The sequence below is a fragment of the Ruditapes philippinarum genome, unplaced genomic scaffold (genome assembly GCF_026571515.1).
Source record: "Ruditapes philippinarum isolate M1 unplaced genomic scaffold, ASM2657151v2 ctg3097_1_1_1_1, whole genome shotgun sequence".
In the NCBI taxonomy this organism is placed as follows: Eukaryota; Metazoa; Mollusca; class Bivalvia; order Venerida; family Veneridae; genus Ruditapes; species Ruditapes philippinarum.
In genome coordinates this window covers 1-250,625 of record NW_026866212.1, presented here as the reverse complement: position 1 = coordinate 250,625, position 250,625 = coordinate 1, and the positions used below count along the sequence as shown (strand labels likewise).

General features: G+C 33.0%; 13 protein-coding genes and 1 long non-coding RNA gene across 21 annotated transcripts; 6 read left to right on the top strand and 8 right to left on the bottom strand.

Annotated features, from left to right (window-relative positions):
* Positions 1-19,231: 19,231 nt before the first annotated feature.
* Positions 19,232-27,650, bottom strand: LOC132731722 (DCN1-like protein 3). 2 transcript variants are annotated; one of them, XM_060717947.1, is made up of 3 exons: positions 27,492-27,647; positions 23,926-24,084; positions 19,232-20,566 (listed from the first exon to the last, which is right to left on the bottom strand). In XM_060717947.1, exon 3 carries the CDS (start codon positions 20,528-20,530, stop codon positions 19,640-19,642), a length of 891 nt encoding a protein of 296 aa, XP_060573930.1. In that variant the 5' UTR covers positions 20,531-20,566; positions 23,926-24,084; positions 27,492-27,647; the 3' UTR covers positions 19,232-19,639. The 2 variants fall into 2 exon arrangements, with proteins under 2 accessions (XP_060573930.1, XP_060573929.1); XM_060717946.1 differs by lacking the exon at positions 23,926-24,084 and having other exon boundaries at positions 27,492-27,650.
* Positions 27,651-32,733: 5,083 nt separating this feature from the next.
* On the top strand, positions 32,734-42,716 carry LOC132731721 (chromobox protein homolog 2-like). The gene is made up of 5 exons (XM_060717945.1): positions 32,734-32,893; positions 38,625-38,668; positions 39,003-39,068; positions 39,613-39,670; positions 40,704-42,716. Exons 1-5 carry the CDS (start codon positions 32,825-32,827, stop codon positions 41,763-41,765), a joined length of 1,299 nt encoding a protein of 432 aa, XP_060573928.1. The 5' UTR covers positions 32,734-32,824; the 3' UTR covers positions 41,766-42,716.
* A 9,212-nt stretch (positions 42,717-51,928) lies between these two features.
* LOC132731714 (uncharacterized) lies at positions 51,929-59,523 on the bottom strand. Its single transcript, XM_060717934.1, has 4 exons — positions 59,368-59,523; positions 58,551-58,650; positions 57,717-57,915; positions 51,929-54,220 (listed from the first exon to the last, which is right to left on the bottom strand). The coding sequence occupies exons 2-4, from the start codon at positions 58,596-58,598 to the stop codon at positions 52,302-52,304; spliced, it is 2,166 nt and encodes a 721-aa protein (XP_060573917.1). The 5' UTR covers positions 58,599-58,650; positions 59,368-59,523; the 3' UTR covers positions 51,929-52,301.
* Positions 59,524-63,630: 4,107 nt separating this feature from the next.
* Positions 63,631-89,264, top strand: LOC132731712 (COP9 signalosome complex subunit 3-like). The gene is made up of 15 exons (XM_060717933.1): positions 63,631-63,777; positions 73,898-74,027; positions 74,413-74,525; positions 75,334-75,383; positions 78,235-78,327; positions 79,898-79,972; positions 80,381-80,485; positions 82,168-82,257; positions 83,015-83,065; positions 83,641-83,742; positions 84,266-84,337; positions 85,462-85,548; positions 86,205-86,318; positions 87,167-87,247; positions 87,892-89,264. The coding sequence occupies exons 1-15, from the start codon at positions 63,723-63,725 to the stop codon at positions 87,946-87,948; spliced, it is 1,275 nt and encodes a 424-aa protein (XP_060573916.1). The 5' UTR covers positions 63,631-63,722; the 3' UTR covers positions 87,949-89,264.
* LOC132731720 (uncharacterized) lies at positions 65,656-66,828 on the top strand. Its single transcript, XM_060717944.1, has one exon. The coding sequence runs from the start codon at positions 65,837-65,839 to the stop codon at positions 66,812-66,814; it is 978 nt and encodes a 325-aa protein (XP_060573927.1). The 5' UTR covers positions 65,656-65,836; the 3' UTR covers positions 66,815-66,828.
* Positions 89,265-92,805: 3,541 nt separating the features above from the next.
* LOC132731725 (5'(3')-deoxyribonucleotidase, cytosolic type-like) lies at positions 92,806-102,420 on the bottom strand. 2 transcript variants are annotated; one of them, XM_060717949.1, is made up of 6 exons: positions 102,344-102,420; positions 100,346-100,606; positions 99,650-99,750; positions 99,218-99,278; positions 98,707-98,821; positions 92,806-98,384 (listed from the first exon to the last, which is right to left on the bottom strand). In XM_060717949.1, exons 1-6 carry the CDS (start codon positions 102,350-102,352, stop codon positions 98,236-98,238), a joined length of 696 nt encoding a protein of 231 aa, XP_060573932.1. In that variant the 5' UTR covers positions 102,353-102,420; the 3' UTR covers positions 92,806-98,235. The 2 variants fall into 2 exon arrangements, with proteins under 2 accessions (XP_060573932.1, XP_060573933.1); XM_060717950.1 differs by having other exon boundaries at positions 102,351-102,397.
* A 222-nt stretch (positions 102,421-102,642) lies between these two features.
* Positions 102,643-134,278, top strand: LOC132731719 (uncharacterized). 5 transcript variants are annotated; one of them, XM_060717941.1, is made up of 12 exons: positions 102,643-102,758; positions 103,620-106,289; positions 113,523-113,618; positions 115,482-115,632; positions 117,990-118,138; positions 118,430-118,530; positions 120,730-120,870; positions 121,559-125,033; positions 125,407-126,098; positions 126,763-126,873; positions 128,235-130,964; positions 131,457-134,278. In XM_060717941.1, exons 3-12 carry the CDS (start codon positions 113,558-113,560, stop codon positions 131,481-131,483), a joined length of 7,638 nt encoding a protein of 2,545 aa, XP_060573924.1. In that variant the 5' UTR covers positions 102,643-102,758; positions 103,620-106,289; positions 113,523-113,557; the 3' UTR covers positions 131,484-134,278. The 5 variants fall into 5 exon arrangements, 4 of the variants coding, with proteins under 4 accessions (XP_060573924.1, XP_060573923.1, XP_060573925.1 ...); XR_009625920.1 differs by lacking the exon at positions 103,620-106,289 and having other exon boundaries at positions 102,651-102,758; positions 131,457-133,176; positions 133,546-134,278; XM_060717942.1 differs by having other exon boundaries at positions 102,658-102,758; positions 106,050-106,289.
* A 1,990-nt stretch (positions 134,279-136,268) lies between these two features.
* Positions 136,269-157,690, bottom strand: LOC132731715 (meiosis-specific with OB domain-containing protein-like). Its single transcript, XM_060717935.1, has 14 exons — positions 157,547-157,690; positions 154,563-154,771; positions 153,927-153,984; positions 153,361-153,492; positions 152,783-152,858; positions 150,779-150,971; positions 150,110-150,210; positions 149,662-149,714; positions 147,272-147,367; positions 146,576-146,668; positions 145,624-145,765; positions 143,434-143,644; positions 137,038-137,124; positions 136,269-136,576 (listed from the first exon to the last, which is right to left on the bottom strand). Exons 2-14 carry the CDS (start codon positions 154,767-154,769, stop codon positions 136,442-136,444), a joined length of 1,584 nt encoding a protein of 527 aa, XP_060573918.1. The 5' UTR covers positions 154,770-154,771; positions 157,547-157,690; the 3' UTR covers positions 136,269-136,441.
* A 3,523-nt stretch (positions 157,691-161,213) lies between these two features.
* LOC132731717 (eukaryotic translation initiation factor 4E-like) lies at positions 161,214-178,424 on the bottom strand. Its single transcript, XM_060717938.1, has 7 exons — positions 178,274-178,424; positions 173,265-173,434; positions 172,623-172,686; positions 168,526-168,639; positions 167,898-168,037; positions 165,052-165,106; positions 161,214-164,722 (listed from the first exon to the last, which is right to left on the bottom strand). Exons 1-7 carry the CDS (start codon positions 178,301-178,303, stop codon positions 164,663-164,665), a joined length of 633 nt encoding a protein of 210 aa, XP_060573921.1. The 5' UTR covers positions 178,304-178,424; the 3' UTR covers positions 161,214-164,662.
* A 1,901-nt stretch (positions 178,425-180,325) lies between these two features.
* Positions 180,326-204,604, top strand: LOC132731711 (large ribosomal subunit protein bL12m-like). Its single transcript, XM_060717932.1, has 6 exons — positions 180,326-180,332; positions 183,543-183,591; positions 192,272-192,458; positions 196,185-196,259; positions 197,168-197,302; positions 203,511-204,604. The coding sequence occupies exons 1-6, from the start codon at positions 180,326-180,328 to the stop codon at positions 203,625-203,627; spliced, it is 570 nt and encodes a 189-aa protein (XP_060573915.1). The 3' UTR covers positions 203,628-204,604.
* LOC132731718 (uncharacterized) lies at positions 185,388-187,625 on the bottom strand. Its single transcript, XM_060717939.1, has 5 exons — positions 187,575-187,625; positions 187,166-187,420; positions 186,663-186,848; positions 186,120-186,441; positions 185,388-185,882 (listed from the first exon to the last, which is right to left on the bottom strand). The coding sequence occupies exons 1-5, from the start codon at positions 187,623-187,625 to the stop codon at positions 185,698-185,700; spliced, it is 999 nt and encodes a 332-aa protein (XP_060573922.1). The 3' UTR covers positions 185,388-185,697.
* LOC132731716 (zinc finger protein 862-like) lies at positions 187,283-190,393 on the bottom strand. 2 transcript variants are annotated; one of them, XM_060717936.1, is made up of 5 exons: positions 189,634-190,393; positions 188,905-189,219; positions 188,365-188,578; positions 187,663-188,038; positions 187,283-187,420 (listed from the first exon to the last, which is right to left on the bottom strand). In XM_060717936.1, the coding sequence occupies exons 1-4, from the start codon at positions 189,839-189,841 to the stop codon at positions 187,705-187,707; spliced, it is 1,071 nt and encodes a 356-aa protein (XP_060573919.1). In that variant the 5' UTR covers positions 189,842-190,393; the 3' UTR covers positions 187,283-187,420; positions 187,663-187,704. The 2 variants fall into 2 exon arrangements, with proteins under 2 accessions (XP_060573919.1, XP_060573920.1); XM_060717937.1 differs by having other exon boundaries at positions 190,030-190,393.
* A 3,309-nt stretch (positions 204,605-207,913) lies between the features above and the next one.
* Positions 207,914-215,864, bottom strand: LOC132731723 (serine hydroxymethyltransferase, cytosolic-like). Its single transcript, XM_060717948.1, is given in 7 exon segments — positions 207,914-208,662; positions 211,261-211,488; positions 212,463-212,699; positions 212,926-213,138; positions 213,794-214,152; positions 215,651-215,776; positions 215,778-215,864. Coding segments are annotated over 7 exon segments (1,401 nt in total). The 5' UTR covers positions 215,849-215,864; the 3' UTR covers positions 207,914-208,495.
* A 3,083-nt stretch (positions 215,865-218,947) lies between these two features.
* LOC132731724 (uncharacterized) lies at positions 218,948-250,460 on the top strand. Its single transcript, XR_009625921.1, has 3 exons — positions 218,948-219,140; positions 244,853-244,963; positions 250,408-250,460. It is a non-coding gene; the product is annotated as an uncharacterized LOC132731724 (long non-coding RNA).
* The last annotated feature ends 165 nt before the right edge of the window (positions 250,461-250,625 follow it).

Sequence of the window (250,625 nt, the reverse complement as noted above, 5' to 3'; positions counted from 1 at the left end):
CTGTCAGTTCAAACATACAAAACTGATAGCTGATGTTTTTAAAAAATTTCTTTTTGATTTTTCCCCAAAAATTTGAAAAGGACTGTTCCAAAAAGGAAGCTTCCCGGGCCCCAAATTTAAAAAATACGGGTAGGTTCCCAGGTTAGATTTGAACCAAAAATATTTAGGTTATTTGTCCTTTTTGCCATAAGTACACACAACAAGTTGAAATGGCATTGTCCAACTGGCCATCACTTTGTCTCGATCCATATCTTAGAATTGTTTTGTCCAATTTTCTTGAAACTTTGCAGGAATGTTTGCATAAATGGAAATTAGGCTGACCAAAATCCATTCATTTGGTTTTTGAATTATGGCCCTTTTTTACTTGTGAAAAGCATTTTGTAAGAAAAATATCCATTTTTAAGTCATAATTTACAAATGAAAGCCAACATGAATGTATATAATAATACAGAAATGATGCTCATAAAACGCTTCAAAGCTGAATATTGAGTTATGGTCCTTTGTGTCTTGAAAATGGGCATTTTGTACTGGAGCATTGACCTTTTGATGCTTTACTTTTTAATAGCTCTTGCCATAAAATCTGATGATAATACTCAAAGTTTGCTAAGCACCAAGAGTATTTTTGTACCTATCTTATGGTGTATCTCAAATATTAGATTTATTTCTGTTCTTATATATAACATAGTGATTTATAAACATCATAAAGGAATTTGTTACCAATTGTAATGTGTGTTCATGTTGCTTTTTTTATTTTAATGAAGTTGTGTTTAAGACGGATGTGGTGAAATTTGTGAAAAATTCATTTTTTTTGCGCCAAAAAAGCTTTGCAAATAAATGATTTTGTTTAAATAGCGAGTATGTGACCCAATGTTGTCAATGACAGCTGGGCACCGTCATTGCATACTCCTTATCAGGTGTCTTACTCTGGACAGCTTGTGGGATAGTATTCCACTTGTCAACAAGGGCGGCACCAAGCTCCTGGGTGCTTCTTGGCTGGACCTGACAGGCTAAAATACGGGCCTGTAGCTTATTCCATACATGCCTAATGGGATTAAGATCTGGGGATTGGGCTAGCCAGTCCAAATGAGTAATACCCTGTTTTCCAAGAAATCTTGGAGGGACTTTAGCTGTTTTAAATCACCCCATTAAAATGAACCCTTTAAACCAAAAATTGCACCAGCATAAAACCCTTTTACCGGGGGTGTTGGGATCTCATCTCGTTTCCCCGCTGGGCAGTCAATGTCCCTCTTTTTGAGGACAAAAAAGTCAGTACGTCCCCTCCCAGCTGATTCCAATTTCCCGAACCCTTATTGATTCCCCTGCCCCTTAAACGGTCGTGTTCCACAATGTTTTCCCGGGATGAAGTTTGGTTTCCCCTGACCTTCGCCATAAACCCAAAACATGCCTATTTTTATAGTCCCAAAGGGAGTACCTTGACTCCCTTGGTGAAGAGGACAGGCCCCCCAGTCAATACTGGGCCCCAAACCCAAAATGGGTCCATTGCCCATCATATCAGTGCCGGCAAGTGGGGCCCCCTAACAGGGAGGATTGGTTAAAACATGGTCCCTTTTTCAATCGCAGACCAAAATTTTTAATTTCAAACAGTACCCTATGCTGAAGTACATTTTGGTCCCGCCACCACCATTTTTCGTCTAACAGGTGACCCTGCTGTTGGAACCTCGCCCAAAGGCTCGGGGAAAAACCGTATGTCCACACCAAAAAAACCTTGCCAAAACCCCACAAAAGTCGAGGCCCCCTTTTCTCCACCATACCAACTGCCCCCCCCAACCCAAATCTGTTCCTGATAAAATGCCTTTTAAAAATTGCATTTGCAAAATTTTTCAATCTTAAAAGTTTAATATTATTTCAATGGAAAATGAAGAATGAACACCCTACACATTATGGTACTTGTATTCTGTGTCTAATAAAGAATATCAAAATAGAGGGTCACCTTGCTTGTACTACTTGCACATGAAAGTGGCCTCTCATTCTAAAGGGATATGTATACACAGAGTACACTCTCGAAACTTACTACACACAACTTTACAATGTAAATATCATAACATTAATGATGTAGAATTTCATGATGCATCTGTGGGTTGCTTAGCAAACTTTGAGTAGTATAATTTTTCTAAATAGCCCATTTTTAAATAAAAAGAGAAAGGTAAAAAAAAAAAAAAAAATTCTACCAAGACTACATTTTTAATATCAATTGTATTGTTAAGTTTTTAATCAAAACCAAACATGAATTTATATATAATAATCAGTGGATAATTCTGAAATGCCATCATAATCCACAGGTGTGTCTAGTCATGTCTATTATTTTAAGATGGTCTTGGTTAAAAACTAAAGCCAATAATCTTAGTACAGTTATTTCCCTTCTTATAAAACTAATCAAGATAAACTTACTTTATAAGTACACACAAAAATCTGGTAATACTAATGATGTATTTGAAGAGAATCTGGTTTGATTAAAGTGATTCTATGTACATTTTGTTTAGAGCTTTGAATAATTATATATACATGGTTAGTTAACAATGTCAAATAAATTCAGAATTAAACATTTGATAACTATCTTTGATTCCTGGTCTAAATTTGATAATGTTGAACAAAAAAATGTGCATACTTCAGCTATGCCCTTGAATGCTAAAGTTGTAATACTAAAATAACATAGCCATTGAATGAATGGCCAAAATGACATTAAATAATGAAACTTTAATGTCATTATAATTCGCTAAAAGGAATGTCCTAATAAGGGGGCCAATATTAGAGCTATTATAACTTGACATTGCTCAGTTTTGTGGGCTTGTTGACAATTAATGACATTAATATAAAGTAAAGACAACTAAATTCATTTGTTAACTTGAAAAAAGTAGTAAAAAGCTTTATGTTATAAACTTTTTTTAAAAGTTGCCAACATTAACATTATATTGTTTCCATTAACTTTATGGTGAATTCTGGAAAGAGTTGTGATATAGAATGTCTCTATTATTTAACACACGTAAAACAGAATAATTAAATTGTTCCTAAAAAAAAATACTATGTGCAGTTTTATTCCTTTAGCAATAATTTCATGCATCCACCATTCATTTTTAAGAACAATTTTACACTCTAAATTTCTTTCATACAAGCACTTTTTCAAAATTCAAACCTTTAATATTTGCAGCGTATACATGTATTAAACTTTATACGCATTTAATACTAAGAAGCTAAGTGATTTGATCATAGGGCAGGGATATAAGTGTGACAAAATTTCCCCTTGTTTAGTATTTATTTTTTTGAGGACTGCAGATTACATTTAAAAACACTTTTGTGTTGCGTTAGAAAGACAATACTGTTCTCAAATGTCTATTTTTATTGTTTCAAATAAATACCAGTGTATAATTGCAGAATATTGGTTGTTTTAATACTGTTTGAATTGATAGCGGTCAAAAATTATCCCCAGTAGGGTAGTTATTTTTAATCTTTTTACTCAGAACTAAGTGGTTTGTTTAACATTAAACTTTTCCCTTATTTATAAGTGTCCTAGAGTCATTGAAATTATATTAATAAAAAAGGCTGACTTTGCAAAATTGAGGCTGGGTTTTTATGAATAAGATCAAACCCAAGAAGGAAATGTCACTAAAATGTCCTATCATCTAGATAATATTTACATGAAAATGTAGTACGTACATGTAATACAGTATCGTAATAGGACAATAGATGTTGCCATTCCATTATATGAGAATGTATGTACAGTACTATGTTTAGGACACAAGATGCTGCCACCCAATATTAATATTTTTTTGACTGGATGTACAGTACGTATAGTATGGACACAGAATGCTGGCACCATATATTATATTTGACTGTATGTACAGTACTATGTAGGACACAGATGCTGGCACCATATATTATATTTGACTGTATGTACAGTACTATGTAGGACACAGATGCTGCCACCATGTATTACATAAGAATGTATGTACAGTATTATGTAGGACACAGATGCTGCCACCATGTATTATATAAGACATGTATGTACAGTAATTATGTAGGACACAGATGCTGCCACTATATATCATATAAGAATGTATGTACACGTACTATGTAGGGACACAGATGCTACCACTATATATGATATATGAGAATGTATGTACAGTACTATGTAGGGACACAGATGCTGCCACTCATGTATTATATAAGAATTGTATGTACAGTCATTAATGTAGGACAACAGATGCTGCCACTATATATCATATAAGAATGTATGTACAGTAACTATGTAGGACACAGATGCTGCCACTGTATATCATATAAGAATGTATGTACAGTACTATGTAGGATACAGATGCTGCCACTATATATGAGAATGTATGTACAGTACTGTGTAGGATCACAGATGCTGCCTCACCATATATTATATAAGAATGTATGAACAGTACTATGTAGGACACAGATGCTCTGCCACTGTATAGTCTATAAGAATCTACTATGTAGGACACAAATGCTGCCACTATATATGAGAATGTATGTACAGTACTGTGTAGGACACAGATATCCAACTATACTACATGAGAATGTATGTACATACTGTCTAGAATACATGCCCCCACTATATTACATGAGAATGTATGTACATACTGTCTAGGATACATGTCCCACTATATTACATGAGAATGTATGTATATACTGTCTAGGATACATGTCCCCACTATATTACATGAGAATGTATGTACATAGTGTCTAGGATACATGTCCCACTATATAACATGAGAATGTATGTACATACTGTCTAGGATACATGTCCCCACTATATAACATAAGAATATAAGACTTGCCGTCTAGGATACATATGAATACAGTGAGAATGTATGTACATGCTGTCTAGGATACATGTCCCACTATACTACATGAGAATGTATGTACATGGTCTATCTAGGATACATGTCCCCCACTATATACATAAGACATGAGAATGTATATACTAACATACTGTCTAGTCTAGGATACATGTCCCACTATAGATACAGTAAGAATATAAATACATGAATACTAACATGAGGAATGTATTTCATAATGTCTAGGATACATGTCCCACTACTACTACATGAGAATGTAATGTACATACTGTCTAGGATACATGTCCCCACTATATCACATGAGAATATATTGTACAATACTGTCTAGGATACATGTCCCCACTATAACTACATTAGAATAAATGATATAAGTTCACTTTAAAGAATATACTGTCTAGGATACATGTCCCCACTATAATACATGAGAATGTATGTACATACTGTCTAGGATACATGTCCCACTAAACCAACTAGGGAATTAAAAAAAAAACCCCCCAAATTTTGTAATACATTAAGATACATGTACATACTGTCACATACATGCTCTCCACTGTACTACATTGGAGGAAACGTACATAGACTAGGTACATGTCCCCACTATAATACAAAGAATATGTAACATTACGCGTCTAGGATACATGTCCCCACTATACTTACATGAGAATGTATGTTCATACTGTCTAGGAATAGCATGTCCCCACTTATAATACATGAGAATACATGTACATACTGTCTAGGATACATGTCCCACTATACTACATGAGAATGTATGTACATACCTGTCTAGGATACATGTCCCCACTATACTTACATGAGAATACATGTACATACTGTCTAGGATACATGTCCCCACTATATTACATAAGAATATATGTACATACTGTCTAGGATACATGTCTCCACTATACTACATGAGAATACATGTACATACTGTCTAGGATACATGTCCCCACTATACTACATGAGAATGTATGTACATACTGTCTAGGATACATGTCCCCACTATATTACATGAGAATACATGTACATACTGTCTAGGATACATGTCCCCACTATACTACATGAGAATGTATGTACATACTGTCTAGGATACATGTCCCCACAATATTACATGAAAATACATGTACATACTGTCTAGGATACATGTCCCCACTATAATACATGAGAATATAAGAACATACTGTCTAGGATACATGTCCCCACTATAATACATGAGAATGTATGTACATGCTATCTAGGATACATGTCCCCACTATACTACATGAGAATGTATATACATACTGTCTAGCTAGGAGACATGTCCCCACTATAATACATAAGAATATAAGAACATGCCGTCTAGGATACATGTCCCCACTATAATACATGAGAATGTATGTACATGCTATCTAGGATACATGTCTCCACTATACTACATGAGAATGTATATACATACTGTCTAGCTAGGATACATGTCCCCACTATAATACATAAGAATATAAGAACATGCCATCTAGGATACATGTCCCCACTATACTACATGAGAATGTATGTTCATAATGTCTAGGATACATGTCCTCACTATAATACATGAAAATATATGTACATACTGTCTAGGATACATGTCCCCACTATACTACATGAGAATGTATGTTCATAATGTCTAGGATACATGTCCCCACTATACTACATGAGAATGTATGTACATACTGTCTAGGATACATGTCCCCACTATAATACATGAAAATATATGTACATACTGTCTAGGATACATGTCCCCACTATACTACATGAGAATGTATGTACATACTGTCTAGGATACATGTCCCCACTATACTACATGAGAATACATGTACATACTGTCTAGGATACATGTCCCCACTATACTACATGAGAATACATGTACATACTGTCTAGGATACATGTCCCCACTATATTACATGAGAATACATGTACATACTGTCTAGGATACATGTCCCCACTATATTACATGAGAATGTAAGAACATGCTGCCAGAGAATGTATGTACTATACTGTATAGGACACAGATGTCCCCGCTATACTACATGAGAATCAGGAGGGGGATATTGTTTTGACGTTGTCCGTTCTTCAGTCAGTTCATCCGTCTGCCTTGTTCAGGTTAGACCCTTTAACTCAGAGTTATGGCCCTTGATTAGTTATGCTACTTCTCTGCAACTACATGCTGGAATTCAATAAAACTTTATGGGAACCTTCAATACCAATACGAGATGCGCATATAGTTGCCTTGTTCTGGTCAAACCCTTTATCTAAGAGTTATGGCCCTTGATTAGTTATGCAATATGCATATAGAGCAATAATTGTTTCTGTGCTACTTCTCTGCAACTACTGGCTGGAATTCAACAAAACTTTATGGAAACCTTCAATACTAAGTGGAGATGTGCATATCTTTGCTTTATTCCAGTCAGACCCTTAACTCAGAGTTACTGCCCTTGATTTGTTATGCAGTATATGCATATCATCACCTTGTTCCAATCAGACCTTTCAAGATAGAGTTATGGCCTTTGATTAGTTGTGCAGTATGCATATAGAGGAATATTGCTATTTTTTTTCAACTTCTGGATTGTTTTCAAGAATATTTTATTGGAATCATCAATATGAAATTTATGTAAAAAAAGCCTTATGTTTCCAGTTGTTATGTTAGTAAAGCTGGAACGTCGCCAAATGACCTATACTGTGTCGGTGTGACATAAAACCCAAACAAACAAACATGTTAGTCATAACCAGTACTCGGCAGTGGATATAAATTCAACGAATTTGCTTGTTTGAATGACTTTCAAGTCTGCTTCGTGGATCTAGCCAGTGATGATACTATATATGGTGACATATGGCTTGTGTAACCATGATCCCTGGCTTGAGAGACAGACACAGACTATTACCATGGCTGCCATGTATAACCTAGCTAGCTGTCATAGTGTTAAGCATGACTTTGTCACTTCATATTTTCCAAAAAAGAACACAAGCTTTTATAATTGCACTTATCAATTAAAAATGCATTATCTCAAGTGAACCACTTAAAAATGATTTTCACAACAGTGTAGAATGAACCATATAAGTGTGTCTTCATGAAAACATTAAGTACCAACTTGTAGTATTAAAGCTTTCTGCCCCCAGAATGATGGTAAGTTGAACATTTCTGAATGTCTAAATATCTTAAAACCACTAGTCCATCTTTTAATCTGCTAAATATCTTACATTAGCTTGTTCATTTTTTAATGTACACAAAATTGTTGTTAGGGAAAATTTAAAAACATGACTGTACTGTCTGAAAAAGCATACAGTGCACTGATGTGCTGACTGATCTAAGCTTGCATTGGTTGCATGGGTAAATTTAGTTTGCTGCCAGCAGGTTAGGATTAATCGTAAATTTTACAATGTAGTTTGCACATAAAATCTATCTGTAATATTATCAGAATTATTCATAGCAAAATTGAATATGATTAAGAATCATATAAGAACTTTATTTGATTATATGATATTTGAGGAATTGTTAAAATTATTAACTAGCCTTTTTATTATTGAAATCAACATATGTAAGTATTTTCTAATTTTTGGGGAAAATTAATCATTTATCTACATGCATGCCACTCTAAATCATGTTTATTTCACATAATAACAGCAAAGAGGAAATGGTCATTAAGTTAAAAACCACAATCACTTCAAGCTAAACAATAACCAGGATATAAATTTAACATCTTGCATGTGATTAAAGTTCCCACAATTGTATGGCATTATATTATGATTGCCATAGGAAACTTTTAAAAATCAAGACTCAGACATTCTAAGCAGAAGGTTCATTATGAATTTAAACAAGAGGGCCATGATGGCCCTGAGGTCGCTCACCTGTATATAGGCCCCCGGAGCGGGGCCAGTTTAAACCCCAGGGCTTTTATTTGAACATCTTGGAAGACACTCATTAGAAGATGTTTCACAATGATAAGTTTTTACTACTCACATATAATGAAAAACCTTGACCCCCTCCCCCCCCCCCCCCCCCCCCCCCAATTTTCACCCGAGGGCTTTTATTTGAACAAACTTCCATAAGACATCCATAAGAAGATATTTCATGCTAAACATCTAAGCTCTAGCTCATTGGGTTTTTTAGAATAAGATTTTTAAGTTTTTACTATACACATATAGTTAAAAACAATAACACCACTTTGTAGACACTTACTAGAAGATGTTTCATGCTTAATATCTAAACTCTAGCTATTTGGGTTTTTTCAAAGAAGATTTTTTAAGTTTTTACTATATGCATATAGGGAAAATTAATGACCCCCTGGGGCAGGGCCAATTTTGACCCCAGGGCTTTTATTTGAACAAACTTTGTAGACACTCACTAGAAGGTGTTTCATGCTTAATATCTAAACTCTAGCTATTTGGGTTTTTTTCAAAGAAGATTTTTTAAGTTTTTGCTATAAACATATAAAGAAAATCAATGACCCCCGGGGCGGGGCCAATTTTGATCCCAGGACTTTTATTTGAACAAACTTGGTAGACACTCACTAGAAGATGTTTCATGCCAAATATCTAAGCTCTAGCTCTTAGGGTTTTTTAAAAGAAGATATTTAAAGTTTTTTCTTTCAGTTGCCATGGCAACCAGAGTTCTGCATGGAATGGAATTCTTTGAACGACTTTGTAAAGGCTTCATACAAGGAACATCCCTGTGAAGTTTCATTATGATCTGCCTTATGGTTTGAGAGGAGATGTCGTTTTAAAAGTGTGAACGGACGACGGACGACGTACGAAGAATGATCCTAATAGCTCACCCTGAGCATATGCTCAGGTGAGCTAAAAATATATGGTAAATAGAATGTTTGATTGATCCCATGGCACAAATAATCTAATGGTTGATTCCATGGCACAAATAATCTAATGGTTAAATATAATGTTAAAGATATCATTAAGACAAATATATTCAGATAAAGTTTCAAAACGGTCAGACTCTACTGTATTTCCTGGTGACTTGGTTAAGACTACAGATCATGTGGCTTGCTGACCCCAGATGACCCATGTTCAAACTACAAAATTTTGTTGAGTTCCATAAACATTCAATCAAACTTGTGACCTCTAGAGTGTAAATGTAGATAATATACCCAAAGTGTGAACAATGGGTTATCAAGTGACTGATCCTTATACTTTATAGGTCACCCTGATACTGAAAATAGTCTTTTAAGTAATTATGTAAAATTAATATTTAAATACACAGTTTAGGCCATATGGCACCAAACAGGTGAGATGTAAGAGGTGAATTTAGAAATGAATGGACTCCAGTTATTTCAACCATTTAGTTGCCTCATTCCAGACAGTTGCTGCAATTCTTATGCCTTAACCCCTTAAAGGCAACCCCTCAGCCACAATTGGCTAATTTAACTTTAAAACATGAAGTTAAAACAAAACATGAAGTTAAAACAAAACATGCAGTTAAAACCTCAGTCCCTTATATCTATGAATTATACATAAGACTAGGTAGCCTACGTGCCTTCAGTGTACAGGTCAGTACTCACATGTATGTCATTTGACAAGACTCTAGCTTAACTGGCAAATATCAAAATACCTTCAACAATGGACAGTTCCAAATTAATTCCAATTCATTAAACCCTTGCCATTCTAAATATCTTAATTGGACTTGTCCATTATTCAGTCGGGACAAAACTATTCCTTTTTTTTTAGGGAAAATTTCAAAATAGCAACTGACTTAAGAGTGTACACTGCAGACCAATATCAGACAATGCAGATGTTGCTACTGATCATGATTTTTTCACTGGTTGTATGGGAAGATTCTATTGCCACCAGAAGGCTTAAGGTTAATTATAACTTTTTTTAATTTAGCATGGTAAGGGTTAAGAAACAATATCGAGGTCTTTAGGAGTTTAATTCTTCTTTCTTCAGAATAATTTCAGAATCTTGTAGCAAGAAGAATTTAAATGCAGACTTAGACAAACATAAACAATTGTGCCACAAGTAAAGACAAAAAGCTTTTAGCTAATTACATCATAAATTGCTTCTTTCAAACTTAATTTCTCTTCTACAATGGAAACCTTAAAGCTGCTCACTGTCAGATAAATGACAGGAAAAGTCAAAATATCATTTCAAAGAAAAAATTATGAAATGTTCCAGTATCAAATTCCCATGTAAAACTTAGCAATCTTATAAAATGTAAGTATGACAGAATTTACTTTTTTCACTATATCTCTACCTCATTAATTATAAAGTAAATTAAAGCTATACATGTTGTATTTGCATAATTGACACATAAACAAATTTTGTGGATAGTATATATTTCAGGTTATTAAAATCACATTATTTATTAATGAATGATAATACAATGTAAACCTGAACTACTTAAAAAAATTTATATAAGTTAATATGAATCTGGTGGCGAGCTGCTGTAAATTGTGTATTATATGATGAAAAACAACAACTTTAAGCAGATGTTTGGATGCATTTCATTATCAAACAGCTGTTATATTGTGGACCAAACAAAGAATGTGGTAACTTTACTAAGTACCTGACAATACATTATTGATGGAGAAAACCATACTTGATCATGATAAAAATTAACAAATAGTGTATTGTGTCAATACTATGACACCCTCAACAATCATGAATCAATGGTCCTGATGAATTATAGATATATACATGTATGTAAGGTTTTTCTTCAATACTTTATCAAGATAAATTGACTTGTTTGATCAAGCCATTTTTTCTCATTGTTAACCTATGTATTGTGCTCAATATTAGGGATATCAAGATGATAAGAGCAAACAGTATACAACCTGGTCAGACTGCAACTATGGTATGTGGTTAGTCTGCACCTGTGTGATCAGACTGCACCTATGTGGTCAGTCAGCACCTATGTGGTCAGACTACAACTATGGTATGTGGTTAGTCTGCACCTGTGTGATCAGACTGCACCTATGTGGTCAGTCAGCACCTATGTGGTCAGACTACAACTATGGTATGTGATCAGTCTGCACCCATGTGGTCAGACTACAACTATGGTATGTGATCAGACTGCACCTATGTGGTCAGTCAGCACCCATGTGGTCAGACTACAACTATGGTATGTGGTTAGTCTGCACCTGTGTGATCAGACTGCACCTATGTGGTCAGTCAGCGTCTATGTGGTCAGACTACAACTATGGTATGTGATCAGTCTGCACCCATGTGGTCAGTCAGCACCCATGTGGTCAGACTACAACTATGGTATGTGATCAGACTGCACCTATGTGGTCAGTCAGCACCCATGTGGTCAGACTACAACTATGGTATGTGATCAGTCTGCACCCATGTGGTCAGACTACAACTATGGTATGTGATCAGACTGCACCTATGTGGTCAGTCAGCACCCATGTGGTCAGACTACAACTATGGTATGTGATCAGTCTGTACCCATGTGGTCAGTCAGCACCCATGTGGTCAGACTACAAATATGGTATGTGATCAGTATGCCCCCATGTGGTCAGACTGCACCTATGTGGTCAGTCAGCACCCATGTGGTCAGACTAAAACTATGGTATGTGATCAGTCTGCACCCATGTGGTCAGTCAGCACCCATGTGGTCAGACTACAACTATGGTATGTGACCAGACTGCACATATGTGGTCAGTCAGCACCCATGTGGTCAGACTACAACTATGGTATGTGATCAGTCTGCACCCATGTGGTCAATCAGCACCCATGTGGTCTGACTACAAATATGGTATGTGAATGGGGCGATTACTTGACAATTGTAATCGATTAAATTATGATTATTTGTCAAAATGCTTGATTAAATTAAATTACTGATTACTCCATTTTTACAACTACTTTGCGTTGATTATTTCCATCAAAATTGATTTCAAAGTGCTGCAACTTCTCAATGGATTCAGATAAAGTCAAAGGCTTTTCAGCATTGGTTACACATTACCTTATGAACGACCTGGGGTCATTTTTAGCCTCTCAAAAGTCCAAAATTTTCTTGGCATTGAGGGGGATTACCGCTCTGGCAACACCCTGATGTACCTTTTTGATGGGGGGCGGCGCCGAAAAAGCCATAACTTTTTTATTGTTTGGGGCCCAAACAGGACATTTTTTCACTATTTGAGGCCTAAAAGATGGGGGGGGGGGGGGGGCCGAAAGTTCATTGTTTCGCGTATATATGAGGTAAAGGGTTATATATAACTATTTAGTCTACATGATATCATTTATATATAACTGTCAGAGCAATGATTCAAAAAAGGATGTAAAATAACATTGTACATGTCATTAAAACACGAGTTTCATGTCATGGCTTATTAAGTAATTAACAATGATAAAGTATGGTAAAAATTGCTTGCCATAGTTCTCATGTTTCTGGGGTTTTTTTGTTTTGTTTTGCACAAAGAAGAGTTTTGTAAACCATATAAAAAAATATTCTTTCATTTTTTTTACCATACATTAAATATAAATGTAAAAGTATGTTTTAATTTATTAAACTAAAATGTATATAAAATCATAATTTTGGGACACTAATGCTACCAACAGATTTTAAAAAATTCTCTTTTTTTTCTAATTGGATTTTTCGTCACATATTCTAAAACAGTTGAAGTAACACGTATAAAATTTTAAAAACAGTTTTGTTAATTTAAAGATGTATTTTAGAGAAACAAATGAAAAGCTAAAGCAAACATTAGTGTATAAACCAGTATACTGTGATAAAAAATCACAGACCTCACTAACATAGAGGCCCTTCTAAAGAGGTGTATGTATCACTGCTTTAATTTAGACAGAAATTATTTTCTTAAGTTTGAGGTTAAGCACACAACAACATTCTAACACAACTGGTGGAGAAAGATCCTTGGATGAAAAAATAATGGTCACCCCTAACTGCATGGATACATGTAGTTTCCTCAACTTCAAAGTTCATGATGTGCTCAAATCCACAATTTTGTTGGGCTAATCATTGAAAACCAATGATCTTATGATTTATCTTTTGCCAATGTACAGACTTGGAAGGTTAAAAAAAACAACCACAAAAAAAAAAACGCAACAATTCTCATTTTTAAAAATGTCATTTTTTAATTGTCAGCATTTCTACTACATTAGTATACATGTAACATCATAGCAAGATAAAATATCATTTTTTTGTCTTTTAAAAAGTATAATATTAAACACTGGGGTATAGACAACTTGTACACAAAACATAATAAAAACAGTTTTAGTTACAGAAAGAGATAGATGTTAGTGTATTATTTTTCTCCTTCTACAACACAAGACATTATGCAAGCATTTTATGCTTGAAATTATTAAATATTCATTGAAAGACACTAGAACTTTTGAGATTCAGTACACATTAAGTAATTCACAATTCCATGTACACATATACCAAATATGTCTTTACTGTTGCAAACAGTACATGTGTGTTTTCATAATCTTTACAGGCTGAATATAAGTAAGTTTTTCTTAATCTCAGACTAATTTTCACAGTTTTGCATTTATGGTCAGACTTTGCACCTCTTTCTTTTTATATCTTGTAATTTTGAAAAGTTGTAAAAACAGCACTCTGGAAATTCTCTGAAGTGCTTTTTATGCATCACAAACTGTTACATGTAATGAATAAAAATTTCAGCTTTTTGCTGATTTCTTTACAAGGTTTAAAGTTAAACTTTCATTTTTTGTTTTTCCTGGCTCTGGAGTTTTTTTCCTCAAAAACACAGCCTGTGAATGAAACATAGAGCATTAATAAGGACATATACGGTATTCAAGATCATTTATAACAATGGCGTCTTAGAAAAAAAATGTCAATTTTTTCCCAACAGACTATTCAAACAATGCCTCAACCAAAGTAAAAATATTAAATGTTAACACCCAGTTTAATTTACTTTATACAAAAGATAAAGTTCCTCTTTTCAACATACAGTCAACATATTGTTAGTTTTCTTCAACAGACAAAAAATAAAATAAATGTCTATAAAAAGCAAGCTTCTGAGCTCTGCAATGTATTATTGAGACTGTCCTTTTAAAATAATTTAAAAAAAAAGAGAGCTATAATGTCCCTGCATTGCTCACCAGAATAATTATTGCATCAATTAGAAATCTGGATATAGTTCAAATTTGTTTCTATTTCTAGCCCCTATCATTCAAATTGAAGTTACAATGTCACAAAGGTGCTACACAGCTTTTTCAGAAAATCTGACCAACAGTTTATGAGAACAATATTATTGTTAAAGAAGGATTCCAGATTCTAATAGCTCACCCTGACCTTTCAGTTCTGGAGAGCTTATAAAAAGAAAAGCAGTAAAAATTTTTTTTGCAAAATACCTGTTATGCAATGTGAGAGAAAAGAAAATAGCATCTTTACAGAAATGTGGGAAAAGCATTAAAGGGTGTTTGTCAACATTATATAATATGAGTCATGTGACAGGTATTTTAAGAACTGAGAGAAATCATCACCATGTCAACCACCTAATACCTCCATCTTTTTTCCGATTTCTCTTAAACAGGTATCAATAGGTCAATACATACAGGAGAAAAAAAACGCTAACAATGTTAATAATACATATTCAATACTACATTTGTATAGCAGACCTATAAATATTTAAAGGTGAGCTTTGGGGATCCTGAAAGGGAAATTTTTACAGTACAACACCTCTATCAAATGCCCAATTTATTTTGGGTTTTTCTTTTCTAGTTATCAGACTAAATAACTGTAATTTTAAACCTTTCTAAAAAATTTGTTTTTTTAACAAGTTCTGGTAAACCAGGTAAAATAAGTTTTAAAAGAAAACATGATTTTGGATTGTTAATGGGAAAAAGGTTAAAAAACTGCACAAAAAGAACATTAAAAACATAAAATTGGGAAAAAAAAGCCTAAGGTTTTTATTAAAAAATTTTTTATTTTTAAAAAAAAACTTTTTATCAAATTTCATATATTTTTGGTTTCATTTAAGGAAAGTCTGTTTTTTTAAATTATTGCACAGCTTTAAACTTTCACAGCTTTTTAAAATTTTTTTTGGTTTTTTAAAAACTAAGTTTCTTTTTTCCTGGCAATATTAAAGTAGTCAATTTACACATCAGTAGTCAATTCAAAATGTGTCTGGCATTTAAGGAACAAATAAAGGTAATTTTTCATAAAGAGTACAATTTTGGACAGACAACAATAGAAAACTATTATAAACCTAAAATACACATCCATTTTAATTGCAAATGTTTCCCTACATGTGACCTGTTATGAAAATAGAAAATTACAATTGGTATATGCCCTAGCTGTGTATGAATGTATTCAAGTTTGAATGCTTCATCAAATAATTAACTTGTAAAATTAATATTCTTGATTGAAATCAAAAACTGTCCATGAATAAGTGTGTTCCAAACTAGTTTAAGAAATGAAAATTTTCCAAGCTGAAAAAAAAACCAAAACAAAACTTGACAGTTGAAGAAAGAATATAACTACACCTTAATGAATTCTAGGTTTACTTCCACTTATTGGCCTTAAACAGTCAATATGTTTGCCCACAACCAACACTGATGCTAAGTAACCAGCCAAGATATAACATCCACTGTTCTTAACAAAATGTAAATTACAGGTACTAAATAACAATCTGGCACTCTTTTTTTTTCTCAGACCCATATTTGAAAGATTTGGACAGACAAAATTTGTGTCGTTCTTAAGGAAGCTTTTGTATCTTGAAAACAAAGTACATGTTAGTGCCAAACTGATGCTGTGCTTTCTCAGATTTTATAACACAAAAAATTTCAAACATACAACACTAATAGTTATAGAGACTGATTTCTTTATTGCAGAGACCTGAAAAATCATATACATTCCTAATTTATGAAAGACAAAACGGAAACAAGGAATTCATAAGTATCCCTGGATATTGCAATCTTGCTGATAATTACAATGATAAAACCATCAATTCCTATATAACAATACATAAACAATTTGACCTGAACTAAAAAAATTCCTGGCAAACAAAGTCAAAATGATTTCACCAGATTGCACATTTTGACCTTACCAAGAAAATTCTATCCAAGAAATATGAAATCATTTTTGAGCACTACAGTTTTACTCTTAACCAAAAAAATTCCATGCCAACTTAATTTCATGATTTAACAATATTGTTAAAACTATACTGCAGCTATAAATATTATATAAGATACCCAATGCAGTCAATAGAAAGCCAGATGAGTTGATATATTATCTAGAAATAAAAGATAATGTGCACGATGTTGTACAGTTGCCATGATTGTTTATCTGTGTTTGTGGTTTCTTCCACTGAAAACTTCATTCATGTTAATGTAAACAAACATTACTGTTAAGCTGCTGAAATACCCCACTTTGAGTCTGGAACAGTATAGAGTCTTCACTGATGTGCATGCTGGCCTGGCTCTAATCTAGGGGCAAAAGCTAATTACTTTCAGTTTCTGACATCACAAGTCCTTAAACACATGAATTATGTTACATCAATATATAAAATTAATAGTTCCACTTGTATAATAATGTACTGAAACAGGACAAAAAACCTTGAGGATAGACCAGGTGTAAACATGTTATTTCTATAGATAAATACACCTGCCACAAATTCTAAAACCACTTTCAACCTAATGAAGTGCATTCCATGCAGTATGTTAAACTTTTCAGATATGTTTCCCTGCACATTACTTCTTGTCCTTAGGAAAACACATACCTGACATTTGCAGAAAATGAATTCTTGAACAAAAATAAGTGTTATGGTAGCAAACACATGTAGATTGTTTCTTGGGGTTCTATAATCCCTTCCCTTTGCAGAATGGTTTCAAAAAAAAATTTAAAAGTATTGTCCCTTTTAAAAAAAATTCCCAATGTCTGGGAAAAAAATCATAAAAAGATTTTTTTTAAAACTTTTGGGAAATTTCAATTTTTGGTCTTTGGGGATGAGTAAAAAATTTCCAAAAAACAAGTCTTTGCATTCACAATTATTGGCAAATTAACAACAATGAAAGAAAAAGAAAACAACAAATAACTGAACTAGAATTCTGTAACATTATGCAGCGTGTACAATAATAAAAGAAAGAATAAAAAAATGAAATACATTGATTGTCATTAAAAATAATTTCACTTTGTCAGGAAAAGCACAGAAATATATAAACATCTTCATGAAACAATTAATTCCAAAATTGCATTAAAGACTCACCATGACTTAACAGTATTCTCAATGACTACTTTCAAAAAAAATTAAAGGATCTATAAAACTAGTATGTAAATATCATGTCAAACATTGAATATGAATTAAAATTGAAGAAAAAAATAGCTTATTATTCTGAAATTTTGCATACAGCATGATAGAATAACTCAACGAATAAGAAAAAAAAGCAAATCATGATGAGTCTTTAATAAGAGACATAAAGTACCACACATCCAGGCTGTTCATATATACAATCAAACTGGATTACACAATGAATCTATTATAAAGTACATCCTATTTTGGCCCTAATTTGAATAACAGAACCTCCTTTTTTAACCAGGTCTATTTATTTATTTATCAATATTGGCTTTGTTTAACCCTTTATCTGCTGAATTACTAAAATGAACTTGTCAAACTTATAATTTTAAAACTGGTTATTATCAATTTTGGGGATATCAAGATAAGCTTACAGTATAGAGCCTGGTCAGACTGCACAGGCTGGCATGATTCTATAGTCTATACTAGTGGCAAAGGTTATCACTTTTGGTTTCAGCAGGACAAGTGTCAGCTACAAAATTAAATTGTCACTATAACACAGAAAATACTCTTAACTATTTTTTGTTGAAGTGCTTTGTCTACTTACATTGTACATGTATAAGTAAATAAAAGACAATAAAATTAAAGGTCAGTCATAAAACTTTAAACAGACTTCTTTTCTGGACTTAACTTCTTAATTTTCTTTCTTGTTGATTTATTATTTCCACATATAAACTTGATGACATTTGGTCATACAATGTAGCTTAAATAGTGAAATTCTTGAGTTTGTGAGAAATTATCGTTTTCATGTGACTTTTTAGTTAGTACATGTATCAAAAATAAAAATGACTCACTGCTGATATAAGTGAACATATCTTATTTAATATGTTGCCACATAAAGTTACTAAATATAAAAGTGAACTCATTTAATAATCAATATTTCACAGACTGGCAAATATGTCTGTCTTATTTATCTAACCATTAAGGCGTCAACTGTGTTTGTAACTTAAAATAACACTTTATTTTGCTAAGGAATCCAGCTTTCTTTCACATACAGTCAATTTAAATAACATCCAAAGCAGCCGCTGGAAAAAACATTCTCATCCTTTCAAAATAAAAAAAAAACAAAAAACATTTGTCATACTAATCACTGAGTATCAATTGATTTCTAGTGTTTTTGTTTTTTTATTTTTCTCACTTACAACACAAATACTTGATGACCAATGCAGTATGGTGTTATCGTGCAAAATAATCACTGTGTGTAATTGTGAACTTCATGATAGAACAATAATAATGTAAAAGAGATCACTGTGCGTAAACTGCAACTCTGTCACACAATGACACATATTAGTTAGGTAATCAAAAGATGATTCAACACCTTGGTGACTATTCAAGGGCTTATATCAATCAATATTTAGATCTAAAATCCCATTTAAAAAATGCTGAAAAAAGGATTAAACTTATTTCTAAAGGTTTCGTTTCTAGAAGTATGAATTTCCTTAATCTTATTACTTTTTAACTTTTATAAAGTGGCAAACTATTAATGTAGAGCTATTAACAAATCAACTTTGTTTAAAAATGGGCCCTTACATGCTGATTTGTAAAAAACTATCTTCAGTTAAAATGCATGTCACTCTCAACATTCTGATTCTGACAGTCATTCTCGTATTCAACAAAGTCATCGAGCAGGCTAGGCCATGCTTCTGTGTCATCATAACTAGTTAAATCCTCCCCAACTTGCTCTATAAAGTTCAAAAACATATCCCATGTGTCTTTAGACACACCGCGTATATTCTGATGTTTCTGAAGAAAGTTCAGCCAGCGCGGTAAAATTCTGGGTTCTCTTTGAGAAAACACAAGTTTCCATAAGCTCATGGCCATATCCACCGGTAAAGTTCTCTGACCTGAATCATGATCCAAGCCAAACTTGTATGTCCATTTATAAAATTCCTTAAAGTTTTGTTTATTTTGCACCTCTGAAATCAGATCTGAAAATTTTGACTGGAATCCTTTGATGGAGTCCACACGTAGACTCTGACATCCAGTAACAAACTGCTCTCTTGTAAAAACACACATAGTTTCTGCGTTTAACTTCCATGCTAAAACCAAAACTATAAACTCATCTGGTCTCACTTGTAAATCATCACAGAATTTTTCCACGCCTTCAGCTAGAATACAGTCACAATCAGGATCTTTGTACATATCAAATAAAGCATTAGCTTTGTTTTCTGAGAAATCACGTGAAATCAAAGACATTCTTTTACTATCACCGTTGGATTGCTTTTTGATAGGAGGCAATTTATTATAAGGATTAAACATCTTTTTATCAGTAATAACGATATTTCTTGCTGTAAGAACAGCCTGTTCTGGAGCTCTTTGTTCTTCAATATGTAGTGGTTCAGTCTGTTCTTGTCGTGTACTTAAGGGGATTGAGTTGTTTTCACCAGCATAGCGCGTTGTTCGAGCAACGTCCTTGGCCTTACAGCAAGTCAAACAATTCCCCATTTATACTTGAACACATTCCATGCAAATAGACACACCCTGCAAGCATACATAATCTATATTATAACTTGTAAACATACAAATTGCCAAGTAGCTAAAAGTAGATTTATACATGGCCATATAAACTATCAAAAATAATTATAACTTCTTGGAAGTAGCTAGCTCCAATGGCCAGTACTACAGACAGCCTATAAAACTAGATAGGGTAGCTGTATCACATTTTTTCCGTAATAATTAGAGGCAATAATGAATATGTTACTTTGCAAAAGATCTTTGAATACTGTTTTACAAAATATGCACATGTTATCTTTCAAAATTTACTTTCCTGGACAATATTTGGCCAGTTTGAATGATAGGACAAGATATACAGATAACAAACATCACCTTTTACAGAGTTTTCACAATTACAGGTTAAAATTCTCCGTAAAGAAAAAGAGAGTTAAATTTATCAAAATTTTCATGTTTCAATAACCACTAGGAATTGACTAAAGAGCCTTAAGATTACACATTAAATTGAATTCACAGAAAATGCAAACTTTGTATATGAGAAGCAAAAATGACTTTAAATAATAAATTAATAATAAGATTTTCGTATCTATTATTTTTGGTGCCCTCTTATTACTTTTAAAGTATATTAGATGAAATTTCTTTTGTCAATATCCTTAAGACATTAATATAATAAGAAAAGCAACTACAGTAAACTTCACTTATAGCAAACACATTTATAGTGAACTTCTGGTATTTTTGGCCCGAATTTTGCCCTCTTTTTACTAATTTGAAAAAATATGGTTACAGCAAACACGGTTATAATGAATTATTGCTTAAAAGGAACTCATTTTTCATTCCCAATTTAGTTAGACTTTTATAATGAACTCTATCTGTAAATAGATCCCGCATTTTCTACTTTCGTTTTCATCGACACAGATTAAAACTCGGCAGAATGTACCGTTTATTGTTATACCGTAAAATTCCTAATAAACACCCCTCCCCTAATAAAGGCCCCCCAGGCCTTTTGATAAGAAAAACAATCTACTTATCAGTGCTGAACTCATGAGTAAATCCATAATTTCATTCAAATCATTCAGAATCTATTTTATTTTATAGTATGAACTTTAAAATCTTAACACTTTTTAATGTTATTACCAACACTTGCTAACACTAAATGTATTTACAATGATTTTTGGATTTAGGAAAAACTGTGTTGTAATAATAGCCCCCCCACCCACTTTTGTAAAATGTTAAGCCCCCGGGGGCGTTTAATAGGAATTTTACGGTATGTACTTGAATACAGATATGAAAATTAATTTGTATAGCAGTACCTATAGTCTGTCCCATCAAATTTGAATATTCTATTTTTTATTAAATATAATAGTAAAATTAGTTAAATTAATGTCATGTTAACCCTGACGTCAATATCTCTAGGCATGTTTTTCATTTTTTCCATAAAGTCAGTAATATGGTCATAATGTTAAAATTATATTTTTTACCGTTGACTTACGTTGTAACCTGACGTGACGTCCATTTCAAAATGGCGGCGCCCATACAGACGTCATTTAGGGTTCGGCTCACAATTAGCGTGAAATGTATTCGGTAATTATAAAAATTTGATTATTCTTATTAACTTGCTCATCAATAGCTAAATGTTATCATTAAAATGAAAAATGAGAACAAAGTTGGTATCAAAAAGGCAATTTTAATAGCAAACTATTTTTTTTGTAGTGTTACATACAATGTTAACATGAAGATGAGATCGAGTCAAAGAGAACCACAGATTGATGTCCTCAATTATTTTAGCCTTCCTAAAATTTGAAAATATTCAGTGAAAAAAACAATATTAGAACCAGTTACATGTATATTTTTCGCGGGAGAAAAAAATACCGCATATGGTATATTTTGTAGCTAAAAGAGTAGGATTTACAGAAGTCTTGAATAACGAGATAATATGTAGGGAAATCATTTCTGAGAAATATATATTATGTAATAGTTTAAAAACATAAAATCAAAACGAAGGTTATATGTGAATTAATGGAAGAAGTATTGTAACGTTACTGTCATAGATTCATGTCATTTTATGTGTGTTTAAAATTATTCAAATGTTATCAAAAGTTTTATTGTTAATATATGAAATGAAGGTGTAATTTTAAGAATTACTGCAAAATCTGGGTATACAAAATTCATTTTAAATGCCATCAAGACAAATTTATCTAAAATTATCTGTATGAGGTTGCATATGCCTTACCGCCCTCTGTCAATGCCGCAACTGGAATTATCCATAAATAGCGCGAGGCATTTTTGTTACGTCATATATTTCGTAAATTGTTGTTGACGTAATAATGTTTTTTTTCGTCAGGAATCCCTATATATATGAACATTGTGATGTTGACAACTAAAATTGATAGGCCGTTCTTGAATTATGGATTTGGAACATACTGAATTATGATGTGTTTCATTTACATATTTCATTTGCTAACCCAGATAACTGCACAAATGGAACAATGTTTAAATAATGAGACGGATTATAAAAAAAAATCTGTAGGCCTATCATCATAAGTGTGGCCTGTGGGAGTCATGCCATTCAGGAGTTTCAAAGTAAAATTGGGATCTACGGAACTGGATAGAAATTGGCATTGAAGGAATCTTCAAAATGCGAATTTGTCGTGACGTTTATAAAGATCTACAGTATTTCGAAATTCATAGGGATTCTATTCAGCTTAAAAGTAAGTGCAATTTCTAGATCTACTCCATGTGACTCGATGTTCTTGTTGCTTATTATTCATTCTTTAAAGTTTTCCATCATGCATGGCAACGAAACTGTTACATCTTATAGATCCAGCTTTGTAAAATAATCATGAAACGACCCCGAGAACATCATGTACATTTTGGAAACATGACACGTGCTTTCTCCCGTTCATCTTCAAATGAAGAGTACTTCCGCAATGGCTACGGAAAATAAACAACAGAGACTTGCCGTAGAGAAATGAAAATTTGTTTTTACAAGAAAAGTAGACTTTTTAGAGAAAAATCCTGAAAAATCTCGAGGGTGACTTTTTTTTAGTTTACAAAAAAGCTTTAATTTTTATTCAACGTCGTTTTGTTCATTCAGACTAGGCAAAGGTTCATTTCCATTTTTAATGGGACAGACTATAATAGCTTTTTTTTTAAGATACTTTTAGCATGAGTTCTTGTCACCAAGATAAAACGATAATTCCTTTTATTCCATTATTTCTTTAAAAGTTTTGCTAAAGGAAAATAATTATGATCATTTGTAATCGGATATAAGGAATAGATTTTGAGTTCATTATAAGTGGAGTTTACTGTACATTCTAAAGCTGTCTTAAAGTGGCGTCAGTTGATAATTTCCATAAACAAGAGGGCCATGATGGCCCTAGATCGCTCACCTGACCCATCGAACTCATCCGAATTACCTGACAAGCATTCTGACCAAGTTTCATGACAGGTGAGTCAAAAATGTGACCACTAGAGTGTTAACTAGGATTGTCCATATTTGAGCAGTGTAACCTAGTTTTTTACCCAGGTGACCCATATTCGAACTTGACCTAAAAATCATCAAAAAAAACTTTCAGACCAATTTCCAGGATACTTGGATCAAAACTGTAGCCACTAGAGTGTTAACAAGACTTTTCTATTTTAAGCTCTGGTGACCTAGATTTTCATGCGAGATGACCCATGTTCGAACTCATCTGAACAATTACCTAGACAAGCATCCTGACAAAGTTTGATGATAATTAATTCAAATATGTGACCAATGGAGTGTTAACAAGGTTTTTCCATATTTGGGCGGTGTGACCTAGTTTTTCATCCGAGATGACCCATGTTCAAACTTGACCTAGAAATCATCAAAACAAACTTTCAGACCAATTTACAGGATATTTGGATCAAAACTGTAGCCTCTAGAGTGTTAACAAGGTTTTTCTATTTTTAGCTCCGGTGACTTAGGTTTTCATCCGAGATGACCCATGTTTGAACTCATCCGAGCTATCACCTAGACAAGTTTCATGACAAAGTTTGATGATGATGGAGGCAAAAATGTGACCCCTAGAGTGTTAACAAGGTTTTTCTATTTTTATTATCATTTATTGACATTTATTTCCTTTATTTAATTCCATGTCATTAAATTCATTACAAAAGATTAAAAGTTATTTGCATTATATCAAAATATCTATTGAAGGTGACAAAAAACAATCAATTAAGCAATAATTGTAGTTATCAAGGCAAGCTAAGCGTAATTTTCACATCTTCGCAGATTATATGTTTCACCCATTAACCCTTTCCCCCATGAGCATATTGTGAAAAATGGCCATTTTCACTGAAAAGCCTCCTCTTACAAGTTCAAACTGCTATGAAACTATGAAAAATGCTTCCATACTAATTAAACTTGGCACAAATGTTGACTGGACCATTGCCTTTGTAACAACATGCTCAGTCTTAAATTTCCTGTTACCATGGCAACGAGGGGACATCTCAAAATTGCCAAAAATCACTATTTTGCCTAGATTTTTTCCATCAAAATTTATTTCAAAGTGATGCAACTTCTCAAGGGATTGAGATAGAGTCAAAGGCTTTTCAGCGTTGGTTACACGTTACCTTATGATCGACCTGGGGTCATTTTAAGCTTCTCACAAGTCCAAAATTTTCTTGGCGATGAGGGGGACTCCGCCCCCCTTCAAACCCCCCAAACGAAATTACTCTTATCAGTTTGGTGTATAAGATGTGTGAAAATGTAATAAGACATGCAAATTACTGACTTCATCAATGCATTTATTCATTATTGAAAAAATGCCATAAATGGCTAGGCTCAACCATGCATATAGGCTAAACGTACGGCTTGAACTTTTGGCTAGCAGTACTATGGACCCGTACAGCTAGCCACTTCCCCAGACAACATGCCTGCTTTAGTGTAATTTATCAATAATTTTGCAGTGTGCTATATTAATGTAGATCTTTTAAATTTAATAAATGTATTCCATTTTTGTTGTTAATTTCAACAAGAGATTTTCCTCCACAGATTTACACAATATTGATGAATAACTTGTTGGCTGAATATAAACATCATATAAAATCATGAATCAGGGTCAGCTCGGCCCTAAAACGTATTCGGCCCCCGAGTTAGCTTGGCCCTATTTTAACTCGGTACGGGTCAACTCGGCCCATAATTATACATTACTGGTATTGATCACTTTTTTTATGTTTTCATCATAACTTTCTTTGTTTAACATTTTCACGCTTATATACCCCTACTCAAGGATAATGAAAAGTTTTATTGACGAAAGTACCAATTTATACGTGATTTTGTAAAGAAAGGAAGAATTTACAATTTATTTGCATGATTTGTCTACTTCAGATGTTTTCAGTTAAAAATATCGTTAAAACAGCATTGGTCGTATTAAAGAACAAACAGTGTTAAATACAATAACATTAATTGTCTTAAAAATTCAATGTGGTTTGCCCCCAAAAACTTTATTTATGGATCAATATTTAACATATATTGTACTGTTTTGATATCTCTTCTTAACAAAGATAATTTCAAACAATACGTACATGTACACTGCCAACTTTTTCAATTTCTGTTTGTAATTGATGGTACTTCTGAATACGTCCCGAGTTGGTATAGGGCCGAGTTGACCCTTTACCAGGCTGGTGAAAATGCCCGATCGGGCTTATGACATAAAAATCATATTTCTAGAAAAATAATAAAGTTATTTCTTTTAAACTTTGTTTGTTTATTGAGTTTGACAAAACAGAAAGGAAAATATTTGGCTACTGTCACTTTTGTGAGATTTATTTCCCTTTTTTCATGTTTTTATAATACATAATTTTTGAAGTCCTTAAAAAGAAAGTTACATATGCAAAGTGTAAAACAAAATAGGTTAAATTACTTCTTAATACTCTAATTCAATGCGCCAACACCTGTCAGCATACACTTCATTCAGTTTTCAGAGAAAACTTCAAAGTATAATGTTCAGTGTCAAAGAATTGTCAAAATATAAATGCCAGAAACAGAATATTTAATCCAAATATATAGAATAAAGGTATTGGCGCAATAATCTAGAGCAAAATGAAGTTGTTGGACACATTTCTATTTAGAATTTTACATTACAATATAATTTTTATGAACTTCAAATATTTTGTTTCTAGAAAATGGGAAAAAGGGAAATAATTCTAAGAAAATAAAAGATAACCAAAATATTTTTATTTTGATTTGTATCATATATCAATGCTTAATAAACAAAACAAGTGAGAAAGAAACATATTAATTATTTTTCTAGAAATATGATAGCGAGCTCGACGAGCTGGCCCGAAGTGCCTGCTCGCAAAGCAAGCTTAACGGTAACGCGAGTACCTGCTAGGTGATGGTTTTGAAAACTTTCGTCCGAAGTACCGAATTGACACATCGCGACTTTTCGAATTACAAGATAACGATAAAAGCCGATGTACTCTGATTGAAAAGGGAAGCGTAGACTGGTGTCCTGCGCACTTAATAATAGAAAGGAGGAACCAGAATAAAAGGAAGCAGTGTATAAAATACCGAATGAGAATTTTAAAACGGAAACTGTAAAATAAAAATGAACGATTATTTTAAACTATTTTATGGTAAAAGAAAATCGAGCTCGCTTTGAGGCTTTGCCTTTTTCATATTATTTTATGGCTAAGCCCGATCGGGCATTTTCACCAGCCTGTTTACCTAATATTGTGATAGGATAATTTCATTTATTCACAGTAATCAAAGCTAACAAATAATTTAAATCGAAGCATCTATGAATAATTCTCTACTTCGTTCTAAAAATATATATTCTAAATTAACAGATTAATCTCTTAGATGAAAACAACAACAACAACAACAAAAAATCGGTCGAAAATTATAACGTACGAATGTGTTGCAAGTGTACAAAATTTTAACAACGTTCAAACCCTTATGCTTCAGAAAAGACTAAATTATTTTTACCTTCCGGTATATTCCCCTTTTAAATAATCTTTCATGCCTTTCAACTCCTTCAAATGTATCAATTCATTTCCTTAAGACAAAGAAAACAACTTGGCGTAGAACTGTCAAATATCAATGGAAGTTTATTCACTTCCTGTAGTTGATGACGTCACAAAGATCTTTGTGTTTGAGAAGGAGGCCCGTCTCTAGATTCGCAATCTACATGAAATACAAGTAAAATGGTTTCCTGCGGGGAATATTTTTGATGATATAAAGATATTTCATTTAACTATCTTCAACATTGTTTGGGTGGGTGGATAAATAAACTTTTGTATCAGGAATATAGTTGACAATAATCGATCAATATAGAAGAAGGTCTTTGGAAACTGCATGGTGACCGTTAATGACCGGAGAAGGTCGAACATAAAACAATTATTTCTTTTTAAGAAAATGATTAAATAGGCCTACCATTTTATGAATAATTCCGAGCAAAAAAAAAACAACACAAGTTTTCGAAAAAAACATCTCTATTTATTATGGCAGATGCCACTACGAATATTTTAATTTTGTAGATTTTCAGTATAAACAATTTATTGTTTGTAACATTTTGAGATACATATTAAAGAAACATTGATAATTTTCAAACACATCATTCAAGTTTTTCCACCTTAAACGGTATTATAATTATAGAAAATTAAAAAGATCACGTAATAGTTTTTTTGTTCTTAATTAGGTGTAATTCTGACTTATTCCCTAGAGGATTATCCGTAACGTACCGACAAACGGTATTTAGCCAGGTTTTCGAAAAGGTCAATTAACCAATCATGTACGGTTTACAGATCACATGCTCCTCCATGTACCGAAAACAGGTCACGTACGTGCTCCTCCATGCCTCAAAAGTTAAACGCGTACCAATACCTCCAGACCGCAGGGAATGGAGACCGCAGGAATAATCCTTCGGAAGCACTAAAAACAGCAAAATAACATGAAAATTGGCGACTCGGCTTGATTGAGTCTGTACATGAGGGATAATGATAAGGTTCAACATCCCTCAAGCCCACTAGCACCGGCTTGAGCGTATATACTCAATTCTCAACACTTAAAAGTGCTAGGACTCAATGATATCGAAGGACAAGAAAAAATATAACAACACTAAAGTGAAGTACGGGGCAACTTTTTACGGCTGCCACTCTGCATTTGACACCTGCCATAATAGCACTTCTCTTCAAATAATAACTTGCACGTGCTCATTAGCACAATGGAACAAAATCGTCATATTATGATTCCAATGAAAGACGGTCCTGGGTAAGAATAGTCTGTAGTTGTTAAATTATGTTTGAAAGCAATGTGGTGGGAATTTCTAGTTGGTCTTGTAACTGGTTTGAAGTAGTCAGGATTTTTTTTGCAGGATGTTTTGAAGCTTTGAAGCATAATAAGTTGCTAATCTTAGCATCTATGCTCTATATAGATTGCTTCACTCTGTAGAGAATCAATCACAGCTGGAATACTCGTGTACTTTTTGACCCCACGGCACTGTACGCACTCATTCTGGTCAATGCGCACTCCAGTGTGTGGTGACAAAACACTGGAACTGTACTCAAGTCAACAAAATTTATGTCATGCGAGATGTAGTTAAAGACGTTGCATCTGCGATTAAAAATTGTTCTTTCTCCTCATTAGAAGGAAGAACTATGTTTGATGGAATTCACTGAGACGTGACGAAATTAAACTTCACATCGAAGTCCGAAGCATTCATAATGTATGGGCGTTGCCATTTTGATATTAGAAAGTTTAACTTTTAGCTTAGATGTGCACAATGTAACAAGTAGCAGACGACAGAAAACGGTATATGTGTGATCATTTAACAATCGAAGCAGTTTAGTAACCAATTTGCAAACGTTATATTCCTTATCATAGACATGTATGAACGTTAGATATCAACCATGGGTTTTTCACAAATTGGTTTTGAGTGCTCATTTAACACAATACATTTATTGGTCACACAGTCATCGAATTTAGCACTGGCCCGGTGGCTGGTCCGCCTGGGCTCCTTGCCACTGGTTCTTGTTGCTGGGTCATATAGGGGTTTGCGTTCATTGAACGCCGCCTTTCCTTGTTGATCTTGTTTATCGTATTTTGTTCTTAAGCATATAGAGAAATGAATGATCTGTTTTGTTTTGTTACGTTGAATATCTTCAGGCACGAACCTCCACCCCCAGACACCCTGGTCTGTATATTTCCCCTATAAAAAGGCACATAAAGAATAATATATCAGCAAAAAGATAAAATGGTCACTAAATCCTTATTTATTAGAGCCTGGACCCCTGCTGAGCTACATGTCACAAAATTCTTTCAGTCATTAAAAATCTGGAAACAAAGTGACCACTCGAAAGCATTAATCACAACAAAATTACAAGAGAATTGCAGACTCGGTTTGATTGAGCCTATACATGAGCGATAATGAATAAGTGCAACATCCCTCACGCCCCCTAGCACCGGCTTGAGCGGTATTCAACTCTCAACACTCAGTTGTGCTGGCAGTCAACCCGGCCCCAAGTTAACCCGGCTCCAAGTCAACCCGACCTCAAAATTGGTCAACCCGGCCCCAAAATTGGTCAATCCGGCCTCACAGTATTTTTATTTGGTCAATGCGGCCCCAAAATTGGTCAGTGCGGCCCAAAATTGGTCATTCCGGTCCCAATATATATATTTTTCAAAGAAAAACTATTTAAGTAATTTTGTTGTATGATGGAATAAAAATGATTTATTATTGATGGAAGATTATTAACTATAGAACAATAAAAAACATGAACTGGCATAAAAGTGTCGGTAAATTTAATTGCGCCAATTAAGACTTTAATTATACGCAATAGTGATAATGAATAATTATATCACATCAACAATTATATGTACATCAACATTAATTCAGATGTGATAATCACACAGTTTAAAGCAATCAATTAACAAAGAAAACAAATCCTTTAAATAAGTTGGTAGTATCTTTCATGTCTTTATTCGATGTAAATTTAAGATGGTTTCGTGAGTGTTAACCCGATAATTAGGAAGAAATGCATAGAATTTCGAGTCAAAAGGTCTCCTGTCCCCTTCCCCTTTGTGGGCCTATTATTATTTTCTTTGAATTCCTAATCAGTTACAAATTATTTATCATTTAATGATTAACCTGTCCGTGCTCTGTCTTTGCCCTGTCCTGTTTTTGTTTGGGGTCCGCCTGGGCTCCTTGCCATTGGTTCTTGTTGCTGGGTCATATGGGGGTTGCGTTCATTGAACGCCGCCTTTCCTTGTTGATCTTGTTTATCATATTGTATCAGTTCATTTGAATGTTTAACTTATTTTCAAAGAATATTTACTGAGTAAAAAAGTATTGGAATTTTACTAAGTGTTTGAAAAATTGATAGTGTTTTGTGTTTAATCACTTTATGTCATTATGATTGATAACTGTATTGATTGTGTTAATATTTCAGATACCGTCCATTGTTTTGCGAGAATATTATCAAGTAGAAATGAAATTACTCTTTCTGATTTAAGTAAATTTACCAGCATTATTATGTCTAAACCGCCCTATTTCAGATTGTGTCTACCATGTATAGACCCATACTAGGTAGAAGAGAGGCAGAACGTTGTAGGGTTGTGCGACGAACATTGTAGAACTATACATTGAACATTGTAGAACTATGCATTGAAAATTGTATAACTATGCATTGGACATTGTAAAAACAGTAAATTATGCATGTGTTGCTTGTTTGTTACTATTGAAAGTTTTTATATAAAATAAATAATAAAAGATATCATCGTTAAACATTTGTTGTTGTTTTTATTGTTAATTTTTATTTTATTTCTTGAAAAGTGTTTACATTTTAAAGCAAAATAAATAATAAAAATTGGGCCGGGTTGACCAAAAATAATATTGGTTTGGGGCCGGGTTGACCAATTTCGGGCCGGGCTGACTTGGGGTCGGGTTGACTTGGGGCCGGGTTGACTTGTACCGGGCATCAATGATCTATGAATTTAGCACTGGCCCGGTGGCTTTTTATTAAGCATATAGAGAAATGAATTATCTGTTTTGTTTTGTTACGTTGAATATCTTCATCAATGATCCCGAAGGACCAGAAAAATATATCAACACTGAAGTGAAGTACGGGGCAACTTTTTACGGCTGCCACACAGCAGTCTTGACACCTGCTTCCGATGGATCACTTTGTTTCCAGATGTTTATACATCACAAGCGCAGGTGTTAAGTGCCGCGTGGCAGCTATAAAAAGTTGCCCCGTAATTCACTTCAGTGTTGTTACATTTTTTCTGGTCCTTCGGGATCATTGATGCCAGCACTATTAAGTGTTGAGAATTGAGTACCGCTGTTCATTAATTTCATAACGAAGATTTTTAGTTTCCTTCTCAATAAGTTAAATTTATTTGTATGTAATTTATTACTGTATGTAAATGAAAAGATTAGTAAACAGGTATTGTGTAAACTAGATCTAATTATATCTATAAATATATTCGTATATATAAACAATGTAGTTTCTATTAAAATTATTATTGTTGAATATCTTCATCAATGATCCCGAAGGACCAGAAAAATATATCAACACTGAAGTGAAGTACGGGGCAACTTTTTACGGCTGCCACACAGCAGTCTTGACACCTGCTTCCGATGGATCACTTTGTTTCCAGATGTTTATACATCACAAGCGCAGGTGTTAAGTGCCGCGTGGCAGCTATAAAAAGTTGCCCCGTAATTCACTTCAGTGTTGTTACATTTTTCTGGTCCTTCGGGATCATTGATGCCAGCACTATTAAGTGTTGAGAATTGAGTACCGCTGTTCATTAATTTCATAACGAAGATTTTTAGTTTCCTTCTCAATAAGTTAAATTTATTTGTATGTAATTTATTACTGTATGTAAATGAAAAGATTAGTAAACAGGTATTGTGTAAACTAGATCTAATTATATCTATAAATATATTCGTATATATAAACAATGTAGTTTCTATTAAAATTATTATTTTTGAGGGGGCGGGTTAAATCATTTTTGGTTTGTTTGACTTATAAAATTGTCGATATGTCATTTAATTAATGATATTTAATGATTTAGGGTCCGATTTTTTATTTATTTTATTTATTTATTTATTTTAGCAACAACATAGATTCGAGTGGCCCAAAACCATTTTGCGCATTTATTTATCTTTCTGTAACTTCAAATCATTACCTTTTTGTAGATTGAACCATGTAAGCGCTCAGCTAATCTGATCATTCTTGACGTCACATCCGTTGTAATTACAAATTAATTTTGGCCTGAAAATGGTCAAATAGTGTTTTTCTCTGCGGAAGAAAGCAATGGAATTGCAGAGTATGGGTGAAAGAGTATTTGCCGCTGAATGTATACAAAAGAAAAGAATTCGTAGAGTATGTCCAGCCTGCAACATTCAGAATCATTTAGAAATGTTTAGTTTAGTTAACAAAAAAACAACAACAAAATTATAGGGTATAGCTAACATCATGAACATGGCAATCAGGCAATTGTTGATATAAGTTTTTTTTCAGGAGATATGATAGAATGAACAACATCTCTTGTGCTCTCTCAGTCAGAAAGGGCTGCAGGCACTGACTTGGGGTTATGATTTCATGTCATCTCTTTATGGAAAAGAGTCAACTCGGCCCTATACCAACTCGGCACGGGTCAACTCGGCACAAGTCAACTCGGCCCACTTTACAAAAATATATATAACGTATTAACTTTGCTTTGCATGTTGTTAAGGTAAATGAAATATATCTTATTATTATATAATTATACATTGTACTTCTGTCGAAATAAAGTATATTTAGAAAATGTTATTTATTTGTCTTGAAGATTCGATAAGATTAATATAGATCTAATAAAAATGTGTTTCCTTAGATGCATTATGTTTGTAAAGTAATATTAAAAAAAATGAAACAAAACGTGTTCACTTAATATCATAAGCGGCTAATTAATTGCAGGTGGCCACTAATCAAATTTGAATGAATGAGTCAATCATAATTATCACCTAATTAATAATTGATTGATAATAAAAGCCTGTGACAATAGGAGTCCTTTAATGTCTTTTACCAATTTCATTTAATTTGTTTGTAATTGTCAAAAGCTTTAAATTAAGATTATCATAAAAAAATTTGTTACTGTCAATCCGTGTTTTATAAATAATTACAATAATAACAATAAATAGTGATAACACAAACCTAAATATTAATAATTGAAAAGTGGGCCTAGTTGACCCGTGCTGAGTTGGTATAGGGCCGAGCTGACTCGGGGGCCGAGTACGTTTAAGGGCCGAGCTGACCCGGATTCCTCTGTATACTGCAACACTCTCTTGAAATCAAGTATCCTGGCTTCTTATATTTTCGACGGTGTAAGGACATTTCGTGTCGGCAAAAATGTAAAAAGGAAATAAATGCATATTTCATATTTCCATCAACTAAAATTACCTTTTTCCTTTATAATTTGAAAATTTCAATACAAAACATAACAATTTACCTTTTTACACTAGTTTTAAGGAGGCAGCCATTTTGGTTTCTGAGAAAAATGACGTCTTATATTTTCGACGATTTTCATTGGTCGAGGAAATTAAGGTACAGGGTGGTCAAAAAAGTTTTTCACACTGTGTATAAGTAAAATACAATCAGTCCAAGAAGAAAGCAACTTATTCCAAACAATGTAGAACAATTTTTGAAAATAATGGTAGTGTCCAACAACATAATAAAACGTTAACTGTTGAAGTTTTTTTTTTCTTTTCATTTTTTTCTTTTTTTTATATAAAATAACTTAACAGATAAGTCTTTTGTTCATTAGAGCAAGAAGGGCACAGAAAAGTGTCATTCCTTCTTAGCACTCTAACTGGACTGCAAAACCTCAGGTGAACCCACTGCCACACACCTGCCACAACATCCCCAGTTAACGATAGTTAAATATGGCAATTTGTCAATGTCTTTTACATTGTGAACGCCTGCAAACAATTACACTTGTCAGAATCTAGAATGTCATTTTCCTCAACATCCGAGTCAGTATTAGCAACAACATAATCTTTTGACTTTTTTTTTGTTTGGAATACCAGATGTACTAGCAACATAGGTGTTGATACGCTTGGACTTATTTGACTTTGGTCTGAAATATGTGTTTTAAACTGCTTCAAACACTTGGTCTTCAGTTACCGCTTTCCCTCCAACAACCTTAATTAAAGTCTTTCTTGTCTTAGCAAGTGGAACATTTTGCAAAACTTTACTACCTCTATTTTCTAGAAATGACCTAGCATCTGATGCAATTGATACCTCATCTTAGCCTTTTTTACTACCATCAACAATTTCAGATGAATTAGTGATTTCAGTTTGAAAACTCAAAGAATGTGCAATAGAAGTATCACTTACAACATCAGAGTTAAATGGGTAAAAACCACAGCGTTTGAAGGCAGACTGTATATTGACAGTGTGAGGGTTGCTGTGTATACTTTGCTTGCTATTTTACCAACTTCATAGCGCGTAACCACCAGATTCTCTCAGGTATTGTGATGACACGCTGAATTCCATCCTACCTCAAAAGGTGCAAAACATGAAACATCCATAGGTTGTAATAGATGTGAACAATGTGTTGTGATCTTGCCCACTCAATAAGACCTAGAGAAACATGACTTTTATGACCATCGTACAACACCAGAACTTGGTTTTCTTTAGTGCGACTTGGCAGTAATGGCTCGAAATGCTGAATCATGTAATTAGTAAATATTTCTGTATTCGACCACCCTGACTCTGAGACATCACCTTGAGACCCTGCTGTAGCGCCTTCCAATAAAGCTGGCAACATTCTTGCTCAGGAAAAACAAAAAATATGCGGAATCTGGTGTTTTTTAAACCAATTTCTGCCATAGTTTTCAAATGTTAAGAAAAAGCTTCCTGCTCTTGACTAAATATAGTTTGGGGACCTGATTTTTACAGTGTCAATATCAACTCTCCCCTTAACTCTATCTTTAAGGGTTGTGACAGGCACATTAAACCTTTTGGCAACTCTCTCTACAGGCAATCCTTCTTCTATTACTGTCCTGTAAGCTTCATTCTGGTCACTTGCTGTGTAGGACCTATACTTGCCCCGGATGTGGGTCTTAATCTGAAAAAAAAATGAAGAAGAAATTAATTTAGTAGTCTGAACCCTAAGCATACATTGTGTAATCAATGAACTTTTGGGAACACCCTGTACATAAAATTTGACATATCACGTGACTTTTGGGAGAATTGATGATCATAGCAGACGTATGGAAACACGTTTAATTTTTTAGGCAATAATATTTATATTATTGTGTTTCTTAGCAACAGGTTTTTAGGAAATAAGAAAATACACGTGTTTGACCATTAGAAACATTGTGATAAAAGGTTTACCTGTCTAATTTCCATGTTATGTTACTTTGACATTTTAGCGGCATCCAGCATCATTTTGTTTACATCCGGAAGGGGTGGAGTTAAAAAATTCTCGCGAGATCATAACATATTCGGATAGAAATGGCTACCGTCGAAAATATAAGAACGTCGAAAATATAATACGCTACGATATAATTTATGTGCCGGACTTATGATGTTATTTAGTCAAGTGTAGCACTCAAGCCCTCTCAGACAAAAGCCCTCCAGTCCAAAAATGACAAGGCAGACAAAAGCCCTCCCATGAAAATGAAAGCGTGGACAAAAGCCCTCCCATAAAAATGACTGGGCAGACCGCAGACAAAAGCCATACATGCCATTATATTTGGACTCATTTCCAGAAAAAAAAAAAAAAAAAAAAAAAAAAAAAAATTAAAAAAAGGTTTAAATGAAGCCAAAGCCCGGGCCCGCCCTTTTACTTCCCCGCATTACCGGTATTTACAACATGCAAATTAAATTTAACTGGCCAGTTGTTAATTACAGTGTATGACACCTTCGCTCAGGAAGCTTCAGAGGGTAAACAATTAACCTTTTAATTAATCAAAATTATTGCTGATAATTGTTTGTTGGAAGAGGCACATAGATATACCAATCAAAGAATTAGTGTCACAGTTGCAATGCTGTAAGGGGATAATCGTTTGTTATTAGTGTTCTGTTAAAATTTTAAAAAACCCCAAAAAAAACTGTTTCCCACATACATTGTTTATTTCGGTGGCATACATTTTTACTCAAGGGGGTTTGGGGGCATGTCCCCTCGTCGTTTTCGTAGCAATCGGGTTTTAACTCTAGCAGTCAAAATTTTGATTGGATCTTTGTCAAACTTTGTCAGAATGTTTGTCTCAATGAAATACAGATCAAGTTTGAAGATGGGTCATCTCCGGTAAAAAACTAGGTCACAGGAGCTAAAAATAGAAAAAGCTTGTTAACACTCTAGTGGCTGCAGTTTTGATCCAAATATTCTGGAAATTTGTCAGTAAGGTTGTTTTGATGATTTTTAGGTCAAGTTTGAAGATGGGTCATATCCGGTCAAAAACTAGGTCACAGGAGCTAAAAATAGAAAAAGCTTGTTAACACTCTAGTGGCTGCAGTTTTGATACAAATATTCTGGAAATTTGACAGGAAGGTTGTTTTGATGATTTCTAGGTCAAGTTCGAAGATGGATCATCTCCGGTTAAAAACTAGGTCACAGGAGCTAAAAATAGAAAAAGCTTGTTAACGCTAGTGGCTGCAGTTTTGATCCAAATATTCTGGAAATTTGTCAGAAAGGTTGTTTTGATGATTTCTAGGTCAAGTTCAAAGATGGGTCATCTACGGTCAAAAACTAGGTCACAGGAGCTAAAAATAGAAAAAGCATGTTAACACTCTACTGGCTGCAGTTTTGATCCAAATAGTCTGGAAATTTGTCAGGAAAGTTGTTTTGATGATTTCTAGGTCAAGTTCGAAGATGGGTCATCTCCGGTCAAAAACTAGGTCACATAAGCTAAAAATAGAAAAATCTTTATAACACTGTAGTGGCTCCAGTTTTGATCCAAATATTCTGGAAATTTGTCAGAAAGGTTGTTTTGATGATTTCTAGGTCAAGTTTGAATATGGGTCTTCACCAGTCAAAAATTAGGTCACATCGCCCAAATATGGAAAACCTTTTTAAACACTAGAGGTCACATTTTTGACTCAATTGTCATCAAACTTGGCCAGGATGCTTGTCTAAGACATTGCTTGGATGTGGTTGATGGGTCAGAGGAGCGATCCAGGGCCATCGTGGCCCTCTTGTTCTCAAATGCAATCTTGTTTCTTTCAAAATCACTAAATCCATGTCATCATTAATTTATTTTAATGGTAATAGTGCATTTCCATGTGACAGATGTTCATGTTGGTAAAAATTTGCCTATTTTAGTCAGTAGTCTGACAATTCTCCCCCTTACCAGATTCTCCCCTGACGTTCAATCATTGCCTGTTCTCCTATTTTGGGGGAGAACTGTCTGCATATGTGCAGACTGCTCCACCACATTTTTATTCTTGTTAATATTGATTAATATACATGTAGTTATTAATTAATATAAATTAGAAAAAGATAATATTTTAAGCAAATAACTACTTATGACTTAATCATTGAATGATTCTGAATATTTTATTTATTTACATGTAATACTGTTTCAATTTCACTTGCATAAACCGCACTGATATGTACATGCATGTTTGTATCAAAACACAATATTTGGTGACATACCAGACCATATCTTTTACCACTTGTGATTTTGATTTTAGATGTTTTTATTTCCTTGCATTATATATCTGATGACAATTATTCGTACAGTAAGATCAGTGTTTGATTTTCTTCTTGTTTCAAAGCGTTGAGTACCGTGAACTAAGAGGAATACAGTATAGTCGATATATGATCAGCTAGAAAATTCACAAACTTTATACATGTACTTATCTGACTGAGATACTTAATATACTTATACCTCCATGCTTTTATTTCTTTATTTCAGTAAAGTTTCTTAACCTTAACATCAACAGTGAATTGCTGAATTTTTTTAGAATGAAAATATCAATGCAATATTTCATTTATTTAATAGTAACTGAAGAGAATGGATATTATCAAAACCAATTTTTGGTCATATTGTTGAGAAAAATAGTCTAAGTGAATTAGTAATAAAATTGGATTAATATAACTAACATTCTTGTTTGTTTATTTGTTTAGGGTAAAGCAGAGTACTATGTCAAATGGAAAGGATGGTCCACAAAGTAAGTAGTTAGATCAACAAGTTTCTGTTTTATAAATCTTTATCCTTCTAAACTCATGATTTTAAAGAGCATGTCTTGCTTATATTTATAAACTGTTCATTTATTTTAATCAGATTGGACAAGCTCTATTAAACTTTTTAGTATAAAGTTGTGAAATCTGTCATCACTTGTCTTCTAGAAATTATTATTATTATTGGTGTTAATCAGCACTTATTTGTACCAAATACTAATTTGTGAGCAATTTATTTATTTAATCTTTAATAAAGTGTACAGTACTATAAATGTGTTAATGATTCTTGTATTGATTTATATAAAGTGTAACTATTGTTTTCAGAAATAACACATGGGAGCCAGAAAGTAATATTCTTGATAAAAGACTTATTGATGCTTTTAACAGAAGGTAAAGTTCAAACATTATGCTGCTGAAATCTGTACATAGGCAGTCATTGAATTTAAGATTTTGAATTTACTGGCCCAAATTCCCGTTTTGAATTTATTCTACTATACATTTAACTAAATTTTCTTAAAATTTACACTGGCCCGAAACTAATTTTCACTGGCCAATGGTCCACCGGGCCAGTGCTAAATTCGATGACTGTATCTGATGTTTACAGAGGGAATGTTTTGTTTTTACTCAGTTTCTGTTTACAGGAAAAATGTGTTATGTTACTGCTTTTTGTACATTTCTGCAAAATCTTGTTTGGTGAATTAATTTTGTTTGGTGAATTAATTTGTATTTCTTTCTTGTAATTGTACAGTACTGTGATAGTAGATAGTCTCAGGGTTTAAATGTAAACACTTGCTTTTATGCATAAGTTTTTTATGTAAATGTTTTGAGGTAATACTAAAAAAAGAAACTTCTAAATGACTAAAAATAAGTGTTTGATAATTTATTTTCTTTGTGTGTATTATTGTGTAATTGTTATTTGTGTAATCGTTTTTAGAAATCCAGAGGTAGGTCACAAGAAGAGGGGACCAAAACCAAAGAAGCATAGTAAACAGGTACATTATTTCATCAGTGAATAACATGTTATCATTAAAAATTTCTTGTAATCAATTTCTGACTCTTTTATGGCCATGTTTGTAGGGATTTGATCGAGATGTAGATTTCTTTTATGCATACCTTTGTATGTTGCATCTCCCAAACATAAAAAAGATAGATATACACAAAACTTTACACAGACATTCATTGGGGTGAGATATTGGGTTTTTGTACCACACCATTCAATACAATATATCGGTAACAACAAAGTCCATGGGAGGTAATGCATGTTATGTAAAAAGCATAATTTAGAATAGAATGCCTTTTAACAATGTCTGGACTGATTTTATTACATCAAAGAGCACTGTGCTATATTACTGTTTATCAATGAAAGAAATATTTGTTCTTGTTTAATTGTTTGTGAATGAGATATATATTGAACTATTTGTTTGTTTAAAGTCGCATAATGCCTTAGAAACAATAAATCTTTCTTCTTCAGAAAGGGCAGACATGAGTTTAATTACATTAAGTATAATGTAACATCCTTGTCACCTGAAGAAAGTAGCACTGAATGTCAAAGTATTTATAATAAAAGTAATAAAGTGTAATATTTTGACTTCCGTACAATATAACTATAACTGTACTAAAGGCAACAGAAAGAAAAGATGGTTCAATTAATAGACTTAATCCGGATTTAAGAATATTTCGGGGTTTTCCCAGCTAATCTGGGGGTACAGACAAACTTTTACAATACAGCTTCAAAAATACTCACAACAGGTTGACTTGACTAATCTGTTTTAAACTGTTGTGTAACTTGAAGCTGTAACAGTAAAAGTTTGTACCAGGGGATTAGCTTGAAAAAACCCACATTTGCCGAGTTCCAGATAACAACTATTGGCCAATCAGTAACTTTTTGGAAACTGTATCAGGAAACCAATAATAAAAAGTTTTTGAGAATTTAAAAAGAAAAGCATTTTTGGGACATAATGGGCATTTAACTATGAAAATTTCTTGTCAGAATGAAAGTTAATGTTACTGTTCTATTTCTTTCAGTCTTCAGCATCAAATGACCTCAGTGACCAGTCAGATGAAGATTCGGACAAACCACATAAAAGTAGTTCACAATCAAGGGGCGCCGTTTCTGATTCTGACAGTGACGATTCAGATAATCAATCCAAAAGTGACGATGACTCAATGTCAGACACATCGCAGGAGTCAAAGTCAGCTGTTAATGATAAATCTAGTGTGAATAGTGACTCCTCAGATGAGGAAAACAAGAAAGATATGGATAGAATCAATAATGATTCTAGTGGTTCAGTGACTCCACCCCCTCCTAAGTTGACACCAGTCAGAAAACGTGGCCGACCACCTGGATCACTGAATAAACCCAAGCATTTATTATTACCCCATTTACAGAGCATGAAACAGAGAGGCAGAGGGGCTGTTGGTAGGCCAAGAGGTATTGGAAGAGGCAGAAATATAAAAAGGGGCTATGGGAGAGGCCTTAGCCAAGGTAGAGGGAGCTCTAAAGCTGCCTGTTTGCTTAAAACTATTGGAAGAGGTCTGAATCGCTCACCTGGAAAAATACTGAAAGCTAGAGGAGGTGTAAGAGGTAGAGGAATGAGAGGGTCGGCTCTGAACAAAATCAAAATGAAATCAGGGAGACCTCCTGGAAGACCCAGAAAGGTTGACAAGACAAACACATCCACTGACAAAAATACTCCAAAATCCATCAATTCGCCAAAAGACATTAAATCCATGAAGTTTTTCTCCCATTTGAAAGCAGAAAAATCCAGTCCTGAGAATGACAGAAAGTGGAATAATATGGGGTCTTTAGAAGGTGTTAGTATATTGGAACATGAACCAGACTCGATGGATGATGATTATGGTGATGATGATGATGATGACGAGGAGGACTATGACAATGGTGACAGTGACAGTTTAATGGACCGGCCCATAGATTATCGTAATTACTGGATTCCTCCATCTAACGTGAAATCATTACTGGATCAAGTGTGTATAACGGATGTGACAACTAATTCGGGAACGATAACTTTCAGGGAATGCACATCAGAATCTGGTTTCTTTAATAAAGAGGCTGAATCGCAGAGCTGATGACTATCGTTGTCATATCATGTATATTTATATCATACTTTCATAATTTACATTTCTCACTCTCTCTCTCTCAGCCAAAAATAATCTTTATTGGTTTGCCACTAGTTTTTTCTTTTCTATTTTGATCACTAACATGAATTTGAATTTTTGTTATTATTTTAGATATAAATTAGATATGAATCTTTGTTCAATATGTAGATGTTTTATGAACGTGTAAGGTGCTAGCACCAATAATGTCTTATCAGACTATACTATGCTATAGGGCCTGCCTGAGCATCTACGCATTTTAATTAGACTTTATACTGTTTTGTGCTCATTATTTTGATATTTAAATTCCTTACAGTAGACAGTTCAAAGGTCAACTAATCCATCTGACAAATGGGATGAGAGATAGTAAGTTACTATTATTATTGTTGTGATCATGTTGTTGTGAAATATCATCAACTCATAAAGCCGTGTATTGTGTTCAATCATGAAATAATGCATTTATTTATTTCATACTCAAAAACCATCATCCCTACATATTACTCATGTATCTGTGTTATACTCTAACGTCCCTGAACAATGTATGTTTATCAAAATGGCTCAAGATTTAGGTGTGTATGATGGTGTTAAATGGTTTATAAATGTGAAAATGTTTGTGCCACACTAAATGAATTCTAGAGACATAACCGATACTAAAAGTTCTGTTGTAAAAACTTTAAACTTGCTTTGTTTACAATGTAACAACCTGGGATGGTTACAAATACATCATTCCTATGATTTTAGTTCAGTCAGCTTGTATTGAGCCTGACACCGCTGTCACAATGATAGCACCACAAATCCGGGTGTGTTGTACTTGAATGCCTCCTGTTTGTCTCACTGTGATGGTAATGTATTTATCAGCTAAAATTTAGCTGTGTATATCGTGTTTGTAACTTGTTCATGCATTAAGGTTATTCTGCTCTATTATAAAAATAGTTTAAATATATGTCCCAAAGTGTTAGGAAATGCGCATTTTAAAAACATTTTTTGACAAATGGGAAAAATTAAATTTTCTTGGTTAAAGGATTAAAGATTTTTTTAAATGATTCTTTATATACAAAAAAATAGTGTTTGGGTTTTACATAAGTAGCTAAAGGTAAGGTCATCTTGCGGTAAGATAAAAGTGGTTTAGAAAATCAAAAGTTTCATGGAGATGTTATTAATCTATGAATCAATAGATCTTCAGGTAAAATGTAACAGGTGTGTGCCTCTTTTTTAGAACATGCATTTTATTTTAATATATTAAGCATTTATCATTTTTCAACAATTTTTGATCTTCTGCTCCTCCTGAGCAGCAATACTCTTGTATTTTTGATAATTATTAACAGAAAGAAAATTGTATGTAAATGTATGCTTGCTGTAGTTTATATTACATGTTTTTTTGTGTGATTTATTTTGTAAGATTTGTATAGAATTGGAAAAATTGGAAGATTTTTTGTCTGTTATTCATAATTGTATATATTTGGTTTGCATGTTATAAGAGACAGTAAAGTCTTTCCTATTGGAAACATTTCTTGTTCATTTAACAAAGTGACAGGGTGAGCTTTTGTGATCCCTTTTCGTCCCGCGTCAGTCCGTCGTCTGTCCGTCCGTAAACTTTTGCTTCAAATGACATCTGCTCATAAACCACTAAGCCAATTTCATCCAAACTTCACAGGAATGTTCCTTTATGGTCACCTTTAAAAATTGTTCAAAGAATTTAATTCCATGCAGAACTCTGGTTGTCATGGCAACCGAAAGAAAAAACTTTAAATATCTTCTTTTAAAGAACCCAAAGAGCTATAGCTTAGATATTTGGCATGAAACATCTTCTAATGAGTGTCTACCAAGTTTGTTCAAATAAAAGCCCTGGGGTCAAAATTGGCCCCGCCCCAGGGGTCATTGATTTTCCCTATATGCATATAGTAAAAACTTAAAAAATCTTCTTTTAAAGAACCCAAAGAGCTAGAGCTTAGATATTTGGCATGAAACATTTTCTAATGAGTGTCTACCAAGTTTGTTCAAATAAAAGCCCTGGGGTCAAAATTGGCCCCGCCCCAGGGGGTCATTGATTTTCCCTATATGCATATAGTAAAAACTTAAAAAATCTTCTTTTAAAGAACCCAAAGAGCTAGAGCTAAGATATTTAGCATGAAACATCTTCTAGTGAGTGTCTACCAAGTTTGTTCAAATAAAAGCCCTGGGGTCAAAATTGGCCCTGCCCCGGGGGTCATTGATTTTCCTTATATGTGTATAGCAAAAACTTAAAAAATCTTCTTTCAAAAAATCCCAAATAGCTAGAGTTTAGATATTAAGCATGAAACATCTTCTAGTGAGTGTCTACAAAGTTTGTTCAAATTAAAGCCCTGGGGTCAAAATTGGCCCCGTCCGGGGTGTCATTGATTTCCTTATATGTGTATAGCAAAAACTTAAAAAATCTTCTTTGAAAAAATCCAAATAGCTAGAGGTAGATATTAAGCATGAAACATCTTCTAATAAGTGTCTACAAAGTTTGTTCAAATAAAAGCCCTGGGGTCAAAACTGGCCCCGCCCCAGGGGTGTCATTGTTTTTAACTATATGTGTATAGTAAAAACTTAAAAAATCTTCTTTTAAAAAACCCAATGAGCTAGAGCTTAGATGTTTAGCATGAAACATCTTCTTATGGGTGTCTACCAAGTTTGTTCAAATAAAAGCCCTTGGGTTAAAATTAACTCTGCCGGGGGGGGGGGGGAGAAGGTCATTGTTTTTCCTTATATGTGTATAGCAAAAACTTAACATCATGAAACATCTTCTAATGGGTGTCTTAATTCCAAGTTTGTTCAAATAAAAGCCCTGGGGGTTAAACTGGCCCCGCTTTGGGGGCCTATATACAGGTGAGCGACCTCAGGGCCATCATGGCCCTCTTGTTTAGCTCACCTGAGCATATGCTCGGGGTGAGCTATTAGGATCACTCTTCGTCCGTCGTCCGTTGTCCGTTCACACTTCTAAAACGACATCTCCTCTGAAACAATAAGGCAGATCAAAATGAAACTTCACAGGGATGTTCCTTGTGTGAAGCCTTAACAAAGTTGTTCAAAGAATTTAATTCCATGCAGAACTCTGGTTGCCATGGCAACCGAAAGAAAAAACTTTAAATATCTTCTTTTAAAAAACCCTAAGAGCTAGAGCTTAGATATTTGACATGAAACATCTTCTAGTGAGTGTCTACCAAGTTTGTTCAAATAAAAGCCCTGGGGTCAAAATTGGCCCCGCCCCAGGGGGTCATTGATTTTCCTTATATGCATATAGTAAAAACTTAAAAAATCTTCTTTTAAAGAACTCAAAGAGCTAGAGCTAAGATATTTAGCGTGAAACATGTTCTAATGGGTGTCTACCAAGTTTGTTCAAATAAAAGCCCTGGGGTCAAAATTGACCCCGCCCCAGGGGGTCATTGGTTTTCCCTATATGCATATAGTAAAAACTTAAAAAATCTTCTTTTTAAGAACTCAAAGAGCTAGAGCTAAGATATTTAGTATGAATTATGTTCTAATGGGTGTCTACCAAGTTTGTTTAAATAAAAGCCCTTGGGTCAAAATTGGCCCCGCCCCAGGTGTCATTGATTTTCCTTATATGTGTATAGTAAAAACTTAAAAAATCTTCTTTGAAAAAACCCAAATAGCTAGAGTTTAGATATTAAGCATGAAACATTTTCTTTTGGGTGTCTACCAGGTTTGTTCAAATAAAAGCCCTTTGGTAAAAATTGGCCATGCCGATGGGGGGGGGGGGGGGAAAGATCGTTGTTTTTCATTATATGTGTGTAGTAAAAACTTAACATTGTGAAACATTATGGGTGGCTCTTCCGAGTCTGTTCAAATAAAAGCCATGGGGTTTTAACTGGCCCAGCTCCGGGGGCCTATATACAGGTGAGCGACCTCAGGGCCATCGTGGCCCTCTTGTTTTATTTAGAAGTAATATTTCGTTTAACATACTGAATTTCACATTGCCAAATTTTCCCAATTTTTTTTTTATTGTTGATTATATTGGAAAAATGTTATTTTAATTTTTAATAATTTGATACAAGCATATTGTAAACATTTTGACACTTACTGTAGATCTGGTAAATGTTATTTAAATAACTGGATATATAGTAAATGTTATTATTCTTGACAGGGCACTGTGTGGCTTTTATAAATGAACTGTGTGTAAAATGTTGTTTTAATTATTTGATATGACTAGATGATCGAACAATATGTCATAAATGATTATTCTTATGATTTGTTACTAATGAAATATTGGTTATTATCTTATATTATCTTGATGATTATCAATTTATGATTTGTCAAGATTGATTTACCCTAACCATGGTAGCAGTGAAGATCAAAGTTAGCTGGTACCTCTGATCTGATCATGGTCTGTGCTCTTCAGTCAGTACATTTTTTAAAACATTTTCTAAATATGATGAATGATTTGTCCAGATGGAGGATGAGTCTTTTTAAGATATTTTGTGTGTTAAGGGTTTATTGTTATGATATGTATTACAAAGATGTAGTGTAGACCATATTTGTTGTGTTGTAGGCAATAGGAACAAATTACATCTAAGCAGGAGCTCTTACAATGTAAATAGATTGATCTTTGTTTTAATTTTGAAAAATAATCATGTCTGGAACAGATGTATTTTAGAATTTTGAAATTCTCTAGTTTTCATGAGTAACAATTTGCACAGTGACACTATAAAAAAATTACGATGTCATTGTTGTTGTTGTTGTTGTGAGGCCTGATATAAAACACTGTTTGATTATTGTCCTGCCTATCTAGTAAGTTTCTCATTCCAGAGTTGAATATTGTATTTTCTTATTCTAAACACGGTACATTCCAAAGTAGGAAAATTGTATGTCATTTTTTTTCTTTTTGAGATTTACAAAAATGGATCATTGTAATAGAATATCTTGACATAGGTCTGTAATATTACTTGTATTTTCACTAGAATATGAGGGATCATCCAAACTAATGATAATTTTTGCAATAACTGTTATATTACTCAAGCTATCATTTACAATCAATATGTATGAGACTTATGTCCAGCATATTCTTGCAAAAGATAACAAAAATGCAGTAATCCTTTGGCAAAAATTGGCCCCCGTGACCATTAATCAAGAACACATTGTGCTGATTTTGTAACATTGTCAAGTTATAACTTATTTACTGGAAAGCATGTATCAGAAAAGTCTATAGTATTTTGGATTATCCCTCGTATGTATATCTAAAATGCTTCAGTAAACTTAAATTGTTTAAGAATTTCTGATGTTAGAATAAATAAAAGACACCTGATAATTGATTAGATAACCTGATTAGAATGTCATGAAATGCTTATGTTAAATTGTTTTACAAGTTGTATATTTGTAGTAAACTTGCTCAAAGTTATCATTTTAATTCTTGTATGAATCAACCCATCTCAATTAAGACTAGAAAACTACTAAAAAAACCCTCATTTTGCCACAGTTGTGCTCTGATAATATGAAAAATATTTTCTGCTTTAATTAAGGACGTGTTGGTTTTACAAGTATAAGTTGAGGTCCTTGTCTCAAAAATTTAATAAAGGACTAGTGTGATGGAAACTAGTAAACATAGATGAAATATTGTTAAACCTGTCCAGGTATACCACTTGTACATTTTATACTGATATAATTATTTCATACAATTTGAAATTCTTACTTAGATGAAGATTGAAAAAGTATGAAAATATACTAGGAATTTAATTATCAATTTTTTTAGCCAATCATAGTCAAAGTTAAGTGAAAGCATTGCAAAGCTTTTCAACTTTGGGTCATTTTCCACAATAAAAAAGGTTATTATGGAAAAACAGTGTGAGTGAATGATCTGAAAGTTTTCACTAAAGTTACTGGTCCAGACGTTCATCAAATAGTATGAAAATATTTCCAGTCCTATCATAAAATCTCAGTGGAGTTCCTTATTTTATGTTTTCTAATTAGAAATATCAGAAAACAATTCTGTAAATAATGATATATATCATTATCAAATGTTATTTTGCATTACTATCTAGTAGTTTTTCAGTTTTTGCATTACTATCTAGTAGTTTTTCAGTTTTTGCATTACTATCAAGTAGTTTTTCAGTTTTTTCCCTTTGTATAAGAAGTGGGTCATACTTAGTGAGGACAGGTTATTAATTCTGTTTTTTTTTCCTAACAACATGTCAGTTGGAAAGAAATAAAACCAGTTCTTAAATGAGGTAGCTTACTTTGAAAAACAAACTTGGAAGTATAAAATGAGGTGCATTGTATGTTATAGATTTCAGCTCTGATGACAGTAATTTCATAGCTGTGCTACCATTTCTGCTGTGCAGATAAATTATGTTGAAACATAAAGATATATATACATGTTGTATTATATTTCCAAATCTTAATTAAAACTTAGATCTCAATCACTTGTTTGGTTTTATTGATTAAACTTGTGTTACATATCAGTAACCCAGATTAAAACAGGAGCATGGATGATATAAACTATACTTATGCCTTGCAGGAAAGTGTAAAATTTGTTACTGTCGATTAGTCTTAAATTTTTTGTTCCATATGTAGAAAATACTATTTTTCACTACACCCTCATAATTAAACAAGGGTGCCATAGTCACAAAATACGCCCGTTTACGAAAGCTTTAGGTGGAGATGGGGGCATTATGGATAAGTGTTATCTAGCAAGCAAGTTTTTATTCTTGGCACTGTGTTGTTAAATGAACCTTAAAACAAATCAGTAGGGAAGATATGCACAGGATGTGTGACCTTGACCTTGGTCGCAGGGACCTGAATTTTATGCACGGCACTCAGCCTCACAATGATGAACATTTGTGCCAAATTATATTGAAATCCCTCTATGCATGTAGAAGTTTTGCTCCAGACAAGCGTTTTTCTATGAGCTCTAACTGTGACCTTCACCTTTGACCTAGAGACTTGGTTCATGTGCAGGGCACTACGTCTCATGGTGGTGAACAATTCTATAAAGTAACATTAAAATTCCTCCATGCATGTAGAAAATATGCTCCGGACAGCATCTGGATATTTAATCATCTCCAGTGACCTTGACCTTGCAAATATTAACCTAAATTAAATGTGTCACACCTGTAGTCATGATAGTTACCATTTGTTCTACAATCCATCAATCTTCAAATTTTTATCTGAACTCTGACCTCTATATGTAACCTTGACTTTGGTCGCAGGGATCTGAATTTTGCGTGCGACACTCCGCCTCACAATGGTGAACATTTGTGCCAAGTAATATTGAAATCCCTCTATACATGTGGAAGTTTTGCTCCGGACAAGCGTTTTTCAATGAGCTCTAAGTGTGACCTTGACCTGGAGACCTGGATCATGCATGGAGCAATACATATCATGGTGGTGAACATTTCCATAAAGTATTATAAAAATTCTTCCATACATGTAGGAGATATGCTCCAGACAAAATCTGGATATTTCACCATCTTTAGTGACCTTGACCTTGCATATATTGACCTAAAGTACATGTGTCACAGCCGTAGTCCTGATAATGACCATTTGTGTTACAATCCCTCAATAAATGATGATTAAATCGTCCCTATACACATCTTCATATTTTTATCTAAACTTTGACCTCTCTGTGTGACCTTGACCTTGGCTGCAGGGACCTGAATTTTGTGCGCGACACTCCGCCTCACAATGGTGAACATTTGTGCCAAGTTATATTGAAATCGCTCTATGCATGTGGAAGTTTTGCTCCGGACGAGCGTTTTTCAATGAGCTCTAAGTGTGACCTTGACCTTTGACCTAGAGCCCTAGTTCATGTGCGTGACATGGCGTCTCATAATGGTGAACATTTCTATGAAATTTCATTAAAATCCCTCCATGCGTGTAGGAGATATGCTCCGGACAAAATCTGGATATTTCATCATCTTAAGTGACCTTGACCTTGTATATATTGACCTAAATTATATGTATCACAGCCATAGTCTTGATAATGACCATTTGTGTTACAATCCCTCAATAAATGATGACTAAATGGTCCATATACACATCTTCATATTTTTATCTGAACTTTGACCTCTATGTGTGACCTTGACCTTGGCCGCAAGGACCTGAATCTTGCGCGCGACACTCCGCCTCACAATGGTGAACATTTGTGCCAAGTAATATTGAAATCCCTCTATACATGTGGAAGTTTTGCTCCGGACAAGCATTTTTCAATGAGCTCTAAGTGTGACCTTGACCTTTGACCTAGAGACTCGGTTCATGTGCGCGACACTGCTCCTCATAGTGGTGAACATTTCTATGAAGTTTCATTAAAATCCCTCCATACATGTAGGAGATATGCTCCGGACAAAATTGGACGCCGCTCGCCCGACCGCCCGCCCGCCAGGGGCGTTCCCATAATACGTCCCGTTTTTCAAACGGGCGTATAAAAAGGAATCAATTTATTGGATCATTATCAATGATAATAAAGTATATGTACATTGTACATTTGGTTAACTTAAAGTTGTCAACTCCAAAACACTTGCTCCTCATTTCTGTTGGTTGAAATCCCTTCAGGGCCTTTAGATTCTTTCATGTGAGGAAACTATATGGCTAGCCTACCAAAGGCCACTGGTTCTACTAAGGTGTCCGGTTGTGTCTAAAAGTATTTTACTAAGGGGCATCTAATGTCTTCATTCATCAGTATAGCTGCCTTTTCATTTAAATCATAAAATGTACCACTTGTGCATGAAACATTCTTTAGATCTATATGCATTTTGTTGTTCATCATTGGTTATCATTAAGTAATAGAAAGAGCATCGAAACACGAGGCTATCTGATTTGTACGAGGGGGGCGTAGTGCTTTGATGTTCTTTCTCTTGTGTATCATAATCAAACATAAAAAACACGTTCCCTGTTGTCACAATATGAAACCCCAGAAAAAGGTAACCAATGAACGAGCATCTGAATATGATATTTTTATCGCTTTCCCTTTCTCTGCCGTCACAATAAGTAAACCCCAGCAAAAATGAGCCAATCAATGGGCATGCTCAGGAGTGCTGGTATCTAATACCTGCACTACAGTTAACGCACTGTGCATGTATATGTATACGATTTAACTCTGGCACATGTTCAACAGAAAGGTACCCAAACTATGAATCAATTCTATTTCTTTGGTAACATAAAGGTTATGACCATTTATGTATTACGAATACAGTCAACATAATAATGCAAAATTCCACTTTTAGTTTATAGAATACTAATTTAGTAGGATATCATGCAGCTTTCGTTTTCTCAAGGTACAGAATGAATATGCATGTAGTCATAGTGTATTAATTAACGTTGTCTTTTAATATGGGAAAATCACGTGCCTAATTTTATAAAAAGATATTCAGCTAATAAAGAAATATTCAAATAATTATAATGAACTGTGAATCGCATCATTAGAGCCATTGCAAGGACCAAAATAGCTTGAACAAAATGTGCGAACTCCTTGACTGTTTTTTTGGAAGTCAAGCTGAGTAGAAGTGGTTTAAATGACTGTCAAAAGTCATAAGGTCCTCCCGAGTCTTACGCTTAGCAACATCGTTTGAGCACAATGGTACATTTTTTTAATGCGTTTATTTAAGGTCGCCGCCGGAAAGCCCATATGGGCGACCGTACACTCAAGTCGGGCCATCCTAGAGCGTCCCGCCGAGATTTTTCGTCGATTTTTTTTAGCTTTATTGGTGGAGGAAGACCCCCAGGTGCCCCTCCGGGCATTATTTCAGGCACGAGCGGGCACCTGGGTAGAACCACCGACTTTCCGTAAGCCAGCTGGATGGCTTCCTCACATGGAAGATTTCGACCCGAGTGAGGATCGAACCTACAGCGGTGAGGGACCTGTGATATCAAGTCAACGACCTTAACCACTCGGCCACGGAGGCCCCTTAACAATGGTACAAGTAGTACCAGCTCTATTTAAATAACTTGATTCAGCTGTGCCACCTATGCATTGATTGAAAGTCTTTCTTGTGAAGTAACGGAAGCGCATTTATTTAGCTGCTAAAGGTACAGTCATTCTTTCTTATACGCATCGTTGATGGACTCAATTTATACATTAGTTATTGAACTGATTACAGTGCAGTAATTACAAAGTTTCATCTTAAATTCAGGGAAACAAATCGGAACAACGAAGGTTTTCTTGTTCTAACATATTTTTTATGAATACATTTTGTATAAGAAACAGTTCACAAAGAATTAAATGTACAAAAGTATAAAAATGTGTTATATGAATTGAAAAAACAATGCCAGTGTATGCATAGAGTATAGATAATCAAATCATGTTGCCAAGTAAAAAATATATAAAAAAAATAGATACATGTACAAAAGTATAAAAATGTTTTATATGAATTGAAAAAACAATGCCAGTGTATGCATAGAGTATAGATAATCAAATCATGTTGCCAAGTAAAAATTATATAAAAAATAGATACATGTGTACACATATTTTATAACAATTGATCAGAAAATGGTACAGAAAGTAAATCAAGCAGCTGACTTGCTATTTATACGCGTCTCTTAAGTTGTAAAATCACTGAATGCCATCGTATCACTCAAATCTCCAGCCCTTAGATCCGTATCCGACTTATTCTGTAGTGCTCTAGAAGAAGTTGCATAGAGCTGTGCCATCTGCCAATAACGCTTTGCTTGATTGTGATCCCAATTCGGCGACAACTTTGGTTGCGTAAAGTCCTTGCCCCATAAAGGGTTGAATGGTTTCTTTAAACCTTTGTCTTCTTGTCCAGAGGGACTTGTGACACTGATTTGAATTTCGTTTTCATATTCTTTACTCTGAGACCGTAGCCGGCGTATTTCTCGCTTAATGCTTTGTTTACTTTTTCTAGATTCCTGTGCTCTTACGCCAATATTGGACATTGCCTGGTCTGATTTTGGACGTGGGCTTGTGATCAGTGTTATATCTCCGTGGGGAACACTTTTTTGTCTTGCGAACCGTTTCCGTTGGTACCTACGCTGTCTTGCACGATCTATGTATGACGATGAGTTTTGATATTGATCTTCCTCGTCATCGGCGACGCCGGTTTCACTAGACGACCTTTGCCTTCTGCGCCTGTAAGCTTTTTGTCGCAGGAATAGAGGACTTTCGGCGTCACTCTCTTTTTCTGTTTCTTTTGTTGATTCGTTTCCGTTATCGTAAGGAAACTCTACATTTTGCGTTTGAATTTGATTTCCGTCAGGACTTGCACAATCTGTTGACAAAGATGAACGTTTATTTTGATTTTCATCAGTTAGCAGTTGGAGACCACGATCTACCTCCCCTGATCCTGTAGAACGAGTACCACAGATAGTCACATTGCTGTGTATACTTGTACTATGCATCAGTTCAGGTCGCTCTTTGTCTCCGTCTGCATAAACTTTCTGTGTGTTTACAGGCGGTTCTGAAAACAACGGAAGACTGCGGTTATGTTCATCATAATCTGCTATGTCAAAACTTTGATCACGTGGAACAAAATGACCTGATGAATGCCTGTTACGATCTCTTACATTATTGTTAGTGTCATCCGTAGTACTTGATACTGTTGGATTTTGTATTTCTAAGTTTTGTGAAAACACATCAGAACCACTACCTATACTTTCGTATCTTTCTAAATAATCAAATGAGATTCCCCTAAATGAACCGCTTTGCACTTCCTGGGAACTACAAACAGATCCACTTTCCTCTGAAGAATATTCTCCTGCCATAAAAACCGTTTTTGGTAGTTTAATTTTCCGTACTTCAGATGTAGTGCTTAAATCTGTAAGACTGCCAATATCAGAGCAAGTTGCCCTTGAACGTACTTTCCGTCTCTTACAACACGAGCAATTCAATGTCGGCCTTTCCGGTGTTTCCCTCAAATATTCAACAATGTGTTTATATTTTGATTCTAACGCGTGGACAAGAATATCTAAAGAGCGATTAGGTTCTTCCGAGTTATTTATAGAGTTTATTATATTATCCCAGAGAATGTTTCTATTTTCATGTATACTTTCGCAATCAAGAATATCGCCATAAACGTCATCTGATATGATTTCCGCTGACCAGAGGTCATCTACGACATCTTTTAAATCTACGGTAAGCCTCATAACACAAATTACACAGACTGGTTTTTGCTTACTTTCATTGACAATAGCTTCCAGAGTTTTATGTACTTCTTGCGATAGATCGGGATGGTCTTTTCCCACAATTTCAAGGAATTTTTCAATAACCTGCGGACCACGAGATTTTATTTTACGAACCAGCAGCCGAACCTGTTCTTTATAAGTTGTTTTAGAAGTGATGTGACTACATTCGTCCTCACTTAAACATTCGGAAGCTATAAGTTCGTCAGGAATATTTGTAGTTTTGAACAAAACATTATCAGTAAATTTATTGATGTTCTTTTGCAAAGCCTGTGGTAGATGCAATAATGTTGATACGTCGCTCGGCCATGTAGATTTCCCTGAAGTAAACAAGTGGATGTACATCTGTATTTTCTCATTACATGTAGCAGTGTCATCCTAATTTAACAAGATATGTTTGTAATACATGTATGCCCCCTATCAGCAGCCAATTAGCCATGTGATCAGGTTATTATGCATGACTTCTGACCCAGTGAACAAACAATTAATAAGGGTTATCTAGTATCTTCTGGTCATGTCTAGTCACAAGGTAATAATTATTGTGACCCCATAGGTTGTGTGCAGCAATTTAAGTTATTACAAATCTTACCAAATAATATATGCATAAATTTTATGAATCATGTAGGCCTCATTAATAACAGCCAATTTGTTATATTACATAAGACCTTCAAATGTGTTTACCAAAAGCATTTTTAGTTCAATATAAAAATATCAACCAAGGCAACTTGAGTTGTTGAGTTATTGGTCAGAAACCTTCATTAAGTACAGGGTCAATATGAGATTGACCCCTTGACCCCAAAATCAATAGGGGTCTTCTACTGGTCATGACCAATCATCATACCAAGTTTGAAGTTCCTAGGCCTAAGCGTTCTTTAGTTATTGATCGGAAACCGTTTTTACCTACAAGGTCAATGTGACATTGACCTTGGACCCCTTGACCCCAAAATCAATAGGGGTCATCTGCTGGCCATGACCAATTTTCATGCCAAGTTTGAAGTTTCTAGGCCTAAGCGTTCTTTAGTTATTGATTGGAAACCGTTTTTACCAACAAGGTCAATGTGACCTTGACCTTTGACCCAAAATCAATAGGGGTCATCTGCTGGTCATGACCAATCACTATACCAAGTTTGAAGTTGCTAGGTCTAAGCGTTCTTCAGTTATTGATCAGAAACCGTTTTTACTAACAAGGTCAATGTGACCTTGACCTTTGACCCCTTGACCCAAAATTCAAAAGGGGTCATCTGCGTGTCACGACCAACCATCATACAAAGTTTGAAGTTCCTAGGCCTAAGCATTCTTTAGTTAATTGATCGGAAACACTTTTTACCTACAAGGTCAATGTGACCTTGACCTTTGACCCCTTGACCCAAAAATCAATAGGGGTCATCTGCTGGTCATGACCAATCCCCATACCAAATTTGAAGTTCCTAGGCCTAAGGATTCTTAAGTTATTGATCGGAAACTGTTTTTTACCTACAAGGTCAATGTGACCTTGACCTTTGAGCCCTTAACCCCAAAATCAATAGGGGTCATCTGCTGGTCATGACCAATCACCATACCAAGTTTGAAGTTCCTAGGCCTAAGGGTTCTTTAGTTATCACTCGGAAACCGTTTTTACCTAAGAGGTCAATGTGACCTTGACCTTTGACCCCTTGACCCCTTAATCAATAGGGGTCATCTACTGATCATGACCAATCACCATATCAAGTTTGAAGTCCCTAGGCCTAATGGTTCTTTAGTTATTGATCAGAAACCGTTTTTAACCAGGTTTTCGAAGGAAAAACTGGTTATTAGATTGAGGTATGTCGGCGGGCGGGCGGTCGGGCGGGCGGGCGGACGGGCGGCGGGCGGGCGGGCGTAAACAATTTCTTCTGTGCGCAACTCCTCCTACATTTCTCAACGGATTTTGACCAAACTTTCACAGAAGCTTTGTTATCAAGTGCCCTGGCGCATATTGTCGGGGTTTTGCGATTAGATAATATTTGACCTAATTATGGCCCTTTGTTTTTTTTTTCCTTATATAAAATATATAGTGAACAATTTCTTCTGTGCGCAACTCCTCCTACATTTCTCAACGGATTTTGACCAAACTTTCTCAGAAGCTTTGTCATCAAGTGCCCTGACATATATTGCCAGGGTTTTGCAATTGGTATATATTTGACCTAATTATGGCCCTTTGTTTTTTTTCCTTATATAGAATATATAGTGAACAATTTCTTCTGTGCGCAACTCCTCCTACATTTCTCAACGGATTTTGACCAAACTTTCTTAGAAGCTTTGTTATCAAGTGCCTGGCACATATTGTCGGGGTTTTGTGATTGGATATATTTGACCGAATTATGGCCCTTTGTATATTTTTTCCTTATACAGAATATATAGAGAACAATTTCTTCTGTGCTCAACATCCTCCTACATTTCTCAACGGATTTTGACCAAACTTTCTTAGAAGCTTTTTTTTCAAGTGCCTGGCACATATTGTCGGGGTTTTGTGATTGGATAATATTTGACCGAATTATGGCCCTTTGTATATTTTTTTCCTTATACAGAATATATAGTGAACAATTTCTACAGTGCGCAACTTCTCCTACATTTCTCAATGGATTTTGACCAAACTTTCACAGAAGCTTTATCATCAAGTGCCCTGGCGCTCATAAATTCCCATGTTTCTTCCAAGACATCATTCAAGTATTTTTTTTAAAATTGTGAACATACTTTTCTTGATATCGCACAAAACACCACACGCCAATATTGTTGACAAAAGAAAATGACAAGAGACGCAAAAATGCAAAATTAAGCAAAAATTAAAGTACTGTTTACCTTTCTAAAACATTTGGGAAAAAAAGGCGAATAGACAACATAAAATTTCTCAATCATTTTTGTTTGAGGAATATTAAAAAAGCCATAATTCCTCCTAAAAGTTCAATTAAAAACAAATGCCCCTTCATGACAAAGCTTCTGTGAAATATTTTGCTGAAAACCTGGTTGCATCGCATTGCGATGTTCCTTGTTACCTACAAGGTCAATGTGACCTTGACCTTTGACCCCTTAACCCCAAAATCAATAGGGGTCATCTGCTGGTCATGACCAATCACCATACCAAGTTTGAAGTTGCTAGGTCTATGGATTTTTTAGTTATTGATCGGAAACCGTTTTTACCTAAGAGGTCAATGTGACCTTGACCTTTGACCCCTTGACCCCAAAATCAATAGGGGTCATCTACTGATCATGACCAATCACCATACCAAGTTTGAAGTTCCTAGGCCTAAGGGTTCTTTAGTTATTGATCGGAAACCGTTTTTGCTTACAAGGTCAATGTGACCTTGACCTTTGACCCCTTGACCCCAAAATCAATAGGGGTCATCTACTGGTCATGACCAATCACCATACCTAAGGGTTCTTTAGTTATCACTCGGAAACCATTTGGTCTACGGACCGACGGACCAACGGACCGACGGACCGACAAGTGCAAAGCAATATACCCCCTCTTCTTCGAAGTGGGGGCATAATAATTCTGCACGTGTAACAATTTTTGACCAGCAGTAATTTAGTAAAATTAAAATGCCGATGATGCTTATTGCAAAGCTGTATCCATATACATGTTGTATTAAATATACATTATGCTGAAGTCGTATATAGTAAAGACATAATCTATTTATGTTGGAGCTTAAATGATTACATGCAACATAGTTACCCTACATGGTATACGCTTCAATGAAAAGGCTTAACATATAGAACTTTTTTTTAAACATTATAGACTACAATCTAAATAATAAAAGTAAAAACTCTTATCACATATTTTGCAATATAATGGCTTACGTTTTGAAGGTAAAGGTTTTTGGGCCGGTGGTTTCTTATTTCTTTTCTCCGCAGTTAGTTTTTTCATCACCTGGTTCAATGTTCGGACGATGTATTCCTGACCTTTCATCAATGTTTGTTGTCCATTCTCAAGAGCTTCCAGTCGTTGTGACAACATCGTAACTTCACTCATCAACTCTAACTGATTCTGGATCATTCGCTGTTGGGAAAGTTTATAGTATTTCAACCAGAATATCAGTAGTTATAAATTTGTAAACTAGAATTTTAAAATAGTAGTTATAAGTTTGTCAACTAGAATCTTAAAGTAGTAGTTATAAGTTTGTCAACTAGAATTTTAAAGTAGTAAGGAGAGAGAGAAAAAAACAGAACAAAACAGACAAAGAACAAAACAGACAAACTCAGATTTCAAGTGAATATTGATAAAAATCAGTTTGTCATATCGACATATACAAGTCGTGTAAAAAAATAACATATATAGCGTCTTCTAGAAAATGACCATCCTTGAATAACGCATGCTCAGATATTTATAGCTCCGTCTATGATCGGGTACATAAAAGTAAACAGAGTTGACCAATATTGTGTGCAAATATATGTTCATCACTTTCTAACACGTGATAAACGTGCATTGACTGATGTGTTTCGCCAATCATAGATAAAAAGGGCGGAAAAGAATTGTCAAATATATTATACATGAGTTTATCTTTATAATTATTTAAATAATTCGACCTTGATCAGTTAATTTTAAAACTAAAAACTAACTCCATGTTTTACCATTATAACAAACTTAAACTGATCAATGACATTATCATAGATATACATGTAACTATAACTTACACCTTCCCCAGTCAGATCAGTCGTTGTCGTCACGTCGACTTGTGTCATCGTTCTTCATACAGTTAAGAATAAGTACAGAATATAAATTGGGAGTGTATATCTGTGAAATAAAGAAGAAAAAAAGTTGTTAAGAAACTGCCCTTCCACCTAGTCAGTAGACATGAACAGAAACAACAACTTAAAATATTAAAATGCTTGCATGTATGTTTTATTTCAAATCTAATTTTATTAACTTCAGTTTGTAACAAAACCGATTCATACATTACTAAAAAAGTATAAGATAAATCTGTACAAGTGCTTTAAGATAAAGCTGAATTCTTTTGCTGTATTGAATTGAACATTATTACACTGCTGTATATTTTAGGAATAATATATTATTTTTCTTCTCAGTCGATGCAGGCTATTATATTTGTTTCCATGGTCTGTCAGCATATCAGCGCACTTGCTTAAATGTATACCTTGTAAATGAAAATCTATTGTTTCATTCAACATGTCTATCTAGACCTCCAAGCGAGTAACTGTAGTCTACCTACATGTATGTAAGCTTTAGTTACAATTAAATTATGCGAAACAAAAGGTAAACGAAGTAAAATTCCAGTCAATTAAATCCTCGTCTTAATGATTTGATACATTTCCAAAAAATAAAATAAAAATAATAATGTTGTATTATGTGATACATATATAGATAGGACAGTAAACTTTCAAACTGGGAAATATGTATGACCTACTTAATCATTATATACTGACACATGTCTTATAACTTGTTTAAAACATTTTGAACAAAGGGATATTATAAACGTGTTAATATACTTCTTACCTAGCTTGTGTCTTTACTGCAGATCCCTTTTTATTAATCCCCTTTTCTCTGTTTAGCTCAGATTTAGTAACTTTAATGTTAAATTTAATGTAATTTCAGTGCGGAAGTTCACAATCTATTTTTAAGTAGTATGCGTCAATGTCACCATGCATGGTTGGTTAATCTCTGCTACTACTTGCACTACTGATATACAAAATAGTTTATACAAAGGTCATGCCTCAAATGAGCTCTTTCATTTTCTTTTCCTTTTAAAAATAACATCTAGATTTACTAATTTGTTTATTTATTAATTTTACAATTTCTTTTGATATAACATGCGCTTTTCCCAGTTGAAGTCATCTGGTTAATCTACATGTATATCATGTGTAGTGGTGAGATATATTTAATTATGTCACCCATAACAATGACACCATATTAAAAGAAATCACCGTTAACATTATAAAATAAGAGACTTCATCTATCATACATGTACCTTATTTGCACATGTTAACATATGAGAAAAGAAAATGCAGACATATTGTGAATTTAAGTAATATATATAGTCAATATCATCTTTCATCTCTTCCCGTCACTATATTTACGAATATTTTTAAATTTTTCGATGCTATTTTATATATAATTATATAACCATTAAATTTGAGAAGGAAAAAAGATTTGCTCCGACATCGAAACAAACCTGGGATATAAGATAGTTATCTTATGTCCCAGTTTCAATATATAGAGGATATTGAATGAGTGTAAGTTCAATACTGAATTTATTGCACGAGTTGAATTAAATTATATTATGCGAGCCTCTGGCGAGCATAATATTATTTTATTCAACGAGTGCTATAAATTCAGTAATGAACTTACACGAATTTATTATTCTATTTATCACATACCCAAAATAAAAACCGTTTAAGTGAATATAGAGCCTTTTTTCACTGTCGCGCTAACATTTAGCGCGTCTTTACACTATGTTTGTATAACACTAATGACGTCACGTCAAAATGTATGCACGGCCGTGCAATACCATATTTACGGAGTCGCAAAATCGGCACGGGTGTGTGATAAATAGAGGATATTCAAGTTTTTTCTATAAATACATGATTTATTTTCATCGAGTGGTATGAAAATAAATATTTCATGAGTGGCGGTAGCCACGGGTGAAATATGGTAATTTTCATGCCACAAGATGAAAATAAATCATGTATTTATAGAAAAAACTTGAATTTTCTGTTTATTATATACATTTTTCTCTTTTTTGCGATAAAATTTAAAAGACTTTCCCTTAAATTTTGTGTACTGGCAGAATTTAAAAGAAAGTAGTCCGGCAAGACACCAGTGAAAATACGGAAAATATGTTTCACTGCAGTGAAAAATAAATTTTTACAGTGAAAATACGGAAAATGAAAATACGCATTTTATTTCATCAATATTTCTCAATATTTCATTTAGAAGTATATAATAAATAGAGGATATTGAATGAGTGTAAGTTCAATACTGAATTTATTGCACGAGTTGAATGAAATAATATTATGCGAGCCTCTGGCGAGCATAATATTATTTCATTCAACTCGTGCAATAAATTCAGCAATGAACTTACACGAATTTAATATTCTATTGATCACAAGCCCAAAATAATGACCGTTTAAAGTGAAATAAGAGTTATATTTCATTAACGCGCCTATAGTATATAACGCTTGCATTTAGCGCGTCAATCAAACCGAGACTGCAATTCTTATGTTCTTTTGTTGTGATTAATGCTTCCGAAGGATCACTTTGTTTCCAGAATTTTTTACACTATGTTTGTATAACGCTAATGACGTCACGTCAAAATATATGCACGGCCGTGCAATACCATATTTACGGAGTCGCAAAATCGGCACGGGTGTGTGATAAAGAGTTGTAATCTATGTCTATGGTTTCAAATAACTTGAAGCATATTTTCATTCCATGTGTTATGTAAATGTGAATTTAAAAATTAGGAAAAGGACTATATAACTCCTACGTACGTGGGACGTTTTAAATAACTCCTTTGTAGGAGAAAAAAGCCTGATGAGGATATGTATAATTAGTGAGTAACGTTGTAAACTGATCCCCATAGAATAATGACCCCCGGTCATTTTATATGTTTATATATTTTATTTGTCTGTACCGACAGCCAATGTTTGATTCTTTTTCTTGCATATTAAATATCAAATATTTTCGGAACAGAAATTACGAAAACTGATATTCTCATTACGCACTTTTTTCTTATAGTAGCGTATGAACATACAAACTTCATTCATAACGGAAAAATGACCGGGGAGTCATAATAGTATGACTCCCCAACACGTAGAAACATGACCCTCACATTGAATAGTGACCCCCTGTAGAATAACGACCTCCTTCCAAACCAAACTATAAAGACCTAACTGGACTCTTTCAAAGAAACACTGTCAATATAATTATCCTCAGATGAGAATATAGTAATGTCACTTGTCCGTGCGTGTGTCCGAGCGACCGTGCAACGATTAGACCGAATCTTTTCACAACTATTGGACGGAATTGTTTAAAACTCTCGGGGATAGCGAGTATAATCGAAGCCTAGCCTCAGTCTGCATTTTCTACAAATGACAACGACTAGGGATATGTCATTCGACTGCCTACCTACATGTAGCTCGACTATACAAAGGATATGGAGAGTTGTTCTACTCGCTCCAACGTCGGCGTCCTCGTCAAGATTTAAGATTAAAATTTTGGTTGCAGTAAAATATTTTTCACTATTACTTTTTTATTTCTTATGGTTTCAAATTCAAACTTCAAATATATGTTCCTTATCATCAACCACATCTTATATGTGACACGGTTCATAACTCTAGTACCAATATTTTCAGATTTATCTCCCCTTGAACTTTCCTTAAAGAATATTATTTTTTTACTGTTACTTTTTTATTTCTCAAGGGATCAACTTCATATTTCAAATATATGTTCCTTATCAATAACAACATCTTATGTGACAAGTTTCATAACTCTAGCACCAATATTTTCAGGTTTATCTCCCTTTGAACCTAGAATTTTCCTTAAAAATTATTATTTTTATGGTTACTTCTTAATAAATTAATTAAGGGATCAACTTCCTAGCTACTTCAAATATATGTTCCTTATCATTAACCACATCAAATGTAACAAGGGTCATATCTCTAGCACCAAAATTGCAAGAATTATCTCCCCATGAACTTAGACATTTTACTTGAAATATGTTATTTTTTACTATAACTTCTTTAGTTTTAAAGGGTATCTACTTCAGACTTCAAATTAATATTCTTTATCATCAGCCACATTTATGTGACTCTTGAAGCGATATTTTCAGATTTATCCCCCCTTAAACTTAAAATTTTCTTTAAGAAATATTATATCTTCTTTAGTTTTAAGGTATTTACTTCAAACTTAGAATATGTATTTCCCATGAGCCGGGTGATGCTCCCCGAATAGGTTTTGGACACAGGAAAGTACACCTCTTGTAGTTTCAGAGTTATGTCCCTGGAAAAAGTTCAAAGTGCAATTATTCCAAAATTAGGCAAAGCAGAGTTACTGTCCTTTGCAATGCACTTCTAATCAATGTGATCTATCAAACCTAAAAGTTTCTTGATGATATCTCTTATCATCAAGACTTATGATTTCCGAGTTATGTCCCGGACAATTTCAAAAAGTAAAAATAAACAAAGGGCAATAACTTCAGATTAGGCAAGGCAGAGTTATGATTCTTGTGCACTGCACATCTACCCATAGTCAAAATATTTTAACCTACGGGATTTTTAGATAATTTTTGACATGGTCAAAATCCCAAAGGCGTAGCTCTGATCGCGTTGATATTTCGACTAATCTACCCATTGATATATATCTACCTACAAAGTTTCATGTTGATATCTCTTATAGTTTTACAGCTATGTCCTGGACAAGATTATTCTAAAAGGGGAGATAATTCAAAAATGAGGCTTAACAGAGTTATGATTCTTTTGCATTGCACCTCTACTCAATGCGATCTATCTACCTACAATGTTTCATCGTGGTATCTCTTATAGTTTTAGAGTTTTGTTCCGGACAAAGTTCAAAAAGTTAAAATTAACAAAGGGCATCGTCTTTTAAATTATTTCACTTTGGGTTTATATAAAGAAAACTTTATCGCTTAAAACATTGAAATTGCTAAAATGAAATATGAAATATTTAAATAGATTTAAAACTGAATGTATTTTAACATAAATAAAATACTTCATTCATTCTTATCTTATGTTACATAATTGAATAATAACTTTTGTATTAAAATAATCATGTTCCAAATAATTCAGTGATGTAAGCTGCATATTGAAAAATTCTTAAAAACACTGTTAAACATGGCAAGTGCTTTAGAACAGTATGTAAATACTGTACAGACGCTGTCTACGCAAGGTACTTTATACAAATCAGAAAAATGTTTTAATCAGATTTAATATTGAAAGTTTTGGTTGCGCTTAATTTTTGCTTCTTTCTTCTTAGAGAATTGTTGTGGATCTGTAAACTTGCAGTTGCATATTCTGACATTTGCATTCTTAAAAATCAAAGACCTGTGAATTATGTAAACACGGTTAATTGAGAATGGTACCCTTTCTTTCACAACATGTGTAAAACTTTGACAGGTGATTAGTTGGAATTTTAATGTGGGTTTTTTTCCTGGACCGCTTTTTCCTAACCTGGCTGTCAATGAATTTCGCAAAATGATCCATCAATGAAAGCCCTACTTTTCCCCCCATATAAAAATTCTGCACTGAAAAAAGGTAAAGACATATGGTAAAGCCTGCAAAATACTATATACACATTGACAGGTCAGTCTAATTACCCAAAGACGCTCCAAGCCTACTCCAAAATCACCCCAAGACAAGTAAATTATTGTGTGAATTGGTTTAAAAGTTGTTAAAAGTTGCTTAAGTCGTTTATGTGCATTTGTTGAACCATCAACAGTCCTTATGCAAACACTGCACAAGTATGGATGGTCACGTCTAGGTAGCAAAAATCCTATGTTGAAATCTGTTCACATGTCAGAAAGTTGAACCAAATTGTCACGTCAAATAATGTCAACTCAACAGCGGTGTGGAATTTTGGATTTTTTTCACTTGCCGACGTGCAAGTTGGACTAAAATTTATACTTGTGCGCAGCTCAAGTTCAGTTGTTTAAATAAACACTAAAAAGTTTTTTACAATGGCTTTATTTAACCAATGGGTCCTTGTTTACTGGGGTTTTGCTAAAACTTGGACTGAGTGTCCATTCTTATAAATGATGATGTATTCGCTGTTTCCAGGAACATTCTGCAAACATGACAATAAAATGTGTCCAAATTATCGTCTTTTCGGAGCCAAATAAAAGTGGTTAACCAGCTTTCTTTAAACACGTTTGTAGTCATATACGATAAAGGTGTCAATTTTGTATCAAATAATTTACAACACAACAACATATATATGTTATTATTTACTCAGGCATAGATCGGTTTCCTCCATACGACCAATTGCTAAGCGAGATTGCCAATAGAAGTGAGAGGCCTCATACGGGGTGAAATAGTATCAATTAATTTGTGCTTTTTGGAGATGGTATACTAATAAAATTTACACATTGTAAACACGGATTAAACAACATTGGGAAAATTTAACGTTCACAGTCAAGTACAGTTAGAATTTTGGCATTTTCCTTTTTTTTCTGACTCAGAATTCACTTGTCCGCAGACAACTGCTATGTAAAAATGTACTTGTCCGTCAGCAATAAGTTGGGCAAGTTAGGCAGCTTAAGCATATTGTCAGTTAAAATGACTGCCTAGAGACAGGGAAGCGATTACTTGGTTACGCATTAGCGCATCGTTAATCAGCCTTTTGACTTGAAGTAATTAAATGTATTTTGAAAGAATGCTACTTTTACAATGTTTACATTACTTTTTTATACAGGGTATATATAGTTTTTAATGACATGCTAATTAATTCAGTTGTCGTTAAGTGACAACTGCACCAGCAACCTTGATTAAGTCTTGTGAAACATTTAATGATTTTGTGACAATTTAATTATAACATTTACTGGTTCTTTACTTTAAAGTTTTATTGCTGATAATTGCAGGGCTCACACTGGCTCAAATTAAATAATAGCCAATATTTTTAACTTAAAAAAATAATAGCCAAACGTTCAGCGGACTATTGACAAGCTAGCGATTAACAACATAAGCAGTTGATTAAATAAACATTACATATAAAACTTTTTCAGTTTTATAAGGATTCTCAAATAAACTGATACATTTGTGTATATGGAAAAAAATGATGAGGAGATTAATTATGGAATTATCTTTGATAATCGTGATTGTTTGATAGTTGAAATTATTTTTTTCTTTGATAATCAGGACTAAGTGATTTTTGTTAACATATTTTGGTACTTTTCGTAGCATCACTGCAGTAGTGTATTGAATTTCAAGGCCTTCTTATCGGAACATGAACCATGCCGAAATCGGACAAGAAAACCAATTCAAATTCGACTGAAAATTCGCAACAGTCTGCAAATTCTTCTAGTAAAAGGACATCTAGAGCCAAAAAACATATTGAAAATTCAGATGATAGTGACATTGAGGTAGATTTATGTAAAGATTGTAACTCAGAAATAGGAAATCAGGATAAGGCCCTCCAATGTGATCTATGTGAAAACTGGTTCTGCTATGACTGTACACAAATTAATAGCAAAATTTATAGTGCACTGAATAACAGTAAAAATAATGGAGTTCTCTGGATCTGTAAGCACTGTAGAATAAGTATGCCAGGATTCCACAAATTAAGTAAGAGATTATCTGTTCTTGAAGAAACGTCGCTCAAAGTTGAAAAAAAACATAAGGATTTTGAATTAAAAATCAAGTCTTTAGAAGACAAACTGTCACAAGTCCTTGAGAAAAGACCTAATGAAGTCATAAATATTCAAGAAAATGTAAATGGTGGTTCTACTGGTTCAATTTCTGATGTTGTTAACCAGGTTTTAAATGAACAAAAGGACCGTGAATCAAGGAGGTTGAATGTCATTTGTTATGGTCTTCCAGAAAGTGTCAAAGAATCTCAAGAAGAACGAAAAAATGATGACAATACCAGAATAAGTAGTATTTTATCAGAAATCATGAATCTGTCGGAGGTATCTTTTTCAGAAACCGTGCGCTTGGGAAGGTATGATGGGGAGAAGACAAGGCCCACAAGATTTTCTGTGAATTCTATTGAAACGAAACAAAAAATTTTAGAAAGGGCTAGAGTAAACGTGAGGAATTCTTCAGTTGATTTATGTAAGAATCTATATTTTCAAAGTGATCTCACTCTAAAGCAAAGGGAAGAAGCATATAAACTTAGATGTGAACGTAGAATGAAGAAAAATGTAAATGCTTCACAGTTAGCAGGTAACTCGGGAGGTACTTCTAGTACATCTGGGTTTCCTTTTCGTTAGGAACTTTGAAAAACATAAAACTCCTGTATATAATTTAAATGTTCCAGTTCGTAACAGTTTTGTTCCAGTTACAGACGTTCCAGTTACAGACGTTCCAGTTATCGATGTTCCTGTTATTAATACCAGTTATTCAAATTATGAACATGAAGATACTTTGTCTTCATGTTTTGATATTCATAATGTAACATTAGAATCGGGTGATTCAATTATAAGTTACTCGGCTACAGATGAATCTAATTCAGACATTAGTGATTATGAAACTGAAAGCTCTTTTGTACTTAGTGAGGATACTATTTCTTGTGAAGATGCCCGTAATATTGAAGCATCTATTGATATTTTTAATATATATTACACAAATGCTGACAGTTTACTCAACAAGCGTGATGAACTTGAAGTTGAGATTGAATTAACTAAACCAAATATCATCATTATTACTGAGGTCTTCCCTAAACTTGGACTTTCTACTGATATTGACAATGCTGAATTAAAAATTACAGGTTATGACATTATTAAAAGTGTAATCAAGGAAAAATCAAGAGGTGTATGTATTTACTACAAGAACAACATGTCTGTACAGGATATTTCCGTTTTAAATGATTATCCTTATGAGGAATCATGCTGGTGCTCTGTGATGCTGAATTCTAATGTTAATTTGTTACTGGGTGCTGTTTATAGAAGCCCTACGAGTACAGATCTTAATAATAGCAAAATATGTGACTTAATAGACTATGCATGTAATTTATCACATGATTATTTACTTGTTGTTGGTGATTTTAATCTACCATCTATCTCTTGGGAGGACTGGAGTACTCCACACAATGTTCATCATATAGATTTTAAATTTATAGAATGTCTTCGTGATAATTTCCTTTCACAATTGGTAGAGGATCCAACTCGATATCGGCATGGACAGGCCTCCAATATTCTTGACTTGGTTTTGGTTGACAAACCGTGAGTGTGTGACTGAAATACAATTTAAAAACAATTTGGGGGCAAGTGATCATGTTGCTTTAAAATATAGTTTTGAATTTGAATCCTGTTGAAAACAAAAACTTGGTTCCCAGAAGAAACTTCTTTAAAGGAGACTACTCTGCTATTTCTTCTGACCTTGAACTAGTTCAGTGGGATGATATTAATAATTTGTCTGTAAACGACAGTTATGAATTTTTCACCAAGAATATTAATATGGCTATTGATAATCATATTCCTCTAAAAAAGAATAATAGTTCCAGAAAAAAGAAGAAATGGTTGAACAATGACTGTAATTCTGAAAGTTAAAATTAAAACACAAGGCTTGGATGAGATATCTTCATGTTAGATCATATGAAAATTATAAGAATTACTGTAAAGCAAGGAATATTTGCACTAAAACTATTAGAAATGCTAGGCGGAAATTTGAAAAGTGATATTATATTCGATATGAAGGTCAACCCGAAAGGTTTTTGGGCGTATGTAAGAAATCAAATTAAGTGTAAGACTGGAATTTATGACTTGAAAGATGAAAATAATGATTTTGTGAAAAATAACCTAGGTAAAGCTGAACTTTTGAATGATTTCTTTATGTCTGTATTCATTAATGAGCCAGGAGGTAACTTACCAAATTTTGACTTGAAGTATCATGGTAGTCCTATTTCTGAACTTGTAGTTGATAAAGACACTGTTTTTCAAAGACTTCGTCATCTTAATGTCTCCAAATCCATGGCAATGACGGTCTTCATCCTTATTTATTACGAGAATCTGCAGCTGTTTTATGTGATCCTTTATGTAGGATAATGAATAAAAACCTTTAGAATGGTGATTTACCAGATGCTTGGAAAGAAGCTAATGTTAAAGCTTTGTACAAAAACAAGGTGATAAATGTGATCCTTCAAATTATCGCCCTATCTCTTTAACTTCAATAACATGTAAAATGTGTGAAAAAACTGTTCGTGACACCCTAATGCAACACATGAATATAATAACCTTTTCTCGGATGACCAATTTGGCTTCAGAAACAAAAGGAATTGTATTCTTCAACTTCCTGACTGTTTTAGAAGATTGACTAAAGCTTTTGATGACAGTTGTCAAGTAGACTCAATTTATTTGGACATTAAAAAAGCTTTTGATACTATACCTCACAATCGTTTACTTTTGAAGTTAAAGAACTATGGTATTGACAATCCCATACTGAATTGGATACAAAATTTTCTCACTAATAGGAGACAAAGGGTTTGTGTTGAAGATAGTTTTTCTACTTGGTCTAATATCACGTCAGGAGTTCCGCAAGGTTTTCAGTCCTTGGTCCAGTTTTATTTATCATTTAACATAAATGATTTGCCTGAAGTTGTTTCAGTCTACATGTAATTATTTGCTGATGATAGCAAATTATACAGGAAGATTTATTCTCAAAACGATCAGTTGTTACTTCAACAAGACTTACTACGTTTATGTGACTGGTCAGAGGACTGGCTGCTTCAATTTTCCATTCCCTAAATGTAAATCAATGCAGATTGGTAAACGTCAAGCTTCCATATATCTACGAAATGAAAGACTCTAATAGTCAAAATATCTCTTTACCTAAAGTTGATAGTGAGAAGGATCTCGGCATCACATTCCAAGATAATCTTAAATTTGATCAACATGTCTTAAATACTGTAAACCGTACGAAGAAATTAACGGGGTTTAATAAAAGAGAAGTTTTTCCTGCATGACAATACCTATGTTCTTGACTGTCTACAAAAAGTCTGATAAGATCAATTGTTGACTATGGATCTTCTGTTTATTTTCCATCTACAAAGAAAAACATTCAATTGATTGAAAATATTCAAAGAAGAGCAACTAGAATTATTCCATCATTGAAGGTTTGTCCTATGAACAAAGACTTGTTAGGCTTAATTGCCAACACTTTTATATCGTAGACAACGATTTGACCTCATTCAAATTTATAAAATAATTAATGGGTTTGATAATGTTGACCCGGATAAATTTTTTGTGTTCAATGATAAACTGTACACGTGGACATATATTCCAACTATTTAAAACCAAGTGTGAATAAAACACTAAGGAAAAATTCATTTTCCTATTAGATGCATTGACCAGTGGAATAAACCTAGATAAAACATTGTTCTCAGTGAAAGTGTTTTGACATTTAAAACTTTACTCGACCGGAGCTGGCAAAGTCAAAGATTTAATACAAGTGACATTTACTGAAGTTAACTTGATAATACTGTATAGGAGGAGCTTACAAGCCATCTTGGCTTAAATGCTCAGAAGAAGGAGAAGGTAAAGGTAAAGGTAAAGATAACTACATTGTACCTTTTTTACATAGAACCACAACTTGAATTGTTATTGTAGAACAGAATAAAAATGTAATATAGTATAATTACTGTATGACAATAATATCAAAAATTCATTATAACTTTACATAATGATGTTATCAGATAATTTCTTTTGTTTGTTCTTATCAAATTTTGTCAGCTATAACCACTGTCAATTTCCCACATTTCACACAGAACTGGAGTAGATCTATATGTCATATTAGCCTATAGAAATAACTCTTGCAAACTCATTCACAGAGTGCAGCCTTTTTCTGAATAACTTACTGAAAAATGTCATCATCACCAATGTAATACAAATTTCTGCCATAATAGTAAAGATTTTTAAACAGAAACATAGCTTATTTCACCTTTAGAAAAAATGTCAAAATTATCGGTGTCGCGAAAATATGTGACAATCGGATTTTTTCCACTGTTTTTCTGAAGAAATATTCACAATTTAAGTTGTGTGCAAAATAGTTGTTTGGAAGTTAATACTTTTTAAATATTTTACCATTGTTTTTCACTAGCGATTTTGTCAAGCAGCTTAAAATAAAAAAAATCAAAATTTGCAATTACTGCAATTTACGGTAAATTTTGGGTTGGTCAATATCCAATTTATCAATTTTAAAACAATTTTTGTGGCTAATTGACGTATATTTGATGGCTATTATAATGCTGGACAATATCTTTAGAGTACTTATACAATTTTACATCTCACATGTATTTTTATCACCTCGGGCAGAATGTAGGACAAAACCCCACCAGTTAAAACCCCACCACTCAAAATTTTATAGAGTGGACAAAACCCCACCACTAAATTTTATAGAGTGGACAAAACCCCACCACTTAATTTTACAGAGTGGACAAAACCCCACCACTTCAGTTTTATAGAGTGGACAAAACTTTCTTGTAAACATGTTAAAAAACAAAACAATTGTGCATCAGTAGGAACTCAAAAGAATGTGTGAACAACTCATCAATAAGGAGAAGACTGTACCCGAGTTTCTTCAGGCTATCAGCCACAGTATCCACTTAAACTAAGTACAATGAAGTACAATGAAGGAAAATTGACTGAACTGAATAAAACTAGAAATGTGCTATAAAAAATGTGCTATTTTTTAATCATTAATTGATGAAAATGTGCTACATTCTTGATTAATAGTAAGTAGTTTATTTTTTATATAAATTAATTGAAGAAATGAATTTGAAGAAACTAAAAATAATGGATAATTCAAGGTCATAAATGTGACACAGTCTCAAATAAATGACTACTCTTTTGATGTTGATTTAACAGTTTGTAAATTATTTGTATGATCTCTTATATTACACAAATGTTATATTGAAATTAAAAAATAAAATGTGAAAATGTGTACTGTATATTATATATATTTTAATTCATCAAATCTTGCCCAATAATTGGTAAGTGGTGGGGTTTTGTCCACTCTATAAAATTTAGTGGTGGGGTTTTGTCCACTCTATAAAATTTTGAGTGGTGGGGTTTTAACTGGTGGGGTTTTGTCCGTCTTCCCCTCGGGCAATATAGTAAGCAGCACGTGACCGATAAAAAGTTGACACTCAATTAAATCCACCCCGCTGGTGTTAATTGGGTTTACTGCATTCTTTATCGATTTTTACACCTTATATAAACACTGTTGAAAGTAAAAATCGCCAGAATTTGTAGCCAAAATGCAAAAATAATCGCCAATCTTATAAAATAATCGCAAATGGCGACTATGGCGACTGACAGCGTGAGCCCTGTAATTGAATTGTAAACAAATTGAAATATACATGTATATGTAATTTGGGTTTAAACAAATACAATTTATAGTAATCTTTTATAATTAAATAAACAATACATAATTAAGAATTGATTACATTTTACAATTCATTTAAGTTGACACTTGATTAAATGCACCCCGCTGGTGTTAATTGGTTCTACTGCATTCATTATCGATTTTTACACCTTATATAAACACTGTTGGAAGTAAAAAATAATCGCCAAATTTTGTAGCCAAAATGCAAAAATAATCGCCAATCTTATAAAATAATCGCAAATGGCGACTATGGCGACTGACAGCGACAGCTCATAATTGCATTCAGTCAGTCTCTTCTCTCTTCCCCTCGGTATGTGTATGTCAAAGTCGTTGAGAAGACACAGGGCATAGGCAGATCATTGAATAACCAATACTATGTGTAAGACTGGAAGTTCACATGTTTTCTACAGCCCAGAGTTACGTTTAAGGCACAAATTGCATGAAGTTAACTGCCGGTGTCCTGACTAAAGCCGAGGGGAGTAGCAGACCCTACAAATAAGGCAGAGTCAAGGAGGATGGGGTACTAGGGTGTGTGTGCCACTTATACGAATGACAGATTGTGAGGCACCAACAGCCCTTTTAAGGGCTTTACCCTCTTTCATTATTGTCTCAGGTTTCTGTACATTTAGGTTCTCATTGACTGCCTTACATTGACCTACTTTTGGCTCAAAATTCATATCTTGGCTAATACTCTGTGGAAATTGCATGGAGGTAAATTATTGCCACTTTGTGCATCAAAAATAAAGCTCAAAAAGTATTTCACCTAGAGTCATAAAACTTTACAAGAATGTTGATCAGCATGTGTAGTTGTGCACCTGGGTGTTTGCGTTTGGATTTAATCAGTATTTGTTGCGTTATTGCACTTGACTTATTAAAAGTTTGCAATTTCAAATTGTGTTGTGTATATCTCAAAAATTATTTGACCATGAATATGAAACTTTACAGAAATGTTGATCAGCACTTGAAGTTATGCACCTGGTGTTTTGCTTGTGGATTAATTCTACTTTGTCAGAGTTATTGCCCTTGTCATGAAACTTTACAGAAATGGTGGTCAGCATATGTAGTTGTGCACCTGGGGGTTTGATTGTGGATTTGTTCAGCATTTGTAGTGTAATTGCCCTTGACTTAGTAAAAAACATTCTTAAATGTTTTGTTATGTGTACCTTGAGTGCCTGAGTAAGAATCAACCAATTTTACAGGAATGATGATCAATCACTGTGAAGCTGTGCACCTGGGGTTTTGCATGTGGATGTTTTATAACAGCTTGGATAGATTTATTGCCCTTCACTTAGTATAAATTTTAGTATTTAATTTTCAACTTGTTCATGCATAGCTCAAAAAGTATATGACCTGAATTTCTGAAAGTTTACAAGAATGTTGGTCAGCATGTGTAGCTCTGCACCTTGGGGTTTGCTTGTGGATTTATGCAGATTTTGAAGAATTTTGCACTTGACTTAGTAAAAGAGATTTTCAGTTTTCAACTTGTGTCGTGTGAAGCCCAAAAAATGTTTGGCCTAGAGTCAGTAGACTGTCAAAACAGTGGAGTTTGGGGGCACCCGTGTCCTATAGACACATAAATTTCTAGTTTTAGAAATCCAATAAAATGCAAAATGCTTGGTTTACTTTTACTGATAAATATGGAACAAATTCAACAATATGAAATATTGCGTGACTTAGTAATTTTATTCAAAATAGTGATGCCCATAAATGGTAAATGACACTGGAATATTTTTAATGGTATATAGAATAAGATCTATGTATTTGATGTATAGTTTATTTTGACTTCTGTTCCTTTTAAATATACACTTGTATTCACATACAATCTTATTATCTAGCTGGGCAAGCCAATCCCATGCCCCATCTGTGACTCCACTAATATTATTTTGCTGGATGACTATATGTTTATATTTGTAATATTGCATTCTGTGTTAGAGTATATAATAAGAGATATTATCTAATGACTTTGATTACAGGAAATTTCTCACAACTATGTGATTTCATCAGCAAAAGTGCAGAAACATTAAGTAAGAATGTCAGCCACCTAGACAATGTACTCGCCACTCTAGATATTCAACAACATTCATTAGGTGTGCTTGGCATATTGTAAGTTATTAGTTTTGTCTTATTTATATTTAATGTCTTTGGATGAAAGAATATAATGTATTTTACATGTTTTAATTGAAAGGATGTGTGGTATTTAATGGAGGAGCTGTGATTCTTACTTGTTCTTCCCTAATGAAGATAATAGACAGTGAAAATTATATACATGCATTATTGCATATAACATGAGAAAATTTCCTAATTTTTTTAGCAGCTTATGATACTTTGTCTCATTGATTTATTCCATTTATCTGATATAATGTGATGTGATGTCATAAATATTTCAAACCAATCCCATGTTAAGTTGTATAGCAAATCAGATTTTACTTTTACACAAAAGAATTATCAAGTTTCCTTGTAATTAAGTGTATAATAATTTATGTTTCAGGTGTGTAAAATACAGCATGCCAAATGTTCCTGATTTTGAGACATTATTTGTACAAACACAAGAGTTTATATTGTCATGTAATGGAGAACATGTTCGCTATGCCACAGACAGTTGTAAGTGTGACCCTTTCTTATTCATAATGGCAATAACAAGTTACACTTAAAATGAAATTATAACATTTTGCATTGGATAATGGATCTAAAATTTTGTTCCAGGTTTGCAGTTGTAAGTGCATTTTAGACAACTAAATGATAACATCACTTTCTTAACTATTTTAGTGAAATTTTAAAAGTCTCAAAATAAAGACAGCGATCTTTTTCCATTTTGATTGATACACAGTCAGTTGACATATTTGTATAAAGATAATGTCACTCAGTTATCATGGCTTGGATATGTGTACAAACTGTCTATTTTTATGAGGACAAGTTAATCATTTTGAAAATGTGGCTAGATAAGATCCTATTCTGATAAAAAAAAAGTTTAGGCACTGGGATTTAATAGCTAAATTCTTGTTCTTTATAATGAAAACATTGCTATACATGTTTTTCACATATATAGCAATTATTACCTCCCCTGGTGCCATTTTGTGGGTCATTCCCAATTTATCATAACCTTAAGATAAAAATGTCTCATAATTCTATTGTCTTCATAAAATTTTACATATTGATGCTATAATAATATTTGCTGTGTATATATAAAAGAATTGACAATTTAGGTCAATTATTGAGTTTTGTTTGTATGATTGTTTTCATATTTTGTCAATTATCAAAATATTGACCCCCAAAATGACTGCCACTTTTGGCAAGGAAGGTAAATATTATAAAAATTGGGAACTAGTATTTATATATTACAAGTTCTTTTTATAGTTCCTGCTATGCCCCAAATTATAATCCATATAGTAATAATGTATGTAAATTACAGATGCAGATTTGTGCCACAAGTTTACACATAACCTTGTGGAAAGGAAGCAGGTATTATTTTATTTTTGTTTGAAAGTGTTAATGGCTAACATAAGGCTAATTATTGCTTATATAGAAACTGAAATAAGGTGGTTATACCTAAGTTGGCATTTGATACCGTACAAGTACTTTTTTCTGCGGGAACTTTATTTCTGCGGTTCATAACGACACCCCAGATTTAAAAACAGCAGAAAATTTAGCTTTTCCCTATGTCTATGTCGGAATATGTCAACTACCAGTATTGTATTGTATAATTACATTACCATGTACCATTATCGGCTTTTGTAGATGAGAATTTTTCTTTATGTATCCGTCATGAATAAAATATTAGAAAAAAAGTTCCTTTACTTGTTCTTTTTGTTTGAATAAATATCATGTTTGTACATGTATGATTTTCGCTCACCCTTAGCTTGATTTTTTTGTTAAATAAAACTATTATAGTTTGATGGGTGCAATAAACATACCCTTTTGTATTTGTACAATATCTTGTGTCTACATGCATTTTTACAATTGTTTATTTTTCACACTTAATATTTATACACATGCAGTATTACAATTAATTTTTGTCATTGCACATTGTTGATTTTTAGCTCGACTATTCGCAGAATAATCAAGCTAATGCAGTCACCCATTTGTCGGCGTCCCTGTGGTTAAGTTTTTGCATGCAAGCTGGTATCTCCATACCTACTGAAGGGAATGGATTGAAACTTTACACACTTGTTCTCTGTGATTATCTAACATGATTTGCACAAGTCCCATAACTCTGATTTGCTTTTTTGCATAATTATGCCCCTTTTTCAACTTAGAAATTCTTGGTTAAGTTTTTGCATGCAAGCTGGTATCTCCATAACTACTGAAGGGAATGGCTTGAAACTTCACACACTTGTTCTCTGTGATTATCTAACATGCACAAGTCCAATAACTCTGATTTGCTTTTTTACATAATTATGCCCCTTTTTTCGACTTAGACATTCTTGGTTAAGTTTTTGCGAGCAAGCTGGTATCTCCATAACTACTGAAGGGAATGGATTGAAACTTCACACACTTGATCTCTGTGATTATCTTACATGATTGGCATAAGTCCAATAACTCTGATGTGCTTTTTTACATAATTATGCCCCTTTTTCTACTTAAAAATTCTTGGTTAAGTTTTTGGGTGCAAGCTGGTATCTCCATAACTACTGAAGGGAATGGCTTGAAACTTCACACACTTGTTCTCTGTGATTATCTAACATGATTGGCACAAGTCCAATAACTCTGATTTGCTTTTTTACATAATTATGCCCCTTTTTCGACTTAGACATTCTTGGTTAAGTTTTTGCGTGCAAGCTGGTATCTCCATAACTACTGAAGGGAATGTATTGAAACTTCACACACTTGATCTCTGTGATTATCTAACATGATTGGCACAAGTCTAATAACTCTGATGTGCTTTTTTACATAATTATGCCCCTTTTTCGACTTAAAATTCTTGGTTAAGTTTTTGCGTGCAAGCTGGTATCTCCATAACTACTGATAGGAATGGATTGAAACTTCACACACTTGTTCTCTGTGATTATGTAACATGATTGGCGTAAGTCCAATAACTCGGTTTTGCTTTTTTACATGATTATGCCCCTTTTTCTACTTAGAAATTCTTGGTTAAGCAAATATCTCCATAACTACTGAAGGGTTTGTGCCTTTTTATACCCTCGCACAAGGAAGTTGTAAGGGGGTTATACTGGAATCAGCTTGTCTGTCCGTCCGTGAGGATGTCTCCCCGTCTGGACGTCACCCCGTCCGGCGGTTTTTCCTTGTCCGCCCAATAACTTAAGATTCCTTTGACCCACAGTCTTTATATTTGGCATGCAGGTTAGTCATGACTAGTAGATGATCCCTATTGATTTTGAGGTCAATGGGTCAAAGGTCAAGGTCACAGGGCCCTTGACTAAAAAAAGCTTGTCCGCCCAGTAACTTAAGATTTCTTTGACCCATAGTCTTCATATTTGGAATGGAGGTTAGTCATGACTAGTAGATGACCCCTATTGATTTTGAGGTCATTGGTTCAAAGGTCAAGGTCACAAAGGCCTTGACTAAAATAAAGCTTGTCCACCCAATAACTTAACATTTCTTTGACCCACAGTCTTCATAATTGGCATGCAGGTTGGTCATGACTATAAGATGATCCCTAATGATTTTCAGGTCACTGGGATTTGTTGATTTTTTTCCTTCTTTCTCTATGTAAAATTTTTCCCCTGCCTCTAAAAAAATGGGGGGGAATTCTCAAAATATGGGTGAATCCCCCCATCCCCCAATCCCCCTCCTAGAATAGACACTGCAACAAGTCTTGAAATGTTGTCTGTTTGTATCGGTTAATTTTGTAAAAATATCTATATTAAAACGCAGAAATAAAAAACATCAATGCGTGAATGATGACACCGCAGAAATAAGATACGCAGAAATTTAAAACCCCTTATTTTAACAAAAATCGCAGAGTATTAAGCCCGCAGAAATAAGTACTTATACGGTATCACTTTATAAAATTGCTTGTCAAGTTGCCATAAAGTGAAGCAACCCTACTCATTTCAGCACAGGCTTTACAGTTATTTAAGGTTTTTCTTTAAACTTCATATCTCAATAAACCATGTGAGTGGTATTTTATAATGTGGAATATTCCTCTGACTGGTACTAATAACTTGTGTCATTTCAACTAGCAGGTGAATGACTAATGTGGTTAGTTGTAAAAATTCCTTATTAGAAGTTTTATAGTTTGAGTCTTTTATTGGGATGTTTCCTTTATGTCTGAGGATAATTTCAATATTAAATGCTAATGGAGTCAAATACAGATATCGTTAAATTAGACAATTATTTAATGATTTTTCAGCCAAGTCGTGGTATCCAGGTGCTCGTGACGGCAATTAACAAGATACAGTTGTATCCAGCACAGCTCACCTCTATACATGCTGATCTTTGTCAGGTCAGTGCTTGTTTCAAACGTTTTAATGCCTAGAATTTTTTATACAAGTTATAATTAAGACAGTGAAAAATCATTTGAAATTTGGATCTGTCCAGTGGTTTGGGTGGGTTTCTCTTGGGAGTTTTTTTCGCGTTTACGCCAAAAAAAAATAAACCCCTTTTCTCACTTAAAAATTTCCAGGGGCGAAAAAACTTTTTTTCCCCAAATTTTTTCTCGATAAGGGTTTTTTTCTCTGATTTAAAAAAGTAATTTCCATTGCAATTTAAAAAAAAATTTATATTTTTTTTTAAGAAAAATTTTTTTTTTGTTCCCTTCTCATAAAATTTAAAACTGATTAAATTTTTCCCAAAACTAAAATGGAGCAAGTGCCCCCGCCTCGTTTTTGGGCCCAAAACCCATCAACAGTCTAAAGCGAAACATCAAATTTTTTCATTCGTCAAATTTTTTGCTATCCCTAAAACTGTTTTAAGGGGCCCTTGTTTATAAATATAAAACCCTTTTAAAAAAGGGTTTTTAAAAAACACATAAAAAATGTACAAAAAAAATTTTAATATTTAAAAATTTAATTTTTTATTTTAAAAGCTTATATCAAGTAAAAATATGAAGTCAAAATTAAAAATAATTTTATCCAGGGCTCTTTTTTAAAATTTTTTTCGAACTGAAACCTTTGAAGACTTTGAAATGTCCCCATTTGTAAAGGGTCTTTAAAGTGAAAATTTTTTTTTTTTGTTTTAAATTTTCTGTTAAATGTTTTTCCCTTAAATTTTCCCTCAAACACTTTTTAAAAATTATTTTAAAAACACAAAAAGCTGTCAAATTTAAGATTTAAAACACCCCCAAATTTTATTGTTTTAAAGGAAATTATGCAAACAATGCCAAACATTGACATTTCCCTTTAAAATTTAGGACCCTTTTCTGATTTTGGAAATTTGGGGCGGGAATAGAATCTATTTTGGGATTTAGTCCCAGGGACTCGGTTTTAAAGTTAAGACAAATCGCTTACACTGCTCATGTGAAGTGAATTTTCTATGTGACATTGATGTGGGACATTGAGTCTAATAGACATTTGTCTCTCAACACTGATTCAGAAGTCATGTGGGATAAGTAGTAAGTTGCTTGCAGTGATTTTCTTGCTTATATAACAGACTCCGATAAAAGGCCTCTTCCCAATTGAAATTTTCTTTAAAATCATGCAGTTTTCCCAAAAATCTGAAATTAAACCTGCTTTTTTACTTCCCAAATTAGCGATATTTTTTCCCAAAATCAAGAGACTAATGCCTCTTCCCAATTAAGTGAAAAAAATCACTGGCTTGCTTATAAATTAGTATTTTCTGGTTAGTTATCCAAGAAAGCTGCTTAGGTGGACCTACTGCAGAGATATGTCAAAAAATGTGTTGAAGTAGATGTAGTAATCATTTCTACATTAAAATATGTTTACAGTATTTCCCACAAAAAAGTCCCACAAAATGAAGGATACTTGTATATATGTGTGTATGTTAGTCCTTATAAAAACCAAAATTGTTAAAACTTTACTTTGAGATAACTAGTTAATATATTTTCTATTTATCAGCTATGTTTACTAGCCAAGAATCTAAAGCCAGCGTTACAGTTTATGGATGTAGATATTACAGATATCAGCAAAGAGGTATATATATAATTTATAACTATGTTTTTAAAACCATAAGTTACGCTTTTTTCACAATTTTGGGCTTGACTACTCAAAGAAAAGGGGGAATCATGCTAGTCACCCTGGCATTACTGATGACATAATACTTTGTTAAGGGTTCGCATGTAACTATATTTCTTATTAATACTAAGTATTTACTTGATACTACATACATGTCTTTAGGTCTTAGTTTAGCTCTTTATCTAGAAAAGAAAACTAAAACATGGGTTGTTACATATTATCATAGCCACTCACTATAAACCAGTTGATTCAGTTAACTCTCAACCTTTGCATCAATTCTGAACTTTGAATGAATCTTTCCTGAATATTTTGCTGACAAATTTATATTATAAATCAGACAAATGTATATTGGTGTATTATTTTCAGGGTGGACATTATGATTCTAAAGATTTTTTATGTTACTATTACTATGGAGGCATGATCTATACAGCATTGAAAAAATATGAGAGAGCTCTATATTTCCTAGAAATTGTAAGTACCAACTGCTGTATACTTGCCTATTTATTGAAATTATCTAGACTTTAATTTATTTGTAAATGTATCTATGAGATTTGACAGAGAGTTTGTACACAAAGGGTAAGGATCATTGATTACCTGTTTGGGTTCATTGATACTGAAGTTCTTGCCCAGGGTCACAGACATCTTATTAGAAATTGCATCATTTACAAGGGTAGTAATTCTACATAAAATTATGACTAATTTTATAAAGTGTGATTATTTTCAATTTGATATAAGGATCTAATTTTATGTTTTTGCAAAGTTATATTTCGGTAGGTTACTTTCCTCTTTTGAAACCAGTCATTAGATACAGACTGTTAAAATGTTTGTGTTTTATCAGTTTTGTTGATTTAGACATTGATTTTATTTAAATAATATTGTTAAATAAGAGGTGTCTGCAGTTGAGCTACATCTGGACATACAATGTACTAGTGTAAGCAACTACTACTTCAGTTGTTATGAAATTAAGAGCAGATCAATTGATAGGTGTAGAGTTTTTATCATAAATTTATTTTGTTATAGTAAATACCACATTGATAGATTTTTTTATAAAACCATTAAGATACTAAAAGACTATAAAAATCTTACGCCAGTTGGCTTATATTTCTCTTATTTATATTGGTTACTTCAGACAAGAAATATACTCTTTCACAACAATCAGGAAGACAAATGGTGGTGCATGCCACTGATTGGTTGAAAAGATAACCACTAAACTCAATATATTATGTCCCAAGTCATATTAATAGTCACACGCGTTTTCTATCAAAACATGCAATTTGTACTGATATACAGTCAAACGTGTATTAAGCGACCGGGCAAGGGAAACACCAAAAACGGTCGCTTAATGAAACGGTCTCTTAAGACAGTCAGCATGATATAAAAGTCAAAATTTATAAATGACATCTTTTTTATTCGATGGGATTGTTTTTCAAATTTATTTTTATATAAATGTTGAATAATAAGTACGCTCCGATAATCTAAACGGATGCAAATGTAAAAATAACGTTCTGATATTTATTGACAAAACAGTTTTGATCCATTACGTACATGTTTGACATTTTTTCCAGAATTTTTTAACTTCTCCGTTGTTTTTCCTTGTCTCCAACACGAAAACCCTATTATGGAAGATGTTTACTGCTGTGCATTTTTTCATTTGAAATAAACAAACTACATCTATTTGTTACGATTAATTTAATTGCTGATCAAGTTCAAGGTCAATTCAATGCATGTCAACAAGCGAAGCGTATACACCATCTCAGTATGGGCGGAGCGTTGCATTGTTTATCCGATATTATTGGATAATACACGTCACGCGTATACTTAACTTCATTTGCATACGCTAAAACGGTATGGGAAATAGAGTTTTTCACACGTTTATTGTTGTGTTTTGATTGCTGACACTTGTGACATAACGAGGTGGCGTTGTCTAAAAACACAATTACTTAACAGGTAAAAGTGGTCGTTTAATGAAAAGATTGATGTCAATTAGGTGACTAATTAGCGGTAGCTGGTCGCGTTGAGCAAAAGTCGCTTAATACATTAAAGATATAGAGAGAAAATGATTGGGGGGAATTTAAAGTGGTCGTTTAAGACAAAAGTCGCTTAATACACGTGGTCGCATGGGCAAGTTAGACTGTATTTATTTCTGTTGCTAGGTGATAACATGTCCAAGTATGGCAGTAAGTCATGTGATGTTGGAAGCATACAAGAAATATATCCTTGTTGCTCTTATTTTACAGGGAAAAGTAAGTTCAACATTATTATATACTGTCATTTCAACATTTTTTTTCTAGTTTTTTGAAAGCTCTGAAAGTGAGAACTATTTTTTGTAATGCATTTTGTATGAATACTTTATAATGCTTTGTTCAATATATATAATGTTTTAAAAATTTAAAAATGTTGATGATACTCTTTGTAAATTAATTTGTAAAAAAAGATACCAAAGAAACAAAACAGAAAAAAGAAAGAAAAAGTAAAAGATATCCTAAATATCCAGCTTAAAGTCTTAAGTTAAACAATGCTGTATATTCTAGTTATCTGTGTCAAACATTTTTACAATAGCAGACCAGCATTATTTTTTCTTTTGTTCATTCAGAGACATAGATAACATGTTATCTATGTCTCTGGTTCATCTGAGTACAGAGTACTCAAAGGTGAGCTATGATCATCTGAAAACTTACCACTGATTTTCTTTTAAAGTACCTAAAAAATCATATCCCAGTAGCATAATGAGGTGAACACTGACAATATTGTCAAGAGTTATTGTCAGGTTTTGGTTCTGATCAATTCAATATGTAAGTTTATTTCGTTATATTTGTGATCCTACACTACATTGCCTGTTGATATCTTGAAGATAAGAGGGAATGTTCTGAAAATGCTTCTGTTTTATCTTTGTTAATTTGTGGCTCCCATAAATTTATGGGAAAAAAATCTTTATACAGCATTTTCTGATTTATGTGTAATTTGCATTTTCATTTATTTTGTTTTATTTTTTTGTTCCAGCTACCTACATTACCAAAATACACATCTCAAGTTGTAGCCAGATATATAAAGGTAAGACACTTAGAAAGTTAGAAGACTTCTGTAGAAATAAATATGGTAGCTGTATTAGGCAAGAAATATTGTTGTGTTGTTTAGAACATTTTTGTATTGAGTCTATGTATTTTAATATCAGTGTTTTTCACTTGTATAGACAGGTCCAATATAGGGACTCGTTATGAATTGCTAAAAAATCTGGTTTTTTTCACAACATGTTGCCAACAATAACATGTTGTTTTTTTGTAGAGACATATTTCTCTTAAAAATAGATTCTTGATTTAAAGATCCCAGTTGTACTCACTTCTTATGAAAAAGGTTGGGAAAAAAGCTGTATAGAAAATTTGAGACATAAAATGTTAAGTTTTATTCCACCCAATACAATTGGCTAGCTTTTGAGTTGTTGTTTTTGAGTTATAAAAAGGGACAACATCCAGTTTATGAATATTTTAGTCATTGGGAATTTTTAGTCATATTTTTTTTTATAAAAAAAAAACATTTATTTTGTCTGTTTATCAGACTTGTAAAGAATCAACTGATATTTTATGGATTTATTATAAAATCATAAGTTTTTCATTATTTTTAATTCTCAGCCTGTGTGTCAACCATACCATGATTTAGTAAACTCCTACGCCTCAAATAACCCAGAAGAACTCCAGAGGAATGTGGAAAAACATCAAGATACCTTTAGTAGGGTATGTTACTTTGGTTTAGGAAAAATGTTCCTTGTAGTATGATTTATAATGTTCTTGTAATATCTACTAATAATAGATAAGAGAAAGTGTTACGTTTTGTGAAAAAATATCATGCAATTTAATACTGGTTTCTGTACTCTATTGGTATTGGATTTGATATAAATTAAATCTATTTCAAGCAATTAGCAATATAAAGTTATAAATCTAAAAGTTTTAAGTTTAGTTGAAACATGATTTCTAAAGATAAAGGCTATGTGGACCAAACATTTTTAAAAGGAATATATTAAGAAAAATAACTATACATTGAGAATTTTCACTGTTTTGTTATTCTGTTTAGGTATATGTACATTCACAGGGTTCCCGCTGTCGCTCGCCAATGGCGCCAAATGCGACAAAATATTAATTCTTGGCTCCACTTTGGAGCCATTGGCTCCAACTTTTTCTGATTGGCGAATTTGGTGGCGCAAACTAATTTTGACCCAGAGGGAACCCTGCATTCATATGTCTGTCTTCTTATTTACAGGAAAACAACTTGGGTCTTGTGAAACAGTGTTTAACGTCAATATTCAAGAAAAATATTCAAAGATTAACAAAGGTATGGTTATATTGGGAGTTTTGTTATATACCCACTTCATAGTGGGTACATGGAGGAGCCTACATTTGTCTATATGTGTGAACCTTACTAAATAGTTCATTATGGTGAGATATTGCTCACATGGGTTTTTATTTTTTTAACAGACCAGTAAGTCTTGCCCTTGCCTAAATTAAGGTATTCTATACACTGCTCCTTCAGTAAATGACTATATCTGAACAGTAACTTCAGAGCTATTGCCAATATAATATTTTAATTTTAGGCATTTTATTTGAAAATTGTGTGCATCTACAAAATTTACCTAAAATATACTGTTGAACCAGCTTCACCTGAGTGATGGGCCTTAACTTAGCCAAAATCTTGAAAAATCTGTAAAAAAATCTATAATTTAACTATTGGATAGAGATCAATTCTTTTTGCTGTAATGGAAAGCTGATGTGACTAAAGTGAGTTTGAAGTTATTAAGATATGATATGGCCAGATATTAGTTGATAGTTACTGACTCAGTAGGAAATTAATAATAAAAGATGCTCTCTTAAAGAGAATGAGGCTATTATGTTTTGGAATGTTAGTTTATGTATAAACTCAATAGCGTAAAAAAACATAAATTAAATTATTTTTCAGAATTCTATTCTTAATGCTAAATTGCAGTTAAATAAAATGAAGGTTATTTACAAAATGGCTTTTGTGGGCATGTGTGCTTAATTCTAATTAGGGAAATGGCATGAATATTATCATATGAATAGGACGACATTAATGTCCCTACAGGATCAAAACCTAGATCTATGAGTGGCAAGTAAATATCTTATTCTTATAAGTCAGACATTTAAACCACTCATCTTAACCAAAGCAGTCTAAAATGAAATTCAAAGACCTTTCATTTGTTACATAAATGATGCCATGTGACCTTAGTAGTTTGACCATTATATTCCTGATTAAAACCTTATATTTTTAAGATTAGTAGAATTATATGATAAAAACAGTATACATACTTGATGTTGGTAGTATGTTTCACCAAAACTTCTCATTTATTAAATAGTTTGACTGTAAAATTTAACATTTGCATTATTATATATGAATTATATTTGATATGAAAATTGTACAAATGTCTGTTGTTTATATTTCAGACATTTTTGACGCTGTCACTCACTGACATGGCAAACAGAGTGAAGTTATCAGGGCCAAAAGAAGCAGAAAAATATGTTCTCCACATGGTAACTTCACCTTACATTCTTGCTTACACAGTTTTTAAAAAAAAATAAAACAAAATACTTAGGATACAATAGTGTAAGATAAGTTGTAGTTAAAAAAATTCTATTATGTTATCATTTTTACATGGAATTTATTACAATAGTGGATGGGTCTACACAAGTATTGATGAAAATAATATTTTGTCGTAGAACAATTTATATCATGTGCTACATGAATATATGCAATACCAGATCATGTATCTCACACTTGCCAACAACATCCATAGATAATGCTTTCTTGTTTTGTTGTTATGTTTGATACTTAATGTTATCAACATAATTATTGAAATAAAGACCTTCCATTATAGACCAATTCACTTTAAGAAAACATCTGCTTCAATACTTAATAAATATATTATTTATTTTACACACATTTCACCGAATACTGACAGTCAATTTAAAATTTATGCCAAGTTAAAGTTATTTCAGTCAACTTGTCAATATTAAAATGAAAGTTTGCTTATATACATATATAATGTACATTTAAGTTTGTTGTTGATCATTGTGAAAGAATTCATACTTCATGTTGAAATTTTGTAAATAAACTGTGTCTTAGAATATTACAAGTTTTGTTTATAGATGTGCATATACTCATTCTTCATCATTGGTATAATGTATAGATTGAAGATGGAGAAATATTTGCTACAATAAATCAAAAAGATGGTATGGTACGGTTTCATGATAACCCGGAGAAATACAACAGTAGTCGTATGTTGTTACAGCTAGATCAAGAGGTATCATCATCTTGAGTTACTTTTCTGTTGTGCTATTTTCTCTCTCATTCAAGGAGGTTTTAAAACAAACTTGCGAATGTATTACATGTATTTCAAAAAGTATTAAAATGGTGATTTGTATAACATGTTGTATTAAAATGGTGATTTGTATAACATGTTGGTTTTCTGCACCACCTTAAGATCTGATTACTTTTAATGTTTGTTTGTATTAAGAAATTGCAAAATGCATACAGGACTTGGTGTTAAACGGTTAAAACTTGTACAACATGAAAGAGTTACAAAGTTTTTGTACCAACCTCTCCAAATTGCTGTCAGAACTTGCTCTATCTTCAGCATAAATGCGTGGCCAAGTTTCCTCACCTTGTGGACAATAAAACTTCTTGTTTTATTGTTGACTTTAATATAGGAGTGAAAACATAATATTAGGATATGCCTGTTGGTGTAACTGAGTATAAAGGAACAGAACATTATAATCTTGTGAAGACTGTTCATGATAAAATCTGGTACATGCTCTGTTGTGGTCTCGTAATGCCTGTAAATGATTACTGAATTGTTTAACACTCAAAATCAGTACATCATGTATATGCTTAGAACTTATTATATTGGTTTATTGATTTATCCTGTAAAATGTATTGTTTACTCGAACTTGCTGAATTATATATTTTGATAAAGGAATGGTAATCATGGCAATGTCAAAGTTTGATTATAAACTTATAGGCTAACTTCTAGTATTTTGTGCTTATCTATGACCGAATTTGTTTTTCTCAGACTAATAAAGGTTTTTTTTTTAAATATTTGAAGACAATAATTATTTTACTATGATAAAATTTGTCTTCATATTAATACAGATGCAGAAATGTATACAGTTAGATGCGAAGTTGAAGGAAATGGACAACGAAATAGCTGTGAATCCTCAATATGTTCAGAAGGTGAGTAAACTATTCACTACTGTCAGATCTGCTAGTGATACAAAAAGTAGTGAAGCCCTTTTTGTAAAAATAACTTAGTTATAGACAAAAGCTTAATGTTATCAAATCATTTTCTGTAAAAATTAGTTTATTAATTAATAACTTGGAAACTATGTTCTGAAAGTTCTTAGCTTGTGTGCTCTTAATTAATGTACTAATGTGAGAAATATAAAAAGCTGCCTACATTAATGATTGTTTTAATTTGATTGATTCATTATCTGTAATAATTTAAAATTGCATTGTTCTGCTATCATTACAAAAATTATATCCCTTAATTTTCATTTTAAAATTTTACTGATACATTATCATCAGTTGAAAAGAAAAGATGCTTATTGTTAGAAAAATAAAATAAAGGCTTCCACACAACTGAAATACATGTACATGTAATAAAATATAATAAAAATAAAAGTAATAAAATTTTAAAAAATTGACTGCTGGCATGAGGAAACAATCCTCAATGTTTTTGTTTTTTTCAAAATGATGTCATTGAAAGTATAACAGTGAATTACCCCTGAAATTTAAAAGATAAGGACAAGGGATTTCTGTGATTTTTTCATTATTCCAAGTGCTACAGAACTGAATTTCCTTATAACTATTTGTTTCAGAGCTCTGGAATGCATGAAGATGATATTCCAGGTAGTTCAAAAATGCAGACATACTGAATACAGTGTGAAGGTCACTAAGAGAAGATCAGATATTGAGTGTATATTACAAGTGCTAAACAAAATATTGCCATGAACAAACATCATGCTGTTAATTCCAATGTTTTCTAGCATTATACATAAACAAGGACTGAGTTGATAATGTTATATTTTTATTTTCTGGCTATATCATGATACTGCTAGTAAGTTATATATGAATGAAGGAGAATTGAATTATAAATGTGCTTAATGTTTCAATTATTGCTATATTTTCTTGAAGAGAAAAGAGTCACAATTGGTTTATTTGAATATTTTCATATTTCACTTTTTTTTTTAACAATAGTTATGATAAATAGACCAGCAATTTATTTGATAACAAAAGCTAAATTTCTTTGTTAATGCTATATTTTCATAAAATGAAAGATTTTTTTTTTAACAACATTTTATAGATGAATAAGGCTGGCATTTTTTTATCATCAGTTTTGTGGAAGATATTGTAAAACAAGTTTGCAAGGGATGGAAACGAAGGTGATAGAAATGATATTTCAAATTTTGAATATTTCTCAATAAATGTCTGACGAGTTGTGACATTTTTGTATTATTTTGTATCATTTACAATTGAGAAATGTTCTTATTTTATTTAAATTAGTTTGAATTTATTGACAGTGACACTGTTGTTAAGCATTATAATTTGCCTTTCATGTGCAGAAGGGAAAGTATTGAAAACTGAAAGCATAACTTTTCTTTATTAAAACATGTATATATTTGGTTAGACACTTTCTGTTGTTTGGTAAAAAAAATCTGGAGAGGACTATATTGTTATTAAAATGTTGAAGTCCTAATTTGTCATTGTATAATGTTAGAAATGAAGTCTACAGATACTTCTACATATATTACCTAATTTGTCAATGATTCTGTTCATTGGAATTGTCTCTCTTGCAATTATGCTAGGTTTTATTATCTCTACATGTTCAACACAGATTGTGCTATTACATTTGAAAATGCCTTGATAACATATGTTATGCTTACATAATTAAAATTCCTTTGAAGATACAATATTTCTGCTGTCATCAGGGTTTAGATTGCACTCCCTTAAAACTAAAATATGAATTTGTAGCTGTAATGATATAGCGTGTAAAGTTTGTAAAACAGTTGTCATACATTAACATCAATCATTTCTGAATTGAAATTACAATATATTTTTGACATCTATGTATCACATTTACTTTCATCTTCTGCTATAATCCTTTACAAAGTTGTAGGGACAAGTAAGAAAATTAGTTTATTTATTACAAAATGCTTCAATCAGTGATATAATAAAAATTGTGACAATTTTATTGCTGTGTTGTTTTGTTTTCTTTTATTTCTTGCTTTCCAGACCCAAGAGTTTTTACATGATGGTACAACGTCTTGCAAGCTTTTACATATCATTATGCACCATGTCTGGTTATTACAAGAATCTGCCACTTAAGTGGACAGTACCTATCTTATACTGTATACTTGTACTCTTCTTGCGAAAACAGGAAGAAGAGTTGTTTATCCACAATGTTTTAGAATAGATGTATGTGATGACAAAACATTGTGTTACTCTTCTAAAACTGCTGGTCAAAATTACTTCTTAAAACTGCCTTTAAATATGCTGAAATGTGCTAAAAATCGTGTCATTTTTCTGTCATTTTAACCTTGGCACCATCAAATTGTACAACCACTTGATTTAAGCTTTGTAGTACAATGTACTTCAGACCTAAGAGCATTATTATAATACAGAGCACATTGCTAAGCAAAAGGACATCCTTTTAAAACATAGCAACAGTGAGTTATGTCACATAGAAAAATCAAGTATGAACAATTTTAAAGGGCAGTAACTTTTATCTTAAAGCTGCACACCTCAAGATGAGCCAAAATATTTCAAGAAAATCAATATTGAGAAAAATGTTCTAAAATTTTAAGAAAGGTAAAAGATCCAAGTGATATTTTACCTGTTATATTCAGTTTAAGACTGCTTTTGCAGTATTTTATTACCATATTTCTACTGCGTTACTAATGCAGTGAGTGCTGTTTTTGCATATGTTGACCACTTTTTGGTGTTTTTCTTGGATTGTAAGTGCCGATTGAAAAATGCAAATTGCTTTATTTGTTCATTTCGCAATATTTTGCTTTTAAAAACATTTCCCAAATTTTCATGAAAATTAACCTTAATCTGGAGGTGTGCTGCAGGTCTTCTCAGTGAGATGTTACCACATATGAAAGATGTTGGTTCCTGTTATAGTTGAAGTTAATGCTCCATTTAATTTAGATGGACAGACACCAAACAGACAAACATATGAGGAAAGTACCAAATTTTCCAGGTATGCATCTCCAAGACATTTGTCTTAACATAAGTCTGTAGCACTTATTCTTGCAAGGAATTTAAACTTGAACTGTGGGGGATACTCACCTTTGGCCCCAACTCAACACTTGGCTGAGGCTTATGCATGCAACTACAGGTTTCAAAGGCCACTGAATATATTCAAACTTTAGGGTCATCTAGACTCATCTTTAATTCAAGACCCATAACTCGAGCAATAAGCATCAAGTTTTACTGAATAAGATCTCTTTGTAAACTAAGAGAATATACTCATTGTCCTGGCTGTACCTTATTTCACTATCAAGCACAGGGTATAACTGGGCAAGCTGGCTGGTTGGTAGCTATTGCTGTAGATTTTTTTCTCCTTTAACTAAAAAGCAACCAATCTAGACTTTCCAGGACTGGAAATGAATAAATAAAATTCAAATATATTTCTCTAATTTTATGCAAAAGTTATATAAGAAAATAACAAAACATACAGTACATGTAATTTAAAACAATCATAATTGTGATTGTGGGGCTGTTTCAAGAGACAGTTCTTCAAGAGCTAATAATCCCGGGACCCCCCAAACTAAGCCCCAAGTTAGCATGTAAAAATATAGAACTTAATAGTTCACATTTAGAAACAAGTTGCATATAAAATCAAACACATCTATACATTATTATAGGTACAAAACTTTAAAACATTAATTTCATATATTCCTTATTGATTGACTGTCTAAATAACATTAAAACATAATAGCATAATAATTATAAACATAATAATTATCACAGAAGCTACATAGCATTAATCAATAACTCTTGCCATAAAAAATGCAATATAAATAAGTTTGTCAGAGCAATAAAGCAGAAATTCATATTCTGATTCCTTTGTATTTAGTGTGCAATATAAATATATATATATATTTCAATTTTGCTTCACTATTTGGAGAATAAGGAAACTATCCTACTCCACTGGGATGGGAATCCATTTACACAAAACTTTAATCACATCAAAAAAGAAATCTTTCATTGATTTTAACAAAATTATGCTCCTTTTTCGTTTGAAAATTTCATTTCAGGTGCTCTTTCTCAAGTCATGGAGAGGTTCAACCCAACACCAGATAAATTGGAAAAGGGATACATTTCTGTGGACCTTGAACCCAATATCAACCAAATACTAAAATTTCTTTTAAAGACTTAAGTTTCAGTACTTTAAATACTGCTAGACCAGCAACAAGATGTTTTATTCTCATCAAAACAATGACTAGACATGTTACTGAGCATGCGCAATATGTATATATTTATAAACTAGCTAAATGATGATATAACTATAACACAAGATTACCTACATACATGTGTACTTGGAATGTTAGTATTGTCCTGACATATTTGAGATCATCTGAAGCAGTGTCATTAATACAGTTATCCTAGAAATTATGTAAGATGTCCAACTTAACATTTACTTGGAAAGTATTAACAAGATATAACATTTGGTTTGAATGACAATTACCTGTAAATATTTTTGGGCTAGATACATCATGTTAGTGAAACTGTATGAGATTAGTTCACTGTGTCACAAAGTGTGTTTGTTTGTCCTATGCCAGATGTGGCCAGGCCATGTTCCATGTTCACTGTTTGACGTTCTATATTTAAACATGTGACATAAACATACATGTGGCGTAACCACTAAAAATGTGACGCGCTGAAAATAAGTATGGAAACAAATCCGGTGCAATTTAGCTTAATATCAGGTACGGCAGCATTTGTTTTTTGATGTCGTGTTAGAATAGAAATAATATAATCATCCAAATTGATGATTTTATCGCTTGATAAAATCACTGTTTGTCATTTGAACGCACATCATTATTTAATTCCTTCCATCCGAACTCCAAATAGTGATTTTATTGAGCGATAAAATCACTGTTTTGGATATATTATTTCTTAAACAAAACATGGGTACATGCCTGAATGAAATTCTTATCAGTCGGTTTAGTTTTCAATGAATACTTCCATAAAGATACACCATAGTCACAGGTGACATCAAAGATCTATGGAACTGCGAATCACATCGCACATCTTTTTATGGTTCTGTTTACTGATTGAGCATACTTTATATTATCTTGGTAACAATTTGTTCATCGGGACATAATTTCGTGGTTGACCTGATGCACAAATACCCCCAATAAATAAGAAATGATTTTCCAGTACCTTAAGCTAAGGATATCTATTGAAGCTTTTATGTGAAAAAGGAAATAAAATCTAGCAAGTTGTAAGACAACTTCATGGAACTACATGATCTTAAGAATGGTAGTCAGTAACATATACAGTGTCCACTCGACATCAACATTACTGTGGCCACCATAACCATGGCCAATGAACACTTCTTACCAGCAACCACTTATCACAAATATGCTGCAATGAAACTAAAGGGTGATCCCAACAACAAATTGATCATCATTGACCTAGTTGTATTAATTCACATATAACTTCTTATTTCTTACCAGTTCAGCTGGTATCAAACTTGACTTGAAAGAAAGGAAAATCCTGGATTTTAGCTATTCTCCATGTTTATTCATTACTTGCATATATAAAATGGTACATTTAAAAAGTATCATAAATTTCTTTTTTAAGTTAGCTTTTAATAAGTGGGAAGTAATCCTGTAAATGGCAATTCTATTAACAATATAGAAGTAAGAGAAATCGCTTAGGATCAAAGGTAACACTTCCACTTGAAGTCAAGGAATGAAAAGAAAAGCAAACAAAGAGGACAAGCTGACTTTTAGTGAACAAATGACAAAGAACACTCATTTTAATTAGATTCCCAGCTATCAATTTTTGAACTCATCAAAGTAAAAAATTAAAATTATTCTGCTTATAGATTACAACCTGGTTTGACTCCATGAATGTGGAGACTGGCCTAGCTGTATACTTGTACCAAATGCTGTGTTGTTTTTATTTGTTTATAATTGTTAAAACTTACATTATATATGATATGTAGGTAACATGGCAAAATTCAAAAGGCATATTATCATATTATCATACATGGATATTCCTAAATTGTTTTACCACCACATGATGGATGTACATCGTTATAATGTATATCACATTTTCTATTTAAATTTAGAAAATTGAGACATTAAAAAATCATTTCTTGATGGGTTAGCTTTTATGCTTAAATTGAAATGGATTGTTAGACTTTTAACGTATTAAGTTAGAAATATAACATACAAAATTTTTCATAAGCCTTCATCAACCAGAAAAATTGTCAGGGGGCATTTTATCTTACAGACAAACTTGGCAGAGTGCCAGAAATAGTTTCAATTAAGAACAAGAGAAAAACTGAAAGTAGGAATGGCGAAACTTCATCGAAACGCATTGAACTGATGGAGGCAGAAAGTCCCGCATCCTGTTCTGAAGATTCAGACAGTGATGACACAATAGCCTCATTCTTATGCAAACAGAACCAGGAATCCCAAGGGAGCAATAAAGACAGCGAATAGGCAGAAAAAATTGATTTTTTTTAAGACTAGAAATGTGTCGTAATGCCACGAATGCCCCCGCATGCAGCCAAAATTCAAAAGTTATAATAATATTTAGTTTCAAATTTGTTTGCAACAACCATTCTAAGTTCAAGGCCCTTAAAGTATTTGATTCAAACTTAACACAAACCATTTTTATACAAAATTCAAGGCCCTAAAACTATTCAGTGTTAACTTTTTACAAATTGCATATTTGTAGCCAAGATAATGATCAGAATTAGAATTCTAAATCTTTTCCAAGTTCAAGGGAGATAACTGTCAAAAACATCTGACAATGACCAAATTAGAACTTGACTTGTATTTTCTGGTAAAATACCAGCACATGCAATGTCAACCTTGGACATACATTCCAACTAAAGCTGAAACTGAACATTTCTTATTACTGGGAAATTAAACTGCTTAGAACTACTTAATGCTGAACAAAGGTGGTAATTACATACAGTCCCTTCAACCCTCACGTTTCATTAATACCCATCTTAGTTTACTCATGAACAACAATTCTACGGGTTTCATAAACAATTCAACAATTTTAACAGTACATCCAAGAGCAAAATCTTATCAAATTGGATTTAATTCTCAAATTGCAAACAAATGGGACATTTCCATGTAACAAAAATTGTCTATTATGTAAGTTTATGTTTAGTACTTAACAATTTACCAGCATGGTTACAGGAGAAACATTTCAAATTGGCAGTAACTTTACATACTTATCTTCAATTTATCTTATCAAATGTATATATTGCAAGTTAAAGTATGTTGGCCAGACAGGCAATACATTAAGGGAACGATTCTACACACATTCAACAGACATCAAAAACGAAAACAGCACCAAACCAGCTGCGTAGCATTTCGCAAAAATACACGACGTTAGCAACATGTACGTCATATTAATCCAAACAACACAACGGAATTTAAATGAATGTTTAAGAACAGAAGAAGTTTACATTAGAAAATTGAAAACTAGGACACCCAATGGAATGAATTTACAATAATGCTAAAAGGTGCAACATTTAATGCGTATAAACTCAAAGATTACACTCAAGATGAACTAAATGCATTTAACTTCATACACACTACACAATTCAGCTGCAGAACCTGCAAGAAGAAATTTAACACAAGGGGAAAAAGAGATAGACATAGAGAAACACATGAAGAAACAATAAAAAATTATTCTTTGTTCATGGTGCCAAAAGGAATGTAAAAGAAGAGACACACTCAAAGACCATTCTTTAAAAATACATGGGTTCCAAGAAACCAACTACAACTCCAAAACAATTTAGAAGACTAACAACTAAATTCCAAGAAAGTAACATAAAGGTTCTATGCAAAACACCAAAAATGAGACAAATACTCGGCAAATCCAGACAGCCATAACTAACAAGAGCAGGGCTAGGCGGAGCATTATATGCCTGAAAGTGTTGTTTTTTTAGTAAGGATGAGGCATTTGTAAGACATGGGAATTAGCTGTTCATCCTATAAAATTTTACAGCTGTAGGTTGATTAATACTTAAGTTATTAATAATGACCTTAACCTTTGACCTTGTGACCCCAAAATCAATAGGAGTCTTCTACCTTATATGGACAATCATCCTAAGAAGTTTGAATATTGTGGGCCAATTGGAACTTTAATTATGCTCTAGAAGCTGTTTTCAGTATTAAGGTAAAAGTGACTGACCTTGTGACCCCAAAATCAATAGGGGTCTTCTACCTAATATGGACAATCATCCTATGAAGTTTGAATATTGTGGGCCAAATGGAACTTAAGTTATGCTCTGGAAACTGTTTTCAGTTTTAAGGATTTAGTGACCTTGACCCTTGACCTTTTGACCCCAAAATCAATAGGGGTCTTCTACCCAATATGGACAATCATCCTATGAAGTTTGAACATTGTGGGCCAAATGGAACTTAAGTAATGCTCCGGAAACCAAATTGCTAACGGATGGACAGACGGAAGTTCTAACAGGAGAGTAATTATGTGGCTACTCTATTGTTCTCTCTATTGTTCTTTTTAGCCACACAAAAGAAAATAGCCACATAAAAGCATTACAGAATGAATGACATCAAAGAGAAAGAACAGTCTAGCCACATAATTACTCTCCTGTGAGTGCGGACATACGTACGGACGGACAGACGCCAGGGGGTATAACATAATATGCCCTTTCGGGCATATAGAAATGACCAACACTACAAAGAAATACGACATTGACAAAATTGGCTTTAATTTTCCTGAACCAACCTCTCCTCTGCATATCAAGCCAACCTACTGAAACTATATGCCAAGATGAAACTGCCATGTTTAATAGTGAAAATGAACAAATTATATAGAGGATATTGTTTAGTTCCATCTATTCTACATATGGAATCTTTAAAACTACAGAATATTCGTAACAACCAGGATGATTTTTTAATGCTCAATTCTTTCCAAAATAACATTTAAAACGTTGATTGGCACAATGCCAGTATTTTCTATTTTTTTTTAGCAACAATTAAAGACATCCATGTAAGACATCTATGTTTTGTATACTTATGTTCAAAAATTTTGTAAAATGTTATCTTGGTGAAGTTTCGTTAGAACCGAAACTGGTAGATTATTTAATTACTCAACCTGCACTGGTGTTGACGTGTTGTATTTCTTCATTTTTATCTTACCAGTACTTTGATTTCTTATTTTTTCTAAGTTCAAAATGGATTACTCTGTAAAAATTCATCTGACCAAAACCAAATTTGAACTCGACTTGTATTTTCTGGTTAAATACCAGCACAGGCTTATACATACATTTCTACACAAGTATGAGTGCTGAAACTGAAAATTTCAAAAACATTTCCACCGTTCAAGAGGGATAACTTTGTCAAAAATTATTAAACCTTGACAAAATTTGAACTTGACCTGCTCATTCCTATGATGTATCTATATATCAAATTTGAGATAAATGTGTACAACTGTTATGAGATAATGAACAGAAACTGAAAATTTCTTATTTTTTCAAAGTTCAAGAGGGATAACTCTGTCAAAAATTATCGAACATTGAACGAATTCTAACTTGACCTGCGTATTCCTATCACATATCCATATATATTTAAGTTGAATGTGTACAACTGCTGGGGAGGTAATGAACGGAAAAAGAATAATTCTCTTTTCTTTTCAAAGTTTTTCTGTCAAAAATCACCGAACCCTGACCAAATTCGAACTTGACCTGCATATTCCTATGACATATCCATCTTGTTAATTTGAGTTGAATGTGTACAACTGTTAGAGAGATAATGAATGGAAACTAAAAATTTCTTCTTTTTTTCAAAGTTAAAGGAGCATAGCACTGCCAAAAATCATCAAACCATGACCATAGTTAACTTGGCTGGACATTCTTTTTATGTACACACAAATTTGAGTTGAATGTGTACAACTGTTGGGAAGATTATGAACAGAAACTGAAAATTTCTTCAAGGGGTCAAAAATCATCAAAGCATGACCAAAAACTTGACATGCATTTTCCTATGATAAATCCATATGTCAAATTTGAGTTGAATGTGTGCAACTGTTGCCAAGATAATGAATGGAAACTGATGATGATGATGATGGAATGAAAGAATGATGGAACATGGTAACACTAAATGCCCCAGCCATTTTATGGCAGGGGCATAAAAATCTTGGAACAGGTGAGGAAATACTGCCAGCTTTTGTAACATTGGCAAACTCAGCTTTAAGAGCGAAATAATTAATGTAAGTATGACTATAAATATTAGTGTTCAAAACACAACAGAAAATTTTCCTGCAGGTAAGACAGCTAATGGGAAACCATTTCAACTAATGAGAGGACATTAAAAATCATTTGAGGTTGTTCAGTTGAATTAAATGAAATTCCAAAGCAAACAATTATTCCTAAACCTATTAACTTCACTACAGAGGAAAAAAGAAACTAGAACATAAACCAAATCAAAAGCACCCTCTGAAAAAGATGAGACTTGCTGTTTTCAATATATCAGGTCTAATACTAAATACATCTTTATCAAATGTCTATTTTACCCACCCATGTTTGTACACTCAGTTATGTTGAAATGTTTAAACCTACAGCACAAGACACTTAATTAATGAGATATGAAAACCATGATCTTAATTAAAAACATTTACATTCATTGTGAAACAAGTTTTTTCTTTATGTACTTATGTTAATCTTTTTCAAGTCAGGTCCCTGGAACAAACCATTACAGATGTCATATCAGAAAACATGGTTGTAACCTAAGTAGAGCTCAAACACTGAGAGACAGATATGTTAACTTATCTAAAATAGAGTGCCAAATTGGCAGTAAAATACTACTGAAATTCATATTTGAAACAAAATTGTTTTTAGGTTTAAACTGATCTTATATCTCAATATATCACTTTTCACACACCCTATCTTTATCACAGAAAATGCTCAGGTAATATAGATCAAACACTGGGAGTTATCCTATACGTTTCTTAAAGTCGTCTATCAGATCTCTCCATGAGCCATCAGTCCAGTTGTCAAGTCTTCTTTTACCTCGTATATCTGTTGTACGATTGTGACAAGACGTAAACACAACATGCTCCCATGAAGGACTCACATTTGCACCTGCAAAGGAATTTGCTACATTATGTAATTGAAACTTGTTTTTAGAATTATCATTTCAAATTTTTTACAAAATCTAACAATAAGCATATTAAGTTACTGAAATATTAGAGAAAGACCATTTTCAAATAACTAATGCATAATGACAAGAAGGGCATTTCAGACCCTAGGCTTGCTGCAGGGATTTTCTAACAGTATTTAAGCATAAAGCATGTAAGCCTTTGTTGTTTTTTCTTCACATTTGACAAATCAAAAGTTAGCCCAGGATACTATACATAGACTAAACTCAACACCTTGTACTTTAATAAACTGTTACCATAGTTACCAGATATATTTGGTCTGTCATCTATGAGAAGGTGACCATTTGCCATTGTTTTATCTTTTGTCAGGATTATTTTTTCACACCAATTTCTTCCTAGATGTTTCTCTACCCAATGAAACTGAAAAATACCACACAGATACTGTTACCAACGTTATAATTAAATAGTTAGAAGCATTGACAACAAAAATCTAACCCAGTTTTAAAAATCACTTTTTTATTTCTTAAACTCATAAAATTATAAATGTGACCAGTTGTTGAAAATCCCTACATATCAAACTGAAAATTCACCATTTATATTGCCTGGGCATTTCTTGTATGAAAGTATAATTGGAAAGCTTTATTTGAATAAGATATAAAGATTAACTTGGGATTTTCTTTCTACTTTCAACTAGATACATTTCTTTCATAGAGATGCATTGACAGTTTTATCCTACATCGTGTAAAATTGATATAACTCAGATTGTTAGTACTAATTTAAAAAAAAACACAGACAGAAATTAGCATCAAGATTTACCTTTTCTTTCAGGCAGTATTTGTAGTTGTTTAAAGGACTAGTACAAATGAACACATCAACTCTGTAAGGCAACAAAAGTCTCCATCAAACTACTCCATCTATTTATCAAGAGTAATGTAAAACAAATAGATAATACATAATCTGGTGAATTTAACTAATCTCAAACAGTCATCAATTAGGAATAGTTACTTGAATCATGTCAATATCTAGTGTTCAAACGAGTTTAGTGCCATTGTGAAATGAAATTTTTCACCACTAGTAGTGTATTAAGAACTGCATTCTTTCATCTATTGTGAACTTCTTCAAACAATTTGCTGAAAATCCCCTTCAACAAAGTTTAACAACTAAATTGTTTACAATGTCTAAAATTTTTAAAATACAACATTCATTCATAGTAAAAATATACATAAAAAATACAAATGATTGACAAACCCTTCCAATATAGCCATTTCCCTGGCTGCATCTACAGCACCTGGAATTTCACTTAGATTTTGAAAGAACCCTCTTGAATTATAAATAGCTGAACACAGAGGCTGAAATATAGAATGATACATTATCTATTCATAAATCTGCTTAGACTTTTGATTTAGAAATTACTAAATCTTTAATTAGATCTATATGTAATATTATAGCATTATTGTACAAATATGATACAAAATACTATGTTTAGGACAGTCACGCTTTATTAACACGTAAGTTTTTTTCTGAGTTAATAACAGTACCAAGATTACCTTATTCATCATCAAGAAACTGGTAATTCAAAGAAGAAATGGTAGCTTGTAGTTCTAAATACTAACTTCGTGAAAAGGGGGAAAACATGAAATTTACCCACATGTATATTTTATAAAATTTTCAATTCAATCTGATTAAACATGCATGGTACATAGCAGAGGCTATCTATATGGATAGCTCAGTCAATTAAATTTATCAACCAGCTGATATTATTATGTCAGCTGCTGTTAAGCCATGCTTCTGGTGAATAATGTGCACAGGGCATTTCAGGGGGAAATAATGGTATCTTTAGGCGAAAATATAGCTCTTTTGGACTAGGGGAAAGCCTTTATTCAGCTGTAAAATATTAGAAAAAAATCAGTCAAAGCGATGCAACATTTAAAAATATGAACTTACTGTACTGCCTGGCTTCATTTTTTCATATTGCTCTCTTAACCAAAACCCTTCTCGGTCTTCAAGTTCAATATGGGGCTCATCCGGATATTTTCTTTTAAATGCTTCCAAAAAATCACCTTCAAAGTCACAAAGAACACCATCCATATCAAGAAGGACTCGTAAATTGACAGGTCTATTTGTATACTCTTTATGGAAATGAAAATCTCTTCGAGCCATTATCAATAATGACTTTTGAAATAACCTAATAACCTTCCTGCATCCCTGCAAAAATAATAAAAATAAAATAAAGGAAAAAATAAGGTACTGGGATCCTACATATTAACGGACAAAATATGATATTTCTTTGCTGTAACTTTTATTTCAAACAATAAAAAAGAATGGAATTTTACCAAAATAATTTTTAATTCTTGATACAAGTAAACATTACTTTAACAAACATGAAATTAAACATTTGACCGTAGAAATGTGTCTTTAAGAGAACAAAATCGTGTAGACAGCCTGGGATTCCCAGAGACAGTTCAATTTACAGGACATTGCATTTAAAACAATTTTGAAGTCATGAATTCAAATTAATCTTTAAATAATCAGCAAGGAAACTACGACTATTGAATGGCAAGTTTAACATATTGGAAAAAACCATTATGCCACTAAAACATGCTTGTTACAAAGAGGCCAATATATGGGATGTAATTGGAATGACAGACTATTCTCTCCCTTACCAGTTCCTCCCCCTGACGATTATACTCTCCCAAACCGTTTCCTCCCCTGACGATTCTCTCCCAATTTTGAAATATGCAGACAGTTCTCCCCCAATTTTTCTTTTAAGATAACATTTTAGTTTTGTCATAGTCTTATAATATTAATGAAGATTATTAAAAGAATGTGTTGGATATTAATAATTTAAGTGTATTTTATGTTTATTTGAAAAGTGTTTGTAAATTTAACACCTTTTTCAGGTATTTTAATCCTATCAACATCTTCAATGTGAGAGGTTAAGATTATTGGCCAGTGATTGATATACACCTGTAATTATGTTAAGGTCTGGTGGTATTCATTCATTTGTTAAATAGCGAATAAGGTGGTAACATGTTCTTGAAAATAAATAAGCAACAACTCCTATGCAATCACATAAATTTCACACTTGGACCTCATCAACACCCTTTTCAGATATTTTAATCTAATCAACACCTTGATTCTTGAGTAATGAATTAATAAACACCTCAATTATCTGACAACAAACTTAATGCACAAGAATTGAACTCCTTTCAGGCTTAGTATAAAATTTAGCGATTAAAATTCATTAATCATTTTTGATAATAATTTTTTCCATTATCAAACATCTAATTATTTCAATGAAATATTTTTCCTTAATTTATATCACTTAATAATAAACTTACCCATTTATTTAACATCTAAACACTTCTGATTTAATTTATAGTAATTAATTATAAACTCTTACCCATTTATTTAACATCTTGAATAATAATGTATTAATAAAAATAAAAATGGGGAGGAACTGTCTGCTTATGTGCAAATATGCAGACGGTTCACCCCCAAAATAGGGAGAGAGCCGTCAGGGAGGAAACGTCAGGGAAGGAACTGGTAAGGGAGAGAATAGTCTGACTGCCATGTAATTGAAATTAACACTATTAATTCATATAACGTAAAATTGTTTACTGTAGTGGATAACACTAGCTGCCTATGGTTAAGTGTTTGACTGTTTCCTCGTATGCAATTTTTTTGTGGCACATAGTTTACTGCAAATTTGCGGCAATGTTCTGGCACATTTGTGGCAAAGTGAGAGTCTATGGTATCGGAGAGAGGGGAGAAACTGAGGGAGAGAATAGTCTGTCATTCCCAGAAAATTATGGTTCGAAAATTTAAGGAACGAATCAATGAAAGTTGTGTTCATTCATACTTTAATCATTTAATGAATAAAAAATATATAAATATCACATGATAATATAACAACAACCAACTGAAGTTAAATTTAACTACCATGTACATAAACAAGAACTGCAAGATTTTAGCAACTTTCCGATGGCAGTGCTGATTGTTTTGACTAAAGAATACGTTCCGACTCACAAACGAAATTATAACTATTTGCTTTTCATAACTCAGTATATATATATTTGCTAATGGATAAAACTTTATTTAAACATAATTAAAGTTCACCGTCAGACTGACTTTTTAAAGGAATGCGTAAATTAATAGATTCAATAAATGCTACAGAATCAAAAGAATTACTCGATTATACATTGCTTCTGCTTTTGGGTGAAATTAATAAATCAAGTTTTAGAAGCCTCGTTTCTGAAACAATAATGAACCAAAGTATTTAGATATTTTAATAGATCTATAAATGCACGCAACAAATCAAAATTTCTGTCTCGTTGGACTGAACATTTTCACACTTGTAAGTATAATGACACTAGACGGAGTTTGATGATAAGTAGACTTGGCGTAATAGGTTAAAATATAAAAACCTTGACGTCCAATTCACAGTTCACAAACTCAAAATTCTGACATGTGACGTGACGAAAAAAATACGTTGCTCAGTTATTTTTTTGAATAAAATTTGATATTTCAATTTTAAAGAACTTCGCATTTGTTTAAGGTGATAACAATTGAGTTGTTGGATTCATTTTAACAGTTACCTGCACTAAAATTTCATTGTCAGTATTTTGTGAATATTATAAAAAAACATTGTAAGATCTGTAGACCTGTAAATGATGGCATTTCTTATATACCGGGTAGGCCTTATTTTTCACCATTTTGGACTTCTATTCAAAATTGGGAAATGAATGCACTATTACAGCTATGCTATGCTGGGAAATATTTTAGAATAATGAAATTTTTATAAAGAAAAAAAAAGAACTGGTGTATACATATATTTGAAGGATATATATTTCTTAACAGGAAATATTAAATATATATGCAAAATATTTATTAAAATTGTAACTATGTACCAAGAACACCCTGATGCAACATTGCCTGGTGACCCAGATATGACAGAGCTTCAATATTTTGGGGGAAGTGTGGGTTGGAGGGGGTTGTTTTATTTAATAAAGTTATAAACAGAATAACTTTGAACAGATTGTCAGTTTCAATAAATTGATACCAAATCAATTGTAAATTGATTGTCAGTATCATTAAATTGATACCAAATCAATTGTAAATGATAATTATCTATTTTGTTTTATAGTGACGTATGTGATAAAAATGACAAATTGTTTTATTATAAAAGAGTTTTACTATTTTGTTGATGATTTCACAGATACACAGAGTACTGTACAATGATATTGGCATCTTTGTAATTGTACACAGTCCAAAGATCATATGGATAATGCCAGATATGTATCTAATACTACAAATTATCACGCTCAGTAATGTATCTACTGTTGTCATAATCTATCCTGGGTTCCAGTCTGTCAATTTTTTTTTTGTGCTTCTGTTCGGCAAATCGACATATGGATATATCAAGACATGATCGAGTATGAAATAGCGTGTTTGTTATGAATAAGCAAAACATATCAACACCTGAATCCCAGGCTATTCATAATCTACAACAAAAGTTCTAACCGATCACCCTGAGTTTTCGCTTATATATGAAAAAGAATAATACCAATAGATCCGACTTTTGTTTTATTTCGAAGAGAATGAACACATTGAGAATAATAAAATTATAACATTTTCTATTTAAATAATACTTTATCGATATTTGAAGAAAACTATTTTTATGAACAGCCACTCACCTGTCTGATAGAGGCTCCAGCATTCAACATTCCAACTGCTACGGCACGATCCTGCATCAACATTCGTGCCATGTTTTTTGTTTTTTCACTTATAAAGTTAACAAGGATTTATGCAATGTAAAATTTAATACTTACCATGCTCTGCACGAACATTTCGTGCCAAAATGTGTAAACTGCGCCCTGTCTCCCGCGTGAGTGCATGGAACCGTATTAAATTATTTTTCGTTCCACAAATCGGTAGAAAATGACACAAAAATCACATCTGTAAAATTGTATAAGGATCTATTGACCCGTTATAAAATAATCAAAATTTAAAAAGTGATCGGTTAGAACTTTTGTTAAGTGTATTGTAAAGCAGTATCATATACGAGCTAGCTTAGATCTAAAATGTTAAAAAATCTCAACTCAGTGGCAATCTTAAGAGACTCTTGTAAAGGATCTTTTGAGGGTTGCATGTCTGTCTGACACCGAAACCTGTAGATCGCCTGACATTGAAAAGAGTATTTACAAAATTTGGTGCTCTTTTAAAACAGTTTGTAAAGAGTACATTTGTAATTATTCAGTTCAGTTTTATCTAAATCTGTATTACTGGATAATACAGCACTTAATTATTGAGGGGAGAAAACTTTTGCCGTTCTGGTTCCAAACTGGATTCATACAAGTGTAAGGCTCATATGGAAAAGTTGGTTGTAAAGAACAATTAATTTGCAAAAATACAAGTTTCTATATTAAAAAGAAATAATATTGCATTTATGCACAGTTTTTGTGCCCCCACAATGGGGGGGGGGGGGGATTTAGATTTACCTTTGTCCGTCTGTCCGCCTGTTCTCTTATTATGTCACACATAGCTCAAAAAGTAATTGACCTAGAGTCATGAAACCTTACTGGAATGTTGATCAGCATGTGAAGTTGTGCACAGAGTGTTTTCGTGTGGATATTTTTTAGTATTTTTAGAGTTATTGCCCTTGATTTGGTAAAAATTTCCAATTTTCGACTTGTGTCGCACTTTACTAAAAAAGTATTTGACCTAGAGTCATGAAACCTTACAGGAATGTTGATCAGCATGTGTAGTTGTGCATATGGGTATTTTCGTGTGGATATTTTTAGAGTTATTGCCCTTGACTTAGTAAAAATTTCCAATTTTCAACTTGTGTCGCACATAACTCAAAAAATATTTGACCTAGAGTCATGAAACCTTACTGGAATTTTAATCAGCATGTGTAGTTGTGCAGCTGGGTATTTTTGTGTGGATATATTTAGTATTTTTAGAGTTATTTCCCTTGACTTAGTAAAAATTTCCAATTTTCAACTTGTGTCGCATGTAACTCAAAAATTATTTGACCTAGAGTCATGAAACCTTACAGGAATGTTGATCAGCATGTGTAGTTGTGCACCTGGGTATTTTCGTCTGGATATTTTTAGTATTTTTAGAGTTATTGCCCTTGTTTTAGTAAAATTTACAATATTCAACTTGTGTTTCACGTAACTCAGTATTTGACCTGTAGCTGAAAGTTTTCAAGAATGTTGGTCAGCAGTTGGTTGTGTACTTATGCACCCTGGGGTTTTCTTGTGGATTATTCAGTATTTGTAGTATTTGCCCTTTACTTAATAAAAGATTTTAAGTTTTCAACTTGGGGCACATATAGCCAAAAAAAAAAATTTGACCTAGAGACATAAGATTGACAAATTGGTGGAGTGTGGGGGCACCCGTGTCGTATGGACACATTTCTTGTTAACAGTATTTAAACACTGAGGTGAAGAAATTTTACAAACTGATATTAAACAAGGAATCCTTAAGAAATTTTATGCTAGCAGACAAAAAACCATCATCAGAATGATGTTCTAACCATCACCTTAAAAGTATAATTATATTTCCTGTCAACAGAATTGAGTGAATGGTAGATTTTAATTTATATATTTGATTATTTTCTTTTTCAACCCATATTGGGAAGTGATTGTGGTTGTCAGCAGTATATGGTTGCATAAGATGATCAATAGCACAGACACATTCGTAAACATTCCGCTGATCATTGTGAATCATTTGGTCGGGATATATGGAAACTACATGTTGAACTGGCTTGCTGTAAACTGAGAAAAGTGCATTGTGTGTGAGAAGAGAAGGAATAGCGGATCATTTCAAAATATCAGAATTAATACATTTTTACAGGAGTTTGTGGCTTTTATATTTTCAGGTTCACACCCTTCTGAATTTTGCTGTATATGATTTTTTTTAAAACAATTTTGTAATATGAATTGTAATTGATAAGAATGGTGTTCCACAATGAAGTGATGTGATTTTTTACTGATTATTTACTACATCGCCAAGAAATACTTTTTATTAAACCATGTTTTTTCCATTATTGTTACTTTGATTACAAAACCTGGATTTTATCATTTAGAGCCAATCTTAAACTATACTCCTGAATGGTTGAACACCTTGTTTAACCATAAAGGAAAAGTTCAGTTTTAGACTGTTAAATTTCAATGCCATTTCAATATTACGTCACTTTCTGTAAATGTGTCATCATATATTAGATCTGGGAAGAGGATAATATAATCATCTGATCTGAGTTTAATCATTAGGCATGTTCATTAAATTTGCATATAACACCTTGTTTATCCATATTTTATAAGCTCAACAACACAAAACAAAAGTTTCAATGTAACTTGTAAGCTACTGGTATTATGGGGGTACTCATCAAAGTGTTTGTAATTTAATCCAGCAGGTTCCCATGTAATCCTAGGGTACAAACAAACTTTTATTTGTTAATATCTATATAGCTTCATGGTAATAGAGTGATCAATGTATTGTGCTTATTATCAATATATTTAAAAAGTTTTAACTGTAAAAGTTGTTTGTTCCCCAAGGATCAGATGGGGGGGGGAAGCCAAATTTACTGAGTTCCAGAGTATCTCTTTAATTTGTTGACCAAACTGCAATATGCTCAAATTATATAGGTAAAATTGGCTGTTTGTAAGGCATGTCGTGGCTGAAATGAGAAAAGCCTTCCATAATCTAAAAAAATGAATGGCTCATTGTCAAACTTGATTTGTACTAGCTTGTATTTTATCACATGAAATAGAGTTGGTTGAAGATCTAGCTTAATTAGGGGCCTGTCACCAGAGCTAAATTTTTTAGATGTAATGTATTTTGAAAACAATGGAATGACTGTTGATAAATTTAATTTTGGTTTTTTCACCGTATTTGCTGAAATAAATGTGCACACTCCTACTAGAAGTAATAATTACATTTCTCTGCTTTAGCTTATATTTAAATTAATGACATTTTAATTGATTAAATGAAGATAGCAAAACTTGGTCGGTAGCATGTGTTGATGTTAGATGTAAAGTTCAGACAACTTAAATTACCCTAAGGGGTCCAAATTAGAGCTAGAAACTGAAATACATGTACGGTACTTTACAATGACTACCTAGCATGACCTTTTAGAGAGATGGATAACAGGACCATATCCTCGGTAATCTGTAACAACGTTTTATAGCCTCTGAAAATTGTTTGTGCAAAACTAACTTGATTGACCTCATTAGGGAATTATTCTTGATAAATACCTGCATAGCTGTCAATTTTTCTGACAAGCACCAAGATTATTTAGTGAAGGGATTATATGTTGTAGCTCTTTTGTTGTACATATTATTCATATTTATCTTTGAACTGTTTTGAAAATTCTCAGATCTTAAATGAGGAATAATCTTATTGTCTGTCATGTTAGAAGATGTGATTATGTTGAGCAATTTATACTGTCATCTGATTTTTATTGTATTAAATTGTTGTATAGTTATTGTAGCTAGTTTATTTGGTTACGATTACGAGAATCAATTTGGAGTATATAAGTAATGTTTTGAAAAGTCACACTATCTGAATGTTTATGTTCTGGTTATATCCGCAATACGGGTAGCACAATTGGTTGAGTGATTACCTCATATATTAGAGGTCTATGGTTCGATCCATACTTTTGCAATTGCTTTTAAACCCATTTTTTATTTTTGAAGTATGTTTTAATGAATAGGGCTTGCAAAATAGTCTAAACGGATATGGAACAACTTAGAAACACAGATTTGTTTGTTTTGTATTGAATTTTATGGCATTGAAATGACATTTATTGATTTAAATTTTAATTCTTAAACCATGCTATTTAAAAAGTATATTGTCTTTGCCAAAATAAGTGCAAAACATATTTAAAAAAAGATCAAAAAGAACATCTTAAAGAAAAACAATCATACCTTCAATAATGTGGAAAATATAAATAAGAAAAAAGCATAGACAAACGCGGTCTAGATCTTACAACAGTTGGAACATTTTGAAGTTATAAACCGGTAGTTTACCCTATTGCGCTTTAATGGTCAGTATATAGCTATTTCATAGAAACAAATTAAATTCAATCATATCTTACTGAGTACATCTCACAAAGTTTACCGTTAATTCATTTATCGAAGATTAATATTTATATTGTGTGCATTGACCGTGTAATCAGTATGCAATTGACAGGTTAATATAAACAATATATGAGGATAGAAAAAGGTTCTGTTGTTAGCTTTAAGAAAAAAATGTTCATAAAAGATTTTTCAAAGATTGTAAAGATACCTTTACCTGAGTGCTTACTTAAGGCAATTATATGATGCTTTTTATATATCAACTGAAGATATTTTTGTCAGATTGTAAATTTATTTTTATAAAAGAAGTTTGTTAATTAATTTTAAATTGATCCATCTTATCACTGATATTTTTCATTCTAAATATCTGGTGTGATTTATATAATGATTTGGTTCATGTAGCTTCATATTTTATTTACCACTGAAGTTATTCACTTGAAACTGCTCTCTTGTATGTTTGATCATAACTCCTAATATGTCGCTGTCAGAGACTCCAGCATAGATTTTTTACTAAATTATTCCTTTTTGAGAAGCTTTAAATTTTTGGTAAATGTTTTTACTTGCAGCATCTATAAAGGTTGTAACTTCACACATGCCAGCAGAATCAGAATTAATTGCTGGTCATTATCCAAGACCAGTAAATCATTTAGTGATTTTTTTGTGTTAATAAAATTCTGATTATAGCTTCTGGCATTTATACATAAGATCAATGACAGTCATGTAATGTGGTTATTTGTAGAAATTTCTCAATCTGTTTCGAGATTTTATTGTCCACAGATCCCATACTCAAACTTTGATATGTATTCTGAAATTTTATTTTTTGTAAATTAAGAACATTTTTGCAGGCCAGCTGCAGAGGGATAGAGAGATATATTTTAAAACATACAAACAATAATTGGGCAGGCTCTTCACACTCTTCAAAGTGTAAAGAAGTTTTCTCTCTAATGCGGATATGAAAAATGATTTGCCATATCTGATTTTATAAGCCTTTCAGTCCATACTAAGCAGTATAATAATGCATTAATTATATGCATTTTATAATGTGTCTAATTGAGAAAGAATGTAAACAGCGTTGTGTTTTTTCAGCTTTTGAATGTTAATATTGACTAACTTCTAAACATTATATAGGCTAAAGAGACAATGTTCAGCCATCTTTAGCTCACATGACTTTTCGAAAAAAAAAGAAAAGCTCGTGTCCTGACCTTGTTGGTTTTGGTTAGCCTTTTAATTTTAGGTCCATTTTCTAAGAAATTATGAAATCTACTTCAAACTTGGTATACATGTTTTATTGTCATAAAAGGAAGCCAGTTCAAAAGGGCGGATAATCCTTGAATTATTTCATGCAAAGTTAACTTAATGCCTTTTTTAGCTCTGGTCCATTTTCAAAGAAACTGTCAAAGTGATTCATATAAAACTTGATAATTATACATGTTCACTTTCAAAATATGACACAGTTTTTTTGTGTCGCCTTGAAAAGGCGACTTAAATGGGTTACATTTGTCGACCGTGGCGGCGGCGGCCCCTAAAGCTTGTCCGGAGCATAACTCAATCACTATTAGTCAGATTGACTCCAAACTTGGTATGCATGCTTCTTTCAATGACCCAAAGTGCAGTGCACAAGAATCGTTACTCTGCGCTTCTTAATTTTTGAGTTATTGCCCTTTGTTAATTTTCATACTTTATTTTTGTCCGGGCCATTTCTCCTAAACTATAAAAGCTATGGACTTGAAACTCTATAGGATGATAGATCTCATTAATAAGTGTGCAGTGCACAAGAACCAGCACTCTGCACTTCTTATTTTTTGAGTTATTGCCCTTTGTTAATTTTCATACTTTATTTTTGTCCGGGCCATTTCTCCTTAACTATAAAAGCTATGGACTTGAAACTCTATAGTATGATAGATCTCATTAAAAGTGTAGTGCACAAGAACCAGCACTCTGCACTTCTTATTTTTTGAGTTATTGCCCTTTGTTAATTTTCATACTTTATTTTTGTCTGGGCCATTTCTCCTAAACTATAAAAGCTATGGACTTGAAACTTCATTGGAAGATAGATCATATTGAGATACAGTGCAATGTTCAAAATCCGGTACTTAGTACTTGATGATTTTTGAGTTATTGCCCTTTGTTAATTTTCTTACTTTATTTTTGTCCAGGCCATTTCTCCTAAACTATAAAAGTTTTTGACTTGAAACTTCATAGGGGGATAGATCTTATTGAGAAGAAATGCAGTGCAGAGTTCTTGTTAACTTAATTTTTTCAATCAAGGTCAATTTTCAATCTTCAAACTTGGAATGCTACATTTTCAAAGCATTTCTTAAGGGCAGGTTAACTCATTAACTTTTTTTTTCTCAGTTATGCCCCCTTTTTATTTTGAATTTCTTATCAAGGTTTTTGTAAGGTTCATTTTTCAAAAAGTATCAGAGATATTCACTGTAGAAATTAAGTACTTGTCCACTATCAAATTTGAAATGAATTTCTAAGGAGCAGATAAACATGAAAGCTATTTTTTGCTAACTTATTTTCTCTTATTTTCTCTTCTTGACCTAGAATATTTGCCTTTTTTTCAAAAATCATTAAAGGTTATTATTTTAAACCTAAAATATTTGTTGACTATCAAAAGCAGGTAGGTTTTCTAAGCATGTTAGCAGAGTTAAGCCCCCTTTTCTATGTTGCTTTTATTTAACTATTCAGCATAGCATGCTATCTGCAAACAGGTCTTGAAACCTTACCATGCATTTCAGTGAGACAAACTACATTGTATATTTAATCATAGAAAAAGTGAGAGCCCGAGAATTTTGATTTTGTTGAGCATATGTATCATTTTAGCTTTTCATAATGTTAAATAATAAGAATTGCATTTGTATGAAGGCAGTATTAGACTAGCTGCAAAATTTAATGCACAAAAATAAAATTAATTAAGCCTAAAAATGACATTTAGTGAATGATGAAATAGCCAATCTTGTACATATTAATTACTGCAATAGAAAAATCTTCAAGGAAATAAAGCTGCCTCTTTTAGTTACTTTTTAGACTGATTAAGCAAAGCAACATTGTTTTAAACATCTTTACCTTTCATTTCTATGACAAAAGGTATGATGATCATAATGAGCAACCAGAGTCTTACCTGGTATAGATTTTCAACAATGTTTCAGAATCCAGACATGGACATTGGTTGAGGGCAGTCAACTTTTTATGCCCCCCCCTGGCTTAGAGAAAATGAAGTGTCCGTTCGCACCGACCAAAAAGGGAAAGGGGGGTCATCTAAGAGTAAGCAGACAAAAAGAGAACAATAGAGTTTATTTTGTAACTATAGAGTAAGGGGCCAATCTGCTTTATCTTAAGTTCTACCTGTACCAATGGCTTCATAATTTACATATCTACTAATCAACTATGGCTTCCATTTTTTTCAAGTTATCGCCCTTTTCAGTACTTGAAAATGGATATGGTTTACCTAAACCGGCATGTTGGCAACACCTTAAGTTCTTCCTTAAGATTTTTTAATAGTATGATTTTTATCTTAATTAGATATATATAATTCATTTGAAATGCTGTTTATGATTTAGATAGTTTATATGTCATTAGATAGTTTATATGTCATTTCAGTGGACAATGAAGTTATATGATAAATATAATTTCACTGTAGTCAAATTATGTTTGTATGAAGATCATAAATAAATGAAAATTTCATCACCAAAACACTTGGTTGTCACAGAAAATGTTCATGTTTAAGGAAGCATATAAATTTGAAGATGATTATGTTCACTTATTGAGTTACTGTATAGTGCAATGTAACATGGTAAGGAAAGAACATTGACATATGCATAATGACATCAATTCCCAGATATTGTGTCCTCTATTACTCTTCTTGATGTAATTTAAGATATTTCGTTTATTTCTCTTAATATGTGCATATTATCTTTTGAGTTTGTGAGTATTATTGATTGATATTGTTTAATGTTGATCAGATGCTTGTAACATATCTCCTAATTATGTGGCATCAGTGATACATCTGAACTCTAAACTGCACAGAATGCATAATAATTAAAAACACATGAAAGTTGAGATCTGTTTCCTAATGAGTATTGAATAACCTTTTGTATATTCATATTGTAATGTAATTTGCCCCTTTCTTGAATTGTATGCTCTTCAGAAGTTGAGGCAATGAAATTACATAAATATGTGTTTAAAAAGTTTTTCTTTATCTATAAACATTGAACTGTATACATACAATACTGTCAGAAGTATTTGACATAAGCTTTTTGTATACATTGTATTATCATTAAGATATATTATCCCCAAAATGTTGCCCAACACAAAAAAAAATGTAACCCAGCACTATAAAAAGTGAAAATGTGGAAGGCTTGGTCAGTTTGATTGTGATTTATGATAGCCAATATAATTTTTATGAATATTTTTTTTGAAAAATACTTAACACAGTTAGAGAAAAAGCTGAGTGTCCACAAATTATATTACATGTACTTTCTTGCTTGATTTTTAATGTTATTTAAAAACGTTTAATAATTCTTGTCCGGAGTACAATTTCTTAAATATCAATGATATCTCGTCAATCAATCAATGAAACTTCACACTGTTAAAGAGACCAATGAGAGGAAGTGCAGTTATTAAAGAACCAAAACATTACTTGGGACATAATATATTAAAAGGTCACAAGCAATTAGAGATTAGGGTCACTTTATCTTTCTTTCCAATCAGGTGCATGCACTGTCATTTTGTCAATTTGAATGTTGCAAAAGGATATTTTTTGGCCTTATATAGTAAAGAGTGTTGATGAGAGAAATATAATCAAAGTAGCGTAAATTTTAAAAGTTCTTTTGTATTCTTGAAAATTTATCAATGTCTTTGTATAATACTATTACTAAGCTTAATTCTATTATATAGTTTGTTGTAGACTTGCTTAATACATGTTTTTTTTGCTTGCTTAAATATATATTTCCAAAGTTATTGTCTGGGGAAAATGTTAAATTGTTTTTATACTAATTTTTTTCTTGAAGTGGTCCTTGTTATATTTTCAGTGATGTAAGGGGTGTCAGAAAAATAAGCAGGGACAATGTCCAGGAAAGATACAAAAAGTTTTAAGGTGCCAAAAATTAAAAGAGCAGAGAGGAAAGGTATGAGAAATGATACATCAAATTGGGATTTGTTGTAATATAAGTATCAATAGAAATAACCCAATTATTATTAGCTTGATTTTACTAAGTAATGGAGAATGTTTCCATTTCTTGGCATGTTTTTTTGAGACATAAACTAGTAAGTTTGTTATATCTTAAGTTTTACCTAAACCAATGGCTTCGTAATTTACACACCAATAGAAGGTTCATGATTTTGGCAAGTTACATAAAGTTCTGTGGCATGTATTTTTCTCCAGTTATTTCCCTTTTTATCAGTAAAAATTTGACATGGTATCACCTAATTATGGTCTACCCATAGCAATGGCTTGAAAATTTGAGAACTTGCATAGGAACTAACAATAAGTGCATGTTCTTATGAAGAGTTGCTTGTGGATTTATATTTTTGATTAAAGTTATTGCCCTTGACTGAGTAAAAAATTGCAATTTTCCATAAAAATTTGCAATTTTCAAGTTGTGTCACACTCTTCTGTTTTGTCAGAGTTGTTGCCCTTGACTTAGTAAAAAATTGCAATTTTCAACTTGTGTCGTACAGAGCTCAAAAGTTTTTGACCTAGGGTCATGAAATTTTTCAGGAATGTTGCTAAGCATGTGAAGTTGTGCACCTGCGGTTTTGGTTGTGGATTTATTTTCTGGGCCTTATTTTCTTTGGTCTTGACTTGGTAAATAGTAAAAATTTGCAATTTTCAACTTGTGTTGCACATAGATGAAAAAGTATTTGACCTAGGGTCATGAAACTTAAAAGGAATGTTGATCAGCATGTGTAGTTGTGCACCAATTGTGGATTTATCTATTATTTCTAGAGTTATTGCCCTTGCCTTGGTAAAAGCCGTTCCATTATGTTGTGTTATGTGTTCCTTGAGTGCTTGAGTTAGAATCAACCAACTTTTCTGGAATAATGATCAACATCACTGTGCATCGGGCTTTGCATGTGGATTTTTTCAATTTTGTTAGAGTTATTGCCCTTGACTTAGTGAAAATTTGCAATTTTTAATTTGTTCGTTCATAGCTCAAAAAGTAATTTACCTGTATGCCTGAAAGTTTACAAGAATGTAGGTAAACATCTTGTGGATTAATTCAGTATTTTTAAAAGATTTTTGGTTTTCATCTTGTGGCATGTGTAGCACAAAAGATATTTGACCTAGTGTCATAAGATTAACAAAACAGAGGCGTGTGGGGGCACCCATGTCTTATGGACACATTTCTAGTTGTTAACATAAATTTCTCAAAGATATTCATTTTAAACTTTGAATACTTTCACTATAAAAATTTGAATGCATTTCTAAAGGACTGATAACCCTAGAGGACATTCTTTCTTCTTTTTTGTTTTTTTTTATATTTTCATAATATTCTCAAAAGCCATCACAGATATTCAATTCAAACTTGGAATACTTGTTGAATGTCAAGGCAGAAATTTCTGCTGAACAGTTTATCAGAATTATGCCCTATTTTCTACTTTGCTTTCATCATACTATTAAGTTTCCAACAAAAGTGGAGCCCGCTGATCCTCAAACAGATCTGGTTTAATACAAAAGAGATTTTCTTGAAACAGTAAGACTTTATGCAGAATCCTTATTTTTGATGTCAAGATGTTTTCTCTTCTCTATATTTTTGTTACTTTTAATAAGGACGTACATGATAGCTAAGTAAATGGATTAATTAAGACATGAAGAACCCACATTTCACATGCCTCAAAGGTAAGCCAATTTTGTGTCAAGTCTATAACACTTGAATTGCTTTAGGGATATTTAGTAAGTCAATCAAACTTACTGATAAATTTTATGCACATGCAATTACTTTGATATTATGAGACACTATATATAGTCATTTGGTTTCTCTTTTCAGATAACTTGAGACAGGTTGATAACACAAGTCGTGACTGTCTAGAAATTGTGAATGCAGTAAAAAGATCGTACCTTGCCAGTGACTATGAGTCCTCGTGGCAACTAAAGACTGCATCACTAGTGGAGAATAGAGAATTAGAAGCTGTTTACAGGTATATTATGTTGTGATATGCAAATAAGTTGAGATGAAGTGAAGTTATTTGCAATAACACTTCCGTGATATGGAAGCTGATATTGTCTATGTCCTGTGGTTTACTAGTACTTGTGTCATGTAAAGAAATATTTTGGTGGCCATTTAAATACATTGTACTGGAACCAACAATTCTTGCATAGCAGACTGGCGTTTCCGTGAGTTTTACCCATGCCGGAAATTTTATCTGGCATGGGGGGTGCCAGATGAGTCACGTGCCAAACAACAACTTCATTTTAGTGCACTTTATGAATGAATCGCGTTAAAATGATGTCGTTTTAGAAGGGAAATATGTGCTTAGGTCATTTCGCCGTTGTTATTTATGTTGCAAGTTCATACGCTATTGTAAGAAAATAGTTATGGATGAAATGACCCTAATTTCCATGCACATATATCATATTGAGGTTAATCATTTTAAATATGAAATAATATAGAGAATATGCAAGAAAAAATATCTGACATATGTTTGCGGTTCAGATCGGAATATCCGTCCCTTGGGAACCCGCTCATGGGTGGGTCCCCTCGGGACGGATATTCCGGTCCAAACCGCAACATATGACAGATATTATCATTCTGACCTTATCTGAGATTTCTCTTATATAAACAAAGAAGGCATGAAGCTTATATATATTTCACAACAATGCACTCGCTGTTCTTATTTTCTCCCTCTGTATTTTCAAATCTACACATTGACGATGCCATTTTGTTTGAAAAATTTGATAACTACAAAACAACTTTTGTTGAATTTTGTTATGAAACCTATCTAGAAACCAACACCAATATCTTTATCTCAGTCATTAACACTGTACAGGCGTTTAAAGTATTGTTTTTTGGTGATGTCATAATGTAGCCCAAAACAGAGTGTGCAAGAACAGTCAAAACAATAAAGTTTTTTCACAGTCGCAAACCAGTTTTATTTCACATTCATTACACTAAAAATACTCTGTATTTTCGCTTGAAAAATATTAAGTGAAATAAAATAAACACACAAAAAGTTAATCAATGTTTTAAAAGTTTGTTTATTCTCGAAATGTTTTTGCAAACAGTAGACTTGACAACAGTTTCTTTCAACTGACTGGAACAGCCTTTAAAGAACGTTTCTATTGGAAACTCAAAGGCGAAAACAAATTTAACCACCAAATATATAGTCCAACTATTTTTTTTCTTGATGTGTTAGAATGGAAATAGATATGAATTTTTCATGCATTATAGTATAATTATCACGGTTTTTTGTTAAAATGCTTGGTAATTAATCACTCAGGCCTATCTGCTTTTGTGATTATATTACTACGCATTTGAACTCAAACCATGTATTATTCTACAACAATGTACTCAGAACTTATATCTATTTCTTAATTCTAACATTGAGAAAAACTTTCAACTTTCAGTCAACAACTTTATATTTAATTGCTATGTAATTATGAAAATTTTGTTTTTTAAACATTCTTTGTATCAATTTGTTGTAAAGTTGAATGTTGACCATTATTATTGTGTTGGTTATATTAAAATTTTGTTAATCTAAAGTGTATTTAATTTGCGTGCATACTTTAAGTTACATTAAATAAATATGTAAAAATATTTACCGTCGGCCAAAAAATCAAACATTCTACAGTTTCATTTACCTGTTTAATAGTTTTGTTGTAAATCTCATCAAATATTGTTTATAAATTAGGATTTTAAACGGGAAACCCCACGGTAACACTAAAGTTCGTATACGAATTTTAACATGCAAATGAAGACTATAATGAGCTCGTGTATGCGCTACGTCACAGTCTTATAGTTGCTACCCGGAACACAGCAAATGTGATATTTTCTTGTGCAAACACACTTTAACCGTTTAAGCTTCATGGTACACTAAACCTTGGGGTTCAGTAAAAGTAATCATCTCGTTAAAAGATAAAATTTGTAATGAAAACATCCGTTACAATGCGGAAATATACCGTTAAATAACGACTGCTACTTATAGTCATGTTTGTTGATTTAATATTGATGTACGGATGATCCGAAGGCGGAGTTTCTCATGCAAACAGAAATTGTACTTCCCATTTCGCCACAATGAGGTTACCTAATTTAATGCTAATAAAACTCATTTTGGTTGTTTGGACACCAAAATAAGACCTGGAGTCGATATAAAACCCAATTTATTAATGTTATGTCGCTATTTATTTTTTTATGAAATTTATTTAATGTAACTTTAATTGAATATTGCATACTTTCTTTGATACATCAATCAAAATTAAATATTACAGAATTATTCTAATATTGCATAAATTTGTTACTGACTCTTTTAAAGACTGATTACTAATGTTTATTATTTAGGGCTAAGAAGGCAGATCTGAAAGAGGAAGGTCGCCATGCAAGAGATTTGACTGACCATTTTGCATTTATTGTACAGAGAGATAGTACAATAGTTCCACATGTTGTAAAAGATGGCCTAAAGTGTAAATTTGTACACCAGAACTCTTTAGGTGAATATTTATTTCAGTTATAATACTGGCTTCAACAGTATTCCAGTCATAATGAAGGCTTGTTGAGAAGTACTTAATTTTATAATGTTCATGGCTGACATGTGTTGCCATTTAGTTTTTTGAACCTTAGGTAATTTTAATATAATAACATCTGATTTTTTAGCAGCATTGTAAAACAATTTGGTTAAAATCAACTGAAAATTAATTCTTTTCACATTTTTTTTTAAACTCAAATAGAAAATCTAGGTATCAGTTTGACATTGGTAATAGACCTACATTTATCTATACCAGGTGACAGTAAGTTGGGTGTATATGTATGTAGGAATGCTGATGTACAACTGCGGTATGCTGAAGGTTGGAAAGTACCTACATGTACACTGCTGGTATTTAAGGTATAGTTTTTAGCTCACTTGAGATGATAGTTTAGAAATGATGACTCTCAGTCTTTGTCAAATGACATCAGCATTGAAATCACATGGCCAAATTTGATGATAAGTACTTGCCTTGGAAGTTCTTTACATGACACTCTGCCTAATTTCTTTAAAATTTCTATTTGATGGTTCTTGCCCATAGCATATCTAGGTGAAAAGATTCATTATCTGGCACCAATTAATTTAGACATTTTTTTTCCTTATACATGTATTAATAAGTACATGCAATTGTTTCATTACAAAGGCTTTTTCTTAGATATGCCTTGACAATAGTTGAGTATATATTGTGTTGACCAAATTAAGGCAATATCTTCGATAGTTAGTATATAAGAATATTTGTTTTTGTTTTTATGCCCCCGCCATATAATGGCAAGGGCATATAGTGTTACCCTGTTCCGTTATTCCGTAATTCCGTCCTTCCGTCATCATCAGTTTCCGTTCATTATCTTAATAACCGTTGCACATATTGAACTCAAATTTGACATATAGATATGTCATGAGAAAATACAGGTCAAGTTCGAAATTGGTCATGGTTCGATGATTTTTGGCAGAGTTATGCCCCTTTTACTTTGAAAATAATATGAAATTTTCTGTTTCCGTTCATTATCTCTTCAACGGTACAACACATTCTACTCAAACTTGACATATGGATATGTCATGAGAAAATACAGGTCAAGTTCAAATTTGGTCATGGTTCAAAGATTTTTGGCAGAGTTATGCCCCTTTTACTTTGAAAATAATATGAAATTTTCAGTTTCCGTTTATTAACTCCCCAATGGTACAACACATTCAACTCAAACTTGACATATGGATACGTCAAAGGAATGTGCAGGTCAAGTTCAAATTTGGTCATGGTTTGATGATTTTTGGCAAAGTTATGCCCCTTTCACTTTGAAAATAATATGAAATTTTCAGTTTCCGTTCATTATCTCCCCAATGATACAACACATTCAACTCAAACTTGACATATGGATATGTCATGAGAAATTACAGGTCAAGGTCGAATTTGGTCATGGTTTGATGATTTTTGGCAGAGTTATGCCCCTTTCACTTTGAAAATAATATGAAATTTTCAGTTTCCGTTCATTATCTCCCCAACAGTATTACACATTCAACTCAAATTTGACATATGGATATGTCAAAGGAATGCGCAGGTCAAGTTCAAATTTGGTCATGGTTCGATGATTTTTGGCAGAGTTATGCCCCTTTCACTTTAAAAAATAATATGAAATTTTCAGTTTCCGTTTATTATCTCCCAACAGTATTACACATTCAACTCAATTTGACATATGGATATATTTTTGGAATGCGCAGGCCAAGTTCGAATTTGGTCATGGTTCAATGATTTTTGGCAGAGTAATGCCCCTTTCACTTTGAAAATGATATGAAATTTACAGTTTCTGTTCATTATCAACCCAACAGTGTTACATATTCAACTCAAAATTGACATATGGATATGTCAAAGGAATGCACAGGTCAAGTTGGAATTTGGTCATGGTTCGATGATTTTTTGGCAGAGTTATGTCCCTTTCACTTTGAAAATAATAGATACATCTTAGGAAAAAGCAGTTTAAGTTGGAATTTGGTCGTTGTTCAATGGTTTTGGACAAACTTATCTTTCCTGAATGTTGGAAAAGTTTTGAACTTTCAGTTTCAGCACTCATACTTTTGTGGAAATGTATATAGCCATTATTTTGGCTACAAATATGCAATATGCTATTTTCAAAAGGTTAAGACTGAATAATTTCAGTGCCTTGAACATTGTTTAAAATGGTTTGTGTTAACATTGAAAAGTTTTAAGGGCTTTGAACATAGAATGAAAAAAATAATTTGTGCAAACAAATTTGGAACTAAATATTATAACATTTGAAATTTTGGCTGCATGCGGGAGCATCCGTGGCATGATGACACATTTCTAGTTATAACATGAAATGATTTTTCTGTATTATAGATTTATTAAACAAATTGATTTTGGGATATTCAGAAAAATACAATATTCCGAGATTAACATAATGCTTAGATAGAGTCTCATGTTTTATTGATATCATTGAAGCTATATTAGTTTACAACCTTTACTATTTTATTGTAGTGAAAGTAAATTATTTCATTAGGACTTTTGACAAAAATTGAAACACATAAGAAATATGATGCTTGTTGCAGATTGTACTTGGGAAATGCAAGCCTCTAGCACAACAGGTAACTGAAGAGAAGATAGAACCAACACCCAACTATGATTGTCATATACCACAGGTTCAAGCAAGACCCAGTGATAATTTTAGTGTACAGCTTGCTAGATCACAGGTATTTATTAAAATATAACATGAAGGTGCTTTTATAGTCACATGGTCACCTGATGGTCACATGCTAACTTCGAACCACTGAACTGGTTTGAATTCCATCAAAAATATTAGATTCTGTCATTTAAGGAAGTTAGCTAATTTTCAAAAAGTTGATGGTTCTGTCAGCTCTGTAGCGCCTGAAATAATGTGCAAAGGAAAGCTGGAAAGTTGCTGTATGACCTTGTATTAAACTTTCATAATAAACATAAATAAGCATTTGATGTTATGATGTTTTTGTTATAACATTGAAAAAACAGTTACAGTGTTTATCTATTTGGTCACTATTATGAATTGGTGAACATATAACATTTAATTCTAGATATGTCCTACAATTCTTTTTCAACTATATAAGGATGTGAAAAAGAATTGTGGTTTTGTGCCATATATGTAAATGTATAATTCTGAGGACATGGCTAATTTTCTACATCAATTACAGGTTTGTGAAAAGTTGACATTTATTTGGTCACTTTACATAAGTTAAAAAAAATGTCATTATATCCTTGAGCAACTATAAGTTTTGTCTGTTCCATAAATTCTTGATACAAAATGTGAGGAAGTTGATCAAATTTATTTCATTTATTGAAAAATTGAATGCTTTAATTGTTGCTAATCTTGTCATCAGATACATGATTATTTGCTACATTTTTCAGATATATCTATATGAGTACACAGATGACTGTGAACCTTCAGTTAGACCTAGGCAAGTTCTACCATATGCTGTCCTCACATATGAGAAAGCTGAAAATATTCCAAGTAGTTCATTAAGTTCAAAGATAGATAGCTACTCCAAACGTCCCACATATATGTCCAGACCCTCGGAAGGTGACACATCTAAACCATCTACTGCACAAGTAACTTTGAATAAACGTGATCCAAGATTAAGCCTAGCTAAAGTTAAACCTGATGAAAGTGATGGAAGTCTGTGCGTTCCACGTTTAACCTCGGGTCCACCACCTAGAGAACCTTATACTTCTATTGCAAATTCAGTTAGTGACATTGATGACCCTAGGTCACAGCTGAGTTTCCTGACCTTACCTACCAAGCCAGCTTTTGACCTTTATCAACCATCATTTGGGCCTGGATTTGAGGAACAGGAGCAATCTAGTCAGGATGAAGATATTGAGCCACAAGAACCTTTAACAAGTTTACCGCCATTGAAATTACCACGAATGCCAAGTCCGAACAGTCAGTTAGATACAAGATACATTGATCCAAGATTTGGATATGTTGATTCAAATGTTACTGCTCTTCCAAATGATCCTGGGTTTGTTCCAAATGACCCAAGGTTAAGGACAAATACCCCTAGTTTTCTTCCAAATGATCCAAGGTTAATGTCAAATGATCCTAGATTGCAGTCGGGACCATTTGACCCAAGAAGACAACAAAGACCATTGGATCCAAGACTTCAGCAACAACTCCCTGATTTAAGACTGACTGCAGCTGATCCTAGGCTTCAACAAACCTTTAATCAAAAACAAATTACCATTGATCCACAACAAGTTAATAAACCAAATAATGAAGATACAACTAAAACACGCAAGAAACTCAGTTTGAGTGATTACAAGAAAAAAGTGAATATTTCAAAACCTGTTGTTACTAAAGAATTAGCTGAATCTACAAATGAAATTGAATCTTTAAAGAATGAAAGTGATATTTCAAGGGAAACAACTACACACACATTAACTCAAACATCACATTGTAGAAATGTAATGAATACTGAAACAGACCCAACATTAGAAGACCAGGATTATAGGTTAAGTCAAGATAAACCTTTAAGTCCTGTCTCAGTCAATGGAAAAGATAGCAGGTTTGCAGATGACGACTTTGTGGAGGAACCTGACGATATGGCAAAAACACTGAATGAACTTTCAGATCCTGATGATATAAGTCAGTCACCTAAACTGTTTGATGAAGACGATGATGAACCAGTTGCTAAGCAACCTCCTGCTGATGACCCTATGCTATCAGAAGCAATGCAGAAGCTAGTTGAACATTCTGGTAATGTAACATTATTTACTGAAGCTTTAAGATTGCTGCAGGAATCGGCTGAAGAATTTGGAGACCAGCTGACAGATCCTGAGTTTCTTGTGAAAAAAATTGCTGAAAAAATTGATGAGCTTTCAAAACTTGAGGCTCAGAAAAAAGACAATGCAGATCAACTGAATACAACAGATATTGTTGATGTAAAAGAAATAGATTCACCGGAAATGATTAAATCACCTGATATATCAGACGATTTAAAGAGTGATGAAATAACTCCTGTAAAGCACATTCCTCTTGAAAATATTGACATTGATGCTAGTAAATCCCTGGAATGTGTTGATATGGAAATAAGTGAACCAGAGAGTGAAGATGAACCAGAATCTAAACTTGATTTGGCAATGCAGAAAACACTAGAAGAATTAGCTAAGTTAGAGCAGTCTCAACCTATGAACATTCCACTGCCAATAAACAATGAAGTTAGTTGCAAAGATCAACCTATTGTGAGTAAAAAAGAAAGTTCTCCTGCACTAGATCTTTTAGACATACCTATACCAAAGGGCCCACCAGTTCAGTTGAAAAAGGATGTGCCTAAAAAGTTACAGCAGACAAACTCTGAAATAAGAAACACAATGGTAGGATCAAGGACTAAAGTTGAAAGTGATGAGGAAGAAGATCAAATGAGGCTTTCTCAAATACTACCCAGTTTACAAGAGAAAAAGAAAGCAACCATTTCTATAAATCTTAAAATGAACCAAAAATCTAAAATGAAGCCAAGGAACGTTACACCTGTAAATGTCCCAGATATTTTTAAAGATGATTTAGACCTTAGGATTAAGGAAAAGAAGAAAATTGAAGATTTAGGTTTTGGTCAGGTTGACAAAGATTTTAGAACATTTTCTGATCAACATATACAGTCTTTCAAATCAATAGAAGAAAATTTACAGAAATCTGAAAAGAATAAGAAAGGAATAATTGTGTTCGATTCTGGTGAAATTGATATTGATGATAGAAAAATATCCAAACCTGATAAAATAAACAATATTTCAGAGACAGTAAGTTCAGTTAAAAAAAATTCCGAAATAGAATTTCATAATCCATTTGGATTAGGAAAAGAAGATATTGATCACCGTAAAATCAGTGATCCTGACTCTCTGCAGAAAAAAGATGTAAATGATTTTGGTGACATAGACTGGAGAAAAGCATCTGATGTTGCAGATATTGATATGCGATCTGCAGATACAAGTACTGAAAATTCACAGAGTAGTAACGTTGGAGATTATGATCTGAGAAGATCACATTCTAGAAGTGTGTCCCCTCCTTCTAGAATTGCAATTTCTGATAAAGAAAAGGCTAAATCCTTTAAACCTCCTATTAGAAAGTTCGTAGATCCATTTGGTTTAGATGACGATATTGATGAAAGAGTAGTTTCTAGAAGTAATTCGCCAGTAGTTTCTGAATCAGGAAAGCATTTAAGAGCAAAAAGAATGGGAATAGAAAGTGTGAATGATTCAAACTCAAGTTCTGGTATCCTATTTGATGCCTATTCTATTGGTCAGTCTAAATCTGAAATAAGCAATGAGTTTGGTGATGTAGATTGGAGACAAGCAGCTGCAGCAGAAATGGGAGATGTTGACTTGCGATTAGTACCTGGAGAAAAGCCTAATACGACTAGCAATATGGACCAAAGACCTGTCACCTCAACCGCAGCTCCAATTGTAATACCAAAACATACAGATCACAGTAAAGACCCCTTTCAACAAATGAACCAAAACTTGCAAAATATGTTTAATACAAGTCAAAATATTCCGTCATATCAGACATCAGTTTCACCATATGATTCATATACTACAATCAAATCCAATAACACTCTGACATATGGACAGTACACAACTTCAAAAAATGACAGGATAGATGAATATAAGACAAGTAAAGTTAGTAATGAATATCTTCCTAGTTATACAACAAGTGGTAGTCAGAATAAAGCTGCTAGTCAAGGTGGAATTCATAACATAATGCAGAATCTTGATTTTTCAAATTTGAAGAATATTCTTGCTACAGTAAAACAGCCTGGTTCTGGTTTAGAAGTTGTTGCTAGTTCACCCAAAGAGCCAGAAGAAATGGATAAACCTGCATTTGTTACTGGTAAGGTGTTTTGTAGCTTTGAAAAATAAATACATATTTTATTTTAACATAAGAAAACAGGTATATTCATAAATATATTCTGATTCTATTCGGGGTTATGTTTACAAAGACATAGATGTATTGTCATATATTTGTTTGCTATTAGAAACAGCCATTAGTTTCGATTTGTGTATTAACTTTACCCATTGATGTATATTCATAAGTATGATAAAAATGATTGAAACTTTACAGGTTTCTTATTATAAGCCTATATAATATTTCAGTAAATTATACACTAGATTCCAGTATTTATTATTTTAAACAAGTACAAGAAAAATAGATGTAATAAACAGGTATGTATAGATAAAAATATAAAGTTTTGTTTTGCTTCAAGGTTTATCATCTATGAATAACAAATCTGGTTTTACAAGGAAATATGGATCTGCAGCTGAACAAACTTCATCCCCAGTGAAACAAAGAAGCACAGGTGGAGCATCTCAGACAAACTATGACTCTGTAAAAACAGCAAGTAGAATACCTGGCTTTGATATTTCCCCAGAGAAAGAAGGGGCTGAATTCCAACTGACTACAACTAGTAAAGAAAAGACAGACAGTTCATTATTTGAAAAATCAAATCAGAAAGACACTCAGTCACCAAAGGTTAAAGAAAATGATTCATTACCATCCACTCCTAAAAACATAACAAAGAGAAAAGACAGTGAAGATGTCATGACACCTCTGCCTAATATATCTTACCAAGCTGCTATTTTGGAATCAATAGAACAGTCAGCATTAAAAGTCAGAAATGATGACTCATTTACTTCAGAAATAGAAGATTCTCCTTTAAGGCTGTCAAAAAAGCAACGAAGAAAACATTCTAAGAATTCCAAAGAAGGCGATTCTCTAAAAAAGCGGAGAAAAGTTTCTGATCAGGACAGTTTTGATAAAGGAGAAGTTATTCAAGATAAGGAAAAGAATAAAAAATATGATGATAATTATGAAGAAGATGATGATGATGAGGAAGAGTCTGGTTTAGTAATAGATTTAGACATCATGTCTCCTGTTGTTAAACATTCAAGCGATAAGGTAAGCAAGAAGAAAAAAAAAGACTGCATTCAATATTAAGATGTTTGTTAGAAAGTAAATAGATGCATTGTAGGACATATTTTTGAAATTATAAAAAAAGACAAATTTTTTTTCATGCATTTGCTGTATAAATGATACTACTCAAAAACTGATGGATATATTCTATGATAGAGTTCAGTTTAAAAAAGAACATATAAAATAAGCAATAAGAAAACATATTTTACTGGAAAAGTGTGAAAACTATGAAACTTCATACTGGTACATACTTTTCAACTTGATGAAGATAATAAATAACAACTTGTGGTTTGAGTACCATTAAAGACTTCTCTACATGTAATTAAGCTATCCAGCTAGGTTATCTGAACAAAGATTGATAGTTTTACTTTCAATCACACAAAAAGCTATAGAGCAACATATTCTTCTGTTTCATTCATCAGCAAGGCACAATATGACTTTGCATTAAAATGACTGAGTTCCTGATATATCCCTGTCAAAAAAAACCCAAAAAAAACATTTAATTTGATGAACACTAATTATCATGTATTTGTTGCAAATATGAGTGTGCAAATTCATATTAACAGATACAATATGTGCATAAAACTTGTGTATTACTTAAGGAAACCCAGATGTATTTATACACAATAGGACTCTTTTTATGATACAGGATAGTACAACAACAACAACAAGGATTATGATGAATGTAGACACAATAGATCTGACAGACACTAAAGAATCTGCTGTAGACCTCACAGAGGAGGAGGAACCTGTCCTTGTGGTAATTTAATTCAGCTTTATAAACAATACTCATCAAAATACATTTTTGGAAATTTTACCTTAATATTTATGAATAATAACTAAATGGCTACATGGTTAAAATGTTTTTTGGTTCCCTTTTAAAACCGTATTTTTCAGACTAGAGGTGTAATTTAAATTGTATAATTACAATGTATTAGCATAGCCCATTTCTAAGAATTACAGGAATTTACTATAGAAGAGTGATGCTTATCATATTTCCACCACATAAAATGGAGGGGGTTATACTGGAATCATTTTGCTGCATTAGTTGGTAGGCCTGTCTCCATTGTGTCTGCTCTATAACTTGGATACCACTTGAAGGATTATTTTTAATCTTGGCTAAAATCTTTTCTTCAACAAGGTGATGTGCAGAACCCATGTTGCTGCTGTGAAAGCTGAAGGTCAATCTCACCGTTGAATGCCAGGCAATTTAGTGATGCTCTGTAACTTCTTAAGAACCCCTATAAGAATTTTCTTAAACTTGGCCTCAACTAGGGAAAATGCAGAACCTATGTTGCTTGCATGCTGGCTCAAGGTCATCCTTGAAAGTCAGATGTCAGACAATTTGTGTCCACTCTGAAATTTTTGTACCCCTTTAAGAATTTTTTTCAAACTTGACTCAAATTGTCAGACAATTCATTTTTGCTCTTTAATTAACTCCAATACCCCTTGAAAGATTTTCTTCAAATTTGGCTCAAATGTTCACATTAACAAGCTGATATGCAGATCCTATGCTACTGCTATGCCTGGTCAAACTTAATCTTGAAGGTCAAATGACAGACAATTTTGTATCAACTCCTATACATCTTGAAAGCTTTTCTTCAAAATTGGCTAAAGTGTTCACCTCAAAAAGGGGATGTGCAAGTCAGTACTCAGTATGTAAGAATCCATAATCCTTGAAGGATTTCCTTCAAACAACAAGTTGTGTAGAATGCATTCCGCCCTTGTTGGCTCAAGATGAAGGTCACACAATATTGTGTCTAGACTATAAATTCTATACTTCTTGAAGGATTTTCTTCAGACTTAGCTTCAGTGTTCACCTTTGAAATAATGATTAATGGACCTATATAAAATTCTGTGTCATAGGGATGGTGGTGGTAGTATTGGTCTCTCCTGTGACAACTCTTGTCTTGGTGTACTTGTCTTGTAGGCAAATACTTGGCACTAAGTTTTGGATGAGTATATCCATCTTATAGGCAGTAAAAGCGTTGGAAACAGGGTGTGTTAACATCTGTATGAAAGTATCTTGGAAATTATTTTGTATTAAAATTATATTTAAAATTTACTGTTAATTCATAGTTTTCAAACAGCATTTTATTTCTTAATTTTGAATTGATATAGATAGCTGATGATGATGAGGTAGAGGATAACAATTCTGATGATCTTCAAGCTGAAGATACACTACATGCAAAGACTAAAGATGAAATGACTGATATGCTTGAAAAAAGTAGGAAAAATATGGTCATTAAGTTAAAAGGTGAAACTAAACTTGTCAATCCCAAGACAGGTAAAGCATACAATGAATGCCCTAAAGGATCAGCTATTGAAGTGTTGGGCAAGTCATCCTCTGCCAAAGACAGTCCCATTCAGCAGATTCATCCAATACATGGAATAGTGCCAATAAATCAGGGGAATTCTTCAACAGCTCAATCCAGCTCCGAGCAGCCAAAGTTGGTGAAAGGTCAGCCTATTTATGCAATTGGAAATTCAAACTCTAATAGTTCTACTGCAAGTGAAATCAGTACAGGAACTGGAATAAATGGTTATGGACAAAAAAAAGCTTTAGAATATATTCATCCAATTACTGGACAAAAAGTGCTATATGGTAGATTATCACTAGCACAGTCTGGAATTGTTTCAATAACTCCCAAAGCAGTCCCATCCCCACAGCCTGTTCCTCCTCCACAAGCTGTACATCCACCAGCAATCCAGCCTCTAGTGCCGGGCCAAATTCTTGTCTTACCAGGTCAATGCCCACCAGGAGTAGGGCAAGTGACAGGACCGTCAGGGATTGCTAGGCTACCATTCCTACCAACAAATTTCAATAAGCAAAGACCAGGTATAGCTATTCCAACAACACCAGGTATTTTTGTGAAACAACAAACAAAAAACCCTCAAATCGAAGCAAAATCTTCAACTGATGTTTTTGATTGTTTTCGGGATAAGTTTGAAAAGAGGAATGTGAAAACTGAAACAACTACCAATCAGAATTATGTCTATGAAACAACTAGTGAGTCAAAAATGGCTTATTCTGTTAAAATGTTTTTGGAAGACATTGAAAATAAAGCGAAAAAAGAGTTATGTGCACAGGCCAATAGCAGATCTATAAATAAGGTTGTAAAAGGTGAATCCGTTGTGAAAAAATCAGTTGATAATGCACCAAAAAGTCAGAGCACTGACATAAACAGTAAGAAAAGATCTGGTGATGAAGAGAGTAATATACTTGTAGTTCCAGTGAAGAAAACTAAAAGTGAATTTGATCCCAAACCTAAATCACAAAGTGATTTTGGATCAAAAATTCTCGAAAGTTTAACAGAAGTGAAAAATAAATTAAAGAGTCCAGAAAAAATGCCTCAAAGCCCAGAGAAACCTAGGACAATACCAAAATTTGAAATGAAAACAGAAGTTAAGGTTCAAAAAGATGAAGTTAAGAAGGATATTACAGAGTCTGGAGCATCTTCTGAATTAGAAGATGGAGAAATTTCAGAAGATTCTGAATCCGAAGAAACTAAACCACAAAAACAAGATATGAAAAAAGGTGCTAGTATACCTGTGCTAGGGTCCAAACCTGGTCAGTTTAATAGAATACCTACTATAGGTGCTTGGCAACAAGGCCCAACAAACATGGGTACATGTATGATCATAGCAAACAACTCGCCGCCCAGACAGATCACAACAATTGGATCAAATAAACCAGTTGTAAGTGCATTTACAATTGGTGCAGATTGGGCTGACATAATACAGAATCCAGAAACAAGAACTGTTGAAAGAGTGAAAGCCACAAAAATAGAATCTCCTTCATTACGCAACATTTCTGAGGAGTGTAGGGATGACACTGCTAGTCTTGTGTCGAAATCTGCAGCTTCAATATCGAGGAGTAGGCAGAAAAACAAGGCCCAATCTCAAGTTAAAACACTAGGTGAATGGCTTAAACTAGAACTAGAGATAGACAATATTGAGCCTTTACAAAATATAATACCGTATGCCTTAGATACAGATCTTACTAAAATTCCAAAGCAAAGAAAACGAAGGATAAGAATGAAAGTTAAGAATGCAATTGAGCAAGAAGGAACAAAAGCAAACAGTTTTGAGAGGCAAGATACAGTGACAGTTGAAGTATTATTGAATGATCAACCAGCAGCGAAGTCAGCAGGTGCAAAATTATATTATTCTCCTGAAGTTTCAAATGAACAAACTGAGCGTGAATTGAAAATGGTAGGGTCATCACTGAATCTTCTGAGAGAAAAGGTTAAACAACAAACAGCTGCAGGTGGATTTGGGAACTGTTTCCAATCAGGTGGTCAGTTTTTACCAAGGTCTATTACAGGTTCAGTAGAGGATAAGAAAATGATTGTTGCTATGACATTAGTGGAGAGTGAGATGAGAACTCATCTAGGAAGGACATGTTTCTATGGTTATCCACATAGACGAGTGCCTGATGAGCTGTTGCTGAGTTCTGAGATAGGTGGCTTTAAATCAGAAGCAGAAGAAGTGTTTCTTATTTTAATGATGCCACTCTCTGCCAAACCATATAATAAACTTTTAAATCTGAAGAACGATCTTTGTGGCTCATATGAAAAAAGAAAATGTACCCAAAATCAAACTGAGATATCAAAAATAGATGAAGAAATTAGACACTTTCATAATCAGAGACAAGCCTTGTTACGTGGTTTTACAGGTTATCTAAATAAAAAGCGTATACAAAAGTTACAAGAGACTGTGGACAAGTATACTTTGGTGTATGACTACTTCAGATCTAAAACTCCAGCTGTACCAGATACTATGCTTAGGTTTATAAGGACCACACAGATGGATTTACGCCAACATCTGATTCTTGCCAAACAGTATTTAGTAAGTGTGATTCATTTTCAGATCTTTGTACAAATCAGTTTTATCTCATTTAATTCATATAACTGTATGAAGTCAATTTTTTAAATTCAACATAGATCTATTATTGCTAATAAAATTATTATATAATTCATTTGTTTATACATGTTCTCATAATTTGATTTAAAACAACCTTAGATAGAAAATTTTAAAAAAGCACAATAATAAACACACTTGAACTGGTCAACTTGAAGAAAGGTTCATTGACTTCATTTAAAACACTGCATCATTTAATACCCTTACAGATGAACTCCATTAGAGAATGATATCTGTGTATAAAGAGATAGACAAGATTTGAAGCCTATTTATGCAATTAGAATTATGTGAAGCAAGTTGGTATATATCTATTTATGTTCAGTAATTATCACAGAATCTATGATACAATCATGTGTTAAATGCCTTATATGTTTCTGAGACTAAACAACAAATAATACATTATATTTTCTGTATTCACAGGCCTTGGAAGCACAAAAGATGCAATGACAGAAACAGATGTTTCCTGCTTATAGATTTTAGTCAGGATTATGGCGATTGATTATTTCATTAAAATATATTTTATCAACTAATTCACAAAGATCCAAGTTATTCAAAATATTTACTTTTTATGGTGCAGGGTGAAACAATGTACTAACTCTGTCAGCCAATAGTATAAAGCCAGGTCAGAGTCCACAGATCTACAGGCTGGCCTGGCTCTATACTGGTGGCAAAGGCTTTCTTTCTACCTGTACACATGTATTTGGGAACTTAATATTCCAAAGGCATCCTGCTTTAATAAATTGTTCATTGTTGTTAATATTTCACTTTTGGCTCAAATTTCTTACTTGTGACTTATACAAATAGTTCTTTATATGTGATTATATTTTTGTTTGTATCAATTTACTACAAATGAATTGAGCTGGCATTTCTTTTATGTTTTTTTGTTTGTTTTTTTTTTGCTAAATATTTTGTTAGAACAGCATTTTTAGCTTGACTTTTTGAAGAATAGGGAGAGCTACTAATAGTCTCACACCTGTGCTGCCAGGCGCACTTTGCTTAAGTTTTTGTGTGAATTAATGTTGGTATCTCAAAAACTACTAAAGGGAATGGGTGAAAACTTCACACTTGTGGTCTATGAATGACAAAGGAGTATCTTTTTACATAGTTATGCCCCTTTCCTTATTGTCAAAAACTGACAATAGTGGAGCTTTTGGTCAGCACTTGTTAAGCTTATATTTCAAAAGGATACAGTAAAGTACTATTATTTACAACCATTTAGTATTTGTAATTTAATTTCACCAGTGCTATGAATGGTAATATTTTGCCATATTTTTTTTCATCCATTAATAATTATGAACCCTTAATCTGCTGAATTTGTGTACTAGTTTTGCCCAGTTGAAAATTCAAAAAAGGCTACTCAAAGTTTAAGGGATTTCAATATAACTGATACAAGTACAAAAATTAAGCGACCAACAGTAAAAAGTCTGGTCAGACTATACAGAAGTGCACACTGCCCTGATTCTATACTGGTTTCAAAGGTTAATTACATTTGATTCTAGCAGGTAAAGGTTAATACCTGCATCAGAATTGGATTCAAGCAGGTATGGGTTGACATGCCTGTATCAGAATTGGATTCTAGCAGGTGCAGGTTAACATGCCTGCATCAGAATTGGATTCTAGCGGGTATGGGTTAACATGCCTGCATCAGAATTGGATACTAGCAGGTAGGGGTTAACATGCCTGCATCAGAATTGGATTCTAGCAGGTATGGGTTAACATGCCTGTATCAGAATTGGATTCTAGCAGGTGCGGCTAACATGCCTGCATCAGAATTGGATTCTAGCGGGTATATGTTAACATGCCTGCATCAGAATTGAATTCTAGCGGGTATGGGTTAATATGCCTGCATCAGAATTGGATTGTAGCGGGTATGGGTTAACATGCCTGCATCAGAATTGGATACTAGCAGGTAGGGGTTAACATGCCTGCATCAGAATTGGATTCTAGCGGGTATAGGTTAACATGCCTGCATCAGAATTGGATTCTAGCGGTATGGGTTAACATGCCTGCATCAGAATTGGATTCTGACATGCCTGTATCAGAATTGGATTCTAGGAGGTACGGGTTAACGTGCCTGCATCAGAATTGAATTCTAGCGGGTATTGGTTAACTTGGCTGCATCAGAATTGGATTCTAGCAGGTATAGGTTAACATGCCTGCATCAGAATTGGATTCTAGCAGGTATGGGTTAACATGCCTGTATCAGAATTGGATTCTAGCAGGTACGTGTTAACATGCATGCATCAGAATTGGATTTAAGCAGGTACGGGCTAACATGCCTGCATCAGAATTGGATTCTAGCAGGTAGGGGTTAACATGCCTGCATCAGAATTGGATTCTAGCAGGTAGGGGTTAACATGCATGCATCAGAATTGGATTTAAGCAGGTATTGGCTAACATGCCTGCATCAGAATTGGATTCTAGCAGGTATGGGCTAACATGCCTGCATCAGAATTGGATTCTAGCAGGTAGGGGTTAACATGCATGCATCAGAATTGGATTTAAGCAGGTATGGGCTAACATGCCTGCATCAGAATTGGATTCTAGCAGGTAGGGGTTAACCTGCCTACATCTGAGAATTGGATTCTAGCAGGTACAGGTTAACATAGTGATTCACACATATTTCATCTTTAAATTGCTGCTGGCAGCAAAATGTATTCTCATGTCATACTTGATGCAGTTTTTTTGTTTTTCCAAATCATCAATGTAGACAACTTACCATTGATGCTTTCGGAAATGCATAGTATTACCGGTAATGCTAGATTCTTATACATGTATATATTGTTTATATGATATCATGTAAATCAACAAATTTTACATATTAACATTTTTCTCTTACTTAATTAAAAGCAAATTGCAGGTAAAGTTGTTTTTTATCAAAAAATAATAAAAGTCAATTGTTAAATGTTAGAATAGATCAGTCACCAAATTATGTGACTTAACCAGTAAGTGTGGCATTTTATTTTTTAGTCTTTTAGTAGCAACTTTAATGTAAGGGCTATTGAACTAGTTATTTTGTAGTTCAGTTGATCTCAGCTAATACCATTTCCTAATGAAACTTTATATGACTTGTTGCATATACCACTTTACTATTCATGCGAACTGAGTGTGGAACATTTGCAAGCATACTTAAGGATTTTCATTTCTGCTATTTTATTTTAGTGTTTTTCAAATTGATTACTTTGAATTACAAGGGGAAAAAAGCTCAATTTTTGAGGTTTACTTTGGGGTTTTTTTTTGTTTTTTAAATCATTTCATTTCACTTGTATTTTAATTCTGGGTTGTGCTGTGATTATTTTGCCTCCCCCATCCTTATCTGTAGGTATCTGCCAGTGTCGCATTTTTAAGTTCATTTGGGAACCTTTATTCTGCTGAATTTTTTAAGGTTCCATTTTTGGAATATATCCAATATCTGTTATGGAGATAAGAAGTGAAAATTTAAAGTTAGCCAACAGTAAAGTCATAGACTACACAGAAGTGTAGGCCAGCCTGGCTCCATACTGTTTGGAAAGGTTAATCACTTTCAGTTAAAATATAGTAAAGGTTAAGTGTTTTATTTTTAAATTTGAAGGTCAATAGCTTTTACTTTATAGTTTTGTGGTTTTTCTTATTATCATGCCCCATACACTGAAAACTTTTTTCATAAAACAATTTGACTTGTGACAGTTAAACTTTATTTGTTATTTATGTTCCAGTATTGCGACATGTTCTCTTTTGTATACAAAAAAAAAACATTTAGTGTAATTAAGTATGTTGCTAAATAAACCGAGTAAAATGTTATAAACAACAAATAATCTTGTTTTTCACCCTACAGTTATTAGTTGCCTATGAAAGAATTAACCACAAAATTCTATTTCAAGTTGGTTGTAAATTAGTCTTTTAATCTTTTACTTTCTTAAAGGAACTCCACTGAGATAAAAAATAAAAAAACAACCTAAAAGCATGATGGGACATCATGGTCAAGTAGTTTATATGTCAGACTGGTAATTTATGGATTGCTAGCCGAATGGGTTCAAACCAAATCAGGAGGAGCAAGTTGTTTCTTTGTGTAAGAAAATTTACACCCATTGTTCAGTACTGGTTGGTTACAGGAACAGATTCTAAAAGCTTACACTCACTGCTTCCTACACAAACTAAAATGAATCCTATATACAGAAGCATAAAATTCAAATTATAGATCAATTGACAGCTTTTAAAACGGTATTTAAAAATGTGCAAAAATGACTACAAAATATACACAGATCATACTTTTGTGATATTTTTAGCCCGATTTGAGCTAAATGCATTAGGCTTTTCATTTTTAGGTCATTTCTCACAATTAAGATACATGCATTATTTTGGAAAATGGAGTGAGCAATTAAATCTGAAATTTTGCACATAAATAAGTAGTCCAGATCTGCATCAAACGGTACATAAATCTTGAAAAAATATTTCCAGTCCACTCATGTCAGGAAATACTCTGTGGTTCCCTTTAAACATTAACAATTTAAATACTTCACATTAAACATTTAATGCAAGTGATCAAATCTTTATGGTCTGAAAGGATTTTGCTATCCAGTTGCTGAGTTTTCCTCCAACAATAAAGCTAAGAAAGTTGCTATGACCATTACAATGTCAGTGTGACTTAAAATACAAAAACAAAAAAGGTTGCAGAGTTTTATATGGGGATTCTGTTTGCAAGTGTTTTTTTCCCAACATATCTGCATTTATTAGTCTAGATGACCTGAGTAGTTAGATGCATTTAATAAATTGATACAAACATCTCCCATCAAAAATGTTTAGGAAGACTTGTCAGGGCTAGACTATTTAACAATGAAACCATTTCAATTTGGGATAAAATTTATGAATAACGGCAACAAAAAACAAAATAGGATCATAATGGCCCTTTATCACTCACCTGAGATACTTTGCTAGAAAAGGTCACAATTTGTAAATGTTAAAGTAATGAGGTCACATTGGGTATGTCATTTTTTACTAGTTTACAAGATGTATAATTTTTAAAATATTTGTAGATGCCTGCTACAAAATGACAAATTTCTAAGTTCTTTGCATTGCAGTTTTATAAAAGTTATGCATTTTCCTATACAAGTCTTTATAAACTAAGTGAACCCTGACCGTAGGGGCATGATAATGGATCATTTGTGAGGACTTAAATACACAATAGTGCAAGGATTGATAAATAAATACTTTCATCCATAGGCATATCTTAAATACATAAAAAGAAATGATTTCTTTAAAACTTTATTTAAACAGTTATAACAATTTGAACATCATGAAAACTAATCGTTATCACAGTGAAGGAACTTTATCACAGGTAATTCAAGGAAAGATCTACATCAAAATTCTAACAAACAAAAAAATATTGAACTTGAAAAAATGTAAATGACTATGTTACATAGTGTGATTCAAGCATGTGTGTAAAGAGCAGTTTTACGTCCTTTGACAGGTGAAATATTTTGCAGCATTTTTGTGGAGTCAACTTTACAACATGACATCACTCTGACGGAAAGTCTCTCTGGATTATGATAATTCCTCAACATCTAAAAAATGTAAGTATAACTATTACTGAAGGGGATTTATAACCTTGCATACAGCTTTAATTCTATAGTCATCACAAACAAGGACCAAATAGAATCATTTAAAACTAAGTTCAATAAAGTTCAAGGGGAGATAATTCTGGAATTGTGAACCTGGTCACATATGATGTGGTTGATGAACATAATTTTGATGTTTAAAGTAGATATCTGAAGACATAGTAAAAAAAAATCAGAAATTGAAAAGTCAAGCTAAAAATGACATGTATAATCTTCATACTGCTATATCCATATTTCAAGTGTCATAAAAATATTTTAAGTATTTTTTGAGTTATCATAAAATATTGTTTTATTTGCAATATTTTAAGTTATTTTATTGCCATTGCAAAGAGAGTTTTCTCCATTACAGAACAGCTAAAGCCAACATCTTTTAGACATAAACTATTATCATTGTAACACTGGCATACCTTGATATAAAATTTACATCTTTCAAGTAAACATTGCCATTTTAGCTCTGTTCTTCCTTCTTGTGGAACAGCCATTAGATCTTTTGGCTGAAAAAAAAACCCCGGTCATTAGTATATAAAATGTGCTTTCAACAACTGCAGTAAACTTCACTTATAGCGAACATGGTTATAGCGAGTTTCCGGTTTTAAGGAACCATTTATTTTGGCCCGAATTTTTCCCTTCTTTATTAATTTTAATATAATAATATACGGTTAGAGCGAACACGGTTATAAGGAATTATCGCTTATAAAGAACTCATTTTTAGTCCCAATTTAGTTAAAAGTACAGAAAATTACACTTTTATAACGAACTCCAAAATCTCGGCTATCCGTAAATAGATCCCGCATTTTCAACTTTCGTTTTTTATTGGCATTCGGGCGAATGTACTTCATTGTTGTATATACTTCAAGGCATGTATTAAAATGAATTTGTATAGCAGTACCTGATAGCATTATCCATTGAAAACTACAAAGTACGCTTGATTGAAGTGAAAAGAAATCTATATATTTCATTTATAAAAGTTACCCTTAAAATATAATAGAAGATATTTAATATAAAAGGATGAAAAAATCGAAAATCTTGTTTATTCTTAATCATGGAATGAAAACGAAAAGCACTGAGTTTAGAAACAAAATATGATATTTAATGACAAATGGAGAAAGGGAGTAAAATTAAAATTAAATGATTTTCAAATTCCAAAAAGTACGCCCTTGGGTATTGTTTCTAAAGAGGAAATAAATGACTAATTTTTCTTAATAAAATGCTCTTCAAAATGGCTCTCGTTGGTAAACAATCAGTTCGTTATATGTAAATATGTTCGCTATAAAAACTCCTGGTACAAGGAACTTATTCGCTATATGCTTACAAGGAACTCCGGATATAAGGAACAGTCTCATTTTGAGTGTCCTGATGAGTTTGTTATAAGCGGAGTTTACTGTATATTTTGGGTATAAATATAAGATTTGTAAATGAGGTTGTAAACAATTATTTGTTACAATAATAATGTAAAACAAATGTCATTTAATAATGCACACTTTTAAAGTAATAATAACAAGAGTACCGCTAGGCGGAGCATTATATGCCCGAAAGTACTTTTTGTATACATTGCTTGCAATGTATACAGAGTTATAAGCTATATCTCAGAAAAGATACAGGTTTAATGCATTACCGAACAACATCCACTCCCGGATAAAAACCGCTATAGAAACTAGTTCTTCATTCTGCAGTAGCGTTACATTCCGACTACACATCATTATAATAGTGTTTTGCAAAGTTGTTTAAATGCTTTGAAATTTCCAAATCGTTCATTTTCATGAAATAATAGACTCTACATTCCTTTAAAGAAAACAAAAAATAACACAGTTCATTGATAAAATCGTAGTTTATACCTACGCGTTAAACTTCGCATATACGCATGCGCTTGCAAGCATGAATGAATACATCGTAAATATAGTAAAGTCGTCAGCGCTTATGCTAAAACAATACAAAATAAGCTTTTTTTAAACCGCTAGTGTGTTGTGATTTAAATGTCCGATTTTAAAATGTATTACACCAATAGAAAGCTTTGGATCTTAGCTCCATCACAATATAAACTTCAATACATCTTTGACTCCAAAGTATTTAGATTAACTGTTAAACCTACCATATGTCAGACCATTTTACATGCGATTTATACAGTGAGATACGCAATGATAAGAATAGCCTGTCGTCTGCTAGTTCTAAAAGTGTATATCGGTGTATTATATAAATGGGACGAAACATCTCAGATAGATATTAAATCAAATAAAATTCCCGATTTACATTTATGCAATAAAATTGCCCTAAAATGTTTTACAAAATAAGTATGGAGCTCGTCACAAAATTTACCAGCGTATACCGGAAAATGTTGTTTTTTTTTAAAAAAAACTGGCAATTATCGTGACTTCGAAAAATAAAAATTACGTAAGCTATTCTTTTGAATACCTTTTTTACACATGATTTTCCTTTCACTTTTGTATGCCTTAAGATTTTTGAAAAGAAAATATGTTTCGAAATTCAGCGAAGATTGCCTGATTCAGTACGGTAAAAACTAAAAGATTCGGCGCTCGACCGTTCGACCCATTAACAATTCGTCGAACTTGGATATTGAAAAGACGTAATGAGGAGCTAAATATAGGCATATGTGGCAAGATTCGACGAGAAGAAATAATCATTTGAAACGTAAATCAGTGTAAGCATTAAGAAATAGATACATTATGTATTTTTATCTGCTTATATTATTGCCGAAAAAACACCAAAAAAAAAAATACCGAAAAACACTAAAATACAAAGAAATATTAATTTCAGCAATATAAACCATTTTGATGTTATTTGATGAAATGGTTTTTGTCGTTTATTGATGAAATGGGTTCAATAATTCAGTTTTAAATCGATGATATATACAATTGGTATAATTCCAACAAAATAAGTTTTATCTACTTTTTTATCTACCCTTTAAATGATTAAAATTTACTTTCTTTTTGCAACCAGTGTAAATTTATGAGAATGATTCTATTCTGTATTAAATGCGATATGAAAGTGTTTTTCGGCAAAGTTACCAAGTCTAGCGTCAAAAAAAAAAATGGAAAAGCCGGAAAACACATTTTTTACGGGCATTAAAATAGTCGTAGTTAAAACAAGAGCCGCTATTTTTTCCAACCTTTTAAATGAATAAACCATTACTTTCTTCTTTTGTTACCATGTAAAATGTCAGTGATGTTTATATTTTTATAAATACAGCATGAAAGTGTTTTTCGGCTACGTATCGGTCTAGCGTCAAAAAAATGGAAAAGCCCAAAATAAAAAAAAAAAAAACACATTTTACTTGCGATGAAATGGGCATTTCAAAAATAGAACTATTAAATAAAATTTTAACCGTCTAAATGAATGATTATAACATTATAATTTATGTGTAAGAAATGTAAAATATCAGTATTATTTTTGTAATAAACATTGCATGAAATTGTTTATCGGCTATGATACTGCCTAGCGTCAAAAACATAGAAAAAATAAATAAACAAACAACACATTTTACTTGCAATAAAATACTAGATATATTTTTAAAAAATGCTGCTAAATATATTTTCAATCGTTTAAATGAATAACTATGACATAGAATTTATTACCTTTGTAAAATGTCAGTTATTTTTTGTAATAAGTACAGTATGAAAAAGTCAGTGGTGAAACTTATAGGTTGGCTAGCTCAGGGTGAGGTTAGCCTGGGTTCCAGTCTGTCGATTTTTTGTTATGTTTCTGTTTGGCAAAATTGACACTTATCAAAACGACGAACGAATACGGAATATTAAGCGCATATGTTATGAACAAAAAAATGTTATGAATAAGCAAAAGCTATCAACGCCTGAATCCCAGGCTAGGCGAGGTTTTAGATTGTTGAATGTCGGCCATCCATCTTATGTCAACTCTGGTCTGTCCACATTTAGCATCGTCGGATACCCACGGCCGAACCATTTACATTTATCAGTTAGGTATCAACCACGTGTATCCGATGCTGACATTACAGTTGTTAACAATCTGCTGGTCATTTAGTTTGTTAACACTCTACTGGTCACCCTTTGTCCCAAATGTCAAACAACATCGTAAGAATGTGTGTGACAGGTGTTGCTCGAGTTTGAACATGGATCACCTTGGTTGAAAATCAGAAGTATGTCACAGTAGCCAAAAAATAGAAAAAAAATGTTTTAGCTCAATGGTTCATCTAAAGTTAAGAAGTTGGTAACACAACCTGATTATGGAAAAACCCTTGTTAACTTGCTGTCCAATATAAATGGATTTCTTGGAAAGGTTGTTCATGAAGACTATATGTAACAATTATTGAATAATGAAAATATTACAGTACATTTGAATTGTTGTGATTATAGATTTCATTTTTATCAATTAACGATAAAGTAATGCATTTGAAAATTAATGTGTAGAGATTAATACAACGCACCGGAATATATTTATTAATGCATCAAAGTACAGTACATAGATGTACTGTTATTTGGTAATTAAGTCTTGTAGGATGATTCAATTAATTGACTATGTATAGAGTTCAAGCCAGATCATGTATTTTATCAGATAGCATCACTGGAAACTCAATATGACTGTTTCAATATTCTATACTGCAGTCCATTTAACGGGTGTTTCAAAAAATGATTTCTTTATTGCTCATCTATCAGCTTGTCCTAGCAATACACAGATGGAACATTACATCTTCCTTGACTCATAAATAACTTTTGAAGAAAAAAGCCTTGGTGCATGTGAATCACTTGTTGGGGACATTGATCTTGGTCAGAAGATGATCCCTATTGTTTTCGAGGTCAGTAGGTTAAAATCAACATGGCTTTGATGTCCAAAATGGATTATATTATCAAGCAATGTATACTTCAGTACTTTCAGTGCTTTGATTCTTTTAGTAAGGATGAAGCATTTGTAAGACATGGGAATTAAATACAGTATTACTTCCTTCAAAAAGCAATCCTCCTTTATAGCTTAAGAACATTCATGTATATATACAGTTGCTGTTTTCAAAGCACCACCATCAAGTTGTTATCTTGTAAGTAAAAATGCTACAACGGACGGACGAAAAGACGTCGGGGGGGTATAAAGTTGTTAATCCTATAAAATTTTACAGCTGTAGGTTGATTAATGCTTGAGTTACTGAGCAAAACTGTTTCCAGTTTAAAGGTGATAGTAACCTTGATCTTTGACCTTGCGACCCCAAAATCAATAGGGGTCTTCCACCCAATATGGGCAATCATCCTATGAAGTTTGAATACTGTGGGCCAAATGGAACTTAAGTTATGCCCCGGAAACCATTTTCAGTATTAAGCTAATAGTAACCTTGACCTTTGACTTTGTGACCCCAAAATCAATAGAGGTCTTCTACCCAATATGGGCAATCATCCTATGAAGTTTGAATACTGTGGGCCAAATGGAACTTAAGTTATGCTCCGGAAACCATTTTCAGTTTTAGGGTAATAGTGACTTTCACCGTGTGAACCAAAAATCAATAGGGGTTCTACCCAATATGGACAATCATCCTATGAAGTTTGAATACTGTGGACCAAATGGAACTTAAGTTATGCTGCGGAAACCATTTTCAGTATTAAGCTAAATGTGACTTTGACCTTGTGATCCCAAAATCAATGGGGTCTTCTACCAAATATAGACAATCATCCTATGAAGTTTAAATACAATGGCCAAACGGAACTTAAGTTATGCTCCCGAAACCATTTTCAGTATTTAGCTTATAGTGACCTTTGACCTTGTGACCCCAAAATCAATAGGGGTCTTCTACCCAATATGGGCAATCATCCTATGAAGTTTGAATACTGTGGGCCAAATGGAACTTAAGTTATGCTCCGGAAACCATTTTCAGTTTAACGGTGATAGTGACCTTGACCTTGTAACCCCAAAATCAATAGGGGTCTTCTACCCAATATGGGCAATCATCCTATGAAGTTTGAATACTATGGGCCAAATGGAACTTAAGTTATGCTCCGGAAACCATTTTCAGTTTTAGGGTAATAGTGACCTTGAACTTTGACCTTGTGACCCCAAAATCAATAGGGGTCTTCAACTTAATATGGGCAATCATCCTATGAAGATTGAATACTGTAGGCCAAATGGAACTCGAGTTATGCTCTGGAAACCAAATTGCTAACGGACGGATGGACAGACGGACGCCAGGTGGTTTAACATAATATGCCCGAAATTCTTTCGGGCATATAAAAAAATGTCAATTAATCAATATTCAAACAAAGAACTTGTGTTTCTTGAATGGTCTCTCTAAATTTGACCTTGACTTTTGAAACAGTGATTTAGACCAAACTAAAATATAGAGAGAATATAAATGCTCACAAACTTTAATGTAACCTTGACATTTGAGTTAGTGATATGGGCATTTTGTGCAACACAAAGAATGCTTTTCCAATTAAATAAAAAAGAGTCGGAAACAGAATTAGAAAAAAAATGTGTGTTGGATAAACTATAGTTCTTTATAAATGATATGCACACAAATGTGTGATGGACAGACTAAGTTGGCAATATTGATAATGATACACCAATCAATTGAGAGTCACCATTTGTCTGAGTTGGACTTAACCCTCAACTTGCTAATTATCTTAAATTTTTCAATCTAGACAAGAACATATATCCTTTTCCAGGAAAATTTCAAAGTATGTACTGACTGAATAGTGAACAGTACTGACAATGATCAGATGGCATGGATGTTTCAGCTGATCTTGGTCAGCACTAATCACATTGACAAAATATCTTGCCATTAGCAAGCTAAATGTTAAAAAAGATTGAGCCACTTAATCAATCATGTAGCTTACATTCCATCCTGTTAGATTTTGTAGAATATCTGCTGACAGTCTACACTGTATTGTACCAGTGTGGTCAGATATACTTATTGGTATGCTGTAGTCAATGTCTGTTTGTCCCTGAGCAAAGTCTCCTGTTGTATTGAAAACAATGGCTTGAGAACAACTGGGATTTGAACATTGGTACCCTGTTTCTGCTGTCACTATCTGCTTACATTTACAACTGAAACCAAATAGTTATAAAATAAGGGACAGGGTTGTGGAAATACTTATTTAGCATTGCTGTGTAGAAAAACAACAACAATTGTCTGCATTTTTTAGGCACTTGTCATTTTGCTCCATATAAAATATTTAAGCAACTACTGAATAAAAGCATATATATTTGCATAAATTGCACAACTTGCTATTCTAAGAAATATTTATATATTTATTTTAGTAGTAAATTCATGTAACATTATCAGTGTAAACTTTTATAGTAGCAGACATGAAAAGTCAGAGACCATTTTTCTTACAGCTGTTGAAACATTGATGCGTTCATAATTTTAAACAAATACCCATTGTATTTAAGGACAATATCTTATTCCGAATCTCAATATATGTAAGCATAATATTTTAGAGAATTTAAGTTTTTATCTTGATTTTTTGGTGATAATGTACAGGACATTATCAGATAAAACATATATGATTATCAAAAACATACACCACACTTTTCATATTTTTTTTCTTCAACTGTGTCTTTAAAAAGAATGGTCACCTGCAAAAAAGATTGACCCAAGAAAAAAAGCCACTGTGGTCAATCATGAATAAAACAAGAGGGCCATGATGGCCCTGAGGTCGCTCACCTGTATATAAGCCTCCACCCCCACCCCTGGGACAATTTTAACCCAAGGGCTTTTATTTGAACAAACTTGGTAGACACAAATAAGAAGATGTTTCATGCTAAACATCTAAGCTCTAGCTCATTGGGTTTTTTCAAAGAAGATTTTTTAAGTTTTTACTATACACATATAGTGAAAAACAATGACACCCCTGGGGCGGGGCCAGTTTTGACCCCAGGGCTTTTATTTGAACAAACTTTGTAGACACTTACTAGAAGATGTTTCATGCTTAATATCTAAACTCTAGCTATTTGGGGTTTTTTTAAAGAAGATTTTTAATTTTTTGCTATACACATATAAGGAAAATCAATGACCCTCCGGGGCAGGGACAGTTTTGAACCCAGGGCTTTTATTTTAATAAACTTTGTAGACACTCACTAGAAGATGTTTCATGCTTAATATCTAGACTCTAGCTAAAGAGGATTTTTTAAGTTTTTGCTATACACATATAAGGAAAATCAATGACCCCCGGGGCGGGGCCAATTTTGACCCCAGGGCTTTTATTTGAACAAACTTGGTAGACACCCATTAGAACATGTTTCGTGCTAAATATCTAAGCCCTAGCTCTTGGAGTTCTTTAAAAGAAGATTTTTATAGTTTTTACTAAATGCATATAGGGTCAAAATCAATGACCCCCTGGGGCGGGGCCAATTTTGACCCCAGGGCTTTTATTTGAACAAACTTGGTAGACACTCATTAGAAGATGTTTCATGCTAAATATCTTAGCTCTAGCTCTTTGGGTTCTTTAAAAGAAGATTTTCAAAGTTTTTACTATATGCATATAGGGAAAATCAATGACCCCCTGGGGCGGGCCAATTTTGACCCCAGGGCTTTTATTTGAACAAACTTGGTAGACACTCACTAGAAAATGTTTCATGCCAAATATCTTAGCTCTAGCTCTCAGGGTTTTTTAAAAGAAGATTTTTTAAGTTTTTACCATGGCAACCAGAGTTCTGCATGGAATTAAATTCTTTGAACAATTTTTAAAGGTGACCACCAAAGGAACATTCCTGTGAAGTTTGGATGAAATTGGCTTAGTGGTTTATGAGGAGATGTCATTTAAAGTAAAAGTTTACGGACGGACACCGGACGAAAAGCGATCACAAAAGCTCACCCTGTCACTTTGTGACAGGTGAGCTAAAAAATAGACAGTTTTGTAAGTCTATGAATCAGTGTAGGTTTCTCTGATGAAAACCCAATATAATAAAACAAGGAGCACTTTTAAAGAAATAACTAGGGAAAGTAAGACAAACAAGGGAAAAACTAGGAACATGGTACAACTTGTACTGTAACATAATAAGGTTGTTACAGTTAATAAACATACCATTTTCTCCTACAGAATTGTTCAATGTTATGAGAGTCAATATCAAACTTTGTGATCACTCCATATAATATGGCAAAGTCTGACGAAACACCTTCTCTTGTAGCAATCTGTTCTATAACCACTATATCTTTAATTGCTTCCACTGTAAAAAAATAAATACAATTTAGTTTAAAGTTGCCTATTTCAGTTCAATGGTGAATTAAGATTGTTCGCTTCTTGGACTCACCAGAATTTGTGTTATACAGCTTGGTATTGACTGCAGCAAGGCATGCATTAAGAAATATACACTCCTGTTTGAGTCAATGAATCAACATGATACTATGTGTAATTTCATTTTCAGTTATTTTCAGGTTAAACTTTAGTTTGTTTCATAAAAAATATATCTCAAACATTGAACTATTAGTGTGACCTTTAGTGTGATGAATGACATTTCTGCCAAGTGATTTAGAAATCGGAATATAAAAAGCTTCAACAGACACAATTTATGACATTCTGATAGAAAGCAAAAAACCAATTGTCTCCCCTTCACATGATCAAAAGCAGCACTATCAGTAACCCAGGTTCTCCAACAGCAAGTACAGTAAAATGATTTTTTCCCCCCAGAATTAACCTTATAAAATCATAAAGATAAGTAAAGCAATCCCCAGCTGAAAGAATCCAACATTAATGAAAAGCAAGTGATTTGAAGTGAACAACCATAAGAATGCCCCTAATAAGAAAGCTGATTTTGTATATTATTTACATTTAGACTAACCTAATCATTTCACATACACAATGAAATACAGATATGGTCATATATGTAATTATAAGTGCATATAGTTTTATATAAAATGATTAAGCACATTGTTATTTGTAGCTTCAGCATTATAAACTTTTTGAACAAAGAAAGACACATAGTTTTGTCTCAACTTAAATCCATATATATGCAAGGAAGTATTAAAGATTACTATACATGGAGGATCACTCTGTTCTCTTAGTCCATCATCATCCTCTTGGAAGTTTTGGGTTAAAGCAAACTGGTGCAGGCATTTAGCATCAACTGTATCTAATAACATAAAACAAATGCTTTAAAGTCAAAATTCTAGAGCTTTTCTCACAGATCTATGGACTGGATGTGAGCAGTGTGTATTGTTACCAAATGAAAATGAAAACAATCTCTAAAATGGGGTCTCACAAGGTTTTTATGGATTTCTAATACAGCAAAAAAAAAATACAACAGCAAACCTACCAAACTCGATCTTGACATGTTGTCAAGAAAATCAAAGTCACAAAATACAAAAATATTTGAACTTACGTCAATAAAATCAGGTTATCTAAAAACTTTTTGATTTGAAAAAAAAAATGTGTATGCATCAGAAAAACAATACATACTGATGTTGAATTTTAGCTAACAAATAAAAGAAACTTTTAGACACATGAACTAAAGAAATGATAACTTGATACTATGTGTGTGATCAATTAACTTACAGTGACATTTTGGTTGCCCATATCTATAACACATCTAAAGAGTTTGCTGTTATTTTGTAGGAAGTACATGTAGATATAGTCATTGCCAGTCAGCCACTGATATAACAGTTTAAAGTTGTGATTTTTTAATTAAACCAAGGAAGGAAAGCACACACATGTTACAGGTATGTCAAATGATTACCTGGATTAGGTGTAAACACTGTTTTTGAGTCAGCTGTTGCAACCATACAAGATCTAAAATCATCATAGTTCATTCTCACATCAGCTACAAACAGCACTGCAAGTAAATATAGCGATATTCTCTACCAATTTTCTTAAAATCTGATTCTGTGAAAAACTAAATACAGTTGACTCTCGGTAACTCGAAATCCAAGGGACTGGGCATTTTACTTCGAGAGAAACGGAATTCGAGCAACGTGGAACTACCGCCATTACGTTGACATTCGTACAAGTATATACATGTGCCTGATTGAATGTGCAAAGAAGTAGGTTTGTTATTGTTGTTAGCGGCAATGCTGCAATATTTAACCGTTGAAATGACGGTAAATCACTTACAACTACAAATTATAAATGAACAAAAATATATCATTCAAAATTTAATACATGTATATTAATAGTGAAACATAAACACACAATAATACTTGATTTAATTGATCAGCGGACGAAAACAAAAGTAGCAACTATCGTGAACCGGAAGTACAAATTAATGTATGATATATGACGGAACATTATACAAATGTCATTTACGTTGATAACACACATCAATACCTAGGCTGTTATTTGACTAACATCCGTCAGACTGGCACCAGTTAACTTTCTTTAAGAAATGTAATTAAATTTTAATTTAGTTATCTACCTGTTAAAACCAATTAAGTCCTCAAACGGATTAAAGCCACTTTTACGACGTGTTAATAATACATGATGACCGGCAATTAAAAATTACTATGAAACGTGTAAATCACGAGTGACAACATCTCACCTTGTTGTCGCCGACCTTTGATCAGTCGGCTGTTTCACACTTCGACTAATTGAGATGAAAATATGTTGGACTTTAATTGACGGGACCAAATTTTCTTTTCGACTAAACAGGAGTCTCGGTAAGTCAAAATTTGACCTAAGCGGAGTTAAAATACAAAGATAAAGAAGGAAATTTGACGGGACTTTAGAAATTTTTCGACTAACGTGGAATTTTGAGTAAAGCGATTTTGACTTATTGAGAGTCAACTGTACATATCAATATGAAAATTTGACAAATGTGGTAATATACTAGAAACATTTTTACTTGAATTATATAGAAAAAGAGCCCAAATTAAAACCCAGACTTTGTCTAGCAGAAACATTGAATTGTTTAAATAAGCATGTCATTTCATGCATAAATTGGTAAAGGTTAGTTACTTCCAATCAATCCATGCATCATGCCAGCATGTCAACTCAACTATCCAACAAGTATCCTACTAACATTATCAGAGTATGCCATGTCTCATTTTGAGATGATATTCATCAGTATCAGGAAATACTATGATAATTTTGTCATTTCCATGTTTTTATTCTGCATCAATTTTATTTAATCTGCGAAAAACTGGACTCCATTTTTCATAATCCGACAAAAAGGCAGACTGGTTCTCATTAATGAAGAATTTCTGAACTGAGTCTTCAATGAAGAAAATTCTAATTTCCTGTCGTTAATGATATTCCTTTAATTTTATTACAATATAAAATGAATGGACATTTAACTCATTACCACATGAGCATTTTGTGAAAAATGGCTGTTTTCATTGAAAAGCCTCCTGTTATAAGTTCAAATTGCTATGAAACTATAAAAAAGGCTTCAATACTGTTCAAACTTGGCACAAATGTTGACTGGACCATAGCCTTTGTAACTGCATACTCAATTTTAACTTTCCTGTTACCATGGCAACGAGGGGGCATCTCAAAATTGCCAAAAATCACTACAAGTGACCTTCAAGTGTGACCTTGACCTTAAGGTGACACATGGGCAACATGGGTTCTGCACATCCCCTTGTTGAGGTGAACATTTGAGCATAGTTTGAAGAAAATCTTTCAATTAGTGTAGGACTTACAGAGCGGACACGACATACTGTCTAATATTTGATTGTGTTTGATATTTGACCTTCAATTGTGACCTTGACCTTAAGCTGACACATGGGCAACATGGGCTCTGCACATCCCCTTGTTGAGGTGAACATTTGAGCCAAGTTTGAAGAAATCCTTCAATTGGTATAGGAGTTATAGAGCGGACACGAAAATGGAGACGGACCGACGGACTGAACAAAGCAAATCCATTATAGCCCCCACCCCTACATTTTGTGGTGGGGGTATAATAAATTATTTCTGTAGTGGTGAAGTGCATCTATTATGTGGAGTATATGTAAATAAATATGAATTATATTTTTCTGAAGAAAAATACCCCAAAACATTGATTCTCTATAAAATGAGCAATATACCTGTATAAAAATACATTTTTGTACTTCTTTTCATTATGTAAAGTACAAATAATTTACAAAGAATGATAAATGTTAACATGTTTTAGCAAGCATTGTAATGTAATACCTGTCTCTCCTTGGATCCAAGTCTGGGAATAATCCACCAATTCTTCTCCCCATCTGTAACATAGGTATATAAAGTGAGACAAAGTAAAACTTAACATTTTAAATGTCTACTCACTAGATTGGAAACTCAAACAACAGTCAATCAGGTAAGCTATAATATATTCATATAATAATTTCTCTATATTTTTCCACATCAACTTGTTAATTAGTAACACCATGTTTCAAAATTAATGATATCTATTTTAATTAACTGTGTTTTCACTTAAAGCTTAAAATATGTTACTTCAAAATTTTAGTGATTTGATATAATAAAAATCTGAAGAAGACAAAAATCCCTATTCAATGTTCATATACTCTTAACAAAACAATTATACTGATCTTCAAATATAGACACATTCAGAAAAGTTGTCTACTACATGTATGTTATTTAAGATAACTGTTGTACTTACAGCACCAATGGGAAACATGAACAGCTTTCATCAAATAGTTTAATCTCACATCTCTTTGTATGCTTTCCAGCTTTTGTGGTTATATCACGTGGTATACCTATCTATATAAATTGAAAAGCAGCTTGTATTAGAATTCCATTCGCCTGTTTTGATAATTTGGAAATAAAATTCATTTGGTATTAATTGTTATAACATCTACCAGATGTTAATGTACAATCTGTAACATATCAATTTTGTTATAAATAAAATAACCTATGCTTTTTGGCATTTATTTATGTAAATACATGTACTACTAGTTAAAATAAAAATACAAAATTACTGTAAATTAAATGAATTTCACAATAGTAATATGAAACTTATTAATACTTTTTTTAAATGCAATAAATTCGCATTTCCTCATACATATGCCAATAGAGAACAATATCCACATGTGTAACAATAGTTTAATGCCTTACAAAAACTTCATTTTTTTCCAGACTTGTCCTTGATTGCTTAAAGAAATGATTTCAAATAGGGAAGAAAATATGTAAGCAGCTCTGTCAGAAGAACCATGGAACAGTATGCCATGGGTCCAAGGTTTGAGTCTCTATCCGGCTTCACATACCAGTACATGTAGTTTTATCCTGTGATATAATTAGATGGTCAACTAATTGGAAAAGGATAAGTTACCTTTCTCACTGCAGCTAACAGATTGATATGTTCACCATTTAAACCTTGGCCATTAGCTAGGACATCTTCCAGGGTGTAATAGTCACTGTTAGCTTTGATTGGAATAAACTGTAATGAGGAATATGAGCCAAGGTCCAAACCATTGTACAAGTTTAAACTACTGTGATTCTCACTCAGTGTTAAATTAATTCCTCTGAAATAAAGAAATCTAGTAAATATTTGTTTGTCTGTTATTTCATCATCTGACCATCTACAACTGTTATAATTATGGTTTTGAATCCCATCTAGTGTCAAACAAATATATGTATATATTTATACATTACATAGATTATCAAAAACAAATATATAAATTAACTAGAAATGTGTCATCATGCCACGGATGCCCCCGCATGCAGCCAAAATTTCAAATGTTATTATATTTAGTTCCAAATTTGTTTGCACAAATTATTTTTTTCATTCTAAGTTAAAAGCCCTTAAAACTTTTCAATGTTAACACAAACCATTTTTATACAATGTTCAAGGCACTGAAATTATTCAGTGTTAACCTTTTGAAAATAGCATATTGCATACTTGTAGCCAAAATAATGGCTATATACATTTCCACAAAAGTATGGTGCTAAAACTGAAAGTTCAAAATTTTTCCAACATTCAGGAAAGATAAGTTTGTCCAAAATCATTGAACCACGGCCAAATTCAAACTTAAACTGCTTATTCCCAAGATGTATCTATATTATTTTCAAAGTGAAAGGGACATAACTCTGCCAAAAAATCATCGAAACCATGACCAAATTCCAACTTGACCTGTGCATTCCTTTAACATATCCATATGTAAATTTTGAGTTGAATATGTTGGCTTGATAATGAACAGAAACTGTAAATTTCATATCATTTTCAAAGTGAAAGGGGCATTACTCTGATAAAAATCATTGAACCATGACAAAATTCGAACTTGGCCTGCGCATTCCAAAAACATATGCATATGTCAAATTTGAGGTGAATGTGTAATACTGTTGGGGAGATAATAAATGGAAACTGAAAATTTCATATTATTTTTAAAGTGAAAGGGGCATAACTCTGCCAAAAATCATCGAACCATGACCAAATTTGAACTTGACCTGCGCATTCCTTTGTCGTATCGATATGTCAAGTTTGAGTTGAATGTGTTGTACCATTGGGGAGTAAATGAACGGAAACTGAAAATTTCATATTATTTTCAAAGTAAAAGGGGCATAACTCTGCCAAAAATCATCGAACCATAACCAAATTCGAACTTGACCTGTATTTTCTCATGACATACCCATATGTCAAGTTTGAGTTGAATGTGTTGTACCGTTAGGGAGATAATGAACGGAAACTGAAAATTTCATATTATTTTCAAAGTAAAAGGGGCATAACTCTGCCAAAAATCATCGAACCATAACCAAATTCGAACTTGACCTGTATTTTCTCATGACATACCCATATGTCAAGTTTGAGTTGAATGTGTTGTAGCGTTAGGGAGATAATGAACGGAAACTGAAAATTTCATATTATTTTCAAAGTAAAAGGGGCATAACTCTGCCAAAAATCATCGAACCATGACCAATTTCGAACTTGACCTGTATTTTCTCATGACATATCCATATGTCAAATTTGAGTTCAATATATGGAACGGTTATTAAGATAATGAACGGAAACTGATGATGACGAAAGGACGGAATGACGGAACAGGGTAACACTATATGCCCCTGCCATTATATGGCGGGGGCATAAAAATATAATGAAAGAACAAGTATTCCTATATAAACACTTTGACTTTTAACCATTTTTAAAAATGCACAAGGTCTATGAATGAACCATTTTAAAGAGTATAAAGCATTGTTTTTATCATTTGTTAACAAGAAAATTGGGCTGTTTCATTTAACAGAATAAAATATAGATTTATATTGATTTATCTTAACAAAAATTATATTAGGAATAAAACAAATATAAAAGCACTACTGTAATTCAAAAATTGAAACATACAGATTTGAAGAGACTCTGAATTTTTCAGCAGATCCATCTGAAGGATTCATCTGAACCTGGGCATTGTCTATCTTCACTGATAATATAACAAACCATTTACAGATATAACAATGTAGATAAAGATGATGTAGATTATGATTACCATGTAAAAGAATAAGTGAAATGAAATAAACATAGACAGTTAAGTGCTACTAAAAATAGTTACATGTCAGTTTAAATCATAAAATGCATTAGTTAGTTTTACTATGATCATAACACAACATATAGAAGAATATTAAAAACTGATAAAAATGATAATGGTATACTTTACAGTTCTGTCTTACTTTAATAGAAAGATATTTTCAAGAAAATGTTTCATGTAGTCTTTTTACTGGCTACGTATTTGCCTATTTACATGTATATACGTTAATAGTATTTCTGTAGTTTGTTATTAATATGTCCTTTTTCCATGTTTGTCATGTATTTTAACTTAACAAATTTTACCTTAACATATTGAAGAAAACATGTTCCTGAAATATATTCTTTATAAGAGTCCTTGTCTCATGATGATTAACAATCAAATACAAAATGTAAATTACCAACATCTCCGATTGTAAAAGACTTGGCAAGGTCTGCTATGAAAAGTTCACTCCCCCAGCATGTGCAATTCACAAAACTAGTTGGAGAATCTCTGATTACAAAGCCAAGCAGAAATCTCTCAGTACCAGACTCTTATAAAATAAATAAGAAAATCTCAGGAATAACAGATGGAGAATAAGACAAAATATCAGGATAATGCAGACTGAATGACAAAACAAGAGCACCTCATGCAGTGTTAATGTTGTCTAAATAAAACATTTTTAAAAACAGTCTAAGTGAAAAAGGGGCATAACTCCTAAATATTGATTTCAGAAGTAAGCTCTTGTCTTACAGCTACATCTAATCATGATGACGAAGTATTTAAAGTTTCGTGTTGATACCTCAAAAACTTTTTGCACAACGATGTCAGCAATGATACAGCGATCATTAAAGCTTGACTTATTCTTTGAAACAGATAAGCTAAAAATGAATGTACAGATTCCATATATTCTGTTATAAATAGCTTTTCATTTACCAAAATGGTGGCATTATCTAAGTACACAAAATCAAAATATTGAAAACTCACTCTTTTTGCTGAAAACTGATCTAGGACTTTCCTTGGCAATAACTACACCAATAACATTCTGCAAAATGCAAAGCTTTAATTAATGGCTACAAGAACAAAATCTTTTCAAGAATTTTGATACTAATAATCAAACACGTTGTATGTTAAATAATTATGTACATATCTCACAAAATTATATCATTATAATTTAAGTTTCCTGCTCAATAAACTGTTGTTAATTTTGGACAATCAAATGGCTCTCTTACATATCACGGGGGGTGGAACCCCATATGTATCTCAAAAATGAGTGTCGGTAGAAATTATATTTGAAGTTCCACCCCCGTGCATATGTTATTTTATTCAGAATTAGTTTTTACTTTATAAACTTGTCTTTTCTAAATTTTGAAAAGAATATCAGCAGTGCTTTTTTCACAATTTAGCTTTATTAGATTGTAAAAGGTGTCTGCCTAGCGAAAGTCACAGTCTACTGTATCATTACTGTATTCCAAAAATTTTGATTGTAAGTATCCTAAATGTACCAGATACATGTTTATTAGAAATTTCATAATATAACAGTTGTGTATGTCGACTGCAGAATACTATATAATAATCAGAAGGCTATAAGCACCTGCACTAAAGCCACCTTTTAGTACTTACAGCTGTAGAACCAGGAGTCAATTCCTCTAATGTCTGTATACTAGATCCATTATTTCCTCTTGTTTGACAGTTTTGTCTGTTCACTGTATTTGTGACAGGTCCACTATTATTGATGAATGATGATCTTTTATTTGAATTAAATCCCACAGTCTTGTTAGCTGACCTATTAATTGTGAAATCAGTAAACTGATTTGCAGACCATGCCATTTCTGAAATATATAGTTGATTTTTCAGACCAGAGCAACATGTAAAATACTCATTGACCAGGACATTCCTAGCTAATTAGAAAATTGGTCATTGCAATGATCACTTAGTAATTCATGTATTTTTGTTTTGGCTTGAATGATATACTTAGACTAACTCTGTATAATCAGTGCAACTCTACCATACATATCCAGTAACGCAGGAATGTGCAAATAACGTAAAAGTAACGCCAAATCTGTGCAACGCTATTGCCAAAACGAATAAAACAGTAAGTTAATGACCCAAAATATTTTATTCTAAATCAAATTTAAAGAAATGAATTAGCGCATACGGCTGCTATGACATTATACTTTAATCAACATAACACTTTTTACAAGAATATGTTTTCTTCTTTAAATCATTCATGAGAAAGACAACCTGATTACCATTTTGAACTTGTGACTTTTGTGTTTCGTCAAATAAATATGTACATTTAACACATTTAAAACATTATTTTTTCATATTCTTTATACCTAAGACATTTGTCAATAAGTGTCACATAACAATAGAAGGAACTGCTGGTAAAATAAGATTTAGCTACTTTAATGAGATAACCACCGTTGCTTCAGTGCTTCATTCACGAATTCGGCATTATGGTCTCATTTACGTTTTATCTGCTAAATTAAGTGTAATATGACAGTAGTAGATTGGAAAATGTCTCAGGTACACAAAATATAAAAAATCGTAAAGTAATATGTATGTTATTGTATTTAAAGATATCATCAAAACTAAAAATTTACATCAATACGCTAGTCTGGTCCTCATTTTCACAAATGATCTTGAAAAATAAACATTTTCATGGAAATATTTTTAATGAGGTTTAAATTTAATGCCTCAACAACAGTATGCGCTAATTCATTTCTTCCAATTTGGTGTACAATAAAAAATATTGGTCTATTTACTTATTGTGGTGCTTGTTTTAGCCACTAAATTGTACAATTCTGCATTACTTTTGCACAATTCCTGTGTTATTTGTGTCACAGGATGAGAAAATGTGCAGCCTGACCAAGACTCGAACCCAAGACCCTCGGAATACCATACTGTGGCTCTACCGACTGAGCTATCCGGCCACTTACACATCTTCTCCTCTAAATAGTGAACAGTTCTGAACCATGACATACTCCCCTGCTATATTGAAATTCGTCCTCGAATTTCACAGAGTTACAGAGCAAAGTAAATTAAACTCTGAGCTATATCAGTCATGGCCCCATGTTGGGCGCCAAATGTCACAGGGTGAGAAAAAAGTGCGGCCTGACTGGAAGTCGAACGCGAGACCCTCGGAATACCGTACCACTGCTCTGCCGACTGAGCTATCCGACTCTTTACACGTTAACTTCCTAAATAGTGAACAGTTCTGAACTGTGACATTTGCACATTCCTGCGTTTCTGGATATACACCATGAACTCTATTATACTGCAGTACCGACATACTCTCAGTATTTTGTCATGTGCGGTCATTCATACCTTGAAGTGAAAACTCTTTGACCTCATTCAGTAAAAAATGCATGTGATTACAGTAGTTAAATTTGTTCTGCTTCACACAAAACATGAATTATTAAATTCATCAATAAAATTTAATGCAGACATATTGTCAAATCTCCGACCAGCTACCAGTGTTGTCCGGTGTCCCTTAGGGTTCAGTCCTAGGACCCGGTCTGTTCCTGGCATTTATCAATGATTTGCCAGAAACTGTCAAAAGTAAAACCAGGTTATTTGTGGATGACACTATAGTCTATTTGACAATTAAAGGACAGACTGACGCTGACAGACTACAGGACGACCTACATAAACTTGAAGTTTGGGAACGGGACTGGGCTATGGAGTTCAACCCAGACAAGTGTTAGGTGCTGAGGATCACCCGTAAAAAGAACCCCACCATCTTTCCATACACCCTTCATAATAAAACTCTCAAATCAGCAGAATCTGCAAAATACCTTGGAGTACCTATCTCTAAAGACCTAAACTGGACACAGCATATAAATAACATCACCTCTAAGGCCAAAAATTCTCTAAGACTCATCCAGAGAAACATCAAAACCCAAAACAGGCAACTCAAAACATCAGCCTATGTTACTTATGTCCGACCGCAATTAGAATACTGTTCCACCATATGGCACCCCTGGCAGAAACATTTAAGTCATAAGATTGAAAGTGTCCAACGAGCTGCGGCCAGAGATGTCTGTAACAATTATAATTTCGACAGTAGTGTAACCCAAATGCTAAATGAACTTGGGTGGCCTTCCCTAGAAAGCCGCAGACTCCAGTCCTCTCTTGTAGTGTTCTATAAAATCCAATACAAACTTGTATATGTTGACCATAACCATCTGACCCCAACTAGAAATCTGAACTTCCTGATCCCCCAGTCCCGTACCCAATATCATCTAAATTCCTACTTCCCTAGAACTCTTAGGTATTGGAATAGCCTTCCATATCAGGTCAAATCCAGTCCCAGCCTAGATGCCTTCAAGGATAGGTTGGCAACAGTCACCTTCTAGTCTATATTAAGAAGTTCTAAATCATGCTAGATTATCATCGTGACATGAATGATGAAGTCATGGAAGACGTCGTCTGCTATTGATATTGATAAAAAAATATGATCTATAAAAATAATTTATGATCTCCGTATACAGTACTACTCAGAAGTATTATTTCCAGATTTTTGTTGCGAATTTAATTAGGCTATTTAAGTTAAGTCTACATTTTCTGTAAATTTTTCTATTTTGTTGAATTGTTAACTTTACCTGTCGGTTTCCAATTTTCCTTTTTGTAGACGCTTTCTTTAACAGTTTAATGCATTTACCTAACACTGATTCAACAACAACAACAACAATTTGAACAAAACGAAAGTAGATTTACATTGCTTGTTTTTAGCTCACCTGACCACGATGCGTCCGTCGTCGTCAACAGTTGTGTTGTTAACACTCTTGCAGTCACAGTTTTGATTGGATCATCATCAAACTTTGTCAGATTGTTTGTCTCAATAAAATACAGGTCAAGTTGGAATATGGGTCATCTCGGGTCAAAAACTAGGTCACAGGAGCTAAAAATAGAAAAATCTTGTAAACACTCAAGTAGCTGCAGTTCTGATCCAAATATTCTGAAAATTGGTCAAGAAGGTTGTTTTGATGACTTCTAGGTTAAGTTCAAATATGCCTTATATGGGTCATCACAGGTCAAAAACAAGGCCACATGAGCTAAAAATAGAAAAATATTGTTGACACTCTATTGGCTGCAGTTCTGATACAAATATACTGGAAATTGGTCAGGAAGGTTGTTTTGATGACTTCTAGTTCAACGTCGAATATGGGTCATCTCCAGTCAGTAACTAGGTCACAGGAGCTAAAAAAAGAAAAATCTTGTTAATACTCTAGTGGCTGCAGTTTTGATCCAAATATCCTGGACATTGGTCAAGAAGGTTGCTTTGACGATTTCTGGGTCAAGTTGGAATATCGGTCATCTTCTGTAAAACAGGAGCTAAAAATAGAAAAATCTTGTTAACACTCTAGTGGCTGCAGTTTTGATCCAAATATTCTGGAAATTAGTCTGCACGTTTGTTTTGATGATTTCTAGTATGTTCGAATATGGGTCACATCGATCAAAAACTAGGTCACACTGCCAACCTTGTTAAAATCTAAAGGTCACATTTTTGACTCATTTGTCATCAAACTTCGTTTGATGGGTCAACCGATCTTGGCCCTCTTGTTTGTCTCTAAACCTATTATTTATGAATGGAATGTCGGAATGTCTCCGCACAACACTCTTTTGGACAAGCCCAAACTGAAATTGACCTGGACTGATAAATGACCTTCTATATAATAGTTGTCCATACAGTATACTTTATTAGAATCAACAAAACAACTAAGTAGATATCTTGACAGTCAAGGTTTAAGTTTATTTAAAGTCATTACTTAAAATATCATATATGATTGTCAATTTGACAGTCAAGGTAAAAAAATTTAAGTTTATTTAAAGTCATTACTTAAAATATCATATATATCATATATAATTGTCAGGGGTGTAGCCAGCTTTTTTCAACTTCTAGGCCCATAAGATAGATCTGGGGGCTTTGCCCCCAGAAGCCCAAAACAAGTTCAGATTAAAAAGAGCAAAATGCGCATTCCAAAGTACTTTCAAGGGGAATTATCAAAACAATGTTTTTAAACTATAAATTTGATAGATGCAAACATTACTGAGGACGGTTAATCATGCATGAGCCTTAAACACTCCTAATACAACCATACAGCTTGAACCCACTACAAACTAAATTGTATTTTGGGGACTTTTGAAAATGTCAATTTCTTGACCAACTTGTAGGCCCGGGCCTACATGGCCTGTCAATTTCTTGACCAACTTGTAGGTCCGGGCCTACATGGCCTAATAGTAGGCACATGTCAATTACAGACATGAAATAATGATGCCCCAAGTCTAATCATTGTGCAACTAAGCTGATGGTTGAAATGATATTAAAGACAACATATTTTATTCTTAACCCGTTCACTGCCATAGGGACGGCTTATGCCGTCCCTGTTATTTTCGGTGTATTTGCCATATGGACCGCTTTTGCTGTTTCTTTAATAATAATAATAATAAATTAATAATAATAAAAATAATAATAAATATAAAGAAAATTATACCATCAACAATAATTATTATTATACTAACAGATTTGGAAACATATATAATTATTGTAATACTAATAACAAATAATAATGATATTAATTAATAATATAGTAATTTCTTAGAAAACACTTTGGCAATTAGGTGATCAATAAAACAATAACCCTCTGGCAGCGAAAGGGTTAAGCATGTTTTTGTAGAATCAACCATGCTATCAGACCAAAACAAGTTTATTTTGTAAATAACTTGTTTCACTGTTATCACTTGTTTTCCTTCCTCGGCCATTAAACTTTTGTTAGCCATAAATTGATAGCTTTGTGAAAAACAATATACTGAACCCATGCATGTAATACCTATTTTATTAGAATATGGCTCTAGTTTTAGGTCACTTTGTTTGAAGACTTCCAGTTTTCATTTCCCATCATTTGACATCATGCCTACCCAAGAGTATAAAGCGAGTGAACAGGTGAAAGTCAAAATAAGTACATTTTGCCATAATTCCTTTCAATCTTAAAATTAACTAGTATGCACAAACATTTAATAACTCAAGTGGCCAAAGGAAATTTTAATAAATATCCGTTGTAATTTACCTTAACATTTAATTCCCAAAAAGATTGGGCAGTTTTTTTTATATTTTACCATTAACATTTTTCAGTATCAACATGACTTAGTCTTATTATAAACTAGAAATGTGTCCATAGGACGCAGGTGCCCCCACACTCCACCGAATGTCAATCTTATGTCTCTAGGTCAAATTTTTTTTTTTTGCTACATGTGCCCAAGTTGAAAACTAAAAATCTTTTATTAAGTAAAGGGCAAATACTACAAATACTGAATAAAGCCACAAGAAAACCCCAAGGTGCATAAGTACACATGCTGACCAACATTCTTGTAAACTTTCAGGCCTACAGGTCATAAACTTTTTGAGTTACGTGCAACACAAGTTAAATAATGTAAATTTTTACTTAGTCAAGGGCAATAACTCTAAAAATACTAAAAAAATCCAAACGAAAATACCCAGGTGCACAACAACACATGCTGATCAACATTCCTGTAAGGTTTCATGACTCTAGGTCAATTACTTTTTGAGTTACGTGCGACACAAGTTGAAAATTGTAAATTTTTACTGAGTCAAGGGCAATAACTCTAAAAATACTAAAAAAATCCACACGAAAATACCCAGATGCACAACTTTACATGCTGATCAACATGCCTGTAAGGTTTCATAACTCTAGGTCAATTACTTTTTGAGCTACGTGCGACACAAAAAGGGAACGGATGGACGTACGAGGGTAAATCTAAATGCCCCCCTATGGTGTGGGCACAATAAGTTCAAAAGTATTACTTTCAGGGTAATGTATCTTGTCACTATGTTACACGAGTTATTTTATTAATATTATTTCAAAAGCTACCCAGATACCTTAACTATGTCTTAGTATACCCAACTTTTGATGATTTTTCTCCTTCAATTAACTTTATCTGCTAAATTAAAGCACAAGATATCCTTTTTTTAACTTTACAGCTAGTTTTTGTTTTTTTTATTGAGTCAAGAATATAGTACAGGCTTTACATTGTTAAGTTATCAACTGCTAGAGAAAATAGTCATTATTTTAACAAACTTCTGCTTCCAGCATGTTTAATTTGAAAGCTAAATTCTTGATCCTTAATGTTGATGATGTAATCACAAAACTAATATACCTTCCGAACACAATCTGAAGATCCAATATCTCACTGAGTTTAAAGAAAAGTGGAAGCATTTTGGATACCATCTAATAAAGAACAAGTCAGCAGTACACAATGTTCATATTTTATTCAATATTGCATTTTACTTAGCATATAACTTCATCATTTCCACCTACATTCACAAACTATAATTTTCATTCCAGTAAAAAGAAAAATCAAAAACATTTCAAATTCTTAAATATATCTTTAAACCAACCATTTTAACTTATAAGTAACATGCAATTTTCTATTGGCAAACCTACACAAAGTTACATGTTTCATATGAACACCTTTTGATGGTTATTAGCATACATTTATCCCTTTTTCACATCTTTAAAGTCCCCATCAGGACTAATCTTTTGTGTAAACTTTAGAAGTATTTAATATGTTATCAATATAAATACCAATAATTTTTAAGTTAAATATCTGATAAAGAAATTGAATTAATAATTGAATTTATAAATTATTGAATTGAATTTTTGTCTGTTATTCATACCAATTTTAATACATTTCAGATGATATCTGTGTCCACCTAACCGGCTATCCTGGATAACTAACCAGTAATGATCATTGTCTCTGCAAGTGAACGACAACTTATCCCACATCTATGAATCAGCAGTGAGAGAGAAATGACCATTAGACTTAATGTCAGAGATCAAATAAATGTCAAACCTCAAATACTCATCAAATAGTAAGTTAACTTTTTAGGATCTGATCATTAATTTATCAACATGTTTTGCTTTTTCTCTTCCTGTCACTCTATACATTGCTTGTAACTTTAACTTTTCTACAAAAAAGCGCAGAAAAGCATTAGCTTGGAACTAACTTCAGTCTAAATAAAAAACTCAGCTAATTTCATGGCAGTAAACTTGAACAGGAACAAACTTACTAAGTTAACTTATTCTCATACAGGGAATATATAAATATGAACATGGATGCATTTAATGCTTCAATACAATTTGATGAATTAATATCTTTGTGGGCAAAATGGTGATAGACTAATAAAATATCATACAATAAAGCATAAACAAGTAGTAATTTTAATGGAAAATGTCACATGAATTATTGTCAACTTCCTTTAACCCTGGCACTTATCTGAAAGTGACTGTCTGATATTGATCAGCACTGGTCGCACTATTCAGTCAGTACTTATTTTGAAATTGTCCCTAAAAATGATGAATGGTTTTGTCCAGCTTAGAAAAAAGACAAGTCCATATAAGATAAATAGCACAGTAAAGGTTAAATCAGTATACAGTTTTTAGATTTAATCATTAGCTATACCTTCCTAAAACACCAATTGTTGCATGTTTTGGTTATTTATATCATTTCAATCAAATTGATTTTAACAATAAACTGGTCATCCAAAAATAAGAAAGAACATGTTTCATTAAAATACAATATTACGTTTAAATCATTACAAATAAGAAACGAAACTAGATAGTGATTGATACAGAGCATAAAACATATGGCTTAAACTAGATCTATTCAGTTTCTATAAACAAGAGTTTCTATAAATCAATCAAAAAAAGCTGTTTTAGCAAATAAATCAATCAAACCAAAAACAAAGCAAAGTACTGGAAGTATTTGTAAACGGATAAAGTAAAAAATTAATTATATTTGTTTGATAAGTAGGCTTTTATATACAAGTATCTATTTTGTAAAAGTTGTATCAGAATTTTTCTCTTGAAAAACTTTCAAGTTGTTTCAATGGTAATTCTGAACATTGAACACACACAAAAAAAACTGATCTGACGTTTAAATGTTATTGTGTAGGAATCAGAAATAATGAGAAGATATTCATTTGATACACTTAGTAGTCAGTTAAGACATAGCTATGAGATGACAATTGCTTTGCCATTGCTTAATGTTGTCTTTTTACATTATAAATGCCATGTATGCAATGTTACATCTGAAAACATGTTTATCTTATATAAAATCAACCAATTATATTTGCACAACAATATGCAGAAAAAAATACACACAAATATCAATTATATCTGGCATACAAAAACAGTAAGCACACATAGTTATAACAGGTACCAAACAGAGAAAAAAAAACAATTGTTTAAATATATATACAACAATTACCAAACTTGAAATTATCTAGCTAAAGGCACCGTGAGATTAACCAATCTTAAAACACACCAGTTATACAGAACAATGGTAAAGAGTTATGGTACACTTTTGCTGCCAACATGTTAGTCTGCCGGCTATTTCACATTACATCTCTCTTATTTTGTTGTCTAATTGATACACATGCATTTTTTTTAACCCTTACACCAGTGACTTTGTACAATGTGAATTTTCCAATTGTATAATCATTTTCTTAACAAAACCAGAATATAAAATAATTATATTTTCATTACAAATTGTAACTTCAAATAAGATTGTTATATTATCTAAATAGTTCATGCTTTAATGAAATTGTCTATTTTCAATTTTCACTTCGAACATTTTACCCCCCAAAAAAATACAAATCCTTAATACTGCCTATGTGGCTTATTTTCTTTATATTGAATAATTAATTTATAAAGTATTAAAGATGAAAACTACAATCATGAAATGATGTGATTTAATGACTTACCTTTATACAGTTTGATTCAAACATTTCAAGATTAATATTTCTTTATACATAGTAGCTCTATTCTTTATACAACATTTTTGGACAACACATTCACCTATTTTTCACATATTCATTTATGACAGAAAATTTTTTATAACTTTTTATATATCTTTACAATATCTTTTTTTTTACTGTTATCAGTAAGACACCTTACAAAATGTTTTCTTAACATTCAATATCCTGCCTTCTCTTTATTACACAAATAATTGATATGTTACCAGGCTGTTCCATGAATTAACCTAACAACAAAAAAAAAATAAACAAATTTTCAAAAATCATCAAAACTGTGTAGCTGTGTTATTAAAATAAAACTTGGCAGTGCAATACAATTCAAAAATTTACAGTCTTTAACAGATACCGTTAACCCAACATGAAATACTGATTTCAAACTGGATTATGTATTTAAAAATATTTACAATTAAATCAAAGATATATGGTATGTACTCAGCCTTTGCTTACAATCATAAGATTTGAAATATACATTTTGTATTATAATCAACATGTCATAACTATGTCCAACAATTTTCTTTTAAATACCAAATCTATCATGTACCTTCAAAAGTCTGTTTCACTAAATAAGACATCGTCAAAAATCTGTTTCATACAATATGACCTAAAGTTCAAGAATGTAGAATTTTAATATATATAAATCTGTCCAATATCCAAACCCAATCCTCCAGTCATATAGTTTCACTCATGTACAAAGTACTTTTGCATCTACATTCATTTCTTACATTAAAAAAAAAAACGAGGAAAAGAAAACAACCCAACTAGCCTCAACAATATTGGGTTGAATTGAGATGTGTGGGAAATCATGCAGCACTTTGCGGTTAAATGCAACACGTTCAACAGTCAACAACAAGTATACAAGAAGATCTGTTTGGCAGAAGCGTTGTCATACTCGGTAACGATCTCGCGCTGTTGAGCCTGCTTTCGTGGCTGTATCTGAATGTGCCTGTAATAATAAACTTTCCTTTGTATTCATATCATTTAAAGCATTCTATCAGATATCTAGAAAACAAACTATCATCTCCATCCTGAAATTTTCAAGAATATTTTATTCAATTCATACAAGACTACAAGTACTTAAATATTCTACTTGCGACACTTTGTTTTGAACAATTTAATTATTTCTTTAGTTTTTAATTATTTGGTTTTTCAAGTCACTTTTTTTTCAATTAATCTTGGTTTTCATTTTCTTCCATCCACAACAAATTAACATAAAGCTGTGTAAAAAAATACTTATTTACATCTACTAGTACTTCCTTTAGTAATGTTACATACCTGAAATCCTATGAATATCTTTTGAGGTATTTTAAGCCTTTCTTTTAATTTTTTTCTGAAATCAAACAATTTAAGTACATGACACTTAAAAGCATACTAAGTGAAAATTTAGGATGTTTTATGAATAAATTCAATCAAATCGTATTACTGAGAACATTTCACATACACATCAATTGGATGTGACCATTATACACTATGTATGACAATATTAGTGTTTATTTAATTTTACCCATGAGATATGGTGCTATATCAGTCAAATATATGTCATATTTTAAAAAAAATAAATATGAACAAGGCAGTCTGAAGGACAGCTAAATCCCCTTCCGCAGAGAACATGATTGTGTACTTCTTGACCTTTTACCAACCATGACCTTGATGTTGTTTCATGCATATCATAAGCACATAGTCTCACGATGGTGATAACTTGTGCCAAGTTATTTAAAATCTTCCATAAATAAAAAAGTAATGGAGAACATATAACCTTGACCCTGGGGTTATTTAAAAGTTATGGAGGGGACATGAAACATAGACTTTTATAAATTTGACCTTAAAGTGTGACCTTGACCTTGGGGGAAGCAACTCAATTTTTGTGCTCTGCACATGTTCTTATGATGGTGATCAATTGTTTCAAGTTATATTTTAAAAATTTCAGTGGTTAAAATTTATGGAGCAGACACGAAATGCAGACTTTTTAACATTGACCTTGACCTTTTGGACAACAACCCAATTATTGCGCTCTGCACATCGTCTCATTATGGTGATCACTTGTGCCAAAATATTTCAAAATTTTTTCAGCAGTTAAAAGTTATGGAGCGGACACGAAATGTAGACTTTTTATTATGAAATGAAGACTTTTTAACGTTTAACCTTTAAGTGTGACCTTGACCTTCGAGGTAGCAACCTAATTCTTGCGCTCTGCACATTCTGCACACCGTCTTATTATGGTGATCACCTGTTCAAGTTATTTCAAAAACTTTTCAGCGGTTAAAAAGTAATGGAGCGGACACGAAATGTAGACTTTTTATTATGAAATGAAGACTTTTTAATGTTTGACCTTTAAGTGTGACCTTGACCTTGGGGGTAGCAACCCAATTTCTTGCGCTCTGCACATCGTCTCATTATCGTGATCACTTTTGCCAAGTTATTTCAAAAACTTTTCAGTTTAAAAGTTATAGAGCGGACACAAAAGTGTTACCAACGGACAGACGGACGGAAGTACTTACAAAATGGTACTTATGTGACTTTTCCTTTGATCTTTTTGGCCATTTTTAGTCACACAAGGCTTAAAAAAAGACAATTGCTGTACAATTGCATTCGTGTAGCAAGCAAGGGATTCATAACCATTTTTCTTTGATAATGAAATTAAATAACAAGAGCACCGCTAGGCGGAGCATTATATGCCCGAAAGTGTTTTTTTTTATATATTAAGGATGAAGCATTTGTAAGACATTACATAAATTAAATAAAGTATTACCTCCTTCCAATAGCAATCCTCCTATAAAGTTTGAATATTGTGGGCCAAATAGAAATTAAGTTATGCTCCGGAAACTGTTTTCAGTTTTAAAGTAATAGTGACCTTGACCTTTGACCTTGTGACCCCAAAATCAATAGGGGTATTCTACCCAATATGGACAATCATCCTATGAAGTTTGAATCTTGTGGGCCAAATAGATATTAAGTTATGCTCCGGAAACTGTTTTCAGTTTTAAAGTAATAGCGACCTTGACCTTTGACCTTGTGACCCAAAAGTCAATAGGGGTCTCCTAGCCAATATGGACATTCATCCTGTGAAGTTTGAACACTGTGGGTCACATGGTACTTAAATTATGCCCCGGAAACTGTTTTCAGTTTTGAGGTTATAGTGACCTTGACCTTTGACCTTGTGACCCCAAAATCAATAGGGGTCTTCTACCCAATATGGACAATCATCCTATGAAGTTTGAACACTGTGGGCCAAATGGAACTTAAATTATGCTCCGGAAACTGTTTTCAGTTTTAAGGTGATAGTGACCTTGACCTTTGACCTTGTGACCCCAAAATCAATAGGGGTCTTCTACCCAATATGGACAATCATCCTATGAAGTTTTAATGTTGCGGGCCAAATGAAACTTAAGTTATGCTCCGGAAACTGTTTTCAGTTTTAAGGTGATAGTGACCTTGACCTTTGACCTTGTGACCCCAAAATCAATAGGGGTCTTCTACCCAATATGGGCAATCATCCTATGAAGTTTGAATGTTGTGGGCCAAATGGAACTTAAGTTATGCTCCGGAAACCAAATTGCTAACGGACGGACGGACGGACGGACGGACAGACGGACGGACGGACGCCTGCCAGGGGGTATAACATAATATGCCCGAAATTCTTTCGGGCATATAAAAAGGTTGTTTTTTCGTGAAATATGGAATATATTTTAACTCAACATGATAAAATGCCACACATTTTCACTCGCCGTCCTGGCTCGTAAAAATATGTGGCATTTTATCATGTTTTGTGAAAATATATTCCATATTTCACGAAAAAATATCCTCTTTCTATATATTTTTATATAAATCTATTTTTTCAATAAGCACATTGCTGCTTGAACCTTCAGCATAATAAACTGTTCAAAGAATGACACAAGCCAATAGTGATATTTCTATATAATACTTCAATGACCTGGTCAGCACATGTTTTTAAAATGATTCTATTCACATTAATACTAAAAGTAATCATCAACAGTTCACTAACTAAAACACAATAATGAATAGATGTTATTGCTGTACTTGAATAAATTGATACAAATCATTGACTTATTATGACTTAGTTAACAAATTAAAATGAAATGTTAAGTTATTAGAACACATACCCTATTAGTACTGTGGCATCGCCCCTTCTAGCATCCCGAGTCCACAGACCAAGTTTATCTCCCTTGTTTCTGATATTAATTGTTGCACCACATATATCATCAGTTAAATCGTCAAATGCTTCTCCTATTAAACACAATAACTGAAACACACAAATATAATGCAATATTAGACAGTCACACCAAGAATACATACTGGCTATTATCAGCGGTTTACTAATCAATGCAACCAACTGTCATTCTACATGGCCTTACGGCATGAAACCAATGAGTTTATGCTTGATTTAAGTGCCTTAGTTTATGCTTGATTTAAGTGCCCAAAATGGGGGTGTCCGTGGCTGAGTGGTTAAGATTGTTGACTTCCAACGACTAGCCCCTCACCACTTGGGGTTCAAATCCAAACAGGGACTTTGGATTCTTTCATGTGAGGAAGCTATCCAGTTAGCTGACGGAACGCCGACGGTTCTACTCAGGTGTCCTTTCATGCCCGAGGTCTTCCTCCACAAGTAAAACTAAACAGTTGCCATATGACCTATACTGTTTATTTCTATCATTTTGAATTAAATAAAATATAATAAACCCTTACTGGATATTGCCATTTACTAGAACATTCAATTAATTCTGTACTTACAGTTTCTAACCAAAAGTTGTCTAATTCTGTTTGTCGTTGATTTTTGTTGAGATTAACTAACCATCTACCACCATTTTTATTAGATGCATCTTCCCACATAGGTTGTATACCATCCTGATATATATCAAACAAAAACATATTAATGCTACATTCATTTCCCTTAAATTAATGTTCAGGAAAAACACTTGACTATTTTACGGAACAAAATATAAACAATTTGACCATGAGACATTAACTTAATAATCACTTGTCCTGACATGTATTGTCAATTGTGTTGCTGATTTTCTTTTATGAACTTGTGGCATTTGTGGTGTAATTTTCTTGTGATTCTGATAAATCACACTTTTTTCCAGATTTTTTCCTTTGTCCATGTCAATTCTCGGGATATCAAGATGAAAATTTAAAGTTAGTTAGCTAACAGTATAGAGCCTTGGTCAGCTAACAGTATAGTCTAGTCATACCCCACGAATGCGGACACTGACCTATCTCTATACTGGTGGCAAAGGTTTACCACTTTCAGTTCCAGCAGGTTAAGGCAGAAAATAACTGAAAAAATCATTAAGAAATTACTTCAGCTGCATTATGTTTTTTATTGCACCTCAAAACATTTATTTTCGATTTCTTGTCTCTTTCACAACAATGTAATAATTTAGCCCTGACATATTTTAGACTTGAACAAGATTGCTTAACTTTGTGAAACAAGCAATTATCATAGTATTTGAAAGCAATCCATAAGTCCCCTACCGGTTAATAAGAAAAATTCAAAGTTTAAGGAGGAGATAATTCTGGAAATATGGATGCTAGATAAATAAATCTTGTCATATTATTAAGATGTGGTAGTTTGAAGTAAATCATTTAAGTAATGAAGAAGTTGGAGTAAAATATAAGTTCAAAGGGGACATAATTCTGGAAATAGTCTTGCCAGAGTATTGAACCTTCTCACAAATGATTTGAGTGATAATAAGAAACATATATATGAAGTTTGAAGAAGATACATTAAGAAATAAAGTTGCTGAAAAAAAGAAAATTCTAAGTTCAAGAGAGGCAATTCTGATAATTTTTGTGCTAGGGTTGTAAACCTTGTCACATATGATGTGGTTGATGACCAGAAACTTATATTTGAAGTTTGAAATAAATACCTCAAGAAATAAAGAAATTATAGCGGAAAAGCCTAAAAACTAGAATCAGAAATCTTGACAAGGTTGCGGACGTTTGTTAAGTAATACTCTCTATAGTCAAGATTAAAATGATCTGTATAATTTCCATACTGCCTGGCATCTATCCATATTTTAAGTTTCATAAAAATTTTCAGCTCTCTTTGACTAATCACATATATTGTTTTATTTGCCATGTTTTAAGCCTATTTGTTGCCATGGCAACCAATTTTTTTCAACATAAGAAGAAAAGAAAAAGACATACATAATCTCCAGACTGCCATCTACCCTTATTTCAAGTTTCATACAAATATTTTAATTACTTTTTGCATTATCACTAGATCCAGTTTATATGTTAAATTTGCCATATTTTCAGTCTATTTGTTGCCATAGCAACCATAATTTTCAACATAGGAAGAAAAGAAAAAGATGTGCATAATCTCCATACTGCCATCTATCCATATATCAAGTTTCATAAAAATATTTTAAGTATTTTTTGCGTTATCGCTGGATCCACTTTTGTGGACAGACAGACGGACTGTCCGCACTTACAGGACAGTAATTATGTGGCTAGAGGGACAATAGGTAACTGTTCTTTCTCTTTGATGTCATTCTGTCTGTAATGCTTTTATGTGGCTATTTTCTTTTGTGTGGCTAATACCCTGGTCACATATTCACGGAATATGCCCACGGAAGAGACACAGATTAATTCCGGCATTGTCCGTAGCTACCCGTACTGGTCAGTAGCTCTCCGTATTGTAACCGTAATCAATCGTAGTAGTCCTTGTATATCCGTAGCGATCCTTGACCATTTTTGAACATGCACAAAAGTTTGCTACAGAAAAATCACCCGTAGAGTATCCCTGCTAGTTCGTATTAAACCGTACTGATACGTACTGGTCCATACGAAAACCGTACTAGTCTGTACTGATTCGTAGTCTACCAACTTGTCAAGGATTTCCACGGTTTGGTATGGAGAACTACGTATAAGCTAGTTTTAATACGGCATTGTCATGGAAAGCCACCATCGTAATACGTTGTATTACGGAGAGGCAGGGATAAGCACAGTCTTATACGGTTTTATATTGCATTTCAACACGAAACAGTACGGAATGGTATGGTCCACCACTGTTTAGTATGGATAAATTATGTATCATGTACTTTTTCAATTGTATAAATACTACCTTCTTGTTCAAAACAGACATTTTTGAAGGAACATTCAATAAATGATAATTGCCATTTACTGGCTGCAACTTTATATTGAAATGGCTCAGAATGCTGATGCAGTGGTCCAGCTGCTTGATGACATGCATAGAGGTGAAATATATTAATATCGTACCACAATTCATAAGTAATAGAATACATTTAATGTTACATATTTTAAAAACATTGGATCGTGAAATTGAGTAAATATGTACATAAAACGAAGTGTCTCATAAGCCTCGGACGCTGGCCCTTGCATGAGTGATAATAAGATTAATTAACAAGCTTTTTACATATTTTTAAAACATAAACATTCACGATAATTAATGTAATTGTAAACTGAACAGCAAATTTTAAAATTAAAAGATCAACATTTTTCATTAATGATTACTAGTCCATATCTAATCAGGTAAGAGAAGACAGACGAGATGGTGGACTAGAGATGGGCTTTTAGGAAGACCCCTTCATGTTTAGTATGAGGCTCTCATGGCCGAACATGTTGAGGATCCAGCATCCTTCAAGAAATTCACTTTAATCGGACCTGATATGTTTCGGGTGTCCGACGCGATGAGGCCGAATCCTCTCCGCCAAAATAATTGAACTTTGCAATTTTTTGTTTTCTAGGTTTTCTTTTCTTGTGATGCATTTTGAAAATGAGCATGCAAGAGGTTGTGGACGAATAAAATAGGTCCGTATCGATTCGTGGCAATTTGTTCTTCTCCGTACTTATCCGTATCAGACCGTACTTATTCGTACTAACCCGTGCTTATAACGTAGTAGACCGTAGTGCGTCCTGATTTGTGTCGCTCTGTATCAAACCGTGTCGGTCTGTAGCAATCCGTGTCTCTCCTTGGGCTTTTGGTGGTAAATCCGTCGGACTCCGTACTCATATCGTTGTGTGTCCGCATTGGAACCGTAGCGGACTACGGAATTTCACATTTCCGTAGTAATCCGTGAACAATTAGACCGTAGCTCTTCCGTGGCATTATCCGTGAATATGTGACAGGGGCATAAAAAGAACAATAGAGAGAACATTAGAGTAGCCAAATAATAACTGTCCTGTGAGAACAGACAGACAGACTGACAGACAGACGGAGGGTAAACCTAAAGTCCCCTCAGGTAAACCGGTAGGGGACTAAAAATGCTATACAACATTAATACAAAACTTTATAGTAGAAATAGAAGTAGTGCATCTATACAATTGTAATTTGAACTTTGCCATAATGCAGTAGGGTCTAGTGAATATATAGTATAATAATTGATTGATAGATTGATTTTCTTTAGACTGGGCTGTCAAGGATAACCTACAAAAGTGCAAGCACTTATTTCCAGTAGGGTCCTTACCTCATCAGACTCTAGAGACAGCTATGAGATACAAGGGAATCCGGGAACCAGTCCCTAGCTCTTATTGAAAAGATCCCTTGGTTCTTTTACATGCCAAGTGTATAGCACTGATACATGGGAGGATTTCCTGGGTTTCTTACCAGTAAACCTCTAGGTAGGTTGGAAACACTGAAAGTGTCTCTGAAAAATCCCGAGAATGTTACCCAGGATTGAACCCGGAACCTCAGGAGTGACAGTCAGTGGTCTAACCAACTGAGCTATCACGCCACCTATAATCAAAAATAAAAAGTATTTTTACTTGATAAAAATTTAGACATTTACATAGCTGTATTAAACTTTTAAATTCAGTTACAGTTAATGCATCACAGATTGCGGTGGCATGAAAAGTTTACAAACCTTAAATAATGAATAATCACATCCTGACGGTAATCTACTGGCTTTTTGTATGTGGTTATATAATCTGAAAAAAAGCATATCAAATCTTAAGTAAGAAACTGTCTCCAACCAAATTAATGACGAAGTTGAAATTAGATATCTAATTCATAATTAATAATGAATTATTAGAGACTGTCAATTCATAAAATTATCGAATAATGAAGTAATAGTATAGAAAGTATTAAAAAATAACTTTTTAAGTTGGACCTGATAACAGGACCATCTAGCAATCACTAAATAATGCCACTTTTGCACTACCTTACTGATGTTGATAATGGTTGATATGGTTTAGACTGATTCAAAGCATGCTAGCCAATTAAACTTCCTGTGTAGTGTACATTGTCCTCAGACAAGCTACATATATATAACACATGGAGTTATTTCACTCTCTTTTATTTTTCATTTATATTGATTTATTTACTTTTATTTAACCTGCACTAAATTTACTTCAAGCATCTATCTAGGGTAAGAATTTAATTCTTAGAAGAAAAGTAAAGGGGGTGTTTGAACTACTGGCAGCATATGGTAACTTTATCTTACATAAATTATGAAATCATCAAGATATACAACAGGAAATTAAAATTAGAAAAGGTCATAGATTACCCCCAAAAATCTTCCACTGTATCAAATGCTGTGATAAGTTTGAGATTTGCTGTCCATTCCTTGCTTTTATCATTTTTAAAGAACCACATTGCCCATTTGTTTTGAAGTGGATGTTTGATCAACATATCAGGCGAGACAACCTGTTGGTCTTCCTGCTCTCCATCATGATCCTATTAAAAAATAAAAATGTTCAATCAAATTTAGTTTGTCTTTAATTATGAAAGCCATTTAAACATTAAATACAACTTTGATGATTTTTTAAATCCTGATGAAGACATGTGAGAGTCACACTATTTTTAGCTAAAGACATTTTTAATCAGTACGGGCATGCAAGATGTTTCTATACAAGCAATGTATAAACGCTTGATTTTTACTTACTTTCATTATCGGTATATGAGAACACAGACATGTGAACTGGATAAGCTTGAGATGAATGGTCTCTTCAACAGTAATAAATGAAACAGAGGACTCATTCTGGAGGGAAATTTTATTATAATTTGTTTACTTATTTTAATTTTATTTATCCATATATTTAAGAAGACACATGAAAGACATTTTGTGTTGACCCCCCATATTGGAAAATCCCGGTCACACTGTGATGTCACTCAAAAACAATAACACGAAATTAGTCTGAACTAATTTTTTTCTGTTGTGATTTAAGGCACTGACAGATACAGGCATTAAAAATTTCGTCTAAAAAATTTGGTTTCTGTAATCACCGCTATGCATAGTACACACCAATATGCTGTTTACACAATTTTTACATGGGAAGGAAAATACACATTTGTGGTAGGATTATGATTATTTGTAACATCTTACATGGGAAGTTTGAATGATTGTGCATGTTTATTGTTTTTCATTTTGCTATGGACTTTCAAATAGATATCTTTAGACGTTAAAGCGGATTTGACCAATGTAAAAAATAGCTTTAAATCCGCGGTTACGTCTAAATATTTGGACTACTTTAAGTTCCGACTTACAGTCAACCCTGCCCCAAAATCAGTCAACCTGGCCCCAAAATTGGTCAATCTGGCCCCACATTATTTTTATTTGGTCAATGCGGCCCCAAAATTGAATTTCAGAGAATATTTTATTAAATTAAATAATTATGTTTTAATAGACGATATTTTGCTTCTCTCATGTTCCCTTTTGTCTATAAATGATATATTTATTACACACATTAAAAAAAGATTTTCAAAAAATGTATAAATAATTTCATATTTACAAAAAATGTACCAATAAATAAAACTTTACCCAATGAAGATTATGAACCATATAATAAAGTTATTGAAAACATCATTAGGTTATAATTTGTCTGTAATTTAATTGCCCCAGTTAAGGCTTTTATACATAATAGTGATAATGAATGACAGTGTTTTTTTCCCACTTTTGGGGGAAGGCAGGGTTGTCATTAAGAGGCGGCAGGAGGCCAAAATGCCTGTCTCAAATGCATTATGGGCCGCCTCAAAATTAAGAAAACACTCTTTGTTATGCATGATAAAGACAGAAATGACCGCCTCAAGTTCAAAACAAACCTTCTGCAAAAAATGTTAATGACAACCCTGGGAAGGGGGTCGGTGCCCTTTGGAGGGGGAAAAATGCAATAGGAGGGGGAATTTTATTTGTTTACTTATTTTATATTGTTTTCTTTGTGGTAGAAAAGGAGAGCAACTTTTGCAACACAAGTTTAAAATACATCTCTTTTTCTTAATATACGGATCTAAAATACTGATGTGTCGCATGTTAAATTTGTTGGGACGCCGGGAGTAGCTCCCCTTACCTTCCAGAGAACGATTTGTAAACAACCTTGCTTAACAGTAACTCTTACACTTACAGGCATAAAAATAAAAAAAAATTGGCAGTTAGTTGCAAAAAAAATGATATTCATTGCAGGCAAATTCAGGCTGCAATATATGGGGAAATTTAGGCTTTGAGGGGGGAAAAAACATACTATTTTGAGGGGGGAATGGGGCAGAATTTCGCCGAATATTTTGGTGAAAAAAAACTGAATGATTATATAAACATCAATAATTATGTGTGAACGTATGCATTTATTCAAATGTGATGAACAAATAAGTAAGAGCAATCAATAAACAAAGAAATATTAATTGTGAAAAAACCTTGGTCTATTTCATGTCTATTATTATGCTAGAAACGTTGTTATAATGTTTAAAGCAAATAAACTGTATTGTATTGTATTTGATGTAAATTCGAAAATATATTTTCATAAACATGAACATGCTTTAACTTATGATGTCTATTTTGGTACTGTTACAATACTAGTAAATCAAGAGAAAAAATAATGAAATCATTTTTTTTTAATAACTAATTTTGGAAACTTTTTAGGACTTACTCCATGGATTTATATTACATCTGTGCTTACTCTATGTGTTGTGTTTTTCCACATGTACCTCTACAAATAGTCCTATAAATATGACGTCGCTTTGAGATATTTTTGCTTCTGGGCAAAGCAACGTCATATCGAAATTGCTCAAAAACCCATAGCATGTTCCGCCAGAAAATCGGGCGGAACGAAAAACAATAAAGACAGCGTGTATTTACATAAGTTTTGACCTATTTATGAACAAAACTAAAAAATAAATACCTTTTGTCAAAATAATTAAACTGTCACATCCGAAAAATCATGATTAAATCCTCTCATGTATTTCAATTCTTTTTACAGCCGATAAACAAATGGCGGCCATAAAGTGCGCGAAATCTGATTGGCTAATTCAAATGCAAGCGTTTAACTGAGTCAGAACAATCTAACGGAATATTTTTTAACGAAATAATTGCCCATGCACCGTCAGTGTGTTCGAATATATTTTTCCGTTCAAAAATTTTAATCAATCTGTAAAGCACCTTGCTTAACCAGTATGGCTGATAGACAAAAATAGATTGATGTTTATATTTTATTTTAAATTGATAAGTACATTGTTTGAGAGTTATTGTGTATGATTGAGCATGAAATTGAAAGAAAAGAAGATAAGCTTTTGAATAAAGCTTGAAAGGCAAGACAATACTGGGGTCCTACATATTTACCGGACAATCAGTTTACCGGACAAAAGCTATTACTCCTGAATAGTGCTTTATTTTTTGCTTCGATTCAAAAATCATACATTCTGAATTGTACACACACTTTCTATTTCAAAGTAAATAACAACAAAACCACTCTCAGGTAAATATTGTTGATTCAGTTCTTTATCTTCTAACATGCCCTTTTGTTTACTAGTTATTTCATGACCTGCTCATGCGGGGGAATAATCTGTTCTGCGCAGGACCGAATATGGAGACCCTTAATGTTTTTTTTGTTTTGTTTTTTTGATAGGTTTTACTTTTACTTCTTTTCAACGTTACCTCGAGAGACAATCGTAACATATTTTAATGACAAAAGTAATTTTAAATTAAATCTAAATAGTATCTCGTTGTCTTTTACAAAGAAGTGCAAATTAGAAAAAAAACATATAGGCTAAGGAAACGGGTAACGCCCTACATGAAATGTAAATCAAATAGGCTTTATGTATATGGCTTTTGTAACATTCTACATGATAACCAAAAGGAAACTGTACGACAAAGAACAGAGGAGCAATTCCATTTAAATATTAAAATGTTTCATACGTTTAAGGATCATGAAGGATCATTACGTTAATTGGGTTAATAGTGTTAATTTCAACAACATCCTATATATATTCTATATATTGGCCTCTTCATAACAGGCATGGCTGCTGTGTCTATTTCTAGTGACATACTGGGTTTTTCAAATATCTTATATAACATTGCCTTTCCTTGCTGGTTATTTAAAGATTAATTTCAATCCACGACTTCAAATAATTTTGAAACACCATGTCCGGTAAATTGAGTTGTTTATACGATTTTTTTCCTCTTACAATGCCCTTCTTTAAAGACACATTTCTACGGTCAAATGTTTAATTTCATGTTTGATAAAGGAATGTTTACGTGCATTAAGAACCCAAAATTATTTATGTAAAATTCTATTCTTTTTTATTATTTTAAATAAAAGTTACAGATATAAAACTTCATATTTTGTCCGGTAATATGTAGGCCCCCAGTATACATTTTTTGAATTTTTTATGATGCTATGCGTTTTTGAGCAATAACTATTAGACGTCAGGCTTGACCGACATAAACTATAACAAGCCTGTAACGTCTAATATATTGGACTATTCTACAAAGAGCTGTGTGCAACACCTTATGAAAACTGTGTCTACAGGTATAAACCCGAAATTGAGAGAAGAGAGAAACGTTTGAATATTATTAATGTAGCACTTCTTTTTCACTTTTTCTTTCTCTCTTTTTTCTATTCAGGAAATTATGTGAATAATTATCGAGATAAACAGCACACGAGAATATATTTATTCAAAGGTTAAAAAATTAGTAATAAAAATAGGGCCGCGTTGACCAGATATCAGATTGAATTGGGGCCGATCGACTAATTTGGGGCCGGATCAACTAATTTGGGGCCGGATTCACTTGAGGCCGGGTTGACTTGTACCGTAAGTTCCATATTGCCATTGATCACCTCTTTTCTGCAATATAATATTTATTTCAATCTCTCTTGCCGAGTTGACACGTATTACTTTCTAGTTGATTCAATGAACAGATTCAAGTGTCTGAAAGCATATACTATATCTACCTGCAAAAACTTAAGTTCTAATAAAATCCAAGGTAAACTAAACAAAAAAAAACACACCACGATTTCCGATTGTGATATTTTTGGCCAAGTAAACTTGCTTTTATTTCGCATCCATTCCAATTATGTACAGAACATGTTTAATAAAAGAAACACTTACTCCTGCAATAAACAATATCTTAATTTTCTGAAAATGAGATAAGAGCCTAAAGAGGAGATGTGGTGGTGATCATGACGTGTGGTGTCCCAAGGCAGCATATGACATGTGACTATTGTATAAATCTATTAAAAAGATCATAATTCCGTAGTTTAAAATGGTGCGGCTATATAATTAGGTCAGACAAACATAAACGTTTACCTCCTTTAAATCCGGTTCACCCGATGCCATGTCTGTTTGAGAAGTTAGAAATCCAATATGGTTTGAGGTCACGTGAATTACCGGCGTTTAAAAACGAGGCTAATCAGAAAGAAGGGTTAGGCGTAATGTGGCATTAAAAACCAAAAAGTATTGTCTGATTTGCTGCATTTAAAAAACTTAACACGCACACTCTTAAGATATAATTATATTTTCTTTATCTGAATAAGTTTATGATGAAAATTTAAAGGCCTAGATTTTTAATTTTTTATTAATTAACCTACCCAATCAACATTATTCTAGGGTCTTTTAAGAAGAAAGGTCCTGATTTCAGCCGTATCATACTATAAGTGACGTATAAACAATACAAAAGATAAAAATGTATCTTCCTTACTGCCCTCTACCCATAATCATCATCATCATCATCATTAAATAACGTGTGTACAGACAATAAGTCTCAACAATCAAGAAAATTAGCATGAATCTGGACCACACAATCAAGAAAATTAGCATTAATCGGGAGGCATGCTGCTTTAAATTGTATACATTCTAGATAAAATAGTTTGTACTTTACTTACATTATAAACAGTATAAATTTTTCTAATTAATTATTCCCCAGAAATTGTTTTTATTTTTTAGAAGACAATTAAGGAGCGTGTTTTTTGACTCCAATATTTATTCAATTGTAATTTCTGCTGAAAGTTACTCAATTCATTTGAACTACACATACTTCCAAAAAAGAAGATATATGTAAGCTTGCGTCTCAATTTACATTATTTTTATATCATTGATTTTGTTATGTAACACTTTGAAAAAAGACTCATTTTCAGTTTAAAAATAACTGCTAATCACTTGCTGTGATATACGCCCTAGCTATTTATAGTAAAACTTGTTTCTTTTGTTCCATAAATGTTTTCCTATTTAATAAATTTTGTTACATTCTGGTATTGTTCAGATTTAAAATAATAATTAGCCTATTTTCAATAGATATGTCCAACAAAATTTAAAATTTCGTATATTCATATAAGCAATTAAAAGTTTGTAAGACCTGAACTAAATTATACATAATTTTATGCGCTGACAGTATACAAATTCTGCAATAAAGATTCTTATTTCATTTTTGTTGCATTGAAAAATATTTTCGTTATGATAAAGATATGGTTGTTTATTGGACTATTAAAATTGTTTCAAGACAACAACCACATATAACAAAGGTCCTGGAAACAGAAACTTCTCCAAAAGTTTTGTATAAAATATATAACAAAAGTAAAATAATATTTGATCAGATAATAAGATAAAAATAATTTTTATATGATGATTTGCAAAGATCTCTCCAATGAAGTAAAATAACTAAATAAACTTTAACAATGGGAGGGTTTCTAGATAATCCAGCAGAGTTATCTCTGCAGAGCCCCTGACAAATAAGAGGTATACACCTGTATGCTGGCTATCTCTGTGTACAGCTGATTAACATTAAATTTCAATGGGAGAATGCAGAGTATGTAATCAACTGACCTGATCTAATAAGCTTATAAAGATTTATATTGCAAAGTAAATTGATTAACACTGCAGTCTTAGAAATGGTTAATTACTGTTGTGTAACTTGTGTTTCACTTTGTAATGGGTTTGGAGGGTTTCATTTTCTGAATGACAAAGGATTAAAGAATAATTGGAGAGTAGCAGTAAAGAAGAGTGTGCATGGTAATAAAATGAAGTTATGGTCACCATGGTTGTTTATTGGACTATTAAAATTGTTTCAAGACAACAACCACATATAACAAAGGTCCTGGAAACAGAAACTTCTCCAAAAGTTTTGTATAAAATATATAACAAAAGTAAAATAATATTTGATAATAAGATAAAAATAATTTTTATATGATGATTTGCAAAGATCTCTCCAATGAAATAAAATAACTAAATAAACTTTAACAATGGGAGGGTTTCTAGATAATCCAGCAGAGTTATCTCTGCAGAGCCCCTGACAAATAAGAGGTATACACCTGTATGCTGGCTATCTCTGTGTACAGCTGATTAACATTAAATTTCAATGGGAGAATGCAGAGTATGTAATCAACTGACCTGATCTAATAAGCTTAAAAGATTTATTTGCAAAGAAAATTTGTTTAACCCACTGCATCTTAGTTTTTGGTTAATTACTTTGTGAAATTTGGTTTTTCATTTTGAAAATGGTTTGGGGGTTTCTTTTCTAAAATGAAAAAAAGGTTTAAAAGAAAAAATTGGGGAGAGTAAGTAAAAAAGAGTTTTTGGCAGGGTTTAATAAAAGTTTTTAAAGGCCCACCTTTTCATTATTCAAAATTTTTTCAAAAAAAAAATTGTTGACAAATTTTGTTTTGGATTGTAAAAAAATTTTAAAAAAAATCCGAAAACAAAGAAGGGAAATATCTGAATCGAAAAAAATCTTAGTTGTACCTCAAAAAAAATAAAATTTTAAAAATGATTGACACACACATTCTCTGATTAGTCACGTTTTTAATGCACAAAATTTTATACATTTTCCTTAATACAGTAATAAAGTAAAGTTAAATTGAGTTTACTTGTCTTAAATCAGAGGACCCCTTATGGTCTTAAATATTTCTCATAGAACATTTAAATTTGGGTACTTAAACTACCTTTCACAATAATCATTTGTCCAAGTTCAAACTTTTTGAATCATCATGTTCCTTGAAAATGTCATGAACGATGAAAGTGGAATACTTTCTTTTACGATATACAATTTTTGTCTTTTGAATCTGATAGTGAATAGTTTCTGGTTTGTCTCAAAAAATGTTATTCCTGTGGAGACATTTCCAAGAAAGGAAATAATTTTAAGGTTTTGAACATGTCTCTCCCACTGTATGGACATATATTTTATTAATCGTAGTGTCACTGACGACACACAGGTGTGGCAGGGCTAAATAATTTTTTGATTCCAACCCGTTGCACTGGGAGCCCCCCCTTTTCAGCTTCGAATTCTTACCCCGTGCCGGTTTACACCTTTTGCCATGTATTTTACGTTTACTATGAAAGATTCAAAAAGGTCATGAAAGATTTGGCTTAATTTGTTATTTCCCCCAAAGCTGTAAAACTTGAAAAATTTTTTAAATCGGGAGCAGTAACTCTAAAAGAGACTTTGGCTACCCCATGGGGGTTTGTCAGATTCTTTCGGGTGCCCAAATCTATTGTACAAACTTTAAAGGGTAATGTGGGGGGGTTTGTCTACCCATTTTTCCAGAAAGGGGTGGGGGAAAGGGTCCCTATAAACCCACTCCCAGTTTTGTATATCTTTTGCCTCTTTAGTGGGGGAGGGCAAGTTTTTGGGAAATTTTAATAAAAACCCTTTTATTAAAAAACTGTTTCCCACATGATCTGTTTTTAGTTTGCGAAATTTCCCTAAAAGGAAAGGGGGTTTTGGCCCTGAAATTCATTTGTTTGTTGTTTCCTGGCCAGTTCCTCTCTGTTCTTTTGTTGTGGAAATGTTTCTCCAGTATTTCCCAATACATCGTCCTTTGCATATTGGGGTTTACACAACAATAAAGCCAAATAAATTTCAGCCAATAGAGAAGCAATTGATCGCACTGTACCATAGCGTCTCATCAATATCCTAAAAAGAACAGAAGAGATATAACGGATATTTTTTAAAACCATTCACCTAATATTTCTTAATAAGAAGTTTGAAGCGAGTAGCTAAGATAAGATAAACATTACGCCTCATTGACTCTGAAAACCTAATCCAGTAAAGAAAACAAAGACATTAAAGAAAGACGAGATGAATAAAAATATAGAACAAACCGTAACTTCACTTTCCAGTGTGATCATAAATATTTCTAGAAAACCACATAAGAGGATCATATAGATGACACAGAACACAATTTTAAAGTTTTAAATTGAAAAAAAAAAAAAAAAAAAAAAAAGTAAACCGCTAAAAAAGGCAAAAGGGGGCGTGGGGGAAAGTTTGTTTTTAAATCTTTAAAATCCCTAAAATTTAAAACAAAAAAAATAAAACCCAAAAGTCTGAAAATTCTTATTAATTTTTTTTTGGTAACCCTTCCGGGGGAAAATATTTTTTTCAAGAATTTTATCCTTTTAAAATTAAAAGTAAGGCTTTAATCTTTTCTGTTTGTACAGCAACGGCCCCTTTTTTGTAAAGCCTTATATCGGAAAAGGGAAATGTTCTTTTCTGGGGCCCAAATGTATTTGAAATACCTTACAGTTTTTGGGAAAAAAAATTTCGGTTCAAAAACTGAAATTGCAACTCTACCAGCCCATGCCCAAAAGGGCTCGGTTAGAGAATGGGTTCTCCAAAAAAGTTTAAATTTCTGTCAAAACCCCTCCAACCCTGTAAAAATTTATGAAAAAAAATTTTTTTAAAAATTTAAAATAAAAACAAATTTTGAAAAAAAATCTATATAAATTAATTTTTTTGGGGGGAAAATCAAAAAATTTTTAAAAAATTAATCCCAAAAAAAATAATAATCAAAAAACTTTTATAATTAAAAATTAAAAATTCTACTTAAAATAAAAATTAAAAGAAATTTGTAAATGAATTTAAAAAAAATTTTAAAAAAGTAAAAAAAAACAAAAAAAATTTGTTTAAATTTTCTTCAAAAAAATTTTTCATATTTTGTTAAAAATTTATAATCAAGCTAAAAACTAAGAAAAATTTTAGCTTAAAAATTTAAAAAAAATATTTTAAATATCCCCAAAAAATATAATTACCTTAATTTTTAAATCTTCTTTTTTACTGCTAATTAAAACCCTCGGGTAAAATTTAAATTTAAAATTTAATTAAAAAAAATTTCTTTTTTAAAAATTTAAAAAAAAAAAACAATTATAATCTGAAACTTTCTTAAAATACATGTTTGAAAATCTCTTTTTTTTAAAACATAGGGGCTAAAAAAGTTTAAAAAAATACCTCTTATTTTACTTCCGCTTATCAGGATTTGGGGAAAAACCCCCCCTTATAACCTAAAACTTTTAAAAGTTTTTAATTTTTTCATTTTTTTTTTAAATTTTTAAGGATTTTTTAAGAAATTTATAAAAAAAAAAATCGAAAATTTTGGTTTATTTTAATAAAGGGGTTAGGTTTAAAAGGCTTTTAAAGTGACATCCCCCAGAATGTTATATTAAACCGCTTTTATAAACCATTTGGGATTTAAATTTTGGGCTTTAATTTTTCTGAACCCGAAACGAAGGGCGCCCGGGTTAATAAATCTTGAAATTGATTTCCCATCGTAAAAACGTGAAAATTTTAAAAAAAAAAAATGTAAATTAGTACTCAAATTAATAAGGGGTGTTTTAAGAGCACCTGTCTGTATATGCAGGTAATGAATGCAACTTGAATTCGATTTCCTTCTATAGTTTTCACAGGCACACCAATTTTAATAATTTTCTTTTGCAAATTATGTATTTTCGTGACATTAGGTAAAGGTCAAATATTTCAAATCACAGTTTATGTATTTCATTACATAAGACAATTTTTTTAATTTTTTTTTTCCATTTTGTTTTTCATACCTAAGTAGTCATCAGAACATCAACACATTGTTATGACAGAGGATAATGTCTGATACATAATTTTGTAAAGGAGCCTTGCATGTTAGGGTTAATATAAAATTAGGCAAAGCCTATGAACGGGGAAGTCTGTAAAAGTTAATTTGTCCATTTGTTTAAAGCTGTCATTCGGTATTGTATGCTTGCTTCTGTTTTTACTCGGAATAGTAAAAGTTGAAAAGTTGCGATTGTCCATTATTGGAATAACCCGCCTATTATCATTGAATTACATTGAAAATGGCGCCTCCCGACTAGAACTGACACTGAAAATTTTATTGATAGATATAGAATTCTTAGCTTAAGATCTTCAGTGTACCTGTTTATAAGGTCTCGCGTAGCTCCTAAATGTCATAGCAGACTGTAGTCAGCGTAACTGATGTTTTACATTTACATACATGCCATATTTCCAGCCACCCAGATAGGGGGATTTGGCTTTAAAAAGCAGGGGATTTGGACCAAAAGTAGGGGGATTTTTAAGCAAGCACAAACCAGTCGTAATCTTAAAACGATGCAAACATTTAATTAAATTTCCCCCATTTTATTATGAAAATGAACATTTCTATGTAAGATCATTTGATATTTTCAAGTTTTAACATACATGACTGTGAAAGAATAATATGTTAACAATTGCAAAATTAATAAACATAGGTACTTTTAATATTTGATGTAAATAAAATAAGAATCCCTGTAAAACAAATATAATTAATTGCATGTATATCATATAAAATACATTTTTATATCAGATATATATTGAATCATTTTAGTACAAATAACTTGAATTTGATGCATTTAAAATCATTAAAATAAATATACTTTAACAGTCAAAGTTTTTTCTGTTTAAATGAAAGGTAAAGATTTTTCTCTTTAAATGAAAGGTATCAACATTTTCACGGAGAATTTTTGTAGCCATAGAAAGGTGAAATAAAAAAATGCTGCCTTAAAAATTTTCCGTTGACACTTCATAAACAGTAAAAAAAAAATTAATCCAGTTTACTCAGGTCATTATGTACTTCACACCTCAATTTGTTAACACACATCGATTGCCTTATATGGCAGTAGGGAGTCTAGACACTACGTCACTTGATACCTGTATGTACATGTAAACTGTGTAATTGATGCAGGGTTGTGTAAAGGTTTTTTGGAGTGTAATGACTACTGGATAATAATTGGACCTAATTATTTTGGCCCTTTGGGTGTTAAAACAGGTATTATTTATTATTTATCTGATTGAAACGGATTTTTACCTCTTTCAATCTCTCCTCAGTGTTTGTTGCTTACTGTGAGACAAAGCTAGTTTATATTATTTTTGCAACAACATAGATCACAGTTACATAAAAAATAATAGTTTTAAACATTGCTAATCTGCGATTCTTTGAGATTCTATTGCCTGATCATTATTTTTTTATCTGCACTTATCAACTTCAAAGACCCAATGCCGACAACAAACTCAAGGCGGGGTTACATAGCCCAACAAAAATTGATACGTCACACATTCAGTATCGGACGCTGTCATTGGTTAAGCACCTGCAATACTGACACTGATTGACAGCAGGGAATTCCCCAGGAATTTTTTTAAGCGCTACACTTTTGAACCAGACGGGGGTGGGTGCGGGAGGGGGTCTTGACCCCCTACCGCGTGTCGAAATTTTTTTGCCATTTTAGGTGTCAAGATACTGCTGTGGGCTGTTTTAAAACAAAAAATGAAAGCTTTTCACTTGATAAACATTTTCTTTATTTTCCTTTTTTATTTTTTCAATTTCCAACAATTCAAACAAATAAACAATTATAATATAAACAGTTTAACACAAGTTCACAACATGTCCTCAACATTTATATGTATGTGTCAGTGTGTGTCCCAATTTTAGTTGATTTTCTCTTCATTAAAAGTGGGCCTGTCTTCTGGGTTTGTTGTCCTTCCATGCCTTGACTGCCTTCTCAAAATTGAAGGATTCTAATGGAGGTCCTTGAAGGGAGACGGCAAGAAGAGAGTTAAGAACTTTAACAGACAGACGATTCCTGTTTTCCGTCTTTACTCTCTTCAGGCAGCTGAATCCTCGCTCACAATCTGAAATTAATAAATGAAAGTAATCATTTATGTTAACACAACCTCATGCCTTTTATTTATTTTGTTTGTTTGCTATGAATTTTTGAAAATTTAAAACTTCTAGCCTGTTTAAACTTAACTTAGTAAAAAAATTGATATTTGAAATGTTGGAAAAACTTCTAGCAAAGTGTTACACATCTGTAACTGTCATTGGAAATTTATTTATGTCCAAAAATGAATCAATTTAATAATAATTACCTGCAGTAGAGGTTGGGAGGAGGAGACCCACGGCAGCAATTCTGTAAAGAGCTGGATGACTGGTTGAAAGGTTGCCAGTAATCCAGGTCATGGTCTGGTCGGCTGACTGATCAGTCCCCTCTAGACTGGCACGTACCTGGTGCCAGTTGCTGCGGCACTGCTCCACATCAACACCAAAGTGCCTGGCCAGCTCCTGTATGTCCTGATGGTTGTCATCTTCAGAACTGCCTACAGCAAATGCCCCAAACTTCTCTAAGAGAGGTAGATCAGGGAACCTGTCCTCAAGATTTTGTAGAAGGTTGTCCAGGAATGGCAGGTAGATCTAGAAAAAATTAGAAACAAAAACATTATAGAAAAAATATTTTTTTTTGTCTTTGTGATTGTACAATAATTTTAATACCTACTTTAATAAAATTTTATAAACAATTGATATTGGGCCTGTATAGTATGACAGTTTTAATTGATGGTTATTTTATTAATCTTTATCAAATGATACTTGCAAATTACAACATTATCTAAGTTGTGAATCCCTTTCTCACTCACCTTTTCATGAAATGCTGTCAGCTGTTCCTCGGAAGGAGACTTTATTCGGAATCCATCGTCAATAAGTTGGGTAACCCTGGCAGGAGCTTCTTTGTAATTGTCAGCCGACTGGGATTTCATTCCTTGGATGATGGAGATAGTTCCATTGACAAGAGGCTTAATTGTCACATATACAGCGTCCCTTTTCTGAAACAATAAGATATTAAATTAATCATCTATAGCAAGATACTGAATTTATACTTACTAATAAAATACATTGAAGAAGAATGCATTGCTCAAAATTCCAATTGATACACATGTTTTAGTGATTGTTTACAAAAATGAACTGCATTTACATGAAATTAATACAACTGGTACTAAATCAGGTTCACTTCATCTGTATTTTAAAAAAAACTAAGACTTTTATAGAAAAGACAGTTTATAAGATATGCAATGTTGAAAATAATTTGAAATCATTGTCTTTTAACAGGGTATATCTTTAGAATGAGAATGATAATCATTACCTGCATGGCACAAGACAATGCTGTCAGATGGGGTAAAACATCACACATCATGTGAATTGCCAGAACGAAACGGTAGTCCTGTGTAAAAACAGACAGTCCGGCAGCTCTGGCGTCATTGCGTTCCTCGGCCTCACGCTCAAGGCTAGTGTAAATGGATGGCAGGCACTTCCGTAGAGTTGTAGTGGCCTTGTCATGAGACAACCATCTGACATCTTTTGCCTCCACTAACTTCAACTTGGGGTCCTGGAGAAGTTCCTGTTAATAAAATTTGCTTTTTTAAAATTGTTGTACCACAAGATTTCATAATTAAAATTTTTCATTGATGCTTGTAGTAGAATTACTTATAGTTAACTCATGCTAGTTTCCTACGAAATAATCATAATAAGGCACTATTTTTAATTTCCTTTGCAACAGACCACCCTGAATCAGTACGCAACTTAAATGAACAAAAATCTTGCATGCCTTCAAAGATAATATTTGAATGTTTAAAGTCTAACCTGAATAGCTTTCAATCCGCTGGTGCGGACAACACTCTTCTCTTAAAAACGATGAAGATCACCAATAATGTCTTTGAACTTCTGAAGATAAGGCACTCCTTTGGCTGCCTGTCCAACAGCTAAAGCCAGTCTGTGGGCTACACAGTGGTTGTTGACTAGGTGGGGGACTCTTCGTCTCAATTGGGCAGCCACACCATTCTGTCTTCCGACCATCACCTTCGCACCATCACTTCCCAAGGCACACATCTTTTCAAGTTGGAGACCCAGGTCTTCTGTGAGGAACGTCACTAGTGTCTCAGTGATAGTATCAGCTTTTCCGTCAGGGAGAGGGAGGATGCCTATAAAGTCTGTCTTGCTAACCCCATCCTTTAGATATCTGAAACATTCATACAATACTTACATTTTGTTTATGTTACAACATTGGAAGAGATTTCATAAAACGGAGTGATCATTTGCATTCTGTAGACAATTAAACCTCTTATTTTCTTTCTGTTTTTATTTCAAATGTGTTTTCATGTATAAAATTGCAAATGTGTCCAATTATAATTTAAATATATATTTCTGCTGAAACCAATGCTAAGGGGCCTGAACAGTAGGTTGCACTTCACAAAGCTGTCCATAAACAGGCTCGATTAAAGAGGGCCTGCAAAATTATTATTTTTTTTTATTTTTGGGATTCAGTTTTTTTTGTTTGTTATTTACCTGATATAAATAATCATCTCGCTGACAACAGTAATGTCGGTAGTTTCATCTATCATAATGGAGTACCATGGTGATACCTTTACATCATCCAGGATGGACTGTCGGATTAGGTTACCCATTGTGAGGACAGCTTCTTGTATGAACCTCTGAGATTCACCCTTGTTATTTTCGCCCTGGTGTAGATTATTCAAAATGTTGGCCCCCTGAAGTTTGCCTGAAAATAAATTCAATGTTGCAATAAGAAAACATAATGATTGTTAATGTGACTGTAACAGGAACTTTTATGCCTGCCGTTTATTTCAAGCCATATGAGTTTATCAAAACTTATTTTTATAGCTCATTATCTGAGCATATTTAATACAAACACAAGCCCGATATTCTCTGGAATAATAAGTTAAGTAACATAAAAAACACTTGATCTGTTAAGAAAACTCTAAATTACAATATTGAAAATATTACAGGCTAAAATTGATTTAGCATGTTCATATACAGTAATGCTTATTTAAGCTTTATTATGAACTATGCAACTATTTTACTTACATAGTTCATTTAGCGGCAAATAGTTCGTGGTGTGAGGCATCTCCCTTTTCATCAGCCAGTAGAGGTTTCGGAAGGCGGAGACACGAGCCTTGGTGTGTAGACTGTTGGCCTCTTCTACTGCAGCTTCAACGTTGTTGCTTGGAGCAAGTCTACCAGCTTCAAATGCCCTTGCCTCATCGTGTGAGTCTGAGCGTTCATGTCTGCGAAGGGCATCCTTTACCAGCCATGTACATGGCTTGTCAACCCATGTTGCATTTCCAAAGGCTGCTTTCTTCGGTCTTTTCTGATGTCGTATGCACAGGGTACACATCATACCTGTAAAGTACCAATATTAAATAAGGTCAATTTCAAGCTATGGTCTCCTTTAAAAGAAACAATTAACAAAATATTTTTACTCTTTTTTTTTCAATTAAAAAAGAAAATGACCAATTCGCTGTCAATATAAGTGGGATTGTTGGTGTAAGTTTTTGTTGTTGTTTTCACTCAGTTGCAAGTTGACAATGAACAGTCGTAAATGTTTTCAATGTTAAAGTAGACATCAACCAAATTCATTTCTGAATATTTGTGCAGTTTAATCCAAGTGAAATATGATTATCATGTATATATTAAAAAGCAAAATGATCCAGATAACGTGAGAGAGTTATTTTTCAGGGTATTAAGAGCTACCCAATATTTCTAATTAATAGATTCTAATTTGAAAAAAAAAAGCTTGTAGAGTCTAACTCTTACCATCTTCAACTTCTTTAACCCACGGAAAATCATTTTTCCACTTAGGATCAAACCCAGACAGTCTTTGTTTCTTTGCACGTTGTACAGTTTCACTTGAACTTGTCACTTGGTCATTATCAGAATTTGAGACAGTTTCAACGACATTGCTCATAAAAAAACTCTTAATTGATAGTGAACTAGGCGCTGGCCTCTTTTTTCCCTTATTCATGTTGTTTTTGAAATCTTAATTCTAGAGTACTGATTAGACTTAATGATCGTAAGAAAGTGAAAGATGAAATTGAACATTAAACTTATATCAAGACAATTAACCCATTCATCCCTAAATATCAAACTGTTATATCGCATGTCAATTAATGCCAATTATACTATCAAAACAAGAAAAGTTATAACACCTACCTGAAACATGTAAATATCACACATGCCGCGGTTAAATTGCACCCATCTCAATACACTGTAATTGACAATACCTAAAAGTGCACCAACAGTCGTCTGCAGACATCGATGACAGGTGTCTGTGACGTCACACAGTCTCAAGGCAATCAGTGTATCGGGTTGTGTATACGCCTCGGGTAATTATCTACACAGGACATGTATATCGGCTTGTTTATTTGGCTAATTGGGGTAACTTTTAGACGCACTAGAAAGGAATATCGGTCGTTTTTTTAAGCGCTATGATAATTTTAAGCGCATCGGGATTTCTTGTTCTGAAATTTTAGCGCATCGGTGCCGATGCGCTAAAAGCGTCTGGGGAATTCCCTGGACAGGTTTATCAAAGGAGAATTTGTTATTCCTTGACAGCTGAAGTGTGTCTGAGTAACTAACAATACAATTATCCGTTAGACCCCTGCTGTTTAATGGAGGCATATATAGTTGTAAAAGTTGTTTAAGTCTATTGTTTAATTATGTTTATTGGTAAAAATGATGCTTTAATTTTTTGTTGGTTGAATTTTTGAAAAACGGGGGATTTCGATCCCACGGCGGGAGATTGGGAGACATGGTCGAAAATCGGGGGTTTTTGTCCCCCGGTGGGGGATATGGCATGTATGCATTTAAATAGGCAACTTTAATGACGATATTTTGATACTTTAAATGTTATAGAACCAGTGATTTTTTTCACTGTATTTTACAGCCAAATAAAGGCTGTTTCCCCTAGCCCAAAATAGGTATATTTTCCCCTAAAAATGCTAATATTTTCCCCTAAAATGCATCCTGTTCTTCCTTGCCAGAACCATGACTTAACAGCGTCTGACTTATATCAGCTGGAAGACAGAATGCTGTCCCTATAGATTGCGTCTGCTATGTACCATGCATGCTAAATTGAATTGATATTAATTTTTTTCATAAAACGTGTGAGTAAATTCCATTTTCAGTTGTTGGAAATAGATTTCAGGTTTTCCCCCATTGCTGATTTATCGCGCTAGATTTTCCCCTTCAGAAAGCCACAGGTTGTTTTGAAAATTGGAAAAAAAATCACTGAGAACAATATTAAAATAAGTAGTTTATCGCAAAATGCACAAAAATTGATTGGGACAAGTGAAAAATAAGGTTAAATCAACTTATGTTATTCTGGTTAGGTTATGTAAAGGGTCTAATCCTAAACTTTAATGCCACATCAGATGAAAAACAAAAATATTAAAAAAGCGGCTTAAAAAGTTTTGGAAGCCAGAACTATAGAATTCTATGTATTCTTTAATTGTTTTTATTTGATTTTCTTTTAAATCAACACATGTAGTCTATAGCCGGGCAAGCCAAAGCCCGGGTCAGCTTCGCGGACCTTGCCTTTGACTTCCCTGTATTACATTTTTTTAAATCATGGAAAAAAAATTACATGAGCATAGTCTTTAACAAATATTCAATGGTTTTTTACTCTACTTACAACATGATTTGATTCATTGATATTTTGTTGATAATTGTCTTTCGATGTATCGATGCAAAAAATTCCATCAATGACAGCCCTAATATCCTCTTGTTATAGTTTGATATATAGAGCAAGTGTAATGTTTAAACAATATTGCTCATAAAAGTCAATGCATAAAATGTCCAATATCTTGCCATTGAAGCTTAAATCAATGGTTGTCAAGGGTTTTTTCGAGTCAAAGTATAAAACGATTGAGTCTTGTTGATATTCGTGAAAAAGTGATAAAAATGTTTTATAAGCTGACTGCAAAATGATATATTTCCTGATAATATCCCATCATATATATTATGTACATTTAAATACCTGCCTTGGTCTATCTTGGAAGTTGCGTCAAAAGTTAAAAATTAAATTAGAGAAGAAAACAACTTAATTTTCAACATTCTCGGAATAGGACATGTATGAATTACTCTATGTATTAATAGACTAAGAGGGACACAATTAAAGCGAAATTCATATTGACAATGTTTGAATATATAATTTTGTAATTTTATGTTAAAGAAAATATTGTTTACAAAGTGTAATTTTAAGACTGCAACCTTCTTTTTTTTTCATGTATTTACAGTCTTTGGAATTTAAACTTTTTTGTTAATCACTTTTGAAGGAAATTGATACACTGCAGGTGGAGAAAAATGCATTCTATAATCTGGATAAAAGTCCTTAATGTGAAAGACCATGCTTGTTTAGATAACCAACTTTGGAGTTTTATCTTTTTAATTTCAGATACCATCAAGCTGTTCTTCACAAATGCGTAAGAAATGTATCAAATTCACGCCAGTACAGTACAGAACAGCTTCCTCTCCCTAATCAAGATGTAGGCAAACAATATTCACCAAAAATACAGAACATAGTAAATGACATAGGTCAACTTACATTATTAGAAGTAGCAGATTTAAATGAATTGCTTAAGGTATGTGCTATCTTATTTTGTTTAATCATTGGGACTGTAACGTTATTATGGATTATTAATGAAGTAAATAGATGGTAATGAAATAAACTTATTGTTTTATAAACTTTACATTACATCAGTGAATTTTTCAATTATAATAGCTTAAGAGAATCAAGTTATTATTTTTAGCTCACCTGACCACGAAGTGGTCATGGTGAGGTATAGTGATGGGGCTATGTCCGGCGTCCGTCGTCGTGCGTTGTGCGTCGTTCGTCGTCAACAATTGGGTTGTTAACAGTCTAGCAGTCACAGTTTTGATTGGATCATCATCAAACTTTGTCAGAATGTTTGTCTCAATGAAATACAGATCGAGTTCGAAGATGGGTTATCTCGGGTCAAAAACTAGGTCACAGGAGCTAAAAATAGAAAAAGCTTGTTAACACTCTAGAGGCTGCAGTTTTCATCCAAATATTCTGGAAATTTGTCAGGAAGGTTGTTTTGATGATATCTAGGTCAAGTTCGAAGATGGGTCATCTCTGGTCAAAAACTAGGTCACGAGCTAAAAATAGAAAAAGCTTGTTAACACTCTAACAATTGGGTTGTTAACAGTCTAGCAGTCACAGTTTTGATTGGATCATCATCAAACTTTGTCAGAATGTTTGTCTCAATGAAATACAGATCGAGTTCGAAGATGGGTTATCTCGGGTCAAAAACTAGGTCACAGGAGCTAAAAATAGAAAAAGCTTGTTAACACTCTAGAGGCTGCAGTTTTCATCCAAATATTCTGGAAATTTGTCAGGAAGGTTGTTTTGATGATATCTAGGTCAAGTTCGAAGATGGGTCATCTCTGGTCAAAAACTAGGTCACGAGCTAAAAATAGAAAAAGCTTGTTAACACTCTAATAATTGGGTTGTTAACAGTCTAGCAGTCACAGTTTTGATTGGATCATCATCAAACTTTGTCAGAATGTTTGTCTCAATGAAATACAGATCGAGTTCGAAGATGGGTTATCTCGGGTCAAAAACTAGGTCACAGGAGCTAAAAATAGAAAAAGCTTGTTAACACTCTAGAGGCTGCAGTTTTCATACAAATATTCTGGAAATTTGTCAGGAAGGTTGTTTTAATGATATCTAGGTCAAGTTCGAAGATGGGTCATCTCCGGTCAAAAACTAGGTCACAGGAGCTAAAAATAGACAAAGCTTGTTAACACTCTAGTGGCTGCAGTTTTCATCCAAATATTTTGGAAATTTGTCAGGAAGGTTGTTTGATGATATCTAGGTCAAGTTCGAAGATGGGTCATCTCCGGTCAAAAACTAGGTCACAGGAGCTAAAAATAGAAAAAGCTTGTTAACACTCTAGTGGCCGCAGTTTTCATCCAAATATTCTGGAAATTTGTCAGGAAAGTTGTTTTGATGGTTTCTAGGTCAAGTTCAAAGGTGGGTCATCTCCGGTCAAAAACTAGGTCACAGGAGCTAAAAATAGAAAAAGCTTGTTAACACTCTATAGGCTGCAGTTTTCATCCAAATATTCTGGAAATTTGTCAGGAAGGTTGTTTAGATGATATCTAGGTCAAGTTTGAAGATGGATCATGTCTGGTCAAAAACTAGGTCACAGGAGCTAAAAATAGAAAAAGCTTGTTAACACTCTAGTGGCTGCAATTTTCATCCAAATATTTTGGAAATTTGTCAGGAAGGTTGTTTTGATTTTATCTAGGTCAAGTTCGAAGATGGGTCATGTCTGGTCAAAAACTAGGTCACAGGAGCTAAAAATAGAAAAAGCTTGTTAACACTCTATAGGCTGCAGTTTTCATCCAAATATTCTGGAAATTTGTCAGGAAGGTTGTTTTGATGATATCTAGGTCAAGTTTAAAGATGGATCATGTCTGGTCAAAAACTAGGTCACAGGAGCTAAAAATAGAAAAAGCTTGTTAACACTCTAGTGGCTGCAGTTTTCATCCAAATATTCTGGAAATTTGTCAGGAAGGTTGCTTAGATAATATCTAGGTCAAGTTTGAAGATGGGTCATCTCCAGTCAAAAACTAGGTCACAGGAGCTAAAAATAGAAAAAGTTTGTTAACACTCTAGTGGCTGCAGTTTTCATCCAAATATTCTGGAAATTTGTCAGGAAGGTTGTTTTGATGATATCTAGGTCAAGTTGGAAGATGGGTAATGTCCGGTCAAAAACTAGGTCACAGGAGCTAAAAATAGAAAAAGCTTGTTAACACTCTAGTGGCTGCAGTTCTCATCCAAATATTCTGGAAATTTGTCAGGAAGGTTGTTTTGATGATATCTAGGTCAAGTTGGAAGATGGGTCATGTCCGGTCAAAAACTAGGTCACAGGAGCTAAAAATAGAAAAAGCTTGTTAACACTCTAGTGGCTGCAGTTTTGATTAAAATATTCTGGAAATTTGTCAGGAAGGTTGTTTTAATGATTTCTAGGTCAAGTTCGAAGATGGGTCATGTCTGGTCAAAAACTAGGTCACAGGAGCTAAAAATAGAAAAAGCTTGTTAACACTCTAATGGTTGCAGTTTTCATCCAAACATTCTGGAAATTTGTCAGAAAGGTTGTTTTGATGATTTCTAGGTCAAGTTCGAAGATGGGTCATCTCAGGTCAAAAACTAGGTCACAGGAGCTAAAAATAGAAAAAGCTTGTTAACACTCTAATGGCTGCAGTTTTCATCTAAATGTTCTGGAAATTTGTCAAGAAGGTTGTTTTGATGATATCTAAGTCAAGTTCGAAGATGGGTCATCTCCGGTCAAAAACTAGGTCACAGGAGCTAAAAATAGAAAAGCTTGTTAACACATTAGGGGCTGCAGTTTTCATCCAAATATTCTTGAAATTTGTCAGGAAGGTTGTTTTGATGATGTCTAGGTCAAGTTCGAAGATGGGTTATCTCCGGTCAAAAACTAGGTCACAGGAGCTAAACATAGAAAAAGCTTGTTAACACTCTAGTGGCTGCAGTATTGATTCAAATATTCTGGAAATTTGTCAGGAAGGTTGTTTTGATGATTTCTAGGTCAAGTTCGAAGATGGGCCATCTCAGGTCAAAAACTAGGTCACAGAAGCTAAAAATAGAAAAATCTTTTTAACACTCTAGTGGCTGCAGTTTTGATCCAAATTTCCTGGAAATTGGTCAGGAAGGTTGTTTTGATGATTTCTAGGTCAAGTTTGAATATGGGTCGTGTCCAGTCAAAAATTAGGTCACATTGCCCAAATATGGAAAAATCTTTATAACACACTAGAGGTCACATGTTTGACTCAGTTGCATCAAACTTGGTCATGATGCTTGTTTAAGACATTGCTTGGATGCGGTTGTGTCAGGTGAGCGATCCAGGGCCATCATGGCCCTCTTGTTTTCATATCTCGCTATCTTTTGTTTTTCATTGACTCTGTCTCAAAACACAAGGCATTCAATGTACATGTACATATATGGTAAATTTAATGCATTTCATTAGACATGTGATTATGTATTTTGATACTTGCTTATTTTTGAAAACCTACATTAGATTTTCTGCCATTGACATTTATACCTTAAATAAGATAGCAATTAATTTCATATTTATTATTGTCACTTTTTACTAAAAAAAAGAGTTAAAAGCTATTTGATATCAAATACATGTACACTGAACTATTGAAAAGAAAACAACTCCATGTATCAGAAGTTCACTTTTTTTGCAGTTTAAGATATGAAAAGCCTTAAAGGTATAACATTTTAATCATTGTTTTGTGTGTGTTTTTCTTTTCAGAAAACATTAAATATCCAAGATGCACCAGTCATGGCTATGGGTGCTGGAGCACCAGTTGCTGCTCAAGCCAAGGAGGTAAACATATTTTTACTAGGGCTGTGTATTGCCAGCCAAATGGCTATCCAATCCATGATACAGACCTGACGATACACAAATTGAACCACAATACATCTTTTTGCTCTAAATACTAGAAGAAATTACAATGTTGTTTTTGTTTTCTATACTGGTCATATTCACAGCATATTTGCTTCATAAATGAACAGTTGCTTCAGTTTTATATTACATGTAATTATTATAATTGATTTTTGCCCCTAGATGTTCTTGACAAACATTTTAATGATATAAATTGTTCTCAAGTCAAATATTGTAACCCTAATACTGATAATAGGTAGCTTATAGGTTATTACTTTGCTCCTTTGGATTTCATTTGACATAAATGAAATATGACATTGACACCTGAATGACATTGATCTTCAATAATGATTTTTCTTTTCATCTTTTGGATCAAAGTCGGATTCTCCAAATATTAGAATGTTGAATAAAATAATTTTTTTTATAAAACACACTGCACACATATATGATACATATAATACAAAATAACAGATGTATATTTATAAGTACCACCAAAATCAATCATTTGGAAGTTGTTTTCTATTTTTAATATTAAAAGGAAAAAAAAGATACAATAGCCCCATAATATCTATGCTTTGATATCATAATGGAATTGGAAGAGTTATTATAAAACAACTTAACAAGTTAAGTTAAAGTTATCATGGTCAGTTTGACTAAATGTTTTGTATGTAAATAATACAAAATAGCCTTTATTTAAGGACTGTTATTTTACCCTTAGCTTGCTGGCAGCAAATGATTGTACCCATGCAGACCATGATCGGTTGGCACAAATGTGCCAGTTAATCTTGTCCTGCACCAGTCAGTCAGTATATAGTAAATATTTTGAATTTTTACCTGTGTTGTGTTTACAGGAGGAAGAAGATGAGGTTGCTTCTACTCCGAAAAAAACTGTGTTCTGTGTCAAATTGACCGGCTTTGATGCAGATAAAAAAATAGCACTCATTAAGGAAGTAAAAACACTTTTACCAGACACAAACCTGGTTCAGGTAAGAGAATTCCATTTGTTCTTATTTCATTCATTTCTATTGTTCAGTGTGAAACAACTGTGAACATCCAGAAGAGTATTTTAGCAAACTGTTACTGTTATGATAACATTTTGTTGTTGGCATCTCTAATGATTTAAATGTGAACATTCACCTTAACAGTAAATTAATGATGACTGTGTCTACCATTGTTGCACTTAAAGGGATAAAACTTACAGTAAAAGATAAAACTTACAGACACACATTTTGGCAGATAATTGGTTTTATTGTTGAATTTTAAGACATCTAGAACACCAACCTTCCATAAGCTAGCCCCAAAATAACCCAAAGTCCCAGATGGCATTTGAACCAACAGTGACAAAAGGATAGTGGTTCAGTCAGGGACCGTAATCATTTTATTATAAAGATATGATTAATGTACATTTACATGTATGTGAAAATAAAATTGTAATTGTTAACATTAATGTACAATGCTTAAGAGATTATATTTATATAAGAACATAATTTGAATGTATATGTTGAAAATATCATCACTGAAAGAAAATATAATCATAAACTGGTGTTTTCAAATGAAAAAAAAGAACAACAACACACAATGTTGATTTCTTTTCCTTTTTGAAAATATGTGTAATAGTAAAAAAGAATTTTAAGTTTATGCCAACTGGACTGTAAAATAAAGTATTTTCACAGTTAATGATGCATAGTGTACAGGAAGGATTATATTTTACAGATAAAATGAAGTGTGATTTTAGTTTGTTTGCATGATTTCTCTGTTGGCAAGCATCTTTCTTTGAAATAGTTGAAGTAGTTTCAACATAATTACTCCCCTTTATCTAGATTTGAATGACTAGGAAGCACTAAACAGATCTGGTTTATTCCAGTTTGGTTTTATCAATTTGACAACAGAATCATGTATACCATAAATATTTATCAGCATAATTTGTTTATATAAATTGAAATTATGTTCCTCAAGGTCAGTTAATAAGTAAACATATGAATATTAGCATGATTATTTTTATAATACTGCTGTCTTTTTTCTGTTTGAGTCAAGGAGTTAAAGACTTTAAACAGACTTTTTTGCCAGATGATATACACAGTGTGAACTGTAATTCCAAATCTATCTTAAATTGACTTATCCATCTTTTAATCTGTACAAAACCATTCATATTTTTGGAGAGAGTCTAAAAATAAGTACTGAATATATAGTGAACATTGCAGAATATGATCATACAGCAGGGATTTCTGTCTGCACTGGTGGCATAGGTAGAATTAGCTGCCACCAGCAAGCTTAATGTACCCGATACATGTAATATTAGTTATGAGCATATTATATCAGCCAAGACCACAGCAATAGATCACTTGTGAATTTCAAGTTATGAAATATAATGCCATCTTTCTTGCCTTTAGAAAAAGACTTTGAGGTGTCCAACAAAGTAATGAATGTTAGTTAATAAATAAAATTCTGAGATTGCTATAATAATTTTCACTTGCAATTTCTATTTGCCTAACTTTATACTTCAAGTGGTTATTTTAGAAAGATGTTTATTGTTTAACCTTACCCTTCAGACGGCAACTGCATTTACATATGCAACCAGTGCAGACCAACATCAGACTTAAATGAATGCCATTTGATTGTTTTCTGCACTTTTTTTATGGCCGAAAGAATATTATGTTATACCCCCTGGCGTCCGTCCGTCTGTCTGTCTGAGCAAACATTTTGGGTTTAGGGGCTATACAACAGTAAAGAGAACAAAAGAGAACAATAGGTTTATTCCGTGATCAAAGGGTTTATGGGCTAGTAGCCCTTAAGAAAATAACAAAGAAAATAGCCCCTAAACCCAAAATGTTGGAACGTCCGTCTGTCGTCCGTCCGTTAGCAGTTTGGTTTCCGGAGCATAACTTAAGTTCCATTTGGCCCACAACATTCAAACTTCATAGGATGATTGTCCATATTGGGTAGAAGACCCTTATTGATTTTGGGGTCACAAGGTCAAAGTCACTATCACCTTAAAACTGAAAACAGTTTCCAGAGCATAACTTAAGTTCCATTTGACCGACAGTATTCAAACTTCATAGGATGATTAGAAGACCCCTATTGATTTTGGGGTCACTAGGTCAAAGGTCACTATTACTTTAAAACTGAAAACAGTTTCGGGAGCATAGCTTAAGTTTCATGTGGCCCACAGTGTTCAAACTTCATAGGAAGATTGTCCATATTGGGTAGAATACCCCTATTGATTTTGGGTTCACACGGTCAAAGGTCACTATTACTTTAAAACTGAAAACAGTTTCCGGAACATAACTTAAGTTCCATTTGGCCCACAGTGTTCAAAATTCATAGGATGATTGTCCATATTTGGTAGAATACCCCTATTGATTTTAGGGTCACACGGTCAAAGGTCACTATGTCACTATTACTTTAAAACTGAAAACGGTTTCCGGAGCATAACTTAAGTTCCATTTGGCCCACAGTGTTCAAAATTCATAGGATGATTGTCCATATTGGGTAGAATACCCCTATTGATTTTGGGGTCACACGGTCAAAGGTCACTATTACTTTAAAACTGAAAACGGTTTCCAGAGCATAACTTAAGGTCTATTTGTCCCACAATATTCAAACTTCATAGGATGATTGTCCATATTGGGTAGAAGACCTCTATTGATTTTAGGGTCAAAGGTCAAGGTCACTATTACTTTAAAACTGAAAAAAGTTTCTGGAGCATAGCTTAAGTTTCATGTGGCCCACAATATTCAAACTTCATAGGATGATTGTCCATATTGGGTAGGAGACCCCTATGGATTTTGGGATGACAAGGACAAAGGTCAAGGTCACTATAACTTTAAAACTGAAAACAATTTCTGGAGCATAACTAAAGGTCTATTTGGCCCACAATATTTAAACTTCATAGGATGATTGTCCATATTGGGTAGAAGACCCCTATTGATTTTGGGGTGACAAGGTCAAAGGTCAAGGTCACTATTACTTTAAAACTGAAAACAGATTCCAGAACATAACTTAATTTCTATTTGGCCCATAGTATTGAAACTTCATAGGATGATTGTCCATATTGGGTAGAACACCCCTAGTGATTTTGGGGTCACACATTCAAAGTTTAAGGTAGCTATTACCTCAAAAAGCACTAAAAACAGTTTCCAGAGCATAACTGAAGTTCCATTTTGCCCACAATATTTAAACTTTATAGGAGGGATGCTATTTGAAGGAGGTAATACTTTATGTAATGTCTTACAAATGCTTCATCCTTAGTAAAGAAAAAAAAAACACTTTTGGGCATATAATGCTCCGCCTAGAGGTGCTCTTGTTGTTATTGAGTTAGGACAATTTTTGTGCCTCCACTTTAGGGGGGCATTTAGATTTACCCTTGTCTGTCCGTCCATTCTTAAGTCCGTCCGTTCTCTTTTGTGTTGCTGGTAACTCAAAAAGTATTTGACCTACAGTCATGAAACTTAATAGGAATGTTGATCAGCATGTGCAGTTGTGCACCTGGGTATTTTCTTGTGGTTTTATTCAGTATTTTTAGAGTTATTGCCCTTGACTTAGAAAAAATTTGCAATTTTTAACTTGTGTCGCATGTAGCTCAAAAAGGATTTGACATAGAGACATGAAACTACAGGAATGTTAATCAGCATGTGTAGTTGTGCACCTGAGATTTTTGTCTGGATTTATTTAGTATTTTTAGAGTTATTGCCCTTGACTTAGTAAAAATTTGCAATTTTCAACTTGTGTCGCATGTAAATCAAAAAGGATTTGATAAAGTCATGAAACTTTACAGGAATGTTGATCAGCATGTGTAGTTGTGCACCTGGGTATTTTCGTGTGGATTTATATAGTATTTTGCCCTTGACTTAGTAAAATTTCGCAATTTTCAACTTGTGTTGCATGTAACTCAAAAAAGATTTGACATAGTCATGAAACTTTACAGGAATGTTGATCAGCATGTGTAGTTATGCACCTGGGTATTTTCGTGTGGATTTATATAGTATTTTTAGCGTAATTGCCCTTGACTTAGTAAAATTTTGCAATTTTCAACTTGTGTCGCATGTAAATCAAAAAGGATTTGATAAAGTCATGAAACTTTACAGGAATGTTGATCAGCATGTGTAGTTGTGCACCTGGGTATTTTCGTGTGGATTTATATAGTATTTTGCCCTTGACTTAGTATAATTTCGCAATTTTCAACTTGTGTTGCATGTAACTCAAAAAAGATTTGACATAGTCATGAAACTTTACAGGAATGTTGATCAGCATGTGTAGTTATGCACCTGGGTATTTTCGTGTGGATTTATATAGTATTTTTAGCGTAATTGCCCTTGACTTAGTAAAATTTTGCAATTTTCAACTTGTGTTGCATGTAACTCAAAAAGGAATTGACATAGTCATGAAACTTTACAGGAATGTTGATCAGCATGTGAAGTTACCTGGGTATTTTGGTCTGGATTTATTTAGTATTTTTAGCTCGACTATTCGATAAGAATAAGTAGAGCTATTGCAGTCACCCGAGCGTCGGCGTCGGCGTAACCACTTATGTTAAAGTTTTTGTAATAGTTCAAATATTTTCAAAGTCCATTGACATATGGCTTTGAAACTTTGCACACTTGTTCACCATCATGACCCCAACCTGTAGACAGGAGGAGGTAACTCTATCAAGCATTTTGACAGAATTATGCCCCTTTTTCGACTTAGAATTTACGTTAAAGTTTTTGTAATAGTTCAAATATTTTCAAAGTCCATTGACATATGGCTTTGAAACTTTGCACACTTGTTCACCATCATGACCCCAACCTGTAGACAGGAGGAGGTAACTCTATCAAGCATTTTGACAGAATTATGCCCCTTTTTCGACATAGAATTTACGTTAAAGTTTTTGTAATAGTTCAAAATATTTTCAAAGTCCATAGACATATGGCTTTGAAACTTTGCACACTTGTTCAACATCATGACCCCAACCTGTAGACAGCAGGAGGTAACTCTAATTAAGCATTTTGACAGAATTATGCCCCTTTTTTCGACTTAGAATTTACGTTAAAGTTTTTGTAATAGTTCAAATATTTTCAAAGTCCATTGACATATGGCTTTGAAACTTTGCACGCTTGTTCAACATCATGACCCCAACCTGTAAACAGGAGGAGGTAACTCTATCAAGCATTTTGACAGAATTATGCCCCTTTTTCGACTTAGAATTTACGTTAAAGTTTTTGTAATAGTTCAAATATTTTCAAAGTCCATTGACATATGGCTTTGAAACTTTGCACACTTGTTCACCATCATGACCCCAACCTGTAAACAGGAGGAGGTAACTGTATCAGGCATTTTTTTTACTATCAAGCACTAAGAATAGTCGAGCATGCTGTCCTACCGACAGCTCTTGTTAGAGTTATTGCCCTTGACTTAGAAATGTTTTGCAATTTTCAACTTGTGTTGTATGTAACTCAAAAAGGATTTGACATAGTCATGAAACCTTATGGGAATGTTGCTCAGCATATGTAGTTGTGCACCTTGGGTTTGGCTTGTGGATTTATCCAGTATTTGTAGAGTTATTGCCCCTGACTTAAACCGTTTCATTGTTATTTGTTCCTTGAGTGATTGAGTTTGAATCAACAAACTTTACAGGAATAATGATCATTGACCAACATCATTAAATTACAGGAATAATGATAAACATCACTAGCTATACACCTGGGACTTTTTCAGTCGAGTTTTTGACCTTGATTTACAGTAGATTAAATTCTCAATTTGTTCATGCAGAGCTCAAAAAGTGACTTGTAGGCCTGAAAGTTTACAAGAATGTTGGTCAGCATGTGTACTTATGCACCTTGGGGTTTGCTTGTGGATTTATTCAGTATTTATATAGTTCTTGCCTTTTACTTAGTAAAAGATTTTTAGTTTTCAACTTGTGGCATATGTAGTCCAAAAAATATTTGACCTAGAGTCATAAGATTGACAGAACAGTGGCATGTGGGGGGCACCCGTGTCCTATGGACACATTTCTAGTTTTCTTCTAAAATGATGAATAGTTTTGTCCAAGAAGATATTTAGCATGGTAAGGGTTAAAGGAGGGAGTTAATCATAAATGTATATATTATATATCATGAAAACTGTATATATGACTGGGTAGTGGTAGATAAAGGGCAAATTCTGTATGATGTTTTCTATTTTTGTTGGTTAACAATTTGTTTTTACTTTAATTTTCAGGCAAAGAAATTTGTAGAGTCAGCGCCTATTGTAGTTAAAGGAGACTTGTTGAAGGATGAAGCAGATGCACTAGTGAAAGCTCTGGAGAACGTTGGTGGCAAGGCAATTGTAGAATAAATTATTAAGTTATATATATATCGCAGGAAGTGTGCTGTTAAGAAATGCTAAGAGATGGAACACTTTACTCATACAGCATTGAAAGTGTCATCCAGAAAATAAAAGCTAAAATTTTAGATTAGCTGTAATAACAAAGCGTATCAACTTATTGCATTATATCATGTGATTAACAGAGAGAAAAAGAATGTGCTGAACATGTACACAGTGTTTGAGTGATTTATACACAGGGTCACAGTGTTGGGAACCAATGTTGAACAAAATATGAACTTTATGTTGTTGTAGCTTGCCAGGTTAAGTTTTGTAGATCAGTTTAAAGTACATGTCTGCATTTTAAATGTTCTCAAATATCATAATTAAATCCGAAGATGACATCATGTAATTATTTTAATTATCTGTTCTCATATTTCTTGTAGTTAATAGTTAAAGAAACTTACAGTATTGTGGCATTCTGTTTCTAGTATAATCCTTGACAGGCAGACTTATATTACTTCATTTAAAATTAAGGAACATGTATGTTCTGTTTTTTTGCCCAAAATAGAATAGACATCAATTATAATTGAATATACCCATGAAAACAGCTAACATATTTGTGCTGATAGATTTTAATATGCTCAGTTAGCTATTCAGTCAGTAAACATATTGAAATTTTCCTTAAAAAATGATGAATGGTTTGATCCATATTTATAATGGTATACAGCAGGTCATCATGTCATTTTGTTACTGTTTAATCCATTAACAGTGGTTCAGACTAATGTTTGTGATTTATATGTCATATGCAGATGAGGAAATGTTCATGAATTGTGATGATAATGCTACCTTTTAAAATAAATATGACTTTATTCCCTATAGAATGAAGTGTTCAGTAGTGCATGGAAAATACTATCATGCTAATATGGTTAAAGAAAATTGACCTTGAAATTTTTAATTTTGCACTTGTTGAAAAAATGTCTTGAATAAATAAATTGTTTATTATGTAACCATATCTTTTTATATATCACACTGGTCAAACAACATTTACTTACCTGAACCTTTTTTTAACTCATGATAAAGACAAACTATGAATGATATACAATGTACATAGCTAGGTCCAATTAAACTCAAAATGTTATTACTGTTTTCAGTTAATTAAAAAAAAAGTTGTTCAAATAAACACTTGTGAAGAGAGGAATCTATATGAAATTGGTCTGAAGTATATTATTTAGTGTTATTAAATAATGTACATTAATTGTGCCTCTACATGCTGTCTTAATGAAATGAACATGAACTCTTTAAGCAGTTCAAGATAAAATAGATAGGTGTAGCATTTGACCTTGACCCAGAAATTCAGGCTCTGCACATTGTCTTGATGAGATAAACACAAGATCAAAACAACAGTAGTTACATGTTTTGTTGGTGAGATCAACATTCATATTGATATAGGTAGACATAAATAGCTGTTTTAAACCTGAAACTTTAACTTCTACAGGTGGAACATTCTTCAAGCATTATTAATGTATTAAAATCTGGATCAATTTTGCCTTAATAACCTTGATCTTAAAGCAGGGCTCTTGAAACATTATGAGCATGGTGTCCATGAGGTAAAACATTGTCGAAAATAAAATGAACATACTGTACAAATGTTGAAGCTGTATGCCTCCAGATGAACCAAAATACTTCAAGAAAATTAAACTTAAAAACAATGTACTAAAATTTTAAGAAAAGTAATAATTTACATATAAGGTGCAATTAAAGACTGATTTTGCAGTATTTATCACCATATTTCTACTGCGTAACTTTATGCATTAAGGCTATTTTTTACCTCTTTTTAGTAACTTGCAGATTGTAAGTGCCGATTGCAATATGTAAGTCATTTTCTTTGTTCACTTCACAGTGTTTAACTTTTAAATATATTTTCAAAATTTTCTTGAAAATTGGCATGAATCTGTAGGAATGCTGCTTTAAGACTGTAGAGATAGGCAACATATATTGCTGACTCAGACTGTTCACCTTAAAGTGTGACTGGTGGTTGCTGAATGTTGATAAACATACCTAAATAAGTAAAATAAGTTGCAGGTCAGAACTGTTGCTTAAAACGTGAGCTTTGACTTTGACATGTGAAATTTGGGATTTGAACAATGAATTTCCTTCAATGGTTTCATATAATAATAGAAACATTATCATGGGTGCAAGTTGAAAAAATCTGAAAACTTATTCATAATCATTTTTCTACATAATCTAATAGTGATACATGATGAAATTTGTCACAAAAAACCCGAGCTTCAGGCATATGCCTGAAAACTTGCACTCATGCAACGGTTATTGCTAACAGACAACTAGTAGGGGCAAAGCATAATAACAAGTAACAAATAAAAAGAATTCATGTATTCAATTTTGTGTTGATTCATTCATTTAATGATATAGTCATATTTTCAATCATTGAAGCAAATGATATCAGATATAAAGTCGATCATTACATTTATTTGATTTATAGACTAGCTTTTTTTATGTCAGTTTTTCCATGATTGACTTGTTGAGATTCCTGTTTTACTTTCAAACCAGGTTTTCCAAAAGAAAAAACTGGTTATTAGATTGAGGGATGTCGGCGGGCGGGCGTAAACAATTTCTTCTGTGCGCAACTCCTACATTTCTCCACAGATTTTGACCAAACTTTCACAGAACCTTTGTTATCAAGTGCCCTGGCGCATATTGTTCAGGTTTTGTGGTTGGATAATATTTGACCTAGTTATGGCCCTTTGTTTTTTTTCCTTATACAGAATATATAGTGAACAATTTCTTCTGTATGCAACTCCTACATTTCTCAACGTATTTTGACCAAACTTTCACAGAACCTTTGTCATCAAGTGCCCTGGCCCATATTGTCGGGGTTTTGTGATTGGATAATGTTTGACCTAATTATGGCCCTTTGTTTTTTTTCCTTATGTAGAATATATAGTGAACAATTTCTTCTGTGCGCAACTCCTACATTTCTCAACGGATTTTAACCAAACTTTCACAGCTTTGTCATCAAGTGCCCTGGGGCATATGGTCGGGGTTTTGTGATTGTATTATATTTGACCTAATTATGGCCCTTTGTTTTTTTTCCTTATGTATAATATATAGTGAACAATTTCTTCTGTACGCAACTCCTCCTACATTTCTCAATGGATTTTGTTCAAACTTTCACTGAAGCTTTGTCATCAAGTGCCCTAGCGCATATTGTCGGGGTTTTGTGATTGGATAATTTTTGACCTAATTTTGGCCTTTCTTTTTTTTTTCCTTATACAGAATATATAGTGAATTCTTCTTCTGTGTGCAATTCCTCCTACATTATTCACATTGCACATAGTTACAATTTGTTGCTTGTACTTGTATTTCAACTACAACATATTTATCTACAATGGTGATAATAGAAAACCTGGTTTCATGGCATTGCCATGTTTCTTGTATTTTAATTTCTGCAATCTGAATCCCTGGCTTTAAAGCACATGTTCTTTTTGTATGCCTAAAGAATTGGCCCTGCTCTGGGAATTACTTGTTCTATGTAGATCAATGTATAGGAAAACACGTCCTATCTTTTTGTGGAAAACTATTATCCCACGATCTTCTATTTTTGGCACATAGAAATACCTAGTAAACCTCTATTATGAATCCTGCATCTAGGGTAACTATGCGAGTGGATATGTCGACTTGTCAACTATAAAGGTGACAGGCTTTTTCTTCTTAAATGTAGGTTATTTATAAATACTGCTCTTGCAATGTAAATGAACCCTTAAGTGGCAATTGTACCGATTGCAACAATGTTATGTCAGGATTAATAAAACTGTTAACTTACATTATGAAAAATAAAAATACCATGGAAAAGTTTTACACCAACAGATCAAATGGAGGACTCTGATGGATTTTTGAGCTCTGCACTTCACAGGTCAATGTAAAAAGCTTGCATACCAAATTTGGAGTCAATCAAACTTATAGTGACCAAATTCCAACTTGACCTGTATTTTCTCATGATATGTCAAATTGAATGTGTGCAACTGTTTCTAAGATAATGAACGGAAACTGATGATGACAAAACAACAGAACAGGGTAACACTATATGCCCCAGCCATTTTATGGCGGGGGCATAAATAATATTGTAATGTAACGTGTACTATACTCAGGTAGAACTGTCACAGGAGTGACCAATACCCCCATCAAAATGACTCAAGATTTTATGTGATATGTTAATCATTATTTTTGAAGGTGAATATTAAAGTACTTCCAGGTATAGGACTCAAAATAGATAAGCTAAATTAACAAGCTAAAATACATTTTTCATGTTAAAAATTTATTGAAAAAATACGATGTAGCAATGAATATAATTCAGCCCCTAACATTAGAACAAACAAGAACATAAAACAGAGAACAAGTAGCTTTACTGTACACTTAACACATGCCTTAAAATCAGATTAATTTAACAAGAGTATTCATAATATTTCAAAAATTCACATGGCACCAAATTATAATTACAAATAGTAAAACAGCGTATCTAGTTAAGCCAGGATAAAATGAAAACATGATTTATTTGACAAACTGCGCCAACACAAACAAAACAAGAAACAAAGAAATAACATTTTTCTAAACATGTTACATGTTATGGATTTCAATATGAAATATAAACCTTAAAGGGATTTCCTGTTAAATAGATTACTAAAACTTGCCAAGAAAACTTAGAAAAATAAATAGCTCAAAGCATACAAAAAACCCCTTTGGTCCAAATATTCATTTCTTCTTTGAAACATTTTCACATGCAAAATGACCAGATATAACTACCCTATGTTAAAAAAATAATATTATGTCCCACTTTTATTGCAAAATCACGACCACTTTCTCTTATGACATTCATCTTTGAATCACCAGTTGTCAAAACCTGGCAGGGGGAATTGTATTGCAAACTCTTCCACCTGTTTCTTTAAACCTGAAATCTTGGCTTTCACACTTTCATCCTCCGCTAATTTGGCCTTAAACTCTTTCAATGTTGGTCCACAGTTTCCTTGTATATCTTTAGTAAGTTTGATTCCTGATGATGAGAAATAAAATATTTATAAAGACAAGCAGTAACAAAACTTTTTAAACATATAAAGTAGCGATGTCATCCAGTCTGGATATCTGAACGTTCGAAGCACGATTCAGTGTCCAGAGTCAATTTACGGATCATTAAAACATTAAAATATTGAGCTAAAGACCTGTCGTAAAATGTTACAAATACATGCATTGAGATAACCGACATATACATGGTGTCGACACCTCTATATACTACCTTAGTATGACAATACACATCATATACTCTGCAGACAATAATAAAATCAGTAATTACATGTAGAAATAAATATGGCGGTGTACGGACAAAATCCCCTTCAGACAAATTCTCCTTCGCATACCCGGACAAAATCTCCTCCATGGGTGGACATAATCCCCTCCATGTTTTTGCAAGGCTCAACAAAATCCCCTTGTTTCATAGGTTTCTAATGTATTATTATGCTCCATAAAAATTAATGAATAATGTATAGTCTGCTGAAAATAGACTGCTCAATATAATGCTCAATAAAAATTGATGAATACTGAACTTTTACTTACTTACTGGCGTTCGCTCATACTGAACTTTTGTTTTTTTGATTTATAATTATGTGTCAAGTTAACCTTTATAATTATATAAGCTTAATAAAACATTTTTTTATTTGTTCAGATCAATTATCAACCAAATTATCATTAAAACAATTTAATTAGTTTAGCAGTGTTCATTATTATTGTGGTACATTATCAACTGCCTAACAAATATATTTGAAAGAGATATTGTCCATCCATGGAAGGGATTATGTCCAGATAAACAAAAATACATGAAGGGGATTTTGTCCGAAGGGGATTTATCTGACATTCAAATATGGCAGGTGCACAGTCTCACAGGTAAGTTTAAAGTTTGTCATTAGATGAACATAAATTGTAGGATAATTGGCATAGATTCAAATGACAAAGTATTTGATTTCAACTGATGCAACTTTCAATAAACTGGCCATACTTTGAAAAATGAATTGTTTTTTTTATTTGCTTTCATGAAGTCTATTTAATAAGTTTACTTAATATGTACGAAAATAGACTGATTTGTTAGCAAATATTGCATTCATTTATTATTAGTAACAAATTCAAGGTAAGTATTAAATACTAGTTAGATACAAGTACTTGGCATTTGATACAAGAGCTGTCCGTAAGACAGCGCGCTCGACTTTTTTATTGCTTGCCAATAAAAAAAGTTTTTGCAGTAAAAGGCAATACAAGAATCTCTGTATTTTTAAAGTGAACAATGGCCATGAGCATTAAGATATTTAGTGAAGAATTATTTTATTATGACATAATTTATGGTAAAGTGAACAAGTGGATAGGAATGAATTTTTTTAGATTTTTTAAGTTTTTAGTGCTTGCCTATAATACAAAACATTGACAGTTAAGGGCCATAATTCAAATAAAATCTTTGACAGAATTACCTTCTCCTGGACATGTTTGGGAATCATGATTGTAAACAAGTATTCCAACTTTCAAATTAATATCTCAAACAGTTCAGTCAAAAAGTGGACTGGTACTAAAAACTTAACCAAGATTCTAAGTCGATAAAAGGCCTTAATTTTTAAAACAAATCCTTGACAGAGTTACCTTCTCTTGCGTACAGATGGGGGTAATGATGTGAAATAGCATTAAAAGTTTCAAAGCAATATCTCAAAGGGTTAAGGCAATAAGTGGATTTTACCCATATTCAATGTATTTTCTAAGTCAAAAAGGGGCATAATTCTGTCAAAAACCTTGACAGAGTTATGTCCTCTTGTCTGTTGATGAAGGTCGTGATGGTAAACAAGTATGGTCAGTTTCAAAGCAATACCTCCAATGGTTTTGAAATAAAGTGAGGTGGTACAAAAAACTTAACCAAGCTCAATACACTTTCTAAGTCAAAAAAGGGCCATAATTCTGTCAAAAACCTTGACAGAGTTATGTACTCTTGTCTGTAGATGGAGGTTATGATGGTGAACAAGTATGGTAAGTTTCAAAGCCATACTTGTAATACTTCTGAAATAAAGTGGGGTGGTACGAAAAACTTAACCAAGGTGTGACGCCGACGCCGGGGCGAGTAGGATAGCTCCCCTTTTCATAGAAAAGTCGAGCTAAAAAAGGGTTTTAAGATTTATAAGTTATAACTATTAACAGCAAACAAATATGAATATAATTTGAATTCAAGATGAATATTCCACATGTATTCCGAATGAATTGCAGTTCTTTTGTAAACAAACACTCTGGAAGAATGTTACTATTTTCTATGTCTTCATTTTTTGTATTTAGCATACACTTTTAAATAATCATATTCATTATAAAAGTATTATAATTAGTAATGTAAAAATATTACTAAGAATATTCAATTAAAGAAGGACATCATTATACTTGGTCATGAAACGTCATATTAGCAAACAAAACAAAAATCCCAACATCAATAATCTTGATCCTAAACCAGCTAGATTTGTAAGTGATCATTCTCTGCTACCCAAATAGAGCCAAGCCAATCCTAACCTATGTGTGCAGGGCAAACCCACTACAAAAATTCCACAGGTTAAAGGTTAATAAATAATACTTATCCTACCTTGATCAATGAAACCAGCAACTTTCACAAAGTCTGCTTCTTTGAAGTTTCTAGACGTCAGTGCTGGTGAACCAATCCTAAGACCACCTGGTCTCAGTGCACTTTTATCACCAGGGCATGTATTCTTATTAAGTGCGATACCCAATTGTTCCAGTACAGTTTCTGCACGATGAGCATCTATCTGCATTGGTCGTAAATCTACCCAGATCAAATGATTATCTGTTCCTCCTATTAAATAACAAAAAAGAATGTTCTTAAATATTTCTTAGCCAGGGATCACGTTTCTAAGCGACTAAGGCGACTAAGTCGCCTTGTCTCTCTCCATTTCGCCCGGATCGCTTAAAAAAGCGAAAATAAAGTTTCCCTAATTTTCGATAAATGCTTGCAATAAATTTTGAAGTGTCAAGCAGCTCAGTAATCGTCTACGCTCCTCCTATTTCAAAGCGATTTGTTAAATGCATATTAGTTTAAAAACATTCAACACATTGATCATGATTTTTTGAGGGTTCAGCTTTACTTGCACAAATACTCAAAAGCCAACTTAGCAACTTTTCACCTAAACTGGTGGATGAAGACTGTAGATGATACATCTTTCAATATTATTTCAGGCACTAAATTAGAAACTCTGATTTTTTAATAAGCTAGTTAGATACATGTAGTTCATTCACAAGACAGAATTCCCTGGGCGGTAATAAAAATGGGCCGTAATAAAAATAAATATGTACCAGCATAACAAAACAAGAGCTGTAAGTAGGACAGTTGACTACTCTCAGAGAAGCAAGATAATGATAATGTAGAAAATAACAAAAAGGTAAACTTTATTTAAAACGCATGACCTTTTCATGAGCCTTTGGCACTGACAATTTGAATTTTTTAAGTTCACAAAGGGCCATATGCCATTCAAAATCCATGCAAGAGTTAAAAATCTTGTCAGTTGTGATCAATTATAATTCCAGACAAATTTCAATTGAATACCATTAGTAAATTTAACAATTAATGTACATTCAAAACTGCAAACAGGATTTTTCTGAGAGCAATAAAGAGCCATAAATCTGTCAAATTCCACACCAGAATTATAGACCTAGATAGTAACCTCAAATTACAACCCTAAAGAAAAGTATTAAGTTTCAAGTGAATACCATCAGTTGTTTTTAAAATTTATGTAGTTTTGAAAAAAATTTGACAAATCATCAAACATATACCTGATACAAGAGTATAACTCTTTGCAATGAACTCTTTTGCCATCACCTGGGCATTAGCCAAAACCTGTCTCTGGTAGGCTTTGAACTCTGGTGTATTGGCCTGTTTCAGGGCCACTGCTACAGCTGCTATTTGGTGATTGTGAGGACCTCCTTGAAGTCCTGGGAACACAGCCTCATTTATCTTCTTCTCTATGTCATACATAACCTTTGTTCCATCTTTGTTCACCTTACGTACACCTGTGGATTTTTAAGTAGCCCAATTGGTAACAATTAAACATGAATAAATAAACACAATATACATTTGCACAAAATATTAATATAATTACTAAGTTATTTAGACTAAGTTATTAACTTATGTTCTTATTGTCTTCTTTCACTGACAAGTTGAGCATTGTAAACATGCATAAGCAAATAAAAATTCAATATATTTTCTGTGGAACACTATAATTCAGTAATTTATTACCTTTCCTGAAGAAGATGAGACCAGATCTTGGTCCACGAAGGGTTTTATGTGTGGTTGAGGTCACAACATCACAGAACTCAAATGGACTAGGAGCAAGACCAGCTGATACTAGACCACTAACATGAGCCATATCTGCTAGGACATATGCTCCATTCTCATCAGCTATTTCTCTGAATCGTTTGTAATCAAGGTGGCGTGAATAACAACTGATTCCTGACAAAGATTCATTGAATATAAAAATTAAACATCTTGAATGAAATCATTATTAAAAGATGATAAATTAAGCTAACCAAGCAATTCAATGAAGATGGGAATAAATACTTAAAACAATATTTCATTTTTCAAAGTTAGAGGTCAGTTATCCAAATTGAAATTTTTGTACCCAAATATTGGCAACTTTTACAGTCAGTGATAGAAGGTCAGGTAAACTAAATAAAGTGTCATCACAAAAGGTCACAGAAATGGCATGTTTACTAGATGCTTTCCAATTCCTATCAATAATTGACATAGCAATATTGGTTTTCCTAAGCAGATATACAAAGACACTCATAAATTGCCCCTGCTATTAAAGGGGGAAAAAACCTGAAAAAAGTTTTTTATTACGGTAACTATCGTGTATAAATTTATATGTAGGTAGTATCAATCAATTACTTCTCACTTCCCCTCAGAGCTTGCATGTTGCTGATGGTTTTTGTGCCCTACACAGGCCGATGGACCCTCATTAAATACACACACAATCAATTAGTTAGATAATTTAATCAATATGCTTCAGTCTGTCATTACATATTTCATCAACCTTTCCTGCAAAATAAGTCAAAACGAATAAAGAGGTCTTGAATAATATAATTATGAAATATGAATAAATTACCTGCAACAATCATCTTTGGCAAAAAGAGACGGGCATTTTCTGCTAGCTTATCATAATCAATGGTTCCAGTGACTGGGTCTAGTTTATATGGAAATGATTCAAAGAACAGTGATGTTGCTGAGATCTTTTTACTTGGTGTCATAAATCCATGACTAAGATGTCCACCCTCTGGTAAATGAAGGCCCATAATACGTCCATGTGGCCCTACCAAGGCTGTGTAAACTGCAAAATTTGCTGGTGACCCAGAGTGAGGCTGGACATTAACTCCCCACTCATCAGGATTTAGACCAAATGCTTCTAAGGCCCTCTTTTTACACAACAATTCAATCTTGTCAATAACTTCATTTCCACCATAATATCTGTAACATAATATTTACATTAATCATACAGTATATTCCAGTTTAAACAAACTCATAAGCAGGGATTTTTTTGGCCTTATTTTATAGCCGATATTCGGTCATATTCCCAAATGAAAATAGTATATTATTTTCCCAATCCACAGAAAAAAATTCACAAATCAAAGTTACAAAATGAAAAATTTGAATAACAAATTCTAAAAACTTTGAAAATAAGGGCTTCTTCACTGTTATGGTGCTTAAACATTTGAAGATGGCATCCTAAGACAGTGATTCTTTGCATCCATTTAATCACTGCAAAGTTTAAATCATGTTTTTTCCCCCAATTTTTAACATCACTGAAATTCCCAATTCCATGGGTATGGGTCATGTTCCCAAAATCCTGGAAAACAACACTGATAAGTGATGCATTTTTGTAAAAAAAAATAGAATCCAGATTAAATTAAATACATGTATTCTAATTACTTGATACAACTCGGCCTCAATATAAATTAAACTTGCTGATAAAAAAAATGACAGTAATGCACATTGTGCTTAGTTAAACACAACAGCAAGTTACTTATTGAGGGGTGGGGAAATATTAACACTGGTAAACTGTATATGTAAAAAAAAATCTGTTCAACTTCATATCATTACTTAAAATCAAAGATTCAATTTAAATGTAAGAGTTCAATTTTCAGCAAATATCAGACTTCCCGAAATACGTCGGTCCGACGGACATGTCCGATAAATTTTGATCAGGTCCGACGAGTTTTTATTCCGGATCGGTCCGACTGTCCGGCTTTTATCCAAGCCGCATGTATACAAAATGGCGTCGCTAAAGGTGCCAAACCTTGGAAAAATAAAAAATCTACGTCAGAGGAACAGGCAGAACAGCAGTAAAAGGATAAAAAGAATAGACCTGAGACAAAATTTAATGAAAATTAGAAGCAAGACAGTGAATCGTTGGTGTATGATAGGGAGGAGATGAAAATGCGCTGTAAGGAATGTGCCGATTTTTATGGCGAAAAAAATTAAAAACAAAAAGTTTCTTAGAAATACAAACACAAGTTATTCTTTGATTTTGATCAATTTTACTTGGTCCGACAGATTTCGTTTCGGTCCGACAGATTTTCATGGTTTGTCAGACCAAATGTCTGACAGTTTTTTTCAACTTTCGGGAAGTCTGAAATATTGCAAGTTTGAACGATTACAATTCTTATGATCCTTTATACATGTATTTTTCATACAACAATCATTCCAGCCAACATCTGTTTTTGAATATACTGCCTCATCAAGTGCTACTCATCCACAAACATACTTCTTTGATTTAAATACAGACGTATTTACAGTATTTCACATCTTATACTGCATGCCTTGATGGGAGTTCTTGGATTCTACACATAATTTTGTTTTATAATAGTGGAAAATGGTTCGAGACAAGGTCTATAATCAATTTATCAAACAAAACCTAAGCAATACCCAACTTTATTATTCTCATATGTAGTATGAATTATTTTACCTTTGTCCTGGCTGGCCTTCGGAATATTTATTATTCAGGCAGGACCCAAGAGCCTGAAGTACAGACTTGCTGGCAAAGTTCTCTGAAGCAATCAATTCAAGACCTTTCCTTTGTCTATCCTTTTTCCTTGATAAGGGCATTCATCTCCGGATCATCAGTACTGATGTCATCCTGTAAGTTCCAGCCGTCACCAGACATTATTATTTATTCAAATCTGAAACATGAAAATATGAATTTTACTCTTAAAGCAATTCTCCCCTCACTAAAGGATTTTCTCTAAGCTAGCCTAAAAAACATCAGCATATTTTTTCAGTGATTGAGTTAAATATATATATAGAACTAAATTGGCAGTTTCCATGAGATAACTGACCAAACGGTTATGCTTTACTGGACACTGATATAAACACCCATATATATCACACCTGTTAACATGTACTTTTAGCGAGTAGGACAGCTTGATGCAGGTAGAACCTACTAAATAAATGTCAGTTTAAAACAGATAACCAAGTTATGTTCTTATTTTTTGTCTCTATTTATAGACATACTTTTCCATGAAATACAGTCTACTCCACTTATAATGAGATTGGTTTTAATGAGGTACCGCTTATAATGTACATTCTACCGTGTCCCGACCTTTTCCCTTCTATTTTCCTTTCATTTTATATCGTTTATAACGAGGTTTTAGCGAGATATTGGTTACAACATATATTCAACGTCCCATGTGTAATTTTCAGAATTTAATGAGCTCACGTCATTGGCACTTCGTCTGCATCAGTTTGACACCTTGAGAAAAACAATGATGACCAAAAACAAAGGTCAACTAAGGGAGAAATTATTGAGCAATTAGCGATCAAATGTGTCAGTCTTGTTTTCGTCAGCACTCCGGTCTAAATTATCCTTTAGCTGACGAAATGTTCAAAACAATATCATTGAGTGATTAGCACAAAGGAAGCGGCTAATGTCTTGCAGCGTTATACTTAGCTCGTGAGAAATACACTGCGTGACTTTTGAAAAAATAAAATAAAATGTACATGTTAATAAAAAACAGCGGTTTGATGTGGTATGGATTTTCATTTATTTTTTTTAAATTCTATGATAGCTAGATATATTTTTTTTACACGTATATTTTCATAAAACAAAAACTACTGTGTGCAAAGAGTTACCTCTCATCAAAAGGGAGGTACGCGAAAGTGAAAGTAGAAATAAATGATGTTCAACGGTGTCGGATTTCTCAAGTTGTTCTGTCCCGGTTATAACGAGGAATCATGCGAAGTCCCGACGCTCTCGTTATATCTGGAGTGCACGGTTACTATTACAGCAGGATAAACATTGCAAAAATGCTATACTTAAATGTTTTTTGGTCAGACAAGGCATATATTAATCATCTAGTTCCATATAAATGTACGACGCTGTGATGAAATCTTTTAATGACCTTTTATTTCAAAAACACCAAAACAACAATGTGTCTAGTAGATTTAAGAATATGAAGTCAACAACTTAATAAACCACTGCATTAAAAACTGCAAGAGAGTAACATAAAAACTTTGTGATAAAATATTGAACTTAATTATTCTTAAATACATTGCATGTCAGCAGTGAGACATATATAGCCAAATTTATATCATCACCATAATTATATCCAAACTAACAGTTAAGACCTATAAGTATTTGTATTATATCAATTGCCAAATATTACAACTAGGCTAAATTATATAAATGTCTCTTTATAACGCTGAATGCCTGCAGCATATGAAGTTCAACATAAACTCTGTAATATAAATGTAGTTATGTAACTATCAAACTTTGAATGTCATTATGAATTTATTCTGATTTTTTTTTAAAAACTGAATCAGTTCAATTAAAGAAATATTTGAACCAGTTATTAACATCAGACCGTAATCAAGGGCACCGATTGCTTAAAAGCTTATAAAATACATGGCTGGTGGTGTAGCCTGTAGGTATATCAAAGCTTAAAAATAAATCTAGAATAAATAGATCTAAATACAAAATCTACATGCATGATGACAAGCCAATTTATAATTAACTTAAATAATTTAGGATTAGCTATCTTTTTAAATTAAAAAAGTTTACACGAATATTTAATTAGCATTATGTAACACTAATAAAGATGTCATAAAGTTTCAGTGAGCGCATCAGAACTCAAAATAATCGTAGCTTACCTCGCTCATGTGCAACAATAAAGTGAGACCGCGAAAATGCACTCACCGTCCTATATAACATTTTTGACCAATCATCGTCGACTATACATGTTATTTAACATTGCCATTGGTCGGATTACTTTTCCGGTCTAGACTAATTTACGGAGACTTTGGTAACAGAAAAAAGTTGGGAGTGGAGTAAATCTTATACAGGGGGCCCACAGCCCCACACAGTGCTTTTATGATGGTGACCTTAAAGAGATTTAAGTCATTACCTTATCATATGTATATATAGTCTATATTTATATACCAGGTAGCAGTATATACCATCCAAACTATGTGTGGGCCCCCTGTGGATATAGGTTGATTACTAAGTAACAAGATGTAAACCCTATTCTCATGAATATATCACGCCGATTAGCACTCGGGATTGTGAAAAAAATGCTCGCTTTTGATTAATGTTTACTTTGCTTGCTTTTTAAAAGTTAGTATAGAAGTATTAAAAATACTAAAATTAGTAAAATTAGTAAAATGTAAGAAGTGACTCTAGTTTTATCTGATGATCTTAAATTGGCAAATGAGGTTGACATGCACCAGTTTTTTGTGTCTCTTTGGTTTGTTTGTCTGTCCGTCTGTTTCCCTAACCCCTGTCAAACAAGCTAGCTTTCGTAAGAGAGGTGTCAATAATTATAGGGTGGCATTACACAAAAGTAATAACCAGCGGCACATATTTGTTTATTTCTTTGAGATATTTTTTATAAAAAGAGTATTTTTCCAGGCGAAAAATTCACTACATCTATCCATACCTATAAATATGATTGTTTATATTCCACAGACAGCAGGTCAGACACAATATAATTGTAAAAAAACCCAGAAACATGCAAGGGAGGTAACTTTGTATCAATTTTATAGAAGTTCTAAAGACTGTGCCTCCCCTGATATATCATGTGCAAAAATTAAAATAAATAAATGAACAATATAAGTTAAGATCACCGAAAGTAGTTACTTTTATATAATTCTAAGATTTCCTCGATATCATAAATAACATTGAATATACACGTATTTGATGGAATTCAATTTTTAGCACACCTGGTTCCACTTTCGGTTTTGGTTTGCCTTCTTTTGTATTATAGTCACGTGATCATAATTCGTAAACCAATCAAATGGTGCTGTCAAAGACTATTTACAACTTGCCATTTATTTTGCATGGTCATAAAGCATGTTTATTGAGTAAATTTTGGGTAGACTAGAAGAAATATCTATTGTTTACAGCACTACTGTTTATTTGGACTTAATTGGAAGACATTCATATGACACGTTAGTTTACATAGGTAAATATTATTTTCACCTGGACTGGGACGTCCCAGTATCGGTACGGGGTAAACCACATGCCTATACCCGAGTTTTATCCTGTGACTTTGTTGTATGTAAAATATATATTTATATCTATATACTTCTAAAACAAAATTAGAATGCGTTTTAAAAAATATGCTGCTATAGACACATTATGTGGCCTCAAAATTGAAATTTTCAGTTGGAGTTGTGTTGTATGAAGAGTTCGATTTCTGTGTTTTTGTTTGTTTGTTTGTTTTTTTTTAGGGGAGGGGGTTATGGATATATTTTTTCTTTAACAGTTTTATGCATATTAAACGTACCTGTGGATGGTAATTGCTATTTATATACATATGTACATGTTGACATAGTTTGAAATGTCATAACTTTATTTTATATTCCCCCAAAAAAAATGTAACAATTAAGTAGAGGTTTTGCATCAAATGTAATCCGGTACACATGACATTCTTTAAAAAGGCGTACTTTTTTCTCTACCAATAACTCTGTCAAAGTACACAGTGCTCCTGCAGTAAATAACTCAAAATTTATTTGGGTAAGATTTACCTGTAATGCAAATTAAGTTACCTCTATTCAGATTATAAAACTTGTAATGATTAAGGAAAATTATGATAAATTCATTGCATTATATACAGTGTATAATTACATTACTGTAATTGATAATTAGAAACATTGAAGAATTAAATTTTATCAGACATTATTTGTGAATTGAAACTTTTTTGTTCTGTCAACTTTATGTGCAGGGAATTGTTTACTTATTTGGTAGCCATATGGCTTTTGTTTAACCATCTTAGAAAGGTTTATTTCCCATTTAGTACAATTACAATGGTCTGAAGAAACAGTTCTTCCACTTGATGAAGACTATTGACATTGTTCAATAAAAACATACATAAATATTTTTGAAATGTATATAGAATAAATAACACCTTTTTAGTTCAGGGTGAGCTGTTAGTATCAAAGGGTGATTCTCATGCGTCCGCCATCAGTCATCATGTGTCAACAATCATCTTCCCTGAAACTGCGGGGCGGATATATTTCAAATTTGGTCTGAAGCATCCTTGTGACAGTCACACTTTAATTTGCTCATATCATTTCAATTGGCCCCTTTTAGGGATCAACAGAGCTAGAAATAGGAAAACCCTTAAATGTCTTCTTCTACAGAACTAATTGATGGATGATCACCAAACTTTGTCTGTAGCATTCTTAGGTAGTCTTTTATCACATTTGCTCATAATTATTAGGGCCGGCCCCGGCCGCTAAAGCTAAAAATAGAAAAATCTTAAAACATCTTCTACTGAACTAATTAATGGATGATCACCAAACGTTGTCTATAGCATCCTTACATAGTCTTTTATCAAATTTGGTCATATTAATTTGATTGGCCCCTTTAAGGGGCCTCTAGAGCTTGAAAATAGAAAATTAATTTAACATCTTCTACTGAACTAATTGATGGATGATCACCAAACTTTGTCTGTAGCATTCTTAGGTAGTCCTTTATCAAATTTGCTCATACATGTACTAATTTGATTGGGGCAGCTAAAGCTAAAAATAGAAAAACCTTTAAACATCATCTTCTACTCAACTAATTGATGGATGATCACCAAACTTTGTCTGTAGCATTCTTAGGTAGGCTTTTATCACAATTGCTCATAATTATTAGGGCCGGCCCCGGCCGCTAAAGCTAAAAATAGAAAAACCTTAAAACTTCTTCTACTGAACTAATTGATGGATCATCACCAAACGTTGTCTGTAGCATCCTTACATAGTCTTTTATCAAATTTGGTCATATTAATTTGATTGGCCCCTTTAAGGGGCCTCTAGAGCTGAAAAACACCTTCTTCTACTGAACTAATTGAAGGATGATCACTAAACTTTGTCTGTAGCATTCTTAGGTAGTCTTTTATCAAATTTGCTCATACATGTACAGTAAAACTTGTCATATGTGACTTTCCATGGGACCATATCAAAAAGGTCACATATGACAGGGAGTCTTTTAATCCAGGTTCCCAAAAAAAAGGTCACACCACCCAAATATGGAAAAACCTTGTTAACACTCTAGAGGTCACATTTTTGACTCTATTGTCATCAAACTTTGTCAGGATGCTTGTTTAAGTAATTGCTCAGATGAGTATGATGGGCCAGGTGAGTTATCTAGGGCCATCTTAGCCCTCTTGTTTTGAGTTACTTAATATTTTTAAACACATTTCTAGTCACAATATAAAGTTGACAGGAATCATAGCACCTCTCTCTATATTTAATAGATAATAATTTTTTTTTAAGACAATTGATGAATTAATCAGTTAAGTTAAGCACCAGTTTATAAGACACAGGTGATTTACATGTACATGAGTAAGTTATGTAAATGAACAAGGAGGTCTCTAATATTTCTACTTGAAAAACTATGGTAAACCTCTTAGATTTGGTCTAATTTTGAGAATTCTTTCATCATGGGGTATTTGTGTGGTAATGTATAGGATCTGCAGATCTTCTATTGAAAGAGGGGATCACCTCAAGAGGATTATCTATATAACATAGTATTAACGATTATCCGGCAAAGTGTTGCAAAAGGTTTGAATCTGGTTGGTAGTTACAGCATTTTAGTGAACTACACTGTATTGTCCAGTGGTGGCTTACTTTTGATGTGACAATTTGGTTTATAAGATTCATTCATAAAATACAGATTTATAAGTTGCATTTAAAAAATCTTTCTTTTTTTAAAAAAAGAAGAAGCTTCATTTATCATGTATGTATCTAAAAGCACATTATTCCTCTGAAGCAAACAAATAATTACTTCTGTAGAAAGGGCAAAGGCTAGTTTTATAATACTTGAATAATGGTTTTTGAGCATATTAGATGCTTATCACCTAAAGGAGATAGCAATGAATGTTGAATTATTTGTCATAGAATTAAGAAATAACAAGATGTAAACAAAGTAGTACTTTGACTTCAAAACTAACAAAATAAAGCTGCATGCCTCCAGATCTGCCAAATTATTTAAAGAAAATCAACCGAAAGGTTGAAATAATTTATATGTTATATGCAATTAATGACTAAACACAATTTTTCTATTGTGTGTCTAATGCAGTAAGGGCTATTTTAGCATATTTTGACCTGTTTTGGGGTATTTTTGTGCCCCTTCTTTAAAGGTGGGCATTTAGATTTACCCTTGTCTGTCCATCCCTTCCGTCTGTTCTCATTTTGTGTCACATGTAGCTCAAAAAGTATTTGATGTAGAGTCATGAAACTTTACAGGAATGTTGATCAGCATGTGTAGTTGTGCACCTGGGTATTTTCGTGTGGATATATTTAGTATTTTTAGAGTTATTGCCCTTAACTTAATAAAAATTTACAATTTTCAACTTGTGTCGCACGTAACTCAAAAAGTATTTGACCTAGAGTCATGACACTTTACAGGAATGTTGCTCAGCATGTGAATTTTGTGCATTTGGGTATTTTCTTGTGGATTTATTTTGTATTTTTAGAGTTATTGCCCTTGACTTAATAAAAATTTGCAATTTTCAACTTGTGTCACACGCAACTCAAAAAGTATTTGATGTAAAGTCATGAAACTTTACAGGAATGTTGATCAGCATGTGAAGTTGTGCACCTGGGTATTTACCTGTGGATTTATATAGTATTTTTAGAGTAATTGCCCTTGACTTAATAAAAATTTGCAATTTTCAACTTGTGTCGCATGTAACTCAAAAAGTATTTGACTTAGAGTCATGAAACTTTACAGAAATGTTGCTCAGCATGTGAAGTTGTGCACCTGGGTATTTTTGTGTGGATATATTTAGTATTTTTAGAGTTATTGCCCTTGACTAAGTAAAAAATTGCAATTTTCAACTTGTGTCGCACAAACTCAAAAAGTATTTAACTTAGTCATGAAACCTTACAGGAATATTGCTCAGCATGTGAAGTTATGCACCTGGGTATTTTTTGAGGATATATTTAGTATTATGCACCTGGGTATTTTCTTGTTGATATATTTAGTATCTTTAGTTATTGCCCTTGACTTAATAAAAATTTACAATTTTCAACTTGTGTTGCATGTAACTCAAAAAGTATTTGACCTAGAGTCATGAAACCTTATGTTGTTAAGCATGTTAAGTTGTGCCCCTGGGGTTTCGCTTTTGGATTTATTTTGTTTTGTCAGAGTTATTGCCCTTGACTTAATAAAAATTTGCAATTTTCAACTTGTGTCATCCATAACTCAAAAAGTATTTCACCTAAGATCATGAAACTTTACAGGACTGTTGATCAGCATGTGTAGTTTTGCACCTGTGTATTTTCATTAGATTTACATGTATTTAGTATTTGTAGAGTTATTGTCCTTGACTTAGTAAAATTTTCAACTTGTTCATGTATAGCTCAAAAGTACTTGACCTGCAGGCCTGAAAATTTACAAGAATGTTGGTCAGCATGTGAAGTTTTGCATCTGGGGTTCCCCTTGTGAATTGATATGTTTTGTCAGAGTTATTGCCCTTGACATTGTGAAAATTTGCAATTTTCAGTTTGTGTCGTGCGTACCTCAAAATGTATTTAATCTAGAGTCATGAAACTTAAGAGGAATGTTGGTCAGCATATGTAGTTGTGCATTTTGCTTGTGGATTTATCCAGTATTTGTCGAGTTATTGCCCTTGACTTAGTAAAAACCATTTCATTATGTTGTGTTATTTGTTCCTTGAGTGCTTGAGTTAGAATCAATCAACTTTGCAGGAATAATGATCAACATCACTGTGAAGCTATGCACCTGGGATTTTGCGTGTGGATTTTTTCAGTTTTGTTAGAGTTATTGCCCTTTAATTTTCAAATTGTTCATGCATAGCTCAAAAAGTATTTGACCTGTAGGCCTGAAAGTTTACAAGAATGTTGGTCAGCATGTGTACTTATGCACCTCGGGGTTCACTTGTGGATATCTTCAGTATTGTTAAGTTTCCCTTTACTAAGTGAAAGACTTGTGGCACATGTAACCCAAAAAATATTTGACCTAGAGTCAAGATTGACAAAACAGTGGAGTGTAGGGGCACCCATGTCCTATGGACACATTTCCAGTTGAAGATAGTAGTGCATGCTGCTTTTATCACTATAATTGTACTAATTGCAAGAAAGTAACAGAAGTGCATGATGGTTCAGGTAATTTACCAGAGTAACATTTTGGAAACTATAATTGAACATGAAAAATAAAAGCTTTTGAAAATAATAAAAATTAAAGAATTTCTTGGGCCTGATGGACCTTTAAAGACATTATGATACATGTAGGTTAAAGATGATGTGTTTGACTTTAGAAATGAGAAAAAGTACTGCGTGGGCCCCACTTGGGGGTGGCTCTTGTTTTTGTTATTGATAAATCAGGTGGGACCTTCGTGGCAGAGTGGTTAAGGTAGCTGTTTTCAAGATACTTTAATACACCTTACCAACATGGGTCTGAATCCTTTCTTTGGACATTCCATTTTTTCATGTGAGGAAACTATATTAAAGTTACATATATAGAAGGTTGGTGGTTCTATTTTTATCTACCCGTTTATGAAATAATGCACAGAGGGGCAACTGAGATCTTCCTCCATCTGAAAAGTTGGGAAGTCAACACTTCTGACCTTCACAGTGTCAGTGAGACTTTAAAGTGAACAAAAAAACAAAGAACAACACATGTAGTAAATTTATCCTGACAATTATATATATATATATATATATATATATATCTCAGTGAAGAAAAGTTTTGTTTTTCTTTGAGTTATTGATGTCAGAAACAATTGATATATGTAACATATTGCAGATAGCTTTCATTTTTGTTATAACACAAAACTAGTATGATGAAATCATGTATGAATGCTTTATCATTGTTACTTTAAATGTATAATATACCAGTCATAGCATTTTTTGTATGGACTTAACAGATGGAAGAATCTTGGCTGATTTCTCCATCCTCAACTATTTTGTAAGGCATTCACTGAAAACAGTGCTTCAAGGGAAAGTACATGTGGATTTCACCGATTTCATCAAATGTTTGTTTTCAATAAAAAGCATTTACATTATAGAACTGAAGTATTAATGTATAGTACATTAATTAACATGAATGATTTCTAAGGCTTCTGAATTTATGATATACATATAATATGCATTGTATACTTACGTAACTTCATAACTATGGGTTGTTTTTTTTAAAGATAAATCATATTTAAAGTTAAGATTGAACAAGTACACCTCTTTTCTTATCTGGTAAATAGATAATGATAAATGTTTGATACTTGACTGAAAAATTTCTACATTTTTAAGCTAGTGTAGACATCATGGTGTGGTAGAATGAAGATAAGTTAGATAGATGTCATTTTTGTTGAACTTGTTGAGATAATCATGTAAACACAAAGATTTCAGATAATCCAATGTCTTTGATTCAGTAAAGCCAGTTTAATACCATTGTTTTATGTGAGACAATTTAACTTTCCTCATGATTTCTTGTTTCTAATTACTTCATTCATGATCATAGGCAATGGCGCTAATTTAACACTTTAGTATTCTGACATTTATTGCATGTAATAATATATTTGTTATTACCTGTAGATGAATTATAATTTATGTGTTTATAAACCATTAATGGCATTGTTAATACCATACTGTACCTGTGACATGCAGATCTCGAGATACAAAATATTCATCATTTTTGTTGCTATTTCCAGGTTAAAAAAAGCAACAACCTATATTAAGAAACAATAACAAATTTAAAAATGACTGCTTTTCTGCCACTCAACTGAGCTATTTGTATTCAACTGAAGTTTTAATTTAACCTTTTGCTTTATTTGCGAAACCATCTCAGTCCCTACCAAAAACCATCAAATATCTATTTATTGCCATAAGATAATGTATGAAAAGATTTTAAATGAAAAGAGATTTAACATCAAGGTGTCTTCTCTAAGTAGTTAAAAGCTTGGTTTATATTGAAAAAACGCAGGTCAAAGTCATAAAGTCCATAAACAGACATTGTGGTCAACGGTTGGTAAATAGCATTTTGTGAAAAGCCAAGGTATAGTATTTCAAATAGCACATTTTTTACCTGAATGAAAACTAAACTGAAAAGGTCTGATTATTTATGTTTTATGTAAATAGTTTATTAGAAGAGAAATTGAGGGTTTGTATTCATGTAATGGTATAATTGTATTTGAAAGTTTTATTTAGCAGAAGGAATGTATTGATACTTTTTCCATTCATGTTTATTTTGTATACACACAAAGATGGACTGTTTATCAATGGAATGTTTATGATTATTATGTTATTACCATATTAAAACATGTTTGCTTGAGAAGTGCTAGCCAAGTGCTAGCTTAGGTCAGATAGAGAGCATCGGATTAGTAATCCAGGGGTTGCGTGTTTGATCCTCAGACAAGGTGTAATTTTACCTTGACAATTGATCTCCATCATTTGAGTGTAATTGTCACTTGTCCCTCACACCTGATTTAGATTAGTACTCAGTCACTTGAGGAAAAATTGGTAATAACTGGTTAGTCATCCAGGAAAGCCAGTGAGTAAATCATTTTTGACTGGCAATATATGCTGAATATAAAAAAATTTAACTTTGTAATATATTCAGTTCTTTACAGTATTCATACAATTAAAATTAAAGAATGCTTACAAAAATTATAATAATGCACTCAAATCTAAATAATGTAAATTTAACTAAATTAGCAAGAAAAATTTTAATGGTTTTTACATAATACATAATGTCATATGATATAATTTGGTTACCTTGTTCTGAGCATATTGCTCCATAATTACTGAAGATATTTAGATACAATTATATTGTCCTGTAAGCATTGATTTTTTTTCCTGCAAGTGAAGAATATAACACAAAATTTTGTTGACAAAAGAAAAGAAGTAAAATTTGATATTTGAGAACAATTCAGTATTGAACTTAGTGTTAGAATATTGCTTAATAAATAATTAAATATCTTTTAAAAGGCGTATAAGACTTTATTCAGCACCCTGCTGTTTTATTTGTATACATATAGCCACTTATCTACAACTTGAGACCGTATAGGTGTTCTTGTCTGACCAGGTTACACCGATATTTTACCTACACATCAATCTTGTAACGATCTTTTGTCAACACTTGTGTTTTAAAATACTGCTAACATTCGTCCGAATTCTGTTTGTTAAGGTTTAGCCACCATGCCAGGGTTATACGTTCACTCAAGTATTAACTGGGTTGATCGTCATTGAATAAGAAACATGTATGAATAGTGCGAGGGTATGTATAGAAATTATATTTATAATCACACTATACGTACATTGACATACAATTGTCAACATTTGTGGTAGCAGAAATTGTTTGAGTTTACGCTACTTAAATTTCGTTGTATAAAGTGAGAGAAATTGTTGTGAAGAATGCGTCAACTTGTAAGAACTGTGGACATGGTATTAAAAGGGATCAAGTAAAGTTTTCATATTCTATTGATAGACTGGATTACTTTGCATAACTATTACGTGAAAATAGTTCCAGTGTATTATTATTGAAGGTGGGACATTCTTGTATTAAGTTGATCTTTTTTTTTTTTTTTAAATTTTATGTGTGTTTTGTGTATTGTTTAAATTATAGAGTAAATGGAATATCTTAAATAAAGGTATGTTGAAATTCTTTTACTCAAGTTTTCACTTCTTGCATAATCTTATCAGTTAAATATCCCGATTGACTGGTTTCGAAATGTTTATATAGAATAAAGCCCCACCTAACACTTATTATTACTCATATCTTTTGGTTTAAAAATAGTTCTATAAATTGTGTTTAATATATTTATATATCTGATATACAGAAGCCTTTTCTTTTGACATTTAAATCAAGAAAAAAAAATTGGGAAATTCATGCACATTTTTGGTATGTTTCAATTTTTGTTTACTTTTTCATATAAAAAGTACCAGATTAGCTTGAAAAAAAGTGTTTTATATTGTAACTTTATTGTTTATTCATATGAATGAATTACCTTATATATTTTAAAATATATTTAATATGTATTTTACAAAACAAGTGTACTATACTAAGAGTTGTTCATGTTATTAGCTCGACTATTCGATAAGAATAAGTAGAGCTATTGCAGTCACCCGAGCGTCGGCGTCGGCGTCGGCGTCGGCGTAACCACTTATGTTAAAGTTTTTGTAATAGTTCAAATATTTTCAAAGTCCATTGACATATGGCTTTGAAACTTTGCACACTTGTTCACCATCATGACCCCAACCTGTAGACAGGAGGAGGTAACTCTATCAAGCATTTTGACAGAATTATGCCCCTTTTTCGACTTAGAATTTACGTTAAAGTTTTTGTAATAGTTCAAATATTTTCAAAGTCCATTGACATATGGCTTTGAAACTTTGCACACTTGTTCACCATCATGACCCCAACCTGTAGACAGGAGGAGGTAACTCTATCAAGCATTTTGACAGAATTATGCCCCTTTTTCGACTTAGAATTTACGTTAAAGTTTTTGTAATAGTTCAAATATTTTCAAAGTCCATTGACATATGGCTTTGAAACTTTGCACACTTGTTCACCATCATGACCCCAACCTGTAGACAGGAGGAGGTAACTCTATCAAGCATTTTGACAGAATTATGCCCCTTTTTCGACTTAGAATTTACGTTAAAGTTTTTGTAATAGTTCAAATATTTTCGAAGTCCATTGACATATGGCTTTGAAACTTTGCACACTTGTTCACCATCATGACCCCAACCTGTAGACAGGAGGAGGTAACTCTATCAAGCATTTTGACAGAATTATGCCCCTTTTTCGACTTAGAATTTACGTTAAAGTTTTTGTAATAGTTCAAATATTTTCAAAGTCCATTGACATATGGCTTTGAAACTTTGCACACTTGTTCACCATCATGACCCCAACCTGTAGACAGGAGGAGGTAACTCTATCAAGCATTTTGACAGAATTATGCCCCTTTTTCGACTTAGAATTTACGTTAAAGTTTTTGTAATAGTTCAAATATTTTCAAAGTCCATTGACATATGGCTTTGAAACTTTGCACGCTTGTTCAACATCATGACCCCAACCTGTAAACAGGAGGAGGTAACTCTATCAAGCATTTTGACAGAATTATGCCCCTTTTTCGACTTAGAATTTACGTTAAAGTTTTTGTAATAGTTCAAATATTTTCAAAGTCCATTGACATATGGCTTTGAAACTTTGCACACTTGTTCACCATCATGACCCCAACCTGTAAACAGGAGGAGGGAACTGTATCAGGCATTTTTTTTACTATCAAGCACTAAGAATAGTCGAGCATGCTGTCCTACCGACAGCTCTTGTTATATAGGCAATGTGTATTGTTTTCCCCACAATGAAGAATGTTGTGTATATAGTTAATGTTTAATGATGTTTTTACAGTTACCAATAGTCAAAATAGTTACATCATCTTTAACTTGAATTCTCAGTAATACATACGGTATGAATTTTTAATTTTCAGCATGGTATGTAGAAATAATGAATGCAACTCAAATTTACCTAAGAAAGGTATTGCAAGTAATTACTTTATTGAATACAATTTTTTAAACAAAACTGTAATTCATCAATCATAAAAAAATAAAAAAAAAAATTTTGTGCAAATGTAACATGTAACAAATAGCATTCAATCACAAGTTTTATGGTGGGATTGATCCTGACCCATCAGTAAGGTGATTGGGCGGGGAATTGTCCCCACAAAGCAGGAGTTAGCAAACAATTTGCTAGGCTTGGTGGTGATCCTGGATTGCAAATGACTGGCAGAATTAAGTTAGATGTTGAACATTTCTTAAGACAAATGTATATATGATTTGATGTATTTTATGGCAGAAAAGTTTGAAGTACTGTACATGTCAGTTCTTAATTAACCTTTAACTGCTTAACTTTATAAATAGACCTGTATGGCTTCCATTTTTAGAACTATTTTTTATCAATTTTAGGGATATCAAGATAAAAATTAAAGTTAATCAGACTGCATGAACCTGGATTTATAGTGTTATCAAGGCAGACCATTTTCGGTTTAACCTAGCTGGAATTTTTAGATATCTCTTTTGCATAGGTGGCAACCTTCTTTTTTTTCATACCTTGCTGCTTGTACTGAAGGGGTAAAACTGTACATCATAACAAAATATAACTCAGATTTAGCTGACATAGTTTCTTCTCCTGTTCTAAAGGTGTGTCTTGAGATTAGCCGTTAATCATGATATACCACCCTGTATGAAGAATGTATATTATTAGAGTTTTCTTTGATCCTGTCTAACATTTATGTCAACTTCTTTATAGACAAGTTTCTTAAACAGACCATTTGAATAACTGTTTTAAAGAGATAAAAGTGGTAAAAGAAAGCTAATAAAATACCAATACAGCTATATATCATGAAAAGCTGTGGATTGTATATTGATAAGTGGCGTTGTTTTTATTTCCTTCAATCAGATAGTTTAGCGGTATGCAGAAGATCGTTAGATTGTATTGATTGGGAAAAATCAATCGGACAAGTGCTCCTGTCTGCAACATAAAAATGTTGATATAGTTGGAGACGTAATCAAAGCTATTTTGCTTTTTTGGCGAAACTTTGTCCTGGTATTTACATGCTACCTTAATTGCTCTGTTACCTAATACAAGCGTTAATATGATGTAATTTTTTTTATCTTCTTTAAGTGTGAGAATATATTGTATAATTGTCAATAGACATTATATCATTATGTTAAGAAATTTCAATAGGCCCAGTTATCTTTCTGTGTGCATATTATTGAAAGATCTTTACAAGTTGTACTGATCTTAAAAAATAACATTTTCATAAAGTTTTTTCTGGTGTTATGTAAATCAGTTAGATCCCCTTTTCCAAACATTAAATGAGATAATAGAATTTAATTAATAAGTACTAATGATTTTAAAATAACAGCAAGGTCTTTAAATATTGATTTAAACCGTAATTTGCTGAATTTGTGTAATGGATTTGGTCATCTTTTAACTTGGAGTTAAAGTTCTTTAAGCTACTGTCCCACATATTGTAGTTTGGACGTTTTTGAAATAAAATGTTATCAAAAGATAAAATTTCACCACAGGCACATGCATTTATAATGGAACTAGATGAATAATACATGTCTTGTACGTAGAAAAAACCGTTTGGTCACAGTTGCAAATTTTACTTTTATGCATATTTAATAACTGTTAACAAACATGTTGATTTTTTGTGTCGCCTCTACGGAGTAGTGGCGACATATAGGGATCACTTCTCCGTCGTCTGTCTGTCCGTCTGTCTGTCTGTCTGTCCGTGCGTCCGTCACAAAACTTGTCCGGACTACTCCTCATAAACTACTGGTGCAATTTCATCCAAACTTTACAGGAATGATCAGTACCAAGTCTAGTTGTGCATATTGTCAGCATTTTCTGGTTCAATGATTTTTGTCAGAGTTATGGCCCTTTAATAATTTTTAATTTTAAAGTTTGTCCGGACTACTTCTCTTATACCACTTATGCAATTTCAATGAAACTTTACAGGATTGATCTGTAGCTCAAGTCCTTGCGCATATTGCAAGGGTTTTCCGGTTGAATGATTTTTGGCCGAGTTATGGCCCTTTGATAAAAAGGTTTCTTTTTCTGTGTGTTGCCAGATACACAAAAGCTTGTCCGGACTACTCCTCATAAACTACTGGTGCAATTTCATCCAAACTTTACAGGAATAATCAGTACCAAGTCTAGTTGTGCATATTGTCAGCATTTTCCGGTTCAATGATTTTGTCTGAGTTATGGCCCTTTAATAATTTTTATTTTTAAAGTTTGTCCGGACTACTTCTCTTATACCACTAATGCAATTTCAATGAAACTTTACAGAATTGATCTGTAGCTCAAGTCCTTGCGCATATTGCACGGGTTTTCCGGTTGAATGATTTTTGGCCGAGTTATGGCCCTTTGATAAAAAGGTGGTTTTTTTTGTGTGTTGCCAGATACGCAAAAGCTTGTCCGCACTACTCCTCATAAACTACTGGGGCAATTTTATCCAAACTTTACAGGAATAATCAGTACCAAGTCTAGTTGTGCACTGTCCGTCTGTCTGTCCATCTGTCACAAAATTTGTCCCAACATAAAATTGGCCATCATGAGGCGACACATGTGATTACTGATCGCTCTTGTTTTCTATTTTAAGTAATAATGCTAATTTGTAAACAAAAGTCAAAATAATTTCAATCATTATAACCATTTGAGAATTTATGTATCATTTCCCTAAGCTTATTAAACTAGTTTATTTTATCTTTGAATTAAATTCTGTTCATGAAACTATATTACACATATTTGTGTACATGTATTTGATAGGGCACGCATGCCTGAGTTTAATTAATTGTTTAATAATGACTGAGCATTAATAGATTGCCAATATTTTGTAGTAGTATTGGATGGTTTATATAGTACATAAAGCTAACATGTCATTTGTCTCCATTCATTCTGTAATGACAATTCTACATGGTAATAACTTATAGATCTATGTCAGATATATCAGTAAATTATTGGTCAGGCTAACACTGATACCAAAGTCAATTCAGTGCTCTTTTTAAAATGAAAACTGGTTTAGCTATGCACAATATATCAGTTTAATTGTTGTTAGCTAAATTTTTGTCTTGATATTGCAATCCCTCTAATTTCAAATGGACTGTTCCAAGTTCAAAGTTGGTCAAGTCCATTAAACGAATTCAGCAGGTTGAGGGTTAATCAGGATAGGCTGTTTTTATGCTCTTTATTCCCTGCGGTCTGGAGACCGCAGGGTATTGGTACGCGTTTAACTTTTGAGGCATGGAGGAGCACGTGACCTGTTTTTGGTACATGGAGGAGCATGTGATCTGTAAACCGTACATGATTGGTTAATTGACCTTTTCGATAACCTGGCTAAATACCGTTTGCCGGTACGTTACGGATAATCCTCTAGGGAATTAGTCAGAATTACACCTAATTAAGAACAAAAAACTATTACGTGATATTTCTAATTTTCTATAGTTATGTTACCGTTTAAGGTGGAAAAACTTGAATGATGTGTTTGAAAATTATCTATGTTTCTTTATTATGTCTCCAAAATTTTACAAACAATAAATTGTTTTTACTGAAAATCTACAAAATTAAAATATTCGTAGTGGCATCTGCCATAATAAATAGAGATATTTTCTGCGTAAACTTGAGTGTTTACTTTATTTTTTTTATTTATTTATTTTGCTCGGAATTATTCATAAAATGGTAGGCCTATTTAATCATTTTCTTAAAAAAGAAATAATTGTTTTATGTAAGACCTTCTCCGGTCATCAACGGTCACCAGTTTCCGAAGACCTTCTTCTTCTACTTCTTCTTCTTCTTCCAATATACTGGCCACCTTCAACTAACTGAAGTTTACTGCCAGGTTAATGCGCAAGACGGAAAGAAAGAGTAAAAATAGTGAGAAATATATACAGTGCAGGTTAAAAACGGACAAGAGTGTGGTTTAGATATAGAGTTGGGACAGATGAGTACGGAATGACTCAACTGTACCGGCTGACGTAGTGTCTGGAGGTAGGCTGTTCCAGTCTTTGATGGTACGTGGGAAGAAAGATTGTTGACGGTATTGTGTACGGCAGTAGGGTATCTTGAAGGTTAGGTGTGTGAATTTCTTGTAGATGTGGAGTTGGAGGGTATGAGTTGTGAATTGTCTAGAGCGACCTTGTTGTTGATGACTTTGTAGAGCATGATCAGTCTGGCCTCCTTTCGACGTTCTTGTAATGGTTTCCATTCAAGATCTGCAAGCATGTCTGTGACGCTGGACCTGTTGTGGTACTTGTTTTTAACAAACCGTGCAGCACGTCGTTGGACCATGTCTAGACGGTGTATGTCTCCTTCTCGTGGGGGTCCCAGACAGTGCTCGCATACTCTACTGTGGGGCGGACTAGAGCTTTGTAGGCTGTTTCTTTGGTGGAAGTAGAGGCGATGTTGAGGTTTCTTCGCAGGAAGCTGGTGGTGCGGTTGGCTTTGTTACAAATGTTGTGTATATGTTGGCCCAAGTCTAGGTTGTTATTCAGGGTGCATCCAAGGTATTTAGCTGATGTGACGTGTTCTAAAGTATGACCATGAAGAGTGTAGTTATGGCAGATGGGCTTCTTTTCTTGGAGATGGTGAGGACTTGGCATTTGTCTGGATGGAATGACATTTTCCATTTCTCTTCCCAGACAGCTAGTTTGTCGAGGTCAGCTTGTAGGGTGGAACAGTCAGACTTGTTTGTGATGGCAAGATAGGCCAGCGTATCGTCTGCAAATAGTCGGACGACTGCGTTGAGACCTCTGGGATGTCATTTATGTAGAAGAGGAACAGACTCGGGCCAAGGACTGAGCCCTGTGGGACGCCGGATTCTACAGATACTGTATCTGAGGTTACCCCTTCCAAGACTACAGATTGGATCGGTTGCTTAGGAAAGCCTGAATCCACAGGTTGGTCTTGCCTCTGATGCCGTAGTGCTCCAGTTTGTGGGATAAAAGGCTATGACAAACTTTGTCGAAGGCCTTGGCGAAGGCCTTCTACGATTATTTATCCCCCCCCCCCCCCCAAAAAAAAAAAAAAAAAATGTTGAAATAGTTAAATAAAATATCTTAATATCATTAAAAATGTTCCCCGCAGGAAACCATTTTACTTGTCACTTAGATTTTTCAGCATACTGTCTGTTGACTTGTCTGTTTCCGTGTGTGACTCTGTCTATAAGGTAGTTGACCATCAGGGTCTTAATATTCTCTGAGAACAACTCGAACCTTAGTCATAGCAGTTCCATTATGTTATTTTTGGATTAAAGATACAGTTCGGTCCTGCAATGAAATAAAGTCTTGGCCCATAGTTGAATTTGACCACTAAGGTCAAATTTTCACATACATGCCATAACGTCCCGGATGTCTTTTAAAATGATAAATATCATATGTCGACCTAAAAGACAACTTATAAAACTAGTAAGTTAACTGTTTATCATTAAAATTCAGGAGAAAGTCGTCCTAATTTAATAACGTTATACGATTGACACCCCCCCCACTTTTCCACAACTGCCTAAACATCCATTATTGCCGCGATGAAAAGTGTCCCGGAAAGCTGTCCAAAAATTATGGCATGTATGAATTTTCATAATTAACAAACATTGACGATCTAAGCTTTTTTTATTTCTTTTGGAGTTAAAATTTTATTCATGTTTAAAACATTTTGGATAGGGCAAATGTTTTATGAATTTATTCTGTTTAAAATGGTCTTTATTTTTAGCTCACCTGACCACGAAGTGGTCATGGTGAGGTATAGTGATGGGGCTATGTCCGGCGTCCGTCGTCGTGCGTCGTTCGTCATCAACAATTGGGTTGTTAACAGTCTAGCAGTCACAGTTTTGATTGGATCATCATCAAACTTTGTCAGAATGTTTGTCTCAATGAAATACAGATCGAGTTCGAAGATGGGTTATCTCGGGTCAAAAACTAGGTCACAGGAGCTAAAAATAGAAAAAGCTTGTTAACACTCTAGAGGCTGCAGTTTTCATCCAAATATTCTGGAAATTTGTCAGGAAGGTTGTTTTGATGATATCTAGGTCAAGTTCGAAGATGGGTCATCTCCGGTCAAAAACTAGGTCACAGGAGCTAAAAATAGAAAAAGCTTGTGAACACTCTAACAATTGGGTTGTTAACAGTCTAGCAGTCACAGTTTTGATTGGATCATCATCAAACTTTGTCAGAATGTTTGTCTCAATGAAATACTGATCAAGTTCGAAGATGGGTTATCTCGGGTCAAAAACTAGGTCACAGGAGCTAAAAATAGAAAAAGCTTGTTAACACTCTAGAGGCTGCAGTTTTCATCCAAATATTCTGGAAATTTGTCAGGAAGGTTGTTTTGATGATATCTAGGTCAAGTTCGAAGATGTGTCATCTCCGGTCAAAAACTAGGTCACAGGAGCTAAAAATAGAAAAAGCTTGTTAACACTCTAACAATTGGGTTGTTAACAGTCTAGCAGTCACAGTTTTGATTGGATCATCATCAAACTTTGTCAGAATGTTTGTCTCAATGAAATACAGATCGAGTTCGAAGATGGGTTATCTCAGGTCAAAAACTAGGTCACAGGAGCTAAAAATAGAAAAAAGCTTGTTAACACTCTAGAGGCTGCAGTTTTCATCCAAATATTCTGGAAATTTGTCAGGAAGGTTGTTTTAATAATATCTAGGTCAAGTTCGAAGATGGGTCATCTCCGGTCAAAAACTAGGTCACAGGAGCGAAAAATAGAAAAAGCTTGTTACCACTCTAGTGGCTGCAGTTTTCATCCAAATATTCTGGAAATTTGTCAGGGAGGTTGTTTTGATGATATCTAGGTATAGTTCGAAGATGGGTCATCTCCGGTCAAAAACTAGGTCACAGGAGCTAAAAATAGAAAAAGCTTGTTAACACTCTGGTGGCTGCAGTTTTCATCCAAATATTCTGGAAATTTGTCAGGAAAGTTGTTTTGATGATTTCTAGGTCAAGTTCGAAGATGGGTCATCTTTGGTCAAAAACCAGGTCACAGGAGCTAAAAATAGAAAAAGCTTGTTAACACTCTAGTGGCTGCTGTTTTCATCCAAATATTCTGGAAATTTGTCAGGAAGGTTGTTTTGATGATATCTAGGTCAAGTTCGAAGATGGGTCATCTCCGGTCAAAAACTAGGTCACAGGAGCTAAAAATAGAAAAAGCTTGTTAACACTCTAGTGGCTGCAATTTTCATCCAAATATTCTGGAAATTTGTCAGGAAAGTTGTTTTGATGATTTCTAGGTCAATTTCGAAGATGGGTCATCTCCGGTCAAAAACTAGGTCACAGGAGCTAAAAATAGAAAAAGCTTGTTAACACTCTAGTGGCTGCAGTTTTCATCCAAACATTCTGGAAATTTGTCAGGAGGGTTGTTTTGATAATTTCTAGGTCAAGTTCCAAGATGGGTTATCTCCGGTCAAAAACTAGGTCACAGGAGTTAAAAATAGAAAAAGCTTGTAAACACTCTAGTGGCTGCAGTATTGAGTCAAATATTCTGGAAATTTGTCAGGAAAGTTGTTTTGATGATTTCTGGGTCAAGTTCGAAGATGGGTCATCTTTGGTCAAAAACCAGGTCACAGGAGCTAAAAATAGAAAAAGCTTGTTAACACTCTAGTGGCTGCAGTTTTCATCCAAATATTCTGGAAATTTGTCAGGAAAGTTGTTTTGATGATTTCTATGTCAAGTTCGAAGATGGGTCATCTCTTGTCAAAAACTAGGTCACAGGAGCTAAAAATAGAAAAGGCTTGTTAACACTCTAGTGGCTGCAGTTTTCATCCAAACATTCTGGAAATTGGTCAGGAAGGTTGTTTTGATGATTTCTGGGTCAAGTTCGAAGATGGGTCATCTTAGGTCAAAAACTAGGTCACAGGAGCTAAAAATAGAAAAAGCTTGTTTACACTCTAGTGGCTGCAGTTTTGATTCAAATATTCTGGAAATTTGTCAGGAAGGTTGTTTTGATGATTTCTGGGTCAAGTGCTAAGATTGGTTATGTCCGGTCAAAAACTAGGTCACAGGAGCTAAAAATAGAAAAATCTTTTTAACACTCTAGTGGCTGCAGTTTTGATCCAAATTTCCTGGAAATTGGTCAGGAAGGTTGTTTTGATGATTTCTAGGTCAAGTTTGAATATGGGTCGTGTCCGGTCAAAAATTAGGTCACATTGCCCAAATATGTAAAAATCTTTATAACACTTTAGAGGTCACATGTTTGACTCAGTTGTCATCAAACTTGGCCATGATGCTTGTTTAAGACATTGCTTGGATGCGGTTGTGTCAGGTGAGCGATCCAGGGCCATCATGGCCCTCTTGTTCTTTAATAAAGTTACCAAATTGAATGATGATGACTGGGTTTTAAGTTTATAAAGATCAATTGTTATAGATTGTAAAATGACTACTTTGTGTATGACAAATATATTACATTAATAGTTCTTGAAGATGATTGTTCAAAATGCATTCAGCACTGCATTATTACAGGCAATTTATTATTCTAATCTAAAAACTTCACAAATTTGTAAGATATTTGTATATACTGATTGTTTTGTAACTGGTGATTTATTATACAATTAGATCTTGACAAAGTTTTTAGTCTGACTTGCATTAATATAGATCAGTATTTGTTTAGTATGTTACATTTTATGAAAATAGTTTGTAAAATTAAATTTTGTAAACGTCAATTTTATAACACGATGTTCTTTGTTAATGACTTATATATACCGGTAATCTTAAAACAATCCTGCAGAAAACCAGCAATTTATTTTGTTAGTAGATTGTATAATTTCCATATAAATTTGAAAAACTCAATGTTTGTATGAGTGCATATTGTTTGTCTACACCCATTGTACTGCTTGAACTTTTTTGCTTATTTAAGAGAAATGGCATTTAGAAGTGGCAGTTTTTATGCAGTAATGGACTATACAAAGTATATGGAGAGCTGTCCCATCCTCTGCAGTAAAATATTTTTTGCTATAACTTTTGTATTGCTTAAGAATTATCTACTTCAAACTTCAAATAATTTATAATTTTTATGTTCCTCATTATCATCCCTATCATGTGATAACAGATAAGGTTAATAACTTTAGCATCATTTTTTTCAGAATTATCTCCCCTTTCCTTAAAAATGTTATTTTTTTTCTCTAACTTCTTTATTTCATAAGGGGTCTAATTAATACTTCAAATATAATGTTCTTTATCATGAACCACCTCATATGTGACATGGCTCTGAACTCTAGCACCGTTTTTCCAGAGTTATCTCCCCATGAATTTATATTTTTATGCCCCAGAATGGGTCACTTTGAAGTTTCAAATTATCACAATTAGTTAATAGGTACACATATATGTGTCCGGACTGTAACTTTGTCATGCATCGAAGGATTTTAGAATAACTTGGCATAAATGTCTACCACATCAAGACAATATATATGTTGCGACCAAGAATCACGACCCTACTTCAAAGATCAAGGTGACACTTACATTTTGAAGTTTCACTTTATCACAATTAGAGTTTATAGGTACACACCTTAACGTCGGACTGTAACTTTTGATTTTAAAACAACTTGGCACAAATGTCTACCACATCATGATGTGTATTGGCTAAGGCTCATGTCCGTCAGTCCATCCCCACTTAAACAACAATCGTGTCCTGACTATAATTTTGTCATGCTTTGAAGGATTTTGAAATAACTTAGCACAAATGTCTACCACATCACTTCGTTAAAACCACGTCCCTTCTTCAAAGGTCAAGGTCACACTGACATTTTGAAGGTTCATACTATCACAGATAGAGATTATAGGTACACACATTCGTGTCCAGACTAACTTTGTCATGCATCAAACAATTTTAGAATAACTTAGCATAAATGTCTACCACATCAAGATGATGTGTCGCATCCAAGACTCATGTCCCCAGGTGGTAAGTTTGCTATAAATATTACTTTATTTCACAAGAACAATATTTTTCATTCTCTTTTCTTTTCATAATACCTTTTTGCAATGCTTAATAAACCTTTTCAGGGGTATTCGTCACTTTTGCATGACAGCTCTTGTTCCCTATAAAATGTTATTTTTAGCTTGACTATACGAAGAGAGAGCTGTCCTACTCGCCCCGGCGTCGGCGTCCGCGTTAAAGTTTTGGTGCAGTAAAATATTTTTCACTATAACTTTGTCATTTCTTAAGGTATCAACTTCAAACTTCAAATATATGTTCCTTATCATCAACCACATCTTATGTGACAAGGTTAATAACTCTAGCACCAATATTTGCAAATTTATCTCCCCTTGAATTTAGAATTTTCCTTAAAAAATACTATTTTTTACTGTTACTTCTTTATTTCTTACGGGATCAACTTCATACTTCAAATTTATGTACCTTATCATCATCCCATCTTATGTGATAAGGTTCATAACTCTAGCACCAATATTTTCAGATTAATCTCCCCTTGAACTTAGAATTTTCCTCAAAAAATACTATTTCTTACTGTTTCTTCTTTATTTCTTAGTGGATCAACCTCATACTTCAAATATATTTACGTTATCATCATCCTCATCTTATGTGACAAGGTTCATAACTCTAGCACCAATATTTTCAGATTTATCTCCTCTTGAACTTAGAATTTTCCATAAAAAATATTATTTTATACTGTTACTTATTTATTTCTAAAGGGATCAACTTCATACTTCAAATATATGTACCTTATCATCATCCACATCTTATGTTACAAGGTTCATAACTCTAGCACCAATATTGCAAGAATTATCTCCCCATAAACTTAGATTTTTTTACTAGAAAAATGTTATTTTTTACTATAACTTTTTTATTTTTAAAGGTATCTACCTCAAACTTCAAATACTTATTCCTTATCATCAATTACATTTTATGTGACAATGTTCATAACTCTTGAAGTAATATTTACAGATTTATCTCTCTTTGAACATAGGATTTTCTTTAAGAAATATAATAACTTCTTTACTTTTTAAGGTATCTACTTCAAACTTCAAATATATATTTCTTATCATTACACAAATGTTGTGTGTAAAGGTCCATAACTCTAGCATGACTATTTCTAGAATTATTTCCCTTGATCTTGGAATTTATGTTAACAAATGTTATTTTTTTACTATAACTTAATACATAATTATACATAATTTATTTTTCTTTCATAGTTTTGTCCTTACTGCGTCCAGTATTTTATTAGTCGAGCTTCGCTGTCTCCTGTGACAGCTCTTGTTTAATAAAACTTATCAACTTCAAACTTCAAGCTATTATAGTAGAACAAAATCGTTTTATTATTGATTTTATGCATGTTTATTGAACCACAAGATTTGCCCAAAAAATCAGCCACAAGTATAAATGATTTTATTGCAAATTAGGGATAGCTTGTCTCCTGGATATTTATTGTGGTTGAAAGAATGTCATCATATCTCATGCCATTTAACTATACATTGTATCTTTTATTATGTGCATTTTTTTGAAAACTTACATTCTTTGTTATATTATAATGTGAACATGAGTACAAATTTTTTGGAAAACTTAAGTCTCTGAAGGCTTATGGTGTAATGATTTGAAATATAGTTCAGATATGCCACAAGTATAGTTCAGATATGCCACAAGTGTAATTCAAATATGCCACAAGTAACGTTCAGATATGCCACAAGTATAGTTCAGATATGCCACAAGTAACGTTCAGATATGCCACAAGTATAGTTCATATATGCCACAAGTATAGTTCAGATATGCCACAAGTATAGTTCAGATATGCCACAAGTCTAGTTCAGATATGCCACAAGTCTAGTTCATATATGCCACAAGTATAGTTCATATATGCCACAAGTATAGTTCATATATGCCACAAGTATAGTTCAGATATGCCACAAGTATAGTCCATATATGCCACAAGTATAGTTCATATATGCCACAAGTCTAGTTCATATATGCCACAGTCTAGTTCAGATATGCCACAAGTATAGTTCAGATATGCCACAAGTCTGGTTCAGATATGCCACAAGTCTGGTTCATATATGCCACAAGTATAGTTCAGATATGCCACAAGTATAGTTCAGATATGCCACAAGTATAGTTCAGATATGCCACAAGTATAGTTCAGATATGCCACAAGTCTAGTTTAGATATGCCACAAGTATAGTTCAGATATGCCACAAGTATAGTTCAGACATGCCACAAGTACATGTATAGGCCGTGGACTACTGTACAGTCTCTGATCAGACCATGAAAGTGCATGACAAAAGCCTTACTGGTCAAAAGCTCTCGCAAAATTGACAATGTGGTGAATATGTTTAAAGGATTTTCAAATTGGCAGAGAAATTGATGTCCTATCTCATTTTAAAATTTTTAGATGGAAGCTAGGGCTTTTTGGGGGTCTTTGACTATCTCCCAACAGTTACTCTATTAGAGTTTTTTCATATTAAATGGGGTTATCATATCTGGTATAAATCCTTGTACTCAGTGCATAGTTTCATTTTAAGTTTTCGTGAAAATTTTAAGTGTTGAACTATATTGTAAAGATAACATGCGTGTACATTAAATGTTTAATCAGACATAAATGGATGGTGAGATAGGTTTATGTAACATTTGTATGCTATCTTAACTATCATTCTTCTGGTACTTGACCATCACTAGAGAGGTTGATAAATGGTAATACTTTTAAATGTCACTTTATCTTTGAGAAATGTCGTCACATGCATTTCAAATATGGGTTTAATCAGTATTTTCAGAAAATTGAAATACACTCTTTATCTGGTAATGACCAAATTATGAAAATAGTACATGTACTATACTGATTATTTTCATTGCACATTGGATATTTACAGAATTATGTTATTCAAGCTTTATTGAAGTAAATATCTTCAGAAGTTATTGGAACCAGTGGTATTCTTTTTAGCTCGACTATTCGATAAGAATAAGAGCTATTGTAGTACCCCGAGCGTCAGCGTCGGCGTCGGCGTAACCACTTATGTTAAAGTTTTTGTAATAGTTTAAATATTTTCAAAGTCCATTGACATATGGCTTTGAAACTTTGCACACTTGTTCACCATCATGACCCCAACCTGTAAACAGGAGGAGGTAACTGTATCAAGCATTTTGACAGAATTATGCCCCTTTTTCGACTTAGAATTTATGTTAAAGTTTTTGTAATAGTTCAAATATTTTCAAAGTCCATTGACATATGGCTTTGAAACTTTGCACACTTGTTAACCATCATTACCCCAACCTGTAAACAGGAGGAGGTAACTGTATCAAGCATTTTGACAGAATTATGCCCCTTTTTCGACTTAGAATTTACGTTAAAGTTTTTGTAATAGTTCAAATATTTTCAAAGTCCATTGACATATGGCTTTGAAACTTTGCACACTTGTTCACCATCATTACCCCAACCTGTAAACAGGAGGAGGTAACTGTATCAAGCATTTTGACAGAATTATGCCCCTTTTTCGACTTAGAATTTACGTTAAAGTTTTTGTAATAGTTCAAATATTTTCAAAGTCCATTGACATATGGCTTTGAAACTTTGCACACTTGTTCACCATCATTACCCCAACCTGTAAACAGGAGGAGGTAACTGTATCAAGCATTTTGACAGAATTATGCCCCTTTTTCGACTTAGAATTTACGTTAAAGTTTTTGTAATAGTTCAAATATTTTCAAAGTCCATTGACATATGGCTTTGAAACTTTGCACACTTGTTCACCATCATGACCCCAACCTGTAGACAGGAGGAGGTAACTCTATCAAGCATTTTGACAGAATTATGCCCCTTTTTCGACTTAGAATTTATGTTAAAGTTTTTACAATACCTTAAATATTTTCCAAGTCCATTGACATATGGCTTTGAAACTTTGCACACTTGTTCACCATCATTACCCCAACTTGTAGACAGGAGGAGGTAACTCTATCAAGCATTTTGACAGAATTATGCCCCTTTTTCGACTTAGAATTTATGTTAAAGTTTTTGTAATACCTAAAATATTTTCAAAGTTCATTGACATATGGCTTTGAAAATTTGCACACTTGTTTACCATCATTACCCCAACCTGTAAACAGGAGGAGGTAACTGTATCAAGCATTTTTTTACTATCAAGCTCTAAGAATAGTCGAGCGTTGCTGTCCTATCGACAGCTATTGTTAAGTTAAGGTGTAGTTTTGTTTTAGCATTTGAAGAAATGAATAACTTGTTTTGCTTTGGATATGCTAGTTCATTGAGAGATGAATCAGTGGCTTTTGGAGACATGGTGTTTCTTAATGCAAATAAACTTGTATTGCTTATTTCTCTCAATTAATGTAAAGACAGTAGCACATTTCTTTTTATTGCTGATAAGTATTTTTGGAATTGGGCTGTTGAATTTCTGCTTATATCATATATTAATTTTGACTTTGGTCTGTATACATATTTTAATTCACAGGTCTGACTGTTGTAACTATTTATAGTGGATTGCACCATCATACATTGTTTTATCATTACGGGTAATTAAGGGGGATAGAGTGGGGGCAACAATGCAAATATAGGAGTTGTACACAGCTCAAATCAGCTACCATAAAAGTTTGATCATGTTTTAAGTGTATGCATTTAAAATAAAGTAAACAAATCATAAAACATGGATCTGTTGATATAGTGGTTGTTTTAATGATATATGCATGTTTGATTGCCAATGCCAAGTTTTTAATAAAAAAAAACAACAAACCAGGTTTGATTAAATTGTTATATTTGTTTTACAGTTTTATAAATCATTTAGTTTATATTTTAGCTTCTATTTTGGAGCTTTCACCATGTCACTCTCAGTGTCAGTGTTTTTCAAGTCTAATGTTTGTGTCCCCCCCCCCCCCCTATGTCTCCTTAAACACTTAAAATGTTTTCATGAAACAAATGTTAACCATATTGAAGCATTTTGCTGGATACATGATGCAGCACTAGATCAAGGTCAAGGTTGCACCTGAAGGGTCAAATGTTTGTGCATAACTCTGTATCTCATATAATACATTTGAAGTAATTCGAGAAACTTGGGTTAATGTTGAGATACAATTTACAGATTGGTTGGCATGTCCGTTTCAGCTCAAGGCCAGGGTCATTCCTGAAGGTCAATGTCCTTTTTTATCAGTATCTTACTCATATCAATTGTAATGCAATCAGTATTATTTTGTAAATTCTATTTTTTTTTCTTTTGCAGAAAAGTGTAAAAGAAGGATAAAAAATTCATACTACACATGGAATTTTATATGCTAGTGAACTAAGTGGATTAAATACAAAAGACATTCAAATGGATTTATAAACACTTTTAGTAAGTATTAAATTTTTCAACTTTCATTGAGAAAAAAAAAATCTTATTATACCCATATTTTAGCTCAAGGACATGATTTCTTTTATTCTGTCTGTTCATTTCTGCAGGCAAGACCTTGGCTGTAACAACTTTATTTTATATGCTACAGAGTCTTTATGGTTGGACAAAACTTAAAAACCTTGGAATAGAAATCTGTTTTAACCTATAGATTGAATTATGGCATTGACCCCTAAATGACATTAATTTTCAAGTTTAAATTTCTAATTCTGTTACTGAATCATTTATAGACACATTTGGTATCTAGCCATTTGTGTTTTAAAAACATACATGTAATATTAGAACATTTCTCAGCTTAAATTATTTAAAGTACGTGTATGAAGAACATTTCCAGCTTTAATTATTGTAAAGTATGTTTTTGAAATGACTATTCAAAAATTTATATGTGTGGCTGTTGGAGCACAATTAAAGCTTTTGACTATTTGATATGATTGAACATCTCAAAAATGTGAATACTTGTTGGTGGGTATCACAATGGTTGCATTGGAATGACCAATATGTATGACATGATTGTTTATAGAACATTTTTCAATAACATTTGAGATCATTGTTAACATGATTTTTCCCTATGAATTTTGAAATTGTTGTTTATATTTTACTGTTGCATTTGTTGTCTTCAACACTACAAGTAGGTATAGTTAAACTGATTCAAAGTAATCATAAATTATGAGATTATGATTTAATAATTCTAATTTTACTATAAAATCCTTGTGTTATTATATATATATATTGATAGTCCATTTTAAAGTTCTTATGACAACCCTTACCCTGCTCGACCCAAATCATGGCCATATTAGTTAGTCTTTGCCACCAGTATAGAACCACGCCAGCGTGCATGTGTGCATGCCGTCTGACCAGGCTCTATAACTGTGTGCTGACCAACTTCAAATTTTCAATTTCATGTCCCTTAAATTCAAATTGGACAGTTCCAAATATGAACTTGATAAGTCCATTTAAGAATATAGCAGATGAAGGGTTAATTTAGTCAGGAAGAATGAAGAGAACCAATTGCCTTTGTTTCGTTGACAAACTAATGGAAACGTTACTGTAACATAGTTTGAATAATTTTTATGTAACCTCTTGCTACCATACTGACTTATAACACTATGCTAAAATATAAATGTAAATATGCTGTCATAATGCCACAAATCCATGTTGCTATTATTAATTTATTGAAATATTCAAGGTCAAGTTACCTAGCTATCACACCCTTATGATGCCATGATATCATTATCATGTGCCAATGAAGTCATGAAACCATTCTGTCATGAACTTACACTTTGAAACCATTCTTTCATTATGCCATCAACACATGATAACATGAGAAGTTATTCTGTATTTCTTCCATATAATATCAGCTAGGAAGTAATACTTCCCCTGATGCTAGACATCTCTGTTCATACATTTTGTGGCATCTTATGCTACCTAAAATTTATGCAAGATAATCTTCTCTAATACTTTATAAAGATAATGAATAAAAGTATTTAATTTGAGAATGCAAATATTTTGATAATGAAGACATTTTCTGGTGACATTTAATGTTGAAAAATTCTGTTTTGAGCTAATTATTGTTTGGTTTTATTCATACTTGTGACAAGTCACATTATATTTGAATAATTTAGTACTGTACTACTCTTTTTTTAATTCGTATAAAGATATTAACTTTATAAAATTGTAGCATGCCTGAGTGGGAGAGAAAATAAACCTGTAATAAAAGCAAAATGTAAATACTAAAATATTAATTTCAAACACATATTTTTATTTAAGTGTATGACAGTCAGAAGGCCCACCTAAGATAAGAGTTGTCTGAAAGCCTTTAGAATAAGACTCTGTTATACTAGTAAATAATGTTTGTTATACTAGTATATAAACAGAAGAGGACATATTGGTCTTATTCTGTGTGTCTCCTTACACTGGAATCATGGATTTGAGTCCTAGTGAAGCGTTTGAACCATGTTTTCTCCTAGGATACCAGTTATGATAAGTTGTTGCAGTTGGCCTGAAGAGTTTTTCATATTTGCTTTAAGTTTTCTTCACAGTTGACATGTTCTACTAAAAAAAAAAAATCTTTTACTGTAGTGGATACATACAGTCATACCTGTGTTCGTGCCACCTCGAGTTATGGAGAGACTACTAGCTGAAGACCTTTGCCCTTCAATAATTTTACTGCAAAGATAGCGATTGAGGGCACATTGATGCCAGAAATTAATAAATTTATTGTTCTGTAAAAAAGGCAAACATGATTGTGTTCTATGGATTTTGAGATGCTATAATCTAAAGTTAACTAGCACTAAATGTGGTATTATTGTTATAAAGGGAGCAAGATGTAAACAAAATGATATTTTGACTTCCTTACAAAATTCTGAATAACTATAATTAAACAAATTGCAAAAACAGCAAAGAAGGCTAAGCTATATGGCTAATTAGTAATAGGGCAGCAAAAAAGAACAGATTTTGAGAAATAAAATCAATAGAATTTTTAAGGCTTAATGGCCCTTTAAAAGAGACTATAGACCTTTAGAAATTACCTAGTTTCTGATTTGTACAAACAAGATTAACCCTTCACCAAACAAGATAGCAAACTGTTTTCTTTCACAGTGGTTTTGATTATTGAAGACATTGCAAATAGATTTCAAATATGTATAAATAAGCATAAAAACTGACCTTTTACCTTTTAAAATTTGTCCATATATCAATAAATAAAAGATTGATATTCATCCTATCTTGAAATGATCAAATAATTTCATTATTTTTTTTTATTTTTTTTTTCGTTCATAAGATATTTTGACAGAATAAGAAAGATAAAATGGTGATAAATTTATTTATGGTACAATTTGTGGTTTAAGTTTTGTAACATTATTTTGAACTGACTCATATTAATAAAACAAACACAAATCCAGGAGTTGTCTGGAAACACCTTATTGTGTTTAGCTTCGTTTAATTTAACTTAATTTAAAACTAATTATTAAACTATTTAATTTAAAACTTATTATTTAATATTAACTAAAATTTCATATTAAAAGCACTAGAAACCACTGAGGTGAATATCACATTAGCAAGGTTCATAGACTTTGATATTCACCAAAGTCTTCATACAGTAACTGTTTTATATGATCAAATTAAAATTCTTCATTTGATAGATTTTCAAAGTTGTCCGCGGCAATTTCCTTATTCTTGCAAACAAGTCCTAAATAAGCGGATGGAATGTGCAGAGTAGGGATTTCTTTTTGGCTTTCAGTTCCATTTTAAAGTGGATAAATGTTCATATTTTCATAAGAAAAATGTGATTTGAGTTATCAATGTATTTTTGAGAGAAAGAATGCTGTTTGATTTGGTGATGTACATTTGTATTTTTAACATAACATTTTGATTAGTCAAGTAGTATTTTATATACATGTACTTAATAATAGCTGTTAAGCCATTACCGATTGGCTTCTAATAATATACGTTTAAATTTAGAGCCACTCTTTATGATGTTATGATGTATTTAAATTTGAACAATATCATCAAGTTAATATCACTTTCTATTGACTGTCTATAACCTGGGGGAAAAGAAAGTCTTATAATAAATCTCTTTAAATATCACATTTCAACAGAAAGAAAATGCAAAGAAGTAAAAAGAAAATTGTTACATCTCCTTTGAGCTTTGTTAAAACAAAAATAAAGAAATCATGTTGTTTATCTGAAGTATTGAACATTTAGTAAAGTTTAATGAACACCTGTCGTGTTATAGATGTTGATGTTGGGTATAATATACTAATTGATTGCTAAATGGGCAGCCATTATCACTATCTTCCTTGTTTATTAGCCTTCACATAATAAAGCAATCAGTTACCTTATCAGATTGTACAATACTAATAGTAGCTCTCATAAAAATATCAAAACAATGTCTGTCATCAAAAATCCACATGTTCCCAAAAGAAGCTTTTATAATTAAGAGAGATTTCAAAAACCATTATAAGAATGTATATGTTTAATCTTTTATTATGCTCGTAGAAATGTTTTGATGGAACATTTCACACAATTGCCTTTTTGTCCTAACTGCATGCTGTTGTTCCTGTCTGACCATCAGTTACACTTAATTGCTATTTCCACCTTCTTAGTTCAATTAGGTCAGACCTTAGGATCAAAGGGTCACAGGTTTGATGCTCGGGCTAATTTCTCCATGACAAATGATCTCAGACATTGAGCCTAATACCCTGCTGATTCAAAATCTTGTTGGATTAGTAGTCAGTCATTTAGGGAGAAATTGGGAGTTACGGATAAGTTGTCCAAAAAAGCTGGTTAGATGGACCAACCACAGAAATATGACCAAAAATGTGCAAAAGTCAGTGTTAAAAACAAACACACTTGCTGCTTCTCATAGCATCTTTATTATCTGATTGATATCTAAGATATTTATACTTTGGTTCCTTCCATTGACCTTTGCCTGAAGTGAAGTTAATGGTCAATAGCTGCAAGGCCAAAGTCAGCAAGGCTGAAAGTACATTTTCCTAGTTTTCCTCATAGACCAGTTGTTACAAATTTTACACAGTCAAACTGACCTTTAATTTGAAGGTTATATGCATTTAATGAAGATGGAAAAAGGGGAAGTCTGCATAATGGTTATTATCCTAGTACAATCTGTTGAATTTCCCTGAATTATCAATACAGACAACATTTAGATATATTTATACTTACTTAATGGCAAATGGTCATAATAGTATGATGTTTATGAGTAAAATGTCATATTTTGTAAAAAAAAAATTTAAAAAAAATAAACCACTAAAATTTGTTGAGCTAAAGGCAGTGTTTGAATATATTAATGGTAATGTTAGATGGAGACATAAGTGACGCTGTAAGGTGTTTTTTACAAGATCTTTGCGAGATCTTACATTGTCAACCTTTATGTCAGAATGTCTCCAAACATATCTAAACAAAATCAAACTTTACTTGTGTTTTCTTTTGTCAACAGGATATAATGTCTCATAATGTCAACATACAAAAATTAAGTTAAAATGTTTTGTAGCGTATTTCTCTGTTGGATAAGTTAGTTTACCATTTTGTCTGTTGGATAAGTTAGTTTACCATTTCGTAGATCTTTTTTTTTTTTAACTCTTATCTTTCTCAGTATATGATTTCATTTGCCCTGCTTTGAATTTGTAAAGGTCCAATCAAAATATAAGTGATTTCATTATCAAAGTACGAAAATTCAGCAGGCAACAATACAGAGGCTGGTGAGACTGCACACATGTAGACTAGCTATGACTAGCACATGTCTATACTGGTGGCAAAGGCTCATCTGTTCAAGCATGGTAAAGGTTACAAATAAAAATGTTTCATGTTTCAATTATGCTATTTGTGTTGGTCTGTATGTAAATAAAAGAAATGTTTGTTATATTACAGAGAGCAGTATGTAGCCAAACAGAGGAAAGACAATGAAGTTGATATTGTAACTGTAAGTATATTTTCATGTTAGAGGCCTCCTAACATTGTCACCTGCTTTCACCAATGTTTGTGTTGAAAGGTTAACATCCTGTTACTTAACATCGGCATTCACATAATAAACAACTACATACATACTCATTACATTCAAACATAATTGTTAAAACATGGCTGAATTTTG

What these genes read in the sequence shown, in the direction of transcription:
- LOC132731722 (XM_060717946.1), bottom strand. Translation starts at nt 20,530, where the DNA reads ATGGGGAATTGTTTGACTTGCTGTAAGGCCAAGGACGTTGCTCGAACA.
- LOC132731721 (XM_060717945.1), top strand. Translation starts at nt 32,825, where the DNA reads ATGGAATTGCAGAGTATGGGTGAAAGAGTATTTGCCGCTGAATGTATA. An exon ending in ATTGATGCTTTTAACAGAAG is followed by an intron (nt 39,069 to 39,612) that starts GTAAAGTTCAAA and finishes AATCGTTTTTAG; the next exon opens with AAATCCAGAGGTAGGTCACA. An exon ending in CAAAGAAGCATAGTAAACAG is followed by an intron (nt 39,671 to 40,703) that starts GTACATTATTTC and finishes TATTTCTTTCAG; the next exon opens with TCTTCAGCATCAAATGACCT.
- LOC132731714 (XM_060717934.1), bottom strand. Translation starts at nt 58,598, where the DNA reads ATGACACAAGTCGACGTGACGACAACGACTGATCTGACTGGGGAAGGT. An exon ending in CTGATCTGACTGGGGAAGGT is followed by an intron (nt 57,916 to 58,550) that starts GTAAGTTATAGT and finishes CTTTCCCAACAG; the next exon opens with CGAATGATCCAGAATCAGTT. An exon ending in AAAACCTTTACCTTCAAAAC is followed by an intron (nt 54,221 to 57,716) that starts GTAAGCCATTAT and finishes TGTTTACTTCAG; the next exon opens with GGAAATCTACATGGCCGAGC.
- LOC132731712 (XM_060717933.1), top strand. Translation starts at nt 63,723, where the DNA reads ATGGCAAGTGCTTTAGAACAGTATGTAAATACTGTACAGACGCTGTCT. An exon ending in TACATGCTGATCTTTGTCAG is followed by an intron (nt 78,328 to 79,897) that starts GTCAGTGCTTGT and finishes TCTATTTATCAG; the next exon opens with CTATGTTTACTAGCCAAGAA. An exon ending in TGTTACAGCTAGATCAAGAG is followed by an intron (nt 86,319 to 87,166) that starts GTATCATCATCT and finishes ATATTAATACAG; the next exon opens with ATGCAGAAATGTATACAGTT.
- LOC132731720 (XM_060717944.1), top strand. Translation starts at nt 65,837, where the DNA reads ATGCCGAAATCGGACAAGAAAACCAATTCAAATTCGACTGAAAATTCG.
- LOC132731725 (XM_060717949.1), bottom strand. An exon ending in AAATGAAGCCAGGCAGTACA is followed by an intron (nt 99,751 to 100,345) that starts GTAAGTTCATAT and finishes TCTATATTTCAG; the next exon opens with CCTCTGTGTTCAGCTATTTA. An exon ending in GAAATGGCTATATTGGAAGG is followed by an intron (nt 99,279 to 99,649) that starts GTTTGTCAATCA and finishes GTTGCCTTACAG; the next exon opens with AGTTGATGTGTTCATTTGTA.
- LOC132731719 (XM_060717941.1), top strand. Translation starts at nt 113,558, where the DNA reads ATGTCCAGGAAAGATACAAAAAGTTTTAAGGTGCCAAAAATTAAAAGA. An exon ending in GTACACTGCTGGTATTTAAG is followed by an intron (nt 118,531 to 120,729) that starts GTATAGTTTTTA and finishes TGCTTGTTGCAG; the next exon opens with ATTGTACTTGGGAAATGCAA. An exon ending in AGGAGGAACCTGTCCTTGTG is followed by an intron (nt 126,874 to 128,234) that starts GTAATTTAATTC and finishes GAATTGATATAG; the next exon opens with ATAGCTGATGATGATGAGGT.
- LOC132731715 (XM_060717935.1), bottom strand. Translation starts at nt 154,769, where the DNA reads ATGGCATGGTCTGCAAATCAGTTTACTGATTTCACAATTAATAGGTCA. An exon ending in TTGGATCCAAGGAGAGACAG is followed by an intron (nt 147,368 to 149,661) that starts GTATTACATTAC and finishes ATTTACTTGCAG; the next exon opens with TGCTGTTTGTAGCTGATGTG. An exon ending in AAAATCTAACAGGATGGAAT is followed by an intron (nt 137,125 to 143,433) that starts GTAAGCTACATG and finishes TTTTTTTTTCAG; the next exon opens with CCAAAAGATCTAATGGCTGT.
- LOC132731717 (XM_060717938.1), bottom strand. Translation starts at nt 178,303, where the DNA reads ATGGCATCGGGTGAACCGGATTTAAAGGAG. An exon ending in ACAGTGGAAGATTTTTGGGG is followed by an intron (nt 172,687 to 173,264) that starts GTAATCTATGAC and finishes GCTTTTTTTCAG; the next exon opens with ATTATATAACCACATACAAA. An exon ending in AGATATTCATAGGATTTCAG is followed by an intron (nt 164,723 to 165,051) that starts GTATGTAACATT and finishes TTATTATTACAG; the next exon opens with GCACATTCAGATACAGCCAC.
- LOC132731711 (XM_060717932.1), top strand. An exon ending in GCACCTGTCTGTATATGCAG is followed by an intron (nt 183,592 to 192,271) that starts GTAATGAATGCA and finishes TTTTAATTTCAG; the next exon opens with ATACCATCAAGCTGTTCTTC. An exon ending in TTGCTGCTCAAGCCAAGGAG is followed by an intron (nt 196,260 to 197,167) that starts GTAAACATATTT and finishes TTGTGTTTACAG; the next exon opens with GAGGAAGAAGATGAGGTTGC.
- LOC132731718 (XM_060717939.1), bottom strand. Translation starts at nt 187,625, where the DNA reads ATGCAAGATTTTTGTTCATTTAAGTTGCGTACTGATTCAGGGTGGTCT. An exon ending in CTGATTCAGGGTGGTCTGTT is followed by an intron (nt 187,421 to 187,574) that starts GCAAAGGAAATT and finishes TTTTATTAACAG; the next exon opens with GAACTTCTCCAGGACCCCAA. An exon ending in CATTGTCTTGTGCCATGCAG is followed by an intron (nt 186,849 to 187,165) that starts GTAATGATTATC and finishes TTATTGTTTCAG; the next exon opens with AAAAGGGACGCTGTATATGT.
- LOC132731716 (XM_060717936.1), bottom strand. Translation starts at nt 189,841, where the DNA reads ATGAATAAGGGAAAAAAGAGGCCAGCGCCTAGTTCACTATCAATTAAG. An exon ending in GGTTAAAGAAGTTGAAGATG is followed by an intron (nt 189,220 to 189,633) that starts GTAAGAGTTAGA and finishes GGTACTTTACAG; the next exon opens with GTATGATGTGTACCCTGTGC. An exon ending in GAGATGATTATTTATATCAG is followed by an intron (nt 188,039 to 188,364) that starts GTAAATAACAAA and finishes TGAATGTTTCAG; the next exon opens with ATATCTAAAGGATGGGGTTA.